Genomic DNA, 263,968 nt, shown 5'->3' with positions numbered 1-263,968 from the left:
CATCTTAAAACAGTCACCTAAATATGCTTTGAATGATAACAAGGCACTTGTATCATTCCCTGCAACAATTAAATCATCGACATAAACCAGCACATTAAGTTTCATTTTCCCTCTTGTCAGAGTAAAAAGGGAATATTCATAGTATGACTGTTTAAAGCCATAATTCTTCAAAGCCGTTGTTAATTTTGCAAACCAACAACGAGGAGCCTACTTCAAGCCATACAATGACTTCTTCATCCTGCACACTTTACTAGAATTATTTTTGTCAAATCCAGGAGGAATTTTCATGTATACCTCTTCCTCTAAATCACCGTGTAAAAAGGCATTATGAACATCCATCTGATGAACTTCCCAGTTCTTCACTGCTGCAACTGCCAGAAAAGTTCTAACTGTCACCATCTTTGCCACCGGAGCAAATGTCTCATTGTAGTCTAGCCCTTCAACCTGATGATTGCCAAATATGACTAGTCTTGCCTTCAATCTCTGAAGATTCCAGTGCTCATCATACTTCTCCTTGTACACCCATTTACTCCCAAGCGCTTTCTTGCCCGGGGGTAAGTCTTCTAGCACCCACATGCCTTGATCTTCTAGTGCTTTAATCTCATCGGCCATTGCTTGTCTCCAACCTTCATGCTTCATGGCTTCCTTGAAATTCTTCGGTTCATTACTACCTGTGATTGCAGCAATATATGTTCTATGTTGCACAGAAAACCGGTGAGAATCAACAAAATGTGTTATTGGATAAACAGTACCTGAGGAAGAAGGCGCGGATGAACGTTGTGGTGAAGATGGACTTTTATTTCGAATGGTGTGTGTCACAAAATCACGATATTTTACATTTGGAATTTTCACCCGCATGCCTTTACCCATATCTTCATTGGTTGCCTCACCCGAAACCACCTCAAGGGAAGTGTTGGGCTGCCCACTGTCCCCTGCTGCCTGCTGCGCACTACTGCTGCAGCGAGCTCCCTCGGCAGTGCCTTGGCCAGAGGGGCTGCTGTTGCTCACTGCTGCTGCAGCGCCATCAGCCACTTGATGGTCGCTGGCAGCCTGCTCCGCAGGGTAGCTGCGGGTCTGCTCTTCACCCCGCAAGCTACCTGCGGACTCTGCTGTTGGAACATCTCCCACACTCACTAAGTGGTAATCCCACTCGTCATCACTATCCACAACATTCGAAGTTATAGCATTAGATGGGGTTTGAAATTTTTCGGCAGAAGGAGTAATAAATGGAAATTCATGTTACAAATTGCACATCACGGGACACGAAATTCTCCTTAGTCTCTAAGTCAAATACTCTCCATCCTTTCTTCCCAAAAGGGTATCCCAAAAAAATACATTTTCGGCTCCTACTAGCAAACTTGTCCCCCTTGCTACGTTGGTTATGGGCATAACACAAACACCCAAACACCTTCAAATGATCATACATTGGTTCTTTACCAAACAATACCTCAAACGGAGTCTTATAGTCTAGCAATCTAGAAGGAGTACGGTTTATCAAATGACACGCCGCTTGCACACATTCCCCCCAAAATTTAAGTGGTAAATTTGCTTGAAATCTCAAAGCTCGGGCTACATTAAGAATATGTTGATGTTTACGCTCAACACGGCCATTTTGTTGAGGTGTTCCCACACAAGAAGTTTCAAATATGATCCCATTATTAAAAAAATAGTCCTTCAAGGAATTAAATTCCGTCCCATTATCACTACGAACTATTTTAAGGGCACAACCAAATTGACGTTTAATTAAAGCCACAAAATTAAGAAACATCAATTCAACTTCTGTTTTATTACGTAATAAATACGTCCACACTCCTCTTGAAAAATCATCTACTATTGTTAAAAAATAATGAGAACCACAAGTTGACGCAACTTTGTAAGGACCCCACAAATCAACATGAATGATTTCAAACAAACTACTTGCTTTATTTTTGCTTAAGGGAAAACTACTTCTATGTTGTTTTGCCCGAGGGCATACATCACAAGATTTAAGACTCCTATGAGAACTACTCACAACTGGAAGATGCTGTAGAATTTTTCCGGAAGGGTGCCCCAGTCGTTGATGCCACAGCTCTGCCGATCGATCTCCATCTATCTTCAAAGCTCTCACCTCAGGAACACCACGGAAAAAATAAAGTCCATCAACTCGTTCACCCGCTCCAATCACCTTCCTCGTCGTTAGGTCCTGTATAACACAAAGTTTGTTAGTAAATTGCGGAGTGCAATTCGATTCATCACATAATTGAGTAGCAGATATTAGATTGCAATTTAATTGCGGCACAAATAGAACATTATCAATCTTCAAACCCCCTTGCAAAATCACGGAGCCAATCTTAGATGCATTAGCACTTTTCCCATCCGGTAATCCTACCGGACAATGTTGCACATTAGAAACGTTTGTCAAAAGAGACAAGTCACAAGTTACGTGGTTGGATGCTCCGGTGTCAAAAAAATCGGATCTTAACTAGGCTCTGATACCATGTTAAATCAGAGACAAAAGTATATGAAATATATTCTCTGTATTCTTCTCATTCCCATTCACGGCCATTACATGTACATATATCAATAGGGTCACCAACCCCTAAACTACAATATTCTATCATATCTTCTCATAAGATAAGTTTCCTAAATTATATCACAATAATATCCTAGTGTATCTAGAATATCTCCAATAGTTCCTGTTTGTGTTTAAAAAGAGTATTTTATCTGTCCAACAGAATAACCATTGTTGATAATTAAATAAACCCTTTTCATTAGATTTATTGTATGGTATAAATTGTTGGGTTCTAACTTATAAAACGAGGAGAATCAAACATATGACAACTTTAGATCCTAAGATTAAAAAATATAAATAATAATAATAAATGTAAATATTTACCATTCATCTCTTTCTTGTAAGTAAATCATGACATAAAAAGTCATAATACAAATTGAATCAATCACAACAAGCTATTGAATTGAACACATGGTAACATCTGAAATAACTTGGTACTTTTTTTTTTTTTTTTGGTGGGCAACAAGGGCAAGCCCAAAAAGCTATTAATACATCAATACATGTCATGTCATAACCAAAACTTTACATGATAACAAGCCTATTATTGAATAATCATTCACCTCGTTGAATTTCGATCCCTAAACATATGTAAATATTTTTACCATCAAGCCATTGAAAATAAATAACTTGCACAAAGTATTTTGATTTTTTTTTTCCTTTGAAATTAAATTGATTCATAAATAAGTCATACGACATATACAAAGAGATTTAGATCTAATAAATACACAAAGCATTTTAGGGGGCGTTTGGTTCAAACAATGGTATGGGTTTGGAATGAGGAATGAAACCAGGGTGGTATGGGGTTGGAACTTGATACTTAATTTCATGTGTTTGGTTTTTATCTAGGAATGATAGTTTTCCTTTTAATTTTAAACCTAAAGGTATGGGTATGAGGCATACCCACCTTCCCCCTTGGGTTTCAAAAACCCATACCTTGGGGGTTTGAGGTATGGGTTTGAAAAATGAAATTTCAAGAAACAAACACAAGGTATGGGTTTTGCTCATTCCAAACCCATACCTTATACCTAGTATGCTTGAACCAAACACCCCCTTAGTTTGTAACCCTAATTTCTGATTTTCTTAAAATAATTCCTTTGACAATTATACCCTTTTCTAATTTTCATAATTTCATCCTTTCTTCCTTGCTTCCCCTTAAACCTGAAACTACTACAGCAAACGCTGCTCTCCTCAACCCAGGAAGTTGCTCACTCTGCTCAGCCGCGCACCGCAGTCCAGCACCCTCCGACCACCGTCCAACCGTCTAGTTGTCCACCTTTAAATTCAGGTAACTCATTACTCATATTTAAATTAGTTATTCTCCATTAGTTGTTGGGTTGATTTTGTGCTTAAATTAATTGTTTTTTGTTATTTGATTTATCAAATTACTGTTGGTGTTGCTTGAAGTTGATGATTTGTTACATATTCAACACAATAGGGTTTCAAATTCATGGGAAAGTTGTATAATTTGGCATTTCTGATTTTTTAGTTAGAAATTGATACTTTGTATTCGTATTATATTGGGCATTGTAATTGTTTATGGAGGCTGGTTCCAAAGTTTTGTTTGTATTATATACTGCAGTTTGTGTGATTTGTCTGTTATGCTAATTTGTCAGTTTTTAACTTTGTTGCAATAATTGTTAAACAAATATTTGGAACTTGACATTGAAATTATATCTTAATTTGGGATGTTTATGTTGTGATTTTTGTATTTGCTGGGAAAATAAGTTGATTTGGTATTGAACATGATTGTTCTATATTTATTGATAGTTCATCACTTACATTTTATGCAAGGGAGTGATGTTAGAGGTAGGAAGATGAAGTATTGGGTTTTAATTTGAATGAGTTTAGCTTAAATATTGTAATTTTGCAGCAGTTTGATGTTTTTCTGGTTGAAATTTGCTTTGCTCATAAAGTTTTTGTTAAAATGTTAGATTAAACATTTTGATGCTGTTTTTTTTTTTTTTTTTTTTTTGGTTTGTTTCTTTTCAATTTGTAATCCTAAAACTTAATTTTTTTTTTTTATTTTTTTTATTTTTTTTTTTATCTATTATAGGTGTGCTTATGGGGAATCCAAAGACCAAGAAAAACTCCCAAGGTAAACCAGAGGATGTAGGAAGCATCCAATCAGATGTTGCATCATTTGCGTCTTCTCTCGGTCTTGCATCTTCTCTGCCCTCGTCTGGCTTCAATGATTCTGATTTCAGACCCAAGAAAAAGAAACCCGAAGAACCAAAGAGTTCGTCTAAAACTAAAAGCCCTAAGTCCCAAAAGCCCCAAAACGAGAATCCCAATACACAAAAACCCCAAAATCAAAAGTACCAAAACAAGAATCTCAATGCCCAAAAACCTAAATTCAATAATGACCCGAAAAGTAGAAAATTTAACAAGAATGACAATGTTTCCGCTAATAATAATAATATTAGTAATAATTATCAGAAATCTTTTGACAAGTTTAAGAATCTCCCAAAACTTCCGTTGGTGAAAGCAAGTGCATTGGAGACATGGCATGTGGACCAAGGGGAACTGGAGGAGAAGGTGTTGGGTGGAGCAGAGAAAAAGAGGGTGGAAATGGGAAATGCTGAGGAGTGGAAGAGTCTGGTAGCAAATAAGAAGGAACTTGGAGAGAGGTTATTGGCACAATATACTATGGATTATGAGGCTTCTAGGGGTCAAAATGGGGATATAAAAATGCTTATTGCCACACAAAGGTCTGGAACTGCTACTGATAAGGTTTCAGCTTATTCGGTTTTGATTGGTGATAACCCGATTGCCAATATGCGAGCACTTGATGCACTTCTAGGTAATTTTTTTGTTCACTACATGCTGCCTTTATATACTGTATTATTTCTGCTTTTAACTTTTTGCTCAGTAGTCGTATTTGGATTTTTGGTAGTTTGGTGTTGTCCATTGAGTAGCATGATGCTTTCTTGCTTTATTTTTTTATAAGTAAAAACTACATTTTCAAGGAGAATGGTATTCTAATGCATTGCTGCTCCCAATTTTAACTAGTTCATATATACTGGTGTTTTTCTCCGTTGCAGCAATGGTGACATCGAAAGTTGGGAAGCGTCATGCACTTTCAGGCTTTGAAGCTCTTAAAGAGCTGTTTATACAAAGGTCTAAGTCTGTTCTTTGGTGTCCCGAATCTTCTTTAATTTCCAAATATGTCATACTTGATGGAGCTGCTCAACTAGAATGTGGTTGTTCATTGATTTTACATAATCATGTTTTTGGAGTATTTCACAACCTTCAACTGTTCAACTTTATCAAAATGTTGAAGACCTGATCTGGACCCTTCTAAACTTTTTAGCCCTACTTTGTCTTATGCGAACTTATTTAGAATGGCCCTTAGCTGAACTATTATGAACTTATCAGCTCTTATTCTAAATTTAATAGACCTGGAACCTTGTATTTTATGGTGAAATAAACAGGGTCTTAGATGATGTTATGAGGAATCAATGAAACATTACATTCTATCTCATGGCTTGACCATAGAAATTAAATCACTTGAATGGAACTGTTCATTATTTCTTTCCTCTCTAGAGGCTGTGCTTATTTGACAGAGGGGGTCCCAGACGATTGACTTCTGAGCTTAGTAGAGAAGAGTTGGGATGCCTCTGGCAGGCTTTTATCCACAACCTGTTTCTTGGTTCTTTCTTTGATACTTGTATATTATCCCATTGGGCTCAATGTCACTTTCCCTTGACACATGCTTATAGATTGTTGTTTTTAATATGGGTATGGAATTGCCTTCATTTATGTCAAGCCTCTGAAATCATTTTAAGTCTTATATGCTCAATGTAATTGAAAACTCTTTATGTTGCAGTCTGTTGCCTGATCGTAAGTTGAAGACCCTTATACAGAGGCCCCTCAGCCATATTCCTGAAACAAAAGATGGTTATTCTCTTCTGCTCTTCTGGTATTGGGAGGAATGTTTAAAGTCAAGGTATCTTGTCTATTGCTTAGTTATGATTGGTTTAGAAATTTTAGATGATATATGTATGGTTTTAGTAAGACGAGAAAATTGGAACATGGTATACCTCAGTGATTTAACTGCTCTTCCATGGCCTAAACCTCAAACTGGAACAACTTGGCCTGAGCTTTATCTCCTCTTTTGACTTGTATCGTCATACATAGTCAATTCTACTAAACATATTCTATAATGAGTATGCAGCTGTAAAATTGTGTTGATTACAATATTGAATTGGTATATCTAAAGTTGATTATAACTTCTTTAGCTTACTATATTTCATTTATTGTTTTAGTTTCCTTGAATGTTAATTTGTAATTATTCACAATTGACTTCCTTTTTTTTTGGACGGGGGAGAAGGGACGGGAGGGATCCTCTAAAATATATAATTACCGAGCTAAATTGAAAGATAACTCATGACTAAATACATCTAACTATATAAGCTCTTATCATCAATCAAAACAATTTTAGGAAAATTACCAATATGTTTTAGGACATTAATTTATAATGATTATCAGCGATAAACATGTTATCGAATTGACTTATTCTAGTAGAATAAAAGACAGTCATCATTAGGGCATGAATAACTACCACAATTTATAATTTAGCCATGGACTTATGAATCTATTATCTTATCCCCCCTCATCTTATGTTACCACTCTTCCTTTCATTGGTTTGTCATGCTAGGTATGAACGTTTTGTTGTTGCTCTTGAGGAGGCATCAAAAGACATGTTGCGTGTACTTAAAGACAAGGCATTGAAGGTCAGGGGTTTTAGCTGATTCTGATTTTTCTTAAAATTTTTGTATCCGCGTTCTGTTATCTTAATCACCTTTATTCCATTGGGACGCTTTACTATCAGATCATTGTTATCCAGATGTGTAGTATGTATGTTCTATAATTTTTTTGTTTCCTCTTATTTCATGTAGATAATGTATGCCCTGTTGCGGAGTAAATCAGAGCAAGAACGGAGGTTGCTAACTGCATTAGTCAACAAAGTACGCCTGCAATAATATTATTTCTGATGAACCAAACTTCATTTCTCATAGTCACTCAATGCTCATGTTGAGCTTAGAAGAACTATTATATATTTGTTTTGACATCTTTTTCATTGATTTGATGATCTACAGCTAGGGGATCCTGACAGCAAGGCTGCATCAAATGCTGATTATTACTTGACTAACCTGCTGTCTGATCATCCAAACATGAAGGTAAAGCTGTTTATGATTTTTTTTTTTTTTTTCTTACATGACTGGGCCTTGCTTCCCTTTTTCCATGAAAAGTGTATTTGCTGTTGGAAAAAGTATTGAGAACAAGCTTATCTTTGTTGTCCAAACTAAACAAACATACTAGAAAATAGTTGGTAAGAACTTATTATATATATATTTTAAATAAAGAGGAAAACTACAAAAGGCCGGGAAAAGGATCATAGTCAAAGAAGAGTTATCTGGAATAGGAAGTTGTTTATCGAGTCTCAAATGCTGAAGCCAGAACACCTAAAACGTACTTAGTACTTAAGTAGCTGTTCAGATAAAAACATTTCATGTAGTTTCTACTATTTTGCAATGCCCATGGTTCACCCTCTCCTTCCTTCCCCCTTAAATTCTCTCTTACTCGTGTTTCTATCAATTCTTATCTTGAGCCCGAGTAATTCTCTGCTTCCTATTTTGTGCTCTTATCATTTGATTGCTCTTCGATGGTTTGACTTTTCGCGTAGTCTGCCTCTTTGTATTTGCAGCAGTAAGACTAAGGCCTCACTGATGTAACAGCCATACATATGTAATAAGACCCTTTCCTCACAAATTTCAGGCAGGACAGCTAAGGCATAGTTTAATGGAAGGGGCGGGTACTATGGACTATGGTTGATGTTAAAATGGAATTCCAGTAAACCAACAATTTTGAAAACTGCCTACCTGAAGTGTAGAGATATTGTATTTTTTATTCATATTTTATGATTCTAGTACTATTAGCTTGAGCAAAAGACTTAAACTCATGTTCTCTAAACTGCATTTAGATTAGAGAAGATGTATATTAGAAGATAGTTGTGAAAGTTGTGGCTTTAAAACACGTGTGGTCAAAGGAGATGTTAACTCGAGTGAGCCTTGGTTCATCACCCAAAAACAGTGAGCCAATGTGGGTTTTGATTTAGTATCATGTGTTTCTGATTCTGGCTGGCAAATCTCAGTTATCAAATGAGGACAAGTTTCTGCAGATCTAATTGGCTAGCCTAATACTCTGCTGGTGACAATATTTTTTTTAACTGTTTCATGGTGTTGAGATGTCTGACAAGAATCTACATACTAGCAATTATCTACTTGTGTAGAAGCTCTACACTTCTTGAGACTTTTCTCTTGCATGTTTATGGATTGTTTAGGTCCATAAGATACTTAGTATGTAACTGAAATGTTGTTAATGTGTTTGTAATATACTTAATTGCTCATGCTACCTTTCAATTGACTTGTGAATTTGCATCTTTTTTTTGCCTCACTAGATGCCTGTAAACTTATTTTCTCCTTGCATTTTCAGGCTGTGGTGATTGATGAAGTGGACTCATTTTTATTCCGGCCACACTTGGGGTTGCGTACCAAGTATCGTGCGGTATGTCTTCCTGTCTTCCACCTACTTGTTTGACAAAGTTTACCTGAAACCTTTACCTCTAGTTTGTTTCTATTTTTTATTTTTTTTAATTTTAATTTTATTTTTAAAAAAAAATATTAAAAAATCATGATATCATTGAACATAAGTAGTCTGGTTTCTCATTTGTTGTTTGAAGCTCTAAACAGTGAGGCTTTGGACTTACTAAATGTTAATACTTTAAAATTATGAATTGAGCTCTAAGTCTCTTGAGAATTGTTTGTACTATTTTTCCATTATGTGTCGTTACCTTTATCAGTGCAAGTTATATTCAGCTAGGGGAGATATGGCAGAAGTAGGAAGTTATTTCTAACCCTTGTCTTTCCTTATTTACAGGTTACTTTTCTGAGTAAAACCCGTCTAAGTCACAAGGGGGATGGGCCTAAGGTAGCAAAACGTTTGGTAGATGTGTACTTTGCACTATTTAAGGTAAACGTTTGCTAACTATGTAATATTTTTCCCCTTCTGCTATAGTAGCGTAGTTCCTAGTTCCAATCTGCAAGATTGCACTTCTAAAAAAAATGGAAAAAAAATTATGCTTTTATATTTATTACATTGCGGATCTGGACTTTGAATTTCAGATACTGATCTCCGGGGCAGCAAATGGTCAAAAGAATGATGCAAATAAAGAGACAAAAAAATCAACTAATGAGGACAATGAAGTGCATTCTTCAGATTCTCACGTGGAATTGGATTCACGGCTTTTATCTGTTCTTTTGACAGTAAGTATTTGAAAAAATACCAGTGGCTGGCTACATAATGTTTACTTGTATGTTTAAGCATATTTATTATGGGCCTGCTTTCACTTTTTATTTCCCGGTATTTTGAGAGTCTATCTTATTTTTGAATCTTTGAGTTAAAATTTCACTTGCAAATCAGGAAACTATTGCTCATTAAACTGACTTCAATATTTTTATCATGTTTTTTTGGGGGATATAAAATGCTGCTGGCTTACCGCATTGGTTGTTCCCATGGTTGTCAAACTGTGAAATTGATTGTTTCAGTGTCGATGCTTGAATGATGGGCTTTTTCTGAGTAACTTATTGCACCTATCTCAGAGATTTTTAGGAGACTAAATATTACATATATCTTAGAGACTTGGAGCTCTTAATTGGTGGTTGGCATTGTTGTTCGGTTTATCCCTGGTTTGTGGAAATTGTGTCAATAGACCCACAGTTTTATTGTTTTCTGCTCCAGATCACAAATGCTTCTGCTTGATTATATCTTGTGCTTCTTTCTGTATCCAATTTTGGGAATTTTTTGGACTTGCTCACTTGTTCATTAATGTCACACATTTTTTCTGCTCTTCTCAGGGAGTAAATAGGGCATTTCCATATGTTTCTGGGGATGAAGTAGATGAAATTGTTGATGTCCAGACTCCAATGCTTTTCCGTCTCGTAAGTTCATAATCCACTTATATGATGTTTTAAAAATATCATTATCAATTTATCATCTTGTGGTTATCTTTTCATGATAGAAACATTTATAATTACGGTAGACTTTTCGCAATATGAAATATTTGTGTCAAGAATTAAACTTGGCACTACTTTGCAGGTTCATTCACAAAACTTCAATGTCAGTATCCAAGCATTAATGCTTCTGGATAAACTTTCTTCCAAGAATCAAGTTGTCAGTGATCGTTTTTATCGTGCTCTGTATGCAAAATTGTTACTCCCTGCCGCTCTTAATACCTCCAAGGTAGGTGGTCTCATACTTTTTTTTCAACTTCAATGCAAAATTGCTATTATACACCTGGATGCACCTAGAAGGATTGTCATTTTCTATCATATATGCCTCTGCAGCCTCGCTCTCTGTTTAATTAACTTCTTGTGATCTGCTGTTTAAATGATGAGTAGAGACTACTGACAATTAACATCCGTCTTTGAGTATCATCACGGTACAAACAGTTTTTGCAAATGTCAGGCAAAGTTCATTGGTCTGTATATCAAGCAGAGTTTCCCTGTTTCTTTGTTTTTTGTTAACATTTGAACTGGTAGCCTTGGCCTTTAGCTTGTCTTCTGAGTAGCCATGAGCTTCAGTTGGACATGATCTCACTCATGTATACTCTGGTTGAGTAGAAACCAAATTGTGTGAGCTGATTCGCTAGAAAAGAAAAAAAAAAACAACCTTATGTAAGATGCCTTAGGTAGGCCATTTTGTTGAGAAAGGGAACTTTGCTTAGAGTGGACTGTGGTGGGATACAATTGCTAATTCAGTCTGGTCGCAGAGAATTTTACGCCTTTTTAAGGTGTCAGTGAAATAATTTGGGGCTTAAGGAGAGGTGGAGATAAAAAGTTTTCAATTAAAGACCTGGAGCTTTGCAGTGGCAAGGCTAATTGTATGAGTTGTGGTTTAAATTTTGTCATGGGCCCTTCTAAAGAATCTATGAAACTCATCAAGTTGTTTCAATAAATCAAAACTCTCAGCTTTCGGTGGAATCCTAGCTGTCAAATTTTTGTTTTTCTGAAATCTCGAGTGCTTTCAAACACATCATCATAAGCCAAACCCAAGCTGGGAAATATGACCTAAATCCCAAGAAACTTCAAAGAACTTACATCCAATTTTAGTCAAGGACATGCTAAGGAAAGAAATTGCCTCGTAATACTGCATAAACTTCTTTTTTTAAAAAATATAAAATAAAATTGTGGAGCTATGATCCTATTGGGTTAGGTTCAATTGGAAACAATCTAGTATAGACAATAGATGTGAGCTTCCATAGGCATTGAGGAGACACTGACAAACTCTAAAAAAGAAAATATTCAAGAGTAGTGAATATGGAATCATGAGAACGGAAGAATGCAGCAGGTGATGATTAAATTGATTGTGAAAATCATTTTTAAGCTTTTTCAGTTTTTCAAAACCAACAATGCCTTTGAAACTGCGCTCACCCTAGGAAGGGTTTTGGGAAGTTGGATGCATGAAATCTTATCCCTAAAATAGCAAAGAGATTTCTTCAAGACCATTGATCCAAAGGCCACTGTGTGTTACTTTATGATGCTCATATTTAAGTAGTGCACAATTTAATGATGCGACGAATTTCTTATTGCCAATGAAAATGGATAACTTTGTCTACGCATGTGCTTGCCAAATATTGATGCCATAATGATTTGGGTTACGATACTTATATCAATGCATAGAGGTCTTGTTCCTCATAGTGCTCTATTGTTTGTGATTTTGAGATGAAGCCTTATATCTTATTTTGTTTTATCATCTCACAAGCATACTTATTAGAAAGCCTCAGAATGTAGAAAACTTCACATAGTATTTAAGTTACTCGAAGTGACTTTCTGGTTTTTTAATATGTTTTACAGGCAGAAATGTTTATTGGACTACTACTAAGAGCTATGAAGAGCGATGTAAATTTAAAGCGTGTAGCTGCATTTGCAAAGCGTCTATTACAGGTTAGCTGTTAGTTTCACTGACTGTTTAATCTTTTTATTTTTCTCCTGCGAAGCTCCCTTTGCGTTGAAACTTGAGTTCCTCCCACTCTGGTTCTGCTCAAAACCACATTCTTATGGAGTTTCTCCAACTCTCTCTCTTACTTTATCATCCCATGTCTGTTTGACGCGTTCAATGAATTTCTGAGTTGTGAGAGTTGACTTGCACTGAATGCTTTTACTTGTCTGCTCAATAAGCAAAGGTTGACTCTATTACTCCTCCTGCAGGTTTCACTTCAACAGCCACCTCAGTATGCTTGCGGGTGCCTGTTTCTTCTCTCAGAAGTCCTCAAATCAAGGCCACCTCTTTGGTAAGGATCAAATTTTGTGTCCTTATCCTGTTTTGTTTGCAGAATTTTGCATTTCTGATGATCTAATTGAGATACTTGTGATGCAATCTGATGCAGGAATATGGCAATTCAAAACGAGGCAGTAGATGAAGATCTTGAACATTTTGAAGATGCTCCTGATGATACCGAAAATATACCTGGTACCGAAGCTAATTTGCCAAGCAGTAATGGTGGTGATGAACAGGGAAAGTCTGCCGAAAATGACATTGAAATGGACTCAGACAATGATTCCTCCGAAGATGAGGAAGTTTCTTTAGCATATTCTTCCGATGATTTGTCAGATGAAGATGAAGATTTACTCATGAAAAAGAATGTTGAGAAACCCCAGGAATCTAGCTCTAGCAAGTTGTCTGAGAACAATGGAAGCCAGCTTGAGTCCTTGACCAAGCAATTACTTCCTGGTGGATATGATCCTCGACATCGGGAACCCTCTTTTTGGTATGTGTTTTGCAAATAATCTTCTGCTTTCTTACGCTTGCAATTATTGCTGGTGTATTCAATAACAATCTTTGTGATTGCTAGTAGTGAGCCAGTGAGTATTTCCGGTGTAGTTGAAAATGACAAGTACTTGTTACGATGCTATATTCTCATTTTTTTAAAAAAAAAATTATTGATTCAATGTCTTTCAATTCCATTCCTCCCACTATAATGCTGATGTAAACATGCTGATGTAAACTTTTCGACAGCAATGCTGGCCATACTAGCTGGTGGGAGCTGACTGTACTGTCTTCTCATACTCACCCATCAGTTTCAACCATGGCGAGGACTCTTCTATCTGGAGCAACCATCGTCTACAATGGAAATCCATTGAATGATCTTTCGTTGACTGCTTTTCTAGACAAGTTCATGGAAAAGAAGGCTAAGCAAAGCACATGGCATGGTGGTTCTCAGATTGAACCTGCTAAGAAGGTCAGTGTTTTAAGTTGCACCTAAAACCTACTTATCCTATTCTTGACTTGGTAGAGAGCTTGTTTGTTTTTTCATCAGTTTATGCATTTTTAGCTTAGCTACTTCATAGTTCATTCATTTCAGTGAGTTTTAGTTTGCAATAATTTTTATAGAAGTTTGAGGTTTGGATGAAGTAATGGTGAATTAATTGGTCTACATTACTGATTATCGTGCAGCTCGACATGAACAAGCATGTAATTGGGCCTGAAATCCTTGCATTGGCTGAAGCTGATGTACCCCCAGAGGACGTAGTATTTCACAAGTTCTATGCAAACAAGATGACTGCTTCAACAAAACCGAAGAAGAAGAAGCAGAAGAAGGGGGCTGAAGAAGAGCAAGCAGCAGAGTTATATGGTGGTGATGATAGTGACAATGACGAGATTGATAACTTATTGGATTCCAATGATCCTCCCTTGGAAGAAGATGGAGATTATGATTATGATGATTTAGACAGGATTGCCAATGAAGAAGATGATGATTTAATTGGTGATGTTAGTGAAAATGAGATGGACATGGATGATGGTGAAGCTGATGCCCATAGTTTTGACTCAGGTGATAGTGATGGTGTTAATGAAATAAGTGATTTAGACGATTTGAGTGATGATGATATCAAGATTGGTGACATGGACGATGTTAGTGATGATGAAGTTGGACACGATGCACCTTTGTCGAAGAAGGGTAGGAAGAAGTCTTCAGCCTCTCCCTTTGCTAGCCTTGAAGAGTATGAGCATTTGCTGGATGATGATGATGATGATGATGATGATGGGGCGGAAAAATCAGACGAGGAAGATAAGGCCGAGAAGTCACCAAAGAAAAGAAAACATTCCCAGAGTGACAATAACAAGAAAGGCCGAAAAACAGAGAGCAAGAGACACAAGAAAAAGAAGAGCAAAACCCATAAATAAGGTGCCAATTTTGATCTACTAGTATTTAAAGCAATCTTGTTACTTAATCTTAAAATTTAGCATATTAGGATTTTGAATTATTTCCCATGGATATGAAAACCACCATCATTGCGGTAATATTCTGTAACTTAAAGAGGTGAAATTACTGAAATTTTTGTAGGCTTAAAGTTCATCAGTTGTATTAAAAAAAAAGTTCATCAGTTGTTAAAGTAATTTTATTCAAATGTTCAAATATAAAGTTAATGTTAAATTCACATTTTTTGGATTCTCGATTTCTTATGCATTTTTTTGTTCATATTAAAACTCTTAAATAACACTTGTTAGTGGTCGAATTAATAAATCACACAAGTTATTAGTTAGCACTTGGAAGACATTAAATATTAATCACAATTTGCCTTTCATATGAAGATGGCATTTTATATCTAGTTCAACAAAATACCAGACAGCAACTGCTAACATTTGCCTGAAACATAATTGATCAAAATTCTAAACACACAGCAAAAGTTATTTTTCTAGCAGCTCCTACAAATCTAACACTCCAAACTCATTACATCCTACTCGAATTCGCCCTGCTCTTATCAACATTCTAGGAGATAGCAACTTGAACAGTCTTAGGCTTAGAGGGTGGGATCTTCTGGACAGTAACAGTAAGAACTCCATTTTCGCATTTGGCCGAAATGGTAGAAGCATCAGCATCTTGAGGTAACCGGAACTTCCTCATCATCTTCTGCGGTAGACTCCTCTCGAGTTTAAGATACTTGCAACCTTCCTCTTCTCCATCTTCCCTCTTCCTCTTCCCATTTGCCTTGACCACTAGTATATTCTCATCCTCCAGTTGCACCTACATTACAAACATAACAACTTCATAAGAACATAACGCCTCGAAAAGTATTTTTCAACATGAATTGAAATTAACGATGTAGTTCGAGCTCTTCAGGGAGTACCTGAACATCGGACTTGGAGAGGCCGGGGACGTCGACGTAGAAAATGTACTCCTTGGGGTTGGAAAGGATGTCAGCTAGAGGAGAAGTAGTCCTATCCCCAGCATTCATGTTTCCCTTTGTAAATTGGTTCAATACCTTAGTTAAAAGGTCTTGATCATTCATCAAATTTCCAAAACCTCCCATTTCCTCAATTAGTGCCATAATTTCTGGTTACTCGAAAAAACCTGAAAGGCTACTTCAAATTAAAATTCACCACATCAAAAATTAGCTAGCTTTTTCAGTAAAAGTTTAGGTAAATGTCATATAAGTTTGCTTAATTTTAATACGGAATATTCACATTAGTAGTTCAAATTACACTATCAACGTGACAATAAAATGACTATTGTAATTTTTCTTAATACAACCTTCTAACAAATTGCTAAGTTTGGCTCAATTTGACACACGTGTTACTAGTTCAAATCACACTATCAAAGCGACGATAAATAGCTCACATAGGTGCAAACAACACTATGTCACAGTATACAACTATCAAGCACTAGAAAAACTGAAATAAGTAACACAATTCAATTTATAGCAGTAACCCACCAAATAAAATTTAAAGCAGAGTACGAAACTCGCTAAACACTCAAATAGACAAAAATCACAAGAACAAAAGCAGCTATAAATAAAGGTATGATAATTTATTTTTGAAGAATCAAACGATAATTAAGTTTTGATGATCATAAATTAAGATTTAAAGATTTATGTTTGATGAGAAAAAAAGTGAAGAAATGATGAACTAACCTGTACGAGAGTGTGATTGTAAGTGGTGTGGATAAAGTGAGATGCGCGTCAAAGAGTGAAGTTGAAGTGGAAATGGTGGAATTAAATAATTGGAAGAGAGAATTCTGGATATTTTTTCCCAAGGTTTCTCTGCTTCTCTCCTTCTTTCTCGAAACATCTGGAACATTGTGGAGCTCATACGTGTCCAATGGAGTCTCGAGGTTTTTATTTTCCATAATACGGACTATGGAGTATTATGAAGTAAAAGGCTTTTTTTTTTTTTTTTTTTTTTTTTTTAATTTTTTTTTTTTTTAACTCGACCAAATTAAAACCTATACCCGAGTCATGGAAAGTTTTAATAAAATTTATATGCCTTTTGTTCAACTTATATACTAGTACAAAACTGTAAACCCACAATCCGATTCAGCTTGTATACCTTTTGTTCTTATTACTCATATATAGGTTTAATAAAATCTTGATAATGCTGATCAAATTATGGAAGGCGTAATTATATAGGTTCAACTTGAGCACACCGATATTTATTGGAATTGAACTTGAACCAAAACCCAACTCAACACTAACTCGAACCCGAATGTACCATCTATTAACCCACTCAAACCTGACTCACACACAACCCGAACCTGGAATTGAATCCGATCTGAATTTGGCTCGAATTGAACCCGACATATTTCCGAAAATGTGAATAACCTAGAATAACCTCAACTGAAATTGACCCGACCCAAACTTGAACCTGATCTGAGGCTAGATTGACCCGACATAACCTGATCCTAATTTAACCCGAGACATGATGATTTGACCCAACCTAAACCCGAATTGAATACCCGAATCGACAGCTCTACTATAATACACGAAATCGAAGTGATTTAGGAGGTGTCGGGAGTTGGTGTTGGAATGAATTTCATGAAACATTATAGGATGAATCCCGGGATCATATAATATTGTGTGGACCCAAATATGACCATTATCCGGCAACGTAAAGGCCCCATGAGAGCTTATAGCCAATACAAGAGGCATGTAAGAAAACGAGTAATATGACCATTTAAAGGCGATTTGGATGGTATTAAGGACCATGGTAAACATCTCGACAATTTTTATTTCCCAGCGAAAAAAGTAAAAAAATTACAAAATGAAAGGCTATGTAATCCACAGTTTTTGAGAAAATTTTGAGGTTTCGGGGCCCAGTGGCGTAAAGTGTAGAGACCCTAAAGCCGCCAAAAACTGACCCGACCCGAGGACTCGACCTTAACCAACAATGAATTGAACCCAGCCTGTACTCGAACAATGGGGTGGATTATAGCCTTCAATTTTACCACTTTTTGCCACCAAGCCCCGAAACCTCAAAATTTCCTCAAAAAGCGTGGATTATAACCTTCAATTTTGTAATTTTTTGACCTTTTTTCGCCCGGAAATAAAAATTGACGAGATTTTTACCATAATCCCAAAAACCCTCCGGGAGTCCTATTGGATCGGAGGAACCATCCAATATGCCATTAAACGGTCATATTACCCGTTCACAACTTGTTGTGATTTCGTAAACTCAAGCCTACCACGGACGTTTATGACAACATATAATGATCATATATGGTTTCAAACGGCATTATATGATCCCGAGATGTATCTCTTAGGGTCTCAAGGCTATTCTCCACCAGCCCCTAAACCTCAAAATTTCCTCAATAAATGTGGATTATAGCCTTCAATTCTGTAATTTTGTAAACTTTTTTCGCCCGAAAATCAAAATTGTCGAGATGTTTATCATGGTCCCTCATACCCTCCAGGAGTCCTATTGGGTCGGAGGAACTATCCAATATGCCTTTAAACGGTCATTTTACCCGTTCACAACTTGCAGTGATTACGTAAACTCAAGCCTACCACGGACATTTATGACAACATATAATGATCAATAATGGTTTCAAACGACATTATATGACCCCAAAATGTATCCCTTAGGGTCTCAAGGCTTTTTTCCACCGGGCCCCTAAACCTCAAAATTTCATAAAAAAACATGGATTATAGCCTTCAATTTTATAACCTTTTTCCGCCCGAAAATAAAAATTGTCGAGATGTTTATCATGGTCCCTAATATCCTCAGGGAGTCCAAATGGGTCGATGGAACCACCCAATATGCCCTTAAACGGTCACTTAACCCGTTCACAACTTGCAGTGATTTCGTAAACTCAAGCCTACCACGTACGTTTATGACAACATATAATGATCATATATGGTTTCAAACAGCATTACATGACACCGAGATATATTCCTTAAGATCTCGCCACCGAACTCCAAAACCTCAAAATTTCCTCAAAAAACGTGGATTATAGCCTTTAATATTGTAATTTTTTACCTTTTTTCGCCCGGAAATAAAAATTGCCGAGATGTTTACCATGGTTCCTAATACCCTCCAAGAGTCCAATTGGGTCGGTGGAACCATCCAATATGCCCTTAAACGGTCATTTTACCCGTTCGCAACTTGCACCGATTTTGTAAACTCAAGCCTACCACAGACGTTTATAACAATATATAATGATCATATATGGCTTCAAACGGTATTATATAACTCCGAAATGTATCCCTTAGGGTCTCAAGGCTTTTCGCCACTGGACCCCTAAACCTTTAAATTTCCTCAATGACCTTGAATTATAGCCTTTAATTTTGTAATTTTTGACCTTTTTTCACCCACAAATAAAAATTACCAAGATGATTACCATGGTTCTAACATCCTCCGGGAGTCCAATTGGGTCGGTGGAACCGTCAAAATATGCCCTTAAACGGTAATTTTACCCGTTCACAACTTGTAGTGATTTCGTAAGCTCAATACCATCACGGACGTTTATGACAAAATATAATGATTAAATATGGTTTCAAACGGAATTATATGACCACGAGATGTATCCATTAGGGTCTTAAAGCTTTTCGCTACCAGGCCCCGATACCTCAAAATTTCCTCAAAAAACGTGGATTAATTGTGTAATTTTTTGACCTTTTTTCGATCGAAAATAAAAATTGCCGACATGTTAACCATGGTCCCTTATACCATCCAGGAGTCCAATTGGGTCGGTGGAACCACCCAATATTTCCTTAAACGGTCATTTTACCCGTTCACAACTTGCAGTCATTTTGTAACCTCAAGATTACAACGGATGTTTATGACAATATATATTGCTCATATATGGTTTCAAACGGCATTATATGATCCCGAGACGTATCCTTTAGGGTCTCAACACTTTTCGCCACCGGGCCCTGAAACCTCAAAATTTACACAAAAAACGTGGATTATACCCTTCAATTGTGTAATTTTTTGACCTTTTAACGACCGGAAACAAAAATTGCCGACATGTTAACCATGGTCCCTTATACCTTCCAGGAGTCCAATTCGGTTGGTGTATCCACCCAATATGCCCTTAAACGGTCATATTACCCGTTCACAACTTGTAGTGATTTCGTAAATTCAAGCCTACAACGGACGTTTATGACAACATGTATTGCTCATATATGGTTTCAAACGACATTATATGACCCCGAGATGTATCACTTAGGGTCTCAACACTTTTCGCTACCGGGCCCTGAAACCTCAAAATTTACACAAAAAACGTGGATTATAGCCTTCAATTGTGTAATTTTTTCACCGGAAATAAAAATTACCGAGATGTTTACCATGTCCCCTAATACCCTCCAGGATTCCGATTGGGTTGGTGGAAACATTCAAATAGCCCTTAAACGGTCATTTTAACCGTTCACAACTTTTAATGATTTCGTAAACTCAAGTCTACCAAGTACGTTTAGGACAACATAAAATGGTCATATATGGTTTCAAACGGCATTATGTGACCTTCAAGATGTATCCTTTAGGGTCTCAACACTTTTCGCCATCGGGCCTTGAAATCTCAACATTTACATAAAAAACGTGGATTATAGCCTTCAATTGTGTATTTTTTTTACCTTTTTTCGACCGAAAATAAAAATTGCCGATATGTTAAACATGGTCCCTTATACCATCCAGGAGTCCAATTGGGTCGGTGGAACCGCCCAATATTTCCTTAAACGGTCATTTTACCCGTTCACAACTTGCGGTCATTTTTGTAAACTCAAGCCTACAACGGATGTTTATGACAATATATATTGCTCATATATGGTTTCAAACGGCAATATATGACCCCGAGACGTATCCTTTAGGGTCTCAACACTTTTCGCCACCGGGCCCTGAAAACTCAAAGTTTACACAAAAAAAGTGGATTATAGCCTTAAATTGTGTAATTTTTTCACCGGAAATAAAAATTACCGAGATGTTTACCATGTCCCCTAATACCCTCCGGTATTCCAATTGGGTCGGTGAAAACATTCAAATAGCCCTTAAACGGCCATATTACCCGTTCACAACTTGTAGTGATTTCGTAAATTCAAGCCTACAACGGACGTTTATGACAACATATATTGCTCATATATGGTTTCAAATGGCATTATATGACCCCGAGATGTATCGCTTAGGGTCTCAACACTTTTCGCTACTGGGCCCTGAAACCTTAAAATTTACACAAAAAAGTGGATTATAGCCTTCAATTGTGTAATTTTTTGGCCGGAAATATACCGGAAATAAAAATTGCTGAGATGTTTACCATGGCCCCTAATATCCTCCAGGATTCCAATTGGGTCGGTGGAATCATCTAATATGCCCTTAAACGGTCATTTTAACCGTTCACAACTTTTAATGATTTCGTAAACTCAAGTCTACCACGTACTTTTATGACAACATAAATGATTATATATGGTTTCAAACGGCATTATATGACCCCGAGATGCATCCTTTAGGATCTCAACACTTTTCGCCACCGGGCCATGAAATCTCAAAATTTACACAAAAAACGTGGATTATAGCCTTCAATTGTGTAATTTTTTGACCTTTTTTCGACCGGAAATAAAATTTGCCGACATGTTAAACATGGTCCCTTATATCCTCCAGGAGTCCAATTGGGTTGGTGTAACCACCTAATATGCCCTTAAACGGTTACTTTACCCGTTCACAACTTGTAGTGATTTCGTAAACTCTAGCCTACAACGGACGTTTATGACAACATATAATGATCATATATGGTTTCAAACGGCATTGTATGAGCCCGAGATGTATCCCTTAGGGTCTCAACATTTTTCGTCACCGGGCCTTGAAACCTCAAAATTTACACAAAAAGCGTGGATTATAGCCTTCCGTTTTTGTAATATTTCAACCTTTTTCGACCGCAAATAAAAATTGCCGACATGTTAACCATGGTCCCTAATACCCTCCAGGAGTCCAATTGAGTTGGTGTAACCACCTAATATGCCCTTAAACGGTCATTTTACCCGTTCACAACTTGCAGTGATTTTGTAAACTTAAGCCTACCATGTACGTTTATGACAACATATAATGATCAAATATGGTTTCAAACATCAATATATGACCCCTAGATATATCCCCTAGGGTCTAAATACTTTTCGCCATCGGGCCCCGAGAACTCAAGATTTCCTCAAAAAGCGTGGATTATAGCCTTCAATTTTGTAATTTTTTGACCTTTTTTCGCCCGGAAATAAAAATTGCCGAGATGTTTACCATGGCCCCTAATACCCTCTGGGATTCCAATTAGGTCGGTGGAACCATCCAATATGCCCTTGAACGGTCATTTTACCCGTTTACAACTTTTATTGATTTCGTAAACTCAAGTCTACACGTACGTTTATGACAACATAAAATGATCATATATGGTTTCAAAAGACATTATATGACCCCGAGATATATCCCCTAGGGTCTCAGCACTTTTTTCCACCGGGCCCCAAAACCTCAAAATTTCCTCAAAAAGTGTGGATTATATGAGCTGTCAAAAACTGACCCGACCCTGAGAACCTGACCTTAACCGACAATGATCTCAACCCAGCCTGTACTTGAACAATGGGGTGAAACTAGTGATCTGTAACCTGACATGATCTTAATAGAAAATCGTTTTGATCTAATACTTGATGACCTGAACCCAATCCTACACCCGACCTGATAGCAACCGTCAACCGATTAAATCCAACCCGAAAACAATTCGAACCTGAACTAGTACCCGACCCAATTAAAACCTAAACCCGAATCATGGAAGGTTTAATAAATTTTTATATACCTTTTATTTAGCTTATACACTAGTATAATTTTGTAAACCCTCAATTCGATTTAATAAAATATTTTGTTTAGCTTATATACCTTTTGTTCTCTATTACTCGTATATAGTTTAATAAAATCTTGATGATGCTTGATCAAATTATGAATGGCGTAATTATATAGTTCAACTTGGCCACATCAATATTTATTAGAATTTAACTTGAACCAAAACCCTACTCAACACTAAGCCGAACCCGAATGTACCATCTTGTTAACCCATCCAAACCCGACTCAACACAACCCGAACCTGAAATTGAACCCGATCTGATTTTAACACGAATTAAACCCGACCTATATCCGAAAAGGTGAACGACAGTTTATAACTTGAACTGAAACTGACCCGACCTGAACATGTACCTGATCTGAAGCTAGATTGACCCAACATAACCTGATCCTGATTCAACCCGAGACCTAATTTGACCTGACCCAAACCCGACTTGAATACCCGAATTGACAGCTCTACATGAGAACATGACATTTGATGTTTAGAATTTCTACTTTTACTCTTTATCATCTTATCTTTTTATCTATCTTTAAGTTTTAACTCCTTATCATCTTATCTTATTTAAACGAGACATTATGAATGATACATGACATGCTCTAAAATTGCTTTTAATATTTTCCTACACTTCATGCAATCTTTGCAATGTTATTTTCATTACATTAAATATACATTGAGCAAAATCAACGTAACAGAGGAACAAAAAGACACATAATTGAGGGGTTAATAATTGATAAATTGACCATACGCAGAAGAAATTAAAATAGAAAACAGAAGAGTGACTTGAGAGTATCTTATTGGGCGTAGGCAATCCATGTGTAGAGAGATTGTGTCTCCTACCAAATTGAAAACTTTTATGCTAATCACCATCAACTTCATTCCATAACATACCAACTTTATTCTACACCGTGCGGTATGGTTGAATTATTTCAAATTCGATTTATGTCATTCGTGATAATATTCAAGATTTAAATCAGTCGACTTTGAGATTGTTGATGTTCAATTTTAGTTTATATACTCTATTATGTCCCTCTTACATAAAAGTCTATTAGAATGAAAAAAAGTTGAACTACAATACCATTTCATAACCTCATAGGATGAAATAAACTAATTGATTTATATACTCTATCACATGATTGGTTACATGATCGTAGTACTACCTCTGTTTCTTATTATCTGCAACAAAGCAATATTTTATGTCTCACAAATAATACCCCTTTGTTGCAGATAATTAGAAACGGAGGTAGTATATCACTTTCATTGCAATAGTTTATGGGTCATTGGGGTCTAAAATGGGCCAGGTTGAGTTTGACTCAAAATTCATTGAGCTGTTGACATATAGATAAACTCAAGCATCTTGTTTGTACAAACTTTGTTCAAACCTCATCTATTTAGACTGGATAGATTTTTATTTTTTTTTGGACAACCATTGATTAGATTTTAAGTTGGGTCACTTGACATAGTTAAGGTTGAAATATACAAAATAATTAAGAATACTATCCTTTAAATAATTATTCAAAACTTATACTTGTAATTCAAATGCCATTGATGAAAATGAAAACTATTTACGGAGTACAAGATTCGCAAACAAGGAAATCCTACATAGATGGTCATGAAGTAGTAATTCCACATGCAAATATCCAATTTGACAATAAAATCTTTTTATGGTACTAATTCTTTGGACTGGCATACTAGTGAACACTTGGTGGGCCGGGTGGTCGAAGAACAAAAGCCTTTGGTTATCCAAAACCCAACTCAAATCTGAATTTCTTGACCACCACCAATATGCAAGTTGCAAGCTCAATGTAATTGTTAGATGTATGAGTACTTTTATTTGACCATTGTTTTAAGTGAGGAGGATTCTAATGAGATTTCGACCCATCACGAAAATTTTAGTACAATATTTACGAGTTAGACACTTGGTAGTGGGGGAAGATATAAGGGGATTTCCATTGTTTAACCATACTTGTAAGTCTAAGGTATGCCAATTCTAGCCTGGTATAACCATTTCTTTGTACATATTTATTTGTTGAATGCACAAGAGCATGTTTTATAGTTTGTACATCATACGCAGTATATTACTCAATTACATATTGATCAAGCATATTCAAAGGCTATGTTTTTTTTTTTTTTTGAATGTCATCGTCCAAATCAGATATGAGTATTTAAAAACGGAGAGAGTATGACTTTAGTATAAGTGGCCTTAGAACGTTATAAAGGGACAAAAGACCTTAAGTAAACTCAATTATGGAGTTCTTACTATAATTTGAGACTCGATTACTAAAGATTCCTTAGGTAGCAACTAGACTAGCAAGAGTATGTAGCAAGGATGGACCTAATACCTAATCACATGGTTGCGAACTTGTGATAGACCAAAATAAACTGCTTGGATGGTTATATACACCTACCTTCTTAGCATTTCCACATTTTCATATAAGTTTAATAATATATATATACCGATTTCTTAGTATTGACAGAAAACTGTATTATTTTCTCTTGACTAATTAGTCTAGATGTTCAAAATCACTAGGAATCCAATCATTTAGATTTGCGACCTTCAGGCATCACCTGCTTTCTAACTATTATATTATTATCTCCTCTATTAATTAATACATGCAACAAATTAACCTTTTGCATCGTTCATATAATACGTTAATATATTAAGTTATTAACTTTGATAAAATTCCATTACTAAAATTTAAAAACAACAAATGTCACTAATTTAAATTAATGGGTCAATCTCAACATATAATTTTACAATTACTTTATAATTTTATACCTTATCTAATATATAACCATGTATATGATCATTTAATTTAAAAATATACGTTAGTACCTGTCAAAAAAATATACGTTAGTAATAAATATAAAAATCAAAATATAGCACTGATTGGAGCTAAGTGAAATAGCATTATTGGATGTACAATATATTACTCACTCATGTATATATGTGGTTATTATACGTGTAAAACTATTGATACGGTTATGCAATAGAAATTGTCACGACCAATCGGCCATAAATAAAAACCTAAGCAAGCTCGTGGCTATCAAACTCGAGTGCATAAGTAGACGACGGCGTGTGACCACTAGCAAAGTAGCAAACATCAAGTGATGGGGAGAATAAAAGAAGAAAGAGTCATAAGAGAAGAATGTAGTTGTACACTTGTAGTGTGTGATAATGTCTTGACTTTCTATTCAAGTCGTTTTTAAGCCCTCGTAATCAGTCATCACCTCTGCAAATTAACGGAGTACAGATAAACAGTGATAAATTGAGAGATTGAGATGTTACATGCGATGATGTTGTGGATATTTTATTATTTTCCATCACCATGCATTACAAAGAAACAGTGTAGGTCATTCTAACGTAGGATTATTGTCTACATGTTAGAGAAGAAAATTGAATGAGAGAGGGCGGCCTAAAGCCTCGAATATTCACTTATTATGTCACACGTTAGTACGTTACAAGTTTGCGGGGATGAAAATCCTCTGTACCACTTTGTACGTGCCTCAGGTTGTTACATGGTATTGATTTTGATTGGTTGGTTTTAATATAAGTATAAGAAGTTCCGTTATTAAGTGTAAGATGTGGTGGGATATGTCGTGTGGCTGTTATCTACTAATAAAAATGAGTGGCGCATATATTAGTAAGAATTAAGCTTTGATAAAGTTTAATTATTTCCTCATTAAATATATAATTGCTGTAGCGTGTTTGACTGTTTGAGAAACTCGACTTTAACAAAGAATATTATGTCCAGGTTTTGGAAAGATATGCAGTGTACATAAAAATAATAAAGTAAAATTCAACATATATATATATATATATATATATATATATATATATATATATATATATATATATATATATATATATATATATATATATATATATATATATATATATATATATATATATATATATATAATATATATATATATATATATATAGACAAGTGTCATTTAGTTTTATTTATTAAAGTCATAAATCTCATAAAAAATATGAAAAATAAGCAAACTATAATCTAAATTGGATAATGCATTAATGCACTATATTTTATAAGTTTTCGTTATGAAAAATTTGTAAGTTTCTATTTACATTTTTCTATAAATTATTAGCTTAGTAAAAATGGTTCTTTTCATAAATGAAAAATTACTTATCTATATCATACTTGTATTAATTTCAATACTTGTACATCTATATCAATAACAATTGGACCGTACAACTTAAATGATCCTTAAAAGAAAATTGTTTATCGTCAAATGTACTGTAGTATATATAAACATCCAAGGTCGACAAAATGTTAAAATCAGAATAATTATTTATATGAAAAAAGAGGTAAAATAACCATAATCATTTAATCTTTTGAAAACAGTTTTATTTATTAGCTAGGTTTGCTCCCCCTTCTTCAACTTGGATAGAGCCCATATATAGAGGGCAGGGGGAAACAGTATAATGTCATTCAATGTCATGTGGTTGAGAAACATGATGATTAATTAGTAATACTAATTACTTGATATGTTAATTATTATGTTAGTATGTTACTTTAAGTAAGGTTCTACATGTACTTATTTGTTCTACACAATCACATAACGTCAGTAACATTATGCTTTAATTTACCCTATATTTGTAACAACTCTCGATCTGCATCGTTATCAATAGTCAAATTGAATGTACATGTTAAATGGATTAACGTAACTATTTTATCCAAATGAAGATTGTAGCTTGTGGCTCAATTTACTCGAATTAGATCGAGAAATGTTAATGATGTATGATTACATAAACAAAGGCCTTGAAATTTGCAATTATATGTCATTTGACATAATACATTTGCGTCTCTTTGAATCTTTAATAACAATCGATGCAATAATATTTTGCTTGCTAATGCGTCTCAAAGTAAGGTACAGCTCGTACAAGGTTTTGAAGCAAATAATGAAGCAAAATTGTAAAGTTACTTAATTTATACGTCATTTGCACACCTATTGCTTGTTATTATGGAGCTAAATCTATCGGTATTAATAACCACGATTTTGTATGAATTAGCTAGGTAATCTTCTGCTTTGTAAATCCTTAAAAATAAGAATATATAGCATGCATCATTTTTTAAAAAATATATTTCGTAGATTAATTATGATGGGTTACTCCGATTCAACTTTTAATTATTGTTTTGAGATAATAAAACTATTAGACTCGTACTCTTCTCCAACACAAACTTGTGTACATGCCAATGGAAGAATTACGTATCACATAATTTGACCAACAATTTTTATTATTATTATTATTTTGAGAATATGATGATAAACATATATGTGATATATGACTCCAAATACCAAAAGTCCAAAACATGTTTATCTTTTTCGAATTAAAGATTTCCTAATTAATCAATTCATGTAATAAGACGATCTTACAAGCTAGGTAAGACCACCACAACTTTAGCATATTCTTCATAACTAATAATTATAATAACTAATAGGTAATAAAAAGAATTTACAATTAGCATGACTTAATCTTTTTTTTTTTTTTTTTTTGAAAGAAATTAGTTTTAATCTTTTCTTAATTACTTATATATATTCTTTTTGTAATAATCATTAGATCATCATTTTAACAAATCAACGGAAATCAATCTTTCTTTACTAAGCTAGTCACAATACTTATATACTTCGTATAATATTTGTTTATTACAAAATGTGTTGTTGTCATCATGTGACTTTACCTGAATACCCCTTTAAACCGTCTTATAATAAGTACGTACCATAGAACATAACGTGAATAGTTTTTTGTGGAGAGATTGACTCATCGATGATTGTAGCCAAATATCTAAAATAGAAGAAGTGCGTGGTATACATGGAGGGGAAAATATGGGGTGTACCACAGCCAGCTAGGTGTACCGTATGTTAGTAATTCCATTGATGGGATCAGATCATGAGAAAGACAGATAGATGCATCACTACCATGAATTTATAATTATACATTTTTTTTGCTTTCTTACGTTTGACATATTTATCTTAAAGCTTTAAGGTCGTTTTCACTTAATTACACTTTTTCTCTTTTACAAAATTAAAATTATTTATATAAAGAAAAAAATAATAATGCATGGCCAACTAAGGTTGTGAAGATTTAGTATCTAACTTAAGATTGGTGGACTGTATTAAGGATCTGACCTTGGTATCAAATCGATCCGTGATGATTCAATTCGTATTATTATTGGGAGTTAATAATAACACAAATTCTTAAATGTGACTGGTTAGTTGATAATAATAATAATAATAATAATAATAGTAGTAGTAATAATAATAAAAATTCGTAATAATTATCGTTATTTTTATGTAACTGATGAGAATGATGAATAAGATCCTGTAAATAAGTTAAATAGATATATGAACATGGGAATATGATTGTTCTTTTAAATAATGTAAGTGTAAGGAAATAGAACAATTCTAATTATTTGAGTAAGAATGATAAATGAGAACCTGTAAGTAAGTAAAATACATATATGAACATGGGAATGTGATTGTTCTTTTAAATAATGTAAAATTTTAGAACAATTTTAATTATTTTAAATGATGTGATTTACTTGTATTTCGTAGCTTCCTATCCACCACAAAAATCTGATTAATAAAACTTATTTCAAAGAAACTTTAATTTCAGCCAAGCAATACAATTAAAATCTTAGATGCAATATGCACATTCCAAATGATCGATTCCAATGACTTTGTAGAGTCACAAATAATGGATGAACCAAATGTACCCCAATAGGGCACGCAATCAGGCATTGGTATTAAGAGCAATGAAATTTCTTGCATATGCAAATTTTAGACGTTTAAGGATAATTATTACGAATTATTACGTTAACTAGTAGCAATAATAATAGTAGCAATGAAATTTCTTGCATATGCATATGCAAATTTGGTTCCAATCAACAAAAAAAGATGCAAATTGTATCAAAAAATCAAATCATGGATTTTAGTACCACACCCACAAAATGGATCATGTTACATTACATTGCATATGATGAATATATGATTATATGAATTATGAAGTAACATACTGGTGTCAATTTCTTTCTTAAATAGAATTATTTTTAGATGAAATCGTTTCACATTCATTTATCGTAACAAGATAACCCAAAGGGTATTGTAACAAATTACACCTAAAACATTAAAAACAAGTATCATAATCCCCTCAAAGATTTAGCCCAACAAGTACCAGCTGGGTGAATCCAGTAGGTCCCCCCTTAAGTATCCAGCTAAAATCCCAACACACATCCCTTTATTGGGTCCACATTTTTATATTCAACAAATTAAAAAAATTAAATATTAATAATCTCATTCTATATATACCCTCTTACAACTTTACTTCTTCCTACATTCTCATTTTCTCACAATCATATTCCAACTTCCTCTATTCTCTCTATAGCTCACCAAAATATCAGAAACGGCTATTAAGAACATGGCGAAAGCAGGAAAGCTAACTAAGCTAAGGTCCGCATTGAAGAAGATGAACTCATTTAGTAAGCTGCGACGCGAGAGCAGCGTAAACTCTGCACCCGCACCCTCCGATGACTGCCACGTGTCATCAACCCATAATATTGGAAGTGGGCTTCATACAGTGTACGTTGGTAAGTCACTCCGACGTTACCACGTCACATCTGAGGTTCTTGATCATCCGGTGATTCAAGAGCTTGTTGATAGATCGGACGGCTGTGATGAAGAGACCGTAGTAATTGGTTGTGAGGTCGTTTTATTTGAACATTTGTTATGGATGTTGCAAAATATTGACTCACAATCTGAGTCTCTAGAAGATTTGGTTGGTTTATATGCTTATTAATTATATTTTCATTATTTTTTTTTTAATATTTTTTGAGGGAAAAAAAATCCCATTTATTTAAAAATGGGGTTTTTTTTTGGGTTAGTAGGGGTTTAGAATGTATATTATGTTTTATTTATCTGATTATATTCTTGCTTAAAGAAAATTCCTTTTATTAGAGATTAAAAAGCTTTAGGCAGGATAGAAAAAAAAAATTAGAAAAAAGAAAAATAAAATAAGAAAATCCAGAAGAATTTTGGATTTTTTTTTATTTAGAGTGATTAAAAGATTATTATTGTTTTGCTACCATATTGTATGCATTATTATCAATGGTATCCAATATTGATTAATTGGAGTATTTTCATATCATTTTTGTGATTCATTACCTTATTTGGTTTTATTAAACAAATTTTTAGAAATTGATGGGTGAATAAACAATCTCCTACATGTGTAGCCGCCTTTCTAATACAATGCATAACTTAATTCATATAAATATTTTTTTTTTTTTGACAAAAAATTCATATAAATTATTAATATTTCCACTTACACATAACAAACATTTTGTTATAATTAATTGTACAATAAAATAAGAAAAATGTTTACTTGGTTATCCAAATATGGCTTTAGTATAAAGTTTGCTTGTCTTGGGAGACTTGGCATGCATTGTACTACGTAATTCATTGGATCAGTACATATGATTGTAATCGAGGACGGTTGCCTCACCTTAAGGAGCAAAACTACCATAATTTTCGAATTTACTCCTAGTCTTAAGTAATAATGTTTCACATGGCATGCAATTTGTGGAAAAAAATTTAATTTGATAATGTAAAGGGACAATTTAATCAAAGTAACTTAAACACCTCAAATCTCGGGCTCTCGGCTTTTCTTTATGGTATGCGTTTAAGTTATCTTGATAAATTTGTTAATTTACATTCTTCAACCTTCTTCAAAATATGTACTATGATAATTTGTTGTAAGGAAAAGTATTGGAGAAATATCTATAATCTTCTTTTTGATTTAATTTTGAATACCCCAAATATTTGGTATAAATCATCTTCTCAAGGTTCAACTAGTTCAGGTAACTTTATTGAGCGAACTTTGGCATAATGGTACGAAGTAAGTGGTTGACATCAAGATTTAAAATTAATGGTATCAAATAATTAGATAGGGGATCTTTGGAAGTAAGAAAATCTCTTACTCTCCCCCCTCGCCAATTTCTAATGAATCTGGCTTATAATTCTAATCAGTCTATATTGACTTGTCAGAACTCTCTGAACTACATACCAACTCAATAGGGTCCAACAACTTAACATGTCAATTTAAAGCACAAATTAAGTTAGCAAGATTTAGCACAAGAATGGCAATGATAGACAAGGACAAAGCAAGAGCAGCTAGCTAGCAAGCTAGATGGCTGGGATATTAGGCTATTAGCTAGCTAATTCGACCAATTCTTTGAGTAAGGACCAAAAAACATAGGACCACTTACGTTACTCTCTCTTTCTTTCGATCATTATCAAAATAGGCATATTCACATATAGTTGCATGTGGTCTATTTTGTATGTCACAGTCACCATCATTTAAGTTTGTGACACCAAAATAAAATTGTGATTTATATGCTTGCATACAACTATGTATGTTGGCCCGGATAAGCCCCCTTTTTCTTAAGTCCAAGTCTAAGTAGCAAACTTTCACACTTTCACGATGATCTTAACAATAACACCTACACCGGCCCGTATGTACTATTAATACGAAGTGCTTCAATTCACTTCCTTAGCTTGTCTTTAAGTAAAGTTGTACTTCTTTATATGTTACTATTTATATTGTTTACATTTTGTACAGTAAATGTTTTTTCAATCACCCTACATAATTAACACATTACTACTTTCTTCGATCTTCATTGCACGTACTATGTGACCTTTTAAACTTGTCTACCGTCATTAATAAACACGTTTCTAGTTTCTACTCTTCCTGTCTCCTTAGCTTATTAGACTTAATTAGCTTGAAGTTGCTATATCATAGATTCATGAATTTGAATTCGTGTTAGAAAATTAATACTAGTAAAGCTAAGAGATAAAAATAATGTATATCTATATTTCCATTTGTAATAAGATCACCAATTTTGATCTTACGAAATCAAGCAAGGGATATAATCGGAACTTTTATCCACTAATATTACTTCATTAAGACAAAGTATACATAAACATAGGAATTCGACCATTCACATATTAGAAGCATATAGTCTGCCCCTAATTAATGCTCAAGTAAGGGATGAAAGAAGCATTTGCTATAGGATCACGAAACCATCAGACATCCTAATCTAATTTATGGTGTGCCCACCAATTACAGAAAGAATTCAGACTATTCTAAATATGATGATTTAAATCAAATACCTAATCTAATTTATGATGTGCCCACCAATTAAAGAAATGCAGACCTTTTGCTTTTTTTATTTTTTATTTTTTTATTTTTTTTTTTGACAACCAACTTTTGCATTGTAAAAGTAGAGTATTTACACACAACAAAAAAAACAAAAAAACAAAAAAAAAAAAAAGCTGCTCTCAACTAATATATAAGTTAATTGTCCCTCCAAAATGTATATTGAACCTTTAACAAATTGATTTGAATGAGTGTGCCTAAAGGAAAACAACTTAATTACGGAGTACAAATAATATGTTTAGATATGAAGAGATACACTAAATCGAATCTGGTAGAACCAATATGTGAGTTGTGAACATTTATCCTACATTAAAAAAGTTAAATGCTGATCACTAACATACAAATTATATGAGTTTATCATTTGGGTTTGTTACGAGACCCTATCAATTGGTTGTATAACGTACAAGTCAAATGTAGTAATGTACAATAACACTTCATTCGTTAACCTAATAAACAACTAAAACAAGCTTGTACATTCCGATCATGCTCGACTTTTTATGGCTACCTTTGACCATCATCACGGTAGAGGTCGGTCCTCACGAGTACTCATCTCTTTTGGGTGTGGCCAACTCTCATTTACCCTCAAGCCAGGGTATTTTAGTCATTTTAACTTAGCTCACTTTGCACATTATTGTTTTAACAACACCAACTTTCCTTTGCATGCATGGAAGATAACGAAACCATAAATATCAAGATAAGACTAGCTTACGCATTATATTGCTACCAATACCAAGTATCAACATCATATAAATCATAAAAAGTGGAGCTAAATCAAAAAAATATAGCAAAGTATTATTATTATATCCCACACCATAGCATGAATTATGAATAGTGGGGTTTACAAACAAACAAAGGCCACCATGCAAGCTGGTTGGCACGTACGATGGTGAGGACGTTTTTGATTACGGATACATTTTCATTAAATTCCAAAATTAACAGCCTGTACTTATCAATCATATATATATGACCATATAATAAAAAAAATTATCACAATAAAATATATATATAAATAATATAATATATGAATAATATGATTTTTTTTCATATATTTTCACCTAGGTAAATCATGAATCTGTGGTCTAAAATAATACGACCAAGGTCTGACCGTGGTCCAATGAACCTAGTACTAAATTTTTAATTATTGTCTGACCTACCAAATTTGGAGACCTGAAAGAATATAAATAGAGTAATTAATTAACAGAGAAAATAACAAACAAAAAAACAGGAAATTTGGACATGGAATTGTAGTGTTCCTCGACAAATGGCAAATGATTTAATTTCCTGTTGAAGTGTGTTGAATGGAATTGGGAATAAAAAGTGGGGGATTTTAGTGGTTGAGTATGTATGTCTTAATGTCTAGTGTGTGTGGTACATAATGAGAGATGAGATGAGAATGATTTCTTAGATTTTAATTGCTTTAATTTCATAGTTTTATAGGTTAACTTTTGTAAATAAGTACTATCCGTTCTTTGTCTTTAAATAAAAGTTTGAGTGGTTGATTTCAAGTAGGTATACAAAAATAATTTATATGAAACTAGTTTGAGTTATATAGTTTTATGTGAGATCACTTTGTTCATCTTTGAGAATTTGGTATAATGATTTGGTTATTGTCTTGGTAAATTACTATAGAATGTTTGAATAAGTTGTAAATTTTGATTTGTTTCTTGTTATGGTGTAGAAAATTAATACCAAGTATACTTTTGGTCCCTTAAATACTGCTTTATTTTTCTTTCGATCGAGACCATCCTTAGATTATTGCAATATACCATACAACTATTTAGTCTTTTGTTAATATGCACGCATGACATGGCTTCTTGCTCATCAATCTCTTCTACCCCTCTCTACTTTGATTATCACTACCCCAAATGCTAAAAATCAAATATACCTACACACTCAATACAACTTGGTAAAGTGTGAAATTGAGTAAGGACAGTCCTTTAGGGGTTGTGCACAGTGCACGGACAAAATACATGTTAGGGCCTGTTCACATTTACTGAACCGAGCTGAATTGAAGTGAACTAAACTGATTGGAGCTGAACTGAACTGAGAACTGATTGGAGCTGAACTGAACTAAACTGAATTAAATTGAGCTGAAATGAATATTTTATGAGAGAAGGAAATTAGGAGCTGAACTGAACTGAACTGATTGGTGCTGAACTGAACTGATTGGAGCTGAACTGAACTGAACTAAAATTAAGTAAATATGAACAGGCCCTTACTCCTTTCGATATTTGTCTGTTTTCACTATTTATAAACTTATTTAATTGAATTAACCGTAATTTTTCAATGCTGTATTAAAACAAATCTTATCATGAAATATGTTGTTAGATACTCGTAATTATTAATATAAATTCTTATAATATTAACTATTTTAGTTATTTTATTAATATATGTATTTATAGTCAAACTAGCTAGTTAGCTAGGTATTTATATATATGTCAAGTTGACTTGTGCCAGTTATTCTGAAACTGAGAGAGTATTATAGCGGAAACGTGGGGACAAGTGAGCTATGCATTTATCGATGCATGTTGTACTGTTGTGTACTCCATCTAGGAGGACTGAGGATTGTAGCCGCAGCATGAAGCTAAAAGAGCAAGCACAGAATTCCAAATGAGTACTTGATTTCTTTGGCTACACAGTATTAGATAGATACTCGTAGCAAGTTTTTCCTGAAAGCCATATCTAAGTAATACGAGTGTCTAGGGTTTGTTTTGAAAATAATAATATCAAGTAATATTTGACATATATATCCCAATAATCATCCAAAAGTCATGCTTACCGGTTAACGGGAAAACAATATGCAAGCTATTACAATATAATCAATAGAAAATTATCTTCATTCAATCGAAAATAGGAAAATATGTCATCTACTGTAGTTTTTTTTTTTTTTTTTTTTTAATTAATTTTAATCTTTAATAAATTTAAAATAAGATATATAACGACAAAAGTTAAATAGATGAGATAGCTAGTTGCCAAACGGTTTATAAAATATCCTATATCCTGCGCAGCTATTTTAGTAAGTCAATGGATGCATGTGTATATACAGTTGTAGAGTGTAGACCAACAATTTATTTCCTTAAATTGAAAAGAGTAGAAATTTAGAAGTGTTGGCTTGGGTTCTTATTTGGCTCTATCTCATTTTCCAGTGGGCGTACATAGTAACAGAACATTACTAGGGGCAATCCAAGTACCAAACTAACTACTTAACTAGTCTCTTCGTGAACACCGTCAAATCTAGGAAACAAAAAAAAAATGACTAAGGGTCTGTTCTCTTTAGATTATTTTCAGTTCACTTCAATTCAGTCAATCAGAACAAGCCCTAATATATAAGTTTAGTGGGCTACTTCATCTATCACTAGTTGACTTTATTAGAATGAAACGTTTGTACTTGTTTGTAGTTTACTCTCATCCAATGTGGGTCTGTATATGACCGGTGAAAAGTTTTCATGATAGAGGTCGGTATTGTGCTTTAAGGCTAATTTGTGTAGTGTTAGGCATTATGTACCCAGGAAAAGAATTGAACATGTATTGTGAAATGAGTATAATGCTCTTTGCAAGTTGACAATATCAATATCAAGCTCATTTCTTTTAGGAGGAAAGCATAATAATTCACTACTTATGCTAACTATGTTTGGGAACATAATCAAAAGTCTTACCCATTAAGCTGAGTCCTAGCTAAAATTCTTATCATTACTGTGTTTTTTTTGTTTGTCTACCTTTTGTTTGTTTCTTACCACCTTTGTTACTCCATATCTAATTATTACACATATCTATTAATTATTCAATTTTCGCATTCTATCAACAATTTTACAAGTCAAATTAAAAGAGTATAATTACATCTTCATCTTAACTAATTACATACACTTTTGATCGATACAACACTAATTAAAGAAGATCATTTATATATGTCGATTCCTTCTTTCAAGAGAGAAACCATGGTGAACATAAATACTTCCTCCGTTAACCATTATCTGCAACTTTTACTATTTTTGGCCGCTAAACATTATGTGCAACAAAAAAATTTATTTCCTCTTTTAGTTAAAAAAAACTGATGAAAAGATCACTTTACCCTCATTTAAAAATTTAAAGTACAATTTACCTACTATAATAAGATTTAATTAATCACTAATTACCACCCATTCTAATTAATTATCTACTCTTCACCTTCAATTAAAGATTTCAAGTAACCAAAATCCATCTCCATTCATCTTCATCTGCATTCATCTTCCCCCATAATTTCTCTCTCCTCTTTCAATCTCATTATCTCTCTTCATCTTGTTTAGATCTTCTTTCTCTCTCTTCAACTTTCAAAAAATTTGTAGTGGGTTTCATGGATTTGAGATCTTCCTTCTCTTGCTTCAACTTTTCAAGAAATTCATCAATTCGTGGTGGGTTTTTCGAATTGGTGGTGATTTCGCGGTGGTTTCTGTCAGATCCGAGGGGGATTTCGTGAGAATGATAGCCTGGATTTCGTGGGGGTAGATTTTCGTGGGAGTGGGGTTTTTTTCGAGGTGGTGCCTGGGTTTTGTGGAGGAGAGATTCGCGGGGCTGGTGGCCTGGGTTTCGTGGGGCTGGTGGGTTTTGTATAGGTGGCTTTCGTGGGGTGATTTTTGTGGAGGTGGTGGGTTTTCATGGGGGTGTTGGTGATGGGTTTTCGTTAGGGTGTTGGTGGTGATGGTGGGTTTTCGTGGGGGTGTTGGTGGTAGTGGTAGGTTTTCGTGGGGGTATTGGTGGTGGTGGTGGTGGTGAAGGGGCGTGAGTGGTGTTGCCTAGTCTTGGTGGTGACAGTGGGTGGTTGGTTGGTGTTGGTGTTAGATCTTCTTTCTCTCTCTTCACCTTAATTACATACATACCCTTTTAATTTACTAATCACAATTATGAAATTTTGCATTGGAGTCCGTGTCATGCCCCCAAATTGCAGATAATGGTTAACGGAGGAAGTATTAACTTATTATATCGTTCTCGATATGTGATGACTAAATTTTGAACGTGTATCAGCAAATTTTATTTGCTTCTCTAAAATACGGTGATGACATACATCAAGACTTCAACTATTAGGTTAACCTTTTGGTTAAATTGATCCTCTAACAGTGAATGATAATCATTTATACTTATATAAATACAAAGGTCTCGTTCACTTCACATTAATTTTGCTGAACTGAAATTATTTTTACTGAACTGAAATTATTTTTGCTAAACTGAAATTATTTTTACTGAACTTAAATTAATTTTACTGAATTGAAATTATTTTTGCTGGCCTGAAATTATTTTTACTGATTTTCTTTTATAATTCTTCTTTAAGAAAACTGAATTTTACTGAACTAGACTTATTTTTACTGAACTGAAATTATTTTTACTGAACTGAAATTAATTTTACTGAACTGAACTTATTTTTACTGGACTGAAATTATTTTTACTTAATATTATTTTTTTAAGGTGAAGAGAACGGGGCCAAAGTTTGGTAAGATCAAATAGAAATGAATCTTATTAAGATCAGATTTGTTCACTACAATACAAATTAATGATTCCAACAATTTCGTTACTCAATGAATTTTTCACGATAAAAAAAATATAAAATAAAATAATGACAAAAAGTTTAAGAAAATGCAAAACAATTAGCGAAAGAAAATTCGAAATAAAGGGGCGCAGCTGGTTTACGCAACAATATACCCTGATAGATAGGGAACTGTAGCGAATAAGGCCTGTTATTAGGCAATTGGGCAATTGGTAATAGTTCAACTCCTACTTCCAAAATCCAAATTGGGGGCTTTCAACAATACCGTCATTGAAATATTGAATAAGTTATTATTTTAATATTGAGACGACTTCTCCGTTTATTTTTGTTGATATGTTTCTTTATTATTTAGTCACGTATGTTAATGCACAAATTCAACCAATAATATCTTTAAAATCAATAGCAAAAACTATAAAAAGTTGATATTTTAAGATATATATCATGACAAATCTAACAAAAGAGAGTGTGTGAATAGTGCTAAACAAAACACTATTCTTATATGGATCATTACGTATAAGTTACAAAACATGATCAAGGAGAGTGTGTGAATACTGCTTAAGTCAAAGCGTGTCAACTAAAAAAGCAGAGGTACTATATTATTTTGAAATATTCTTTATATAGATTGTTGAAATATTGTCTTAATTCATTTTAAAATCACTATCTCATTCTCCTTCCGTTTCAGAATAATGGACATATTTGACTTTTTTTTTTTTAACTACTCACGTGTTAACTTTTACCATATATTTTTGATAACGTATGAAAAATATTGGTAAATAGACATTGGTAGAAAGTTTCATAATATCAAGTTTTTTATATTTTTTTTTACTAATATTTAATAATAATAATAATAATAATAATAATAAAGGTTAAAAACTTAAAATAGTGCATCAACATGTTGTTGCAAAAACCGAATGTGTCATTCTTAAAGTTTCATGTGTTTGGTTTTTATGTAGCAATGATAGTTATTCTTTTAATTTTAAACCTAAAGGTAGGAGTATGAGTCATACCCATACCTTGGGTTTCAAAAACCCATACCTTGGGTTTCAAAAACCCATACCTTGGGGGTTTGAGGTATGGGTTTGAAAAATGAAATTTCTAAAAACAAACACAAGGTATGGGTTTTGGTCATTCTAAACCCATACCTTATACCTATTATGCTTGAACCAAACACCCTGTTAGTAGTTTACCCTAAAATCTCTACTTGATTTAGGAGTTTAACAGAAAAAATCATGTAATTTATAATAATATTGCCATCAGATGAGCAAAAAAATGATTAACTCGACAGCACTCCAAAACAGCAATTAAATTTCCTGGTATTTTTTAATTAGCTCTTCTGCTTCTGTCTCAGTCATTGGTTTGAGATCACTTCCTTTGTAACGTTGCTCATATGCATGACTCATTGACTCCAATTGACTCGCACTCGAATACGCCCATTTTCTCCTACTATATCCTTCTTATCCACTCCACTTTGATGAGCAGAAAATCGTAATACCCCATCAGCTAGTTTGCTTCCATCACTGTATGTAAAATTTACAAGAATATTGAGGGGGCAATTTTTCGAGTCAACTGGCACAGCCACCACGGATCTTGATAGCTCAATAAAACCTCTAGACTTGACCCGTACACATTGATCACGCGACAAATTTAGAAGTATACTACTCGAATTATCTCCATCATCTGAGCTACTGCCAGGAAAACTGGTATGTGCAGCAACAGTCCCATAAACATCAGCAGCAGAGTCAGAGTCGATGCCATTCCTATATGCAGAAGTATCATAAACAGCATAATCACCATAATAATCATCGCGATTATAGTCTATGGTATCATAACCATCATATTTGCTGAAGAACACAACCTCCACAGTAGCTACCACAGCATACGGGAAAGTGGCATAATGCAATGTCACAAAACCAACATTCTCCGCCCGTGTTCTGTGTAAAAGCTATTCTTGTAATCGAAATTCAATTTCCCTTGAGCAATCACAACATCGTCTTGGGTTTTGTTTCTAAGGAACACGTCCACCGTGACATATTCACAGGGTACAATCACACGGCCATCTTTAGGACCGGTTAAGGTCAAGAATTTATCAAACGTTGTAGTATGTGTATCAAGGTTGATTAACTCGGGGTTGTCGCGATTGCGATTGTAGATATCAAAAGCATGACCTAACCCATTAGTGAACTGAATGGTGCCATAAATTTCACATCCAAATGAATCCGAATCGACGCTGACGGAGAATACCTCAAGTAGTGGTGTGGTTGTTAGACCAACGTTAGGTTTATTATCACCCCAAGCTTCATAAGTAGAGGAGCCTCTTTCTACATAATCCAAATCACTTCTCTTAATTTCCTCCTTATCTCTATCAATCAACACCTAAGGTTTTAATATTTATTTTTTAATAGCATGTAAAAGTACAATTTTATCTTCAATATGTATATAGATTTCAGAGGTCTATTTCATAATTCAATTTTCGCATTAAAGGATTGTGCAATGCATTAACAACCAAATTTGATTCAATTATATATAAGGCTCAAAAAATCACGTAATTTTAGGGATATTAGATTCAATTATCAAATTAAGCTCATAAAATTCTTTTTTAGCAACATCACTAGTTATAATTAGAACCAATAATTGAGATTTTCGAACCTTAAATTTACTGATAATTAAATAAATCTAGAACAGAGATAAACCCTAGATTGTGAAACAACAACTAACCTCATAACCTCAAAAGCTGCTTCAATTGTGATATGAATACAGACCGCTCAGAAACTCGGGCTTCAGACTGTTGCGTGCTTATTCTTTGTGCGTCTTACCATAGAATTACGAATTGTACCCTCAGGTTACAACTTACTAGTGATATATTCAAGGACACAGCGTAGAAAAGTAAAACCTTTTTTTTTTTTACTTTTGCTTATAATACTTGTACATAAGCATGATAATTTATACTTTCTTCATTTAGATGTAGTTGTATCGTATGAATAACACGTTTACTATCACTTTGACTGTTAACTATTATTACTATTTTTTTAAACAAAATTTCTGAAATTGATATTGAGATCTATTGATCCAATTTTTTTTTTTTAAAGACATCCAATAATTTATCATTTAATAATATTTATATTCTATATGTTAGCAAAAAGGGATGAATTATCACTAAATTCAACGGATAAATAGTGTAAAAAGTTAATATTGTGCAACAAAACTTAACGAAGGTAGTATATTACATAACTGATAGTCTGGTAGTATCATGAACATTAAAAATTAAAGATTATTCTTTGCTCATTTGCAAAAACACCAAACAAACAAAAACTCCCCAAAAAAAATATCAGTATGGATGTATTGTGAAATAATAACTCAAACAGTGAGTTGATAACTTGATATGCAGTTACTGATTCTTTCTTGAGATAAAGACCGATTTGAAAACCAGGCCCACGATAGATGCAGCTTTGGCGCAAATATTTGGCTGAGGTAGCGCTCAGCCATTGCTGGCTGAGGTCGCTCCCAGCAAATGAACATCTACTAGAAAATATTGAACAGTTACTAGAAAATAAATGAACATTTGTTTCTAAACATTGCATAAAATAAAAATGAACATTTAAAATATAAGAGTAAAATAAAGAGACTATGAAATTGAAAAAAAAAGATATGTACATTTAATATTATATAACTGAACATTTTAGTTGTAAATAACAATAAACTTATGATTTTATTGTTTATTCATCAACATTTTTTTAAGTTTCAAATTAAATACATTGATTTGTTCAATTTTCTTGAATGGATATTATGCAATTGAGTTATATGATTTAATACCTTTTAAATAAATCAATAATATGTTTTTTAATAATGAACAAAATGTTAATGTCTAACATTATTAATGCTAAAGTTGTACTTCGTATTAATTAAAAAGTAAAATGAACATTTATTTTTATAAGATTGAACATCCTACGGCATGAAAATGAACATTTATTTTTATAAGAAGTAACATCATACGCAATGAAAATGAACATTTTTTTTAATAAGAATGAACATTATAGTGCATGAAAATGAACATTTGATTGTTGAAAAATACAAAATTATTGTAAAATAGGTTCAGTTAGAAAATGCTCATATTTATTACACTAAATGTTCAATTTGACGGTGACCTCAGCTAGTGTTGGCTGAGTTCGACCTCAGCCATTAACTATTGCAGCTTTGGTCTGACATAATCCATAGGTGAAACCAATGCTGGCCCAAATCTAGGTCTAACTAGTAGCCCTATGGCCCATCTGTTGGTGGGTGGGCAGTGATTGGATGGGTCCATGGATGTGAAGTTATAATCCTGTTACTTATTTTGTAATTATATGAATAAGCCCAGAATCATAACATCTGGATCATACAGCCCAGGAAGATGTGACCCATTGCTGTTACTCTGATTGAACACTGGCTCTTACTTTGCTGTCGTTCATCAATTGGCCCATAAGCTATGACATGATTCACATCAACAAAGTCTAAATTCAAACGGCTAACATGAATCGTTATAAGAAACCGTCCGAAATGGAAGAGGAGTATCACAAGCCTAATGACATGATTCAAAAAAAAAATAATAATAAAGACTTTTTTTCTTAATGGGTGTTGGCCATTGGGTTTGGGTTTAATTTAAAAACCTAATAATTGATCAACGGGTAAAGAAAATGTTCTGAACATAACTAAGGTTGGAAACACCAACATTTGTGGAAAGTTTTATTTCCAATTGGGGCTTGAGCTGGCATATATCTGAATCGATTGATTTATAATAGACTCTACATTATCAAAAATGCTTGCATTAAGAAAAATAAAATAAAATAAAAAATTCCGGAGAAGAGAAGAGCAAAATTGTACAAGATCTTTCTGAAAGGTTTTGTTTGTATTTACATATGTACTGATTTTAGCACATCCATAGTGAGCATCCAATTTTGTTCTTGTGCAATTATGCTAAAGTGAGTCTATATCCACGAGACCACAATAACAATTATTGATTCGAGTGAAAATAAGATTTTGTTTCATATATTAAAATGGTAAGACTGATTGTACTTTGTAAATTGAGCATATTAAAATACACAATAACTTACTATTTCAAATGTCTAGAATGAATACTCCCTCAATAATCGATTTCAAAATGCAAACAAAGAAAAACTATATATCAATCATTTAATCCCTAAATTATTACCCCATTACCTCTATGAAAATGATGGAGTATGTAATCAATATGTAAAGACGGTTTTAGCAAGTGGGTTAATCTAGCTGATAGATATTATTTTTCTAGATAATATTTGTCGGATATATTCGTATATATTTTGTATAATTATCTTAGTTCTCCGTTCCGGGATCCTACTTTGTATCGCAGTCTTGCAGGCGCACTTCAGTATCTTACTTTCACTCGTCCGGATATTGCTTATGCGGTACAACAGGTGTGTTTATTTATGCATGATCCCAGGGAGCCGCATTTTGATGCGTTAAAACGCATTCTGCGTTATATTCAGGGTACTATTGATCACGGCTTACATTTATATCCTTCAGCTCCTACTCGCTTGATTACTTATACTGACGCTGACTGGGGAGGTTGTCCCAACACCCGTCGTTCCACTTCGGGGTATTGTTGTTTTCTTGGGGACAACCTCGTTTCCTGGTCAGCAAAGCGTCAGCCTACTTTGTCTAAATCAAGTGCAGAGGCGGAGTATCGAGGCGTTGCGAACGTGGTTTCTGAAGCTTGTTGGCTTCGTAATTTATTATTGGAGCTTCATTGTCCCCTTCGACAGGCTACTATTGTTTATTGTGATAATGTCAGCGCAATCTATCTCTCTAGCAACCCGGTCCATCACCAACGCACCAAACATGTGGAATTGGACATCCACTTTGTTCGGGAAAAGGTTGCGTTAGGAGAAGTTCGGGTTCTTCATGTGCCTTCACGGTTTCAGTTTGCGGACATCTTCACTAAGGGCTTATCAAGGGAGCTATTTTTAGACTTCAGATCCAGTCTCTGCGTACGCCCTCCTACCGCTTTGACTGTGGGGGTGTGATAGATATTATTTTTCTAGATAATATTTGTCGGATATATTCGTATATATTTTGTATAATTATCTTATTAGATTCCTAAGGGTGATTAGGAAGAGGCTTGTAACATTATATAAAGTGATTAATGGTACACACTCCAATTTGAGGAGTTTTCCCGAAATCTAACACTAGCAATAGACAGTTGGAGTAGTAGTACAAGTATTTCAATCAAAAGGACATGTCAAATCTAATTAGGTTGATCTAAACTTACAAGATGTCGCAAACAAAATCTGACTCAACAATTGGATACAACCCTTACAACAAAGTATACTGCTGTCAGCTTCTTCATCCACTTGATCCTCAAACTCAGCCGTTTTTCAAGACCATTTTATCCTCTCACAAGGTCAAAATGGTAAATTTTTTAATAATTAAAAAATAAAAAAAGAATATTTTTGGGTCAATTTGTGCAAGTTGTTGCTAAATAGCTCTAAATATCTACTTTATGAGTTGATTACAACTATATAAGTATCTTCTTAGGAGTACTATTACTTAATTAATTACAACTTGTAACTTATTTATTGATCAAAGATTTTAATTTTCTCATATATGAGTAATATGACACTACAACTACCACTTGGCCAACTGAACATTGATCAATGCTCATACTAGAACATCCTTCCTCAAATACACTCCCCCTACATACAACATCATATATAAATTCATAACATGGATAAATTGACAATGGTTATCTCTTGAGGATGATATTGTAGAGGAGTGGCCTACAACTTCGTCTTCTAGAGCCTTGCCTCGAGGATGATCCTTCACTCAATCAAATTCCCCTCAACAACTTGTTTATAAGATAGGAAACTGATAGATAATGCATCTTATTTAACAGGAAAAAAAAAAAAAAAAACTCTTCTTTTCCTCTTATCTCGTGAATAGGTGCTTTAGTACTTTTATAGTGACTCGCACTCGCTATATCATTATTAAAAACCGAGATTCTACAACTACATCTAATACTCAATACTTAATTAACAAACCAACAATTAGAAAAGGTCTTATTCTTTAGAGTGTGGTACTTGTCAAACAATACAATGTTTTATTTTGTTGGGTTTGAAGCTTATTGACAAATTGTAAGACAAAATACCTTATATATACTTACAATATTACACGTGACATATTTTGATGAGAGAGTATTACACCTCGATAGTAATTTAAATACAAATATTATCATAATTTGACATGTAATAAGAACAATTTCACAAGTAAATTAAACTTCAAAGTTACGGCAAACCTTCAAAGATTACCATAAATACTGAACTTTTAGTCCATATATTCTTATAACCCCGGATTTACATATAAGGTCCGTCTTTCTTGTATGTGTGTTCACTTAGCAACCATTAGATTTGAGATCACCCTAAGAATTAAGATCTTAGAGTGGAAGGGTATATGTTTTCGAGCACCTTCCTTTGTATGATAGCTATGATGTGTTGCTGAAAATCACGTGGACTATATTAATCTATATAGATACAAGTAAATTAAAGTTACATACTACTTATGTATACGAACTATATATTATTGGACCACAAATGAAATGAAAGGCATCTAGTTGAATAATGCCACAAAAATATCAATTGAAGTTTTGAAGGTTGATATTGTTTTATAGCACCCAAAAACTCAGATCACTACTTTTGGTTATAAATTCAAGGCCCATATCCCATGCTTTATTTGGATTTTAAGGCTTTTATATAACCACCGTATCCAAATTTGTGACTTTTTTTCCAAAGAGAACGTGTCGATAATTTTCTCATTTACAATATGATTGATTAATTAAAATTGTAGTGATATACTTACAAATATCATATTATAAAGTGTTTCCCTTGATTTGCACCAAAATAAAAATCCCCTTCATTAATTATTTGTCACAATAGTGTATCTTTCGATTGATGAAAGATTTTTTATAAGTTGTGAGAGATTACCTAGCTCAATCGCTTTTCAAAATGTACGAGTTAGCATTAAAGAAAATAACTCATTGATATTCAACTTATTTATTGGTTGAGGGGAATTAATGAACTTGAGAAAGAATTTTTTTTCCTGATAGAAAATTTTGTATCAACTCTCACCCCCTATCGAGTCTCTGTGAAGTGAGAATGAATTCACATGTGATAATTGTTTATTTAGGATGATCTTCAATAACCTTGAAAATAAAATAGTAAACCTATTATAAATTGTAGCTCATAATATATAATTGTTGCTTAAGTCCAAAATTACATTTACATACACACTTTTCATTGATAATTTAATTGTTTTATCCCAAAATCAATTAGATACTCAATCGTGTGCTAAGCAAATACCTATATACACTTAGGGCCTGTTCACATTTACTGAACTGAATGAACTAAATTGAAACTGAAGTGAACAGACCCTTATTTCATACTTGTATGTATGATTTACATAAGATCATTAGAGAAATCTTAGCATAATGCAAAGATTATTTATACTAACAAGTTGTACCTACCAACTAAAAATAGCAATAGAAACGTTTTTTGTATTTTAGGGAAAGCAATAGAAACGTAAATGGGATTATGTAATTAAAAGTTTTCCAAAGTTAATTTAGGACCACCATTAGCTCACCCAAAACAGTTGAAACAGAACCTTCTGGATATACCCCTAATTAATTTTTTACATTTTTATACACAAATAAAAATCTCAACTTGCAATTTAACAAAGAAATCCCACCATAAAAATTTAAAATATCTCCCTCATCTTTCAATCTCAACCCTTCATTCCTCCTAAAAAAAGAAGTAATTTTTAAAAAAATCCCAACATTTTCTTCACTATAATTATTTTTTTTTAAATTTTTATTTTGAGAATTTAAAAAGTATATAAAGTGGCGGTTTCTGGAGTGTTCTTGTGTTTCAGCAGAAGGAGATCATCTTCTCCTTCTTTCTCTCTCCTCTCTCTTCCCTAAACTTCCGTGCCCAAAAAATATGTAGTTACTTCCGACATTTTCCAACTTAATTATTCTATTTTTATACAACTATCATATTATTATTTGGCCTTTTTTATATTATTTGGCCAAATTCAATCCAATTTGTCGACAATACAGTATATAAATAAATTCTACAAGTAGTACAATTTATTTGTTACAATAAAAAAAAATCTTAACAATGGCAGATGGTGGAGAAAGAAATGGCGTTGATTTTTATAAAGTACTTGGTTTAGAGAAGGAATGCTCGCCAACTGACCTCAAAAATGCTTACAAGAAGCTTGCTAAGGTTAGATTGGTGTGTTTTTTTACTCCCTTTTGTTTACGGGTTTGGCGGGTAATACGGTAGCTCATCTTGTCACATGGCGGGATGTTTTTATTATGTTTTTGTTTGTGCGGGAGTAGTTATTACTTTGGCGGAACTTGATTTGCAATAATAAAATTCCCGAACTTAGTTTTGTTATGTTTTCTTTGTTTGGAAGTGTTATTATTTTGGCTGAACTTGATTTGCACTAATAAAATTCCCGAACTTATATTATGTTGTGGATTCGTATTGGTAGAGATGGCATCCGGATCGTTGTTCTGCGACCGGAAATTCAAAGTTTGTGGAAGAAGCCAAGAAGAAATTTCAAGCTATTCAAGAGGCTTATTCTGGTAATTTCACTGTTTATTTCCCAACTTTTTAAAGAAAATTATTTTATTTGTTGGTGGGTTGGTTACTTGGTTAGTGATTCGGCTATTTTTATTAAAAAAATTGTTTTTCATTTGGTGACCCTCAAATGTTTCACTATACAACCTTGTACCCGTGACTAATGATTTGCAACGTTACTCGATCGTCTAATCTTTTGATTATTTTGGAATAAACTAATCGCGTTAGTATATATCCTAATAGTACTCCCTGTATCATGTACGAGTACTTTGTATATGAATTCTTTCAATCAATTCATATTGATTGGTATTTGTTTGGTTGTTTAATCTTTATGAAGTTTATGTTGACCATTAGAATCAAATGTGAGTTCCGAAAAATACATTTGAAGTTAGGTGCACTAGTATGTTACCATAGTTCATGTACATTTGAGCAGGAAAATTATCTTGTGCACCTTTTATTTATAGATGGAATTTGTACCCTCGTGTTCGTTATTTGATCAATAGTTGGAGAATATAGTTTATGATTATGCATATATTAAATTATTAATTATACGGCGATTTTGGATCACGTAATAATTTCTAGACCTTAGTAGTAAGGGACAATTTTGGGAGCAATAATATGGAGCCAAACTAGCAATATGATACGGTGATTTTGGATCATGTAATAATTTCTCGACCTTGAAAAAACGGGAACATGTCGGGGGCAGGAATATGGAGCTTGAGCTTACTTTATGGGTGTTTTTTTTGTGGTTTGGAACAGTTCTATCCGATGAGACTAAAAGGCTTTTGTATGACGTTGGAGTCTACGACAATGATGATGACGAAAACAATCATGTGAGTCCTCTTTTGTCCTTGATTGCTATTCTTGCTTTCTAGTTTCTATGTATGGAGTATGGTTTAATAATTTGGTGAATGAAAGATGATTTGGAATGATTTATTAAGATTCATGATTGATGCCAATTAGCTAAGAATATCACATTATTACATCGTTTTCTTATAGCCCATAATTCGGAAGAGTAGACCCCGGTACCTATTGAAGAACTATAACTTGTGGACTAATTGACCCTTCATCCTTTTTCTCTGTTTGTTCTCTGTTTCTCCTTGTTTGAATACAGTTCATTTCTAATCTTTATTATGTCCAAATTGTCGAAGATGGGCTGGTACTTGAATGATCATGGACCTTACCAAATGGTTGATGTTTTGTGCAATTGCGTTCTTTAGGTGATAACATCGTCCCTTAATAAGATGAGTGAGCAAGAGCGTGTCCTCGTAAATTTAAGGAATGCAAAAATCACTCGTTACCAACCCCTTCATGTCTACTGAGTAGTGCTTGTAGGTCTTTAGGGCTAGCCTTAGGGTGCTCCTACATGCAATCTTTATTATGCCGTTGTAATGATATGATCCTGTGACAAGTTAATCAAGTGCCACAATTCCACCATAACCTCATATATATCCATTTAGGGATCTAATTAATCGATGATTGAGCACCTACATGATACGAGTCTTTTTGTTTTATCATAGTGCATTATTATGGGTTTTTATATGAGCTCTTGAGTCTTGACATTGGCTTAATTACAGGGAATGGGCGACTTTCTGAACGAGATGGTCACCATGATGAGCGAACACAAACCCTGTGTGAGTTTCCGCGTCTAATCATTTTCTATTACAAAACACTTTGTTAGGTTTAATCATTGCCATTTCTTGTTATTTGCTTATATGCATTCAGCCACTTGCCCACTTCCCCCCTCCTTGGCTCGCAGCGGGTTCAACACCTGATAATATGTTTTCTTCTGGTTAATAATTCACGCCTTGTTTAAAAAAAAAAAAAAAAAATTTACTACTTTTGTGGTTGTGGATAAGATACACATCTCAGTTTCTTGTTCACATCTGGAGTTATGTTCTGATTTGGGTCATAATCGGCAAGTAGTATCTAGGCCGACCTCCATTAAAGATTCGGTGTCCCTTTTAACAAGTACTGAAATCTAGTAAGTTCGCTACTGTAATAGATGCTTCAGTTTTGTGGTCCAGTAATATTAGTGATGCATACTGCAATGTCTACACTTGAAGCTCTGACAACTGATGCTGCTTTTGTCGCACAACTTGCTGCGTAGGGCTAGTTTCTATGGATTTTAGTTCCTAAATGGTGGCTGCATAATGTTGAACATCAATGTTTGTTGATGCCTTTGAGAAACTAGGAAATTAAATCCTCCAATGTGCACTTTTAAATTTTTCTTGATGACAAATTGCAATTTATGTATGAGAAGTGATTCTTTTTGGTTATGAAATTGACAGGAAAATGGCGAAGAAAGCTTTGAACAATTACAGGAGTTATTTGAAGATATGTTTCAGAGGGACAGTTGTGATACATTCGCTTCAACCTCAACTCAGGGGATGAACTCTTCTTGTTCATCGTCTTCGTATGGCAGTTCTATTGAGGGTTCATGTATCAATAACAAGAGGAATTCAGTAGGAATGAATAGAACAGACGCATCTTCATCCTTCAATAATATCAACTTTGACAGTTTCTGTTTAGGGGTAAGTACAAGCATCACAAAATATTTCCTTCTTCGAGTGATCACCCTATCTACCTCTTAGTACGATATGATAGAGCCCCTAAGGTCATTGATTAGAGTCGATATTATTTTGGGTAGTGAAATGACTGAACTTTTTTTTTATTTTTTCTTTTGGGGTATTGAACGTTCAACTTGATTGTTCGGGGAGCTGTTTTTGTTTCAGGATGGATTGGATGATACCTCGAAAATCATTACTTCATTCTGGTGAGTAAAACACTTATAGGGGAACTAGGTGAATGAAATAATTTCCAAATGACTTACAATTAGGCAGCTAACCAGAGGCAAAATGTCCTAGACATTCCCAAGGGGCAAAGCGTAGTTAAACTTGGGTGAGTTAGTTTAGGCACTATTGACATTTTGCCTCGTGTTGCCTAATTTTTGTGCAATTGGCCCGTCTTCTAGGTATATGTTTTGTTAAACACATCTATGTGTATAGAGCCGATATTATGCATCGTGAAGGAGTGCTGACTACTAGCTAGCTCATAGTCATCCACTCCATTTTTGTGAATAGATGGTATTAGTATTACACATGTTTGCTTACCTTGACAATCTTGGGTTTAAAATTTTAATTCTAACTTTCTGACATTTAGCTTATTTGTAATCCTCTCTTGTGTTTGTATCAATGGTTTCGTGAAGACAGATGGATTGCAGGGGAGACTCGAGAAGGATAAAGGGAGCAGCCGCAAGAACTCAAAGAGGCGATGGTAGTAGTTGTAGCAGCAATCGTGATAATAGTAGAAGGCGGTATGGTAGGAAACAAAAGATTGCATCTGGCCATGATGTTTCTTCAAATGATTACTCCGGCATTTTCACTTGATTCAAATTTTACTGGTGAATTTCAGTTTAGGGAATTGGCTTATAGAGATGTGTCTATAGAGGGTTTGATACCATTTCATGGAAAAAAGGGTCTAAATTTTGGCATTCATATGTATTGTATCTCATTCTCATCATGTAATAGGAGAGCTACTTATTTGAGTTACCATTACCAACATCTCATAATGCCCACTCTGTTGTTCCTGTACTAGAATCTACTATATAACTAGATATAAATCACGAGCAAATAGTGCTCTTCTTATGCTTTGAAAAGCCTACTTATTAAGTTATTTAATGTTCTATCCTTGTATCAATCGGTGATTTATAAGTTGCAGTGTAAAAATTACAATTAATAAATTTCATCTCGATATAGTGTAGTTGACAACATATTCTCTCCTGTCAACTAAATTGAACGGAGGGAGTTTTACTCATTGTAATGAGAGTGATAAATTAAGGGTGATTTACTGAACTGAACTGCTTGGAGCTGAACTGAACTTAATTTAAGCCGAAGAGAACATGCTTTAAGTTTAGAAAGTGCAATAAGCCAATAATATTATGATTACCAAGTAGGATGTGTGTAAAACACTCATGAAAGAGCCAAAATATATCATGAAAATCAATAATTGCAAGCTTGCAACCACCTTGACTTAAATAAACAACTTTATCATTTAAATGCAAAGAAACATGGAATGCAAAGATTTGAGTCTTTTTTTCTGTGGGAAGTGACCGAATGAGAAATAGGTCCTACAGCACGTGAATGAAGGCCCCCTGTGTTATTTATGCTCCTTTGTCACTTTCTATATTTGTCCCTTTATTTTTTCTCTCTTTGCCCTTTTTAAGAAGTCACTTTCTAATTTCTAAGTATGTTAGATCTGATGAGACGTATAACAATATTATATTACAGTAAGTTGTACAAGTATCCTTAATGATAAACAAAATTAAATGCTACAGAGTACTCCGTGTATGTATATCAGTATATGCGTTAGGTTTTTTTAGTAAATGAGTTTCAATATTATGAATGTAAAATTACAATTGAAAAATCTGTGACAAATTACATGCCGATACGATGTTATAACGGGTACTCCATATTCCATATCTCACTTTTTAATTCTTACTACGCAATTCACCAATTTGGTGATCTATGTTTTAGCGATTAATATCTAATTAGTCGTTGTTTTATGTGTAGATTATTTCTAATATTATCTTGGTAATGGAATCAGGTAAATTTTATTAGCGTTGAACAAAGATGAAATTTGATGGAAAATGGATTGTTTTGCTAATGAATTAATGTAATATATACGTGTGTCAGTGTGTGTATTCATTGTGAAATTGTTTATTCAAAATTTAATGGGTTGTTAAACGCTTTGGTGCCAAAAAAATAGTTGTTATTAATTAGAATCGAATTTAAAAACTTTGCTTTAAACGAATTAAAAATTAATCATACCGCTTAGGGCATCAAATGTTGATAGGATACTTTTAACTCAAATGGAAAAGCTATATGCATACAAAATATCTTTATTAACATATTTTACTGTATATGTAGTATCTCTTAGGGTCTGTTCTCATTGACTGAACTCAACTGAACTGAACTGAACAGAAATGAATATTTTATAAGAGAAGGAAATTAGGAACTGAACTAAACTGAACTGAACTGAGCTGAACTGAACTGAACTGAATTGAATTGAGCTGAACTGAACTGAACTGAACTCAGCTGAACTGAACTGAACTGAACTGAATTTCAACGTAAGAGAACAGGCCCTTACTTATCTAAAATGAAATGAGCCGTAGATACAATTTTTAAGAAAATTGGACCATATTTTGAGCCCATAAGTATAAAATGGTCATGGTTTAAGTCCATACCAAGATATCAATATCTCAAGAGCCCAATAATTGTTTCTTAAAATAGACATTACATTAGTATTAGACTATTAGTACTACCGAATAAATATTGAGGGATCAAAAATGGAGTAGAATAAGGTACTCATGATGGAAGACAATAGGAGGCTTAGACTGGGTGATGTACAAACTTTCAGATACCTAGATTGTTTGCATATCTTGGTGATATTGATATGATACTGTGAACATTTAGCATCTACGTAAGAGTGTTTTAAGCTAAAAATTTTAATTTGGGAGTTTTGATTTTACAATTTTTTATTTTTTTTTTAAAAAAAGGTTAAATTATTCTTCATTTGAACCACTTGAAAATTATAGATAAAAAAAGAAGACTTTAGTTATATCTTGTACGAGTACATAGTTTATATGTGTAAGGGTTGGCTAGGTCATGCCTACGCTCAACCCACTTGCTAAATGTCATGTCATGCCACAATTAAGGTTCGTGAATAATATCCCTAGGCCACATACGTACCCATCGTGCAAGGTTGTGTAGTGCTTACATGTCCACACTAAGCTTCACTTGTCTGTCATGTTAGATTATGTCCATACTAAACTTCAAAATATGTGGCCTAGACACAGTCAATGGCCCAACATGCACAATAACATATCCTACTCTGGTTCAATGTTTCATTGGTTGGGTTTGATCCAACAAACAATAATCATGGATATTATATGCTCATATAATCGTTAGTTTCATTGTTTAATCTTACAATCAACTTTTGGTGAAATTGGGTCAATGTTGAAAGCAACACTGTCTAAGTAAATTATACTTGCTCGTAACCTTGACTCTTTTGCCTAGTGAAAACCTTAGTAAGATAGTAACAACTATGGCGTATAAGCTTTAATAGTCAACATAAAGCACTTCACCCACCCCCAAGGCCCCAAGCCCCACCGACCGGCCTGTGGATATATCGCAACTCTATTTGATAGGCAAGCCAGCTTGCCAAATTAAATACTTTCAAAGGACCAACTCATCAATCAAAAGCTTAAGCCGATGGTTAAGGCTCAGAAATATGTTATACTACTCTATCATGCCCCCTCACACGATTAAGCTGACTCTTAATACTATGTCAAAAAATCAAGTCAACCAAAAGCTTAAACTTATGGTTAAGGCATAAAAATATAATATACTCAATCAAATACAAAGTAATTTTTATTATTTCAACTATTTCTAAAATTAGTTACATTAAATTAAACCACGAATATTTAATGAAACTTTCATATAAATTCAATATCAGTATCATAATACATACTCTGGAGTAATAAAATTCAACGACCTAGGCAAAACAAAAATGAACGTTAACACTAAAATAATAGACAATACAAAGAGGGAACCCTACATTGATAACTTTCTCAAGTGATAATTGTTAGATTTCGGGAAAACTCCTCAGATTGGAGTGTGTACCATTGAATAATATATATAGTGTTACAACGCTAGTCCTAATCTTGTTAGGAAATCTAGTCTGATAAGAATACAAACTATATCACAATAATATACAAATATATCCTAATTGTGTGACAAATATTATCGTAAACTCTAATATCTATCACACCCCCGCAGTCGTAGCGGGAGGAGGACGTACGCTAAGACTGGACCTAAAATCCAGAAATAAATCTCGTGGTAGGCCTTTGGTGAAAATGTCTGCAAACTGATATCTAGAAGGAACATGCAAAACCCGGACTTGCCCCAAAGCAACCTTTTCTCGAACAAAATGTATATCCATCTCCACATGCTTGGTGCGTTGGTGCTGTACTGGGTTGCCAGAAAGGTAGATAGCACTGACATTATCACAATAGACAATAGTAGCCTGCCGAAGAGGACAATGTAACTCAAGTAATAAATTACGAAGCCAACATGCCTCAGAGACAACATTTGCGACGCCTCGATATTCTGCTTCTGCACTCGACTTAGACAAAGTATGTTGACGCTTAGATGACCAAGACACGAGGTTGTCCCCAAGGTAACAACAATAGCCCGAAGTGGATCGTCGGGTATCGGGACAACCTCCCCAGTCAGCGTCTGTATAAGTAATCAGTCGATGAGAAACAGTCGGATATAGATGTAAGCCGTGATCAATGGTACCCTGAATATAACGCAAAATGCGTTTCAATGCCTCATAGTGAGGTTCCCGTGGATCATGCATAAATAGACACACCTGTTGTACCGCATAGGCAATATCTGGCCTAGTAAAAGTGAGGTACTGAAGAGCACCCGCTAAACTTCGATATAAAGTGGGATCCCGAAATGGTGGTCCTGCATCTGCACTAAGTTTGGACTTAGTGTCAACTGGAGTGGCTGCAGGCTTGCAAGAGCCCATACCTGCACGCTCTAAGATCTCCTGTGCATACGTTTCCTGTGAAAGCAGCATATAAGAGGGAGTACGGGTTACCGCAATCCCTAAGAAATAACTCAATGGACCCAAGTCAGTCATAGGAAACTCAGCTTGCAACTGAGAAATAATTCCTGTACGTAACCTGTCAGATGAGGTAGCTAAAATAATATCATCAACATATAGGAGCAAATATGCCATATCATCACCCTACCGGAAAGTAAAAAGAGAGTCGTCACTCTTGGAAATGACAAAGCCCAATTTAACGAGAAAATTTGCAAAGCGTTGGTACCAAGCTCTTGGAGCTTGTTTCAAACCATAAAGAGCCCTGCGGAGCCGACAAACATGGTTTGGAGCCCTCCGATCAACAAAACCCGGGGGTTGATGCATATAAACAGTTTCCTGCAAATCACCATGTAAAAAGGCATTTTTGACATCTAATTGATGTATCGACCACTTTTTAGCCAAGGCTAAACTGAGAACAGTGCGAATAGTGGCCGGTTTAACTACCGGACTGAAAGTCTCATCACAATCAACACCAACTTCCTGCGACCTGCCATCACATACAAGACGAGCTTTGTGTCTTTCAAGATCACCATTAGACTTGAATTTATGCTTAAACAACCACATACAATTAAGAATATTCACCCCCGCAGGCCTAGGCACCAATTCCCATGTCCCTGTATTAATTAAAGCACTATACTCATCATGCATCGCCACATTCCAATTATGGTCATTTAAAGCTTGTTTATATGATTTTGGAAGAGGTGACTTTAGGTGAGGTGGTCCCGAGTTTTGAACGGTGAGGTTGCAATACTTGGGATTTGGCTTAAAAATACCCCGTTGACTACGGGTGACCCGGGGAGAGGGAGGTGGTGGACGTGTGGGCTGCAAAGGAGGGATGCCACGCAAGGGTGGTGGAGTGTATGGTGGTGTGTTTGGGCTGTGAGGAAGTGTGTTTGGGCTGTGAGGTTGGGCGGACAGGGGGGTCCGTGGGCTTCCCGTGGCTGGGATAGGAGTGCCACGGGTGGGCTGTGGGGAGTTGTGGCCTGGTTGGGCCGCTGGTATTCCAGCGCCCGCTGGCCCAACTGGCTGGTGAGATAAGCCACGGCCTGCCTGGGCCGCTGGTATACCAGCGCACGCTGGCCCAATTGGCTGGTCTGTGTGGGCTTGCTGGTTTGGGCCAGTTGTGTCTGGGGTTGGATTTGTGAGCTGATTTCGTAGGTGGGGATGAGTGAGCAACGGTGATTGGTCATCAAAGCCTAAAAAATCATAATCCGAGAGTTTGTATTGAGTCAAATTTTTGTAAGGAAAAGTTGACTCATCGAACACCACATGTCTAGAGATAATAACTTTATTAGTGTTAAGGTCAAGACACTTATAGCCACGCTGATTGGAAGGATAGCCTAGGAAGACACATGGAGCGGATTTTTGAGCTAACTTGTGAGGAGCAGTAGCGGCTAAATTTGGGAAACAAAGACGACCAAAGACTCTAAGATGATCATAAGAAGGGTTTTTGCGAAAGAGAGCTTGAGCCGGGGTCAAGTTGTGTAAGGACTTGGTTGGCAAAATATTTAGGAGATATGTAGCGGTCTCTAAAGCATGAACCCAAAAGATCGGAGGAAGAGAGGCATGGAATAGTAAAGTGCGTTTGATATTATTTATAGTGCGAATCATACGTTCGGCTTTGCCGTTTTGGGAAGAAGTGTGAGGGCAAGAAAATCTAAACACCATTCCATTATCTAGACAAAATTTTTTAAACGAGTCATTGTCAAATTCACGACCATGGTCACTTTGAAAGCATTTAACGGGTCTTTCAAATTGAGTTTGCACATATTGTCTAAAATGGATAAAAGATTGGAATGCTTGAGATTTAGAAGCTAAAGGAATTGCCCAAACATAATGAGTAAAATCATCAAGAAGAACCAAATAATATTTGTGACCATTACTACTACGAATAGGAGATGTCCACAAATCGGCATGAACAATATCAAAAGCACAAAAAGTTTTACTATTCGAATCATGAAAAGGTAGTCTAACATGTTTCCCTGTTGGACAAGAATTACAAAAATCGGAGTGATGCTCCTTATTATAATTAATGAAATTATTGCTCCTAAGAAATCTTAAAGAAGGTGCTCCTGGATGTCCTAGACGGTCATGCCAAGTGGTGGGAGCGACTGTGGTGAGAGAAGTGGCAAGGCAAGTACTCGGATCATTGGTGGTGATAGGATAGAGGTCCCCGGAACTATTGCATCTGGTGATTACCCTCCCCGTTCGTAGGTCCTTCACAGAAAAACCATTAGGGTCAAACTCAATAGAAACCATATTGTCAGAAGTAAATTTACGTACAGAAATAAGGTTTTTAATGATTTGAGGGGCTAGGAGTACATCTTTTAGAGCTAAAGAATTGTTCGGGAATTTAGTATGACCATAACCAGTGATTGGAATACGATGACCATTGCCAACTAAAATATGATTATTAGTGCTTAAATTAAACAAGGGAAGAAGATTACCGGAAGTATGAGTCATGTGAGAGGTAGCTCCCGAATCCATATACCATCCGTTATCCGGTGTAGAAAATCCCGGTGAAGAGTAAGCACTACCAAGCTCGGTCAGAGTCATGGGCGGACCATGCATCGGTGATCCAATGTAAAAGGACTGCTGCTGTGGGCTTGGTGCATTGGGCCGCTGGTGAAACTGGCCTGAAGTGGGGAATGGTGCTGGCGGTACAGCCCAATAGTATTGTTGTTGGGGCCAGGCCCAATGTTGGCCAATTGGGCCATGTTGCTGCTGTGATGAATTAGCTTGCGAAGACCCCTGCTGCTGAGTTGACTCGCCCCTGCCTTGAGCTTGGCCACCACGGCCTTGGCTTTTGCCCTTGCCACGGCCACCCTTTCCACCACCGCGGCCGCGTCCCGTCTCACCTCCACGACCACCGCCAGCGGCTGGCGGCTGTTCAGCAGGTGAGGAGGTGCTTTGTTGTGCGACAAACGAAGAGGGAGGAGTGGTATTTTCGGTGTTGCGTCTAGACTCCTCTAGAAGAAGCCTTGAACGAGCAGTGTTAAAGGAGGGTAAGGGATCCGTTTGAGCGATCATAGTAGCAACAGTATCATAATCAGTCTTGTGAAGTCCGGCAACCATACGAAGGACTAACTTTTGATCGGAGATAGGTTGGTCGACGTTCGCCAATTGATCAGCAATACTCTTAAGTTGTTGGCAGAATGTAGTGACGTTTTGGAAGCCGTCGAGATGAATTGCATTCAATTGAGTTTCAAGATACACCGCCCTCGTGCTTTTGTTATCTTGAAAGATGTCCTTGATACGATCCCAAGTCTCTTGAGCAGTAGACTTTCTACCAAGAATAGTTTCAAGAAGGTCCGTTGATATGGTGCCATAGATCCATTGCTTTACGATTGCATCAAGGCGTTTCCACAAAGTGTCAGAAATATAGGCAGGTCGTGGAGTATCGGAGTCAATGTGGTCTAGGACATCATAGGCGCAAACGTGATTCTCAAATAATTCGACCCAGTTCGAATACTGTACTTTCTCATAATCCAGAGTAAGAGGGATTGAATTTTTGATATTGGTCACGGTGAGGGCGGGGTGGAACTCAGGGGAAGAGGGTGGAGGAGGAGGCGGAGGTGGCGTTTGGTCATCCTTAGCCATTGAAGAAGGTTGCTGACAGATTTAGGGGAAAGCGGAAGCAAGGTAAATTAAAAGATAATTAATTCTTTTTGTAAAAAAAAAATTAATCAGGATCGAAAAACCTAAAGCTGTGATACCATGTTAGATTTCGGGAAAACTCCTCAGATTGGAGTGTGTACCATTGAATAATATATATAGTGTTACAACGCTAGTCCTAATCTTGTTAGGAAATCTAGTCTGATAAGAATACAAACTATATCACAATAATATACAAATATATCCTAATTGTGTGACAAATATTATCGTAAACTCTAATATCTATCAATAATTATTATGAAGAGTTAGTTGATGGAGGTCAATTTTTCTTGAGGAATTCATCTTTCCAAAAGTTGACAAAAGAGCTAGGCAACCGACTTGATATATTCATATATCTTAATGTAATGATACTACATACACTTTTATTTTGGTGGCGGCTATTAACCAAGTTAGGTGTTGGTAGGGTCTTCCATGCACTTGAAATTTATGATATGGTTGAGGGGTTCGTTGATTGAAATTATGAATTCAAGTAACGAGTTTCATTTTACAGATATGGTGGATAAATTGTTTTGTCTTCCCTAAATCAAACTGTATCCTGTTCTTGGTTTGATTCTTATTGGTATCTTTCTGATGATACGTTTAAATATATATATGTGGTACGAAGTATAATTTTAAACCTTTTAAGTATAATTTCATTTTTGAGTTTTACTACGTATTTGTAACTTGAGTGTGAGTAAGCTAGGAGAGTTGCACAAACATTGATCCGCATGGCATTTTTCTACTTAATTAATTTATATGACGAGTAAGCTAGGAGAGTTGCACAAACATATATGACGAGTAATTAATAAAATTTATATTGAACTTTATTTTCATCCTAATACGATTTCATACGCATTCTTTGATAATTTGTATTTTTCTTTGTTATACACTTGTAATTCTATTTCTAGGAAAAGTTTTGTACGTATTTAAAAAAGTGGAGTATATATGAAGAAATGAACACACCGTATGATATACGTACCTAAAGGCATTTGGTGGGTCCAAATAAGTAATGTCGACATTTACAATTGGTAGATCGTAGATCAATCAGTAAAAATGGAGCTTACCAATTCATTCGATCTTATCCTAAAAAATTGGGGGTAGGTGTCATCTTAATGACTTTTTCGTAAAATAGTTCCAACTTGCTCGTTTTTATCATTATGATATGCCCCTTTCATTTGTCCTAGTCACTCACTAACACACTGTACAAGATAATACAATGATTTAAATACTTTGTCTTATTATTATATTATTATTACTACTTGTATTATTATTATTAGACGGAGTATATTATGCTCCTGTAATACTTGTACAATTGTATTACAAAGTCTACAACAGTGTTTACCATCTTAAAATAATGCGAGTAGAATGCATCAAATACTTACAATTAAATTTAATTTTGTCAATTTGAAATTCATATTTGTACGTGATTTAATTGAGATAGATCATGTATTTAGGGCTTATTCTCATACGATTATTTTCGTTCATTCAGTTCAACTCCTAATTTCCTTTTCTTATATAATATTCAATTCACTTCAATTCAGCTCTAATAAATTCAGTTCAGTTCACTTCAGTCAAAGAGAACAGACCCTTAGTTAATATTTATGGTATTGTTTAGCCCTAGACACAATGATATAAACATGTGCGTTAATATAATAAGATTTTACCCATGAAAATTGGTTGACCCTTCACATATTGTTTCCACAGTATAACTCAATAATATATGATCAATGAAGATATTTTAATAAAGTTTTGAATCTTATGATCAATGAAGATATTTTGTTAGTTTTGACCATGTCATTATGCTTGGTTTGAAATACAAAATAATATGCTACAACTATTTACGAATAATTGCCTTCCTTTTGTCCCCAAAACTTATGTTACCCTTATATGTTTGTACATTCTCACTGACTCATTGTTGGTAAATTATTTCATATTCATATTCATTTGCATAATATTATTGTTAGCCTTTTTTTCTTTCTGTAACATCATACGTAGTGAGTGTTAATTTGTAATAGTGAGGTTGGTGTTTGTCTTATAAAAAGCCTAACAATAATATTATGCAAATGAATATGAATATGAATAAAAAATAACAGTAACATTTTACCATTTTAATTGTCAATACAACAATAATAATGTGCAAAGGAAGGGTGAACATGTTGCACCTAAACTATTTTTTAAAAAAAATTTAATAATATGGAGTAGTATAAGATAACTTATCTTAAACTATTTATGAAAATGACTATTATTTTTTTAATTAAATTGTACATTTTAGATAACTTATCTTAAACATTTTACAAGAACGACTCATGTCAAATACAGTAAACTCCATATAAAAATGTAAATAAATTCTATATTATCTTTAGATAAAGATAACACGCTGTTACATAATAAAGATAACACGTTGTCACATGACTAGTCAAAAGGAGATATAATATCTTTACCATAAAATAAAACTCATCTAGATGGTCATAGTAATAATTAGACTAGCAGCACGTCTTGTGTGTGGCTGGTCACACCGTGTGACCACTTATATAAAAATCAAAGTAACCTCTATAATATTGACAAAGTAACCCCTGTAACATTATCAGAGTAACCCCTATAACACTGACCAAGTAACCCTTGTAACACTAACCAAGTAACCCATATTACACTAACGAAGTAACCCCTATAACAATTTGCCATACGGTGTGGCTAGCCACATATAAGACTTTGTGTTAGACTAGAATCACACAAAAAAAAAGATTATATTACCTCAACTCCACATCATACTTACCTAAATATTTAGATGGCTCTTGATTCTTTAATATTCCTTACAAATAGGAGTTTCTTTATCCAACTAAATCTTATCCACTACCCCCTTCAACACCCTTCATCCTTCTATAAAACCCCTTTCTCACTTTTCATTCCAACACTTTTCTAAAAATTTCTCACTCCAAAATTAATAATCAAACAACTCCCCAAAATTATCCCAAACCTTCCCTAAACTAAAATTTCAAAGAAATAATTAACATTTTGTAACTTTTCTTAGATAAAATAAATTATTCCTCTTAAAATCGCGGTATTGAAAACACGATGGGATTCCTAGATAGACTATGGGATGAAACATTAGCCGGACCTGCACCCGATAAGGGTCTAGGTAAACTCCGGAAGTATAAATCATTATCAGCCACACGATCACCCGATCATCCAATTGTTACTAACACAACTCGTTATCAAGATCATGATCGTCGCGATGATCATGATCAGACGGCTCCCGTTTCTCGTAGCATTACCATCCTTCGTACCAAAAGCCTCACGGTTGAACCTGGATCTGCTGCTTCTTCTCCTTCTTCTTCTACCTCTAGTGGTCCCTCCTCCCCTTTCTCACGTAAGTTTTCCTACATTTATTGTTTTTATTATTTAATCGTCATTTATTTTAAATTTATTTTATTATTCAATAAAAATTTATACAACATCCCCTTTAAAAAGTGTACTTGTATTACAATATAATGTAACGAACAATTCATTAATCAAAAAACTACGTGTCGACTAAATGTATAGGTAGATCTTAGCAGGACAATAATTTATGTTCGATGTAATTTCATTACAAATTAATTAAATACTCCGTAATAGTTTTACATACTACGTATATCATATATTCATATGCAATTATTTTGGAAAATATTTAAAGTGTTGACTATTTCACTGCCTAAATATTTCTTTTTAATTGTAGCATTAATATTGAGAAAGGAATATTAAATTTAGGCTGTGGTAAAAATTATATATATGTATTGAAGCTATATATAATTATTCATGCATGATGTGTTGCATGTATACCACGGCAGCGGGAAAGAGTCCGGATTTGAAGCGACGAATGATGAGGAAAAAACCGACGTTTGAACCGTCGGAACATGCTGAGCCGACTAGCCCTGTTTATGACTGGTTCGATCTCTATCTCTTTCACGTCTTTGTTCTTTTTTGCTTTACTCGCTTTAATTCAATTATTTATTTGATTGTTAAACAAACTTAATTATTTTTTGAAAGAAAACAAACTTAATTATTTATTTAATGCTTTACTCGCTTTGTGGTTTAAAGAAATTATTTATTTTATTGTTCGATTTATTCGTTAGTAATTAATCTAGACGTATGTCCTCTCTAATTAAATTTCCTTATCAAAAAATATTGATATGCATACGTATTTGTTTAAAATTATTAATGAGTTAATTATAAGGATAAATTAAATTAATTAGGTTAGTCTACATCTGGGATCTAATCTTGTGACATGATGCATACATGATAATTTTATTTATGTGTTCCAATAACCAAATAATACATATTAGTATGATGTTACAATATTTAATAAAGCCGTAAATATCTAATAAAACCGTAGTAAAATGAATGATAGAGTAAGTTTCTAAAGTGTAAAAATACAGTGAAGATTAGATAAGAGATATTATACCATCATACCGACATAAATATGTGGAGTGCTTGTCAAATTCATACAACCTAACATGGCTAACAATCTAACATGTATAGAAAATATAATTTGCAAAAAGAACAAAGTTATACACTTATTATATATATATATATATATACACGGAGTATGCATTATCTACATGATGATTGAACATTTCAGTATATATATACACTGCGATTAATAGAATTGATACGTATAATGGTATTACCAAGTACGGAGTATGCATTATCTACATGATGATTGAACATTTCCTTTCATCATTAATAAGTAGTGATTAAATTAATTAATTATATTGCCATGATGTGGTACAGGATCATGATAAGTGCTTTGGACCGTTAACAACAATGGCCTGGACCCTGGAGAGTGACATTTTTCATTTTGCTGGTTGGACATCCCTTTTATATTATATAGTTTTAATATACGTATAATATACTACGTATACAATATAAGTAACAGGGTACTAACGCAGTATTAAGTGTAATCTTCATAGAAAGATGGAGTTTCCCTACTAATACAAGGGTCAATAAAAACATGGTTGACACTTTAGAGTTTTTTCAACCATTTGGCTTTTGGGCTTCTGATAGGAAAAGGAGAAATGTGACCCTTTTTTTTTTTTGGAATTTTTGTTTTTGAATTTTACTTGTAATTTGGGGCCAGTGTATATATTTTATGGACCCCCTTAGATTTAAATAATTTGTAGTTTTGTACATATTTGTCTCTATATTTCCTTAGCTTTAGGTATTGTAAAAATGTTGTAACATCTTGTGCACCTTTCTTCAATTCCAATGGAAGCCCACTTATTCTCACAATTTTGTCTCAAATCTTTTTGTTTTTCATCATGGACTCATGGTACTATGGTAGTATATATTGCTTTTGTTCTTTGTTTTAAGTTTGTTCTTGGTATAGATTATAACTTACAACTTGATTTTCACAAATTCTATCTGACAACACGATATACTTCAAGAATATAAGATGAAAGTAAAGGGTGTGAACTATTACAGAAATTATCTATCATTACAAAATTTTAACAACACCTCATTAATGACAAGCCCAAATCTTGTCCCTCTTTGGTGGGTTTTTTTTGACAGAATATGTGAATTTGTCACAAAACTCACAACTAAAGCTCATAAGTCATAAATCAATACTTCAATACATGATACACTTTTTAGTTATTGGAAGAAACCAAGTACTCTCTTTCGGATCCAGGAAATAACTCTCAGAAATCTTTTTTCCTTTTGGAAGATAGAGGAGCGAAACAATCAGCCTATTGATATTGGAAGACCCAAAGGATTTTTCGCACGCCTAGCATATTTTTTCACAGTAGCAGGATCGCTATAACTGACTCCGTTTAGTTCGCCGCCGTAAAACTCAACAGTTACACCTACTTGTTCAACGCTATACTTAGATTCTGCTCTTCTAAAAGGAATTCCAGCTATTGGGGATCCCATTTCCGTACCAACCCAAGATATGCTTATTGGACTCTATATATTAACGGGTGGGAGTCGTCGAGGTATTTGTGCAAATAGATATAATCCATGGAATCACAAAACCTATCAAAATGAAAGAATTGATGATAATAATTCTAAATATATTAAAGAACCCTTTTTTTGTAATTCCTATGATGCAATTGGAGCTTATCGTCAGAAAAGAATCCGTTTAGATAGTCCTTTGTGGCTCCGGTGGCACCAAACTTTTCCTGCTCCGGTTTCATGGTAAGAAACTTACTCAAGCTAGCAGCGCCCTTTAGCGGCCAATCCCCTTGATAGTACGGTAGTAGCATCTAAATGTGCATGGAACGAACGTATAACAAGAATTTTTGGAAGTCCTTGGGAATTCTTGATTGGGGCTGAGCTAACTATAGCGCAAAGTCGTATTTCGTTGGTTAACAAGATCCAAAAGGTTTATCGATCACAAGGGGTGCAGATCCATAATAGGCCAGTGGTAACAGTTGTTTCCAAAAAAGGCCCGAAAAAAAGGATGCGACATAAAAAAGGAACCATAGAAACGAAGGAACCCACTATTTCTTTAATCATCTATATTTAACTTGAATTTACATTTTTTTAGTTACTTTTGTTTGATACATTAATACAGAACTTTTTATTTGATTGATAATCATATAAAACCGACGAGATTTTCGCCATTTGCATTAAGCTCAAGCTTCCTTCTTGCATGCGTGCCCCCCCGGAAACACAAGGTACTTATTAGATCTAATAGAATTATTTTGCTGTATCCAGACTAATACCAATCCAACCCATTTCATGAATAAAATGTGACCAATTAACCAACCCCTTCAACACAACATAGGTCATCGAAAGGATCTCGGAGACCCACCAAAGCACGAAAGCCAGGATCTTTCAGAAAATGGGATTCAAAATGAGAATTTGTTCGGTGGAAAAAGAAGCAAAAAGATTGTTATTTTATGTTTCATCATTAAATCGATACCAAAAGAAAAATTAAGTAAAGGCTTATTATTACTCGTCCATAAATATCCAAATTTTGATTCCCAATACTCCATAGATAGTTCGAACCGTATAAGCACAATAATCGATTTTCGCGCGAATGGTTTGTAGGGGACTCAAGCCGGGAAGCTTCTTACATACTTATTTAGCTAGGCTTCCCCCAAAAGGCGGTGCCTCGGGTTGGTGGAGGACAGGCTAGGCTGTGGAATCGCCAGGGCCTCTAGTAAAATAGTGGCGAAACTTAACCGTTTCGTCAGTTCGACCGGTATCATGCATGTACGTGGAGGAAGAAGGCTATGGTTGCGTGAGGAACTAAAAATTCTGAACCTAATCTTTTCAAAAAAGCACGTGACGTGACATAGATAATGAATAAATAGGAGTTAATATGATTCCAATTGCCATTCCAAAAGTAATTAGTATTTTTGGTATTAAAAGATATTTTTGGCTGGTAATTAGTCCAAAAAATACTATTAATTCCGCAATGAAACCACTCATGCCAGGTAATGCAAGAGATGCCATTGAAAAGCTACTGAAGAGTGTGAATATTTTTGGCATTGGAATCGCTATTCCACCCATTTCATCGAGAAAAACAAGGCGTATTCGATCGTAACTAGTTCCCGCTAAGAAAAAAAGCGCAGCACCAATAAATCCATGCGAAATCTCCGACGATGTCCCCTGGACGGAAGGGGCCACCATTCTCTTTCTTTCTTCAATCGTTCCGATCAGGACAAGTGGGTTGGTTCGTTTCCTCCTCCTATCTACGCTATTTTCTGTCTTCGTTCGTGATCATGTTGGGCAAAAGGCAAAAAGCGTTTGTGACTAATCGTGTAGGAGATTTTGGTTTATTATTAGGAATTTTAGGTTTTTATTGGATAACAGGCAGTTTCGAGTTTCGAGATTTGTTTGAAATATTCAAAAATTTAATTAATAATAACGAGCTAGTTCAAGTAGCAATTCCTGTCTCTGCTTCTAAAGTAAGACGGGGCCTTTATCTCCTCCCTCCCGGTATCCCCATTAGTTAATATACTAAATTGGAAAAGAATTGTCAACGTCCGCACCTAAATCTGTTGATCCAGAAAGACCAAGGCTAAGAAATAAGCACAACTATGGTAGATTATATTTCATCTTATATAATCAAAGCTTCTCTTCTAAACAAATTTAGGATATATCTTAACTCTAGTTTTGTATTAATCCTCTTCTAGCTAATTCTGAAACGCAAATAAACTTTTTCAAATTTTACATTGAAATTTAGACAACCAGCAAATCCTAGAGGCTAGAGGGTTTTCCAAGGTTTATGCAATGATTTTGGTTTTCTTGCTAAATGTTAACGTGTTTCAAGACTTTATTTCTGGGAGAGTTTATGATTAGCTCAAAATGTCACATCCATGTTGTCAAGTTGAAGATAATTTAGTTACTCTTTTTTTTTTTTTTTTTTTTTTGACAGAATACTTTATTTAATTTTTTTTGAAGAAATAAGATCAAATTGTTGACTAGGCTTTAATTAAATCAATAATTGGTTAACATGAATAACATAAGGGTCACAACTAGACCCAACATATTTTGACCCGATTTGAAATCAACTCGGTTAACTAAACTAATCCAATAATTGAAAATAAGTGGGTTAAGCCCAAACCAGCCCAATTTGCCTCATTCAAATGAAAATAAGTGGACTAAGCCCAATCCGAAGGCTTACAGAAAAAGGCTGATTGTTATGAAAACTGTTTTAGCCAATCCTCATAAACTTGTAAATTTGTGTTTGTATAAAAAGCTCCAAGAAACAGCTAATATCAAGGGAATAATATCAAATTTTCAAATGTAAAGCATGTCTCATGATTTCTTCTTCATTCCGTAAAATACACCTGAAACCTTCACAAAATTTACAATGTTTTTTTTTTTTTTTTTTTTTTTTTTTTTTTTTTTTTTTTTTTTGGGGGAGAATTAAACTACATAGTTTTGATATGCTAGATTTCTCGACACCTTGGTAATGGATTAAAGAGTTTATTTTCGAATGTACGTCACTAGCCACTAGATATTTATATGATAATAGACAGTATTTTGGAAATTTTAATTAATATTTTCAGAATATATGGCTGATAAAGATATATTGGAAAAATGTGAGAAATTCTAAAGATAAGGTTGAGAAGTTTGCTGATGTTATATATGCTGGCAACCTAATAATTAAGCAATACTTTTCTGTTCTAAAAGTCACATTTTAAGTTTTAAGTTGAACACTTAGGCCCTGTTCTTTTGAGCTTCTGGGCAGAGCAGAGCAGATTTCAGCAGAGCAGAGCAGAGCAGATTTCAGCAGAGCAGAGCAAAGCAGAGCAGATTTCAACAAAGCAGAGCAGAGCAGATTGAAGCAGAGCAAAGCAGAGCCGAGCAGAGCAGAGCAGATTTCATTATTATTATTATTATTTTTATTATTATCATTATTATTATTATTATTATTATTATTACTAATATTGTTATTATTACTATTATTATTATTATTATTATTATTATTATTATTATTATTATTATTATTATTATTATTATTATTACTACTACTACTAATACTATAATAATAATTGTAATGCTTTATTATTGTTATTAAATATTAAATATTATTATTATTATTATTATTATTATTATTATTATTATTATTATTATTATTACTACTACTACTACTACTACAACTACTACTACTACTACTACTACTACTACTACTACTACTATTATTACTATTATTATAATCATTAAATTTTATTATTAAAAATTAATTATTATTAATAATATTAATATTATTAAATATTAATTATATTATTATTAATATATTATTATTAAATATTAATTGTATTATTATTAATATTATTATTATTAATATTATTATTATTAATATTATTATTATTATTAATATTATTATTATTAAATATTAATTATATTATTATTATTAAATATTAATTATATACTTCCTCCGTTTTCTTTTACTTGCAACACACCTTTTAAGCACGCAGTTTTAGGAGATGATTAGTGAGGGTAAACGAGCGATTTTATCAATATAATTTTTACACGAAAATTAGAATAGAGTTAAGTATCATTTGTAAAAATTATTACTACGTATGAAAAATTTGTCCATTTACATTACATAAACCAGAGCTCAAAACACGTGCCACAAGGCTGTGTTGCAGGTAAAAGAAAACGGAGGAAGTATTATTATTAATAAATATTAATTATTTATTTATTATTATTAAATATTAATTATTATTATCATTAAGTATTAATTATTTATTATTATTTTTATTAAATATACATTATTATTATAATAATTCAATATTAAGTATTAATTTTAAGCAGAGCAGGGCAGAGCAGATTGAAGCAGAGCAGAGCAGAGCAAATTTCAGCAGACAAAGCAGAGCAGAGCAAAGCAGAGCAGATTTCAGCAGAGCAAAGCAGCTTTAAAGAACGGGGCCTTATATGTTTAATTTCTAACTCATTTTATTGGGTACTCGTAGTTTAAGTAATTCTGACACTAGTTAGTTAAACTGGTGGACTTATTTCTCAAACACAATAATTTCCATCCAATAGTTTCACCTCGTTTGGTAAGAGTAGTTGCTGCTGTTTTACAAGTACGATCTAGACATCTAGTAACCTGCCGCATTATTATTCGGTAATCGGTAATTCGGTATTGTGCTCGTCTATCTTCATTGATTTTTTATTTTTAGTATTGACTCTTGTTCTTTCAAGAGTTGATGAATACTGTCCAAGGCTTTTATATTTATTATATCCATCTACCACACAACTTAGTAGGGCCTAAGGGTCGTAGTATATATTATGCGGGTTATGCCGTTACAATTTAGGCCCTGTTTGATTCACCCTAATTTTGCTGAACTGAACTTATTTTTACTGAATTGAACTTATTTTTACTGAAATTAAATTATTTTTACTGATTTTCTATTATAATTCTTCTTTAAGAAAACTGAATTTTACTGAACTGAAATTATTTTTACTGAACTGAAATTATTTTTACTTAATATTATTTTTTTAAGGTGAAAAGAACAGGGCCTTAGATGTTAATGCTACCTTTTTTTTAATGTACTTTTGTTAGTAGATGACAAGGAATTGCTTTACACTCTGTATATGACTGTTAGCATTATCAATCACTTCATACTTTATCAAACATTATACCTTTCTTTTTTATACTTGTATAGAAGTATAAAAGTGTCAATTTGGGTACTCGGATTAGATCGTGCCGGATCTATTTCAAAGTCAAGTCATGTTAAACTATTGTGTATACAAGAGTTAACATCAGAATTGGATTTTTTTATCAGTCGAGTCAGTTTATTGACACCTTTACTTGTATACGAGTATAGATTAAAAAAAAATTAAAAAAAGAAAAAGAAAAAAAAAAAAAAACTTAATGTTTAGAGCCAACAACTAAAAAGTAAAAACCCGTCCACGTGAAATTTAAGACTTTTAAGTCTTTAACCCCATACACTAGTACTTATGTCTTGGTATATCAAAATCAAGAATACGAAGAACTACTTACTACTCCAAAGTTGAATAAAAGACAAAATCATCTTTTCTCCAATTTGCAACCCTGTTTACCACAAATAAACCAACCAATTAATCACTCTGGTTACCACAAATCACCCTGTATTTTCCTTAATCAACATTATGAAAACCACATTAACACAAGGGTATTACCGTAATTAAACAGTAATTTTTTTTTTTGAAAAAAAAAAGCAAGAAAAACTCCATCAAAACAGGCAAAGCTAAAACCAAAGTACCCTCACACACATCCATCTACCTAAAAGCCGGCAAAATGAGTCTTATTAATCACTCCGATGACCGATTAACCGGCCCTTCCAAGTCTCCCAACCCACATTACCCCACCAAATTCTCCGACTCTTTCCTGCCACGTGTCCTTCCTCGGTTTCCCATGTCTTGACGAACACACGCCGTCAAATTCCTCCCTTACTTTCCCGTCACCCTAAACGGCAATCTCAATTCAATTCAATCAATCAAACCAACCAACAAACAACTTCTTTCTCTCTCTAAAAATAAACCCTAATTTTCTCTCTCCTCTTCTTCTCCTTCACCACCAGATCCATGGATGAAGACGACGATACCCGGTCCCACACCTCAATCGGAAGCGAACCTCATTCACCGCCGTCCGGTCAGATTACGGTTACAGTTGCGGCGGCACCTCCGTCAACGACGCCGTCTTCATCTTCTCAACAATTACCGCCTCAATTGTCGCAGAGTTCGCTCACTCTCGCGCTTCCGATCCAGCAATCCCCTCGCCCTCTCGCCATCCTTGCTCCCGGCGGTGGTAGCGGCGGAGGAAGCGGTGGGAGTGGTGGTGGTGGAGGGGGAGGGGGAGGAGGGAGAGAGGATTGTTGGAGCGAAGGAGCGACATCGGTGTTGATCGACGCATGGGGTGAGAGGTACATGGAGTTAAGCAGAGGGAATCTGAAGCAGAAACATTGGAAAGAAGTGGCGGACATTGTTAGCAGCAGGGAGGATTTTACGAAGGTTCCGAAGACGGATATACAGTGCAAGAACCGAATCGATACGGTCAAGAAGAAGTACAAGGTTGAGAAACAGAAGGTTGCCAGCGGCTGTGGCCCTAGCCGCTGGCCGTTCTTTGACCGCCTTGATCGGCTTATTGGTCCTGCAGCTTCAACCCCGAACACAACCCCTAAGGGGTTGGGTTCGGGGTTGGGCCCACTGTCGACTGCGACAGTCTCCACCGGTGGACCGCTTCCTCACGGGAAGGTGGTCCCCGTTGGAATTCCGGTAGGGGTTAGACAACATCATCAACAACCCCTACCGCTCCCCTTCCCACCCCACTACCTACAGACCCCGCCCCATTTACAACAATCTCCCCATCCGCAATTACGGCCGCAACAACTGCAGCAGCAACAACGGCAGCAGCAATTGCAGCAGCAGCAATTGAGACAGAGTCTTCAATTCTCGCCCCCTAGTGGAATTCCACAGATGAGATATCATAATAATATGAATATGAATACTTCTGGTTCTGGTACTACTAGTAATGTGAGTAGGATACAGCAATTAGAGCAAATTCAAAAGCATCAGCAACAGTTTAGGAGGGTACCGCCTCCGGTTGAATCCGATTCTGATCAGGAAGAATGGTCACATGATTCAGGGGATAGTCTACCACCGGAGAGGACGGGGTTTGATCGAAGGAAGCGGCCGAGGATGGATGTTAACAGGGGAGGCGAAAGAAGGAAGGGAAAGGGTAAGGGCAGGGATAAGAAAGCGGCTGTGAAGGTGTGGGGGAGCTCGGTGAGGGATTTAACGAGGGCGATCATGAAGTTCGGGGAGGCGTATGAGGCGGCTGAGAGCGCGAAATTGCAGCACATTGTGGAGATGGAGATGCAGAGGATGAAGTTTGCTAAGGAATTGGAGTTGCAGAGGATGAAGTTTATGATGAAGACTCAACTCGAGCTTTCGCAATTGAATAATGGTAGTAATAATAGTGATAGTAGAGGTGGTGGTGGTGGAAGTGGTGGCGGTGTTGGAGGCGGCGAAAGTAATCATATGAATCATCTCCATGAGAATCATATGAATCATGCTAATAGTGATAGTAGTAATTAGTAGTTCATTGTTGGTAGAAGTAGAGAAAACAAGAGGACAGGTTAGATCACATCTCTTTATATTACGAGTAGTAGTTTGTTGATGAGCTAAAGATGATCAAAGTTTAAGTTTTTATTTGGTGGGAAAAGATTTATTTGCTCTGATTGATATTAATCATTTGATTGTGAAAATTAAAAGGGGGGTTAAAGTATTTTGTAATTGATGATTTTTATATGAGAAACTCTAGTTTATTGTCTATCTGTTAGCTTTATAGAGAATTAAATCTATGAAAGTTGTTTATTAATTTATGAGCTGAATGATATGGTAAATGCATTAGAAAGTCTGAAACTCGAGGAAGAGTTGCTGGAAAGTAGCATTTGTTAAGCATTATTTAGTGTTTGCAACTTTGCATTAGTAAAGCGCGGTTGCATTTAGCGCCCTAGATGTTATGGTAAGTGCATTGGTAAATCAGAATCTTGAGGAAGAGTTGCTGGAAAGTAGCATTTGTTAAGCATTATTTAGTTTTTGCAACTTTGCATTAGTAAAGCGCGGTTGCATTTAGCGCCCTCAATGTTATGGTAAGTGCATTGGTAAATCAGAATCTTGAGGAAGAGTTGCTGGAAAGCAGCATTTGTTAAGCATCATTAAGGCTTTCCGATTAGTAAAGTGAGGTTGCGTTAGCACCCGGCCCAACTGATATAGTAAGCAAACACTGCATTAATAAGTAGGAAACTACAGTTATAGTTGCTGGAATGCAGAAACAGCATTCTTTAAGTACTGTATTATTTATTTAGTCTTGGCAATTAGTGAAGCAAGGTTGCATTTAGCGCCCTGAGACTAGGGTAAGTGCATTGATAAGTCAGAAACTCGATTAAGAGTTGATTGAAAGCAGAATTAGTTAACCATTATAGATTTTGTGATTAGTAAAGTGAGGTTGCATTTAGCACCCTGAATGATTTGGTGAGTCTTTGTGATTAGTAAGGATGCATTTACTCATTTAGTGCCCCGGATTAGGAAAATTTGTTTATGTGAGGAAGATGGCTAGAATTGAAGTTAAAAGAATGTCTTTGCTCTATTGTATTACTGTTTTCTATACCCTTTTCAGGGGAATTTGATTCACTTTACTTTCTTTTTGAAAACTGCTTGTTTAGGCCACTGCTTTCTTAACATACAGTCAGTCCTACTACATCTGTATCTGGTCCACTGGATTTTGTTTTTTTAACAAATTGTGTTTGTGTTGAGTGACTGATTAATTGAAATTATTGAATGTGATTTCCCGCGAAGCTGGTCATCTTATCTACTACGTATGAATTTCTGCTTATTACCAGAATGAGGAAAAATATACAAAATACTATAAGTCTATTACCGAATTAGAGATTGCTTGTGTATATTCCAAAATAATACTCCCTTTGTCCGTCATTAGAGAATATGTCGGAAAGATTAATTTAGAATCATTGAATTTGAAGTGTTCCCCAAATTAGGGTAGGTGGCCGGTGTAGAAATATTAGGTGGGTATTGCTGTACGGGTGTGGCAGTGTGGGCTTGGGGGAGGTACCCGCATCCACACCGTCCGGTTGACATTCTTAATTTCTTACCCCAAAGTCCCAAACTGAATTAGAATATGTGTGCTATTTGGAATGCAACTTTGTTATGTAGTTATATTAAATTTTAGGCCCTGCTCATATCAAAAATAAGAAGTTGGCGTTTGTAGTTCTAGATTGGTTTTGGTTCTTGTTAATTATCAAATAAATGTCCCATCAATTATTTTAGTTCTAGTGATTTGAGTTACGGAGTCTTAACAAAAATTTTTAAAAAAAAAAAATATGTAAAAATACAAGTAATCTATGGAGGGGAAAAAACACTTAAGGCAATTGATTATGTTGTTGGATGAGCTGAGTTATGGGATGAAAAGCGTATGTGGAGCCCAAAAGCATGGACTTGGGCCATTCTTAAATTCAACAAATCTCGTCTGATTTCTTTATAAACTTTGTACATTTGCCTACTAACGTCTAATTTGTAATACTACGTATTTAAGCTTTATATCTCATACATTTAAAAAACAGAAAATCACAATAATGCCAAACAAGTCCTAAATAGTGAGATTTTTAAATGACATTCGCCACTGAAATATGTTTGGGACCATTAATGGTTTAGGGCCTGTTCGCTTCAACTTATTTTTCAGTTCAGTTCAGTTCTGTTTAGTTCTTATCTTAATTTCTTTCTCTCATAAAATATTCATTTCACTTGAGTTCAGCTCCAATAAGTTTAGTTCAGTTCAACTCAGTTTAGTCAATCAGAACAGACCCTTAATATAATTTTACTGCGTATAAAATATACAACTAAATAAAAAGATATAAGTAGACGAACAAAGGGGATAATCTCCCCACTTTCTACATATAGTAACCTTGTAACCTATGATGCCTAAAAAATGGACTGTCAAAGAAAATGTGTTAAATTTGTGGGGCCAAGTTTTGTTAGTTCACACAGTGTTCGTTTTACTTATTATATTGTACTCGTAGCTGTTGATGGAATTTATAATTTAGTTTTACAATCTTCACCTATCTTCCTAATTTTGCGACAAAGGTCCCAAACCATTTATATCTCTACTAGCGACCGACCAATGGTTGGCAGTCAAGTCAAAATTCTATTACTTAGTACTTATTCTACCCAAGTCGACCAATGAATTGTATTGCTAGTTTGCCACCGCCCACTGTTGCTTAGCTTACTAATTAAACACGACACAAAAATGCTCGAATTGGTTTGCTTAAACTATCCTTCTATTCTAGTTAACTTTTACAATCTTCTTTTTTTATCTATCTTATTAGTTTTTGCGGGCAGGACCGAGGGGTTAGCGCATATTCGATAGATTGGTCTTAGAAAGCAAAGTCCGGGTCTTCTAAAAATCTTTGAGCCATGCAGTTCATTCACTTAAAAGACCGCATATTTTCACCAGATTGTACACCTTACAATTCTGTATAAATTAAAGCTCATTATTTTAATTTAGGACAAGGACTCTAAACAAATCAAATTGATCTATATTTGAATATTAAATAAGATTTTGGAACGAATTTGTGCATACATCATAGGTCATTATCAATAAAGACGCTAATGAAACTAATCACGCGTTAAATAATTGTTTGCCAACTCCCAATTGATGAAGGTAACTTAGGCAAGGAGCTAGTCTATGACAGATTCCTACTTGTATTATGTCTTTATGTGTTATGCTTGCTATAGAAAAATGTAAAATTGTGTAATTTTAATTACGTAATACATATCCTTCAAAAAAAAAAAAATTACGTAATACATACTTCATAACATTGTGAACATAGAAACAAATGAGACTTCAATTTGGCTTATGAATCTTAAAAGAAACGAACTTTGACTTGGGTTTTGGCTCAAAGGTTTGAATGTAGAAAATTTGCACAGCCTAGATTCCTGAAGATGTGTCTTTGAAGTAGGCAACGAATCAAGAAATTGCAAGGCAATAATGGGATTAATACCACCTCCCATCCTAAATCCTTTGAAATTTTATGTTGATGGGTCCTTAACAAGGAAATTAAAAATAACATGACACGTATTAGTTGCAACTGCGGTATTCTATAATTGAAGATGTGCATTGTGTGAATGTCTAGTTTACGATGGTATGAATTACAAATATACACATATATATATTTATTTATTTTGACAACGTATATATACAGTACACATATAGTACAAACATATAACCCAAATTAAAGACAATTAAATATTGTCGGTCATTTCTAATTGCCACTCGTACAAAATTTTAATAAAAAAAAGTCTTTCGAGACGGTCCTTCATATATTAGTCTTTATATTATACTTTAAACACTACACTATTTGGCACAATAGAGGAATATAATTGATTATTTGATTATCTATGTTGACTTGGATAATAGGTCGTTTGTTAGACGCAACCACTGATAGAGTTATGAGAAAGAGAATGTTGGAAAGCTTGATTATATTGATAAATATACAAGATTAAAGCATTAAACATACCAAACTATAACTAGATACAATATGACTGGGTACGTTAGCTAATTATAAGGGATATACTTTGACTATCAAAGTTAAGGAGTAAATCAAGGGATTTACATATTCTAAACAATAACTACTAATGATATGATATAATCATCTTTATCCTTTCTAACCACATCTAATCAAGTTAATATAAGACAAATTACTAATCAGATTATATAATTTAGAATGTATGTATGTTTTAGAGGAGGATTATAAGATATTCAATAAAAGTTGTTAATTAAATGTTACGTGGTCCAAATTTGTGATTGTGCGTGGCTAATTAGTTTAAGTACGTTAATTAGCGACCTAATCCTCATAAATCATAATTAATTAACATGCAATTTGGAGTTCGTTAAACAATAATCATGATGATGCATGCTGACTAATGACGGTACAGTCTAAGGCTAATTAGCTAATCCATGCCGTCGGTTTGAGGGCACTTGCCTCGTGCTTAAGGGACACTTATAATTCAAAATCATTTATCATATTCAAGGCCTTAACAGTAGTCTCGTAGAAACAACAAGAAACTCGAATTATTAATAAAGGTCGTTATTGCGCATATTTTATTTATTTTTCATGGGAAGCTTCATTGGCTTTTCTTTATTTATTGTTAGCCATTTGTATTTGTACTTGTACTTTCTTCTAGCTGAATTTATTTTTATGAAAGTTTAAAGTGTTTTCAGAACTTCAGATCTACCCAAGTCCCACGTTTTCAACCTAGCTAAATTGGTCTAGCATGAATATAGTTGAGGATGGAGGTGTTCGAAGTTAAACCCGATTTGAATAACTTTAAATTTGATATAGTGCATGTTCACATTTATCGAACTGAACTGAATTGAATAGAGATGAAATGAATATTTTATGAGAGAATGAAATATATAAGGAGCTGAACAGAACTGAACTGAACAAAACTAAACTGATTGAAGCGAACTGAATTGAACTGAATTGATCAGAGCTGAAATGAACTAAACTAAACTGAATTGAATTGAACTGAAATTAAGCTGAAGTGAACAGGCTCTTAATCTATTTTTTAAAAATAAAGATTTAATCTAATTGGATTAAATCAGTTCAGTCAGTTCAGCTTCTATTAGTCCAGTTTAGTTCAGTTTAGCTCCAATCAGTTCATTTCATTTCAATTCAGCTCAGTTCAGTAAATAATATGTCCTTACTAAATTCTTGTAGGCCTATACATCAATCAATAACATGGCGCTTGTTTATAATTAGCGTGCATAATACTTTGCAGCATTTATACTTCGATACTCATTTGCTATTGCTAATCCTCAATTTTGCAGCATGATCCTTTGATATACTCATTGTATATTTGTATTTATAGTTTAATACCACGCATTATAATCTTTTGATGATGCCACCTAGTTTTTTATTTTAGTTTTTTATTTTTATTTTTTATAATATAAGTATTTGTGAATTGTGATATCTTAAATAAAAGCAAAGTAATTTAAAAGAAACACAAGCCAATCTTTTTTATTTAACCGTAAATCTGTATCATTTTGTTATAATTTATACACTAATCAATCAGTCAATAAATTTAATTTAACAAAATGAATATTCATTGACAATTTCACAATTCTTCATAACTTACAAGCGGTATTGTGATAATTTTTTTTTATGTTGCTAGCTAGTAACACATCATATTGTGGTGGAAAATGGTGTATAAACGGTTATGAGTGTATATGGAAGTGCTGAATTCTTATTGGTGAAAATTACATCTGAGAATGATATCTTATGTTGGTTGGAATGGGACAATGTGCCCCCTTATGAGTTATTATTATTGTTGTGATCTCATCTTTATTTTTACAAAAAAATCGCATGATTTCTCAACTCTCTAAGTCTTATTAACACCACACTACAATTTATTACAACAAATTTGCAGATTAAAGTCCCTATCTATCAGTTACCTCCACAATCTCCCACTTAGATTCAGCAAAATGTTTTTGATAATGTCCCACAACTAATTGCTACCTTACTGTCACATTGCTTACCGTTTATTTCAACATCATATACTATGTAGTTTGTTATAGCATGGATAAAGAGATACTAACTTTGAGGGTGTTCTCGGAAAATTACCATAAAAGTCGAAAAATGTAGTGGTTATACTCCCTCCGTCCCTTTATTACATGCCTGTATTCCTTTTTGGGGTGACCATAATTAAGTGCCTATTTCTATTCTCACGCCAACGGAAAATGGTTTATGAAACTAGGTTTGTAAATTTAACTCTTGGTTTAAAATTCTTAACAATTTTTTTGTTGGGCCAAGTGGACATCAAGTTTGATAATGGAATGAATTTTATCAAACCAAATACTACGGAACTGAGCTGAACTGATTGGAGCTAAACTGAACAGAACTGAATTGATTAGAGCTGAACTGAACTGAACAGAATTGATTGGAGCTAAACTGAACTGAACTTAAATTAAGTCGAAGTGAACAGGCCCTACGTATAATGAATCTTACAAAGTTAAAGCTTAGAAGTTGTTAGCATTACAAACTAAGTTATTTACGGGTATAACAAAAAACATTTCGTCGAAGTTATTTGATTTTATAGGATCCAAACACTCATATTGCAAATCCAAATAAAATTTTCCAATACTAACCAAGTAAATGTTTTGGATTAGATTCAAGTTGAGTTACTTTGGTCTACTTGGTTTGAGAAGGATAACACTCAAATCTTTTGTCGTAATTAGTTTATTACTCGTAGGGGTGTTTGGAATGTGGGATTATGAGGTGGAAATAGGATTATTAATCCCAAGTCTCCATAATCCCATGTTTGTTTGATGGTAAATAATTAAGGGAGTGGGAATAAGCTTGAGAATATTTACCCTTTATTCCCACCATTTTATTACCGAGGAGGGATAGGAAATAAAATGGTGGGAGTTCTCTAGCTATGTATAATTGCCCTCAACTTAATAATGCATACTTCCTCCGTTTTCTTTTACTTGCAACACACCTTTTAGGCACGCAGTTTTAGGAGATGATTAGTGAGGGTAAACGAGCGATTTTATCAATATAATTTTTACACGAAGATTAAAATAGAGTTAAGTATCATTTGTAAAAATTATTATGAATAATTTATCCGTTAACATTACATAAACCCGACCTCAAAACACGTGCCACAAGGCTGTGTTGCAAGTAAAAAGAAACGGAGGAAGTATCAAATTTGAGTCTTTGAAATTTAAGACAATAAGGGTAAAATTGTAATTTTGGCCTTTAATCCTAATTTTATTTCAGCTTATATGCCAAACAAGAGATTAAGAAATAAGAATATTTGACAATCTCCCACTTACCAATTTCCATTTTCACTTTCACTTTATATTTCCCAAATTCCCATTCTCACATGCCAAAGGCCCCGGTATAGAATTAGATCACATTCAACTATTTTTTTTGAAATTTGATTTGAGTTGATATCATAGATCTAATTAAATCTCTCAAATCTGGTTTTACCACCCCTTAATTTCTTGAAAAAAAGGTTTAAACCTACCTTGACTACCTAAGGCAAAATTAGCTCAAAAAGAACAAAGTTAAAGCATCCACATAAATTCCAAAGTAAATTCACTCTCACCTCCAACAAAAGTCTGTAAAAAGAAAAGAATTTGAACTCTCAGAAGTCAGAACTGGGTAATCTTTGCTTGTATTATTCTCTCTGTAAATAATCATCACTACTAATCTGCTATTTTAATTGTTAATCACCATTACTATAGTCAAACCCATTTCAATTTTTGAAAAAAAAAAAACCTTTTTTATTTCACACTCTTCTCTACAACACACAAACACATTCCAAATTCCAAAAATCCAAAAAATCAATCTCCCTCTCATTCTCTCTCCTCTGTTTTTCTCTGGGGTTGTAGAACAAGAGCAAGAACAACCTCTGTATTTTGTGTATATTTCTGTAATTAGAGAGAGAAAGTGAGATTTTTAGAGAGAGAAATTGAAAGAGAAAGTGACCATTCATTGAAAGAGAGAGAGAAAGAAAGAAGGGGTGTTGTGGGGGTTCACTTTGAGAAAGGAGTAAAGCATAAACCATCAGTGGGTAGTAATAGTAATACTAGTAGTATTTCATTTCATCCCCATTTTTTGTAGGGTTCATTGCCCACTAAAAAATTAATCTAAAACCCCTTTTTTTTCCTCTCTTTTTTTTTGAAATTTAACAACCAAAATATTGATTGATAGAGATTTGGATTAGCTAAGATTGAAACTTGACATTAATACTGGTATTTTTTAATGGTGGAAATGTTGGGTTCAAATTTGAACTGAATTTGGGACGATCTATTCTGGGTATTTTAAGATCTTATGGTAAGTTTTTAATTCACATAAATCCCTTATTGGTTTTTCTTGTAATTTTGCTATCTGGGTATTTTCACTTTAGTTCAGATTATGGGTTTGATTGGGTTTTAGTAGCTGGAATCAGATCCAGGAGTATCTGAAATTGCAATTTTTTTTAGTGCATTTACCATTTTTGATTTTATAATTGGGATCTATTGCTGTTAATTTATGAGGTTTTTACTGTGCTTAAGTACTAGTTGATTGATTTGATTGTCACTTTAGCTTTACATTGAATTCTTCGTTGTACATTTGTAAGGTAAGTTATTGTATATACTTGTTTGGAGTCTACATTAAGTGTTGACTAGAGTTTAGACTTGGTAATATGAAAGAATTGATTTGAATTATGGGTAGGTTTAGTTATTAGTGTGCTGTTAATGTAGCTGAAAGTTATGTTGGAACTTGTCATACAGGTGTGGAGTTTTTTCTATATTAAGCACTGAAAAATCGCGGTTGCTTCTTCTGTTGTACATACGTATGATTGTGAGGTGAAGATTGTAGAAGTTGGGAGAGGCACTAGGGTGAGTGGTGTTGTGTTAAAAAGGCGAAGATGACATCAGATGTGCCTCTTGATTATGCTGTATTTCAGTTGTCTCCTAGACGGTCACGGTGAGGATTTACTTTGCTTGGACTTGTGAAATTAGTGGAATGGATTGTGTTTAAATGACTTACTTCTCTGTTTGCTTGGCAGCTGTGAGTTGTATGTTTCCTATGATGGCACTACAGAGAAGCTCGCATCAGGACTTGTAAAGCCTTATGTTACTCACTTAAAGACTGCAGAAGAGCAGGTTGCATTGGCTGTGAAGTCAATTAAACTTGAGGTCGACAGATATAAAAATGCAGAAACATGGTTTACAAAGGGGACTATTGAGAGGTTAGCATGTTGCCATCAGGAATACTTTGATTAGTAGCTTAAAGTATACTCCTTTTCTTGTTCTATTATTGCCCAAGTAAATCTGTTGATATATTGTAACGAATTTCTTCCAGATTTGTGCGATTTGTTGGCACACCCGAGGTTCTGGAAATGGTCAACACATTTGATGCAGAGATGTCCCAGCTAGAAGCAGCTCGCAGAATCTACTCACAGGTACTTATTCTTTTATTGTCATTCTCATTGCACCATGCTTTGGGTTCTTTTATCTGAAATATAGTGTACTGAATAGCAAAGCTTATATTTCAGGGAGTAGGTGATGATCAATTGAGTGCATCAGGTACGCTCATCTGATTTTGCTTTTTAAAAAAACATTTTGTAGATAGTTTCTTTGGAGAACAAAACATAATTTAGTCTGGTTAACTTTTTTGGGATCCTGATTTGTGATTTTTCCTTCCTAATAAGGTGACTATGTGCCATCAACTGTATTCATGTATTCTCACTTTCTAGTTTCAATCTATGTGAAGATTAGTAGGGAAGCATAAAAGAGTTTCTTGGGATTTCCCAGGATGAGATTAAAGTAGTTTGATTTTGGGAAAATCTGGCTGTTGTAATTGTAATAGGTGACTTGTTCAACTAGGTGTTTGCGGTTTTAATGTAGCCGTTAGAGGTTAGTTTTCAAAATAGTTGTTTAATGTAGGTGTTTGGAAGATCTAGCTGTTGAAGTAGTAAAGTAACTAGAAGAAGAATACTTGAAAGCTAATTATGGTAGCTTTTGCAAAATTCTTTAAAAAGCTGATTTCATTAGCTATTACAAATCATTACTATAAATAACATAAATTAATGTTTACTACTAAATTTCTGAACATTAACATTTGGATTTAGTCAAATAACTAAGCTGCTTGGACCCAGAACCTATTTCCTAACAGGAGATGGGCAGCTTTATTGTTTGGGAGACTTGTTATGGAGATTTGGATCTGTATATAAATTCTGGGGCTTATTATGCTATCATGTAAATTGTTATGGGTGATTACAAAGTTAAGATAAACTTTGGAAATTGGAAGTTGTTTAATGGATTCTAGAGAAGAAGAGATGTGCTAGATACCAGCTAATAGTGTTTGGACCTGTATGTTTTAGAAGGATTGTACAGAGAAAATACTATATAGTATGTCGAAGTGAATTCTCTTGTCTAGGCCCTTGAGCTGGAAGATGCTTGTCTAGCCATTACTCCGTATCATATATCTGGGCTTATCAGGTACAAATCATCTTGCAAAATACTGGGTAAGACTCTTTAAGGAATAAACGTTGAACTAAGGACCAAGGGCTTGAATTTTTTGATTTGAGATAGCTTGGGTACTGTTGATTTATAATATTTGCAATCTCTGCCCCATTTATTTTGGAGATTTGTGTAATTGTACTGTATGATTGCCAATGGCCTCCAAAAATTTAAGATTGTTTTAGACTATTAGGAGTTAATAGGTAAATGATGATGTCTGTGCTTCTCAGACACTCAATACAGCTTCAAGGCCATACAATAATTTCTAAAAAGGCTTTCATTATGACAGGGTAAAAGGTGTTGGATATTTGGATGTAAACGATCTTATCTTTGTAATAGTAAAGAAGTGAAAACAGATTAATAAGCTACGGGACCTTCTTGTTCATAGGTTTTTAGGAAAATAGTGGTCTATTATGACTTATAGTTCCATGATATCACTGAGATGCCTCTCTGAGGATGTTGCTACTATAAAGTTGAGGAATTTAGGAGGTTTAATGTACCTGATGCTTTGTTCTACGTCTGAGAATTGTAGCAGTGGTTTTGAAGAAAGAACATTGAGCATTGATCAAAATTCTCTTGATAGGATCATAGGAAGTTATCTGGGACATTTATGAATTATGATATCCAGCTTCTTACTTCTGTAGCATTTAATGTTGTATCAGGAAAAATTGGATCCGAGTGTCTGTGTGACTTTTTATTTTTGGTGGTCACTCGTGAGCATATTTGTTGTTAAGGAAATTTAAGATAGGTTACGTTGTCAGTTTATTGAAATCAGTCAAATCACAACTATTAATACTTTTGGTGATACTTTGTTTTGAATATCTTTAACGCACTTTGTGTAGGACTAGTAAACTTATTATGGAATCCTTTGAAACGAAACCTTTGGTACCAGGCTACCAGCTGTATCACTATGTATTTGATTCGCCACATGTTTGGCTGTAAAAATTAAGAAACATTTAAGTGACTAAAGACACTTGATGTGTTTTTGCTTCTTTTTGAGTAGTTCTTTTTTAAGGATGTTTCTGCTTACATCTGCTTCAATTTTTCTTTGAATTTAGATGTCATTAGAATTTGCAACAGGTTGTACTTGTCGTAGTAAGATTTGTTCTATAAAATAATTACTAATAGAGTAATAGCGCTTCTATTAAGCAACACCACCTTTCATGTCTGCAACCTGCATGTACCTTTGTTTTGGAGCTTTTTTTTCTTAGGGTGTTGGGATGAGGGTCTGTACTGAGGTCTCAAAATAGTTCCTGAAAGATGGCTGTCCAGACAAAATTACGATTGGTGAAATTTGAACTCTTGTCGAGCTACAGTCTTTATCCATTTTGATGGCTTTGACCCCCTCCGAAACAATGGTTTCCATCTCTGTTTGACTTAGTGCGGGCAAGACTGCCTTTTCCATAAAATTGAAGTTGCATCAAGTCAACATGTATCCTAAACAAGATTGGCAACTGTTGAGAATTGAAGGTTACCAATACAGTCTTTCCAATGTCACATTACTTTCTAGGTTCCCAATCTTCTTGTTAGCTCAGTTTGTGTGTTTTCTCTAGTTATTGGTTACTACTTACTACTACCTCAATTAAATAGTTTATGACTGGTCCTTTATTTAATTTCCTTTTTAAACCCTTCCCATATAAGTGGCATTTTTGTAGATTAGAGGTAGAATCAGCAGTTTGCTTGCTTTTGCCTCATTTATAATTTACTCTTGCTACTGTACAAGTTGTCAATTTTTACTCATATTGGTTACTTCTCTCACTTGGTGTTTTGTTATGGACATAAATTCCTCCAGCAGTTGTGTTGTTATGGAGATAATTTTTAGTATCTTTCTAGCAGTGGAAAAACTGGTTCCCAATGATTGGTTTATCTACTGGGGAAAAAAAAAAAAAAAAAAAAAAAATTGAGTTAGGGTGGACAGTAGTTGTGATGCCATTCAATGGGGGTAGATGGTTCATTGGTTGGAGGCCTGTCAGTCTTAATTTTTTATGGATGTACCATTGAAATGAAAAAGTCAATAGGTCAGGATATCCTGGGGAAAGAACCATGGATATTAGCTATGTTGCTAGTTTTGCCCGATTCCGAGAATCTGACATATGCATGTTCAATTTTTATAACATGGGATTCAAAGTTTGGAGTTAGACCTAACCAATCTTTAAATGCTAGTGAATCAGTAATAATTAAAAAAAATTATGCTGTAATTATTTTTTGTGTCATTGTTAATACTTAAGAGTATGGGAACTTTGTGATTTTTTTGTTGGTATGATTCAGCTAGTTTCAATTTATATCCATTGCGCATGTTCATTTCTCTTCATGTGGTTGCTTATTCTTTTGTACATTTCTATGGTTGCTCTTGCGGCTCAGAAATTTGATTGTTCATTAGTTATTATCAATTTGCTATTTGTTGTAACTAAATATGTTTCTGTAATAAAATACGATTGGCAGATTTCTCTAATAACTGGATTTTCTGATGTGCCAGGTGGGGATGGAACTGGAGCTTCTGCGGCATCCGATGCTACAAAGTAAAATTTCTACTTGGTTTGCTTCTTTCTGTGGATGTTGAGTACAATCTCTTTGAAATTACATAGCCTTCTTGATCTGCGCATTTGAGTTTTCACTGTTTCTGAGAACCTGCTTTCCTAGGTGATAGAAAAATGGAAAATGTTGTATTATAGTTTTATTTCAGGCTTCTTGATCGTACTGCAAACACTGGTATGGTAGGATATATAAGTTGGGTGATTGCTAGAGGTTGCTAGGTTTTTCATGCTCGAAGATGATGCTATGGAAAGGAAGGGTTTTGCTTTCTCCTCCTCCCTTTATTCAATGTAATGATTATGATCTTTCTGATTTCTCAGGAAGGAGCTACTGAGAGCCATTGATGTGCGGCTTGCAGCAGTTAAGGAAGACTTGACTACAGCTTGCTCCCGTGCCTCTGCTGCCGGTTTCAATCCTGTAACAATCTCAGAATTACAGCATTTTGCAGATCGCTTTGGTGCTCATCGCCTCAGGTAATTGTATATTAAAGCACCCGGATGCATTTTGCCTGCATCTTTTCCAAACCACTATAATATACTACGTACAAAGTATTTGTGTAGGATAAGAGTATGGGAAAAGATGAAAGAAAAAATTACAGGACACAATTGACAAGTGACAACTCTGGAATTTGGACTTATCCTGTTTATAGAGACAGGTGTAAAACTCAATAAATACATTCATGGAGAATAAGAACTAATTTCTGGTTCATACTGTTTGATTTTTTGTGGGAAATTAAGGAAATTCTAGTGGGTGGACAGAAGATACTCATTTTTTTCCCAATCATGTGTAGACATAAACTACAATAATTCAATAGGTTTATAATAAAATAATAATATTAAAAAATACGACATTTGAAGGATTCTACAGTTTTTTAAGCTTCATACACTCATCATCATTTATGAAAATTAATATTGTTTTACCAATGTATAAAGGAATTGATGGAGTAAAATATTCTATTTGGGAAATTCTAGGTATTTCAGTTTTGGGACAGTTTTCAAATGGCTACAATAAAATTGTGGCCATTGTAACTAGTGAATCTCAACCCTCTATTTTACAAAATTGATCATATCCATCCATTTAGTTGACTTTAAAATACACTTTATCACAAAAAAAAAAAAAAAAAAAATAAATAAATAAATAAATTAAATGAGATTAAAAAAATATATATCAAATTTTATAATACTAGAAATTTTGTTCAAAGGATGAATTGATGAAACTTATAATTTATCTTGTTTTCAATTTTTGTTTTGATCTTTAATGTCAAATGATTGGTTTCTTAAAGATTAGAGACAAATCTCACAACTTTTATCTTCTTATTCGATCTACTTCTATTTTGCTACTTTTTCTTCTTTAACGGAAGATGATTCATTCTTTGGATAAACTGATGCAAAAATCATGGGCCTAGTAATATATAATGTTGAGTAATTGGTTTTTAATGGAGATGGGAGAATCTTTTGAACTTGTAAATTGCAAGTATATGCGTCAATCAATGGCAAAGTACAGTATTTTGTTTTAGAAACTGAAATTTTTTTAATCATAATCAAGAAAACTGTTTTTTTATTTTTTATTTTTTTTTTCTTATTAAAAAATTAAAAATTAAAGTCAATTGGATGAATGGACAAGATTGATTATTAAAAATATAGGGCCAAGATTAAAAACTAATTACAATAGCTACAAGTTTATTGTGGCCATTGAATAGTCATCCTTCAGTTTTGCTCATCCTACATTACAAAATTGTAAATTTAACATTAGCAGATATACCTGATACTTTAATGTAAATGTTTATGTTATAATATCTGGGTAGTAATTGAATATTCTCATTCTGCATGTTGTCTATTCAATACACATGTACTTCATTCCCTGCAAAGTGTAACATTTGACCTCTATAATTAGTTGAATAATTTGTTTGACAAAACCACATTTTCATGCAGTGAAGCTTGCAGCAAATTCATCACCCTCTCTCAGCGACGTGCTGACCTCTTCATCGACAGCCAACCACCGACAACATGGAAGTCTTCCGAACTTGCCTTGCGCTCCTCCTGCAGCTCCGATATGTCTCTTGATGAACCCTCTGATGACCAGCCCAAGCCCTCTTCCATTCCCACCACCACCAAGGTCACCTTCCCTTTACGCCGCTTTTCTAGGGAGCCCAGTCCTAGCTCTGTTGATGACGGAGAGGAAAGAGAAAGTGCCAAAGCCATAGAAAAGGACGTGGAAAAAGACAAAACTGCGGTCCCCACCACTTCTGCTTGTAACTCAACGACTGAGTCAGATCAATCTCCCTCCACGTCAACTCAGACACCTCAGCTCACCAGACGGCTCAGCGTGCAAGAAAGAATAAGTATGTTTGAAACCAAGGCTCAGAAGGATATTTCCCCCTCCCCTACTACTGTTGTTTCTGGCGGGGGAAAACCTGAGCTCCGTCGACTGTCATCCGACGTTACTTCTTCAACTGACAAGGCTGTTTTAAGGAGATGGAGTGGTGCGAGTGACATGAGTATTGATGTTAGTGGAGAGAGAAAGGAGCCTGACAGCAATGCCAACACTCCTACACCCACGCCCACTTCTATACCTCATCCCGTTTTCCTTCCAAAATCTAAGGATCAGGGTGACTTAAAGGCGGAGGACGTTAAGGAATCTAAGGTGCTGGTGAGACCAAAATTTGGTTCCCAATCGGCTGTTTTATCTGGTGGTGGTTCTGGTTTGGAGGAGTCTCCTGCATCTGAGGCAAATTCTAAAATTGCATCTTTCTCAGGGAGATCATCAGAGAGTTTGGGATTGAATGATGAACAAAGTGGCGGGGCAGTCCGTTCAACTGTGATGCCTTCTGGCAAGGTTGATGAATTCAGGTTAGAGAATCAGCCATCCTCTATTCAGACTCAGATTAGATCTCGGCCTGGGAAAACAGAGCAGTTGGATTCCTGTGATCAGATAGCCACAGAGGAGAAGGTAAAGAGCTCACCAGGTGGTGGAAGCAAACCACAGGAGGATATAGGGAAGAATTTTGGTGCATCTGCATTTGCAATGGATGGAAATTCTGGTGGTGTACAACGCGACATTGAGGATGAGCAGTTGAGGGATCAGCAGGTTCGCAGATCAACTTACAGGACATCTCGTAGGAGAACAGTTGACGTTGCATCAGAATCAGCAGCATCTGAAATTTATTCTCAGGCTGTTACTCAGAACAAAGGAGGTGATGCTTATTCCATGCCTGCTGATCCTAGGTGGAGATCCGTAGGGGGAGAAGTTGATAAGGCTGGAAGAAAAGATTCTGGATCATTTGAGAAGCAGGCTGACAGTTTATTAATACAAATGGAAAATTCTGATTCGTACAGAGGAAAATTTCAAGGGCATGGTTCTTTCGATCAAATGAAGAAACCTGGGCCTAGATGGGAAGAGAGTGGTGCTAGAATCCAGCAGGATTCAACTGGGAGAAGTGCATTTGAGAATAAGGAAGTTTCTTCCTCAACATCTTCATTCTCTGTGGATCAAGCTCAGAGGGTAAGACAGCCAAAAGTTAATCTGGGGGTGAATGATGATCTGAAATTGAAGGCAAGCGAGCTTGAGAAATTGTTTGCTGAACACCAACTTCGTGCTCCTGTTGATCAATCAAATTCTGCTCGGAGAATCAGGCCTGTTGATATGTCCACGGAGCAGGAAATAACTTCTGTCAATAAAAAACCTGTGATAGAGGATTCTCCTGCCCAGATTACTACCATGAAGTTTGAGGGTGAGCCTGCTGCAGGTTCTGGCAGTAAAGAGAGGAACAATTCTACTCCAATGACGAAATTTGTTGGTGATCAGGAATATGATGTCACACCAAAGCAAAACATTTACAGCCTTAGCTTTACAGATGATTCTAGAGGAAAGTTGTATCAGAAGTATATGCAGAAGAGGGATGCCAAATTACGGGATGACTGGAGTTCAAAAAGAACGGAAAAGGAATCTAAGATGAAGGCAATGCAGGATAGCCTTGAGAAAAGTAGAGCTGAGATGAAGGTCAAGCTGGCAGGTTCTGCGGACAAGAGAAATTCTGCTAATGATGTACGTCGGCGGTCAGAGAAAGTGAGATCATTTAATTCCCGATCAGTATTGAAGAGAGAGCAGGTACGCATCACTCTTGCTGAAAGTTCATTTTAAAAATTTACCTAAAAGCGCTGTCAAGGGACTCCTAATTTATGATTTTTCAAATTTCAACCATTATTTTTTCCTCGTCTTGATCAGCCTATTGACTCTCTCTTGAGTGATGGGGATGAAGATCAAGCTGAATTTGTTGGAAAAAAGCTCAGCGAGACATACTTGGGAGATGCTTCTACTAGAAGTGGACAAAACAAAAAGGTTGTACCCAGCAAAGGTATAGCATCGTCTACACCTCGTAACTCAGCAGCAAATATACCTAGGTCTTCTGGGAAAGCTTCTAATTCTGCTGCAGGGAGAAGAAGGATGCCTTATGATAACCCTCTTGCACAGTCGGTTCCTAATTTCTCTGATTTACGGAAAGAAAACACAAAGCCATCACCTGCAGGAAGTAAACTAGTCCGTCCTCAAGGAAGAAATCATGCTCGCAAAAAGAGTGTTAGTGAAGATTTGCCACTTGTTAATGAAGGAAAGCCACGACGACCTCACTCCTTAAGAAAGAGCACAGCTAATCCCATGGAATTGAATGATTCCCGTAATTCAGATGATCTTGATGATGCCGTCTTCACGCCATCAAAGCATGGTAAAGAGGAGAATGAAGTTTATCTTAATTTCTCGAAGGATATAGAATCAAAGGCTTTTCCAAGAAAAGGTAATGGTGTTGGACATATATCTGGTGTGGGTAGAGCAAAAGCTTCAATGATGGTTGAGGCATTGGGAAATGGACATGATTTTGATGATGAGGGTTTTGAAACGGAAGAGATGACAGACGTAGCCAAAGACGAAGAGGATGATTTTGAAACCACAGTAGGTGGAGAATCGGCTGACATGGACAACAGTAAAGGAAGATTGAGCCAGGAGTCTGACAAGTCAGCAATTTCTGGGTACGGAAACAGCAATGCTCTTGGAATGGAAGGCCCTGCTTCTGTCACTGAATTACCTACTTCTATGTCTTCCCTTTTTCGTTCCATGGGATCCACACAAGACTCACCAGGAGGAAGTCCTGGGTCTTGGAATTCACGTGTGCATAACCCTTTTTCCTTTTCACATGATATCTCAGACATTGATGCATCCGACTCACCAGTTGGGAGCCCTGCGTCTTGGAACTTTCACTCTCTAACACAGACAGATGCCGAAGCTGCTAGAATGAGAAAAAAGTGGGGAGCTACCCAGAAACCTATTGGTGGTGACTCATCACCTAGCTTGTCACGCAAGGACGTGACTAAAGGCTTAAAGAGATTCTTGAAATTTGGAAGGAAGAACCGTGCAACTGAGAGTCTGGCAGACTGGATCTCTGCAACAACATCAGAAGGAGATGATGATACTGAAGATGGAAGAGATCTTACTAATCGGTCATCAGAAGATTTGAGAAAGTCAAGAATGGGATTTTCACATAGTCATAATTCTGATGAGGGATTCAATGATAATGACCTGTTCAATGACCAAGGTGAATTGTGATTCTCTTTCATTATTGTCCTGTGATGGCTGTGAAATTGAAAATTTAAATCATTTCATAACTCAGATTTTCCTATCAGTCCTTTCTATGATATGAAGTTTACATCTGCTCCTCTCGCTGAATTGTTACAAATACCTTTCAGAATCTCTGAACCTAAAGTTCTGAATTTTTTGATGTGTTGCCTATTGTTTCTAGTTTTCTATAGGATTAGAATTTTGCTACTGTGATATAAATCTATTACCCTCCTCCCCTCCTTTTTTTGTATATATTCACAACTTGATAACCCATGTGCAACCACAAAAAAAGACCAAAAGAAAAAAAAAAGAAACATAGAAACCCCACACGCTCTCAAATGAACCAACTCTTAAGTGAATGAAAGGGTATGTAGCAATCTTAATGGGACGGAGGGAGTGTATCTTTATTTGCTTAGCTTCATTTATCGTTTTACATTAAGAACTTTGAAAGTTACTCAGATTTAAATTTGATATTTTTGATTGCCATAATTTGTTTTTTTTTTTTAGATATGTGTGTCTGTTCATTTCTCCTGCTTTCCGATTTTGTATTGATATGTTTCCTGTTTAGTTAGATTTTATGATATTAACAAAATTACATTGCAAATTCAAGGTATAACTGGAAATGTCTGTTTTATCGCAGTTCAAGCATTACAAGGTTCAATCCCAACTCCACCAGCAAATTTCAAATTTAGGGATGAACATCTTTCTGGAAGTTCTCTGAAAGGTTTATTTTTTGATCTTCTATACTCATATATTGTTGCTTTAAGTATTTATTTTCAGCTCAGTAAATGTACTCTCATGAGTAGACACACAAATTATTTGCCGATATCATCCCCCTTTATTGAGAGAGATTCTGTTCATCTTGCTGTGGTGTCAGTGCTTCTTAAAAAATCTGGTTTAGTTTCGTGTGCCATTCTTTCTTCTAAGTTTGCAGGTCTTTGATACCTTAGATCAGAATCTTTTCTCCTCACAGTATTAGTTTTTTAATCTAGTTTGTTGGGGTGGGTTGTAAAGGTGAGAATCGGAAAATGTCGTGTGGCATGATCACTTTTGAGGTAGATCAGCGAATTGATCTGTGAACCTGACTATACTAATTGCTTTCGGTAAGACCTTATAACAGTAGAGCTACTTCAGAAGAGAATTGAAACGAGCATGATAATGTTCTTATGCAATCTTGTCTTAATAAATGACATATGTTTAATCATCCACTTAATGTTTGTATGTTAAGATTAGAAATAAGCTCATCAATAATGCCTTAGAGCAGATTCATTTTGTTTAAACTAATTTAAAGCATGCAATTCGATTCATATCAAACTTGACAATTTTTTTTATTTCCAGCATGAAATGACAGAAAAACAGAGTGATTACCATCCACCAAGATGCTTATAGCTTGTATACTCTCATGTGCTGTATAAACTAGAAATCTTAGTACATTTTGCCCGCTCTCAACAATCTTCAAATTCTTATTAATCTGTTTATAGCATGTTATGTACTACGTATTTAATGTGCTAGGCAGGTAGGAACACTACATCATGGATATGGAGATCACAATCCTCTCAAATTTGATCCCTCTTCTGTGAAATTAAGTTGTGGCTCTATATTGACTTCATTAACAGTAATCTTACTTTGTTATCCGGATTCAAGTAATCATGTATGAGTCGGCTATATTTTGAATAATATCATTGATTTTAGCCTGAATTAAAGTGTCTGTCTATAGCCATGTTAAAGTGTGAAGAATCCAACCACATGCACTTGTTTCGAAATGAACAGTTCTATAACATAGGTCTTATTAGGATTATTGGGGTATATGTTTTTTGCTTGGTTTTTATATACTTTGCTTTTGGACTTCAGACCCTGATTTCTGCTCCGGTTGAGCCACATGTAGTTGCAAAATATAACGCAATTGCTCTTGATTTTGTTATTTCAGCCCCCAAGTCATTCTTCTCACTTTCAAATTTTCGGAGCAAGGGAAGTGACTCAAAGCCCCGATAACATCTAAGGTAAAGCATATACCCTACTGGAAGATTGTTGCGATGCTCAGAACCATCTCAAGAGAATGTGTTGTAAAAGATGGGAAGCATAGAACATACTCATGAGTTCTTGAGGTAAAAAGCAGGTACAGCACCATAAATCAGCATCTATTGCTGCTATGATACTACTGAGATGTAGTTGGTTTCAAGATATGTTGTATATTTGTAATGGTTGAACAGTCGCCTATTGGCGGAATGATACTGTGATTTTTGGTAGTGCCACAGCATTCTTTCTTCTTCCTTTGCAGATGTCTTGTGTATTACACTTATCTAAACCCAGATTTTACTGCATCTATTCATGGGATTAAAGTCCCGGAATAATAGTCAAGGGAAGTGATTTTTGCACTGCCGAAGTTGATATTTACAATCATTCTTGTGAGAGGAGCATTGCAAAATGCATTCTTGAGGGTTGGGAGTGTAAAGATCAACTTTTGAAGTGTAAAAATTCTAAACCCTTTTCATTTTAAGCTCTCCTAAAGTTTGGGTTAGCTTTGATCAATTCAATGTCAATTTTTTTTCTTATTGAATGGTTGTAATGCATAATATCTAGTTTATTTTGACGAATTAGTCCAAAGTAATACTATATCATTTGTCGAGAAAGGTTCTATCATTAAACATTAAATATTCGTAGTAGAAGTTATGAAAGCGATAATCTAATAAAAATAATATGAAAAATAAAAAGATTTGTTAGAGTGACTATCTTACAAAATTAATATGTATTTTTTTTTTTTTTGCATAATTTTTTTTTGCATAATTTTTAATTCATATATTGAGAGAAAGAGTTTAAACAAAAAAAAAAAAGAGACGTAAACGCCCACCGTGGGGCTCGAACCCACGACCACAAGGTTAAGAGCCTTGCGCTCTACCAACTGAGCTAGACGGGCTTGTTGTTAAGACAGATCTTTATTGTATAAAAATTGTAAATAAATTCTGTTTTTCATAACAACCTTGTAAATTAATGTAATTGATAATTATTTTGAGGAAGTTAATACATTAGAATAACTTTAATAGTAAGATTTAAGAAAGATGGTTCTTGCTTTGGAGGACCTGAAGCTTATAACTTTTTATTTCATTTTTGTAGATTATTCTTACAAAAATTATTCTGGTTCTAAGAAGTTTATTCAACTATAACAAGTTTAGTTTTAAGTTAATTATACATCAGCAGATGAAAATTGAAAAGTGTACTCAATGCTATTTTTTAGCTCATTTCGATGATTATCGCTTATTGAATCAACATTTATCAAAATATAATCTTTTATGCCCGTACGTATATTAAAATTTATAATTTAATTTTATGGCTATCAAATAACAAGTTCATACATTGAAGAAAGACGCCAAAGACCGATAAATTATGAGAAATATTTAAATCAAATTATTCCCTAATTTTTGGCTGTACCAAATGAAAAAAGCTAAGAAAACCAAGACAATTGTTTTAAAAGTAGTGAAAAGTAAGATATATGATTATTGATCCTTTACTTCAAATGTAGTCAAATGGTGTCCAATAATCCAGCATATCAACAATGTACTTGAATTCAGCAGGTTTTTTTGGGTTGATTCTGTAAAGTTGATCAAGTATTCTGCTACGTAATCTGATATCATGAGTGGAAAACATGTTTAATTAGCTAATAATTGAATATTTTGACCTAGTACTTTTTATTTAATGTTATATATTTTATTTAATGTGTATTAAAATAATAGACCTTTTCAAACATACCTCATCTATGTTAATGTGTCACACGTTTGATACATTCTTACATTAAAGTTAGACTTTATCCTTATATGCTTGCATGATCTTTCACCAAATTTTTAGATTTTTGGATAATTGTATTTTTTAAGATTTAACATCCCTTTCTTTTATATAAAAGTAAGCAATAAAAAACAATTTTAATATTTTTTTTGACATATTACCTTTTGGTATAGGTTCATTTGCTCTTCTTGAAAAGGAATTTTATCTGAAAGGAACCCATATCAAATTAGGATTTAGTAATCATATTATATAACTTCATACTCTTATAATAATAATAGTTAAAGTGGGTCCAAAATAATTGTAATAATATGTGACATGGTCCCTTGTATTATAATTGGTTTCATGAGGAATAAAGAATAGTGTAAGTTTAATTGGTTCTTCAATTCATGACTTGAAAACTAAGAGAGGTAGATAGTTACGTGCCTGGCATGCAAAGCTAACTCAAAAGAGAAAAAAAAAGACTTCTTCTTCATCATCAAATTCCTTACAACAGAAACAATCTTCTTCTTTCTTACAGAAATTCAACCCATATTTTTGTTGTGTTTTTTTGGATGTTGTTCTTTGTAGATAGATTGTTCATCCGAATTTGTACTTCTCTCCCTTGATTCTGCTTTACATTCCAGGTAATTTAATTTTTCACGATTTTTCTTTGTACAATTTATATTTCTGTTATTATATATATGTGTTCTTGATACAATAATTAAAACGTTGTTATTGTTATTGTTGGTCTAATGTTTGTAAGAAACTAAGAATCGCGTTCATTACTTCATTAGGAACCCTTTTACTTCTATTTTCTGATGTTAATTATATGGCTCTATATTGTTATGGCTAAGTTGACAAACTGAAAGAATTTAAAGACCAATCTATAATCTATTGACTTTCACCAAGGTTCGTCTAATCGGATTGTCTTGGTTATAAGTTTAATATATCCGAGTATCATATAAGTCGCTTATTGGATCATCACAATTTTATTTCATTTTATTTTTAAATTGGGTTATTTCAAGTCTAAAAATCGTGTTCAAGACCCTGAAACTTTAGGCGAATTTTGACAAGGTTTGTGGGTTGTAACATTTTGTCAGGTTTATATACAAGTACCTGCCAAACGAAAAGAGCAAAATTAGATAAAAATTTATTTCAATCAAGCTTTGTATGAAAGTCAAAATAGTGCATACAGAACAGAGTTGAAGGACATCAGAATGGCATCCCTAATACCAGGGGTGCTACTCAAGCTACTTCAGAGCATAGATTCGAAGGTAAAAGTTCGAGGGGAGTATCGATCAGTCCTCTTGCAAGTGATCAGCATTGTTCCGGCCTTAAGTGGAGGAGAATTATGGCCTGATCACGGCTTCTTCCTTAAGGTTTCCGACTCATCACACTCCACGTATGTGTCCTTGTCCAAGGAAGACGTCGAGCTCATTTTAAACAACAAATTGCAATTAGGCCAGTTTTTCTATGTTGATCGCTTAGAGGCTGGAACTCCGGTCCCTACTGTAGTCGGAATCAGGCCTCTCCCTGGCAGAAATCCTTTTATTGGTAATCCTAAGGACCTGATGCAGATTTTAGACCCGTCAGAAGGTCCTGTTCGTGTTGATTCTCGTAGCTTTAGCAATGGAACTATGGCGAGTAAGACACCAGAGAAGAAGGTCAGGGGCTCGAGACTACATAAGTTTGTGATTAAAGAGGAGAAGTCTGTGGTTTCATCGCGGTATATGGAGGGCGTGATATCAACTCATCATAGAATCAGTAGCAGTGATTCTATTAGTATGAAGAGCAGTGAAACTGAAAGTATTGGAGGTGGTAAGACTGTGGTCTCGAAATCTAAGCTACATGAGCCTAAAGGTCAGGTATGAACTTCAATTTCGTATTAGAAATTTTTTTACTTTATCTTATAACATTAATTGACATGCTAAATGTCTGATACTAAGACTTCGTTCTTTTCACCTTGAAAAAATAAGTTCAGATACAGGTTAATAAGTTCAGTCACAGACTTGTTTAGGTATAAAGTACTGTTATTAAACTATTATGCTGATATTTGATGGCTATTATAGTGGCAGAGTCTCCCTGCTACTCCATGTAATAGTCGTCCAGTTACTCCCTCACGAGCTCGTCCCACAACACCTTCCCGTCTTCGTCCTGCAGTTCCCTCTCGCCCTCGTCCAATGACTCCTACTCGAACACGTCCAGAGACTCTTGAAGTGAAGGTTGAGACTGCTAGAGAGTCCATAAAATCTCAATCTCTTAAGGTTGCCCCTAGAAAAAGCGTTACCAAACAAGAAAACGTCAATTTAAATTACTCGACGAATGGTAAGGACAAGACTCAAACTTCAGATCAGCAGACATCTCCCTGGAATGCTCTTCCTGCCAGCCTTTTGAAGCCAGGAAAGGTACTCATTTTTGTTGAATGTTTCCTCATTTCCTTAGAATAATTAAAAAACGTCGAGTTTTTTTCTTGCATGATAACTTCTCATATGTTTGTATGGTTGTTTAAAATTAAGGTAATGCTTAGGAGAAGAGACTTAGCATCCATAATTGCAGCAGAAGCACAGAAAGAAGCGACGGCAGCTGCAATTCTTGTCAAGTGCATAGAGTAAGTTGATCATAATTAACCAGTACTTAAAATTTTGGCATCAGTTGAGTTCCTGCAGTTTAAATTAACAGTCAATCTTTTTCACACAGCATGTTTGCTGATCTATGTTCCTCTGCTTCACCTTCAAATCCTCACGTCTCTCTTGCAAAGTTCTTCACGCTACAACAAGTCATAGATCAACCAGGCTCTTCAAAGGATAAACTCCTGATATTACAAAACAATTCGCCATCACAGGGCAATGATAAGCCTAGCACAACACCATCACTGCCCCATAATGAGAAAAACAACATGAAATCCTTAAAGCCGGCACCTGAATTAAGCATGGGTGATAAGTTTGAATGGTCTAAAGGACACGGAATGAGTGACATAAATGAGGTCAAAGACATGTTATTGAAAGAATCGCGATCATGGTTCTTGAAGTTTTTGGATGCAGCACTAGATAGTGGTTTTCGAGTGGAGAAGAAAAACATTAAACATAGCATTGGGAGGAGATCATTAGAACCTAATAATCATATTGCAGTGACATTGTCACAACTTAAGCAAGCCAATGAATGCTTAGACAAATTGAGAGGAAATACGAGTAATGATGCACATAATGATGGTGCTGTTTCAGAAAGAATTGATAAGCTTAAGAAGAAAGTTTACGCGTGCTTGCTTGTTCACATAGACTCTGCTGCATCAGCACTAGACAGCAGATCAGATCGTAAATGACTGTAATACAAGATCAAGATTTGTAAATTACACTAGTTTTTGGTTGATTTAAATTATCTAATTTATGATATTAATTTATTCTGAAATTTAATCTATTTCTGATGCTGGAAATTCTGTAAATAATTTATTTATGGGAAAATACCAGTTAATCTTCATGATTGCTGAATTTTGTTAATCTAGGGGCATTTATGGTATTTCAACCTATTACTATGAGGATGCAATGGTAACTTCCGTGTGTTGACTTGGCCAACTATAATGACTAAGCATCCACGTAATATTACTGATTGCTGTTTGGGATTAACGCCATATGACAGCCGTTTGTTAACGTCAAGTCTTCACTGTCAAACACTTAACTCTCTCTCTCCTTTTTATTTTCTCTCTCCTTTGTATTTGGTCAATCATGTGTTTGTTATCTCAGGAAACTAGTGAAACTCACCTCCAACTCCAAATCAAGAAATGTTAGAGCACCGACTACCGAGTACCGACTATGTTTTTGCAAAATATTTTAACACTCACGACTTCACTTTTGCAAATTATTGGAACACACAATTACAATGGGACTATACCAATTGGTTAATTGGAGGTGTATGATTATTGAAGACAACGAAGGGGAAATCAACGTGGATTAAGTCATAGTAAGTTGCAAAAGTTATATCCTCAGTTTTAACAATGAATATGGAATAATGCAGTTTCATCTCTGATTTGAACTGTATGTAAATTTTGAAATTGTTGAAAGTTTTTTAAATTTTATTTATTTTTGGATTTGCATGCGGCTTGATTGGGTATTTTGTAAGGAGCTCTTAAATTTATTTGACCACTATAATATACAATAAGATAATCACCCGGTTCAGCATATCGAACTGGCTTGATTGATTTTTTGTAAGGAGCTTTTTTTTTTGTCTTGTTTTTATGGGTTGCTCTAAGAATGGTGGATTAGTTTTTATGGGGTGGATCCGTGGATGATTGATTATTTTGGGATTTTGTTACTGGTTGAATAGGTGTGGTAAAATTAATTTTGTTTTAAGTTTTAGTCTTATACAGTACTCCGTACTATTAATGTAATTTGTTTGTATATTGCCGTGTTCAAGCGAAAAATAACGAGGTTGGTTTTTCTCTTAAATTCGCCTAATTTTCTTCGTTCAATCTATCCGATGCATTTCCTTTTTTTAATAACTTGCTTTTCTTATTAATTTGTTTTTAATTATGTATACTTAAATTTCAAATTTTTTACAGTGTGTAGTTTTAATGATTAATTCTTTGATTTTTATAATACCAGATCTGATCCAAGGACATCTCAAATGAAGAGACCAAATATGGATTACTCAAGTCATACTGTAATTATAATTGTAAATATGCAATAAGGGTCCGTTCTCATTGACTGAACTTATTAGAGTTGAACTGAACCGAAATAATATTTTATAAGAAAAAGAAATTAGGAGCTAAACTGAACTGAACTGAAAATAAACGTATGAGAACAGGCCCTAAGTGTATACATTTATTGTTGGAATTTCAAAGAGTTGATTTTGTTGATATACTCGTATTAGTTATTTATACTTTTTTTATTGAAATTACCATTTTTCCGCCATAGGAATGAAGCGTATAAATTCAAATTTCAAAATTAAAATAAGAACAACATGATAATATCAAAGTAGATTTTTAAACAAAAAAACAAGGGTTTTTCTACACAGTAACCCTGTTTTTTTTTTTCACTTTTCTACGTTGTGCCCCAACATATGACTTTTTACACGGTAACCCAATATACTTTTTGTTTCCATACGGTAACCTTGCCGTTAAAAAATTCCGTTAGTGGGGCCCACTCTACATTTATTAATATTATTTTTATCGAATTGGTATTCCGTCAAAGGTTTCGGGGGCTATTTTGGCTCTTAAGGATCCAAATTGAGCTCAGATTTGGCAAAAAAATAACGTAGATGCCTCGTTTTGCTTATTAAGAAATGTCTCGATTTACGTGTTGATATTTTAACACACAAAACGAGACATTTACGTTATTTTTTTTGTCAAATCTGAGCTCAATTTGGACCCCTAAGGGCCAAAATAGCCCCCGAAACTTTTAACGGAATACCAATTCGATAAAAATAATATTAATAAATGGAGGGTGGGCCCCACTAACGGAGTTTTTTAACGGCAGGATATATAACGGCAAGGTTACCGTATGGAAACAAAAAGTATATTGGGGTTACCGTGTAGAAAGTCATATATATTGGGGCACAACGTAGAAAAGTGAAAAAAACAAGGTCACTATATAGAAAAACCCAAAAAACAAATAGGACACCAGTTGTAAGACATAAGATGTTTGTTAAATACAACTAAACATATTCTACCATTTCAAATAAAAGGTCCCTTTCCCTTAACAAATATTTCGTTCGTTTTTTTAATACTTGCTCCATTTCTCCATGTGCGGAGTTTTAGAAGAAATTAGATAAAGACTCTGTTTGGTAAACAGCTTATTTGAGCAAAATTAACTTGTTTGACCAATATTAACATATTGACTATTAAATAAGCTAATTTAAGGTGTTTGGTGAGAAGCTTATTTAAAGAGGTTATTCCAATAAATAAGCTCTTTTTGAAAAAGCTCCTTTTATGAACTTTTTCAATTAACTATTCATTAATTTATGGTGAAATGACACTTATACCCCATTTAATTTAAATTCTTACCTAAACTACCTACCCTACAATTAGCTTATTAGTCATTTCACATACTCAAATAACTTCAAGTTATCAGTTATTTACCAAACACTATTATACAATCAACTACTAAAACAAGTTAGTCAAATCAGTTAATACAATAAGTTAGTCCAAATCAGCTAATATAATCAACTTCAGCTTTCAGCTTTAAGCTATTCACCAAGCACGACCAAAGTAATAAAATATAGAGCTAGTAGGGTAATTGACAGAATTAAAAATTGTGAAAAACAAAAGTATTGGAAGAATAAGAGGAGAGAGAGTATTATTTTGGGTCAACTAGGTGTTACAAAAAATGACTATTTATCACCTTGATCGGGTGATTATCACATCATTGTAAAATGACTTTTTTCTTACCGTTTTGCATTTACCATCGTCTTTGCAGCGATTTATCATCGTTAATTCATTGGCAACTTAATTATTAGAAGTATTAAGATTGTTTATTTTAAATTAGCATCTAAATCGTGATTAATAATGCAAGATTTTCACATTTTAGTAATGTTTGAATTTACAACTAAAATAATCTATAATAAGATCGCTCTAATAAGTTAAAGTATGTTCAGATAAGGGTTTGTTCAATTCACCTTATTTTATCTTATTTCATGACTATAAGTTCTGATAATTATTCCATTCAAAAAAAAAAAAAAAGTTCTGATAATTATTATATAATTTTAGATAAGTTTATACAAATTCAGATTAATAGTTTAGATAAATTCAAATTAGTTCAAATAAATTTAGATAAGTTTAGATAAATTAAGATACATTTAGAAGTTTATATAATTTTTGGAAACCTCTTATAATGTACGGAGGGTCACACTTACGTTAGTGTTTTAAAAAGATTTGGAGGTGAGTTTTTTTTTTTTTTTTTTTTTTTTCTTTTTTTCTTTTTTTGGGCCAAAAGCTACATTTAATATTATATCAATATCCTCTCATGGTCTTCACTAAATCCAACTAATAAAATTTAAAGATAGATAAAGAAATGTAATATGGCTACTGTCAGTCTTTCCAAAATCTTATGAAAGCTAGGTATTTTTTTCTTTTTTTAAAAAAAAAATTTTATATTACATTTGTTTCATATTATGTGTCACGTTTATTAAAGTGGTCGTTATCTTATGCATTAAGTGCAACAACAACCAATTGATTGTTGGTGCAATGGTGATTGAGATTACACTTGGTAAGGAGGAGTGGAGGACCCGTGTTCGATCCCCCCGCAACAACGATTTGGAGGGGAATGAAACCTAATCACCCAAAACTGATCATCGAATCCGGATTAGTCCAAAGGGTGAATTGGATGAAACACCCAAAAAAATTATAAGTCTTTGATCGGTTCATCCACATTCAGTTCAAATCACAAAATTTGATATGAATACTATAATCTAATTTATACAGTAGACTTTAACCATGAGTAAATTTTAGGACATTTTGTAAAAAACTACCTTATAAAATACTTTTTTTTGCGACAAACTACCTAATAAAAAAAATGTTGTAAGAAACTACCTTATAAAAGGGTAATGTTGTAAGAGACTACCATTGATCGGAAAGTCACCGTTGACTTTCAAATTCCGGCGTTGACCACATCACGTGCCAATCACGTGACTTTTAATTCACTTTTTTCCTCCTTTTTTCTTAATTGGCACGTGACATGATCAACGCCGGAAAATAAAAGTCAATGATGATTTTTCGACCAAGGGTAATCTTTTACAACATTTATTCTTTTATAAGGTAGTTTCTTACAACATTTTTTTATTAGGTAGTTTCTCGCAAAAAAATTTCTTTTTAAGGTAGTTTTTCACAAAATGTCCTAAATTTTAATGAATTTAATACGGCCTCTGGTTTTAGAAACTTGTAACACTTTCTTAAGTTAAATTCATAATACTTGCAAGTTGCAACACACCATATTTGAACTTTTTTTTTGTTAAGTCATAAATTTTTCTTATTTAAAACTCATGACCCACATACTATTATCAATCAGTTAACCATATTTTAAATCATATGAGGTGCATTTTTCTTATATACAGTAAAAATGTGTATGTTACAACAATTGAAAACAAAAAAAGTACAAGTATATTATTTAAATAGTAAATTTAATTTTTACAGTAATAAAAAAGCATAAAACATTTACGTAAGATATTCGAATTTAACGAACACACAATATTCATGTTTAATATTTTATACGAAGTATTTATTAATCAAATTCAAATAAATAGAAATGATAGCAATATTTCTATATTTTTGTGTTTTAGATTCAATTTAAGGGTCAAATTCCACGAAATGGACTAATATTACGTCACTTGCAAATGAATGGTCTATAAACCATAAACCACCAACTACCAACATTAAATGCAGCATAACTTTCATCTTCCACTGTCAAGCTAGTAACAACCCCATTAAGTAACAACAGCGCCGTTTACAAACAATATGCCAACGTGTATCGTGACTCGCCTGCTGACTGAACTTTCTCTATTCCAAGATTCTGACATGGCAGGAAAGATTGACAAAATTGTTAATCATGAAGATTAACTGGGCAGCCCCCTTTATTTATTGGTTAATGCAAAGATGGCCGGTTGAATGCTATTCTACCATGTCCAATTCAATGAAATATTCCGGTTGATTAAGCACCAATGAAATACGTTCATTTTTACCTAAACTAACTAGTACGAGTAGTTTATTAGTAACTGAAAATGTTAATCAAATTTGAATTATTCTGATCAACTAGTGTTTATGTCATAGATTAAAACTGATTTTTACTGATCGAGACAGATTACTTCTAAACGTGTCACAACCTAGACCTTATAATAAGAGAGGAAGTAATAAATTTATAATCAAACTTGTAAAATTAGAACAAATATAATACTTTATATTGTTGAACTTAGCTGACCAAGAATGCAACATAATGGACGGCAAGTTAAAGACAAAAAATGTTGAGCACGTTCACGACATGCATTTTGTAAACCTTACTACCAATTCCTAGTTCTCCCCACTTCTTTCGTTCAAACTGTGAAGCATCATCAAATGAGTGCAGAGCTGCTGATTTCGACACCTTTCCACGTCGAAGGAGTGGCCTTAAGTTTGAAGGTTATGAAGGGCAAGTTACCAAGATGGAGAGACAGGACACAAGCCTACATACACAACACTACCTCCATCCATCCGGATTTACTTATCACATTACTAGTTCACATTACAGTATCAACGTAATGCTTAATTCCGGACCAATGGAGTACTAGTAAGTATATATCAAGCATGTGCCCTGCTTCTCCAGCATGGCTAACTTACCCTCTTTGGAGCTAAATTGCCTTCTTTTCTTCAGCTTTTTGTAACATAAACTTTTATACATTTGGAAGAGGAAAAGAATGTTTGATGAGAAGATTAGAGAAGAGTTTTTGCATGAAAATGTGTGTATATTTATTTATATGTAGTATTATGATAGTAACATGAATAAAATTTAAAAAATTTGGTAAGAGTTTGTAACAAAAAATTAATACTAATGATGTTAGTTTACTTGTTGACATGATTAATGTAAATTAGACGGTGGTGCTTGATAGTGATGCTTAATCGATTGATGATGGGTATATGTTGGGTTTGACTTAGGTGTGTGTTTAATTTGTTTAGTTGTTTTTAAGTTGGAGCTACCAATTAATTAAGGAAAGTTTTTGGTGTAATTTGTAATTACTGTTGAAGTTTGGCTGCCAATGCAAAGACTAGGCTTTTTCATTAACAGTTGTCAAGATATGTACAAAAAGTTATGAACAAGCAAATAATAGTATGATTTTTTTTTAAGACAAAAAAGATCATACTATTATCTTCAAAAAAGATCATACTATTATTTGCTTTTCTGAAGATTATAGTAGAGCTGTCAATTCGGGTATTCAAGTCGGGTTTGGGTCGGGTTAAATTAAATCTCGGGTTAAATCAGGATCAGGTTATATTGGGTCAATCTAACTTCAGATCAGGTTCAGGTTGGGTCAATTTCAGTTCAAGTTATAACGGGTCGTTCACCTTTTCGGATATAGCTCGGGTTCAATTCAAGTTAAAACTAGATCGGCTTCAATTTTAGGTTCGAGTTGTGTTGAGTCGGGTTTGGATTTATGGGTTAACAAAATGGTACATTCGGGTTCGGGCTAGTGTTGAGTCGGGTTCTGGTTCAAGTTCAATTCTAATAAATATTGACGTGGCCAAGTTGAACTATATAATTACGCCTTCCATAATTTGATCAAGCATCATCAAGATTTTATTAAACCTATATACGAGTAATAGAGAACAAAAGTTATATAAGCTGAACAAAAGATTTTATTAAATCGGATTGAGGGTTTACAGAATTATACCAGTATATAAGCTGAATAAAAGGTATAAAAAATTTATTAAACCTTCCATGACTCGGGTTCATGTTTTAATTGGGTCGGGTACTAGTTCAGGTTCAGATTGTTTTCAGGTCGGATTAAATCGATTGACGGTAACTATCCGGTCGGGGGCAGGTTCGGGTTCAGGTCATAAAGTATTGGATCAAATGGGTTTTCGGTTAACAATAGGTCAGGTTCAAGTCAGGTTACAAATCACTTGTTTCACCCCATTGTTCGAGTACAGGCTGGGTTCAGATCTTTGTCTGTTAAGGTCGGCTTCTTGGGTCGGGTCAGTTTTTGACAACTCTAGCTATAATCCAGACTTTTTGAGGAAATTTTGAAGTTTCAGGGCCCGGTGGCAAAAAGTGTTGAGACCCTAGGGGATATATCTCGGGGTCATATAATGTCGTTTGAAACCATATATGATCATTATATGTTGTCATAAACGTACGTGGTAGGCTTGAGTTTACGAAATTAATGCAAGTTGTGAACGGGTAAATGACCGTTTAAGGGAATATTGGATGGTTCCACCAACCCAATTGGACTCCCGGAGGGTATAAGGGACCATGGTAAACATTTTGGCAATTTTTATTTCCGGGCGAAAAAAGGTAAAAAAAATTACAAAATTGAAGGCTATATAATCCACGCTTTTTGAGGAATTTTGAGGTTTCGGAGCTCGGTGGCGAAAAGCCTTGAAACCCAAAAGGATACTTCTCGAGGTCATATAATCCCGTTTGAAACCACATATGATCATTATATATTGTCATAAACGTCCGTGGTAGACTTGAGTTTACGAAATCACTACAAGTTGTGAATGGGTAAAATGACCGTTTAAGGGCATATTCAATGGTTCAACCAACCCAATTGAACTCTTGGAGGGTATTAGGGACCATGGTTAACATCTCGGAAATTTTTATTCACGGGTGAAAAAAGGTCAAAAAATTACAAAATTGAAGGCTATAATCCACGTTTTTTGAGGAAATTTTGAGGTGTCGGGGCACTGTGGGGAAAAGCCTTGAAACCCTAAGGGATACATCTCGGGGTCATATAATACCATTTGAAACCATAGATGATCATTATGTGTTGTCATAAACGTCCGTGGTAGGCTTGAGTTTACGAAATCAATACAAGTTGTGAACGGGTAAAATAACCGTTGAAGGACATATTGGATGGTTCCACCGACTTAATTGCACTCCGGAGGATATTAGAGACCATGGTAAACATCTTGGCAATTTTTATTTTCGGGCAAAAAAAGGTCAAAAAATTACAAAATTGAATGCTATAATCCACGCTTTTTGAGGAATTTTGAGGTTTCGGGGCCCGGTGACAAAAAACCTTGAGACCCTAAGGGATACATCTCGGGGTCTTATAATTCCATTTGAAACCAAATATGATCATTGTATGTTGTCATAAACGTCCGTGGTAGGCTTGATTTTACGAAATCACTACAAGTTGTGAACGGGTAAAATGACCGTTTAAGGGCATATTGGACGGTTCCACCGACCCAATTTGGCTCCCGGAGGATATTAGGGTCCACGGAAAATATGTCGGCAACTTTTATTTATGGGCGAAAAAAGGTCAAAAAAATTACAAAATTGAAGGTTATAATCCACGGTTTTTGAGGTAATTTTGAGATTTCGGGGCACTGTGGCGAAAAGCCTTGAAACCCTAAGGGATACATCTCGGGGTCATATAATGCCGTTTGAAACCATATATGATCATTATATTTTGTCATAAACGTCCGTGGTAGGCTTGAGTTTACGAAATCACAGCAAGTTGTGAATGGGTTAAATGACCGTTGAAGGGCATATTGGATGGTTCCACTGACTTAATTGGACTCCCGAAGGATATTAGGGACCATGGTAAACATCTTGGTAATTTTTATTTCCGGGCTAAAAAAGGTAAAAAAAATTACAAAATTGAAGGCTATAATCCACGCTTTTTGAAGAATTGTGAGGTTTCGGGACCCGGTGGCCAAAAACCTTGAGACTCTAAGGGATACATCTCGGGGTCATTTAATGCCATTTGAAACCAAATATGATCATTGTATGTTGTCATAAACGTCCGTGGTAGGCTTGATTTTACGTAATCAGTGCAAGTTGTGAACGGGTAAAATGACCGTTTAAAGGCATATTGGACGGTTCCACCGATCTAATTTGATTCCGGGAGGATATTAGGGTCAACATTAGACATCTTGACAATTTTTATTTCTGGGAGAAAAAAAAAAGTCAAAAAATTACAAAATTGAAGGCTATAATCCACACTTTTTAAGGAAAATTTGAGGTTTCGTGGCACGGTGGCATAAAGCCTTAAAATCCTAAGGGATACATCTCGGGGTCATATAATGCCGTTTGAAACCATATATGATCATTATATGTTGTCACAGACGTACGTGGTAGGCATGAGTTTACGAAATCACTGCAAGTTGTGAACGGGAAAAATAACCGTTGAAGGGCATATTGGATGGTTCCATCGATTTGATTGGACACTCGGAGGATATTGGGGACCATGGTAAACATCTTGGTAATTTTTATTTCCAGGCGAAAAAAGGCCAAAAAATTACAAAATTGAAGGATATAAAACACATTTTTAGAAGAATTTTGAGTTTTCGGGGCTTGGTGGCGAAAAGCCTTGAAACCTTAAAGAATACATCTCGGGATTATATAATGTTGTTTGAAACCACATATGATCATTGTATGTTGTCATAAACGTCCGTGATAGGCTTGGGTTTACGAAATCACTACAAGTTATGAACGGGTAAAATGACCATTTAAGGGCATATTGGATGGTTCCACCTACCCAATTGGACTCTTGGAGGGTATTAGGCACCATGGTTAATATCTCGGCAATTTTTATTTACGGGTGAAAAAAGTCAAAAAATTACAAAATTGAAGGTTATAATCCACGCTTTTTGAGGTAATTTTGAGATTTCGGGGCACTGTGGCAAAAAGCCTTGAAACCCTAAAGGATACATCTCGGGGTCATATAATGCCGTTTGAAACCATATATTATCATTATATTTTGTCATAAACGGTCGTTGTAGGCTTGAGTTTACGAAATCACAGCAAGTTGTGAACGGGTAAAATGATCGTTGAAGGGCATATTGGATGGTTCCACCGACTTAATTCGACTCTCGAAGGATATTAGGGACCACTACAAGAAATAGGCCGATTTCCGACGGAATCTCTCCAACGGGCCCGAAAATCCGTCGCAAACTAGGAAATTTCCGACGGATTTCAAACAGTTCCGACGGAATTTTCGTAGGAAAGTATATTCCAACGGACAAATCCGTCGGAAACAAAATAATTTCCGACGGATATTTTCGTCGCAAAAAGCATCTGACTAAATTTATTTTAAGAAAATAAAACTTTGTATAAATAGCTAACCCTAACCCATTACCCTTCATTTCAGCTCCCCTTTCTCTCTCTTCTCTCGCCGCACCCTACTCCCCTTCTCTCTTCATTCTCCCTGTTCTCTTTATTTCTCCTCTCTCTCTCTCCTCATCGCTTCTCCCTTTCTTCTCTTCAGTCTCCCTTTCTTCTCTTTATCTCTCCTCTCCTTCGCTACTCCCTCTCCTCTCCTTCGCTATTCCCTTTCTTCTTTTTATCTCTGTTCTCTTCTCTTCAGTCTCCCTTTCTATTTTCTCTTTGTTGTTAAATTCCGGCAAAGCTAGCCTTCAAATGCTCCGGCGTGTTTTTTTATTTCGAATTTATGGTATTAAGGTCAAGTTCGACCATGGAAATGCTAGATCTAGCGTTTCCATGGTCGAATTTGGCCTTATATAACCAATTTCAAGACAAATTTCGGTTGTTGTGGTTGAATCATTGTGGTAAGTGTAGTAGATCTACAGTTTTTTTTTATCTTTTGTTTTTAATTTTTTTGTTCTGAATATTTATCTTTTTTTTTGCCCTGTTTTCATTTTTTTTTTGGGTTATTGGTTGTTGGGTTGGGATTTAAATTTTTTGGGTGTTGAGTGTTGGGTTGGAATTTTATTATAATTTTTTTTGTCCTGTTTTCAATTTTTATTCGGGTTTCTGGGTGTTGGGTTGGGATTTATTTTTTTTTTCTTTTTTTTTTGTTTAATTTTTGGGTTGTGATGGTTTGTTTTGGTGGTGGCGGTGGTGGTTTTTGGTGGGTGGTGGGGTGGTAGATCTAGGCTCGTTTGTGTGGGTTAGGGTTAGGATGGTAGGAGTTTTGGTGGTTGTGGGTAGTGGAACGGTCGAATGTGTTAGGGGGCTGGTGGTTAGAGGTGGGTGATACGCCGTGCCGGTGGTGGCACGGCGTATTTTTTTTTAATTTCGCAAAAATAGTTTCCGACGGAATTTTCGTCGGAAATTTCCGACGGAATTTCATTTCGTCGGAAATTTCCGACGGATTTTCCTGATGCTGAAAAACCTCTTTCGAGGGAAAATTCCGTCGGAAATTTCGTCGGAAAAGTGTTTCCGACGGAAATTCCGTCGGAAGAAGACAATTTTCCTACAAAGGGTTTTCCGACAACCGGTTGCGACGGAATTCCGTCGGAAACGGGTTTTCCGACGGATTTTGGGGTGGTTACGACGGAATTTTTCCGTCGGAAATGAGCCTTTTTCTAGTAGTGGGACCATGGTAAACATCTTGGTAATTTTTATTTCCGGGCGAAAAAAGGTCAAAAAATTACAAAAATGAAGGCTATAATCCACGCTTTTTGAGGAATTTTGAGGTTTCGAGGCCCGGTAGCGAAAAGCCTTGAAACTCTAAGGGATATATCTTGGGGTCATATAATGTCGTTTGAAACCATATATGATCATTATATGTTGTCATTAACGTCCGTTGTATGCTTGAGTTTACGAAATCACCGCAAGTTGTGAACGGGAAAAATGACCGTTTAAGAGCATATTGGACGGTTCCACCGACCCAATTTGGCTCCCGGAGGATATTAGGGTCCACGGTAAATATCTCGGTTATTTTCGGGCGAAAAAAGTCAAAAAATTACAAAATTGAAGGCTATAATCCACACTTTTTATGGAAAATTTGAGGTTTCGGGGCACGGAGGCGAAAGACCTTGAAACTCTTAGGGATATATCTTGGGGTAATATAATGCCGTTTGAAACCATATATGATCATTATATGTTGTCATCAACGTCCGTAATATGCTTGAGTTTACGAAATCACAGCAAGTTGTGAACGGGTAAAATGATCGTTTAAGAGCATATTGGACGGTTCCACCGACCCAATTTGGCTCCCGGAGGATATTAGGGTCCACGGTAAACTTCTCGACAATTTTTATTTTCGGGCGAAAAAAGTCAAAAAATTACAAAATTGAAGGCTATAATCCACGCTTTTTGAGGAATTTTGAGGTTTCGGGGCCCGGTGGCGAAAAGCCTTTAAACTCTAAGGGATATATCTCGGGGTCACATAATGGCGTTTGGAACCATATATGTGAAGGAATTGTGTCTTCGATAAGTGCAATTACTAGATATATCAAGGATCACTATTATGGAGATAATAAGTTCATTCTATTGGGGTGTCATCCTCTGTTGCTAGACTATGAGAGATGATCTTTGGGCTAGTCAAATAGCACAAAGCCCTTTAGAATGGATCCTATATTGGTCACACACAAGGGTATTGGGTTAAGCAAGTAAGAGGCCCATTAATGGGCCTCATGAGCAATTAACTAATCATGAATTGGATTGGGCTAACATAGTTAGATTGGAATTAGGTTTTGGGCTTATGACATGGGCTCTTATTTAGAGATGAGATCTATAAATAAGATTCATGCCTAGGGTTTGTAAGAAGTAGTCATAATTCACACACTGTGAATTTTGACATCAATGCAACCAATCCCAAAACCCTAATCCTCTCTCCAACTCACGGCCCTCATCCTCCCCTCACGTCCGTACGGCCGGCCACCCCTTGGTGGTTCGTGGTCGTTATCGTGGTGGTTCTTGGTTAGCATGTCGCTCTTCTCCATAGAAGGTCAATTGAAGGTTTCAATTGCGACTAACTAGCATTAGTGGAGGTCTTAATCTGTGCCCGTGGACCAAGTAGAGGAATCACGCTTGGGGTTCTTTATCTCCCTTTGTTCTTGCTCGATCGCACGTGGAATCACGCTTCAAAGGTACGATTATTTGTGCTTTATGTGTTATGCATTAGATCCTTGGATTAGGTACTGTATGAATATGATTCATGTTATTTCCGCTGCGTAGTACCTATAAACTCCTACAGTGGTATCAGTTAGCCTATTGCATTTACGCATATTGCCAATAATTCTTTGATAATCCACAATTTTAATTCAATTAGGAGGGAGAATAATTAATTATGGTTCAATCTTTATATTAAATGGAGATTTAATTTTTGGGATATGATTAAATATGATTTAATTGCTCAATTGTTCTAGCAAAATCCAAATAAGCCCTAGTATTTTCGAAAATTATGATTGAAATAAAGCTCTAAAATTTTGATTTTGTGTGCTTAATTTTGATAAATTTCGAAAATTTTATGCTTCATAGATTTAATTGAATTGATTTTATACAATATGATTTTTTGTATAATCAATAATTTTATCTAAATGTTAGATTAAATTTGAATTAATGAAGAACCCTAGATTTGAAATTGAATTATGAATTTGATTTCAAAATTGAATTAGGCATAAAATTTATGTTTTAATTCAAAAGACCTAATTTAATTTAATTTTACAAATGTTGTTTAATTAAATTAAATCTCAAAAAAAAACAAAGATTTGATTTTGGGAGGGGGCAGCCGTGGCTGGGTGGATGCACCACCGTTAGGTGGCCACGGCGGCTGCCCAGGTGGTCGAAGAGAAGGGCAGAGAGGGCGGCGGCTGGTGGACAGGCGGCAGCAGCGAAAGTGCAACTGTTGCACTGCCGCTTGCTGCTGCTAGTACAGCTCTGCTGGTGGCTGGGCTTCGGCCTAGCTGCCACGGCAGCCCTCGAGCGACGGCGATAAATTCAGGCGCAGAAGGTGGCTCCGGCAGGTGGTGGACTGGAAATGTTCCGGTCAGAGCCGCTGCTTGCGCCGTGGCTGGGCTTAGCTCCTGGCTGCGGTTGGGGTTGCTGATTCCAGCTGCTGCGTTGGCTGGGCTTCCCCTGGCTGACGTGGCAGCAGATTCAATTTTAAAAAAAAAAAAAAATTTTGTTTTATTAAATTAATTTATTTTAAATATATTTCAAAATAAAATCTGATTTTATTTTGGGATAAAATCAAATTTCAAAAGTTGGTTTTTGATAATTATCCTTAATTAAGGTTGTTAATTTTGGATAGGATTTGTTAGAATATTCTGAGCATATTTCAAAAAGATAAAGATTGATTTAAATAATGTGATTATCCCATAATCATTTTGGATATAATTGATTTAAAATATTGTGATTGGCTAGTAATTAGGATAGAATTTCCTAACATTGTTAGGATAATCTTTGAGGATAAATATGATTTATCTTTTGAGATTAAAATAAGATTTGATTCTATCTCATGACTAATTTAGAATATATGATATTTTATTGATGATCATGAATAATATATGATATTATCTAATTGCTTTAATTAAAATATGAGATATTTAGATGCCATGTTTCCTTTATTATGATCATCAGATGTTATAGTTTAGGAAAGCATGATGAGTGATTTATTATGTGGCAATTTTATAATATATGATATTGTTTATTGCTATATAATGACTAGTATGGCCCAGTAGATTGCTAAATACGATCTGCGCATCGTGATGTATTTTTGTAATCTTAGTACGGTCTACGTACCGATAAAGTATTTTGTAATTTTATTTTATTTTATTTAAGTAATAGATAGAATAGAGTAGAATTACAGGTTGCAGTTAATCCAAGAAGCCCATGAAGTGAAGGCCCAAAGGAGAAAGATGGATGCGATCCATGATGATTCAAGTGGGAGCATTTACTTTATTAGTTTTCTTAGGATTAGGGGCCATGCTATGTCTTATTTATGCATTCAGTATTTTATGCATGTTTGGGTTTATTTATGTTGCTTGATGATGCGCTAGAGTTCACTATATAATCACAACATAATAAATCTAGATCCCAGTAATATTGATGCAGCTTTTCCAATTAAAAACCCGACGAAAACCTTGATCGTTTGTGATGGGTCGGCCTCAGCAGAGCATCATAATATATCTTGGGGAAGTGGGGGTAGATCACGTTCTACACTTTTAATTGGTTATATTCAACAAGGTTACCTAAAGATCAGTTTAGAACCTTGAAGCTAAGGGTAATAATTAAACATGTGATGGTTAATTATTCAACCAAGAGTTACAAGAGTTGTAATCAGTAAAGAGTTTACTCACCTTGAAAATGTAATGGTTGATGGCAGGGCCTCAGTCCGGTTAATTATTGCACGAATAAAGGATCTTGGAATCATTTAATTCAATTGGGATCAATTAAATTGAATAGAGTGTTTTAAAGTTACCAATTTAATTCGCTTATGGTACTTTAAATTTAATAAACATAATTGAATTTTGCGTTTACTTATTAGTAACATGTCGTTCTAATTTTATTATTATATATAATCTCCTCGATTGAAAATAAAGTTGAGAAACGTTCTCAAAAGAGTTTAAAAGATAATCCATAAACCTATATTCCAATTTTGCTAAGATTGTTCTAAAAGGCAAGTTTTAGAAATTCATGTCACATGTCTAAGGTTGGTTTTATTCAAAATGTTTGAGTAAAATACCAACACATCTTCATTTTGAAAAATGTTTCAAGGGATATAATGAGATGGGAGGTACAAATCCTCCAAAAGACAAGTATAGAAATCCAATAAAATCTCTTATCTTCAATATGATTGAATATGAGAAAGTGATTGGAAATATCTATGATCAAAAGTTGATCAAATAACAATATTCTTCATCTGTTTTATATAGAGTTTAATACTTGATTAAACTCAAATATAAATAATGATAGAATAGACTTAGCAAAATCATGAAAAGTGCTTAAAGTAGTTGAGCAAGGTATCATTTTGAACCTAAGAGAAATGTTCTAAGTGGCTCAAATGGAAGGGTTTAGGAATATATGAGGATTGCATTAAGAAGTTATAGGCCAAGAATTGCAAACAAGTTGCTACTTCTCAAACCTAGAACTACAATGTTTCTAATTAAATGGATCAATTCCAATTGATTAGATACTACCTCATATAGTTGGAAGGTAAAAGAATGGAAATGTTCCAATTTAAGAATTATATTATAGAAATTGATTTAGCATATTGCTAATTCTTGGACATATGATGTCTTGTTTAAATCATTCATTGCACAATGTGATTGAACTAAAGGAAGAAGTCATAGCTAAAGGAGGAACAAATCTACAACTTTAGAAGCAAATGTTGCTACTTCACAAGTAGAATCTACAAGTTTGGAAGCAAAAGTTGCAACTTTACAAGTAGAAACTAGTATTTCACCACTAATAATTGGCTAGAATTAAATAAATGTTATTCATTCTTGCCATTATCAAAACACCATTCAATGATTAGTAATGACTAAACATCGAAGATTCAAAACGTGGAATAAATGTTATTCTATGCTTCTTTGAGTCATAATGTGTTTTGAATTGCTAAATAGGTTTAAAATTCTATATGATAGAAATAATTAAACAATTTCTATATATATAAATTGTCTCTAATATGTCAATTAATTCAAATAAAAATGAAAATTGCATGCGGAAGATCCAAAGGGATGGACTTTCAATATCATTGAATTATGAATCCATTGATATATGTAATTATCATTCTAATTTGAAATTTTGACTAAGTCACCATTTAGAGAAATGACGATGTGAACTCGAGGTCGAATACATATCGATGTAAGAAAACCAAAGGTTCTAAGGTTAGAGACAGACAATGAAACTTCATTTGTGATACGATCACTATTTACGCTTAGTTGAACCATGGAAATGAATATTTTGAAAAGTTCAAAATTTTCAGTATGAAGTTCAGTATCAACTTGACAAGATAATGATTACACTACAATATGATTGTAATTGTGAAAATTTAAGTCAAGACATGTACTTGGCAACACATTCGAAATATTGCGATATGATCGTAATAATGAGAATTTAAGCCAAGACATTGATAAACATTCAATAGTTGTGAAATCGTTTTACAACAAACTACGAAAGAAAACCTTGTGAAGTGTTTACGCAGGAAGTTATCAATCTATATGAGATATAATTCGATAATGGATGTAAATTACCTATCTTCCAACCATTGTTCAAGGGATATACTTTTAAGAAAACTACAAAACTGAACAAACTACATACGTCAAGTCAAAAGTAGCAAAGACTTCATATGTGATATGGATAAGAAAAGTTCTTATTAAGTCTTTCTACAAAACAAGAACATGTATTAAACCGTTTGATGCACGTTCGATTCCTATATAGAGCACGGGGTACTACTACACAAACCATACTTAGCACAAAATGTTTGTTGCTCAAGTAGGTGCCCTTATGGAAATTGTTCCAAAAGGTCAAGTGGGAGTAGTGTAAATCTCAAAAGAGTTTGAGAAAAGCAACAAACAAACGTGGCTCAAACCATGATTGGTTCACCCTATGCTAAATATGCCTCCTCAAAAGGCAAGTGGGAGTATAAGAATCTCGAAAAGTTCGAGAGCCTTGAAAGAGTTCAAGAAAAGTGATTTCGAAAATCTTGAAGAAATTCGAGAAGTTATCGAATGAAAACAACAATATGAGCATGATTCACCTCATGTTACAAATGACAACGCGTGGTCTCATTATGTGTAATGGGATTAATAACCATGTGTCGAAGGTAGTACATTCCAAGTGCACATCCTCTATTGTCGTTTCTCATCGAAAACTAAACAAAATTGTTGTATGAGTTTCAATTGTTGCGTAAAACCCACAAGGATGACTAGCATATGTAAAACTTAGTCAAAGAAATATGATTTCATATTGACTAAGAGTTCTAAAATATTTATTTTGGAACATGATGATTATGCAAGTAATAAAGATGATTTGACGAGTTATAACTCCAAGTGGTTTAAAACCATGAAATCTGAAATAGATTCTAAGTCTGTAAGCAAGTGTATGACACTTGAATAATTTTCCTAAATTGGGTGAAACCCATTGTAAGCAAAGCAGACAAGAAAGAAAAATGTTTTCTAACTAAAGCAAAGACTTGTTAAAGGATTCAACTAATTCATAGTATGACTATGATTACGATGAAACCTTTACATGTTGCAAAGATCTATTAAAGATATTTTAGTGATTTCTACCTTATGAGATTTGGTAGATGGATATCAAAACGCTTTCTTGATTCTTGAAATTGTTCATGAAATAAGATTTGTATATGATACAATCAAAAGTTTAGAGATCCAATAATCCTAGGGATGCATAGAAGATCCATAATGGATTGAAGTTAGCATCAGGGAGTTAATGTTCTTAATTTTGCGAGTTAGTCAAATCGTTTGATGTTCTCGTAAAATGAAGGAAAAGGTCTTGAGTGTACAAGACGTTTTAGTGGGAGCTATGAAGTCTTCTTGGTCTAGTACAAAGAGTGATTATTTGTTGCTTGAATAGTCAAGTAATGGTTAATGCATTTTGTATGAAAATCTTGAAGAAGAAGATGAGTACATTTGGGATTCAAGATCTATATAGATAGGTCTCGAAGGATGTTTGAGTTTTGGTTAAGAAGCTTATATTGATAAGATTCTTATAGGGTTCAACATTATATTGAAAGGAGTTTCAATCCCATGTAACATGGCACGTTGCTTAATGATTCAATACCTTGAGAAAGGTTGATGAAATTAAGACTTTGAGTGGTGATCCTTATGCAATTCGCAAAGGATGCATCATGCATGTCATGGACTATACTCGTCTATTTTGATTCACGTGTTTTAAAGAACAAATAATGATAGATTTCAATCGAAATCCAATAATGTGACGTTGGAATACAAATTAGAAATTCCTAAGTTCTTTGCGAAAGGGCGAAGGAAAATTCTTAGTGTATGGAGATGAAAATGATTATAAGATTTAGAAATTGCAAAGTTCATGTTTATGAGAATGTCTCATGAACTCTACTTACTAAACCCCTTCCACGACCAAGGTATGAGAGTCATACTAAGGTTTTTGGATTGAAGCAAGTTATGTAATTTTAGTTGTGTATGTTTTGAGAAAGCATATTACAAAAGTAAATACATTAGCTTGCAGAATTATGTTTATCAATTGAAACAAAGTTTCAATCTTATTTAATCGTGGTTTCAAGATTAAATAAAATGTCCAAAATAATTATGGATTGATGGGCTCATCAGGTTATCTATTAGATAGAGACCTGGTGTATGAAACCCCACAGGTGAACAAAATCCACATATTATTTAAGTTCCTAGTTCGAAATCATTAAAGTGGACATAAATGATTTCAATGAATGGACTAGCATGTAAGATTGATTGGATAGCTCGGTTTCATGGGCTATAGGAGCATAGTGATAAGGCTCGGTCAATCACATGGATATGCATGAATGATGCAGGATCGAACTATAGACCAACTTTGAAGTTCAAGTATAGAACTTCCGGATATATTAGTGGATTCCTTTGACATGAGTGGAACATTGGTTTCATTCAATGGATGATATAACTGTGGTACATTCAAACGTCTTCCCGTAACTGGAGATTATAAAGGGTGTTTCCTGGTTATTTCAGAAGTTGAGTGGGAGCTTTGGTTGCCACAAGATTGGATAGAGTCTTCCTATTAAATTAGGAATGTGTCATGTTTTGGCCTCTTGAAGAGGGAGAATTCAGAAAATGCATGGCCGTGCTCAAATGTGTTATATAGTAACCATTTGTTTTGTAATTCTAACTCGGATTTCAAGAAACTATTTGTAGATTAATATAGATCGCATAAGATGCAATCATATTATCAAATCGACACAAAATGACTTAAGGAATTTGAATATTGCGCACTTGTCTCAGACAAGTGGGAGATTGAAGGAATTGTGTCTTCGATAAGTGCAATTACTAGATATATCAAGGATCACTATTATGGAGATAATAAGTTCATTCTATTGGGGTGTCATCCTCTGTTGCTAGACTATGAGAGATGATCTTTGGGCTAGTCAAATAGCACAAAGCCCTTTAGAATGGATCCTATATTGGTCACACACAAGGGTATTGGGTTAAGCAAGTAAGAGGCCCATTAATGGGCCTCATGAGCAATTAACTAATCATGAATTGGATTGGGCTAACATAGTTAGATTGGAATTAGGTTTTGGGCTTATGACATGGGCTCTTATTTAGAGATGAGATCTATAAATAAGATTCATGCCTAGGGTTTGTAAGAAGTAGTCATAATTCACACACTGTGAATTTTGACATCAATGCAACCAATCCCAAAACCCTAATCCTCTCTCCAACTCACGGCCCTCATCCTCCCCTCACGTCCGTACGGCCGGCCACCCCTTGGTGGTTCGTGGTCGTTATCGTGGTGGTTCTTGGTTAGCATGTCGCTCTTCTCCATAGAAGGTCAATTGAAGGTTTCAATTGCGACTAACTAGCATTAGTGGAGGTCTTAATCTGTGCCCGTGGACCAAGTAGAGGAATCACGCTTGGGGTTCTTTATCTCCCTTTGTTCTTGCTCGATCGCACGTGGAATCACGCTTCAAAGGTACGATTATTTGTGCTTTATGTGTTATGCATTAGATCCTTGGATTAGGTACTGTATGAATATGATTCATGTTATTTCCGCTGCGTAGTACCTATAAACTCCTACAATATGATCATTATATGTTGTCATAAATGTCCGTGGTAGGCTTGAGTTTACAAAATCACTACAAGTTGTGAACGGGTAAAATGACCGTTTAAGGGCATATTCGATGGTTCAACCAACCCAATTAAACTATTGGAGGGTATTAGGGACCATGGTTAACATCTAGGAAATTTTTATTCACGGGTGAAAAAAGGTCAAAAAAATTACAAAATTGAAGGCTATAATCCACGTTTTTTAATGAAATTCTGAGGTTCGGGGCACTGTGGCGAAAAGCCTTGAAACCCTAAAGGATACATCTCGGGGTCATATAATGCCGTTTGAAACCGTATATGATCATTATATGTTGTCATAAACGTCAATGGTGGGCTTGAGTTTATGAAATCACAGCAAGTTGTGAACGCGTAAAATGACCGTTGAAGTGCATATTGGATGGTTCCACTGACTTAATTGGACTCCTGGAGGATATTAGGGACCATGGTAAACATTTTGGTAATTTTTATTTCCGGGCGAAAGAAGGTCAAGAAATTATAAAATTGAAGGCTATAATCCACATTTTTAAGGAATTTTGAAGTTTCGGGGCTCCGGTGGCGAAAAGCCTTGAGAACCTAAGGATACATCTCAGGGTCATATAATTCCGTTTGAAACCAAATATGATCATTGTATGTTGTCATAAACGTCCTTGGTAGGCTTGATTTTACGAAATCACTACAAGTGGTGAACGGATAAAATGACCATTTAAGGGCATATTGGACGGTTCCACCAACCCAATTTGACTCTCGGAGGATATTAGGGTCCACCGTAAACATCTCAACACTTTTTATTTCAGGGTGAAAAAAAGTTAAAAAAAATTACAAAATGGAAGGCTATAATCCACACTTTTTAAGGAAAATTTGAGGTTTCGGGGCACGGTGGCGAAAAGCCTTGAAACCGTAAGATATACATCTCGGGGTCATATAATGCTGTTTGAAGTCATATATGATCATTATATGTTGTCACAAACGTACGTGTTAGGCTTGAGATTACGATATCAGTACAAGTGGTGAACTAGTAAATTAACCGTTGAAGGGCATATTGGATGGTTGCTCTGACCCAATTTGACTCCCTGAGGATATTTGATAGGTTGTCGTACACCTGTCAAAAATAAATTCCTAACAAAACCAACTAACAATGTAGTAGGGTAAGTAGGGCTGAATCCACAGGGAGATGGTATTAATCTAACCTCTAAGAAATTGGAGAAACTAACCTATGTCACGAAATTGGGAAAGAGAAGTAGTCTAAATTAAAAAAAAAGAAATAAAACAATTAATAAAAATACCTAGGGTCATGGTTCACCATGTTTATAGTTCTGAATCTATCAAATACCAATAATAATTCAATCAATCAATTATCTAGAGCAATTGCTAAGCCTACGGTCGGGTCTTAACGCTCTCAATTCAACATATGTAGTTCGGTCGCTAACATAATAAGAATTGCTAATTGTAGGGAAGCCTCTAAAAGTAAGATCTTTCGATTCAAACTCTTATTAACATGAATTAATCATACAAATTGATCAGGTTGCAAGATTATCAATAAAAACACTATCAATTAGAGATATGAATAATCAAAATATTAAAACTATCAATCAAGATTCATAATATAAACATGGATTCCCAAACCCTAGAAATAAAACTACTCTAGCATGAAATAAATAAATAAAACTAGATCTACGGAATAAAACATAATAAAAAGCAAGAAAATAGAAATAAAATACCTCAATGAATTAAAATAGTAAACCCAAGAATCATCCATGGAAGAATCCATGGAGATGCCATGAGAAACTAGGGTTCAAGAGAGAAAACTCAAAAGAACGTAAAATAAAAAGTAATAAAAGGCATCCGGGAAAAATAATATCCCTTCAGTATTTATATTATCCTAAAACTAATCTAAAGATAAGTAAATAAAATAAAATCAGAAAAATAGCAATTACACAAGTCGTCTAATGATTGGTCGTCGATTTAAAGGAGTCATAGCCAAAGAAGGTTATTGCGACGACCAAAAGCCGAGGCTGCCTGCTGGGCGCTGAAACCAGCGGCCGCTGGGTATCCAGCGGGCCAAGCAGAAGCTGCTCGTGGCTGAGAGTGCCGAGCTTCGGGCGCTGGTCGTCGCTGGTTCGCAGGGTCGTCTTTCAGGGGCTATATCTTGAGTTCTAGGAAGCGTATAAGAGCGTGTGACCTATCGTTGGAAAGCTCTTCAAGTCTAGTTTCCAACGCAACTTGAATCACCTCAATCCGATCTGTAGAACTCGAGTTATGATCAAAAGTGTGGACAAAGGTCAGATTTGACACTTTGTAAACTATCGTTTTTCTTCGTTTCTAACTCAAATTCATTTCCGTAAAGTGCATAACGACCCTTGTGGATGCTATTTTCATTCCTCATACATATTAATATCATACTAAGCTTCCACAAACGCATATCCTTCATTGAGCGACATCGATTCATCAACTTTTCATCCTTTTATTGTCCGATTCTTCCAAAACTACTCCGAAAGCGTTCAAATGACTATGAAATCACCTGAAACATTAAGAAAAACACAAACGGAGCGTAATAGAGCACAAAACAAACAACTTATGCAATTGCGACCTAAAAAGCAACAAAAGACTCAAAAATCAACTATAAAACTAGCATAAACGTGCCGATAAACTCTATATAAATGTGATTCATCAATATTAGGGTCCGCATTAAACATCACGGCAATTTTATTTCCGGGCGAATAAAAAGTCAAAAATTACAAAATTGAAGGCCTTAATCTACACTTTTTAGGGAAATTTTGAGGTTTCGAGGCACGGTGGCGAAAAGCCTGTAAACCCTAAGGGATACATCTCGGGGTCATATAATGCCGTTTGAAACCATAAATGATCATTATATGTTGTCATAAACGTCCGTGGTAGGCTTGAGTTTACGAAATCACAACAAGTTGTGAACGGGTAAAATGATCGTTGAATGGCATATTGGATGGTTCCACCGACTTAATTGGACTCCCGGAGGATATTAGGGACCATGGTACACATTTTGGTTATTTTTATTTCCTGGCGAAAAAAGGTCAAAAAATTACAAATTTGAAGGCTATAATCCACGCTTTTTGAGGAATTTTGAGGTTTCGAGCCCGGTGGCATGGTGAAAAGCCTTGAAACTCTAAGGATACATCTCGGGGTCATATAATGCCGTTTGAAACCATATATGATCATTATATGTTGTCACAAAATTACGTGGTAGGCTTGAGTTACAAAATCACTGCAAGTTGTGAACGGGTAAAATAACTGTTGAAGGGCATATTGGATGGTTCCACCGACCCAGTCTGACTCCCGATGGATATTAGAGTCCACGGTAAACATCTCGGCAATTTTTATTTCTGGGCGAAAAAAAGTCAAAATATTACAAAATTGAAGCCTATAATCCACACTTTTTAAGGAAATTTCAAGGTTTCGGGGCACGGCTGCGAAAAGCCTTGAAACCCTAAGGGATACATCTCGAGGTCATATAATGTCATTTGAAACCATATATAATCATTATAGTTTGTCACAATCGTACGTGGTAGGCTTGAGTTTACGAAATCACTACAAGTTATGAACGGGTAAAATAACTGTTGAAGGGCATATTAGATGGTTCCACCGACTTAATTGGACTCCCGGAGAATATTAGGGACCATGATAAACATCTTGGTGATTTTTATTTTCGGGCAAATAAAGTTAAAAAATATTACAAAATTGAAGGCTATAATCCACGTTTTTTGAGGAATTTTGAGGTTTCGGGGCTCGGTGGCGAAAAGCCTTGAAACCCGAAAGGATACACCTCGGGGTCTTATAATGCCGTTTGAACCATATATAATCATTATATGTTGTCACAAACGTACGTGGTAGGTTTGAGTTTACAAAATCACTACAAGTTGTTAACGGGTAAAATAACTGTTGAAGGGCATATTAGATGGTTCCACCGACTTAGTTGGACTCCCGGAGGATATTAGGGACTATGATAAACATCTTGGTAATTTTAATTTTCGGGCGAAAAAAGTTAAAAAAATTACAAAATTAAAGGCTATAATCCACGCTTTTTGGGGAATTTTGAGGTTTCGGGGCTCGGTGGCGAAAAGCCTTGAAACTCGAAAGGATACATCTCGGGGTCATTTAATGCCATTTGAAACCACATATGATCATTATATGTTGTCATAAACGTCTGTGGTTGGCTTGAGTTTACGAAATCACTACCAGTTGTGAATGGGTAAAAGGACCATTTAAGGGCATATTGGATGGTTCCACCGACTTAATTGGAATCCCGAAGGATATTAAGGACCATGGTAAATATGTTGGTAATTTTTATTTTCGGGCGAAAAAGGTCAAAAAATTACAAAATTGAAGGCTTTTTGAGGAATTTTGAGGTTTCGGGGCCCGGTGGCGAAAAGCCTTGAGACCCTAAGGGATACATTTCGGGGTCATATAATTCCGTTTGAAACCATATATGATCATTGTATGTTGTCATAAACGTCCGTGGTAGGCTTGATTTTACGAAATCACTGCAAGTTGTGAACGGGTAAAATGACCGTTTAAGGGCATATTGGATGGTTCCTCCGACCAATTGGACTCTAGCAGGGTATTAGGGCCATGGTAAACATCTTGGCAATTTTTATTCTGGGCGAAAAAAGGTCAAAAAATTACAAAATTGAAGGCTATAATCCACGCTTTTTAAGGAAATTTTGAGGTGTTGGGTCCGGTGGCGAAAAGTGGCAAAATTGAAGGCTATAATCCACCCCATTTTTTGAGTACAGGCTGGGTTCAGATTATTGTTAGTTAAGGTCGGGTCCTCGGGTCGGGTCAGTTATTGACCACTTTAGTGTCTCAATACTTTTCGCCATAGGGCCCCGAAACCTCAAAAATTCCTCAAAAACTGTGGATTATATAAATTTTAACCTTTTTTCGCTCGAAAATAAAAATTGCTGAGATGTTTACCATGGTCCCTAATACCCTCCGAGAGTTTAATTGGGTGAGTGGGGTATCCAATTTGCCTTTAAATGGTCATTTTACCCGTTTTCGTACATGACTCTTTTATTGGCTATAAGCTCTCAAGGGGCCTTTACGTTGCCGGATAATGGTCATATATGGGTCCACACAATATTATATGAACCCGGGCTTCATCTCGTAGTGTTCCGTGAAATTCCAACACCAGCTCCCGACACCTCCTAAATTGCTCCCATTTTGTGCATTATAGTAGAGTTGTCGATTCGGGTATTCAAGTCGAATTTGTGTTGGGTCAAATCATCTCTCGGGTTAAATTAGGATCTGGTCATGTCGAGTCAATCTAGCCTCATATCAGGTTCTAGTTTGGGTCGGGTCAATTTCAGTTGAGTTTATTCTGGGTCGTTCACCTTTCCGGATATATGTCGGGTTCAATTCGAGCCAAATTCAGATCAGATTCAATTTCAGGTTCGGGTTGTGTGTGAATCAGGTTTGAGTGGGTTAAAAGATGGTACATTCGAGTTTGAGTTAATGTTGAGTTCGGTTTTGGTTCAAGTTCAATTCCAATAAATATCGATGTACTCAAGTTGAACCTATATAATTACGCCTTCCATAATTTAATTAGCTTTATCAAGATTTTATTAAACCTATATATGATTAATAGAGATTAAAAGGTATACAAGCTGAATCGGATTGTGGGTTTACAGATTTGTACCAATATATAAGTTGAACAAAAGGCATATAAATTTTATTAAACCTTCCATGACTCGGGTACAGGTTCTAATTGGGTCGGGTACTAGTTCGGGTACAGATTGTTGTTGGGTCGGATTAAATCGGTTGACGGTTACCCTCAGGTCGGGAGCAGGTTTGGGTTCAGGTCAAAAAGTACTTGATCATATTGGTTGTCGGTTAACATATGGTCAGGTTTAGGTCGGATTACAGGTCACTAGTTTCACCCCATTGTCCGGGTACAGGTTGGGTTCAGATGTTCAGGTCAAATTTTCGAGTCGGGTTAGTTTTTAACAGTTCTAGATTATAGTATGATCTTGTCATATAAAAAAGAGCATAAGAAAATTCAAGCATTTTTTTTTTTTTTGATGTATAACATATAATTTCACACACAATGTTAAAGACATACATGGAGCATAAAACAAGACATAATTATTTTGAATTAATCGATACATATATATCAAAGAATTGTCATTGTTTCTCCTTGTGAGAGTAATTTGATTATGTATCATTAATTGTATATGAATCATATATTGATAGTATTATTCCATTTCTCTAAATTAAATTGTGAAACAACCATGAAATACAAACAAGTTTATTGTGTTACATTAGGCTGATGTATTCAACTGGTGTGTTTGTAGCTAACTAAAACAGGAATACTTTGCTCGTACCTAAAGAAGTTGCCGGGATCAACCTTAGCCTTTACTCTCAACAATCGCTGGAGGTTTCCTTCAAAGTACGCGGTAGCAAAAGCTAAGCTATTGTTTGCATTAGTTCCTATATCAATATCCCTGTAGTTTAGAAAGGCCTCCCTCGGGTTCTTCGATACATAAGGAGTCATAAACCTGTAAACCTCATCTGTTGCTTCAATATTTCGACGAGTAATCTCCCTTGAGTTATGTTTCCAGTAAGAAAGGCATTGAATCTTGAAGAGGTTTCCTTTCCTGTGAGGGAAGGGTGTCGCGGTCTCTGAAATTTGGCTCATCTTACCACCATAAGGATTCATTTGCAATTTTACATGCTCTACTTCAACCATCTTTTCCCACAATTTATCTAATCCCACCTTAGGAATTGGCTCTTTTACATAATCCGACTTGTGCTTATCATATGTCAAACCGCGTGGTGGAGCTCGATCTAACAAAATCTCTAGGGAAGAATTCATAGGTAAACCGTAGTAGCTTATAGTTGATTCCACCCAACTCATCTCACTGCAATCGTCTTTCTTTAAGCCTAGCAAAGGAAAATCCTTACCTACGAGCTGAATAAGGTCGTTGGACCGTCCTAGGTACAATCCTAAGAATGAAAATTGCAACGTCTTGTTGGTGCTTTCGCTTCTATGTGACTTGTTATAAATAGCTTCAGTTCTTATAAACAAGTTTGGATCTAAACTGTGCGCAACATGCTGCCATTGATTGAAAACGTTGCCTCCCCCTTCCTCTAGGGTCTTTACTACAACAAAGGTGGTTACTATCTCTGGAACTTGGACTATCCTAATCTTCCATGCTAAAACAACACAAAAACTAGCAGCCCCACCACCTCTAATAGCCCAAAACAGGTCTTCCCCCATAGTTTCCCGGTTAAGAATTACACCATTAACATCCACTATTTCTGCATCAATGATGTGATCAACTGTCAGCCCGAATTTCCTAAGCATATTACCATAACCACCTCCAGAGAAATGGCCACCCACCGCGACAGGTGTGCACACACCTCCAGGGAAGGCACGAGTATTGCTTAACTTCGCTATGCTGTAGTAAAGTTCACCAAGTGTTGCCCCAGCTTGAACCCAAGCAGTGTCACTCCCTAGATCAATCTCAATTGATCGAAGGTTGAAAAGATCGAGTATTATAAATGGGTTCCGGGATCTATAGGAGAGGCCTTCATAATCATGGCCTCCACTCCGGATTCTCATCTCTAGGCCATGTTCCTTAGCACACAAAATAGTTGCTTGGACATGGGATTTGTCTAAGGCTGTGACAATGGCAAGAGGTTTTGGGGCAGATGACGTATTGAACCTTAGGTTTCTAACATTTGCATTCAGAACAAATGAATATGAAGCACTCTGTGGAGTGTAGACAGCTTTTGTGATCAAATGTGAGGTATTTGAATGAAGAGTTAGGCAATCAAGAAAGTCTATGACATTATGTTTTGAAGCTAATACATTTTTTTGTAATAAAACGCAAATTAGAATCAAAATTTTGAGCATCATCTTTTGTGTGGTAGAATGTTTTTCTATTGAAGTTACTCTTCTATGTATAACACTGATAATGAGAAAACAGAATCCATGACAATAAAAGCATTCACAAATCTTTCAGATGTTACTATCTTTGCAGATTTTCATATCGAAGGAAACATAAATCATAAAATTGATTTACCATCAACAATCCTTTTTAAGGAGATGATTTACTTCCAAAGTTCCAATATAATGCTCAATAATTAATCTTTCTTTCCATTTAAAATAAAAGCATATTCCCATTCAAAAAAAAAAAAAAATGCTTCGTATATTATGTTCTCCATTCTTAATATGTTATTTTCATTTGATGATAATGCGAAATAGAGATAATAATACAGAGTAAAAAAAAAAAAAAAAAAAAAAGGGTAGGTCAAAAGATATAGAGAAATTATGTGCAAATAAGAAAATACAACAACAAATTTGAAGTTTCCATTTAAGGATGCATTCCATTATCAGAAAAATCCTCTGTTTCTACTATTTACATGGAAGGAGGAAGAATGGTGTGTCTCTCTCCTTCGGCTTTTTATATGGAAGCCATGGTTTGTCTATTAGCATTGACACGGGGGTGTAGCCTGTAGGCCGGATCCCGTGCCACACTACCATCACCATTTTAAAAACACAAGTCCTACAATATATCAACCCCTTCCCCTCCTCTTTTACAGCACAAATAAAAGAGGAGCAGATTAAAGATGCTGTCTGAAAGTAAGATTCAGACGACCAGGGCGAAAATTAGTTTCTTGGAGCAGAGATGGTGGGGCAGTACCTGGCAGAATTGCAGAAACACCATGGAAAATATGTCTTGATTTACCTCCGAATATTAGAACATCTCCCGATTCTAATTTGATCTTATCAGCCTTTTCAGCATCTGCCTGATCACCATATAAAAATTCTGCAGAGTCACCAATGGAGAAAGACACAATAGGTATCCCTTTCCCAAGACTCTCTCGACTCTCATCCTTGTCCTGAAACAAGCAGATGAAAGTATCAATCAAGGCAATGAGGTCCTAAAGCTTCACTTTGCTTGACATTATAGACAACTTACTCTTCGCCTTAATCATAAGGCCAGGTTAATTGCCAGATAGGCAACTAACAGGGGCAACTTACTCTTCACCTTAATCATAAGGCAGAAGCCAATTCTAATGCTGTTTGTTATAGGCATTTTAGTAAATATTTAGGTGTTAGTTGCTTAACTTACTAAGCTGACAGACGCTTTAACCCAGTAGTATAGAGGCTATAGAGCATAAAGCAAGTCAGCAAACACCAGTTTTCTAATTTTATTCTAGCTTTTGGGAGATTAGGTGGTCATTACTCATTAGAGACTATGAGTAAAGAAGCTAAGAGTTTTTTTTTTACCAAACTTACAAAGATGTTCTTTATTGTGTGATACAATACCCATTAACTTAAATTTTGGAGATCATTTACTTGTCTCTAAGACTTAACAAGATTCCATTTGACAGCAAATAAACAACCAAGCAAACAAAAAGGCTTACAGCAACAGTAAGACAGTTTCTAATGTTATAGAAGAGCTGTTCAAATGTTTCTTCAACATGAAAGTGTTGGTTGTCACACTGAAAGCTAAACCATGTAATTTCAATACAAGAAAATCAGACAAAACTTCAGAATTACGAACCTGATGTAAACCGAGCCGTCCAGTTTGTGTATAATAATTTACAAGGCAGATATCTGGCATAACTGGGGGAAGAAAGTCTTCTACATTATTTGCCCCAGACTGTTTAGCTATAAGAGAGTGGGAGTCCTTGATGGCTCTATCAACTAACATTAGAAATTCCTGTGGAAGTGACGGTGGTTTTGCTTGATCAATTGGTCGATTTTTTACATATTTGCTGGCCTCAGGATCCCAAAACTGACCAAAACACATCATCCTCAGATGCAACTTCCCTCCCTCACGAAAACGAGGCTCATAGAAACCTGCAGGGCCCATTCCATGGTCACGACATTTCTTTAAAATGTTTGCCTACACAATACAGGATTTACCCATGTCAACATATTTAATTGTTTGTATTAAGTTAAAGTTTAAAAATGATGCAGAGCAAATTCTGCATCAGAAGTTCCTCTCCTCCTCCTCCATAAGAAAAGAGTACTGAGTAGTGTGTTTGTAACACAACAAAAAGAAGTAATTTGACCTCATTGTAAATCGGAAGAGTAACAATTTATTATTTTTGATGACCAGGAAGAGTGTTTCAAAACGGAGTGTTTCATCTCAATAATGTGACGACAGAAAAAAAGGAAGCTAAAAAAAAAAACAATTGGCACCTGTTCGGAGGTTGAAAAATAGCCCTTAAGTAGAAACATTCCAGATCTCAAAATAATTCCTTGAGGCCCACCAACAGAGTTTTTCATCTCATTTCGCTTTTCTCTATTCTTAGCCAACAAGGATGGTTTCAGCACGAAAGTGGACCCTGATTTTGGAGGGCATATATCAAAAACTCTAATTGGAGTAGCACAATCAGAGCTTTCATGGCCAAATTCATTCTCAGTGCTTTTAAGAGGTTCAGCCCCAGAACAATGGTTAACTTCCACATCTGATTCCAGTGAAAGACGAGACACATCGGCAAGATTGTCAACACTTTCCATGAATGAGCAATCAAGGTTTATTGGATCTTTTGCCTCAACAGGGTAATTCCCTACATGTTTATCATGGCTAGAATCAACAGTATTGCTAGCCCTGGAGGAGGCTATCCATTGCTTTTGTCTACCACCGCGAATATAACTTCCCCCTACAGAAGAAGAACTTACCTGTTGCTGGCCTCCAGCAGGAGTCATGTTATTATTATCTTGTGAGACAACACTGTCCAAACTATGGCCTTTTACTTGCCATGAGCCATGTGGTTTTCTATCTAAAGAACCTCCACCCCTGAACATATAACTGCCCTGGTGGTCTGGAGTCACGTTCTCATATGTTTGTGAGACAACACCATCTGAATTATGCCCTTTCACTTGCCATGAGCTATGTGGTTTTCTATCCAGAGAACCTGACATGCGCTCATTAGAAGACGCATCAGCTTGAACCTAAGTAATGGTAAGTGCAAAACAGTATCAGTATGGCTCCTTAGTTGATCTTAAGCAAACCACCAAAAGAGAAAACATAACCAGTGACACACACACACAAAAAAAAAAAAAAAAAAAAAAAATTAAAAAAAAAAAAAAAAAAAAAAAAAAAAAAAAAACCCAAACCAGGCAAACCAGTAATGCAGTATACAACAATCAATCTTATGCTTGTTTCAGGCACAGCAAGAACTTCACAAAAGAAAAACTAGTAAAATAAATTCATCAACCGACATCAAGCTCCTGGTTATAGGGTTTTAAACTTAATCAGATATTAGTTACAACTATAATGCCATACAGTACCAACATACTATCATTGCTATAAAGGTTCTTTGCATTATTCCCAATTACCTCATTAGTTCATCACCAAAATGAAGCAACTTCATTGCTATGAAATATACTTCGTCCGTTCAATAATAACAGCAACACTTTCTTTTAAGGAAGAAATTTACTTCCTCCATTCAAATCAATTGCAAGATTTGCAACACTACCCACCCCTTTCATGTATATTTAGGAATAGAGTAAGCACCATACTTTCGGCCAGGAAATCATAATTTGTGGATAATAAAAGCCAAATACTCTCTTCCCTAGACCATATTTCAAAGACCTAATAAATCAAATACTTCATTTGAACAAGCTCATCAGTCCATAACATAAGCACAGTTCACCATAGTATACAAACTAGGAAAACCCACTACTTTAGGTCAAGAATTTGTCTTTTAAACACTATCAAACAAGACCTAGATCAATAATAAAATTGGGAAAATTTAGGGAAAAACCCCATCATTTTAAGCATTTGAAATTACATTTTCCATGAAAAAAGAGAGTGATTAATCGAATTAAATTGACTGTCCTACTTCACTAATTAAAAAAGAATCACAAGTTCAAATTTGACACATTAATAGCAGCATGCAAAGATTATAATTTCCAAGGGACCCAATAAAAAAGAAATTAAAAGAACCCAAAAGCAAAAATCAAAAAATTAAGAAAAACCCTAAACAGTGAGAGAAAAAAGGAGAAAGCTTTACAGGGGTATGAAAATCAGGAGAAGAATCGGCAGTAACTTTCCGCCAATGACGACCTCTTCCTCTTGAAGATGATGAATTCCCACCACTTCGACTCATTGCAGAGAAGCAGAAGAGAGAGTGGGAAGTTATGGAATTTTTGGCGGGTGAGTTGAGAGCGGAGTAAAATTATGGAAAGTGTTTGAAGAAGAACAAGTATGGAAATTGAAGGGGTTAGGGCGTGTTCTCTTCCGTTGAAATTCAGTTCAGTTCAGTTCAGCTCAGCTCAGCTCAGTTCAGTTCAGCTCAGCTCTTATGTCTAATGATATTGCTAATGATATAAAGCCAAATTTCATTCTTTTAAGCTCTTATTACAACGACGCAACAAATAATAATTATAATTATTATTATTATTATTATTATTATTATTATTATTATTTATTCATGATTATTATTATTATTATTTATTGATAATAATAATAATAATAATAACAATAATACTAATAATAATAATCAATAATTAATAATTAATTATAATAATAATAATAACAATAATTAATATTAATATTAATAATAATAATAATATCGATACAATTCATTGTTCAAATGGTTCTATTTTTTTGATACACATTTCTATTGTTAATCTTATTGAGAAAATTAGAGTACTACACAACTTAAACTAATTTTCATAGTCAGTTAGTTCTTCGTCTTCTTCTTGTCCACCAAGCTCCTCCATTACCTCGGCATTCCTCTGAACTGACTCCCATATCTGATCAGTTATTTCTTGTCGGACAATATCCATAGCTGCTTTTCTGCTACATGTAAGTGTTTTGTGTTCTTTTGTCATAATACTATTTTATTTTAAAATTAAATAGTATATGTGTTTAAAATATTTAGAGGTTTCAAGTTTTTAATATATTTTCCATAAATTTATAATTATATTATAAATTTTATAATTATGTCATATGAAATAGTACATTTGTATATACACATAGGTATAGTAATATATAATCAAAGACCACTAATCCGTAGTTAAAAATCACTAATTAATAAGTTCAGTTCAGTTCAGTTCAGTTGATTTCAGTCAATCAGAACAGGCCCTTAATCACTTAATCTCAATTTGTTTGTGGGGGATAGGTTAATGCTTACGAGTAATATTCTAAATTTGACTGTGATGAATTGATGATCCACTTCTACAGTTCTACGGTTTCCAAATTCCAATGCTCCTTGTGTCCTTTGTATAGTAGAATAACTTCTTAAGAGCAAAGTTATTGGTTGCCCAAGTTAATGGTGGTCATTGACTAAGGGCCTATTCTCTTACATTGAAGTTCAGTTCAGCTGAATTCAGTTCAGTTCAGTTTAGCTTCTAATTTCCTTCACTTATAAAATATTCATTTCGGGTCAGTTCAGTCAATGAGAACAGACCCTAACTATCATGAATTCATGACTAATTATGTCCATATATACCCATTGGTTACTCTCTAAAATTTTATAATCACATATATTCATTAAAAACAATAAGAAAAAAAAAATAGATAAATAAACTAACAACCTATATTCATATATTGTTTGCCCATCCTTGGCCAATGGTCAAAGCCATGACCTGGTCATTAGATTTCTCTCTCCTAAAGTATCATTTTTTTGATTTTTTTTTATTTTTATTTTTTAATATACTTTTCCCGATTCTTTTTCTTGATGCCCACCTTAAATGGGCAACCATGACTTTACTCTAAATCTAACAAGAAGAAACCGTCAAATAAGTAATAACATACGAGTACCATGCTAAGGATGGTGTACTGTAATGGGAAAGTTTGCACCTTTCAACCTTGAGGTTGGGGGCTGGGGGTTCTCAATTCCCACGAAAGGCACTTTGAAGGTGGGGATCACTTATGCTCCCCACCTCACTCTGAAAGTGTGTCTAACTCGCAAATACCGGACAAAAAAAATCGTGAGGGATGAGATTTGGTCATGAAACCTTTTTTTTATTATTATTTTTAAGACCGGGATACGATCAAGACAATTTTGTTATTGAAACGAAAGGCTGAATAAGTCATTATATGCCAAAATCAAGATCCCAAAATAACCCCTTGAGACCTTGACCTAAACAAACTCGACTTTGTGATCTGAATCAACATCACTATGTAAATTGGAAATTTGAATTACCATAATATGCTTCCCAAAACGGAAAACACTCCTCTCTATAGTAGCCTACTACTCCGTACCTAAGGAGAAAATACAAGTGTATCTTGATGATCTAGTGGCAGTTTCGTAAATAAATCAACAAAAAAATCCCAGTTAGCATGACATTTTTGTAAATAAGGGCTTGTTTTCATTGACTGAACTGAAATGAATATTTTATAAGAGAAGGAAATTAGGAGCTGAACTGAACTGAACTGAATTTCAACGTAAGAGAACAGGTCATAAGTTAACATTTGTGGGACCCGCATATTAATAAAAGTTGTTTACTTATTTACAAAAATGTTATGCTGACTGAGATGATTTGTTGATATAATTTTCGAAAATGTCATTTAAATAAACAAATTTTATTTATGGGCTATTCAAATCAAACCAATTCAAAAATTGTACTCCACCCAAAAACTTGCAACGGTCGTCCCCATTCCTAACATCTTAAACCCTAAAACACCCTGAAAATCTTCTCTCAAACAATCTGTTGATTGAACTACAATGGCGAAATCTCTCTGCAATGCTCAAAATGTCATTGAAGAAGAAGACTATACAGAATTGGAAGATTCCGATTACGATGAATTTGATTTAGATGATTCCGAAGAAGACCCAACCTTCATTGATGATCTTGACAAGTTTCAATCCAATTTCTCCAAGTTATCAATCAATTCAAGACCAAATTTGAGGTGAAATATCATCTTAAATTCTACTTCGTATAATTCAATTTTTACACCAATCTTTTAAATGGGAACTTCAATTTTGTAAACCCAGGCTTTTAACTAATTTCTTTTTTGGATCCTAGTGACAAACATTATGCCCCAGATACGGAGGAAATGATTGCACCAAAGCTTGGAATTAAAGATATGAAAGATTTTGAGGAAATTCAGAGAGTTATAGACAGTAAGTAGTTATAAAAGTTTAGGGTATCATCATTGCAGCATTCAAAATTTTGTTTTATGAAATTAAAAGTTGTATGATGTATAGTGTTATATATTATTACTGAAATTGAAAACAAAAACGATAACGAACAGGCCCGTAGTTTATTAGGAATTAAATTATGATGTTATATTGGCAGGTGGGTTGGTAGAGAAATTGAAGGTGGAGCAATGTAAGGTGTATTTGAGGAAACATGGGTTGAGATTGTCTGGGAAGAAAGATACCCTTGTCCAAAGAATCAAGGAGCACTCAGAGTAATGTTGCATTTTCATCTGATGTTTAACAAATTATTGTATTAGTTGTGCTATTCCCCTTTTCTATGTATTGAAGTGTTTTTGTTTTTTTTTGTTTGTCTTTTATTTGATTATCAGGATTCTGAATGGGGGAGGAGAAAAGAAGTTTCCACAATCAAGCTTTGTGTTAAATTGCAAGGGTAAGTGGGCTGTTGAGTTTCATTTGATGAGACTAGGCTAAATGAGCAGAGTTGGATTCATGATGAATGTAGAGTCGAAACATTTAGGAGATCAAGAAAATTGTTTATCATTGTTTTACATGTAGAAAAGCATCTTGATGATTTTGTTTAGGCCTTGTTAAGAGGTTATGTAGGGTGATAGTATGAAATTAAGACGGGGATCTTTTGTGTCCTATGATCGTAATGTCATATGGTGGTATGTATGAACACAATATCATGGGATGTCAATTGGATACTTGATTTATGATAAATGTAGCTAGCTAGGATAAAAATGTTTAGGAGATCAAGATAAATGATCTTGAGCATTGAGTGGTAAAACATCTATTAGACTGATGTGAATGGTAAAAAATCTAAATGAAATCATATTATGCAGTGTGGAACTATGAAATTTAGATGAAAATCTATCGTGCCCATATTATTGTGATGTCAGAGGGTGGAATGTATGAGCACAATATCAATTCTTAAATATTTTGATGTATCTCAGTTATGCTTTATTACTCCAGCTATATATATTGTTATGCTTCAATTTGATTAACAAAAGAGGTAAATTTAACAGGTGATGCCTGTATGGGGGACATTGTGATGTTTGAACAAACTGTTTATGAAGGGTAATTGTCCTATTGGCTTTGCAGAGTTTGCATTTTCTTCGGGAATTCCTCATACCTTTTGTCCATTGAATTTTATAAGATTCTTTGGCCCATGCTTCATTCAAAGCAATTGCTTGTTGCAGGTACAGTATCGTCTCAAGGAGTGCTACTGGTCCTCCATGCGGTAAAAGAATAGTTGCTGGTCGTATAGTGAACGAAAGTTATGGTGTTGCCAAGCAGCAGCATACATTTACGGTTAGTTCTGTATATGTGCTTAGTATATTTTACAGTGTTAGACTTGGTATGTGATGAGAAAAAGAACGATTAGATATTCTGCAGGCTGTAGAATTCCATGTTACATCACAATTTAACTTTACACCCCTATTCAGCATTTCAGCTCAATATACTGTCTCCATTTTGTGCCTCTACTCATGTAGCCTTAACATGGAGATTACTGCAGAGGAAGGGATATAGCATTTATATTACTTCTACCTGTAGGAAATTGTTGTCAGACTCATTTATCTAGTGCTGAATTCCTGATCAAATGGTGTCTTACTTTTGCCCCCTTAAGTGGTTTTTCTTTCTTTCAAGATAGTTTATCATGATATCATAGTGCTTAACCTTTGATGCTGATTATCTTCCAAAATAATTTCTTTGCTCAATTATCATGTATGCTGAATTGTTGACAGCAAACATGCTTAAAGATCTGGTACTAACAATCTTTCAATTGACAGCTTGAGGTTCTCTGGAGCAAAGGCGACAAACCACTACCTCCACTTCATCCCCTCTTAATTAAGGGCAGAAATCTCTACAGATTGAACACATTGAGGCAGGTAAGCAATTAACAGACTTTTTTTGGCTCTTTCCATGCTGTCATTTATGATTAGATTGCTATTACTTAGAAGTGGTTGCAATTGTCCGCCTATATTAGAGATGGGAAGATGAATCAGAAAGACAGCGGGTTTTGAGCGAAAAGCATTGCAGGGGCTCCCTCGCCCGATCAAATAGAGAAGCCCGAATTGAGGGAAAGATATCAAAGAAGATGCTCAAAGGAGCCAGGTATGGACTTAACATCACTTGTTTTTTAATTCTTAATGTTGAAATACTAGGATTGATGAGAGTTGGCCTGTTCAATGTCACTTAGAAAGTTGGCACTACTCTACTGTAGGGTTTGTCCAAAAGAAAGACAACATTTATGTCAAGAGAAGAACCATAGGCTTGCAACAGGTCACACCTCCAACAATGATTCAAAAAATGTAGGAAGCAAGGTTCAGCAGCAACATACAGTGGCAAAGAAGACTCAGCAGCAGCATAATCTTAAGGTTCCTGTAGAATATAAAGAGAATTCATATGCAGGATTACCTATATCACAGCCATCTAGACAGATTAAGCCAAATATACCAGCTTCTGATAAATATGTAAAGCCAACTTCGAGAGTGTGCTTGGGATACAAAGATCTAAATTCTTCTCTGTCTCACATTGCCCCTGCAAAAGTTCAGCAAATACAACATCCACAAAACCTGCACCATTCCGTTCAGGCAGTTTTAAAACCTCAGTCATTCCAGCAGAAAACATCAAACACATCAACCTGTCATTTCTATCAGAAGCCGAGCTCTTGCTTTTCTGAAAATGGGAATTCCATAACTTCTGCCTCCTATAATTTAGCATTTTCAGATAAAACTCAGCACCCACAGTATCAGTTACTTGCTTCAAATAGAACATCATTGCACAACTCATACGGTAGAAATCATCAAAAGGAACTGCAGCATCTGTGTCGACACTATCCTCGAGGCAAGTGTTACTATGGGACTCGCTGCAAGTTTTTGCATGTATCCAATAGGAAGTATGATAAGTTTTAGTTGACACCAAATTTCTGTGTGAACTACATTTTGAGGAAACTGTGCCCCTTCATTTTGACATCTCTATGCATTAAATTTTCAAAGAAGAGAGTTATTGTGTATAGCAAGACCAAACTGTTCTTGAGGTTTGAAAACATGACTATCTTCAACTTGAGAATTATATAAAAGTTTCTTTTGGGCATTGCAATTTGGCATTACTGTATTATAGTGATTTCACATTTATATATGTACACGCTTATATAGCGTAGGCCAGGGGGGCTAGGCCGAGGTCCTGAATTAGCTATTTCAGACTTCCAGGACCAGGTTGTGCCTGGCCTAAACTGAACTCAACAGGCCGGTGCTGGGAATCATATTGGCCCTGTCCAATTCCGAGTCTTTGGACTAGTGTATCTATATCCTCTTTTTTAATTTTATTTATTTTTATTTTTTTACATCACGTGAGCAAAAAGGGAGAAAAAAAAAGCTAGGAAAATGTATTATACGATTTTCCTCGTTTATGAGGCAATCTTCAAAACTTGTTTAAGCTCGGCTTATCATTAAATAAATAAATACAGTATAAACAAGCTTATAGAAAAATGATGGGAACTTGTGTGTGATTTTGGCACTTTTGGCTGTCAACATTCTCAGAAGTGACAAGTGAAGTATGTTTTTTTTTTTTTTTTTTTTTTTTTTTTTTTTTTTTTTTTTAATATAAAAACAAAAGAAAAAATCTAAAAAATGATGACTCATAGGACAAAAAGACGGTCCCATATTTCCTATGCATGTCATCAAAACCAGTTCTATCTCAAATTGTAAAGTTCTCTCTTTGCCCAATTTTCAAATTTATCACCAATTTTCATCCTATATCTCTGAGGCATCAGGTTATTCAGGTATGTCTGCTCAAATTTAATATTTGGTTCATATTTTTAATGTTGATTTCACAATTCATTTACAATGATTACTGGATTAGTTTGTGAATCGTAGTAAAAAGAGCAATTACCTTTTGTGAAAATGAAACAAAAGAAGCAAGAGCAAGTCCTGAAAATCATGTAAGAGCTATAATTACAACTAGATTATAAGTTATAACTCCCTCAGCTCAGAATTAATGGTCACGTATACTATATTATACTATCCGAACTTGTTACCAATCCTAATATATTAATGGTTGATTAACTTTCGCAATATGCAACTACTTAAATTAAGTGATGGGGGAAGAGTTGTCAAAAAAAAAAAAAAAATTGATTGGGGAAGGATGATGGTCTAGTTATGAGTTGAGGTCAAAGAGGTGACTCCATTGTAAATTTTTGTTTAGAGGGTGTTTTGTAAATTTTTGTGATGGTCTAGTTATGAGTTGAGGCAGACAATGTGATAACTAATTCAGAACCGAATAACTAAAATGCCTCCAGCTTCACGGATCTTATTGGAAGATCTTGGAGCGTAGTTGATTTTGATATTTCCTAATTTTTCAGTAATAGAGAATAGTTCAAGCATAAATCACATTGAATTTCAGGTCATGAACGTGCCAAAGGCTAAATCTTTCAAAAATATTGTTCATTTCTCTCTTACCCCTTTGCATGTAAGCATATTGTTATACAACATTCTGGGTTCATGTTCTACTTTGCAGAAATAGCCCTGTCTTAATCAAGTTAAGATTTATTTAGATATCACTTGACAAAATTCGAATTCTATTTACTTCTGTAAAAGCGAATTGAAATTCATCCAGATTGTATTATATGTTACCTGTTGATGTACTGAGAAGGATTTTGACAGCTCCTATTTTCTGATGTAGTTAACATTTAGGATCCAGTGACTGAATCAGGCTGTTATGAATGTTTTCAATCCTTTTCTGTGACAATGTCAGAATCTTGTGATTAAAATTAAGTTTCTCTGCAGCATAGATGGCAACCGAGCCAGTTAATGTAAATGAGTATCAAGAATTGGCTCGTCGAGTCCTTCCCAAGATGTACTATGATATTTATGCTGCAGGAGCTGAAGATGAGCATACTTTAAAAGAAAATGTCAAAGCATTCTCGAGAATCAGGTACTATTAAAGTCAAAATTTCAACTGTTGATAGCTGTAGTTATGATATCCCTCTAAAGTCGGAACATCTGAAATAATTGCAGCATCTGTCCAAGGATTCTCATAGATGTGAGTCAAATTGATCTTTCGACCAGTATCTTGGGCTATCACATCTCCGCTCCAATAATGATTGCTCCAACCTCGTATCATAAGCTGGCACACCCTGAAGGTAGCAATCATAGCACCTTTTTTGTTATTATAGTTATAATATCAAGAGATTTTTTATGCTGTTGCTCCTTGTGCTAACTGTAGGAGAAATAGCAACAGCTAAAGCTGCTGCTGCGAGTGAAACTATTATGGTACTTTTATAATGTATATATATATGTATTAGGATAATTTAATGTTTCAACCTACCCATATTATGTACTTAATCCCTTCAACTTACTTTCATTCTAGGTGCTATCCTTCAGTTCTAACTCGACCTTGGAAGAGGTTTCTGCCTCTTGCAGTGCTGTGCGGTTCTTTCAATTATATGTAAGTTAATTTTCTTAAGATGCAGCTGTTTTTAGTAGCATCTCAAGGTTATTAGAAAGATGTTATGTAATGGAGAGAAAATGTCTTATATGACACCATATCATGAGAAGGTGTTTAGAAATAGAGAAGTTTCAGCTTGGCTTGTTCAGAGAGCTGAAAAAAGTGGATACAAGGCTATTGTTGTAACTGTTGACACTCCTAAACTTGGTCGAAGGGAGGTGGATATAAAGAACAAGTAAGTTTCTCTTGGATTCTTTGTCTGAATAAAATAATTATCTTTACTTGGAACAAAACATTACAATCATCGCATGTCTTTATCATTTGCAACCATTTTCAGAATGATTTCACCTCAGGTCAAGAATTTGGAGGGTTATATGTCCACCGAAGTTGTCAGTGTGAGTAGAAGAGTTTTTACATTTTAAAATTCCTCGCCATATTCAAAGAATGATATATGAACTCTAGAGTAAAGACTCAATTTAGCACAGGGAACAAGATATATTTATTCATACGGAATATGAAGTAGGCTTTTTCCTTTGGAACTCCATGACAGATTGCATAATTATGTGCTGCAGGACAAGGGTTCAGGTCCTCAAGCTTTTGCAAATAGTTATTATGACGCATCTTTCTCCTGGAAGGTATGAAGCAGCTTTAAACTGTTTCTTAGCTCTTTTATATCTCCGGTAATTCATTGTTATGTTAAGTAAAGAAGGTCCGCAAACTTCTTTTTCTCCTGACATCTGAAATATAAAGAGTAATTTAAAAAAAAAAAAAAAAAAAAAAAAAAAAAAAAAAATTACCTTTAAAACATAAATAAAAACTCCTAGCACTACTTTGGTACAGTCTTCATCATACAACTTGTACATAGCTTTTTTGGTGTCCATCTTAACCGAAATTATTTGAAGTTAAAATCGTGTGTAGGAAATGAAGACAAAGGTTGAACTCATCCTAATAATTGTTTCTTTTTCTCACAGATTGTAATTTAGCTGATCTCTAATCTTGTTCTATCGTTTTGTAGGATATAAATTGGTTGAAATCTATTACAAAGCTTCCAATCTTGATCAAGGGTGTTCTCACACATGAGGATGGTAACATCAAGCTCCAATTTGCTTAGTTAGATGGTCTTTCATTCTTCTGTACTTGGTCAAAAGTATAATTGAGTCACTTGGATATCAAAGAGTTCAATTTTCTACTACAGCAAACCTAGTGCCATGATTCCTGAAAATGCCAAATGCTGACCTTATCACAAAAGTTAGAAAGACTATGACCTCATATACATATATATGCTATTTGGCAGCAACAAGAGCGGCAGAAGTTGGAGTGGATGGAATCATAGTTTCGAATCATGGAGCAAGACAGCTTGATTATGCTCCAGCTACAATCTCTGTTCTCGAAGAGGTTCAATTTTTTCCACTCTCTCTTGATCTGTCTCTTTTTGCTAGGCTATTTCTTGATCCATTTGGTCGATATATGGACTAGCTTTTAGTTCATAGGGGTTGATTATCACAAATTCACAACTGAACTAATCATATACTCAAGACATCATATGCTGTTTACAGTAGTACTCCACAAGCCCCCACCACACAGCTATAGCACTGAAGTTTTTTTTTTTTAAAAAAATTATCTCAAGATGAAGCTCAAAAGAGTTTAATGTAGCCAACCATATACAATTAAACATTGTATGTAATATCTACTGCATGTAAAGTCATAAACAATAACGATTAGTAAGAGTTACTTCAACTTATTAAGACTGGTGTAGCTGCAAGAAAACCACATGTAATGTGTTTTGAAATGCACAACTCATGGGCAGTTGGCCTGGGCACCTGTGGCATGTCCACATTGAACTGTCTTTGGGTTGCATAAGTTCCATAGTCTCCTTGTGTTTCTAACTTTATTAGAATGTGTGGATGTGACTATACGGAAAAGGCTCAACAGATTTGTATATCTAACATTGCAGGTGGTTCGTGCTGTTGGAGGCAAAGTTCCTGTTCTCCTTGATGGAGGGGTGAGGCGGGGAACAGACGTTTTCAAGGCTTTGGCACTTGGTGCACGCGCTGTTCTTGTAAGATTATTTTGTTTTGATCAATGTCATCATCAACGTCACAGTAGCTCACACAGTGAATGTTGAAATGCTTGCTGCTTATTAATAGGTTTACTAGCATGATTCATGACATACATACTCTTATTAGTCTGCAGGTTAAAGCTTATGACTTCCATTTGTATTATCACCATATTCACCAATCTTGTCAAAAACCTCTGCTTCCACAGAAGTTGGAAACTTTATAGATGAGATTTAATTTTTATAATGTTGAAGGAATGGGTGGGGGGAGGGTGCAAGAAAACCACTGTCAAAAGATCATATGAGGTTAGGACCTCTTTGTTCAGATGCTTGGACAAATTCTGGATAAACATACAAATGATTACTATTGAGGGGAATATTTTGCTTAAGGAGTTCAAACATATAAGTCCTTTTGCTAAATTTGATTGTAGGGTATTCGCTCACTTGTTAGAGCACTAACAATCTTGATTATCTTTTTAGGTTGGTAGACCCGTAATATATGGACTGGCGGCAAAGGGAGAAGAAGGCGTAAAAAAAGTTATTGGAATGTTGAAGGATGAATTGGAGCTCACTCTAGCCCTTGCTGGCTGCTCCAGTATAAAAGATATCAGCAGGAACCATGTCAGAACTGAGCTTGAAAGACCTCAGTCCTTGCTCTAAGTCAGCTTATATAAAAATGTCAAACAGCTTGTTTCATAAGGCAACTAAACACACTAGTGCAGCTTGCCCTGAACAGCCAGTGTATTACGGAGTACTTCTAAAATGCATTGTATGATTTGTATCAAGGTTTGTTTGTTGAACACTTTTTTCAGTTTTTTTCACCATGGCATTCACTATCAAAATCAGTCTATTTGAAAATTTGGGTGAATTAGATATGATCGAAACGCATGAAATAAGATGTTATGAACGTTTAGGTGATTTATATTGTATTGGTGAAAAGTCCTACTAGCAACCAATACAAAATGACTAAATGAGATCTATTGAGATGATTCCAAGAGCAAGGACTGAATTCAAAAGTTTGAAATATCCAATTTTTTTAAATTGAAAAATCATAAATATCAATGTAGCCTAACATAAAAATGGAAAGGATTTGGATGGATCTATTCTTCTTTCCCTTGTAACAAACTGAGTCTACCTCTATTAAAAAATTATTTTGAACTGACTGCAGACACTAGATGAACTATCACTGAACAAATGATTTACAATTAACCAAAAAACCAATGAAAAAGTGAAAAATGCTTTATACAGATTCCCTACCAGACATCTGCATAAGATGCTGGGTACTCCTAGGAGCTCTAGGTAAAGTCAAACTAACATTACTCAAGATAGACAACAATTTGTTAATACACAGCAAATTAATCAAGTGAAGCATCAATTAAAATGCTTCAACTATGTATTTGTAACAGAGTTGCTCTTGTTCACTCCTTGCAAGTCCATAGCAGAATTTGTGATGCTCCCAACAGAGCCTAAAGTTTGAGAGCTTAATGCTGGGCTCGCAGGGCACGCCTCTGGGTTACCAGTACTCATCGGATGCATGGGCCCAGAACTCAATGGTGGGCTCATTGGAGTCCGTTGCCCCATTTGCTGTGGACTGGCCTGCAGCTGGGCAACCTGTTGATTCATTTGCTGGGGGATAGCAAGTGTTGAAGGTGAACCCACCTGCTGGGGAGAAACCACAGCCTGGAGGGGGGAGGTGGCCTCCTGCTGTGGCAACTGCTGCTGCATTTGTGGCTGCTGTTGTTGTGGCTGCTGCAACTGCTGTTGTTGCGGCTGCTGCAACTGCTGCTGTTGTTGCTGCTGCTGCAACTGCTGCTGTTGTTGCTGCTGCTGCAACTGCTGCTGTTGTGGCTGCTGCAACTGCTGTTGTGGCTGCTGCAACTGCTGCTGTTGCTGCTGCAACTGTTGTTGCTGCTGCTGCTGCTGCATATGTTGGAACTGCAAGTGCTGCTGCTGCTGAGTCATAGGAGCATTCATTCCTGGCATCAATTTGGACATGCCCATCTGGCTCATTGCAGTCCGCTGCATTTGGCTGATGTTTCCTCTATTCAAAGATTGGTTCAGCATAGAGATCCCAGCAGGGCCTGGCTGAACTTGCCGAGTCCCACCTGGCATACCAGTCATACCAGATTGAGTTCCTCCCATCAAGCCTCTGTTTTGCATCATCTTCAAACGTTGAGCAATTAGAGCAGCATGAGCTTGCTGTTGGGTGAAAGTGCCAGCACGAAGGTGCTGGCTTATCGCATTAGCCTGGCTCATGTTCAATGGGTTCTGGCCCATGTTGCCCCCAATCCCTGAAATAGGACCCACTGGAGCGGAAATTCCAGATGCACTCATTCCTCTTGCTCCACCAATCCCCATGACATTACCCAACCCGCCAAGGCCCATGTTGCCAATGTTCCCCATACCCATAGCAGGCCCAAGCCCCATCATCATCCTGCGATGCATCTGGGACTGGGCCTGGGCCTGGGATTGGGACTGAGACTGCGGCTGCGACTGCTGCTGCTGCTGCAGAAGTTGCAGAGGAGAAGGCTTATTACCTATGTGATTACCCAATGGCATATTCGCACCCTGCCCAAATGCATTCAATTGTGGCATTGTATTGGTTGGTAACATAAGGGGAGACCGCTGGAACTGAGATTGCGGTTGTGACATCAAAGATGATTGATTCTGAAGCGGCAATTGCTGTGGCTGTTGTTGCTGCTGAATTGGCTGTTGTTGCTGCTGAAGTGGCTGTTGTTGCTGCTGAAGTGGCTGTTGTTGCTGCTGAAGTGGCTGCTGCGGGTCAATCTGTTGTGGTCTAGGAGGCATAGTGACCCCTGACGAATGTGCCTGAGATAACTGCAAGGCTTGTGAATTTCCAGGAGGGAGCATCCCAGAGTTAGGGAGGGTATTTGGGGATGAATTCAGAGACGAATAGGAAATGTTTGGCTTGGTTTCCATTGCTGTTTGCTGCCCAGAACCTGATTCTGGATACTGCTGCATATCAGCCACCGAATTATTAGGAGTGACTGCTGGTGCATTAGGTTGACTGTTTGAAGGAATAGTATTACGAGGTGGTCGAAGTTGGACTTGGTCATCTGTGAAGTAGCCCTCACGATTCATCTGTATAACCAGTTCATCTCAGATTATATTAAAAAAAATAAAAAATAAAAAAAAAAACAAATGAAGCAGCCAATATTTCTTAGAATACAATACTTCAAGAGCCGCTTACCAAAGCACAAAACTGCACTGCAAGCAAATCCGCCAAATGCTGTCAAAATTGTAAAAAACCTTAGTTAGTATTACATTAGGATGTAAGATGTTAATTGAAGTATATCTCAAAGCAGAAGAGCTTAAGAGCCTTTCAGAATTGATAAGTTTTTTAATGTGTGTACCCACAAAGCCTAATAACAGAGTCCAGAGACAATATTTTGAGCACATAGAGACTTGCATCGGAAAAAGTATATAAAAAGGCGCATCTAAGTGCCAAACATCTTTTTTTGGTCTTGGTAAGGCTAATTCAGTGAGGCTCATTGAGGCATACATCTTTTTTTTTTTTTTCCAAAATATTACTTCACTTTTAAGAAAACCCCTGTTGCCATAGTTTGCCCATTTCTATAATTGGGCAATGACCCACTATTTTTACCTTTCTTTCCCCTACCAAAAGTTAGGGTCCTATGCTCTCTCAATGAATACAAAAATACTCCCATCACATTTACTTTTTTAATTATAATAACATTAAATGACCAAACACTACCTTCACTTATAAAACTATGTGCCATAATACATCAGGAGTTCAGGACACTAAACTTGGGGCGGGGGTTACTAAGTTAGTAACTTACAGTATTAGGTAGTGCAGGCAGGTGATCTTCTGCATTGAGACAATCCGCAACTTCCAAGTCACCATAATGCATTGCTACAGTGCCATCATTTGGCATCTCGGACATGATTAGTCTTGTCCTTACTGGGACAGAAAGCATATTCGCTGCAAGAATGAAAATGCTAAGGTCACATACGTGGCGTAACATTGTAAATAACAGGCACTTGTAAGTATATGAACAAGCAAACCTTGTGGCTGCACAGTAACAATCCTTATCTTGCATGCATTCATGCTCCCGCCAACCAGTGACTTTGACAAGCTCGTTGATATTTCATCCTTTGAGTATTCATAGTTGGAAGCATTAGAAAGACAGAGCTGGAGTTCCTGTGAGGAAGATGGTCGAGACCTCCTAGGGTATTCATCAACTTTATTCTTTTTACGATTCAGTTGGTGCCTGCAACAACTCTACATAAGCCACACAAAAAGATGGAAAAGCCATAGCACCAGTTTTCACAGATCCAACCTTACAAGACAACAGTGCACATGGAACTTTCTCTATGTCACCTATATACAAAACAATAAGGGAATAGATGATTCTAGTGCAGAGCTCGCTATTCTTAACTAACGATATGGTCCATTGATTATTAAGTATTGTTTTTGGAAGGAACAAAGTTGTTCGCTTTGTATTATATAATATTCTCAAACTTATACCTTGATTATTCTAAAGCTTTCATATTTTCTCTCTTTCCTCACACTTCGTCTCATACACCTGATTTCAACAATAATCCACCTCCAATTGTGCAAAAAACACTGGGTATAAAGTACACAACAAAGCAAAAAAAAACATAAGATAAAATTATCTATGAGGAGAGGTGGGCTTATATAATCACTCACAGATTTAAAACAAATTAGGCAAAAGGCACATTCTCCAAAGACCATTGATCACTGAATAGCAAATAACCTATAGTAAACTTAAGATGCTATTAATCACAATATAATGGACCTCAACACAGTGTCTCAGAAGATGCCTTACGACGCAATGGCATGCTAACTCTCCACACACAACTTTGACAGCATGGCAACCTTGAATATGACCAGGAAAACTGAAACTAAAAGGACTTGCAAGTAGAGGTGATCAATGGGCGGGCCAGGCCGAGCAAAGATCAAAATAATTTGCCCATTTGTCGGGCCGTGCCGGGTCAAACTTTGGGCCAGAAAATGTGTGCCCAAACCCGTCCAAACTAGGCAGGCCATGTGAGATTTTCGGGCCAATTTTGGGCCAGGCCAAAAAACAACTAGAATCACATAAAATAGATTTCCCAGGCCTGACCGGGCCCAAACCGATTTGGGCTGAAAAGGTTGTCCAAAGCCCGCCGAAAATCGGGCCGGGCCAACAGGCCGGGCTCAACTTGATCACCTTGCATGGAATCAAGACAATGATAGTCTCAGCTATCAGTAACCACTACCTATAAAAATAAATCTGTTTTAAGTCACAACTTCATCTGACAGGTAGATCCTAAATACCACGGAGTTCAAAGCTGGCAAGTCCACTCTATAAACAATTAGTGTATAAATAAACCCTCCCATTATTTTTAAATTTACACACTTCTCTTTTAACGGAAACCAAGAATTGTATTTAAAGTAAGGAGAAAGATAAAAGAAAAGTGTGAAAGTGAGAATTAAAAAATAATAGTCGAGAGAGTAAACGTGGTGGGTCCTATTTTTAAAAATGAAAAGTTTTGAGAAAATTTTTAATAAAAAATCCAAAAAAGGGAAGTGACTAAATTAAAAGAAAATGAAGGGAGTATATACATAATTTAAGTAGGATCATACCTCATAGCTACCACCTCAACCTTCGCAAATTTCTCAAGCATGTTTTGGTCACCTAGTTGTGGGGTGCTAACAGATGGGCTAGATGCATTCATTGGACCTCCCGTATTATTGACACTGACAGGAGAACCAACTCCACTTAATACTGGGGTCTTAGGGAGGGAATTTGATCTTCTCTTTGCAGCAAGTTGTGCCTGATGTTGGGACTGCATGGAATCATTGGCACTTGATGTTATTGACGTACTTCGACCTGCTGGAATTGATGTCACAGCTGATTTTTCTCTTTGCAATTGTCCGAGGGCAGCAGCTGAAGGAACTGCCCCATACGGTGTCCCTATTGAATTACAAGACATCTCAGAATGTTTGGCAGTTAATGGTGACTGAGGTACAGCACCAGCAGAAAAACGAGGACTCTGAATCGATTTCCTCTTTGGAAATTGTTCTTCCTTTTTGAAATCTTTCTCAGCTTGCTGGCTGATATTATTCCAGCTCGCCTGTTGAATAGTTGACCTCAAGAGCGGATGTTGCTGAAACCTTTGGTGGAGTCTCGGGTCTATGTGACCATTTTCGGCTTCCATCATCTGCATATCAGTTTTCACTACATTGGGATCTGCCTTCTCTAGTTTCACACCATCCTGATTGTTAACTCCCTCACCACCTAGCTGAGGATATCTTTGCAAGACAGCATTAGGATACTGGATTCCTCTTGCATTTGGTTGTTGTTGCATAAATTGATTCCTCCATTGCACATCTGATGCTTGAAGGCCATCCATAAAAGAACCAATTTGTTGGTGCTGAACACCATCAGGACCAACAGATCCAACCCTTGTCCTCTTACTAAGATGGGAATATTGTGACAACTGCACTTCTTGACCTTCTAATTTTCCAATAACAGATATGTTCACATCAGCATATGATATTGGCATATCTTGACCAGCAGGTGAGGCTCCTGTGGCATTTGAAATAGGATCATGCATATTTCTCTGATTCCCTAACCCTCCTTGAAATGTTAAAAGTCAGAAATTAAATTAATCACTAGAAATTTAGCATAATGCAGGGTTTCGGGAGCTTAAACTTAACAAGTAATTAAGGCCAATACCTTGAGCAGAAACATTATCTTGGATATGCTGAGACATAACATCACCTGACGTTGGCCCAACCTCCCCAATCCTGTAGCTTGAGCTTTCAGGTGCCCGATCTATGCAAATTTTCTTTCCATGTGGTCGATTATTTGATGTAACAGTAACCTCGGGAATTTGTCTCATTTGCCTCTTTCGTGATCTCCTCAGACCTAAGTCAAGCTATAAAAAAAAATTAAAAAAAAAAAAGTTAAAAAATCTCACCAGATTTCTCTGTTACAGATACATAATTAAAACTTAAAAGGGTAAAAAAGAACCCATTTTAACTTTATACCTTCAAGGAAACTGGATTCTTGCAAAGCCTGTCCAACTTTGGCACTGGATCAAGACACAACTTAGGTTGCAGTGCTTTTAGTATTCGCGATTCTACTTCCTATATCATGTGACGAAAGGTCAAAGTCGCACAAGGGCACAAAAGTAACTTCCTAGTGAAGATTTTTATAGCAGAAAACTTACCATCAGATCCCCATAAGTCCAAGAATCATCCGCCATTAACGGAATATCCTTCACAACATTCTCCAAGGACATCTTTAAGCACACCTTATTAATAGTTGCAGGTCCATTACTTGATGGAACAGTGGATTTGGAATCAGACATGCCTTTTCGGTAATCGCGAACCTGCAAAATATTTGTGACCAGAAATTGGTACTTTATGAAAATATTGATTGTAAGATTGTATACAGCCATGTCCATGATGGGTGCATGATCTAATCATCAGTAGGATAACTATGCTTGTACGGAGATATCCAAATCACATTGTTGCCCTTAAGGCCTTATGTTGGACTTATAATAGCCAACTACTAATGCAAGCAAAGGCAATGCCCTGGGGTCGTGGCACGCGTATGAAAAAATTAAACATTATGATAAAAAGTATTACTTCCTCCGTTTCTTTAAATTTGCAACACTTCCCTAAAATGGATGTCACAATAGTTGCAACACACTATAATTGAAAAGTATTTTATGTCAAAAGTTGTACTATTCCCTTATTATAATCTCATGGCCCACTAAATTATACTCTTATTAATCTCTCCTCTATCTTAAGTGTTTTAATCACATGAGACCCACTTTTCTTAAATACCGTAAAAAAGGGTGTGTTGCAAGTATTTAAAAACAGAGTGAGTATATATCTATATTTTTCTAGAATAATCAAAAATGGGTTTTGTTTCTGTCTATTTTTAATTATTTTTATATGATGTGCTTGTATAGTGGTTACTCCGAGACATAAAAGGTAGCTAATATTTTATAACAATAAATGAAATAGAATATTACAAGATATGAAGTATAACAATATATTGAAGTCCCTTAGCATACGCTTACAATTGATAAAATAGCAGCTACAGTTGAAATAAGACAATAATGCTCATACAAGTGTGATTTTGTATCCTTCATTTCTTATTATATTCGATAAAAATAATAAATCTAAAAAAAAATTAGAAATTTCTACCTCCAACCAAAATGAAATGTCCCCCAAACTTTTTGAAAATGGTAAAAAGATATAAATTTTAATCTCTGTTCAAATACGGTGCTTTATTGTAATAGGATTTTCAAATATCCTAATAATACTCCTTCCATTTTTTTAATAAAGAATTTGTAGCAGTGGACACCATAGATTATCATCCACTGCTACAAGCAACCCATCATAACAGAACCGGAAAAAATAGAACTGAAAATATTACAGCTGCAAGCTCCTCTACTTGGTTCTAGACACTTAAAAAATAGACACTGCCTTGTGAATTCTCCACCAGTAATCAAAAAACAAAAAAAAAAAGAGAGAGAGAGAGAGAAAAAATGCATGGAAATAATTCCAAGAAATACAAAGCAGACCAAGGTACATAAGCTTAATCACCAATGCAGATACCATCCTCAAGAAAACTAAAAATCCTGCTTGGCTTTGTGAATTCTTATCATAAGTTCCAAGGGGTCAACAAACAAAACTTATCTACATATATTGACAGGGAAAGCTAGGAAATGATCCCTTTGAAAAGAAGAAAATTAAAAAACAACAAACCAAATTATGCAAAGAGTGAAATCAAGGACAGTGCTTTGTAATTCTAACATGTGCAGGTGATACGTCCCATCAAATTTTCTACTATATATATATATTTATATATACACACGCATATAGTAAGGTTATGTTCATGCAAGCCTCAATAATAATGCTGATGGCAGAAGGTAGGCAGCATAAGCTTAACATAACATTACAAAAAGAAGTTGCATTTCAAGTCTCATAACACTCACCTCACATGTGAGTGCACCTTCATTGAACTTGCATGGTATATCCTCCAAAATACTTCCAGGCAACCGACCGGACTCAATAGCCTCCACATAAGATTAAGATTTGACAAAAGAAAAAACAAAAATCAGTTCTCATACCATGAATTATTTGAAATGGAAGTTAAAGAAAAAAGCAAAAAAATCAACAGGACACTAACAGAAGATAATTCCACAGCTAAACAACTTATAATTAAAACCTTTACCCTCCAGAAACCATACTAGTCAAGAGATGAAATTTAATATTGTTTTATCTAGATTAAACATAGTAGTGTGTTATGTAACATTTAAAACATACCTATATGTGCACCACCACACCATATATGAGATGTAAAATGTAAAAGTGAACGACTTAAAGAATTAACTAACAAAAAAAAAAAAAAAGGAGATATACTTAAAGAAAACCCTTTTGCTATACTAGGAAAAACAGATATATTAAATAACAAATTAGGTATTTGTATTGTAATGTCTCTATGCTGCAAAATGCTTATAGGCTTATTAATAAAAGAGTCAACATACTGTGAATAGAACTTCCGAGGTCCGGTCATAGGGATGTAATATCTTTGAACCTTCTTGAAAGCCAGCATGAAGCCCGCTATCATTCTGAAAACCCATTATAGTATTTAGCAACTGCTTCAGATGGAGCAAGAACTACTTCATCATTAAAAAATATATATATATATACAGCTAGAGTGATGAATTAACAAACCTCTGAGGGCTTTCCAATTGAATATCCATCAGGGTAGAGATTCAGAATGAAAGAAACTTCGCCTTCTGTAAAAAAAAAAAAAAGAAGACAGGATGCTCAGAAACTATGACATGAAGAATTATTAGTATCATGCAACTATAAAATTTGCCTCTTACCAGCAGAAATATGATGCCTTTCCGATGACAGAGATGAACCCGAGAGACCAACTGCATCTTCATCTTTCCGCTGTTTCATTCAAAGTTTCGAAGTATACTTTATTGTATGATGCAATCAACACTTATAAACAAAGTGTAGAGAGAATAAGCAATCATGCAAGCTGCTAAAGTCTTCATCTACACACAACTTCATTGGAGTAGATGATAAAAGACTTACTTTCGACGCATTAAATTACTCCCAGCAAAAGTGCAAATCCAAGAAATGTTACCAGTGATAGAACTACTGTGTATAGTAACTCATTACGATTATTTATTGAGCGCGAGTATCACATATAACTTCCATAGCTCCATCAGAGAGAGAGATAGACATAAATCCACTACATCTGTCTCAATTTAATTGGCCACAATTTTGTTTAGGGAATTCCCATTTCCCAAATTAATAGGCTACTCTCATATCTACTAAGTTACATTTTAAATTTCCCCACACTACTCTTGTTATCCTTAGAATTTGATCCATATTACCATAAAAAAATACTTGTTCTCAACAATTTTATAATTATCAAGAACATTCAAGCGGATTCCTATAATAACCTCAAACCATCTACGCAAATTAGATCCTACACTTGGGAGCATGACGACAAATCGACAACATATACATATAATGTAAAGAGCATTAACAATTAATTTAACTATCAACAAGAACCCAAATTCCCACCCCCCCCCCCCAAGAAAAAAAGAAAAAAAAAAGGCTCAACCTTTACCAATAAAATTCAAAAAAAATCAAAAATTGAAGGAAATTAGCCCGCTAATAAAAACCAAATTTAGCTCCTACCAATTAAATTCACATAAAACCCTAACTTTAACCCATAAAAAACAAATTAAAGAAACAAATCAAAATTCCTGCTACTTATGATTAACTTAAATTATGAAATTGGGAAAATTGTGAATAATTAACAAGAAAAGGAACTTACATCAGAATCGTTTTTAGAGGGAATTCTAGAAGTTTCGAGTGAGTGTTGACCGTCATCAATGGCGAGAGTTGACTCAGAGATCACAGGCTTCGGCTTAAACTTGGTTCCTCTCTTAGAGATTTTGAACGAAACCCCCATTTTTTCAAGAAAGATTGATTCTTGGTTTATTCAATCAATCGAAAATTGAGGTTTTAGAAATTGATTGAACTTTAAACATCTGGGTTTTCCAAGAATGGAGCTTTGATTTAGGATTTTTGGGGGGAAATTCAGAGATTTTGGAGAGAGAAAGAGAGAGCTCCTGCGATGAAGTGACGAGGCGAAGGAGAGAGAAGGAGCAAAATTGAGAACAACAGTTCGATAATAAAATAACAAAAATAAAAACTTCGACTCTTTTGGACTTTGGAGGTGAAAACCCAAAAAAAGAAAATATAAAAAAAATAAGACAAATTCTTAATTAGTTTTTTTTTTTTTTTTTTTTGGGGGGGGGGAGGTAAACTCTAGTTATGGACTTGATCAATGACTTTTTATTTTTTTTAAAGAAAGATTAGTGCAATTTTATTCATGATGGACAAGATGTCATTTAGAACATTATTCCGTAGAATACAAGGAAAACTTAACATAAAAAATGACTTTCAGAAACTTGTTTGACACCAAAAGGCACTAACTTAACAGCAAATAAAATCAAAATGAGAGCTTAATAAATCTTATACGAATATGTGAAATAAGTAGAAGCGTTGAAATAATGTATTTGTAATACACTCCACAATCACCTGTTTTAGCCCATAGCATCTTCTCAAGCTCACTACAAACTTTAAAGTCTTTCATTCAACGACGTCAGGGGTCCCATCGACTTCAGGCACATCTTACCAACAAACAATACTTTCGCCTTTTGCATGTCCAACCTTAATAAATTTTAACAAGCATGTAAGCTATACTCTAATACTATGTATTAGTTTAAGGTAAAGTTTTGGGTGAGACGGACTCAGTGTGAGTCCGCCGCCAACACTCATCCCTAGGTATAGAATGAATCAATATGTACGGCAACAATACTACACTTGTGTACTCCCTCCGTTTTTTTTATATGCATTACTTGGACAATTGCACTATTCACATACGGACATACCATGGTTGACTTAATTTTTTCACCTCTATAAAATGAATAAATGTTATTATATTATTAGATTCGTCATAATGTCTAGTTTCATAATATAATTTTGTTATAATTTTTACTAATATACAATTAAAGATATTTATGGTTAAAATAGTGTCTCGGCAAATGTGCAGGTCAAACTGATGCATATAAAAAAAAAAAAAAGTATCAATGTTCTTAGGAATAAGGTAATAGTGTTAAATTAGTTTCATCATATGTTTAAACAATATAAGCTTGCAAATTTGCGATATGTAATTGATTAAAATTGCATATTGTCAAGCAATCAAGCGTGCTAATAACAGTATTGCAAAAAAAAAAAAAAAAAAAAAAAAAAAAAGAAGATGAAAAAGTGCAACTTTCTTACAAAAACTTGCATGTAAAATTTTCTTTTCAAAAGTTGCTTGGGAGAATTCTACTCCCATAATTAAATAAAAGCCTTTTGCTCTGTCACTTAAGGTTCCAGATTGTACACTCACATTTCAATATTTACAGGTTATAAATAGATAGATGACATTTTCATAAAATAACAAATGAATTATTATCATTAAAGAAAAGGTGTTACACAAAACATCAAAATTCCTTAATACATATTATAGCAAAATTGAAATCAGTACAATTCTTCATGGGCGACCATAGAGCTTTCCTCCTGAAGTTCCATCAAGCATACTGAATACTCCCTCTCAAACAACAAAAATTCCTGGACCAAATAAAGATGACTTCAGTGAGCAGCACCTAAACATTGATTTATGATACTCCGCTATATACAACAGTTGTCGATTAAATACAGCCTCAAGTAGGTTCAAACTTCACAATTACTTGTTTGGTTTGTGTGAGTGTTTGGTTTGTGTGAGTGTGTGTGTGTTGAGGGGGGAGGGGGGGGGGGATCTGCAGATAAGTGCGTGTCACTGTCGCAACACAATTCAGCAAAAAATTTAATGACATTAATATACTATACTGAGCAAGGAAAATCATTTATGCGGACACACTTAGAACCAAGGTCTCAACTACAGCGATCCACAAGCTTTAACCAGTTGAACTGACAATCATCAATTTAATCCCATTGAGCTGACAATTAGAGTATAAATAATCAATTGCCAAATGGTTCCTCTCTGTCCACAAACAAAAGCCCTCAAGGAACATTCATGATAGACATACATTCATAATTGGCAAGACTGTAGGTATATGCTTGATCGGGAAAAAAAAAAAAAAAAAAAAAAAAAAAAAAAAAAAAAAAAAAAGAGTATGTGCTTGATCAGGGTACAACTACTGACAATCTATGATTTAAATGGGAACCACTCAAAAGATGCTCACACAGTAATGCAGCAACCTTAGAACTGGTTGCAGAAAAGAAAACTATTACTATTATGCTGAGAAGCCAGTCTATATATGTTGGCTGTAGAAATGTAGTAATGACCTCCATTGTATTCTACCAAGATGAATGTCACAGTCAATAAGCTATAATCAGCAGGTACTAACATACAAAGGTAAGCATTATAATTACATATGGAGTTATTCTTTTACGGTGATTACTGATTAGTGTACCTGTAGTTGCTGTTGACTAAATAAATGAAGATATCCTGATTCTGGGCCAGCAACAAGCTCAATCAACTCGTCATGCCTCTCAGGAACCTCAAACAACTCCACCAATGAAACAGATACCTGCAAAAATAGTTACAAGTGGAGTACAGATTTCAGAATCTATTGATTTAATAACAATAGGCACATTTAGCCATTCAAATGCAAATGACAGAACATTTGAATGGCTAACTAGAATCATCAAAAATATATAGCTTCCAGAACACACTTACCTGCATGCAGCGTAGAATTAATTCTGGAAGACAACACCTACGACAGAGACCACGCACAATGTATGCAGCTGGGCATATCAAGGATCCTTCAGCATTAGAATACCAAGCATCCAATCGTGAAATCTCCATTGTGACACCAGCTTGAAATCGAGAAAGTTCACCTGCATTATATAATCTCCACTTAATCAATAAGCAGCATATTTTTATCTCTTGGTTCATAAAGCAGGGGAAAGAGAAAGATGCAGCTAACTTATTTCGGTTTATTAATGATCATGCTTTTACTTAAAGTGTAGACAAAAAAAGGTATTATTGTCCTCGCTCCTCGGTCACCAAAAGTCTCAATTTTTTTAGACATAAAGCTAGAAGGAACATCTCCAAGAGTATGCAAGGATTTCCAGCTAACCAAATGCACCTAATTTTATTAGCAAGCCATTACACGCAGCATCTCCTCTACTTATACGAGTTATACCAACCAGCACAGCAAGCATGCAATAGAACTGTTACACTTGCTAAAAAAGACAAACACTAATTATGCAACCCAGTACAAGGATTACTCTGAATTATATGATAATATTGCTCCACTCCCGCAGTCCTGCAATTATATTTGACTAAAGATCAGCATCAAATTCTTAACAAGCTACTGCCTACAGTGCCCACAAAATTAGGTGATTAATTGAGGTATCTCCAAGTTTCAACTATATTCACCGTTAAATTCCAACTAAAATTCACCAAACCAGGGTTCAAGTGAGCTCCTAAATGATTGACCCAGCTTTTCACTTCGGAATTATGTTATTAATTGTCATGTCTGGCCACTCATAAAGCTCTCAGAAATGAGTTTTAAGATAGAGAAAAAAACATCAACAAGTGCATATTGTTAGGAAAACTTCCTCAACGTTCAAGCTTCCAGAAGGAGACAGATATAAAAATTTTCCATCACCCACTCAATATTGTAACAGTGATGTATGCAGGATGATCCTATGTCCTACAAGATAAATTTGAAATCTAGACCTGCCTAAAATCATTAAAATAAACAAATGAACATTTTCTATTTACACTCTGCAAGAGGAAAAAACAAAGAACAGCTTAGAACAGTCACTAATGCAAGCAGCTTAGGCTTCCAAGATACAATAGAATGACAGAATTTTAAAATGAAATTTTTCTTGAATTCCATATTAGAAGACTACCAAACCCATAAACAGTTTACTTGGCGCACCACATGAAATGCAAGCTTTATACAATACATAAAGGCAGACGACTTGCATGATTTAGCAAATTAGCAATTAATTAAAGTAATACAATATTACGAGAATGTGCATCTACAGTCCTACAATAAACGTCATTTGTTAAAAACACTTGCCAAACTCTAGAATGTGCATCTAGAGTGCATAATCATTAAAATAAGCCAAGCTCATATGGTCATATCAAAGTCTTGATGTTGAAGAGTTTTTACCTTTAAAACCCGCTGCCATCACACTGGCAAGGATACCACCATCATTCAGTTCATGAGGCCCTAATCCATCACCTACCACTGCTAAGCAGCGGAGGATAACCTCAACACAGAAATTATTCTTAGGCGAAACCTTAACATCAACCTGGAAATATAAAATAGTTCAGAATTCTAGACAAGTGCAAAATATGATACGTATAACATTCTATTTAGAATTCTTCACAATCATAATAACTTCAGAAAGATACTGTAATCATAATCGATAGACATGTAAGTAAAATCTTGCATATGGAGAAGATTAAGGCTAAAAGTTAATGCTAGTGTTCCAGATTTAACACTTCTCACAGCAGTCATAATTGTTTATAAGACAAAAGGTTACTCACAAGACACAACTCACAACACCAGATCCCAATCCCTCTGGGTGTATTTTTGGTATTTGTGTAAGAAAATCAGGAAAGAAAGTAAAACAAGAGGGGTTTTGCGTAGGAAAAAGCAGAAAAGTATTGCATGTGGGTTTTGTGAAAAAACCAATGAAAATGGAAAGTACAAGCAGCAAAAATACAGAGGGAATACAACATAATTCCAGGAAACATGTGAAAGAATAGAAATTAAAATAGACCAGCCAATGAATTGGATGATAGATGTAGAGATTTTAAAGTGTTTGCAAACGACCCTCTGATCACCATAAACTGAAATGTTTCAAGACTTTCTCATTCACAAATAAATGAATTATGGAAAAATTGGCATACAATTTTAAAGTATGAATGGTGTGTAGAAAATAATCTCAACTACAAAATTTGCACCTGCTTTTCTGAATTTTTCCTGTAGCCTGTATGTGTATAAGATAATCTCTTACTCCCTCCGTTTTTAAATACTTGCTCCACTTTGTATTTGCGGCCGTTTTTAAATACTTGCTCCATTTCCTTATTTGAAAAGCTTTTATAATATTTAACTAAATTTTTATCACCTAATGGATACAACAATATAAATTTCATATTCTCTCTCCTTCAATATTCTCCACTACTTTTGGCTTTTTACAATTTTTTATTCTTCCAATCACCCCACTACCTCCATATTTTATTACTTTCTCCGATTTCTCCTAAAACTCCGCGCATGGAGAAATGGAACAAGTATTTAAAAACAAAGGGAGTATTAAGTAAAGTCCATTCCCAACACTTCAATTTTATCTAATGTTAGTTCAAACTTCAAACAACTACATTCAGCAAACTATACATGAAACCAACCAATACCAGGTGTAATCATGTGTTTTATGAGTGATTATGAGATTAATTTCTTCTAAAACCTAAATAGCATGGATAATTAGATGCAATTCTCACAATTAAGTGCAAAACAGTTAAAACTTTGGAATAGTTTTTTGCCAATATTTGCCAAATTAAAAGGGTTTACCGTCAATTTTCGATTTGATACAACTTCCTCGGTCACCGAAGAGTAGAGGGCACTCATCAATGTGGCACATAAGGTGGCATCTGGACACATGCATTCACCAGAAGGCAAACACAAAATGGCTGTGGCTTGCAATTCAAGGACTACAGATTCTGTTGTGTCATAAATTTGATCTTCGCCGGGAATCAACCATGGATTTTCATTTCCTGTGGCAGGACATAAATACAATGTACAGCATGTTAAGTTAGAGCAAATTGCAAAAGAGTTGATGGTAATTTTCTATGCTTCTAAAGGAAAACACACTGAATTTCAACCTCAATTTCTTATTTTATAAGAAATAAATAAAAATAAAAACTCACTCAGTAAGAGTAACAGCGAAGAGCCAAGTGCTTCTTTTGCTGCTGAAATCACTTTCTGTTTTTCTTCCACAGATAGCTCACTGGGAGGAACCTCTGCGTTCTCCAGTTCATATTGTAACCAGTTGCGATATGTTGCATCACAGGAATAGTACTCACTCTGATTCAAGAAAAACTTTGTCACTAACAGAGAATTGCAATCTAAACAAGTAAATATGACATACTAGGATGTCAATTAAGAACAAACATAATAAGTAAGAAAATTAAACAACATTTCAACAATCCATACCCAGTCTCTGAACTCCTTCAGGTAGTCAGATACATCATGTTCCTCAAAAGCTAGAAGATTTTCAGTGGGTTGCTTCAAGGGTTCCACAAGAAAACTAAGTAGTTTATGGGCACCTATGGGCATTGCTGGCACCCTCCACATGGATATTAAAGCAAATTCTCTGAAGAGTATATTACTGTAGAAAGAAAGTTTCATCAACAAGCCAGCACCAAAGAAACAACGAGGAATAGAAATAAAAGATCACAATCAATAGTTTATGGTTTTAGTCCTTTTAGATTTCATATTGAAGTAATGAAAGTCGATTAGCAAAAGAAACAAACACAGCTTGTTACAATTAGAGCACAACAACAGTTGAGGTGCAAACGAACATAGCAATGTCAGAAAAATCACATTCAGAGTTCAGAGAAAGGCATATAGCCAGTCAGTTCCTTCTTTGACAAAAATTGGATGGCTTGTATCAGCTTTACACATGCCTCACACTGGCAGACTATCATACCCCCAGCTACAAGATATCCCAAATTCCCAACCCTAAAGTGGCATTGGCGTCTCTATCTACTAAGATTTCCTTAAAGGTAATATTCGAGCTTGGCTTGGGTACAAGACTAATTATACACTGCACAAGGACCCAACTACCCAAGCATTGAATAGCAATAAATCTTTTAGCTCCACCACCACCCCCACATAAAAGGAAGAGAGATACAGCAAGAAAATAATCATGTAGCTCATTATATACAAGATGAGATCACATTTTAAAGTATGCTAAAACTGATTATGTAGAATACCTATGCATAAGTGCTCGTAGAAGAAGCCTGGCACCGACCGTTTCAACATCATCCACAGTAGATGGGGGAGTGAAACAAAGCCATTGTATTGTCATAGCTTTATCAAGTGATTGTAGCCGATGCTGTTCTGCAACATCTGCAGAGTTATCATACTTGCTAACTTTGATTTCCCGAGATCTTGACAATACACTGTTGAAACAATTTTTAGTACACTGATAACTTGATAAGTTACATACTTGTAAGACAGACAAGCTTCCAGAAAAAGCAATTACCTCTCGATAATTTCCTCAAAGCTGCCTTTTATTTCATCTCCGGGAGAAAATGGCAGATACTCCATAGCAGATACAAATAATTTGTACTTAACATGTACACTAATAACAAAGTTACGTCAGAAAATACAATAAATCAATAATATAGAGAAGTTTGATAAAAGAAAAGAGGAAAATATGCAAAAAATGAACTGGAAATTTACCTAGCATTCAGTCGTAACTCCATCATGTGCACAAAGAGGTCAATGCAACGATGGCGTGCAAGGTATGAAGCATATATTCCAACTAGTTCCTCATGTTGTTGCGAAAATAGGTACATTGCATAGCTGCAAAGTAATTATAACTAAGGGGTACTGTTTTAAAAAAAAAAAAAAAAAAAAAAACAGTCTCTTAACAAAGGAGAACAGGTGTCCTTTGTGTGGAATTGGCAAATTAATGGACTATTTTGGAATACAACATTTAATTGTTTGTGTTCACAGAACAGTTAAATGGCATACATCACGGTGACAAATTTTGTTTTTGCAGTTTTAAAATGAAAATTACTACGAAGTATTACATTAAAAGTCATCATATGTGGACAGGCAAAACTAAAGAAATCTAGAGAGCTCAACATGGAACTATGTAGATAGTGATTTATTTTTATAAGCTTTATAAGGCGTAAAGCCTTAACATATAATGCTATCCATCAAGCAAAACAGATTTTGACAAAAAATTAAACTGCCTAACAAGTCATTTTTACATAGAATACTAACAGTTTTGCTTCAACCAGGTGATCATTCATCAGCCCATACAGTTCTTTGAGCATTCTAAGCATTTGGTAATCTCTAATTGAAATCATTACACAACACCAAAGGCAAGTTGTTCAATACTTCGTATAAGATAACTTTGTGAGTGTAATTGTCAATTAAAAATCATGAATATATAGGAATACCAAATTAATTTGCACTTACATGTGAAGAATGAGATCACCAACGTTCATTATTTTCTCCTTGAACACATCCTTCACTTCATCTCCAAGCAAAAATCTAAGCACCAATACTAGATGAGCTCCAAAACGAATCATATGTGGATCACCATGAGGCCTGTAGTACACCAAGTCAAGCAACACAAAGAATTACCAAACCAAACTTATGTTTATTTCTAATGTAATGAGAAAATAATACATTATTTGATAAGCAATTTGTATGCTAAATTAGCATGAAGTAATCCATAAATGCTATATGTGAATTAACAAGATTATAGGCCCCACAAATAAGCCAAGCATGATTCAAAATTTTATCCCAGGGACTTTAATTTTTTGATAATTTTGCCAATAACAACAATTTTGCCAATGCACTAAATTGTAAAGCGAAAATCTTGGGGCAGAAAGTTCCTTCAATTGGCACATGAATGAGGCATTACTGTCTATGCCAAGACTGTATTACTATGCCTATTATCCTTGTGATGACACCGAATTACTTTTTAAATTTCTTCTCACAACTCCACATCACAGGGGCATTTTGTAAAAAGACACTAGTAAATGAAAAAAAAAAGGCTTATATTTCAGGAAAGTAGGAATTCAAGCTAATCAAAATGGAAACAAAATCATAATAAAATCCGCATACAGCTGTAAACTACACTTCTTTTACCTGAAGGCATTTTGATCATCATCGGAAGGTGATATCCAGGACCATACAAGGTCCAGTAGATGTGGTATATTTCCCGACATCAGATTCATCTGTTTTTCAGAAAAGTAAAAAAAATCCAAATATAAGGCAAAGATAATTGCGACAGTAACAAGAGGCAATATTCAAGTTAAAGCAGCAATAGAGGAAAATTTAAAAAGTGTGGTACAGAAACTCAGGAAAGCACCAACAGTAGGCGAAAACCAATTTCTTATTGTTGACAGTTCACAAAGCATACAGTCCTTAAGTCTCCTTACCCTCACTGCAGCGACTATCTGATTGCAATATGTAACTAGTTTATAATATTCTATATATTTTCCTTCTTTCCCCACATTCCCATCACTATGCAAATACACTTTTCTTTCGCACTCCCATAGCTAATTAACTACACACTGAAATAGCTCAACTAATCACCACTACAAGTATTTTGCTTCTACGAAGTATTGCACAAGCATCATGTAATCGCTCCATCACAATAGGGTATCACAATTTGAGGGGGGTGGGGGTGGGGGTGGTGAGGAGTTTAACACCAAATAGTTAATAGCAGAAATCAAAGTGAGACTAAACAAGGAATGCTCGAATACCTAAACCTTGGAAATAAAAAATGATCCTCTTCTTTTGTCCGAAGACTGAAGATGATTAGATAGTTGATTGAGATCCAAACAGAAAATACCATCTAAGATTTAATCCAACCAGCAAAATTAACATATCATGTATTATTGAGATGAGATATTTAAATGTGATTCTATTGTAAAGAAATTTTATCACATATTATTTCAAGCTCCTTTACACTCAAAATTATAGTGAGGATAAAAATATCAACAGTACAAAAGAATTGATTTTTTTTCTTCTTTCCTTCTCTATGGACTTTTTAAGTAGAGGGCATAATAACTACATACACATTACAAGACCATACCTATGACAAATCATTCAAAAACTAAAAGCATTATGAAATTTTGTACAATTATTTAGCTTTATCCAACCAAAAGGACATCAAAATGTTCTAACAGAATGCTTGCCTCAATCTGGCGATGCTGCTCCTTGCATCCACGAGTAACAGCTTCATGTACCATGTCACTGCATCACATAGGGAACATGATAAATTTCTGAAAGCAAAAATATAGAAATGAGATACATCAATAGCTTCCCGTGATACCTGGAATGAAGTTTTTGAATAAGAGATGAAAGATGGCGTGGTTGCTGGTTAAGAATTTGTAGAGGCCAATTCTCTGGCCTTCCTGTAGATCCAGAACTACTAACTCTTTGACCAGGACTTGAACCATTAGCCTCTTCACAATTTTTTAAGAGTTCCATTCTTCCAGGCTGCAGACGGGCCAACTCCATGTCCACCTGGACGTCAAGCCATGACTTGGCCATTGCCCAACATGCTGACTAGAAAAATAGCAAGCATCAGACTACAGTTGGAAAAAAAAAAAAAAAAAAAAAAAAAACAAACAAACAAACAAAAACAAAAAACAATTAGATGTATGGAAAGAAATATATCATCAGTTGTACATCAACAATGAGCCTTACAGGCTACAGCGAACTATACCTCATCCTAAAGCCAAATGACTGGGAAAAGGTTCTACCATTACTATTCTGCTTCACAAATTCAATTGGAAGTCAGAAGTCAGAACTTTAACCTCCTCTGTACCCACAGCCCAACATCGAACAGGATAATTAAAAAGAGAAGGTAACAAAAAGAATAAAGATGGTAGTGCAGAAGAAGTTAGCAGCCTCAAGGCCCTGCCTCACTGATGCTGATCTATCTGAATGAAACCCCACACCCCTTCAAGCCTTCAAGGGTACCAAATTCTCTTTCCAGGGAAGATCCTACCCACCCTCCTCCTTCAGTAAAACAAAACCCTCAAAAATCTCCCCAGGCTTGAGCCACTACGGTTACAACAAACAACCACTATCAACCCACATCCTACCACTAGAAAGCACAACCTAGAGTGAATAAAAAGTCACCAGGACAACCAACAACAAAAGTTGGCTCTAGCTCTGACCATGTCTGCAGTATTTCAAGGCATGCTTGGATGATTAAGGGAAGTGTGATGAACAAGCAAACATTTTTTTAACGAAAAGGTAACTACAGATGTATTTACCTCCCAGTCCATGCATATCGGAAACATTCGCTTTAAGTTGCTACATTGAGCTGCATATACCGCTGCTTCATACTTTCCACCACCCTGCTCAGCAATTCTCTTGAACATGAACCAAATATAGAAAGACACAAATCAATACCAGCAGCAGATATGAAGAATATGGACCTCTAAGCCTAAAAATTAACAGAAAACGGAATACCAAACAACAATCAAACCAACCAAGTGATTTACTATTCTCATACCTCTGAGGCAGAGTAACAAGCCCATTTCCAAAGGCGCCATTGGCGACCAATTCCACTTTCCAGCTCAATTGCTTGGAGGATTCTGTTTTTACCATTTTTTGATAGTGCTTCAACAGATGGGACTAGGTCTGATCCTCCAAATGGACATAAACTTGCAGCCCTCCATGGCTGTGTATGAAACTTGATTCAAAAATCAGTTCAATCAAATAGAGAGAGTCTTTTTTGAAAATAGATACATACCTGTCCAGCAGATCTGCAGAGGTCACATGCTTCTTCCAATCTTCCGGCACGTAGCAGAAGCCAAACATCTTCTAAAAGGGATTCATCTTGTTTCTGTTCAAGGTAAACTAGTCATCATTTTTACAGATGTACAGACAACTGAGATAAGTACGTTTAAAAATCTGAAACAACTATGCATGTATAGAGAAAGGATTTTACGCTAGTCCAAAACCGAACCGGACCAGAACTGGAATCGGAATCCCAAAACTTCTGGGATTGGGGAACGAATAGATATATTACTGTCCAGTTTTAGACCGATTATACCAGTGTTTGTTTTTTTTTTTTAAAGGAAAAAATGTTTTCTCAAAAATATAAATAAAAAAAATCTAGTTCAGAATTTGGATTTTATTGGTTTTGATTTAGTTTAATCAAACCAACCATATAGCTAGTTTAGTTTTATAATACGAAAACAATCAACATGCCCCATTGGCAAATCTATCCATCAAACAAGAAAAACCAACTGCTAAAAAATTTGAAAAATTAAGTCTATTTATCAAATTAATCAACAAAAAGATTCAATTATCAAAACTGAAAAAATAAATAAAAAGGAACCGAGGAGAAGTACAAGGCAAGAAAGAGAAAACAAAAAAAAAGGCTTACAATATAAATATATAATAAAAATAAGAAGTAAAAAGGAGGGTACATATGAAGAAGAAAAGAGCAACAAAGATGATGTTGCAAAATAAAACCATCACAAAACAGATTTGAATACCTTACAGCCTTCGCATAACCCAAATCTACACATCTATACTGAAACCCTTTAAACTGATCCACTTCACGCAGCCCAAACTCCTAGAGTTTTTCACCTTCCACTCACTTTTTCTTACCTTACACAGCACAACAATAATTGAGAACTATTCTACGTGCTTTGACTCACACAAACCAAATAAGATATAGAAATTTTTTTGACATCAAGATAGAAGATTTCAGAAACATACTCTATCATCAGGCAATGGCTGTGCATTTTCTCGTGTCGGAGCATCAAAATCCAAGTGCTTAACTGTCTTCAGACTTTTTTCGTTTTTTTTAAGATATCGTTGAGTATTATGCCAAATGCCAGAGCTAGGGAGATATGTACCAACATGAGATCCACGCACCTGCAAAACCAAAGAGTTTCTGTCACAAATAGAAGTGCTTAGCTAAGAAGAGCATGCGAGGTACATACAACAAGGAAGTCTAATATTCAATGCTGCCTGGACACAAGAGATCCATCAAAAAGTATTATTTGAAGAATCTGGGTAAAAATCGATGATTTGAGTAACAATTAGTGTGTTAAATGCTCACAATGAGTACTTAAGATTAATAGGAAAGTTAAAATAAAATAAGTGATGCCGAAAAGCAATCAATCAACACAACTTTAAAGCTGGCCCCACAACTTCAATATTGGGATGAGAAGGAAAATTTCATGAAACAGGCAGAATTTGATGTTCTCTAGGCGTCAACGAACTCAACATTTACAATAAAAAGACAAAGTCTTTCATTTAGATAACTTACAAATAGAGCACACTAGTTAACAGAGAACACGTACAACAGTCCATTGAAATTATCCACAGTATCGATCAATAGAAATGGCAATCAAATATGAGATAAAGTAGTGGAACAATCCAAATTACCTTGCTTTCCAATTCAAGGGCTTTGGACGCTAGATCTTCTAGCCACAGAACAATTCGAAGGCACAATTGGGCTGTGAGATCCGACACAACAAACTGGCAAGCTTCCAGATGCAAACTGGCTGGGGACTGATAAATGAAATGCATGTCAGTGCGTTAACATAATAGCATATCCTCCATACTTAATGAGCCCAATAAACCTAAAATAGGCACACCAAACCTCAAACGTTAAAATAGAAGAAAAGATTACCAGTAAAAGATCTTCAGGAACTTCCTCACTTCCTGTAGATATTAGAGAAAAATTTTTAATGGTTTGAAATTATAAACATTTGCGAAAGAGACCCGATCGAATCGAAACTAGCAAAAAACTCTACACAGTTCCAACAAGTAAATTATGCTTTCCTCGTTGCTCCACTTAAATGAGCACTCAAGCAAAAGGAACCAATGCTAAAAACAACTTACCAGATTCCTATTCTTTGTAGTGTTTTTTTTTTTTGCCAGTTCACAAACACATTCCAAAACAATGAAGGGCATCCCTAAATAGGGAGGCAAGATAGATTTTGGAGGTTTGTCTTGGCTTCAAATTTCTAAAAAACTTTTAAGACTTAAACAAGCATCAATTTTCACACATGATATAGGAATAATTATTTCATTTTCAAGTGAATAAAAACTGAGAATATGGGATGCATGAGGAAAAATTAGGTGTGATAGAGGACTTGTGAGCCAGGATAGCAAATAAGGCTTGATAAGTTCTGACTTGGCACAACATTGAAAAACTAGAAAGTTAATTACCTTTTCCATAGATATACCAAAGAAGTGACCAGGAAGCAGCTTCATCAAGCAATAACTGAGCTTTTTGTCGCATTAATCTGTCTTCTACAATTCGATGCCTCTCACTAGAACCATACCTGGGGCGAATTTGAGAGCACGATCAAAATAGGAACCTACAAAACTGTATGGAGAGGGAGAGGGAGGGGGAAGGAGGAGAGGAGGTATAGACTTTACCATAAGATTAATTAACATTTATTAGCGCTCAATGGAATAGTTCCAGCTCAATATTATTCAGAGGAGAATTCTAGCACAATAATACTAACAACCTTTGACAGACTTCTAACAAAAAATTGTTCAACTAGATCCAAGTTCAATTTTTATTCACCAACATCATTAGAAGAGTGTATCAGCAGAGGACAAGGAGATCTAAAAAAGGTGAAGACAAGAGGACACAGATCATGATTTATGTTACTTATAAAAACAAAAACAAACAAACATACAAAGCAGGAAAATCTAACAGAAAAGAAACAAGAAAATCTCAATTGTACAAGATTTTAATGGAATATATATTAGTGAATATTACAACATAGTCCATTGACACTCCATTCAATACATCGAACGCTAGAAACTTGGAAAATAGAACAACCACCCTTACCACAGATCAAATTAAAAAAATCAATTTAAGTGGAACTACTCATACTACTAGACTAGCTTCCCATAAACAATTCACATGGTTCACAATAGCGATATGATAACAAGAATCCTTAATGTACAAAGATGTAATTGCAAGAGAACAGGTAGTAACACTAATACTGTACTTAATAAGAGTGGCAAGGGAGGAAAGTTTTACAAAGACAAACTTTCATGCCAAACCAACACAGTAAAAAAGATTGGTATATGTGGTAAATTTTAAGTTATTAGAGTACAATGAAACATTAAGCAATAGCCTGTACATCATGTATGTGAAAACCATAAAACAAAAGTACCTTATAGATTCAGAAACATCACGACACGATTTTTCAAACTGAAGAATAAGATCGGGAACAGATATAAGCCCTGCCACAGACAAATTTTTAAGTTACACAATTAATTTAGCTAGAAGTACAGTCACAACTAAATATCTTCAATAGGGTTCTAAATCGCACCTTGGCCGGCAGAATCTAGAAGAGATGCGAACAAAGAAAATGTTGATTCGCCGGAATCCTGCATATCCTCCTCAATCTTGCATGCTTTTAATGAATGACTTCCTGCCCGATGAGATGAATCAACAGCACCATGAAACTCTGGTATTATATGACTATCAGGGGATCTTCTTCTGTAGGCGGAATGTGTCCTGGAAGGTGTCCCTTCTCGATAATCCAAGCTGTCAACCTCGTGTTTGATATCTTCAAGGTACAATGCAGTATTAGACATTCTACCTTCACCAAGTTTAGAAGCTGGACTATCTTGAAGCGGAGAACTGCTTGGCCTCTTCCTGCAGTTAAATCCAACTTAGAATAACTATTGCAGTCAATATAACCAATTACCCATAACAGAAGAAAGAGTCATCTCACTCATCTGATTATAAACTTAACTCCTTCCAAGAGTCAACTCATAATTCTAGGACTTAAACTAACACATCCACAAAAAGAGAGAGAGAGACTGAAGAGGGGTGAGGAAAGGATATCAAAGGCGGGGCATCCCCATTCGAGATTTGTAATTTTCAGTTTGGCCTTGCAAAAATAGAGCACCTCTATGGTTGAAGGATTATCCCTCGACACACTTTCGATCATCCTCTTCCCCACACCAACCCCCCAATTTCCACCACTTCCCTGTCCATTTTTTCCAAGGTGCCTGAGATTCTGAAAAGGGTGTGCAAACATATGGGAGGTAAACCAGCTTTCTGAAACTACAATATACGGATATAAAGTTCCCAAAGAGGTCTATATCGATAATGCTATTATCTTCTTCCCCACACCCACTTCACTTAACAAAGAAAACGCCTATGCTAATACTTCCTCTCTCACCAAATTCTTCTGCAAACCTAAATAATCTCCAATTTATCAATTTGGGCTATCAACAAAGTAGCTCAATATCCCAAATGAAATTATCCCAACTCAATCCAACTCACTAATCACTATAATTAGACTGCTAATACATACTAAACGCAAAATCGAAAACCCAGTAAAATAAATGGCATAATACATGCTTGAAACTTTAAAAAAGCAAACTTTATGGTCCAACAATTACTAAATTAATTATTCACATATAAATTACTAAATGTAAGAACGAAAACGCAAAAAATCAATGTAAAATTCGACAATGAGAAGCAATTTTAACTCAAAAAAAAAAAAAAAAAACAAATAAAGAAATTAAATTGAACAGAATAATACCCGTAACGACGAAATTGCTCCCTGATGCTGAGGTAATGGGGATCAAAGTAGTTCGGAGAAGTCTCCATATCTACGTCCATGAGCTAATTGAATGTGGATTGATGAATTTACAGATTTTTCGACACTGAAACAAAACCCTAGAAATTGGGGTTTAAGCGCGAAAAAGAGACTATTGCAAATGGAATTTTGATGGGTTTATGGTTTAACGATTTTGATTACTTTACCACGATTTAGAAATTGAAAGTTAAACAAACGCTGCAATTACTTTTTACATGGAGTAATTTTTTTATTTTTTTATTTTTTAAAATCGTCTTACTAGATCATAAACCTCAAGTTTTAGAGAACGAGACCACAAATAAGTTTTATTTGTATTAGCACAACTGCATAACTTTGTATCTTATGTGTGCGAAATTATAAACCAAAACCCATTAAAAGTATGATTAAGATTTCAAAATCGTTTTTGCAATCTCCCCTGCGTAACGTACACATCACCATGTATAAATCTAATTAAAGTTAATCAAGTCTAATAAGTGTAAGTATAGAGTGAAATTAAAGTTAACCAAGTCTAATAAGTTCAGTTCAAATAAATTCAAATAAAAAACACATTAAAAATAATTACCGCACTATTGTGCTCAATATAAATGCATTTAACACGTAATATATGCTTAAGAACACTTGTTAAAAACAAGGATTATTATAGCAATGTTCACTAACAAACCAATTTGCCAACTCCACTAAGCTTAAATTCGCTTAATTGCATAGGATAAAAGAAAAAAGGCAAAAGCTAACAAACGTCCCAAGCTATATTAACGTAGAAATATTAAATTAAAATAAACATTAATTACACCAATCGACGCGTGATTTTGTCATGCTTTCACAAATTAATACCAAATATTTTAAATGCTTATCTAACGCCGTTCGTTAGCAAGATCCCAATTAAAAAAAAAGGTATAGTGCGGAATATTATGGTAGGAATATGTTAGTTGCAAACTATTAATTCAAACATATGTTTGTTTATTTTAAATTTGTTAACTGAATAAGTGATAAATTGTACCCAATTGCTAATTTTTTTAGGGAAACGCATCGAGCAAATTATATTAATCAAGGGATAAAATGCACATAAGAGGCAACCTTAAGAGGACAATGGTTAATGAGAATTTGTTATATCCCGAACGGAATAATTCTAGCTAAATGATGGGCAACATTGTATCCCTCTCTCTTTGCACCGAGACCAAGAAAAAGCTTTAAACTCACTACTAATTGACAAAAATATCATCCAACACACCATCAAGGTTGAAGAAATAAATTGCAGTTTTTGAGAGTCGTTTGATGATTCAAGAATTACCTTTTCATACCCATATCTTCATGCAAGCCATACTGCCATGACAAGAGCTTTTGCTTCTACGATTTCTAGCATCTATTTGCTTATTGATATAGACATTTATAAGTAACTCGTGAATAAAATGAATCTGTTTATATAATGCTTAATATTTTTACACATGCATAGCCAATGATTTCGGAGGTTGTGTATAATATATAGACGTGACATGTCATACCTCCAATGTCACTTCTACTAATCCTAATTTCACTAGTAATGTAATATTAAATGTAAGTTAACTTCCTTAATCATTCCTCAATTAACTAGCCAACTCATAGCTCGGTTGGCTGGCTAATGCCTCAATCGACATTCTTGTGTTTTTACGGTTCCATCTAGATGCACAATTTAGGTGGTCCGCGGATACTACGTACTCGTATTTAAAATACCAGTACTGTAGCAATTAGCATTTAAGAAGAAAATCTCAGGACAATTTATCAGCATTATCACTCTTTAAGTCTTTATCCACCCCTTGGAAATCTGTTCAATTCTGACAAAAATACTGGAAATCATCTATCTTTTACAATTTTATCACCCCTTTTCATTTTTCTCTCTTTTGAAGCTCTCAGTTCGTGGAATTCCATACCCATTTCTCTCTCCTGCCTACAATCTATCAGAAAAATAAGATAAAAATGGCGATGATTTTTCACTGTTCTTCTCTTCTCTCTCCTGTAAAGCAGTCTGGTAATTCTTCATGGCAGAAATTATTCTCCAGAAAGTTTAAATTTGAGGGTCAGTACTAATTTAACTCAATTGCTGTATTTTAAGCCATTCTTTGTGTGTTTAGAATCATAATTCTGTTACCCATTTAAAGAATTGCTGTATTTTCCTGCAGAGTTCTTGGAATTTTAATTTGGGTATTTGAGTTATAGAAGAATAATTATGAATTGGCGTTTTTGCAAGCTAGATTAGTTATGTTTAGTGCTCGAATTTTGGGTTTTATATTCTTCAATCTAATGTGAAAACTATCCTTTGTTTAGCTCATTTGCAGTGAAGTTTGTGTGAAATATCTGGAAGCAAGACTGTAGAGTGTAGAGTGTAGAGTGTCATATATTATACAAAACTTAAAGTATTTAGAGATGAAGGGGTGAGAAATATATTCAGTGTGGCATTTTCAAAACTGTATATTTAGTTAGTGTTCTTGTTGACTTGTTCTAGATTGTAACTTAGGAGCACAAAGGATTATAGGCTAGAAAGGGTAACCCTTACCCTTAGGATTGCCGCTGGTGCTGTCGCGCCGCCTGTATTTTGCAAGAATGATCAGCCCTTTTCGATTGTTTGGATATCATCCTTTTTGTTGCTTTGGTTAAGCTAAATGTATTGATCGATGCTGAAATGCCTCTGCTGTGTGTTTGGTGGCTTTTTCACTTAGGTGGATGTTGATACTTTAGGTAGTTCATGTAATTTCTTGGATTTTTGAAGTGTTGACTGTTGATTTCTGAACCTGCATAAACTCTGTTCCATGATTTCTGTTTTGTGGGTGTGAATTTGGAAATCCCAAAATAGTTTTGAAACCTATCCTATGTGGGGTTTCTTGCATGCCTATGCCTGTGAGAACAGTTGCCAGCTTGACCGATATCTAATTGATGGTTTCCTATCCATGTTAAAATACGTCACCGAGCAGTCACAAAAATTCTAGCTGACATCATATGTAACAGCTGTCTGAGAACTCGAGAAGGTAATTACTTGATGGCAAGGATAGCATGTTAGTGAATATTTAGCGTGATAAGAGTTCACAATCACTGTAGACATCGTCTGAATTAATGTATGAGAAGTTTGACAACCATTTGAGGCAAGGAAAGCAGATTCTTTATGGGTAATGTCAGATAGTGATGTATGTCTGTTTTGGGATTTTGGATCTCTCCTAATTGGTTCTGAAACTATCTTGCATTCTTAAGTTACAAATACATTACATTCTTCTGATGGTAAATGTGGTGTTTGACTTAGGGGATCCAGCGATGCTGCCATATGATCCCAAGAAACTCATTTTGTCAAGTCAAGATGATACATCTGCACTGTCTAAGATTTATGGGATATATCCTGAAGTGTCATCTATGAACCGGCTCCAGAACAAGATTAACATAAAAAGTTGCATTCATATGTATCCATCACTCTCTAAAGAGGATTACCGAAGCCTCTTTGTCAATCTGGTATGCTGCATAGTATTTTTTTCATTTAATTGCCAGTTGTGATTTGAAACCTTATTCTGATCCTCATTAGCCTTAATATTTTCTCTTTTTATGCCACATGACCTTTTTGCTTTTCAGATTTGTAGCTACTTAATATACAAAGAAACAATACGGAACTTTTCTCTTTTTTTTGGTCTAATCAATATGGAAACTGCTGCATAACCTCTTAATTTTCCCTAATTGCAGGCAGAAACTTTTGTCAAGCAGTTTCATTAATAAGTTAATTTGTATGAACTTCCTGATAAATTGTTCATTATTTCAGTTCTCATGTATGGTTTGACCCAAATTTAGAAGGTTCTAACTTGTTGGCTTCCAATCAATTTAATTTCAAATATGAGTGAGCCATAAGTATCAGAACATCTGAATAATGTTCTCCAAGATTGATGCAATATTTAAAAGCTATTCAAAACATTTGACTAATCATTTTCTACTAGTAAATTGGTGTCAAGCATTTGTCTCATAATTTGAACACTTGTCAACATGACAGGAGGCATGGATTGCCAGATTTCCTACAAGAGCAATTCTATTGACTAATGCCATGTTTCTGGCTATGCCTTCAGAAGCTCTAGCGGAAACAAGTGAGGCAGTCAATTCCTTCCTCAATATGCCTGTGCTCCTATTTGTAGCACTTGTTGGGGCAACTGTTGGAGGTGAGTATATTTATTTCAGACTGAGATTTTTGGTAAACTAGTTGAGGCTGGAATACATAGAATCCGTATAAATTGGTAGAGGGAACAAGACTTAGCGTTGGCAATAGGAACACTGCTAAGACAGGCTTACTATCTTTGTCTCAGCTTGATCCCTGAAGGTTGTGAAGGAAGTAAGGAACTCATCCAAAGTTTGCTTATGATTACAGTAGAACCATATGGAGGGCTGAAGGTGATAGGCGAGCCTGTATTAGTTGAAACCATGTTGTTGATTACTGCTAGAGTTCTATACGTGTTAGTTGCATGAGAGAAGCCATAATGCCCACATGCCTAGTATGTTGCCTCTTACCACAAGAGGAAGATATCCCTGTGCATATTTAAGAAGATTGCATCTCTGTTACTGAATGTTGGATCTTTCAACTGAGAACATATTGCCTGAACTAATCATCGAAATGTGGAAACAACAGTTGTGCAAATCCTACTTTTGTGCGCACCTTGATACTTCACATATCATATGAATTGGACCTGGAATTGTGTTGTACTGTTGCAGCCACTGTCCTTGGAAACCTTTTATGGGCTTCAGATGTATGCAGAGCTGATGAAGTATTAGCTATGAATAATTCTTCAGTTTCACCTACTTTTCATTATTCATTGAACAAACATGAAAATTCTGGCAATCATTTATAGAATACTAGCCTTAATTACACAAAATCACAAATTGCTAATCTCTACTCATCTCATGTGCTCAGCCCCTGGGTCCAAGCTATATAAGCCTTTATAGCTAATAATTCAAACCTAGACCGAAGGTTTCTGTTACCTTGTGGATTGCGCAAACCACTCATAGTCATACTAATTTCATGGCTAAGGAGAAGATTATTGGTGCTTTGTAACTTGGATCTTAAAATTCTGTGCTTCTATTACAGGGTTACTGGCTCGGCAAAGGAAGGGGGAACTTGAAAAACTCAATGAACAATTGCGTCAGATTAATGCAGCACTAAGAAGACAAGCAAAAATTGAATCTTATGCCCCTAGCTTAAGCTATGCCCCTGTTAGTAATAGAGTCCCAGAGAGTGAAGTAATAGTTGATCCAAAGAAAGAGGAGCTAATTTCTCGACTGAAGGCTGGGAAGAATTATCTAAGGAACCAAGAACCAGAGAAAGCATTTACAGAGTTTAAGGCTGCTCAGGAACTTGCTAAGAATTTGAACGATCCTATCGAGGAAAAGAAAGCTGCCAGAGGCCTAGGTTGGTTTTTGCTTTACCTTATGATCTGGCTATAAGCTCGGCAATTGTTGTTTACATGCAGCATTTTCTGCCCTTTAACTTTGCTTCTTTGTTTATACACCATCAAGTGTCTAGTCAATACTATCAAAACGAGCCAATACATGAGGTTTAGAACTAAACAAAATACTTCCTCAGTTTTCATTTAGTAGATCACTTTAATTTTTACAGACTCCTTGGCAATTTTTGGAGTAGAAAGAGGAAGAGAGAGAAGATAAATAGGGCCCATGTGATAGAAGAGAGATAGATAGAATTTGTTAGTCAAAAAGGAAAGTGATGCAACTAATTGGAACTTCCGTTTTTGGAAAGTGATGCAACTAACAAAAAAACGGAGGAAGTAATATTCCAGCAGAGACAAGTTGGTGAAATATTAGCGTTAGCCATCAAATATCCCTATGTAAATTCTGTTATTTAGATGGTAACATAAAGCAGCCGAGAGGATTAAGGAAAAAAAGGCACTGGTATGGGCTTTTCATTTGTATTTGGTCATTTGGACATATAAGCTGTTTAGTAAAAGAGTACATTAGGGGAAGAGGAGCAAATACAATCGCTTATATTATATCCCTGTGTCCTTAAATAGATACTTCGTATCATATTTGGGTTTGGCATGGGAATTTAGAAAAGTAGCTAATGAGAGAGAAACATGAGAAAAGGGTCTATGCAGAGAGAAAATACGACTTTGAAAAGGTAAATGTGTATTTTTGAGACATCCATTTAAACCAAGTGCTATGTAGGACAGAACAAGTATATTATAGAGTCAATTGGCTCTTTTTCAATAGGGTAATTATAGAAGTATAACAATATGCTCCATACTTCATAATAAATAGAGTAGATTGCATAAATGTTGGAATTTGCCCATTCTACCTTGTACCACTGTCATAGCTGATACAAAGTATACATTTGTGCTTGTGCTTGATTATGTAGATTTGAAAGGCATATTGTTAGTTCTAATAGGATCTGTTATTTACTATTCCTTGTTAGAACTGCTAATGAAATTTCTTTCCGTTCCTGGTCAAATAGGGCCAATTTGTCTACCTTATTCAGCATTATGTGTGCATTGATGTTTTCTGTACCATGTTAGAGTAAGTATGAACCAAGTTGAGAGGGCTAGATATCAAAGTTTTATCTTAAAAACAAATTGCTCTTAGTATCACATGTTTACCATTTTATTTGAGGATTGGATAATCCCTCTCCGAGTGGGTCATCACTCTTGTTGTTGGTAATGGTATTCCCCTTGAACACTACATACACATCATCAAATATGCATACAGTAAATTTGAACTGTTGAAATGCTTTTCAGGAGCCTCCTTGCAAAGACAAGGGAAGTACCGTGAAGCCATAAAATACCACAACATGGTACTGGGTATATCTAAGCGCATAGGAGAAACTTCAGGAAATACAGAGGCGTACGGTGCTATTGCTGACTGCTATACTGAGCTTGGAGATCTTGAAAAAGCTGGGAAATTCTATGACAAGTATATTGCTAGATTAGAAGATTAACCTGCCTTTTTACCTTTACTGTCCTTTGCTAGCAACTCTAGAGATGTAGTGCAATTTTTTTGTGAAATCAGAATCATATTAGAAAGCTTTTGTATCACAGCTGGGCTATATTTCACCTGAGGAATGATTAATTCTTTTTTTTTCCCTTTATGTTTTAGAGTTTGATTTTTATTTGTAACATTTTCCCTCGCTATAGCCTACACAATGTCAGAACGGTAATCCACATAACAGAGATACACAATCAGCTAAGCAACAGAGGTTCAAAGTTTATGGACACACCGCAGCAATGTAGCTGTTGGTGGGTTAGATTAGCTTACAGCTTTTAGGCTAAAAGAAGATCAATAGCAGAAACTAGCTAACACCAGAAAGGAAAAGGTAACTTTGTTAACAGGTAAAAAAAGTGAACCTAGATAGTAAATACTTAGTAATATTTTAGTAATAACTGTCATATATGGGAAATTAGTATACACAGAAAACTTCCTCATAAATTGCTGTCACAAGGCTCCGCAACAATACGGTCATCCAAAGTCCATAAGGGAAAAAAAAAATAGAAAATATATATATAAGCTACTGTCCGTAATGGACAAATTTCCTCTAGATCAACCATCAGTTCCTACAAGATAGGAAGAAAAGAAAATAAAAAGAAACAGAAATTTCAAGAGCCGGGGTAAAGAAAAGGTAAAAAAAAAAAAGTTACATCATGCAGCAACACACAGCACAATCAAGTACAGGAAGGGTAAAAGGCCTCAATCCCACCCCCCATATAAGGAGAAACATAGATAGCTAATAAAACAATTTTTAGACACACGAATGCAGATCTGCAGGGCAGAATGAATCCAAAAGGGCGGTGCATCAAGATCTTAATGGTAGTACATCATTTGCTGGGCAGCAACATTTTGATAACCGCCATCATAAATAGCTTGGCTAGCTCCAGCTGTCATTCCCATGCTACCCTTGTTGAGTGGATGTGGCCCCTGTGTATGCATCAGAGCATGCATCCCACCCATCTTACTCATAGCTAACTGCCTTTCATAAGAGAGAAGATCTGTAGCAGAAAGGCCTAGGGGTGCAGGGGCAGGTGGAGGAAGTGGGTTTGAAGCTGTCCCTGCTGGTGTCGGCTTGCTTCCCCAGGAGCACTACAAGCACATGACAAACATCAGGAAGGCAGGCAGCAGAAGCATTTAAATATGAGAGCACAAATGGTAAGTATACACTCATCTACCCCCCCCCCCCCCCCCCCTCCAAAAAAAAAAAAAATTAAATAAATAAATAAAATTGCAAAATGAGATACATAACCAAAATTAATTTTAGTGAGGTTACATGTCAGTAGGATATGTTTGTCATCATTGATGCGGGGACAACAAGGCAAATACAACTACAAAAGAGTTATAATGTTAACAAAAAAAAGCACATGACAGACAAGAAAACAGTTAGAAGAACAATCTGGAGCTTAACCCACTTTCTCATGTGCACATAACATACAATCAGTCTAGCAGATGGCGCATAAGCAATTTTGGGAAAGGGAGTTTTAGTAAGCAACATGCCTCAATACCAAAAGACCAAAGTCAAGCACATATTACATTAAATGGATAACATAGAATGATCAAATGCATCGTGCAAAACCATGATGTCACAAAGTTAGAAAAAATCAATATCCTGGTAAAACTCCTGCATACTTTCATGAATAGTGAAATATGAAAATGTATGCATCATAATTTATAACATAACTTAATAAGACCACGCTATCTATGTAGTATTTACATTGTTGTAAAATTCAAGATGAGGTTCACAAGACGCACCTTGATTAATTTGCCCAAGAGCATACTTTGTGCATTTCCGAACTGAATGGCCAGAGCTGCTTCTGCATGAGTACTGTACCTAACAAAGCCAAAGCCTTTGTCTCGCTGCACCCTCACTTCTTCAATAGCTCCAGCACCCAAGCTATGGAAGTGGCGATGGAGATCAAGCTGGGTAGTCTGCAAGCAAAACATGGCCAATCAGAGGTAAATTCTGCCCATTCTCTTCTAGCATTAGTCAAGAACCCTTGTATAACAAGCATCATTTCTAAACTCTGGTCCTTATTGTAACATTTTCCATTTAACCGCACTAGTTAATGTAAATGCAAGTTCAGCCCAATATCTCCCTACTCCAATTAACAGTATGCCACAGCAAATTTGACCAATTTCTTCAAATGCATTAAAAAAAATCTAACAGTGATTCTAAGAAACATGAAATGGTGTGATCAAGAAAACAGCAACACAACCCTTCAGCCACAACAAGGATGTACTGGCTAGGGCACAGCACGTAAATCGTCTAGTTGTATAAGCAAAAATGGACCGCTCCCCTTCCATTGTAAACAATGAGGGAAAAAAAAAAGAGCATAAGTGACATTGCATTACCTCAGGGGCAAGATTCCCAACATATACAGTGGTATACTGAGGATTGTTTTCAGGGGCTTCACTGTTTGTGGCCTCCTTTCCATCTTCTGAAAATCCCAAAAAGATTTCATCACAAAAAAAGATAAGTTGCTATACAATTGATATGCATATAAATCTAGTATTGCATGTATAATTCAGAAATGGGGATAAACTATCCTGTAGGAGCATATACACAAGGAAAATAGCAGAATAACATCAAATGCGAGATAATTTAGAAGTAAAAAAAGTCTGAATATTATAGATGGTTCACTAGAGTTCCTAATTGCCACCAGCTTGTTAACTTCAGAAAACATATTTGAATGAGGGCAGGTAAAAGAGCCACCCATTACTTTAAACACAATAATGGGCTCAATTATATCCTTCTCCAAGTTGGTCAATGTCATTTGCATGGAGACTCATCCCAGATATCCAGCAGAGACTCATTCACAAAAAATAAAAATTAAAAATAATCAGTACATGAAAGTCACTAGAAGCCTTCTGCCTTCCTCCATTTGAGTAGCTATACTGTATAATTCATTGAATTCTTCAAATGTAGTAGATTAAAAATTACGAAACAAAACTTCACCACAAATCTCCAACTCTATACCACGTAGATGAGCTCAAAAACAATTTGTTAAAAGGAAAGGCAACACCTTATAGGCAGGGAAATACTTTACTATGTTAAGAGAAAAATGCTTTGGTATGGAGATACTAGTATAGACTGGGTTTTCAATGTTGCTCCAACAAAAAACCAATGCAGGTGATGGTTTAGACACAGGTGCTTCAACAATATTTTCCCAAGTTTGCATTGTACTATATAACACACAAAATCTAACACTAATGCAGAATTACCTTTGAAATTTTCATTGCCATCTTTCCCACTAGTCACTACAGTCCATATTCAGTGGGCTATCAATCACAATTTAAGCCAAGAAATTTAGACTTCTACACAAAGGCACCAGGCTGGCGAATATAAGTCTTGGTTTTAAAAAGCGCGCCTCCTCGGCCCAGGCTCTGGGAAATGGGCTTTAGCTAGTCGAGGCTCAGACACCTACGGAAGGCGCGCGCCTCGTGCGCCTCAAAGCGCCTTGGGTAAGGTGCGCCTTTGCGCATCAAGGAAAATAACTAAGGTTTAAGTTATAATTTGAAGAATGGTGGACATTTTTTCAAATTCAGACTACCTTAGATTTACATATATCATTATTTAATTTATTATGAATCTTTTTAATTGGTATCAAGTACAATCAACGTAAAATATAATTTCAAATAAATACATAAATACATGCGCCTTGCATACAAAAGGCACGCGCCTTCGCCTTGCGCCTCGCGCCTAGACTGCAAGGACCATTTGCGCCTTGGTGCGCCTTGCGCCTTTTAAAACTAAGATATAAGTAAGAATTGACTGAATATCCGTTTTTTTAGGCACCAAGACCTTTCATTATCATGGTTTTAAAAACCGGCAGAATTGTATGGAGATCTAGTACCCAGCACGGTTAGTCTACCTCAAGGGTGCAAAGCATAAGCTTAGGTGAACACGAACAAGAAATTTACTTAAGATGCCAATTGTGAAAACAGGTATCCACCTTGTCTTGCTGATACAGGGTAACAATCTCCTAGGTGCCTTCTTCTAAATCAGCATCTATAGCCAAAAAAAGAGCAGTATATATGCTAATCAAAAGTGAATACTTTCCTAAGATGAACAACAGATCCTAGAATCACCAGTTTTCAGAATCCTGCCAGGTTAGTCAGCAAGCCGAGCATGTAGATTCCTCTATGAACCTTGTTATTTACTCTCCACTTAATCAACCCAAAGTCACACCTATTCCTTCCATTCACTTTGATAACACACTTGTAAAGCTGTGACAGACTGACAATAGACTCTAAGCCAACAGATTAAAGACACTTGCAATGATACGCACTCAATATTACAGCTAGTAAGAGAACATCAACATCATTGCCAAGCCTCAGCTAAAGAGGCTCCCATTCAAGACATAGTGTTAGTTATATCTAAGCATCTGCAAGAAGGGTAAACTAGTTGTGACAAAGTGACATGCCACAAGTCAAACAACAGCTGGCATTTTGATCTATTCCACAGCCAGACCCAGACAATGAGACAACAGAAAATCTAAGTCCACTGAAGATGAACATGAATCACAACTAGCCAATAATTACAGTAATAAAAATAAATAAATTAAAAAAACGCCCACATGTTCCTATTACTAGAAGTCTAGAATTTGAGCTGTGCATGCCTTTTTCTATTTTTGTTCCATATATGTTGAATCACATCCACCTTGGCATCAGTTGACTTCCATGACTCATTTCTAAGTGATAAAATAATACTACCCCCACTTCTTTTTATGTGGGGCAAAGGGATACTATTTGTGAGACATAAAAATATTCATTTGTAGCACATAATAAGAAACGGAGGTAGTACCAAAAACAATCACGAAACCGTAACTTCAACCTTTATTTAAGCTATGGTCATGAAACTAATATCTAAAATTATTTCACCGACTCAATAATAACCCAATAAGGTAGAAGACGTTTTGAACTGAAATGCATGAAACCCTAGAACATAATGTGAGATAATTACAAACCTGATGAACCATTTGTCAATTCCACCACACTTTTTGAATCAGTACTTTGCTTATCATCATTGTTAGTAGCACCTTTAGTAGCCCAATTGCAGCGTATCTGCCTACTACCAAGCCATTTTCCTGAAATATACATACAGAACATTAATTATCATTATGTTGAAATGTAGAATTACAATAAATCAGAAGGAAATCTGTGTCTAGGAACCATGGGGAACCACATTCTTGATAACGAAGGAAAAACACAGCACAGACAGCTTGAAAAGCAAATAAGAGTCAAAATGACAATATTATCTCCGGTCCTAAGAGGTACCCATCAGTTCTAAACTTTAAATAAGAACCCCAAGTCTTAAACATACCATATACAACCAAATAAAACATAGTTTATCTAAATTAAACCAAGTAGGAATAAAGAGTTACATCTGTGACAAAAGCAAAAATATTATAGCAAAAAGGTCAAAGTTCACTTATCCTGGTGTGAAATATCCACTTTAAAATGTAATAATGACTTGATAAGAGACAAATATAAGCGAAAAAATTTACCAAAAATTATACAAATCCCTCAAAGAAAAATTAAACGAAAGGGGAAGAGAGGAACATATGATGAACATCTTGCTCTGAACGATACATGACATACAGCAGCACGATAACAAAGAAAGGGAGAATAATGTGCATGATTTGAATAGCACTTACCAGTAAGATCATTTATAGCACTCTGGGCATCCTGTAGCATCAAAAGAAAAGGTTAAAAGACGAAGTACAAAGAAGTCAATGAGGGAGAAGAAAAAGGGGAAAAAAAAAAAATGAAACCACCTGCTGGTTGCGAAATGAAACAAAACCAAACCCCCTGGAACGCCCTGTTTTCTGATCCCACATTACTCTCGCATCTCTGAGAAAATAGGAAACTAACCAAGTCAATTAAATTGGAAATCCACCAAAATTCACCTACAAACATGGTCTTGGCTATCACCATTCAGCATCGACAAAATTCAATTATAAAAAATGATACGTAACATACATTACAAGTGTTAAGCGAGGAAATTTCCAAAAAAAGACAAGGAAGAATGACACTTACGAACAACTGGGATACGTGGAAAAACAAGCAAACAGCATCGCATCAGTAACTTCGGGACTCAGGTCACCAACGAATACATTGAAGTGGTCTGAAGAATCTTCACAGGTGTCAGTAACTAAGCACTATATGAAAAACATCAAATATAAATTGTACTAGAGAACTAAATTAAGATGATGATGAACTTACTTGAAGTGTCTTCTCTCTGACCACTAGTATACGCCCAATTAACCTTTATAGGCTGCCCAAACCTATATAACACATAATTAACATAAGAAAAAGCAGCAAAAGATGCAGAATGGATAGAAAAACCGAACAGGTTATCACTCACAAATGCCTTCCATTAAGTGTCAATATAGCCATGCTGGCAAATCTGCGATCATAGTAGTGAATAAAACCATAGGACGACTGCATGTAGCAAAAGAATTTTGTTAGCACCCAACTATAATCAAAGAGCTAATCCTTAATAGGCTGTACTACACAACTAAGCAGGCATAGCAGCACTCTTTCTAGCAAAAGCAATGAAAATATTTTATCACCGCTGAAAAAAATTTATAAAGAAAATCTAAAATCCCTAGTACTCTCTTTAACTCTAAGAATTTCTTCACGCCTGCGGTTGGCACAAAGGTTAAGAATGATAGTAGTTAACGTACGGAGAAAACTAAATAGATTCAGTATTGGGATAGAGAAATCAAAGGAGTTAATGTGATAGATAGCAAAGAGTTATCTATAACTCAAAAGGAAAAGTGTAATGGAACCCAAATACATGCTTCATTAAGCAGTTGTTCTTAGTTTTGAGGTCAAATTTACTCCCGTGTTATAAATCTCAAGACATAATGGCCCTTTTGATCTTTGCCCCCCTTTAGTGAGGAATTTTTCCTGTGGTCGTAGTTTATTTATCTTATACTTGCTCATCCTTTCACTCATATCCACAAGTCATAGACCTTTTACTAAGTAACCTAACAACCGCATTGAATACCTTTTCCTTCCTAATAAGCTTGCAACCTTCAACAGGGCCAGCACTAGCAAAAACCTCTTGGATTAATGGTTCAGTGACTTGAGGATGAATATTACCCACATACCTGCATTTTCTCAAAAAATAAACAAACTAGAAAATTAAAGAAAAAAAAAAGAAAAAAAAAACAAGGAAAAAGTGCTATAAGGAACCTCATTCAGAATAAGATAGCCAAAAATGCACATAGAATTATTTTAATAATAAAATTAAAAAATAATAAATAATAGAAAAAAGCTAAAAAAAAGGCAGCATAAAGAAACAGTAAGAAATTTGCAACAACACTTACACACTGCGGCATGTAGAAGGATCAAAGCCTGGAGGAAGGTTTCCACTGGGGTATGGCTCTATCTGAACGTTTAAGACAGGTAAATATGTAAGTTTATAGAGGATAAGGAGGGATGATAAAAATATACATTTTCAAATGCGCAGGAGAGGTAAAGGGGACATGATTAAAATGCATTTTATAAAGCATTATGGTCTCGTTAAAAACTATAAGCAAACAGGACATAACTTCTACCAACAAAAGGTGGACAGCAAAAGACCCAGCACGAGCTACTCAGCAGCTAAGTTCAAACTTAGCAGAAAAGTCTAGGCGACTGACTGCATATGAGATATAGGACCTTAAATTGAAATGACAAGTACACCATGTGCGATAGCACGGAAAATTTTGAAATATTAAGCCGCCATATCATGAAATAAGACCCAAATCACACCAACTTACTAATCAAAACAATTCCGCATTAACAGGAAACATTATAACTCAAGAACAAAGATCATAAACTCACACTTTGATTTATTGTCAGCAAAAAAGATGCTTCAATATCATACAGTACACTATCTCCTCTAGAAACACCCATCCACAAATAAAGCTCAAGCAAGCTCAGCAATCAAATTTAATCACATTACATAGTGATGACTCACAGAAACGAAACGTATACAATTGAGATAATCGGCTCACACTTGGTGAATATCACTCATTAGAATTCTTGAATCAAATTTCCAAGCTTATATAGTAAACCATAAAGTTGATCCCCATTTCTTAATAAAGCAATAATTTCAAGTCCAAGAAACATAATCCCCAGAAATATCCCAAAAAGAATTCAAATTGAATTAAAGAAAAACCCATCACTCTTAAGCTCGAACAGGCTAAAATCAACGAGACTGGCAAATAAAAATAAATCAAAATGACCCCATTATTACAAAATCCAAAGTTACGAAACTTCAAATCATAGCTCAAAATGGTAAAAAAATCAAACAAAAACAGAAAAATCAAACACCAAAATCAAAAATTTCCAAAAACCCTAAATTCACCTATCCAAAATGACCGAACCTAAAACAAACCCAAATCCCTAGCTACCAAAACAAGCAATGAAAACCTCAAAATCGGGCGAAATTAAAACTGAAATAGATCAAAATGAAAAACCTGAGGAGCAGCAAGAAGACCAGGGTGGTAAAGAGATTGTTGCTGAAGAAGAGCTTGTTGCATCAAAGCTTGTTGTTGTTGCTTCATTCTTTGATTCTGCATTCTCAATAAACCCAGAAATTAAAATCAATTTGGGGGGAAAATTAAGATATATGGATAGATATTTGGGGTTTCTGGGTGTGTTAGGGTTCGAGGGGGTTTCGACTTGAGAGAAGAAGACCCTCGAAGAAAATTTTGAGGGAAAGAGGAGAGAGAAAATGAGAGGGAGGCCTCAAGGGAAATACGAGTATAACTGTCCCACTCTCCCAGGAAATGAAAATATTTACATACAATAAATAAAAGTTAAAAAAAAAGTAGGAACATGTTTTTTTAAATAAAAATAAATAAATAAAAAACTAAAAAACTACGTATTACCGAGTAACGCACTAACGCCCTGTTCTTTAGAGCTGCTCCACTCTGTCTTGCTCTGCCTAAAAGCTCAAAAGAACAGGGCTAACCTCTGTAACATTGATGTAATACTTATGACACGAACTAAGTAACCTCTGTAATATTGACGAATTAACCCCTGTAACACTGATCAGGTAAACTCTATAACACGAACGAAGTAACCCATGATGGCTGGTCACACCGTGTTGTCAGCCACATAAGAATTTGTGTAGAATGATTATACTCTTTAAAATGTTTATATATACCTTTTAAAAGCTTTAAATAACTTTTATAAATAATGTTTGACAATTATACCCGTTAAAATATTTTTTAAACCTCATTTCCTTAATGTTTATTAATTTATATTTTCCCCCAAGTTTGAGATAGTTCTTATGGTCAGTAATTGGACAATTAAATTCTCTAAAATGTTTACTTACTTTTTATTTAAAAAGAAAATTGTTACTTATTCACCCTCACTAATACTAATTATTGCCTCGTTTTTATAAAATTATAAGAATAGTGTGTGGATATTTATATCCTGGAATAATTTGTTTACATATGTAGATTTGTTTCTTTGTTTACATATGTAGATTTGTTTCTTCATTAATGGTACGATCATAAGGTCAAACCAATAGTGTTTCTCGGACATAGCTAACTATGGCGCATGCGTTACCTGCCTAATGAAGGAAATCATTAGTGGGGAGGCAAGTACTCCGTATTAAATTATTGTTACAACTTTTCAAAAATAGGAATGGAATACTGATTATAAAACGATCGTAAAAGAAAAATGAAGCACTTATTAAAAAATTTCCTTTAAAAAAAAACACTTATTAAATAATAAAGGGATTACAACCATTTGTCCTTTCTTTTTAAACAACTAATTTTTAATAAGGTCATGATCAACATTATAACCTTTAGGAGTATTTATTTTAAACAAGTATTTATTTTGGTTCACTAAGGTATTTTTAATAATCTACAATACCTTAGTGAACCAAAGATTTACACATTGATTAACCATATAAGTGATACTAGTATGAGTCTTACCAATAAAAATGCTAATCAATCAAACTAGGCTCATTGAAAACCAAGCCTTGAGTGAGATCCATTAGGTGTTATTATGTTCAAACCTCAAAGGTATGAGTTTTGATATAGAATTAACTTTGGCTAGGGGGGTGTTTCATGTCACCATTCTTTTGAATATAATAAAGGGAAAAAAGTGTCATCGATACAAACAAACAATATAAAAAGTAAATTAGATGATTAATAATCGAAAATATATACACTTGAGCCTAGAGGTATATTTCAAATTTATCATTATTATATATTGTACTCCATACAAACATAGAGTATGTCCACTAGACAACGAGGATCAAGGAGATTTAACACCTATGTTTGGGGCTTGCCCCTCTCTTTAACCCTCCCCCCCCCCCCCCCCCCCTCCCTAAAAAAAAAAAGACCTTATGTTAGTTCACTTCTTGTAGCAATTAATGATCAATTGATGATCATGTATGTATACGAGTATAAGGTAGTGTTTACGCCACTGTTATCTTATTAAAATCTATTAACCACTATTTTATTTTATCTGAACTTATCATCAACTCTTATATGACATTATCTTATCTTATTTTATTGTACCTTATTAAATTTCTTTGGGCCTTTATATAGGGCGTTACAAGACCTTATTAGCTCTTAATCCTCTTATCTGATATAATTTGTACCTATCAACCCTTAATTTATATTACTTGAACTTATTATCCCTTATATACTTTTATTATTTGAACATATTGTCCTTATCTTAAATTATTTAGGGTGTTTATTGACCTAATTTTTATTTACCTGAATTTATAACACATTATAGAACTTCCCTAGACTTTTATTAAAATTTATTTTAGTTGTAATTTGAATTGGATAACTCTTGTTTGAACTCAATTAAACATATCTAAACTTATTTGACTTAAAATAAGTGAAAATAAGGTAAACAAAAAACCCTAATTTAAAAATATTTAAACCTAAAACAAGCGAAGATAAAGTGAGAAGAAGAGAGCTTATTTATCATCAACGATGCTTAATACGGAATAGTTATATACTACACAACAAGTAGGGTACTACAAATTCTTAAATGGATATGGTTCACACTCATTTATTGTGGACCACTAACATTAGAGAAACTATGGTTGTTTTACTAAAAAAAAAAAAGAAGTCACAATGATAAAATGAAGGTCACTATGTTGAAAATAAAAGTCATTTTGGTAATATATAGGCAATAAGAGGTTAATTTTTTTAATGAAATATTTTATAAGGTCAATATATATAAATAATAAAGGTCACTATGTTAAAGTTAGGGTCACAACGTCGTACTTCAAGTTCACAATAGTATTAAACGTTATACAACTTTTAATAAAGGTTATTATGTTAAAAACAAGGTTACTATGTTAAAAACAAGAGTCACTATATTCAATATAATGTCAATTGTGTGTGCATAAACCTTGGGACCAGGTCCACGCAAGTAATTCTGGTACGGTACATCCGTACATGGCTTCAACCCTTCAATAGTATTGCATGTTATATGTTCTGTGATGCTGATGGGAGGGTCATCCCACTATAAGTAAATTATTCCATATACAATTTGTTCCCTACTAAATCAAAGACGAAATCGTATTTGAACTTGTATTATCTATTCGAAATTTGGAAAATGTGTATACCTACTTAAGATCTTGACAGATTACAATATTCCAAGGTCGACACAATTATATAAGTGATCTAGAACCAGCATAATAAGTTTCAAACCTTAATTATTAGAACTAATATATTGTCTTAGTCGTACACATTGGACTTGCACTTATCTTTTAGATTAATATTTCTTTTATTATGTTGCAAAAAGATTGATTTAGTTTGGTCAATTATAAACTAAGTGAAAACCAGGCCAGAAGTTTTGCAGATTTATAACTCAGAGTCATGGGTCAATTGTCAAAAAGTTGGTGCCTAGTGCCTATTTTGAGACTAATCTTTCAAACTACTGGATTTTTTTTGCCCTTCTTTTGAAGGTAAACTGATGAGTGGAAGTAGAGGCTTATCAATTTTATAGCTAGCTAAATATGTAAAGATGGACTGATTGTTCGTACGGAGCACACCTCAAACTTCCACCAAAATAGATTTTCAATCGTACAGTACTTTTTTCGATGGATATTTTGTGCAAATTACTACTACGTATATATCTTCACTACACAGATAACATGAAAAATGCACAACACGTTACATCACACTGCATCTTTCTCCTGTGTCATACTTCCCAATAAATACGAGTAAGTGATTTTTGACTTAAACATGACATGGCACGACACGATTGATATATGAGCTAAAGTTGTAATTTGGTCAAAATTTTGGGCCATTTTTACAGTTTGTCATAGCCAACCCCATAGTCTATGAGACACAACACAACCAAGAGTCATCTTAGAACTACACCGATGTAGTTTGATGCTTTGATCCCTTTTATAGAGTTCTTAGTTTGGTAATGGGTATTACTATGAACGAAATGTATGATAGACAATATATAGCAAATGGTGATAGTATAGGGAAGTTTGCACTTGAACATACTATTATAGGATTTTATAGATATAGTTGCCTATTCATTAATGTGCAGTGATGCATTTATACCCAAACATTAAGAGATTTTTTTAAATATTGCCTAATCTCATACAGGGGTGCATGAATGATGACAATACTAAATTTCGGAATAAAACCAACCCAGATTATAAATCGATCACTCAATCAAACGGATCAAATTAAAATGTGAAACAAGCTCAAGGTGTAAGCCTTCAAGAAAGAAAACTCATGCACAAGAATATACTCTTGAAGTTCATCTAGAAATTAATCTCTTATTTAATGAATTGCAAATAACAAATTGTAAAGCCTAATAGATACTCCGTACTACGTATTATTTAAATAACCAACTTAAAACAAAACAAACTGTAAGATACAAGTGATATAAAACACATACATGTATATTGAGGTATTTAAAGTTTAAACTGATACTCGTAATAATCTTATCACCAACATTATTCTCCCATTGGAACACAAGTTACACAACCAAGCAAGGTTCAAGTCTACTTTATCTCCCACACGACTTCTATACTTGTATGACATGCTAGTGATTTTACTTAGCTTTATCGATTGGTTGATTAACTCGACCCTCTAAAACCCCGCATCATAATAGTTCAAAATAAAAATTGTGTGGATGTTGAGAGATATGATGTGTTCATCTGTATATCTTAAGGTATATAGGTAAAAGCCCGAATTATAGAAAGACGAAAAACTATGTGCTTTGATACTTGCTATAATGTAATGATCGATATAATTGCTTCAATAATACGAGTAAATAATAATATGAATAAATATTATATTTAGATCAAGGAATATGGAAATAATACTACCTAGCTAATGAGTATGAAGTGAGTATAATTCACTTCAGATTAACATATGACAAACTAATTAAGAAATAAAATTTTTATACATATATATTGGTCTTTAACTACTTAAGATATGATGGATGAGCAAAACTTTCGAAGTCTACAACTTCAACTCAAGTTGTTGCTGATCATACAAACTTTTCATTGAGTCGAATTTTTTAGGATGAGAATCATCAGCCATTGAGTTTCGAATTTGGTAAGGTGCACTAGCGGCGACCCTGTGCTTCCTCTTCTCCATGAACCGGTGAAGGGAGACTCTCCTTGCCATAGGCAAATCGGACAAGTTACCCACTCCTTGAGCAACCACATCTTGTGCTAGCACATCGTTGATAGCACGAGGAGTTTGTGGTTCATTATGAGTCTGAGTCCGAGTCTGAGTCTGAGCTTGGGATCGAGGACCCATCATTCCATTTTTAGCTAGAGACACGATTTCTTGAGCCTTGTCCTCAGGCAAATCATTAAAAACAAGTACTCTTCCACCATAAAATATGGTCATGCTTGGTATACTAGTAGAATTCTTAGGCTCCTCCTTTGAAATTGGCGAATCTCTGAACAAAAAAATATTTTATGGGGGTCAGCTTTGGTACAACATATATTAAATTCATTCAATTATTGTTGGTCTAATTAATTAAATACTTAATCAAGCATGGAATCAAATTAAGTTTAACACTAGAATATGCATGCACAAAAAGATCAAACAAAACTTTAGTAATATAAAAAACCTTTGTGAAATTTACTACTTTTAAAAAGAAGTCGACCACCTAACTTATGGTTCACTTTTCTAAAGAATCACATTCATTTTGTGGTTGATATATCAAATGACTGACTTTGGATCTAACTCTTATTAATGTATAGCATTTTCTTACATTAAATAAAATTCGTTTTATTCAAATGTTTTAGATCTTAAATAAACAGATATCATTGAAACAACAATAAGAATACATCATACAAATCATAATCATAATTATAATTACCATATATTATATGAATCATAAAATACTATAAATAACAACGGTTTAAAGTAAATTCCATAAAATGGAGATTTCATCTTAATTACCTGGAATCAGCCATAATTTTGGCAGAGTTTTCAACACCATTAGCAGCTGTCAATGAACTCATCATAGGAAAGAGCTCCAAAGACATCTTCTCCTTCTCCATATTCTTTGGAAATACATTGTTTGTTGCAGCATTTGATACCTCTTTGGCTCCAGATCCTACAATCATAACAAATATCTTAAAAACACGACCCATAAACAAATACGCGTTTCCATATATATATATATATATATATATATATATATATATATATATATATATATATATATATCACTGCTCCGTATTTTTAGATAGACACTTGGAAAAACATATAGACCTAGGCCAGGACAGGGTGTTAGCCTGGCCTGGCCGGGCTTAATTTTTTGCTAGTTTACGTGTTATAATCTGATTATTAAAGGATGTAGCACAACGTTATTAACATGATAAAGAGATGGAAAAAATACCTTTGACATCGATGTCGGGCGAAGCAAGAGTCTTGAAAGCATCAAGATGACCAAAAGACCTCCTCTCTTTCAAAAACTGGCTAAAACGAGTGCATGTTTGTGTAAAATTAGACTTAACAATCTTCTCAGAACCCATGTTTTCTTGTTCAAAGCTTGAATTATTGTTAATGAAAATAATAAGAAGCTAATAAGCTAAGGTTTAAGATAATAATAATGGAAATAAGGGAGAGAATAATAGGGGGAATGAATGAAGATATATATATATATATATATATATATATATATATATATATATATATATATATATATATATATATATATATATATATAGTCTTGATGAGAGAGATATATAAAAAAAAAAAGGTGATGATTAATTAAGAATAATTAATTACGTGATTAAGGGGGACAAGTAGGTGGAATTGTATACAACTCGTGTTAAGGGTGGGGCTAATAATAATGCTAGTTGGCTCTTTTCAATATGCACCTCAAAATCGATTGTTTTATTTCACGTGTTTATTGCTTGGGATCTAAGAATATGGTGTCGATTCATTTTTAATTATTCATTTAAGATAAGGTCGTCGGTGTATGCGGTTTGCCTACTTTGTTGGACACTCTTACTATACTAATACGTGCTGCCTAGATTTTTCTAAAAAATAACACTTCTTCATGTGAATTTACGACGATGTCCTTGTATGTATTCTAAGATTAATACGGACTTACGGAGTACTAATTATTATTAGGCGAGTTAAAGTATGAGTCTTGAATTAGTCATGCTGGACCTCAACTCTTATATAATCAAGATATGACACACATATGACATCTTGTATGTATTAAGATCAATAATTAACATTACTCGAGTAATAGTATGAGTCTTGAGTTAGGCATGTCAGATCTCTTATATCAACAGATTAGTTGTCTGTTATAGCAAAAATTAGCTATTTTGACGTAGAAGTAATATCTAGCATTAAATTAAGTTTTCATCAAAAGAAGCCGATTAAGGAAAACGTAATTCAAGCTATAAGTTAATTTATTATTTTTTGCATCGATAGCTTTTATTAATATGGAGTATTAGGTATTCATTTACTATACATGCTATTTAGTATTCCGTAATAGTGTATATGCATGCGATGCTTGCGTGTTATTTCTTTGCATTACTATAATCTTATTTAAAAAAAAAAAAATCTAATTCTAAAAATGTTTCATATCTATACTCGATTATCCTATAATAATGATTAAACTAAATAATCTCATCGATTTAAAGTTTCTTTCTCTCAAACAAACAATTATTATGAGAATGATTACACCAATTTTTCCATTATACGGAGTAACAAATACCCATAAACAATTACTCCTTACTATAACAATATTGTAATAATAGTATTTTGGATGGGTGTTTTGGGTATTAATCGTAATTACATATTGAAATAGCAAAGGGGTCTTAATCTACAGGTTGGACTTATCTTATCTGTGTTTGGGGGATGGCACTGGGTTTCTTTAGACTTCGTCAAGCATCAATTAATTAGGTCCGACATTGGATTCTTTGGATTTTATACGGAAATTTCTAATTAAGTTCCAACATACTCTACATGTTTTTTATTTTTATTTTTTTTTATCTTGTTTATTTATTTATTATTTTTTTTTTTTTTTTTTGATGAAACCAAAAGACTTTACCTAATACAGAATCATGGCTCAATTAAATAATATTTTCGCTTATACCATTATACCTAGTCTTTCATAGATAGTTCTAAAGATAGTACTTTGTATTAAATATATTTTTTCAAAGATCATATGATTTGGAAATCTTATACTCGTATTAAACTAGGTTAGGTCCTGTGCCATGCACGGTAACTTGCAATAACTACGAAGTATTTTTTTAATTAACATTATATTTAATTATAAAAAATAAATTTGACTAAGTTATCAATTCGTAAAATGGATTTATTATGAAAGCCTATTATTAGCAAAATACGATATTTTAAAATACATATGTAAGTATACTTATATATATTTCACCAACAATTTATATAATTTTCTTTTTGTTTACCAAATAAATATCTTAACAATATGTATTTAACCCGTAAATAGGTTTCTTTTTTGGACACTATTACTCATTCTTTCTTACATAGTATTTTTGTCTGAATAATCAATCGACTTAAAATATTTTTTCATATCTTTCTTGGCAAGCTAATCATACATAATTAAATACTAAATCTTTTTTTTAAAAAAATCCTTGTTTTATTAATGGTAAAGTAGTACGTAACACTACATATGTCACAAATTATGCTAAAAATTTGTTTTTTTTTTCCTTATGTTTATGGTATTAACATATTTGGAAAGATATATTAAATCTTTTCTAACATTTTATTTATGTTTAAGATTTGTTTCCTAACTTGATTTTTTCTTGTCAAAAAAAAAAAAAAAGATTTGTTTCCTAATTTGATTTTTTTTTTTAAAAAAAAAAAAACTAAGAGACACACCAGGAAATGACACGTGTCATTGCTGGTGTATCTTTTAGTATATAGTTATTGATTCTTATGTTTATGGTATTAATATATTTGGAAAGATATATTAAATCTTTTCTAACATTTTATTTATGTTTAAGATTTGTTTCCTAACTTGATTTTTTCTTGTCAAAAAAAAAAAAGATTTGTTTCCTAATTTGATTTTTTTTTAAAAAAAAAAACTAAGAGACACACCAGGAAATGACACGTGTCATTGCTAGTGTGTCTTTTAGTATATAGTTATTGATTGATAATTTGGCTATTAAATGCCTCAGTCCTCAGTTGTATGCCTGTAAAAGATATTTTATAATTTAATGTCTTAGAATTCTAGTAGTACATGTAAGAAGTTTTCTTTATTTATACTTTGTACTCATCATACATAATGTATAAGTAGAATTGACATGCCTAGGAGTACTTTTTTTTTGAAAGAATGCCTAGGAGTACTTTTGTTTGTTAATTAAGTTGTCTAAAAAAATTTTACCCACTTTTTAATGCATATTTGGAGTATTAATAATTTAATATGTTTGACTACTGATCTGTATACATTACAAAAATATTAAAAATTGCAAATTAGACAAATTATACACGAATATTACGAGTATTTTTTTCTATTGACATAATATTAAATTTCTTTTCTTTTATAGTTACTATTTTTTATATTTTGACACGAAATGACAATAACCAATAAAATATCAACGGCTAGCGTTGCAAAAAAATAATTGGACTACAAAAAATAACATCTTTTGATAAGAAAATAAAAGTAAAGAGACGAATTAGGGAATCCTCAACATATTGTTCACATGTTGATAATAAAAAGTAAAGTGATAGGCTTAAGCAACGATTGTGACAAGTGGTTGGACCGATTCAGCGAAGCAAGGGTCATATTCAATATTGTTTCAAATCATAAAAATTAATGTTTGTGGGTCTCTTTTTTGGCGTATAATAATCTTTGATCACAAATAAAATACTTCGTAAAATTTGCTCTAGCTGTCACACTCAATATAAAATGTGAATGTCTCAAAATATCACATTTTTTTGCTAACTTGTTTCCTCATCGTCGACTTGGTAAGTCGGCATATCAGAGTTATTTTGCGTCAACTTGTTTCAACTTTCAAGTGGTTTTACACACTGGAAATTACTTGTATTTTGGTTCAACTTGTTTTGGGTCCCTTTACACTTGATATCAGATAAAAGAAAGCTCATGTATCAACTATATAGCTAATCAAAAAGTAAACCAAGAAAATAAATTCATCATCTGATTTTTTACATGTAACAGTTTGACTTTTATTCTACTCGTATTAATTGATATGCTTCACTTTGACTAATATTGATGATTTATAGGCTTATAGCTAAGCAAAAAAATATAGTCATGTGAGACCCGTCTCGATTTTACACATTTTAATACCAAAACTAGTGTGTAGCCCGGGCGTTGCACCGGATTACTACTTTTAAATATATATAATGACATAATGTTGGTAAAAAAAAAGACTTAACATTGTCTTAATTTTGTTGAATCTATTCGTTTTTATTAATTTTTCTCTACGCTGTATAATTATTTATGTGTTTACTTAAAGATATAGTAATTTATATGTGTATAAATGACATGAGTTACTATTAGCTAAGATGGTAAGAATGTGATCTCATATACTACCTCCGTTTCATAAAATCTGCAACAATTTCTCAAAACGGAAACTACACATTATGTGCAACAAACCAAAAGTTACCTCTTTTAGTAAATTTTTTTGTATAAAATTACCACCATACCCTTACTAAATTTTACTTAACTTTAATAAACAACATATTAACTCTTTAACCCAAATTAATTTATCTCTAATTAAAATCCTAACCAACATCCTCTCTCCTCCCTCACAACCATATCCACCATCAACACCACCAATTTTTCTCTCTCCTCCCTCTCAACCACCACCAGCACCATCCTTATCCTCTTCCTCTCTCTTCTCTCACTGCACCACCACCACGCAGATCCACCGCACCACCACCGCCTTGCAGATCCGCACCATCTCTTCTTTCTCCTCTCTTCTCTCGTGGTTGTGGGCGCATTTCATGGTGGCGAGATGGGGTTTCGATTCTTGATGGTGGTGAGGTCGGGTTTCAATTTGATGGTAGTGGTGAGGTAGGTCGGGTGTCAATTACCCTCGATTGCCGCGCGCCCCTCGTACTGGTGACAGTCGCCGATTTCTCCAACTCCAGTTCGCCGCCCTTTTCACCCTTTTCAAAGTCGTGGTCGTGCGATTTGAGGGCGATTTGGTGGTCGTGCGATTTGGGGGTCTGCGATTTGGGGTCTGCGATTGGGGGATCTGTGATTTTGGGTGGTGGTGGTGGGGCTTCGTGCGATTTTGGGTGGTGGTGGTGGGGTTGCGATTTGGGGGTCTGGTTGTGGTGTTGGTGGTGGTATAAGTTGGCTGGTTGGGTTTTGGGTGGTTGTGGTGGGGTTATTTTCTCTCTCATCCTATTAAACACATGCCCTTTTGTTTACTAATCTTTGCTTAAGAAATTTTGCCTTGGGAAATGTGCAAGACCCTTTGTTGCAGATTTTATGAAACGGAGGTAGTACATGAGGTCACATGTTCGAATCTTGTGGGATGTTTTTTTCTCAATAGTGACATGAAATCGTTGCTACAATGCTAGCAGTGACGTGGCGTAAGTGTAGTGATGTGGCACAATATTAGTGTTGATCTACGTGGAACATAAATGTTTTTAGGAACACTTTTTAATATAGAAGTATAGATATAATGATTGTAGTAGTAGTATTTACATATTGGTAATTAAAGATATTAATGACTAAATTAATAAATCTGCAATCGTGAAAAGACATACGAAGTAATTTTTTTTTTTCTGACTGAAAAGTCATTAGACATATTATTTATAATCAGGGGTTGTCCCTCTCCTTTACCCATAAAATAAAATAAAATAAAATCCGCTAAAACTTTAAGGGAAAAAAATGAATACAGTACAAAATAGTTTGAAACAACCACAAGTGTATGGGAAAACAGAGCATTTAAAAATAACACAACCAAGGTTACCAAAAAAACAACATATAGCCAAATAGGGGCTACAATTGGATGGTGCAAATTTCCCTCAATACCTTTAATCTCGCCAAGCAATTCAATGGACTATGTCTAACTAAAAAAAACTCTTTCCTTTCAATTCCAATTTTTCTTCTTACTCCAAAGCATTTTTATTATTTTTGAGGCCTCTTTCAATTTGAGGCTCTCCTGCCTTCACCCTCTAATTTCCCACAATTTTTTTTTTTTTTTTAAAAAAAAAAAACCAAAAAAAAAAAATCAAACAGAAATAGAAGAAAAAACAAAGCAAATCTCAAAAAAAAAAAAAAAAAAATCAATCATCATCATGATCAAACAAATGCAATGGATGAATAAACAATCATCAAAAAACATACACAAATTAGAGCAAAAACTAAAAATTGTTGAAGGTCCTAGATTATTACCTTCCTCTTCCTCCTACAACATTGTACATATTTTTGGCTAAAAGGTTAAATGGCCATTACATCATACAAAATTTTGAACCCACTTTTTTTATTACCATATTTTCTTTTAATCACCTTATTTTCTTCAACAACACATTCCATATCCGATGTAGAAGCCTTGTTAAAGTTTAAAAACTCGTTATCGACGCCCGAAGCTCTCAACACATGGGATCCCAACACCACCCCTTGCCTAGACAAAAATGCACGTTGGAATGGCATTGTTTGTTTAGATGGCAATGTCATTGGCCTACACTTAAAATCCAAGGGATTATCCGGCATTATCGACGTCGATGCATTGGCTAGCCTACAAGGGTTACGCACCATTAGCCTTGAGGACAACAAGTTTTCCGGCCCCATCCCCGAGCTTAATCGATTAGGAGCCTTAAAGGCGGTATACTTGAATAACAACAATTTTACCGGACAAATATCTCCGGATTTTTTCTTAAAGATGGAGTCATTAAAGAAACTTTGGCTAGCTAATAATGCATTCTCCGGTGATATTCCATCGTCGTTAACACAACTACGTAACCTCCTAGAGTTACACCTCGAAAACAATCAGTTTTCGGGTGAGGTTCCCCCTCTTAAGCAACCGCCTTTGGTTGCCTTAAACTTGTCTAACAACCAACTACAAGGCGAAATTCCTATGAGTCTTTTACATTTTAAGGCCTCATCTTTTGAAGGAAATCCCAAGCTTTGTGGTGAGGTTATTGGGGTGGATTGCATTACCATAATTAGTAACAATAATCAATCATCATCCCAAAATTCGACAGCACCACAAGGAGAGTTGAGTAATCTTAAACAACCTCACAATAATAGTAACTTTGTTGGGGTGATTGCCCTTGTTATGAGTATTATTTTGGTGCTTTTATCCTTGGTGGTTATCGCGATTTTTATTACTAAAAAGAGAAGGGTGTATAGAGATGATATCCCTACAACCACCCAAAATAATGATGACACTAATTCCATTGCCACGACCTCAACCACCACCACACCTAGCACGAGAAGCAAAGACGGTGTTAGTGAAAGGGCGATAGAGGTAGGCTTAGTGGAACCCATTTTGCAAAAGAATTCAAGCCATTCTTCTACTCATTCTTCTACGTCGAGTAAGAGGAGCAACAACTCGGAAAGATCATCAAGAAAAAGCTCGGGAAAGGGGAGTAGTAATCGCGGTGTATCTAATAGTGTAGGTGGATTAGGCCAAGGAGATCTTACAATGGTGAATGATGAAAAGGGTGTGATTGTGTTGGCGGATTTGATGAAAGCATCGGCAGAGGTGCTAGGAAATGGCGGTATAGGCTCGGCCTATAAGGCGATCATGGGTAATGGATTAGGGGTGGTGGTTAAGAGGATGCGCGAGCTAAATAGATTGGAGAATGATGCATTTGATGTGGAGATTAGGAAGCTGGCTAGTTTGAGACATAGGAATATTTTGCCTCCTTTGGCTTATCATTATAGGAAAGATGAGAAGCTAGTTGTTTATGAGTATGTTGCCAAAGGCAGCTTGCATTATCTTCTTCATGGTAAGGTTCTTTTAACCAAGTTATTAGATAATTTGATCAAAATTTTCGTATTTAATTATGAATATCACCTTTCATAAATCCTACGCGTATATTTTTTTTTTTTTTAATGGTAAGGAGAAGGACCCTGACCGAACCTCAATCCTCACGATTTTTTTGGTCCGGTATTTGCGGGCCAGACACTTTGAGAGTGAGGGGGGAAGGATAAGAAATCCCCACCCTCAAAGGGCCTCTAGTGGGGATTGAACCCCCAACCTCATGGTTGGAAGGTGTAATTTTTCCCACTAAACCAAGCTAAGCTTGGTAAAAAAACCCAACGTGTATATGGTATATGAAGAAATTATTACAAACCAAATATAACTTTTTTTAAAGACATTTCACGAATTAAATTATTATATTTATTCATATTTGTTTCTCTTATAACATTTCGATAAATGTACATGTATGTGTAGGTTGTTGAATAAAATAGTTTGGCTGTCCAATTTTCAAAGGGAACTAAAATTTTCTAAAAACAAATTTTAAAACTTATATTAGATTATGTTCTTTTAAAAACCATAAAGTTTATATAATTGGGTGCATAATTTTTTTTTAGTTGGGATTAATTTTTAGCACATAATTTCTTCTAAACTGTAAGCATTATTTGGTTTTTTTGAGCTTCTTTAGGTGATCGAGGAACATCTCACGAGGAACTAAATTGGCCAACACGTCTAAAGATCATCAGAGGAACAACAGAAGGCCTATACTACCTCCACTCTCAACTACAATCCTATGACTTGCCTCATGGCAACCTTAAATCAAGCAACATTTTGATTGACACACAAAACGAGCCATTGCTCTCGGATTATGGCTTTAGTCCAATGACTAACCCTAGTGTCGCGGCACAAGCATTATTTGGCTATCGAGCCCCAGAAGCCATACAACACCAAACAATATCTCCTACATGTGATGTCTATTGCCTAGGAGTAGTCATCCTCGAAATCCTCACGTGCAAATTCCCTTCTCAATACCTTAGCACAACCAAGGGTGGCACTGATGTTGTGCAATGGGTGACATCGGCCATAGAAGAAGGTAGAGAAGTTGAATTGCTTGATCCTGATATTGTGTCACATTCGACGAGTTGTAAGGAGACCATGGTGAAGATGCTTCACATAGGGGTTGCTTGCACTGAACCTAATCGCGATAAAAGGTTGAGTTTGACAGAAGTCAAGGAGAGGATAGAAAGGGTATGTGTTCAAGATGATGGAGGTCTAGATCTCAAGACTATTGATCTCTTGTAAAGTTATTGATATCTTATGGCCTATAGATGATTGTAACAAAAAACAGTTCAAAGGGAAGCTCGGTACATACAGTTAAGAAGATTTCTAATTCAACTCAACATTTAGGTGTAATTTGTATACCAAGATAATATGTATCTATAATTTGTATACCAAGATATCATCATTTTTATGTAACACCAATCATGTTACAAAACTTGTAATTTTAATATACAAGTTTGGTCATTCAACCAACAAATACGTGCATTTGTGATTTATCTCCACTGTCTTTATTTTTACATACAAACGTCGCCATGTGAACTTAAATTATTTTTGTTAGGATACATGTGTGAATGTATGATACAAGAAATGGTCCTGGGCTCCCTTAAAAAAAAAAAAAAGAAATGATCCTGTGCTCCCTTCAAAAAAAAAAAGAAATGGTCCTGTGCTCAAGGAATAAACTTTAACCTTTGTGCGCCTAATGGGCTTTATTATTGAATTTTATGGGCTTTGGGCAATAGGAGCTACACTGGGCAACAGGCCTACTAATTTACTGAGAATATTGGGCCAAAATTCTTAATTTTTTTTTTGACGCCAAGCAAAATTGTAAAATTAACATACAAGATTCACATACATTCATTTTAAGGAATGACCAAAATTAATACATAATGCTACTAGTTAATTGAATGATTGCGGATATTGATACGAATTAGATCATAACATAAGGAGTGAATTCTATGAAGTATTATTCAAACTTTCAAAGCACCATCCATTTATTTAGATAGACTTTACGAAGAACTACCCGCCTATACTTATATGTGACTTTTTTTTTAAGTACGTCAAATTATAAATCCTTCAAAGTTATGACTTAAAATGCTCATATAAACTACCTTAAATGTTTTTAAAACCAAAACTTTATGAAAGAATTATTAGGATTGCAAGATCAGAATATGTGCAAATTATGATTTGCATAAAACAAAAATCACTCGATTATGCTTTTAGGCATTATAGGCACATAGATGTAAAATTGATCAACTGTTTTTACCTAACATCTCTATAATTGCTTACTTCTATAATTTTAATAACTGATAAGGGATATAATAGTATGTATCATATCAACTAACATACAAAACCCAAAATTAACAAATAGTAGCTGTTTGGATACCTTATACTCTCCAACTACATATCATACATAAAACAGTTGTTCTAAGAAAATCAAATATCATAACAAACACATAATTAAATTGGAAATTGCTAATATAATTGCTCACTAATGAGTTGTAAAATGCTCTAAACTGTTAATTATAGTATAAAAACAATATAACTAATTTCTATATATTATTTTAATGTATGATGTCAAGTTGTCTCTTCAAGATGAGCAACTAACAACAAGCTTGTACTCTTGTAAGTTGTAACTTATAATATAAACTACCATTAAAAATATATTGCATTACTAGGGATAGACAATCGTCTAAATTTTTAATGTTGCCCACCTTCTGATGATCCACCCGTGCAACATTGATTTTTAATTAAGCAATAACTATACCACCTTCTAGATTCATCTTCTTCTTATTTCTTCTTCTTTTTTTTTTTTTTTTTTTTTTTTTTTTTTTTTTTTTTTCCTTTATTTTTTCTCTAATATATATTAAGATAACACACTCTAATGTTCCGTATTAAATGTGGGTGATATTTTAAGTATGTACTCCGTATATTCTAAGGTTTCAATAAAGGTTGATCACTATCACTTTGTAAGATACAACTGTCATTTTCTTGTATCTTACAAAGACTTGCTAATTTTATGATAGATCCAATAGTTAATGTTTAATTAATGTTATCTTATCATGGAAAAAAAAAAAACGCCTACTGAGTAAGTCATGAGTAGTACGTTAATTTTAACACTCCCTTTATTTATATCTTCTAAATAAATATTTTATTAAACATCTTTATATTTGTGTGGACGAAAGTATTGAATTTTTATTCCTCTGGTATGTTATATTAATTATATTGAAGATAGATTGTTAGTTAAAGTTTTATCAATGTTAGTATGTTACCATTAAAAGCTAAATGTGGCACCAAGCTATTAATATGTTGATAATACTACAATACTTCGTAGTATACAGTTTCATCTATATATGTTTTTTAAAATTCTCAGACTTACATAATTAAGAAAATTAGATTGTGTAACTTAGGACTTGTTTGATATCGTTTTTTATTTTTCATTTTTTTTATAAAAAAAACAAAAAACCAAAAACAGAAAATAAGAAAAAAGAGTTTTTACTTTTATTTTGTCAGTTTTCAAAATTATCATAACTTTAATAAGTTTGACTAATTTTTTATTTTATTTATTGTATGATATATATCATACAAGTATGATTTTGAAAAAATCAAAAAAATTGTGAAAACTCCTTTTTCTTGGACAATCATTGTGGATGTTTATGATCGAAAATGATAATTGTTGGGAGATAGACATTATTTGGGTACGTGCAAAGCATGCATGCATGCACGTGGATGTCGGCTTAATTAGGCTGGATATTACGAGTAGTTGACTTCAATAAATACATCTTTCAGTTTTTGTCATTAAGCTAAGCTAATTATTTGTATGACTTCGAGGTAACATATCAAAGACAAAATCTCAATTTGGTTAATCAGATTAGCCACTTATATTGCGGATACATAGAACTAGCCATTGAGCCATCGGTTGATCGATACAAGCCCACATAACAATGTCAGGCCACATAGCTAGGTGAGCTTTATATTATGGGCCGAGCTTGTATTAAATTAGCACAGCTCATTTTTTATTTAGTCATGAAGTCATAGCATTCTCAAATAAGCGAATAACACATGTAAGTACACTGCAGTAATAAAAAATACTCCGTAGAAGTTGACACTTTAGACTAAGGGGCCATTTGGTTGGGGTTAATAATCAATGGGAAAGGGAATGAACATGTTTCATTCTCTTTGTTAATGTTTGTTTGTCAATTTTTTCATTCCCATTACCCTTTTTTTATTTTTGAGTTTACCCAAAATCAGTCCATATTGATTCCCCCACCCCCTAGCCTTTTCATTCCCTTTCCTAAGCCACCACTACACCACCATACATACACCAGCAACTAGTTACCCCCACCGCCCAGCCACCTTGCCAGAACTCGCAACAGCTCCCTATCCCTCGTCGGAATTCGTGTGGCTTCCCCACTTTTCGCCGGAATTCGCCGCGGCTTCCCAAATCCTCATTGGAATTCGCCGCAACTTCCCAACTCCTCGATGAAAGTCACGCAGCTTCCCCACTCCTCGCCAAGACTCACAGCAGCCACCAATTCGCAGCTCATAGCCCACCAATTCACCTTCAGCCACCCAAACCAACCCAACGGAACACCAATTTCAGCAAAACCCGCAACATCCAATTCAACCCCTGCACCAATCTCCAACAATCCAGTACCCCCTCGCTGCCTCTCATTCACCGCAGCTTCCCCACTTCTCGAAACTTGGTGGCTAGAGTAAGGAATGACCGACGATTTTAGAGGGAGGAGAATGTTTTCTAGGGTTTAGTGTGGGCGGGGGAAAGTTTCGTGTGGTAGCGAGGGGTGGGGAAAGTTTGACGACGGGCGGTGAGGGGCGGGGGAGGTCGTGGCTGGGCGGTGGAATGGCTAAAGAAGTGGGAAAGATGGGTTGTTGGGTGGTGGTGGTGATTCCTTTGTTTTTGTAAGCCAAACAACATACCATTTGGAAAGGGTTTCATTCCATTCTCCTTCATTCCCTTTGTTCATTCCATTCCAATTACCCCGTGCGAACCAAACGGCCCCTAAAAGGCTACATTTATTTATTTATTTATTTATTTTTATCATATGGTTATTTATTTATTTATTTATTTATTTTATTTATTTTTTTTTTTTTAAGAACATTTTTATCATATGGTTTAGGGATAAAATCTCTTTAGACTTGTGAAAACAGGGCCTAATTGTATTAGATTTGTCTCACATATTCTAAATTACCAAAAAATTTATCAACTATAACTAAATTCTTTCCATCTGCCTTTTCCTCTTACATGTAAGTCGTTTAGTTGACATAAATAAAAGTTTATGAAAATAGAAAAGTCGTTAAAGTTGTTGTAATGTCTCTAAAAAAGGCAGATTAATCATTAATATATATATACTACGTTCATTTCTTCACCACGTATATCTCCTACTTCAAGCAATTCGTTTTTATAATCTAATTAAAAATTAAAGTTTACAGTAAATTTTACAAACGACCACCTAAATTTCGATGTAAAAAATGCGATTGGAGGTTACTGATCGAACGAGTAATAACTCGCGCAAATTTAGAATCTTTTTGTCATCCCCTAAGAGATAAATAGTACCAAAAATAATGTAAATCACCAAACACAATACATAATTAAAGTTGATGTGTGTGTGAACTAGAGCTTAGCTAGTGTCTAGTGATGATAGTACGCAAAAAATAATGCACCTTGGGAGTGCTGGCTCCACAGCAAAATCTAGCTGGCTTAACCCAATTAACCATTTCTTCGAGGATTTTTATATAATTCCCTCATGATTCTCTATTATGTAAGTTTGTCCCATTTTCTTAATCTTTGCAATTTTATGATTTCTTTATTTATGATTTTAGGACATTACACGTACTACAACACACCCGGTTACTGCCTCTACACCATTTTCCACCAATTGCTAGCTAGAGCTATCCACTGTACAATGTGCCTGCAAATTAGTTAATTCATATGTATCGAGATAGGAGGCTAGAGTAGTTGGCTAGCTAGTTCTCCGACTTTAAGGTGTAAGGTCAGAGGTCAAATCTCACCAAGCATATTTTAGAAGGGATTTTCCTTACATTTCCCCTTTTAGAATGGGCCTTCTCTCCTTACCAAAAAAAAAAAAAAAACAAAAATATAAAAAATTAAAAAAAAAAACATATTTCATTGGTTATGACTTATGAGGGTTTATCTTTTTTGAACGGTAATTGTGTGATTGTCTTACTACAAAATAACTTCACGAAAAAACTTTTATATATAACACATTTATTCACGTATTTCTTTGATCTTAATTTTTAAGGGTTATTCCTATTTAAACATAATCCCGTAATTGTCTTACTAAAACAAGTCTAACCGAAAATACTTTAAGAACACATCCAACAAAGTGCTAGCTAGAGCTTCCACTACACATGCCCGCACATATTTACAAATTACAAAGTACTTTCTTTGTTTTAAGATAATAAATCTCCATTATATATCATGTTGATTGAATAACAATTCTTTCATTACTATACATAGACAATTAATGCATAACTGGAAATTTGGAAATGCTATAACCTTATTAGTGGTTTTAGAATAATCATTGTATGGATGAACCAATATTTTCTTCCCTCACAAAGAAATCGTACGTGTTTATTACTAATAACCTATTTAGAGGGGTAGTTATTAATTATAACGATAATGATATAACTGGGACCAACAAAATAATTTATAGTGGTTGTATGACTTTACCTTGTCTTGTAGCTTAGTCTTAGCTTGTTTGCTCCTTTTTTTTCAATTCATTAACTCATATTGGCCAAACTAATCCAAACAATATGTTGTTTAAGTCAATTTTTTTTAAATATTAAATATTTATCATTTCGGATGAGGCAACTTGCTTAAATTACGACCTCCAACAACTGATCTATAGGTTGTTATAAGAACTGAGAAGTAGTTATAATTATAGCCTTTATAGGTGCAATGCCATTTGCTTTAATTTAATAGAATCTTTATCTTATAATCGGCTTGTATGGTATAATCAAAGTTATGACTGCATAGTACAATCAAAGTTATGACTGCATGGTCAAATAAATACAGTAGTATTGATTGTACCATAGTATCGTACCATACATGAGGTATAACCGTATAAATGTATAACTAGTTATATACATAGAAGAAAACACAAATAAAATTGTAATTATTAGTCAAAAAAAAAAAAAAAAAAAAAAACAAACAAACAAACTGCTTAATTTACATTTTTCCGGACCACAAAAGACTACATGTTTACGACTGAAGTAAATAAAGGATTAAAGGGAGAAGATTCTCAAATATTTTGTTCATTTTGTACTAATGGATTGACTATTAGTGTCTTTAATTTTTCAACTTGAATTTGTTACTGAAATATCGACTAAGTATAGTTAATTAAACAATGAGTTAAAGTTTCAATTCATCAAATACTGTATTATAGGTAAATTACAATGATATCCCATCAATAAATTCATAAACTAATGTATATCAGTAACAAAAGTGGTTGAAGATATTAGTAAAAAAAAAAAAAAAAGTAAAATACTAAATACCGCCATACGGATTCGGTAGTTAGTTCTGGGTGGTTAGGTTCCAGTCCCCTCCCAATTGTTGTTGCGGGGGATCGAACACAGGTTTCCTCATATCAAGTGTAGTCCCAACCACCACTACACCAACATCCATTTGATTGTCGTTTAATAATTTGATTGTGAGACTTGCGTGTAAATGGCATTTTACTAGTACTAGTCCTACTACTATACGTACCTTTTGTTTGATTGTTCTTCTCCATTACCTTACCTAATCTTGTGATCTACCTCTCTAGCTATTTCCCTTATTATAGCGACGAAAATATAGCATTACTTTTCCAATCTTGTGATGGCTATTGCTAATAATGTGAAAGGATTATCCGTCTTCATTCTGATCATCATAATTTTGTAGAATTTGGATGCACGTTTGCATTGATAATCCATTTCTTTTGAAACCCTCATACGAGTAGCAAGTTTGAATCCTTACATTATTTGTAACCAAAATTTATCATTAAGTATGGCATTTTGTAACATCTGCAGTATCATTCAATATGCGCTCTATTGTTGTTTTAAATAGTCCATCTTGATTTCAAAAATATAACTTATGCACGGGTTATAAAACTTCATTGATTTAATATAATACGGAGTACATAGTAATTATGATTTTATTCAATTTAACTCTAGCACTGATTTGGGACCTGTTCTGATTGACTGAAATGAGTTGAATTGAACTGAATATTCTATAAGAGAAGGAAATTAAAATCGGAATTGAACTGAACTGAAAATAATCTGAAGAGAACAGACCTTAGAAAGAATCAAACATGAACTCTTTTTTCAAAAAAAAAAAAAAAAAAAAAAAAAAAAAAAAAAAAGTAGAGTAATACAATTATGGTAGTGTAATAGAAACCATGCAACACAAAAATAATTACTCTACCACCCAATTAGAAATTTGGGCCGCCAACAACGCCAGAATATCCTCCCCCTAAAGTCATTTATCACAACATTCACCATTTTTTTATTTGTCAAACTTTTTCTTTTTCTTTTTCTTTATTTTTTAAAAATAATTTCATTTCTAAACCCCCAAATTTTACAACTTCAGACAAAAAACCAACGTATCACCACCATTACAACACTGTCACCCTTATTCATTTTCTCTCTCCTCCCCTCACTACTAAAAACCTTTCTTCTTCATCTCCTTCTCTTTCTCTCTCCAAAATCTCCAGAAATCAACTTCAACTTCAAATTTCTTCTTCAATCAACCAATCTATTTGATTTGAAGAATTTGAAGCTTTGTTAATGGAGTCTCCGCAACGAAGCGAAGCTGAAGATGGCGGCTCCGGCGAAGAGAAGGTGGTTGAGACGGCGGAGAAGATCATTCTCCGATGGGATTCCACTGTTTCCGAAGAAGCGCGTGATAAGATGATTTTCTCCGGCGACCGCCATGAAGTTGACCGTTACCTCCGTGCTGTTGACGAGATCCAACGCTCACTTCACTCGCTCGCAATTTCATCTCCTTCTTCCACCGTCGGCGCCGGCGACCGGAATCCGAACACTATCCAAATCGCCATGGCTAGGTTAGAGGACGAGTTTCGGAACATCTTGCTTTCGCATTCGTCTGCTGTTGATTCTGATTCTTTGTTAGTCGATACGCCTCGGTCTCACTCTCAGTCATCCTCCCGTGACCACTTCGACAGTTTCTCCACCGCCGCTGCTGCCGAGGTCGAGGAGGAGGAAGTGGATAAGGAGGTGGAGAGGGAGATTTTGAGGTTCGACAGTGGTCACGGCGGCGGCAGCAGCGGCGGTGGAGAAAGAGGTGGTGGTGGCGGTGGCTCCACTTCCTCCTCCTCGAGAAGAAGCATGAGATCGACGACTAGCATCCGAGAGGTTGATCTCATACCTTCGGATGCGATCGCCGATCTCCGGAGTATTGCGGAGCGAATGATCGCCGCCGGATACCTCCGTGAGTGTATCCAAGTGTACGGTAGTGTGAGAAAGTCTAGCGTCGATGCGAGCTTCCGAAGCCTCGGAATCGAGAAGCTTAGCATCGGAGATATCCAACGGTTGGAGTGGGATGCTCTTGAGAACAAGATCCGGCGTTGGATTAAAGCTGCAAAAGTTTGTATTCGAACTCTGTTTGCTTCTGAGAAGAGACTCAGTGAGCAGATCTTTGAGAGTTTGAATTCTTCTACTGTTACTGCTCCATGTTCTTCACCAGCTTCTTCGTCTTCGTATTCCGAAGCTTGTTTTCTGGAAACAGTGAAAGGTCCTGCAATGCAGTTGTTCAATTTTGCAGAGGCGATTAGTATAAGTCGGCGATCGCCGGAGAAGTTGTTTAAGATACTTGATTTGCATGATGCATTGGCGGAGCTGCTGCCGGATATAGATGTTGTGTTCGAGTCGAAGACGGCGGAGTCAATTAGGGTTCAGGCAGCTGAGATATTGTCGAGGTTGGCCGAGGCGGCGAGGGGGATATTGTCGGAGTTTGAGAATGCCGTGCTTCGGGAACCTTCTAGGGTTCCGGTATCTGGTGGGACAATTCATCCATTGACTAGGTATGTGATGAATTACATTAGTTTGATATCTGATTATAAGCAGACTTTAATTGAATTGATTGTATCAAGACCTTCTTCGAGTGTGTCACGGTATCCCGGAGAGTTATCTGTGCCTGAATTCGATTTTTCGGAGTTGGAGGAAGAGAGAACTCCTTTAGCTTTGCATTTGATATGGATAATTGTTATATTGGAATTTAATTTAGAAGGGAAATCACAACATTATAGAGATACATCATTGGCTCATTTGTTTATGATGAATAATGTTCATTATATTGTGCAAAAGATTAAAGGGTCACCCGAATTGAGGGCGTTGATTGGGGATGAATACTTGAAAAGGTTAACTGGTAAATTTAGGCTTGCAGCTACTAGTTATCAAAGGGCTACTTGGGTGAAAGTGTTGCATTGTTTGAGAGATGAGGGTTTACATGTGAGTGGGAGCTTCTCTTCTGGGGTGTCCAAGAGTGTGTTGAGAGAGCGGTTTAAGTCATTTAATGCGATATTTGACGAGGTTCATCGGACACAAGCCACATGGTTAGTGCCTGATACACAGCTTCGGGAGGAGCTTAGGATATCGATAGCAGAGAAGTTGCTCCCTGCTTATCGATCCTTTCTTGGTCGGTTTAGGAGTCACATTGAGAGTGGCAGGCATCCGGAGCAGTACATCAAGTTCTCATGGGAAGACTTAGATTCAGCTGTATTGGATTTGTTCGAGGGTAACCCAGTTACACAGCATTTAAGAAAAAGGTCACAGGGATAATGATTGTGAATTATGACTCTAGAAGACTAGGAATTCATTCTTTAAATTTTTTGAAGAAGCCTTTGGGTGATGGCGTTCTGTTTGATCCAGTGCGATTCCGGTAGAATATTTTTCCTTGAAGCAGCGCGTGTTGATTAATCAGGAATAGTAGTGAAGCAAGTGGGTAAAGATCAAAGAATTTGCCCTCCAGGATTGCCAGAGTCTGAATGCTTCTGTCCTGTAAGCATTTATGTTGTTTGTATCACCACAACCTAGATTTTTGGTTCATTTTTGTTCATATGGAAACTGTTCAACGTGTGTTTTTGTTTTCAACACTCTTATATCTCTATAAGCAATATTCTTTTATACGTGTCCTTTCGTCCTTTGGAAATGAGTTTATATGTTATCCCTTTACATAAATCAGAAAATATAGCTAATCTTTCAGCGATTATCTCTATAATTTTAGGTTGCTTGGAAATTGGAAGCATTCATAAGATTGTAGAGTTTTCCTTTTCTTGATTATGTGTTGTTATACTAGAAGATTTGATAGCATAACTTTAAATTATTGCATAGGTAAGGGGACCATCACATGAGACCCAGCAGGAAGTTGCTTTGATTTAGATGTATTTGAATCATATTTTCCTCTGCCTAGTGTTTAAAAGAGCATCACTATGATTTGTTGTGGCTAGGAAGCATTCACAAGTGTTTGGATCTTTCATTCTTCATTATTTTGTTAACTTGTGAGATTTGATAGCATAACTTAGAATTGTAAATGTAACGGGACCATCGCTAGAAATTCTGAGGGAGTTTCCGTGAAATGGATGTGCTCGCATATCATTTGAATTGTATTTTCTTGCCTTAAGGGTTTAGAGTTCTATAGGTTTCAATATACTATTCTTCACTAGTGGTTGGTGTGGTCTCTGAAGACAAAATGTAATGAAGTAGAATAACATCAGTGCATTGAAAACCAATGCTCTCCGTCCCTAAATTATTTGCCACATTTTTTTTTCTTTGTTCCAACCCCACATAAAGATGCTACTTTTTAGGTCTGTAGCCTAATCTTGAACTTGTCCATACATGGACTAGTCTGTATGTCATCTTTCTCTCTCTCTCTCTCTTTTTTTTTTTTGGAGAGCCAGGAACCACATAGGGTAAAGATGTAGATGGGATTTTATCCTAGGCCTTGGATACCAACCCTTAAGACTTTGATTAACTAAATGTTTATAGTCTTGGCACCTACGTGATACCTTTCAGTCTTACACTATGAATTCCAAATACGAAGTATATGACTGCATTGGTAAGAATGTGCCGATGGGGTTGTATTACCTTTGACCTCTTTTGTTTTCCTTATTTGCTACCAGCCTACCACAGTTGCCACTGTTACTGTGTTTTGGATAAACATTAACTTTTTGCCGGAGGTGTGCTGATTGCCGAACCCTTTTATCCATTTGTCTGATTGGTGTTTTTTAATCTTTCAGAAGACTGACTTAGTTGGATTTTGTTCTTTAAAATCATGCTCAAGTCTTAATATTTGAATAATAAACATGCTTATCAGTTATGGCAGGGGTAAGGTGCTATTAACATCTTTTCGAAATGTCTTGGACTTAGAAATGAAGATAGGGTTACCGTGTTATTGTGTCTATTTGAATTGTCTTGGACTGAAATCTGAAGATGAAGCTACCTGTGATATGGTATTTGAGTTTGCTTTCTTGTTAACATCTGTATTGTTTAGTCTGCTGTATAGTGTATACTCATGAGATCAGGGGAATACTTTGGTTGTTTTTATCTGTAAACTGATCTGCTTCTGTTCTATCTTATTCTTGCGGATATGTGTTTTCATATTTCAATCGATGAAAAAAAAAACTTTATCCGGATTGCCAAACAATATGTTGTATTGTTCATATTATGAGGTGTTTTATTGGATTTTTTTTTTCAATATGACTATTATTTCATTCTTATGGTTGGTGATTTGAAATATGGTTGCATTATTATTTGGTTCCCTTGTTTTCTTTAACATAATTTTTTGGTTAGTGGTCTCTTCTGCATCACTTTCATTACTGGAGTACATGATTGCTTTGGCCTGCCACCTTCCCATAATTATATTCAGGTTAGGCTTTGTCTTAAAAACAAATATGAATGTAGTTTAAGATATTGCACATTATTAGAGAAATATACGAATTATGAGATTAAAATAGTTGATGATGGAGACTGTAGGAAAATATCTAGGATCCTCATCACTTGTTAACCTAAGGCAGTATTCAGCCAAGACAGATGTCGAGGAACTATACTTTCCAACTGACTATATTTGCCTTCGGTGAAAATTCACCGAGCTTTTTATCTTTGAATCATTTTCCCCTGATCTCGGGGCATCCCAAAATAGTATTCCGTACTTTTCAGTTGCATAGTTATCAGTTATTCCATTCAGACAGTTGGTGTTATAGTGTGGCACTACTGTCTGAGATATGTACTGGTAATATTGGGGCTATTTGGTCTTTTTGCCTGAATGAAAATAGACCTTTGTTGAAATTGGACAAAGAGAAAATTGTCATGTGGGTGGGGTCAGCAATTTGATATGAATGAAGTTCATGGTTTTCAAGTCCAACTACTCTTTCATACTCCTATCTTTTTCGATTTTTTTACCCAACTGTTGTTTCATATCAACTTCATGATATTTATATGGAATTCCTATACCCTCTTTTAGGACACCATCAAATTGATTGGAATTTCAGAAACTTTATACAGAGTACACTTGAATACTTATTACATTATTATTGATTTTAGTTTTTTTTTTTTTTTTAAATTGAAAAAGAATTTGTATTTAAGCAGCATGATTTTGTTGAATTATTAATAATAATACTTAGTATTACTCTCTGTGTCTTATTATTCTATTTACTTACTGTTTTGTAAGAGTTTGTAGGATTAAAGTAGGAAATACAAAAAGTAGCATGATTTTGTTGAATTATTATTATTATTACTTGTATTATTATAAGAGTTAGTATTATTCCTTATTATTATTAAGAACTTTTTCTCAAAATAAAAATAAAAATGAAAGGAAAAAACAATCAAGGAGGAAGAAAAAAAAAAAACAAAAAAACACACTTGTTCGGTTATCTGGGTGCAAACTGAGAGATTGCCACATGACATTGGATTATTCTAGAATGATTAGAAGTTGGATAATATGCAACGAATGTGTCAATTTCAGATTATATAATTCTATTTTTGCACTATCTTTTAATTTGAGCAAAACTGGGAAAGATATGGAAGAAGCAATGGAGATTTAAGTCACTTTAACTACCTGTATTCGTGTTGCTTAATGGCTTATGCAACATAAGTCAGCACTCAGCAGCCTTACATCACTCATTAACAGAACCAAAACAATTGCTAAGAATATGCTTACAACTTTTCTTTATGCTTTACCAACTACAATCAGTAGTATGGATTGGGGTTCATTTTATATACATTCGGGTGTAGAAAATTAGAAATATAACCACTTACATTCATTTTATCCTCGTCAAAAAAAAAAAAAAAAAAAAAAAACATTTATTTTATCATTACGATATAGATGCTAATAATTTTGGTTAAAGTCTTGGGAACTGATATCCATGAAAATATGAGAACGAATCCAATATCCGGCCTACCTCACTTCGCCTTTTGAGGCATTTTACACAAAAATAATTTCTTAAACTATAATGGGTGATACACATAGCCTAACATTTTTATTTATTTTTTATTTTTTTGAAATTCATGAAAATTGTGGGGGTGAATGGATGATACACAAAGCCTAACATAAAGTTGTTAAGAATACATTTCATAATCTTTCAAATCGAGTCCAATTTACATCATTACTCATCATCTATAATTAATAAAATAAATATATGTGAAACGTCTTAGGTTTGAATTTTAATATTTTATTATTCATTTGTGTTATACTTGTTGCTTCTGTAAGCATAAGTATTCAACACTAATATAAATTTGGCCTCTTTAATTATATTATTGCCTAATCTGTGGTTAGAGTCTTAATCTAAATCATTAGGAAGAAATTAAAAAATTAAGCCAGCTAATTAGGCTGACATTATCACTGACGTGGAGCAACCTTTACCTATTGTCCTATACCAGAGAGATCCAGCTCTGCTTATGTACATGATATCTTTATTTTTTAATAAAGTTATTAATAAAGTTTTTTGGTTACATAATATAATAATTATTTATAGCCGTAAAAAGGTCAAAAGTGGGACATGAAGACTGCTTATCTTATTTTGGATACCGTCCAAACGGCCAAAATGGGATTACATGTGAGCTCCACGTCAGATGCCTCTTGGATTATTAATTACTAATTGATATAATTGATTGGCTTATTATTAATCTAATTAGCAATTAATTTGATGCTTTACAGGATAATTAATATCTGATGATCTTGCTAATTGTTCAGTGGGGAGAAAATAGCGTGAACTAAGGGAAAAATAACAAAAACAATGAGTAAATATTAAGAAAACTTTATAATAATCTGATTTTCTGATAGGATATTTTCTCTCAATTTTAAGTGATTTCTTGTCTTGTTGAAGATCTCAATAATCAAATAGTTCTCCAATTTAATCACCGGTTTATAAATTACTAAAAGTTTATATACAATTTCGGTCATGACTAATGTTAAGAATTATTATGGCATTTTACATACTCAAATTCATACTTTTGTATGTAAATTTTTTGTAGTTCAGAGCTTCAGACTTTCGGTGTTTTTGCAGCAAAGCATCTAGTTCAAGCTAGAAGCCTAGAACTAAAACGATGTAAATTCTGTTTTTATTATTCGAGATGTACATATTAATTGACAGTTTAGTAGTTTACCGGCAATATTAACCACAAAGTACAGACGGGTATGAACAAATGAAACATAATCAGGTAAAAGTAATTTAAATGAAGATAGAAGGAAAGACATGAATGGTCACAATTTATGTGCATCAAAAAGAACAAATCACTATAACTATAACTAGTAAGTACAGACTAAAGAAATGCGGGTTGATCCTTAATGAATTTCAGTAAAACTAACAACTACTACTATAATAGAATAACCCAACATGAGGCTGTTTTGCTTGCTCCCATGCTCCTCTGAAGCTTCGCTCGTGTAAATAATTTCTTTTGAGGGGCAGGATTTGGTATCTTCAAATAGCAAGATGCTGAAACTGAATTTTTGTAGTGAATTTTATGGGGGTACACAAATCAGGCAGTCTTCTCTTCTTCTGAGTCATCGTTAGACAGCTTATTGCTGTCTTGCAATGGATGGGGGTCAGTTCGCATCTCACTTGAAGGGATTGGTGCTGGCTTAATGAGCGTCAGAGTGTCATCTTTATCAAAATCTTCATCTCCTGAGTAAGCATACCTGTGGAAGAAACAACTATTCTATGAGTCCTACTTAGGAGCATGGTTTTAATGAAGAGACCCACAAATAAGCAAAGATCGGAGGAAGAACACAGTTTACACAAGTAGGTGAACAAAGTCCCAGAGAATGAGAGAAACACATACCAACCACAGGTAGTTGCAAACAAGAATAAGAAGGCTGAACTAAACATAATATCAACAATGGAAGCAAGCTACTTCATCATGTTCTCTACGAGATGAGTAGAGCCCATGCCTCCCTAATTACCTACAAGTAGCTCATAAGGCAAGATGGCCCAAAAGTATCTTATTAAACAAGCTAATTAATGATGTTATTTTCTCATGTTAGACAGGCAGGAAGTACTGTAGCTCACTTAGTGTGGCAAGTTGGGGTAAACATGACAGTACAGACCGGCCTTTTTTTGCAAGGTTATTTGCTTTAGTGCAGATTAATTTGCAATAATAAATTTCCAAGACTGATCTTTCCCTCAAAAAAGGAAAAAAAAAAAAGGAGGGGGGGGGGGGGGGGGAGATAATCAACTAATCAATTGAAATTGTTGAATGCTTTGACAGAATTCAAACAGTTTCCTTCAAGGCCTTGCTACACAGATCAAGAGATACATTTTTAAAGATAACATTTCATAATATTCAGTCAAATCTCATTGTGAATTTACACCCAACCTAGACAATCTTCACATTCATGAAGAAATGAAACCACTAAAATTTTAGGCACAGCCAATCCAAAAGCCTCAAGTGGTATAAGACTCCAAGTTGTATATAGATTTCAAATTGTATGGCATCAACATTTCAAGAAATAAATAACGTGTTTCAACATCAAAGGGTAGTAAGTGAAGTCATGAGGAAATGACTGAGCTAGATAGAAAAGAAATGCAGTGACAGTCAGGTTTTTACCTTGTTGAGTTTTGGGAAGGCGCCCAGAGGATGCAGATCACAGTTAGTACAGAGAAGGAAAGAACCTGCCAGAATGCTGTAATAATCCATGCATTCTGCCAATGCTCATTGTGTGTATCATTTGCCTTAAAATATAACTGCATACAAAAGAGTAAGGGATTGTAAAGGAACAATTAAATACAATGGAAGAAAATTAATGAGAAATGGCCATAATAATCATATCCAATTTAGCATACATAAAAGTAACAACAGCTCTATACCTCATAGCATATCCAACCAACTGACAAAATAACAGCTACAACCAAAGCATTAGTGAACTTCCGATAGATATCCAATTTAGCCATCATCCTACGAGCCTGAATGAAGAAGCAAAATACTAGATATTATTCAGAGTATCTACCATAAACGATTGCCGGGAAAACAAGTTCAAGCCCAGAATTATAAAACAAACTTCATATGATTCAAACAGGGTCACAGTCTATATTCATCAAGTCATCATTTGACTATGCAATCTCTCCTAAGCAAGAAGGAAAAAATGGCTCAGGATATTTTGACTTTACATTGAGCAGTGCTCAAAATGTCATCATAAAAGAAGTTGCATCTTTATATTGTAGATCTGATACCAATCACCTCAAAGAAGTGTTCACCATTGGCAGCTCCTGTTGGGCTCTTTAGAAAAAAGCAGGAGCAACAAAGCACAAGATAGATTAGTGGATTTGTTCAATGTTAGTCTGTTTCTCTGTCTGATCTCACACCTTTTGAAAAATGGATGAATATTTCACAATGCACACCCTGCATTTCAACCCATCTGATCTCACCCGCAAAATCCATGCTAACAGCACTTAAACATCCACAGAAGGGAGAAAGCGCCTAGCTAGAATTTGATATATCAGAGGAAGATGGAGAATGGCCAGCGTTTCTTGACCTAGAATCTTTCGTTTAGAAAGTTCCTACTAAATGAGGAAGCAGATTCAGGGGAATAACTTCTTGTGAATACAGTAAGCTGAATTCATGTCTAAATAGGTTTGTGTACTGTGAAACTTGTTGATGACGTTGCGATTATGCACTTGCAACTTCCACATACTTATAATAGTATTAGGATCATCAATATCAATCAAGATCTCAGTGTTACTAGCAACTAAATCATGCATCTACTATGCTTCAAGTATATCCAATGTTTTATACCCAAATAAAGGTGTGGTGAATATTTTGTGTAGGCCAGACAAAAGAATAGAATGGTAAATCTCATCTGTAGAGAGTTGAAATGTCATATAAAGTCAAAAGGACATGGTTATTTTCAGAGTACTCATGTCCAAGATACTGCATTATTCAATCTGGGAAAATGCGGGTAATATGCTTATGTCTCGATCTTGAAACAAATACTCATTTGAATCGACAAAAAATGAACAAATTATAAGGAGAAAGTACCTGAAGCTTATTTAAAGTAGCAGATAGGGCTTTGAATATCCATAAAATGAAGAAAGCATCCAACAAAGCTACTGGCAGAACCAAAAACAGTCTAGTTTTTCCTGACAGATCGCTGATGGTACCAACATTTTCCACCAATTCCAGAACCTCAGATGCAAGAAAGAAAGTTGCTCCAAGCATAGTAACTTTGGATGAGATGCCACCAAGAGTAGGTCTAACAACTCCGTAGCCCATCGAAACCATCAGGATGAGTAGACGTGAAACAGTACGTTTGACTGTGCCAAAGGTTACAGCCCACACAGTCATCCCAACAGGCCTTATTCCACTTTTGTTGAATTCAGCATAGTCATAGTACCAGAAGGCCATCTCAAACATGCCCAATGTTATGACTAATGTTACACAATTCTGTAGGGGAATAATTTCTTTCCAAGATCTTGCATATTGACTGAACCAAAAGATCCCAAGAATTACAAATGCAAGCGACATATACCCATAGAATTTCATGAGTGGCGCCATTCGACCTGGTAGATAACCAGTAGGATTTTTCCAAATAGTTTTCCCCTCTACAACCACATCCTGAAGACTCGGATCACAATGGATAAAATACAAGTTGTACATCCCAGATTTAGTAACCTGAATTGATCTAGATGTGAATGTTGCTTCATGTTCATCAACCTCAAATGAGACACCAGAAACTTGTGGCCAGCCAGGATTTTTTGTGGATTGTCGATGAATTAGATCTCCCTGTTTACAAACACCAAGTTTTGCAAGGTCCTGGGTGCAGCATACAGCTCTCTGGCCTCCGTATGCAGAACCACCAATTGTTTCTCTGTCTTCCACCTCAAAAAGTATGGCATGGACCCTTGAGCTAAAATTAGAGGATGACTTGGGCCTTTGAAGTGTAATCTTCTCAAATCTGGATCCAGAAACCACAAACAGAAAGCGAATATCAATCAACCTATAAGAAAGCAACTAAATGCCAACACAAAAAACTCTAACCTTAGTCGTCTACAATCAAACAAAGATACAATACAATAACATAATAACAAAACAGGGCTATATCACGAGCTGACACCATTTATCATTGAACTAATGGTTCATCCAAGATATTGAACTATTGAAGCATTCAAATCCTTAAAAAAATCCTTAAACTATTGTTTCCTTGTAATCAATCAATCGAGTCCAAGTCATGAAAAGTAAACAATTACTTCATTTCATCCTATGAATTGGCATGACACAAACTATGATACCTTTTGGTAGTTAGATCTAATTTATACATGATCGTAATTCCTACAAAAGCAGTGAGCTTATTTCTAGTTCACCCACAAGATTACCAATTAATCGATACAGTACATAAGCCTTCCCATACATTGCTTCCTGCAGGCCTCACTCCTGAGTATACCATACCAACAACTCCAACCTTTTCGTCTATCTCAGGGTTTTTATTAGTCAAATTTCACCACTGAGCAACCATAACCTGCATAAAATTAACTAATGTCCTCCAATTCCACTTCCTCGAAAACGGTGAATACTGGCAATTCCATCAATCACAAACTTTTCTCCCAAAAGTACTTCATTCAAAGCATAAGTTACCAATTAAAGTAAACGAGCTTCATATTTCAGCAATTCCGAAACCTAGTTTGCAGATTTAGAATTCAAACTAGCACATTTCATACATTTCCAGCAATTCCGAAACCTAGTTTGCAGATTTACAATTCAAACAAGCACATTTCATAAAATCAGATCCCAAACTTTTCACACAAGTAAACACACCATCGAATCATCATCAATTTAAACAAAAATCAACAACTTAAACCGACAAATTCCGCAAAAATCAGCAGCTAAATTGAGCATAAACCACCAAAAAAAAAATCGAAGAAGACGTAGAAATGAAACGAATCACTCACCGAATAAAGGAATCACCAGGATACCTACTGGAAGGAGCGTAGATTCCTTCACTTCCGCCATAAACAACGAATGAGTTACCTTTGGAAACGAATTTCTGACTTCTGTATTCGTGCACCGACGCTTCAATGTCGGCAAGGAAGCATAAAATGAGCAAAATCGCCATTGATGAAGCTGCGAAGAACTTCATCGTCTCCATTGTTGAGGAGAGGAGAGAGAAAGTGGAGAAGAAGATACTAGAAGATGGAGTGGATCTACTGAAGAAGAAGAATGGAGGAAGAAGGAACTTTGACAGTACACTAGTAGCAGTAGTAGTAAGACTGGTGTTAGTTTTTTTTTTTTTTAATTAATTTGATTAATTAATTAATTAATGATGATGAGAAGAAAAAAAAAAAAAAAAAAAAAGGCAAAAATAAACAATTTTGGGGTTTAAGAAAGAAAATAATGGATGGAGTAATAATTGAGGTCAATGAAGAATCCAGAATTTTTGTTTTAGGGTACTAAACAGCATGTGATTATGTGTGTGTGTGTGTGTTTTTTTTTTTTTTTTTTTTTTCTAATGTTTACCTAGCACAAGTAGAAAGATCGATATCGACACTAGAGATGTAAAAGAGTTAAGCTAAATCATGTTGTGTTCATGTTCGCTTTAACTTGAACAAGATTGAGCTTTTCAATAAACTTCGATAATTTGCTAAAGCTTTACTTGTGGAGTATACAATGTTCATAAGAATTATAACCGATGACTTGTTTTTAATTGAGCTTCTTGTTTGTAATCGAATTTCATGCTTTGTATAATGTAAATATCAAATCATTGATAACTACACATTAAGAATTCTTACATACACTCGGGTGTACCTAGAGTTAAGTGCATTCAAAGATATAAAATGAAAATAAATTCTCTTGAATAAACCTTTCCTTGTATGCATTCTGGATTTTAGGTACTCGTATACAATATAGGAATTTAAGTGAAAGAATTTAAAATTTCACACTAGAAAAAAAGTCGTATTAGTCAATTACGGAGTATAGAGTAATTTTTTTTTTTTTTTAATTTTTTTTTTAGGATTTACATAACATTATGATTCATGAGCTTGAAGAGCATAACTCTATTCATTTTCAATTTTGTTTGTTAAATGAGATTCATATCTTTAAATAGATCAAATCAATGGATAAAACGAACACAAACAAGTTTTACCCGAACTCAAGTTATTATAACCAAAAGTGTTGGGTAAGTTCTACCTAAAAGGCTAAAACATAAAAATAAAGACGGTCGTTGGTTTATCTTGGGATCGAAGATCACAATTAACCATGATTAATAAAATTAATCTACTTTGACTTTAGTTTTCACTACTTTTCAGTGATGAAAATAAAGCCAAGAGCGTCAAAAAAGAAAATAAAGCCAAGAGGAAAGTCAAATATGTGAAAGGGTGAATTTGCACTAATTCACTCGTATTATCCTTGCACTGTCGGTGCTGTCAGATAACATATTGGGCCTGGATCCTTGATGGGCTTTATAATTTGTATGATCTTGTTAGTTCGACAGTATTCTCGAATCCGGGCCCAGGCCCAAGTCTCCCTAAAATTAAATTAGAATGACTTAATTTTTCTGCACATCAATTGGCTGAACCTACTGAAAGCACTGATATCTGCATAAGCTTATTCTTCACAAAGTCGGATCGATTCAACATTGTATAATGTAGTAAATAAGAGCCTATTCCAGTATACTAAAAGGTTAAACAAAGGTTCAGGCACTCATCTGTGCGCGTTAAATCGAAGAAATGAACCAACAGGGAAATAAAACAGGAGTTTAAACACTCCCAGGATGTAATTTAGGACCATATAAAGCAGCCATCAACTAATAATTGTTAATTCTACACAATCTTGTACAGATTAGCATCTAAGCAACAATGCTTGCTAATACCGTGGCACATCATCCATTGCAAAATCTTGGTCTTTTGAATATTCAGACCGACTAGCAGACGATGTGGCATGGTGTTGACAAGGAAAAACAACTCTGAACACCAACAAATACACACGTTTCAGTCCATATCGAGAAACTCCATCCTCTTTCTTATTAGGCCTTTAAGATCAGAGGCATCCCTCTCTGCTTTTTGTGCCTGCAAATGAAAAAGTTGAACACAGATTTATTGAAAAGGTTCTCCACAAGACCAAAAACAAAAAGGTTTACTCAATGGCAATGTACAAAAACAGCTGGTGCAATTAACCACTCAACATCTCAAATATGCAAATATTATGGCATGATGACATGATGAGCATTTTTGAATTTTTTTTTAGTAGAAACTTCAGAAGTCTACTTAATCAAAATTATCCAATGACAACAGAACCATGTACATAAGGCTCATATTTTACGGACAAATCTGCAGGCATATTCTTCTGCAAACATGTAATTCATTCTTCTAAGAAATAAAGTTGCTCCCAAGCTAACATTAGTTCTTTCATTGTTTCAAAGCAGGATTAAATTTCGCGGCCTAGGAAAAAGTTGCTCACTCATAAAAATCCAATGCACCAAAGCTACTACGTAATGGTTCAGGAAGTTGGAAAATGAGGATAAAAAAAAAAAAGAAAAGAAAAATGAAGAGGAAAGCAGGATTGATTATTCAGAAACTTCAGGAGACACTAATAGTCTTAAAGATGATTAAAAAGATATGCAGATACAGATGCAGTATAAGAATAGAAAACACCATGCTGCATAAGTGCACAGCATGGACTGGCAGTACTGTGTTTGTTAAAAAATGCTTGATATATGCACAAAACAAGTGATTTTAGTGAAAGAAGAACAAGCAGTAAGCATTTCATCATAAGCACCCACCTTTCTGATCTCAGCAACTGATACACGTGACATATGAGGGGGGAGATCCTCTTTTTCCGCATCCTACAAATTCATTGTTGATATTATATCAAGCAGGAAATCAGGCACATTAAGGACACATGACAAGGCATAAGAACGACCATTGTACAACATACCAGCTCACCAATCAAGACCACATTCTCCCCACGGATTACATACAAACCTAATGGGATGTCGCAATAAAGGTCACCAACAATGACTCTTTCACATGCACCTTCAAGAACAGCATTTGCTGCGATCAAGTCATAACAATGTACTCAGCTAGATATCAGGGAATGAAACTGAACTCATCAATAATATACAAAACTAGGCCAGAAATGTACCGAATTGATCAAATGAACAAAGTGTCCCTAAGAGTTTCCTTCCATCTCGTAGTAAAACAAGAATCTTTCCTGTATGACATATAGGAAAGTACATATTACTACAAAAACAACTATAGTTACGAAGGTCTGCAACCCAAACAGGTTGACAATAAGAAGGCAACTACCAACAGGTATTTTATGTTCACACTCCACCGAAATGATATATTTTGTATACATAAAAGGTTACTCTTGAAAACTGACCAACATGATATAGCATCATCCAAATGATACATGAAGTCTTTTGGCCAAAATCTCTTTATCACATACATTTTCTTTGATAGGATACCATATGATAGCCTGTTACTAAAGAACAGTAGCATAAACAGATACCACCACATAGGGATGCAACCATCTAGTTCTCATCCCTCTCTCACCTAGTGAATGAAAAGAAAACAGATATTTACAACAGAAGGATTGAGCAAACTTGGCTTGTTTTAACACTGTACAATCTCATATGATGCACCTTCAAAGACATGACTTGTAGATTCTGGGAAAGACTCCGAGAAGATAACTCACAAAAGGGGGGAAATAAGGCTTTGGTTCTCCAATTGTCCAACATTTACACAAAAAATCAGAATAGAAGACACATGCCCTTTTGCAACTAACACACACATATTCGTAAATGAACAAACTTCCATGAATTGGCACAGCATGAAATCAGAGCTCCTTGGCAAAGTCAACTCACTAAAACCTTCATCATTAATTTGAAAACAACCAAACCCTAACATAAATTTGCACTTCCCACTAAACAACATTAAATTCATTAGCAATGGAAAAGAAATCAAGTGAAAACCCTAGTTATTTCGACAAGGTCCATTGATGCAAGTTTTGAATTAACAGTCCGAATATGACAAAATCCTCAACTACTGAGTATTTGTAGCTAGAACTCAGGGCTGAATTAAAGAGTTCCATCAGCTTTACAATCCACGGGTCACGGCTCACGGGCAACATGTGGAAAACAAATTGTCAAAGAATGAATTCAATTTCTTTGGCAACTCCATTGATTGTACTCTTGAGTCAGAAACCATATTTTTCCCCATTCATATTCTCCAATCCCACCTTCAGTCTATCAAATATCCCATCAAACCAACTCAAGAATCATAAACCTAATCAAATTCCAACCTCAAAAAATCAGCACCCACCAACAAGAAGCTATAACATACACTAACAAAGCACATAAAAAGATGATGCCCAATAATTTAACTCAAATCAAGCATAATCAACCCCACATCAAATAATTAAAATAAAAAATAAAAATAATTCAAGCCCAATAATTCAACTCAAACTAAACATCCAATAATCAACAAACAAGAGTACAAACTCAGAATCCCAATGTCACAGAAAGTAAAGGGATTTAAAGTGAAAAATGCATGAATTAGAAAACAAAAAGATTAAAAATTTGGATAGAATTACAAATGAAATGAGATCTTTTGCAACAGAAGATTAAAAGATGAGGAGAGAGAAAGAGAACAAACTGTCAAGATAACTGGCGAGAGAAGTTGAAAGATACAGATCTTCAGGACCGGCCCACGACATTTGAATCTAGAATTAGTTTGAACCCAGAAATCAAATTCAACCCAGAAATTCAATTTTCTTCTTTCAAGACAATACAATTAGAACTGAAAGCTCAAAGCTTTCTTCGTCTCTACACTCCTTTTTTTTTTTTTTTTTTTTTTTTTTTTTTTTTTTTTTTTTTTTTTTTTTTGAAGAAAAGGGGGAGTGGTGGTTGAGGGTTTGGGAAAATTTATTCAAAGTTTTTTTTAAAAATTTTTTATAAAGCTTATTAGAATTTATTTGAAATAAGTCAAAATTTCTTTAAATTAATTCTCTCTTTGAGAAATTGAGAAAAAATATTATACACTTGAATGTACAATGGTCAATCCTCAAACAACACACACCTTTTGAGTGTTTTATTAGTTTTTAGGCCGGACGATATTCGAGTTATAGTCTTTTGCTAAATAGTAATATTTAATATTTTGTATTTAAAAGATTAGCTCTCCTGAAATCGGGAGGGAAGCTCTAACCACTTGAACTATTCATCACTCTCAATCACGTAGCTTAGTGGTAAGATATTTAGTTGTAAAAGTATAGGTTGTGTGTTCAAATCTTTTTTTTTTTTTTTAAAAAAAATAAAATTATAAATGCGTGATATGTAATGAAAAACAAATGGAAGGAAGAGCCACGTGGCGTAATGAGTAGTTAAGTGGATAATATGGCGTAGTGGGGGGGGGGGGGGGGCGGGAGGGTCGTGACACATGGACGTTCTTAGGAACCCCTTTTAATAGATTAGTGTAGATTATGTGTACTTTGAGCTATAAACATGTAATAAGTGGTAGTATTAAGTACTTGAATGGCATGAACAATTGTTTTCTCATGTTATGCCATTACTATATATTTTCAGATATCTCATATCTCTAACATCATTTATTTTTAGAAAACCAGGCAATAATAACTTATTCTTGACAATTTCTCCTAAATAAAATACGAAGTAGAAAGATTTATATTGCCTTATCTTATAATCACTTCTTCTAATTGAGATCGCATTGAGCATTTTGGTATAATTTGTATTTATAATTTTGTTTAATTTCTACTTGCATATATATCACCCCTCCGTATGGTTTCCCAATTATGGGAATTCCTATGTCAATTTTCTTGCATTTTAAATCGGGGTTGTTAAACGTCCCTCTCATTTTACAAGGGAATGCTCGCATTTTTTCAAGGGATTTTCATTTTTACCCCTAGCATATAAATACTCACGACTCACTCCACGACACTCACAACTTTTTTTCACTCTTTAACCTCACTTCCAAACTCTCATTCACTCTCATTTTATCTCTCAAAAAATTAAAAAAAAATTAATTTAATTAAAATCTGAAAAATAAAAAAACCAAAACACACACCACCAACAACCACCGACAGCCACCAATTGAAGGAGGTGACAAAGGCGATGGCTGATCAGCGGCGCATCAGGGTGACATACGCTTTAATCAGTTCAGTTCTTATCTTAATTTCCCTCTCACATAAAATATTCAGTTCTGATCTTATCTTAATTTCCCTCTCACATAAAATATTCAGTTCAGTTCAGCTTAGCTCAATGCAGTAAATGAGAACAGGCCCTAAAAATGGCATTTCAACCTCTCTCCTTATTGGCTACATATATGCATACAGTAACAGTATCTAACGTGCTAAAATAAGCAATGTTAAATTTGTAACTCCACATGACAAAAAAGAAAATAACTGTCTTATAGGACTATTAATCTACTTCATCTATTCTTAATTAGTATGAATCATACATTGTTTTATGTGTCAAACTCTCGTCCTATGCAAATTTTAACAAGCAGAATAACACAAAAAAGAAGAGAGGAAAAGAGGCTTCCATTTGGAAAATGGAAGAAGAATATCAAAGGGAAAGAAAAAAGGGGAGGAAAAAATTTTAAGCGTCTGGCTTCGACGGCTTAAAATACAGAATGTTACATAACATGAGTTGATCTGAACATCATCAGATACAACCATGAAAAAAAGGGGGCAAGTTTCCCCGTTTCACAAAAGATATCAGGATTCCTTGAAGTGCCAACGATTTCTTCTGTTATTTCCTCCATCAGTTTTATGAACTCATTCCTCTGACAAATCCAAGTTATTGAACAAGAAGACGATGCATACATAAACTTAAATCTGCCAAGAAAGTAGAGCAGTAAGTTAGATAAACCAATTGAAGCGATAATTCAAGGAAAATCTTATTAACTTAAACCTTTTCTTTTAAGATGAGCATGTAACAGGTAATCATACCTTTGGTATAATATATCTGTATAGGGGTGATAAAATATCAAATCTCTAGAACAATATCTGCAGCAAGCAAAAAATTTAAAAGATCAGCGGTAAGCTCATAAGATACTAGTAACCTTAACATTGAAATTATTTTCATAAATAAGCATAACAGTGCAAATAAACTCACAATCTGAATCTGTCTTGTCCCATTTACATCCCTCGCTTGGCCTTGGTTTGTCATCTTCCTCTTCGTTAACTTTCTTTTCTGTAGTATTGTGCTTATCTTCAATATATCTCTTCATCGAAGATGTCCGAGAAGCATTTTTAGGGTACATCTTCTTATGAATAATGGTTCGCAGTAGCTGGTGCATAGCCAAATCAAAAAGCATAAGCCTATCACTACACACACAAATCCAGTAGAATATATTAAGGATTTAGTAATATTCTTAGAACTGATAAACAATGTACCTTCTCCATTCTGGTCTCTTGTAGTGTGTCCCTCAAACTAGGAGCCGGTGTGAACCCATTTGCACAAACGAACATCTTCTTAAGAAGAAAAGAAATAGATTTTTTCCCAATCGCATTCTGAGTCTTCTCTGCCCGGACCTCTTTGCATTTACCAATTATTACACTAATTGTGCGTTCAATATCATCTTCCTTATAATCAGGATCAGTGCAAACAGCATTTGAAATCCTCCTGCTGACCTCCAAACTTGAAGGGCAGTTTAGGAATCTGTCCAGAGGAAGGTCAGAGCTTTCCTCTTGTTTAGCAGATTTTCGTTTTAAGAGCTTTGTCAATTCCTTTTGTAATTGACCAAACTCTTCTGGTGAAAACTCTGATAAGTCTGGGGATGGAGCAGAGGTGGGATTCTGTTCTAGTTCTTGATCATGGGTGGCAGTCTGAATCTCAGAGCTAGCAGCTTCTTCTTTGAGATCCTTGATACCAAATGTCCCGATTGTTAACAGTCCATGAGGCCAGTCATTGAACTCTTCTCTCTGGGAAGATTGTTTTGGAAGATCTGTCAAATTAACAAGAGGAATTAGGAGCCAGTTAACATTAGAGTATTAGACAATGAGAAACTTAGGAAATGCAGCAAAATTTTAAGATTATAGGCAACATAAAAACCCATTAATTTTATTAATATAAAGCTAGCCCCTGATACATAGGTCCTAGCAAACCTAGTTTAGAAGGAGCTGCATACAATATTCTATTTCTCTATCAGAGAAATAAGTTTCATGGTTCAAACCCCTACACCAGATTCATAATTTTATAAGTATTGCGGATCAATTTATGAATTTTAAGGCAGGCGTTGGATATAACATCCGTGCGAGGTCATGATTTTCTATGGTCATAATATACTTGAATTTGTCTAAAGATATGTTATCCCTGAAATCCGGAAAAGAAATTGGTCAAGACATTGACAATGAAATTTTCCTTAACACTTGAAGAAAAACACACTGTGTTGTCTAGAATTAGCTAGGGGTTTGCTTCTCTTAAAATCTAAGAATAGCATTTGCAAAGATAAACGAGTTCCATAACATGAATTTTCATCATTTACGTGGTTTTCTCTACAACAAAAAAATATTGTTTGTGGCAAGCAGTGCTAGACAATATACACGCGAACCTAAACTGGTTTCATCTTAGAAAAAGGTGATAATGAGGCAATGAGCCAATAGGGCATAAGCAATTGTGTAGAATCTAGATGTAGGATCTTAACACCCAACTCATTAGCTTAGCTAGTAGTAGGCTATAGACAATTATTCGTACTTGTGGTCCTAACGGGTTGATTTCCCTAATAGGTTGATTTCCCCAGTAAATTGCTATTGTACCTTGCACCATCTAAACAATGTTTAGTACCAGAAAAATCTAAGCATAAAATACACATTTCCAGATAACTGTAGGGTGAAGCTCCCTACACAACCAACCAAGTCTGCCACCTTGTCTATAACCAGAAGAGGAAAGATACCAGTTTTCTAGTCAGAGCATAGCCTAGAAACTGAGTAAGGACATATCCACTAATCACCATGCTTGGCAATTCTACGACTAAGTTAGACAATCTACGCTGGTCATTTTAAAAAAAATTAGAACGCAGAGCCGTACAAATCACAAAATATATACGTAGTACACAACTCAAGCGACTTAATTAAAATTAATCCAAGTACTTCCCTAAAGATACAAAACTTTTTTTGATTTATTTTATAAAAAATATTGATAAGACTCTAAAGTCAAAAGTTCAAAACTCCATATTGCTAGTACCGGCATAATTTATAGCATCAGTATTCTTTGAGTCGTTAAGGATATGGCAGGGTTAGAAAGGTGATTAAAAAAAAAAAAAAGCTAATTAAAACCCCAGGCCCAAACTACCCAAAAAATTTTGGTTGTGCTTCTAGCTAGACATGTGGTTATGGGATGTATGGGATGAAGCTTTAAGAGAAGATTATCCTAATTTTGAATTTTAAGCTGTTGAATTTTTTTTATTTTTTTAATTTTTATAAAAAAATCCTCAGCATCCACCAATTAGCTAATGATCTGTCACCAACATAGGGATAAAAGAGTTGGAAGCCTTCAAGAAAGCCTTATAATTGAAGCACGGATCTGAATAGCTAACCTGCTGAAACATCTTTTGTAATTGGAGACCATATTTCTTATTGCTTATGCATAATTAGGAAGTACAATAGAGATGAACACAGGAAACCGAGGATACCTAGGATATCAGAAGAGAGATAGTACTCAAACAAATAAAAAAAATAGCAAGCACAAAATCAGGAAACATGAAAGGAGACGCATACATTTGTAGCAATATGTATTCTTGCTTATCGACCTCAAAGAACCATACATGTAACTATGTAAGGCAATGCAAAACGGATATTAGTTAGGCAGAAATAAAGACTACATCTATGCATGTGCATGCTATATGGTTTTCAGATCTTTTGTCTTTCCTTTATTCCCTTTTTCCCTTTCTAGTGTTTTAACAAATTAAAGAGATCAGAACTCCTTATACTATACTACAAGTCTACAAGCCTACATGGTTGAGGTAAGCCTCTCCATTACATAAATATTACACAAAAAAGGTATCCCCATACAATGACCTTAGAAGGGCAACGTACATCTCCAAAACGTAATATATATGAAGAGCCAACGAGGATCTGAATTATACGGAGTAAGAAGGAAGAAACTTGGAGCCATGAAATCCTACTATAAACATGAACGCATTTCTCATGCAACTCATGCAAGTTGCATGAAAGATGTGATTTGTGCAAGTATATATTGGTGGAGGTAATGTAGTTATACCACTGAAAAGTCGACCGTAAAGAAAGATAACAAGGAAAAAGAAGCTTACTACTTGGTGGGACTGTATTCGGGGTTTGGTTCCCTGGTCTTCCATTAAGCTTGTTCTGCATCCAGTTGAAGAACTGCAATATTCACAAACCAGATAGTCTTTCTTTAGCAAACAATGATATAACTACAATAAAAAAGTTTACTACAGCTACATCATGCACATATATCTCTCTCCTCACCTTCATTGTCACCAAAGTATTTATTCTCTAGATTAAGAACTTCGTAAGAACGTCGACTTGGGGAGATAGAAAAACCTTCGTAGAGTGAGTTATTTTTAATAAGCCAATAAGCTTTGAGCAGTAACAAGACAACGCAAATGAGCAATTATAAGGTCAGTGCTACAGCTTAGGAGCTCTCTATTGGTGCAAGTTCCTAAACAGAGGGCCTCTTTTTCTCAATTAGCTTTTCCTAACAAACGTTCTCTCTCTTCCTCTCCTTTTCACATGGATCTCAACCTTTTCTACTATGTTCTCTTAACCTTGTTTTCAGCTATTATACTCCCATACCTCTCCAACTAGCAAGGATATCTATGCTAAGAAACATTCTCTTATAATATTGTTTAATAGTAAAGGGTAATATTTTAATATTGGTCTGTGTGAGTGTGAGGATTTGTCGCAGGCATGCTTCCCTAGCAATTCTTACTAAGCCTTCGTGTCTAAACATTGGTCCTTAGATCACTATAATAACCTATCCCCAAAAAACATTGCTTTCAGCAAAAATGTACAAGCGCAATCCCCACAAGATTTACCATTTAAAGGTAGAAATCATGCATGACATCAGTAATGAAGCTTATTAACAAGGGTGAATTCTCAGTCGGTATATGAATTTTTGATTCAGTATTTGATTCAAGGACTACAACTAATACTGCTATAATTATTTTCCAATTGACAAATATAATGACCAAAAAGATATAATGACCAAGTATATTTCAAGGAAGCCTTGTTTACTACAACGCTTTTAGTACTAACAAATAACAATGTTCCTCTTGTCTCTTAGGATAGATCAAATTATCATGCATCTATGCAAGATAATTTTCATTTAATTGAATAATGCATACAAGTCCAATCTCTAAGTAATGGAAACCACCATAAACGATGTGAGATCAATTGCCAAAAGTTCAAAATGTGAATATCTTGGAATGTGAAACATAACTAGAAACTTATGAAATCAATCAGTAAAGCAATATTAAAAAGTATACTGAAATGAGACTATGAAATCATTTGCCAAAAGCTCACAATGCCAAATTTCCTAAATAAGATACAGAGTAAGTACATAGCTAAAAATTAGCCAATCAACAAAATATTAGTCTCGATTATAAAATGGCCACCGGTGAATGCATGCTAGAAATAATAACAATATATCACATTCTACATTTTAAGTTTCCTAATGACTCTTTCCTTTTTTAGATGTATTGTTATTATTTCACCCCTTTTGTATTTCCCTCAAAAAACCACTATGTGACTCCAATAGCCTCGTGGTTGACCCTTTTTCCTTGGTATGCGTAGAAAAAAGATAGTACTAAATAATTAGATAAAGGATGAGTATATAACTAAGAATTGAATAATAGACATTATTCATATGGTGGAGACTTTAAGATTCAATAGTGAACGATAATTATGATACTCTAGTTCTAATTAGCTAGATACAAGATACTTTAAACTTTAAACACGGTTCATGTCCAAAGCCCTAGTCAACAGTAACTTCCTACACTTGTAGCAATGACTCATTTTCTAGCTCAATAATATGAGGCTACCCCATCTCTCCTGTCTTCTCTTGTATTTTCTTTTGCCTTATCATCACCCCAAATCTAAGGGCCAACCTTCCTAAAACACATGCAATTCCTAACCCTTCTTTAAACTTCATAAACAAGAAGGAAAAAAACACACACAAATTCCTACAATTATATGAGCCAACTTAATGACTGCATCATATTAAAGCTTATTTACACAAACAATCACATGTAAACAGAACAAAAAAGAGTGCATATTTGCCATTTGCCAAATAAGCATGGAATTAGTATATAAGAAGATTTGTTACAAAAAGACAATAGAAAAAAGGACAAGTCAGTAGGTCACATATAAAATTATAGACCGTAATTGCTGAATATGGCAGTTCACTAGCCTTTGTTTGACCAATATAATTGATTGATTAATTATAAAAAATATTTAATAACCACAAGCCACATGGATATGTATTAAAATAAAAAGGATAGAACATTTTGCCGTCGGGAGGGTGACCATTGCACCTGATCTTCTAATGCCTTACCAGTTAGTAGTTTCCATAATATCCCAAGTTCCAACAAAATAATGCCAATGAATGCTAGAATATATTCGGGACTTTTTGATTCATGCAATCACTCAAATTATATAATTTATAATATTTTTTTCAGATAATTCACTTGGTTTCAGCAAGTCATTAAGAATGTCATGAAGATTTACACATAAGATAATGTAGCTACAAACTCAAAACACATTCTATTTTATTTATAGAAACTTACGTAACATTGAAAGAATGGCTAAACAATATTAATACAAATGAGAAAATTCATACTATTGCTGACTAGATTACTTCATTCCAAATTTCCAATAGAGAAATTAGTTCATTACTTGTTGCATGCAAACTGAAGCGCCCGTTTATAGGCAAAAAAGAATCACTTATATTTTCACATAATCAAATGGAGAAACTCATAGTGAGAAATTGATCAATCAAACAGAATTGGGGGAAGATCAAGGGATGAGAGTAATGGAGATATTAGTAAAAAAATTATTGACAAAATGGAGAAACTCTTGCATATTTTAGTTGATAAATATTTTAATTAACAATTGTATTACTACCTTTTCTCCCTTAGCTTGTGCATATTTTCCCCTTCCTATTCAATTACTATGATGAACGTATATTGGTTGACTTTTATCTTATATTGATTGATTAAACTTCGTTTTGTCACAAGTCAAATTAAGTTGAAAAGAATGGAAACAACAAGGTCGAGGTCCACTATTCAAAAAAAAATCTTACCTCTTTCAGCTTTTTGAAAATACTTACAACACTTATTATTTTGACATGAAACAATTAATATTTGTCGTTTTTCTTTACCATTAACCTCAATAATTGCACTAACCTTTTATCGTTTCTCTCTCCTACAAACCGTCAAAAATATTTCCCATCAACCCTATTTGCACATTAAAATAATCACTTTATAATTTATATATACTACCCACTTAGGGCCTGTTCTCATTGACTGAACTCAGCTGAACTGAACTGAACTGAACTGAATATTTTATAAGAGAAGGAAATTAGGAGCTGAGCTGAACTGAACTCAGCTGAACTGAACTGAATTTCAACGTAAGAGAACAAGCCCTTAATCTCCTAAAACTACACCCAACGTAAGTGTTAAATATATTTAGGAGCCGAGGAGTATCTAATAATGTAAGTTAACCCATGCTTGACACTGGTCACATTGCCTTCCTTCTATTGGCAGGCAAGGCGTTGACCTGTTAAAACAAAGGACAAAGAGCTAATATCTTCCCAATAATAGTATATACTTTGTATATACTATACTCCATTTTATTTAGGGTTACTTGAGAAATTTATTACTACAATCCAAAAACAAGCATATACTGTTTTGAGTTATAATTACTTCCTTTGTACTTATGGCATATGTTATAGGCTAGAAACTGCCTAACAAATGACACCTACTTAAAGATTAAAATCAATCTATTTCCAAATACGCAACTTATTTTAGCAAATTTGTAACACATAATATTATTTATAATAAAGCTTAACTTATGCTAGAACAACCATTATCAGTTGAGGTGACAATGAAATTATTTAGATTAAGTCAATTTGGGCTCGGGCATTTTTAAGTAGTTTGTTCAGAAAAATCGATTTACGAAACAGAAATATCATTATGAAACGGAGGGAGTATATAGAATCGTAAAAACTTTGCATATCCCTGTCAAAAAAATTTATTTTTATAAAGTGGATTTTTTTAACGATTTTGACCGTCAGATGTAAATCACACTTAATTCAAATCGTTGTTAACCCATCTGCCTTACATGTGCTACATATACATACTTGCAATTAAGAATTAATAAAAGTCAACTTTGCATGGATGGAAACAGCCAAAATAGTGAAATGAAACAATTACTAAGTCTCGGTACCTAAAATGGTAATAATCCCAACATACCCCACTACTATGAATCTGTTTTTGGCAAGATAAAACAGAATGTAGGTTTTGGAGACCACTTGCCTCATTTATTTATTGAGTATTAAAGAGAAAATACTGTGAATTTACAATGAAAAATTGAAAAGTACTGGAGATAATGAGTGTTGGCCAATGTCCACAAACAATTTTCTATATTTCTCGGTAGAAATCCACAATAAATATACCGGTAATTTACAGAGTAAAAGAAATTTTTTTTTTGATCAGCACATGTGAAGTGACCCTCTCCAATAACTATCCTTCTCACTCTCACAGTCTCACCCTACCTTGTGAAAGTCATATGATTGTCCAAACTAAAGGACGAACCAATAGTATATACATTAAGCCAAGGGAAGAAAAAAAAAAACTCCAAATGGGTACATTTTCAATGAACGAAGGTAGTGATATTATAACTAACTAGTAATGAAAAGTGAAATCATACTCCAAAATATTAGCTGTTAGAGCATCCTTGATATTAATACTAGTAATGCATGCTTGCCCAAATACACTCTCTCCTCATTAAGGAAGTTGTGCATTGTGAAAGCAGCCCACTCTATAAGTTATTTGGGTAGGCAGAGGTTATAAGGCACCAACAAGTTCTGGCTTTATTTAGTTCAGACGCCCATTTTCCAAACAAGGCCAAGCACTTGGTTCTCAACCATGGGAAGATAGATGCACTGTTTGTATAAGAAGAAAGGGCATAATAGGTGGTGATTGACAGGAATAGTATAGTAAATTTCAATGCATTAACTCAACCACATTTCAGAGCTATTAGATATGGAAATCGCTTAGATAAACACAGCTGAGGTAGAAGAGTATAGATCTGAACATCATATGGCAATTAAAATGAACCAATAATGTGGTGGAATGATGTAACAATAGCAATTCTGCATTTAAGATCTTGCTTTTGCCCTCAACTTCAATATGTAAAGGAAGACGGGAAGAAAACAACCTCAATTGAGATTAGTATACAAGGGAAGAGAGTGATATAGAGTATGTTAAAACAAGGAGGTTAGTTGGCAAGGGGTTTGGTAGCATGAATCAATGAATGCAACATATGTATATTGATCACAATGTCTCAAACAAGTCATAAGAAAAGCATATCAAAGAGGATTTAAAGTTTACTTCCTATATTTTTTTAATTGTAGAATTACTTTATTTGCAATAATAATTCTCTTTCCCATCACATGCGTCCTCTCTTAATCCATCTCTTCTCTCCCAAAACCTTCCCCCGCCATTGTTACGAGTAATACAGAACACATGATTTTCTATTTTCTATCTAGTAAACTGTAAACACCTTACATTCACAAGTTGTTTAGAATAGAAAACGACACAGCATATAAAGGTGTTTAGAATAGGAAAAGAGAGCACAGGATTTGACCGATGATGCAAGTGAGACTCAATGTCAAGCAAAAAAACACCCCTCTCTAGACTTCAGTAGATAAAGGTGCAACCTTTTTACCTAAAATTTCTTTGTAATATCTAAAATTTCCAAACTTACCATCAACCACATTTACTTCACTTTAAAAATAAAATAAAATAAATCAAAAAAACCATATCCAAACTAAAAACACCCTTGATAGCCTTACCTTTAAAATTACTATACCATTAACAATTTTTTTTTCCTTCCTAATATCATATACAGTCTACCAAACACCCTCAAAGTTATCCTATGTAACATGCATTAAGCAAAGTTACCAATAGACTCAATCATTTTTTTCCCTTTAAAAAGCATTTTAAGCCACAAATTTGTCAATAACCTTTCCACTTCTTGAAAGGTCACCAATCAAAAGCAGCCACGACAGTTAAGCTAATCATTAAATTTGATAAATATCTAATTTAGGCACTTCAGGCTCAAGTAAAATGTTCCACCGAGAACAAGGCCACCACAGAAATTTTTATGTTCTACCCTCAATCGATCTAATTTGACTAGCCAGCAAGTGCAAATATTATGTTCTGAGTTCTGATCCTCTACCCCTAATTGTATTAACCAATCAGAAGTTGGAAGAAGATGCATCGATGATAGCCAACCCTAGGTTTTACAGAGCTGCCTCCAACTAGATTATTCAATTGGCAGACACAAATCTCAGCTGCACGAGCAACCTAAGTATCCACGTGTCGTGACTGCGAAAATTGTCAACTTTTAAAAAATTCAGGAAAAAGAAAAGGCACTCATGTTTAAGAATGCAATGTATTTTATAATCTTAAAACCCACCATTAAGCTATGTGTAAGACATTCTGTGGTTTACAGAAAGGTTTTAAAAACAGAGCCTAATCACAGATTAATTAGAACATAACCAATCAGATTAAGCAAGAAGAGAAACAAGTATTAAAAATAAATTCTCAGAATTATTTAAAACCATGGATTGTTCCGAAACTCGAGACCCGATTTCCCTGGGACTTCCCTTCAAAACTCCGAAAACTCGATCTCGAGATGCAAGAGATGGAAAGGGCAAGAAAAAGGAAGAAAATTTTAAAACAAAAATTACACCCACCAAGAAAGAAATATGTAGACTTTTCTTAGGCAAATGGGAAATCAAATGCATGTGAAAATTACTAGATGTACGTATGTATTATTGTATAAGGAATTTGGGAAACCCAACTTATAACTAAAAACAGCAAATAATGAGCCAAACTTTCCTGAAACGGAATCTCCACTAGCACAATGAAAGACCATGATGTGGAACTTTATCCTCCATGGAAGTGGCTGTAATTATAAGCCTAAAAACTTTGACCATACTTCCATTGGATCTTTCATAGTTAAAAGAATATAGTAAAAATTACTGCAACTAGTTTGCTAATCAAATATAATTAAAGTAAAATCAAGTTACGTGGCAACCAGTACATCATGTAGACAAAAGCTTAGAATATGTTGTTAACTTCCACTTTGCCAAGAGAGGTCCTAAAAAGGAGTAAAATGTAGAGATAAGGTGTGCACCTTGTGGGGGCCTTTGATGATCATAGACCGGATTTGATGGAAAACGTAGTTCCATATTTAGTACTGGTAAGAGCTGTAAAATTTGGTAACTCAGCATCAGAACATTTCTTACATGAATTAGGGGGAGTGGGTTTGACACTTTATAAATTTACATCAAACTCTACATATTTTTATATTCATAAGAACCAATAGAAGCACATAAATATTAGAATAAGATGAGTGTATGCATAGTAATTAGGAACGCCAAAACTTCTCTATTTTATCAACAATCAGCCATGCCCTTTTGAAATAAATGTTCTATGTCATTTATAGTCTCTTCTCATACGAAAACTGCTTTTATCTTAGTATGCACAAGGTATTAGTGAAAAAATCATGAGGTGGGGTTATTTACTCTAGAGAAGCCCTCTCACTTGAAAGAAGAGTAGACACAAGATAAGCTAAACAGACTTAATAAGCTTGAACTAAATTGGTTAAACTGCTTGAGGCAACTATTCTCAAACACATATTCAATTAATGAATCTTGAAATTGAAGAGAATAAAAAAAAAAAAATAAATAAATAAATAAATTTACTATCTAAAGACTCATAAATAACAAGTCATTCGTCTAGAAATTTCTCTCAAAAAAATTAATACGCCAAAGAATTATTAACTCTTTAGGTTGACAATTCCCATGAGAGAAATACAAAATCACCCACAAAATGTATTTCATCCCTCATCATTGTTGTTTTTATCAAAGTTTTCTCTAAATCTCTTTCATGGGTTGTCAACCTTAAAATCACCAAACATTGGTCAAATAATAAATTGCAGTATAAGCCCCTACAGGTACATTCTACAAGCTATTTGTTGAGAGCACACACTTGCAATAAGCTAATCAACTACAGTATGTCAATAATGCTTACTTTCTAAACTTTTATCAATGACAATTTGGATAACAACCTTTCCTACATTAACCACTAAATTCCCAAATATGGACATCTTGGACAATATATCAAACGTCTTATAGCAATTGGCATTAAAGACTAGTATAATAACTTTGCTAACATAGGTGACAACTTTTATTGATCCTTGACTTCATACATATCCAAACAATAACTTAACCAAGTTGTAAATAGTAATCCAAGCAATAAGTGAGGGTCTAATCAAATTGCTAAGCTTGCCTCACTCAAGTCTAAACTCTTAATTATTTGGTTGACTAAAGCAAGATTTACACAAAGGAATCAGCACATCAAAGCTGAGATAAGTCTATCCGAATTTGTAGCAAGTCAAGTCATAGCCAATCCTAGCTTCAAGTGTAGTGGAACCTGAAATGTTTGACTTTAACATCAATTCATTTGTATTAGTATTCATTCAGGTGCCGGTCAAATCAGGTACATTGACTCAAGAAGTCAAGAGTATTAGTCAGTCTTAAGGCTAGGGAAAAAAGAGCAATATCCATATTTATAAATGCAAAACAAAGGCAAACAATGAAGTTTAAAGCATAAGAAATGCATATGTACCATGTAAAGTGGGCCAAAAACTAATATATACCTAGTCTACCTCTATACCAAGAATTTTATACTCCTCTTTATGTTTTTACCTAGTCTCCTCGTTTCTTCCCCTTCGTTTTCTCCCTCCAAAACTTCAACGTACATTGCTTCCTAATCCTTAAATTTGCTAAACTTTCAAGTACATCCGCTTGATTATTTAAATTCAGTTCTCGATTCTCTTTCTTCCCTCTTCACTTTTGATTCAGTAGTTTAAAAGAACATTAGAAAACAAAAAGTGAACCGATGATAATAAATGGAATAAGTGAATTTAACAGATTTAGGAATTTGTTAGGTAATGATATATTACTAGATGTATTAATGGTACATCCACCTGTGAAGTTCCTCCTGTTGCCACAATTTTAATCATTTTTTTGGTTATTTCACTTTTGAAAATAAACCTGAACTCAATTTTGTTATATACAGACCTTGCATCGCACCGGACATTCCTCAGACTTCTAACAAAAGGTTTTACCATCTAATTAGACAGTCTTTTTAGAGAAAAGGTTTATTTACAAAGTACCTCTCAAAATTGTAGGAAAATTCTATCTCAATAGCTCATCTCACAAACTGTCCAACTGCATAGGTAGATTAATACTTCGTATGCCAGAACCTTTCAAAGCTAAAAAACTCAACACATAAATAATGAATCAGTTGTCTTCAAATTTAAAGTTCAGACATAATCAATTGTTTTGTAGCTAACAGCATTTGCTACAAAAAGCCCTTGTCAAAATTTTTGCAAGAATACATCTCTAGTTCTCTACTATGCCTTCGTTCAACAAAATAACAGATACAATAAACTTTGAACAGACAAAGTTAAGCTTAGACTGCAGTTGATCTTCTGAATGAAAGTGGAAAGTCATGGACTATTTTTTTCTCTAGATAAGATATACAAGCTTTTTTATTTCCAGAGAGAACATAAAGAGCAAAAATAGAGAGCAAGCAGTCCTCAATAGAGAAAGAGGGAAAGAGGAAACATTATTACACCAAATTCCTATTGTGAGGCTTTGACTTTCATTGCATGATCCTGATTTTATAGTCTCATATTCTCAAATCCATCCTTGAATAAATTTTAGTAATAAGTCTTATTTTCTTTGCCTTGGAAGGCGGTAATCAACCAGTTTTACCTCCAACCTCTCTATAATCAAAACTTTTAATATGCTAACTAACTGCTGGACAAAGCTGTCCTGCTAAAAAACTTCCCTTCTCTTTTGCACCACTAGTATCCTCAAAGTTCTCAACCTAATTAAACAGAGAGCTTTGTTATCTTCAGGTTCTTGAAAACTCACCTAGGGAGGCATAAATACCCATTACCATCTCCCACCACAGAAACAAAGTAAGCAATAATACTTTCTAACATCTTGCATTTACAGGTCTATAGATGGAGATTCAGACACATGATTCATCAGCTCCAAGCTTCTCAAGAATAATGATTTGTCATTAGTACTCAACTGTAAAGCTAACGAGATTAGGTTCCCAGGTCCAAAAGCTACATCAGTTCAAAGCCAAAGCAAAAGTTTTCTTAAGAATATAAGAACTTCCTATAAGTACATATCTTTAATCTTAAAACATTGTATGGCCCAACCCTACAAGGCTACAACTCTTTCGGTTATGTAGCAAAAGAACCCTTCTGTTAGGCTACTCCTACAACTCTTACGGTAGACAACAGGCAGAAGACTCTTAATGAATAGTTTCAACATACAAGCTTTCTTAACCAATTTCAAAAGATTGGGCTTTCACTGTGTGGACCTCCTACGCTACAGTGTCGGTGGCTTCTGCTTTCTGTTCCAGTATCCATATGTTTGTATTTGGAGCCTCGGAAGGGTATTTGGCGTTCTAAACTCCTTATAGCTATCAATGTTTTTGGCTTGGGATATTTCAAAAGAAAGTACTACCTATTATTGACAATCATGTGAAATATGAAGGGATGTAGTTATGGATAGTTGTCATCTCTGGGCATGCCATTGAAATTATCTGTGTGTTCTGCAGGAAATTTTTTATTGGACATTGCTTAACTACACCTTGTTGATGGTGAGTCTGTGACTTGAGCTTATTTCTGTTAGGTACAGACATACATGGAGCTTCAATATTTTTCCTTTAATTTTTTGAAGGATAAAATTCTTTTAACAACAATCAAAGAGAATACAAAGAATAGGAACAAGAGTCCTCAAAAATCAAATTAGTAAATTTATAAAATATGGCACTACGCCAGTCTCATTAAGTATCAATACATGTTGTTCAGTAGATCTTTGTTGGAACTTGGGAAACATTCCTACATAAAAATGCCATAAAGAGGCAAGATACATTATTTCAGCAAGCCACCTAACTAGAAATATTGCTCCAAATTTTCTCAAGAAATATTGCTCCAAATTTTCTCAAGAATATTGCTCCAAAAAAGTGTTCATTCCTTTCCAACAACAAAGCATACTACGGGTCATAAAAGTTCCCTTTCCTTCTTAACTCTACCAGTTCACCAAGAGGATTGCAAACACAACTGATTCAACAGCAAAGAGCCTATTCCACAAAAAAGGAAGTTAATCCAGAATGGAGGAAGTAATAGATCTCAGACTACTCACTTCAGAGATGCATAGGAGACTGTCTCAAGGAAAGATGCAACAAAGAGGCAAAGATCTCGTCAGACTTAGTGTCACGGTCCGGATGTTTTGACACCGGGTCGTGCGGCGCGCCCTCGTCTATTGAGGACAAGGACGCAAGCCTAGAACGGAAGAGGTTCGTGAGCACACAGCAACACGGACCAAGGGTATCTCAAGGAAGCACTCGTTAACCACGGGTGCGGAGTCGGGGCTTGTGACGGCCGATGCTTCAAAGCGGGCACAAGCGGAACCGACGAGGAAAGGCGTCTCTTGAAGGTTTCTTAGTTTGGTGGGGGGATGCTTCAAGACAAGGCAAGCACAATATCTATAAAGGATTAAACAACAACACAAGTCTTAAAGCAAGGCAAAGGGGTAGGGAGCTTAGATTCAATAAACCATTCGCTCCCTAAAGAGCTTTATATAGTATTAGTAGAGAATTACAAGTGAACGTTGGAATGACAGTAACACAATAATTCTCCCTAGAGCCTAAAAAGTAAAAAGAAAGACATAAGAGACATTACATAAGGGAAAATACAATAAAAAGGGAAGGGGATACATAGAGAAAGAGGCGGATTCTAACATCCTCCCCCACTTAAGCCGTCGACGACCTCATCGACTTACAAACAAACTTACACAAAAAGAAAAAGAAATAGCAGCTTCAATCTTCGGTTGCTGAGGAGGTTCTCATCCTGAATCTGATGTTGGCGCGACTGCTGCTGTTGCGGCTGTCATCTTCTGCATCTGGGTGATATGGTTTGAGTCGACTAACGTGGAAGACTGGGTGTATCCTCATCCACGTAGGTGGTTCAACCTTGTAAGCACTCTTCCCAATCCGTTTGATGATGCGGATGGGGCCTTCATATTTCCTGATCAGTCGACGATCCCTTCCTCGAAGAAACTTGAGTTGTTCTGGCAGAACTTTCACCATCACCATGTCCCCTACACTAAACTCCAACGGCCTTCTATTCTGGTCGGCCCACTTCTTCATTCTTTTCGATGCTCACTCTAAGTAAGCACGAGCAACTTCCATGTTTTGTTGCCATTCTCGCTTGAACTCTCGTGCTTCGCGGCTCCTCCCCTCTTCGGACGTTGCTATGGTGTGTGGCAGGAGAGGTTGTTGGCCCATCACCAGTTCAAAAGGGCTTCTGTTGGATGCCGTACTCTTCTGGGCGTTGAAGCAAAGTTGTGCAACATCAAGGAGTTTCACCCAATCCTTCTGGTTGGCGCTGACAAAATGTCTCAAGTATTCCTCTAAAAGACCGTTGAATCTCTCTGTTTGCCCATCAGATTGCGGATGGTGGCTCGAAGACATGTTCAGGTCTGATCCCATTAGCTTAAACAATTCAGTCCAGAATATGCTCGTGAATCTTCTGGTCCGGATGTTTTGACACCGGGTCGTGCGGCGCGCCCTCGTCTATTGAGGACAAGGACGCAAGCCTAGAACGGAAGAGGTTCGTGAGCACACAGCAACACGGACCAAGGGTATCTCAAGGAAGCACTCGTTAACCACGGGTGCGGAGTCGGGGCTTGTGACGGTCGATGCTTCAAAGCGGGCACAAGCGGAACCGACGAGGAAAGGCGTCTCTTGAAGGTTTCTTAGTTTGGTGGGGGGATGCTTCAAGACAAGGCAAGCACAATATCTATAAAGGCTTAAACAACAACACAAGTCTTAAAGCAAGGCAAAGGGGTAGGGAGCTTAGATTCAATAACCATTCGCTCCCTAAAGAGCTTTATATAGTATTAGTAGAGAATTACAAGTGAACGTTGGAATGACAGTAACACAATAATTCTCCCTAGAGCCTAAAAAGTAAAAAGAAAGACATAAGAGACATTACATAAGGGAAAATACAATAAAAAGGGAAGGGGATACATAGAGAAAGAGGCGGATTCTAACACTTAGTCTATTTTTGTTTATGCTACCAAAAGTTATGGTTAGGGTCCCAAAGCAATAATGGACTTGGGTAATTTGATAATAGTAAGCATATGACACATAATTATAAATGACACTAGCCTAAGAGCATGCCTAAGTTTGACAAAGACTAAGACAGATGCACAGATCCTACAACCATTTCACATCTGGTCTAGAGATAACATTTCCGACTAGAAAAGGTTAAGAACCTGCAACCCTCTGCAAGAAATATCTTATCAACTTACCTAGTAACAAAACTATAATAGAATATTTACCAGATGAAAATAGCACATTACAAGCCAAAACCACCTATCATTCAACTATCCTACCTCTTCTTATTTGCCTAAATTAATAGCACTTCAACCTAGAATCAAGACTATAACAGAATATTTACCAGATAAACTATTCACAAAAAGATCATCAAAACTTAAGTCCTCAACCAATAACTGACACAAAATGAGCAGAGTACCCCTAAATTAACTTATGCAACCCATGAGAAGCATAATCAATTTATGCCTAACTACCTCATTTTCCAAAACAAAAATTTGGCTATTAGTAAAGACCCCTAAAGGAAGGAAAGGGAGCTAGACCTCAATCGTAAATCTAGATTCTGGCATCATTTAATATTACATCATATATTCATGAATACAAAGAGGGGATGTAATGTAAAAAATAATAAAATAAAATAAAAAAGATAATTATCGGGCTATGGTGTACCTTCACTAATCATAACTCATCATGCCTTATGTCTAGTGCATCTGCAATTACGTGAACAAAGGAAAAATCAATTAGTAAATGATTAACTGTCAAATTTTGTTTTAATAATAAGAGTTACACAATAGGCTTTTTCTTAGTTATAAAAGATCAAGCATGCCAATCTCTAATTGCTGGCCCATAATCTATGAGCCAAAACTGAGCAGAGACTTATCAGACTTTTACCTTTCTTTCACTGTTAAAAAAATAACTCTCAAAGAATATCGCAGTTCAATTAAGTTCAGTAATATAGGTACTCTCTTAAACTTAGAACTATATAATAACAAAAGCAGTCCTAAACAAGAATTTCAGGTATTCTGACTTTTTACAAGCATTTCAAACATCTTAGTTCAAAATGTGAATGTTTAGACTTTAAAGTCTTAACTTGCCAACCACTAATAAGAGTACAACTTAACCAATTAAAGAATACTTGAATTGGCGCTATTCAGTGGTAATGTAAAACATCTATCATATGACCTACTAAATCATGTACTTCCTCCATTTTCTTGAGTTCTACACACTTTTACTTTAATCCCTTTATGTCAACCTTTTATACATTTGTTGTCATCTCTTGCCCAACCTTGTAGGCTTGTAATATTCCTTAACCTATATCTCTCCTCCTAAAAGTAAAGTACCCTCATGCTATGTTACTCAGCCTCTTCGTTGCACCTCAAGTACCCGTGTCTGGTCTTTGACACTCCAACATGAGTAGCACACTTGGACACTTCATCAAGTAGAACACTTGAACAAGTACCCATGTCCAAGAAGTGTACCCTGACTTTGTGTAACATAGCCCACATGGGTGAGTCTTTCAAAACAAAACCAAATTAAAAAAAAAATAAAAATAAATTAAAAATAAAAATAAAAATAAAAATAAAAATAAAAGAAAACCAGAGGTTGTACATTATATTATTTCTATTTTTTGTTCAGTATTTCATGCTGTTCCCAAATACGACAATATCTAATAGAGAAGGGTCATGTTGGCATTTTTCTCAAACACCTCACGCAACAGTTTGGTTTGCATTAATAAATGAAAGATATTGTATAAAAAAAATGTGTTCATAAAACATACCAAAGAAAAATGACATCTCCCTTGAAGCAGACTGGATAGAATCAGAACCATGGACACAATTCCTCTCTGTGTTTAATCCACACATTGCTCTGATGCTGAAAGCAAAATGGATAAGGTTCAAAACGACAAGCAAATTTTGGCAAGATAAAAAGTTCTCTCATTAAAACAAGTGCCTGAGTAAACACCAAATAGTAGGCCAACTTTAAGCCCAAAAGAAAAGCATGGAGCCAAATGGAAATAATAACTAAAAGAAAGCTTCAAGTGTAAGGATTCTGCAGATGCAAACAACCTTTGAGGATGAGTGACTTTAGCCTTCTCCGCATCAGTGGGTCCAATCAGCTTACGCCAATCAGCAACAGCATTGTCCTTCTCCAGGATCATCACCAAGATTGGACCACTGGACAACAAATGTCAGATTGGCAAGAGATATAGAAGACAAGTTAAGAATGTAATTCATGCTTAAAGATGGATAATTAAATGGACAATTTAGTAACCTCCCCACCCAACCCCTTTGAAGAAAACTTCTTCTTATATATTTTCCATACATACATAATATTTGGGCTTTACAGCATTGCCATGAAACAAAAACATAATTGACATGCACTAGTCACATTAGAGAAGAATTCATAGTAAAATCTTTATGACATATAGCTGTGGGTATAAGAAAATACACATAAGCAAGAAAATGAAACTTTAGCAGGCTCCACAGGCACTACTCCACCACCCTTACCCCATTTACATAGCAAAGACATAATATGCGAGAAATAGATAACATATCTTTTTGGCCTTTGCCATTAATGCATGGTAAAATGCTAAATTAGTGTAACTTTAGGCTTCTTGAAACAATTCAGAGTTTTCTAACATGACAGAGAGCCAATCCCCACCACTAAGACGGCATAGGCAAGCTTCCCAAAATTCGAAAAATCACATTGGTATTATAAAAGATAAAAAAGGTTATTTGGACAGATAACAAGGAAGAAAGATAAAAATATATATATATATATAGATAAACTATTTATTGAACTGTACATTAATGACTAAGTTAAAGAATGCCTGATCGCATACCTTGTCATGTATTTGATAAGACTTGGAAAAAAGGTTTTAGAAGAATGCTCAGCATAGAAGCTTCTCACAGTATCCTCATCAAGCTGAATCTTCATCTCCCTCTTAATACTAAACCCAGAATCCATGATTATAGCTTTTATTTTATCACTGTAATTACCATGGACTCCATCTGGCTTTATCATAGCAAATGTTTTCTCCTTCTCCATTTCTCCACAAGAAGAAAATCTGCGTAATTCATATGTTTAATATAGTCTAACCGAAAAAATTGGACAGTTGCATTATTTGTTCAGGGGAGAAAATCTCAGAAGTTGAAACTGCATCTACTGCACACATGAGCAGTAAAATGATTCTGACTATTACTAGCAGAAATAAAAATAGAAAAATGAAAACTTAAAGCAATTAATTCAATAGATAAGTTATCTCCGTAGGTGAGATTAATTATCAACTGATAAAGAATAATCTACCACATCGATGCAGTGATAACATGATAGTTATTTACATAGTAATAACTTCCCACAATCCAGATTCCACTCCAAAACAGTTCAAGCAAAATCCGCTGCTAAGGGCTCAACATAGTCTTATTTGGTCCATCAAGCATACTATGATATCAGCAAAAAAACCTCAAGCAATGATATAGATCAACAATGTAGGAGAGCATGTCATAAAAAGTTCCATACTCATTTGGCTCTCAGCTACATGAATGCTACAAGCATCTACAACATGCATGTAGGAGCACTTGCTGGTGTCTCATTTTCCATCAGGAGATATTGACATTAGAAAATACTTCCGTGATTTAGAACTCACAACTGAATATTTTCAACCACTTTCCTAACCATCTAGATGAATTATGATGTAACAAAGCCCTTGGACAAGAGTTAGACAAGAAAAGGGACAAAGAGATCTAAATTTTCAAGAATCGATTATGTGTGGGACTGGAGGAGAATATTATTGTCAAAGTATGTGATTCATATATACTGTAGAATCAAGGATTAAAAGCACAAGATGATCAATCATCCATTTATCTAATAAAGGTAGTTCTTATCAAGCACTCCATCCATCCTAACAATAATGTATGATCTTTAATTGAAGCATCCTGAAAAATATCTCCTTCCATATTAAAAGTTTTTTCTTAAATTCCACCTTGTATAATTATTTTAACTCTTTTGTTTGCCCCTTAAGATTTTCACCTCTCAAACTACCGACCTTTTGAATAGTTATGAATATAAAGGCTTTTCAGATACCAAAAATGAATAGTTCAAGTATTCAATTCATCCTGAAATTAAAATTTCACATTAAAATTTCACTATGGAAAAAATTGAGTGCAGGACATCAAATCATAGTATCAACATGGAAAGTGGAAGTGACACGAAAACCGCCGTAATTGCAAATGCAACGGACGCCTCGAATAATGAATGTAATTGCAATCATACGAAACCCTATGTTTGACACTAATGTCAATCATCAAAAATTAACTAATAAAAAAAACAGACGCAAATCGATGAACAACAAAATCAAGACCAATGATCATCGCAATCATACAATTGAACCAAATCATCGAAGACAAATTTCTTATACCTCAGCATTTGCAATTAATCTCAGAAATCAGCAATGAATATGAAAATTCACAACATTTGGAAAATAAATAAAATTGCGCGAAAAACATTGTTGATTTCAGCGATTCAACTAGCATAAAATTAAACGACTAAACATCAAACACACTATATAATTTGAAGAAATAAAATGCAGCAATAATTTAGCATTAACAGGAGAAAACAGGAGAGAGAAATTGAAAAAAAATTACCTGCTCAGACAAAAGGCGGCTGATATGATGAAGATGGAGAGAAATCTGTGAAATTGCGAAGCCATTGATGAAATAATTGGAGATTTGCAGAAAAATTTGGGAGTGAAAAGGTTAATACTGCAGAATTTTGAAGATTAAGGGTTATATTTGCAGAAAAAGGGGATACGTAGATGAGAGGATTTAAGAGCGGGAAAAAGAGAAAGGGGGAATAAACTTTTTTGGTACCAAATGGTCCAAGGGAAGATTATGCAGTGGGCCACACCCGGTGAGCGGATGTTAAACTAGTAGGGGTGACCCGTACGGCCGTACCGTTAGTACTAACGGTTCGGGGACCCGATAACCAAAAACACTAAAAGTGATACCCATAACCGGAATCGATAAGTTTGGGTACCCGGACTTCGGGTACCCGGATTTTCAGATCGGTTATCGGGTACCCAATAAGATATCCAATAATGATAATTATACTTAATTATGTAGTTATTATAATATAATTTACAATTAATTAACAACAATACCATATGATCTTGACCAAATTATTAATAATATTACTAATCATTGATATTATAAAGTGATTATGAAGTAAAATAAAAGTTTAGATTTATATTAATAGATTTAAGTAGGGAAAAAAGCAAAAAAAAATGCTTATCGAATCGGATCGGGTAACCGTTAATTTTAAAATGATACCCATAACCATATCTGATAACAAATTATCGGAACGGGTACCCGAACCATTATGGTTTTCGGATCGGGTACCCTAATTTTCGAAACGGTTATGGATCGGTTTTTCGGGTTTTCGGTTTTTCGGGTAGTTTTGCTCAGCCCTACGTTAAAGTATAAGATTACTCCGTTATGTTTGGGGTTAGTTTGGATTTAGTCCTATAGTTTCAAATGGTTGAATTTAGTCCATCAACCACCACTATGGGTGGTTCAATTGCTGAGTAGGACAAACGTGAAGGACATGTTTGCTGACTTGGCGATAAAACTTCAATCATAAGGGACTTGCAAGTATGACGTGGCAAAGTGCATAATTATTTGGGAACCAACATTGACCTGTTACTTGTTATCATTGTCGGTTAAATTTAACTTTTCAGAATCTTGAATATTAAGTAAAGATTACATACGATCGAATTGTTTCCTTTGACATGCGCCACATATATATCAATGTATGACGGCTATGACCCATGGCTTGCCTTGGGGGTTGGGGCAATATAGATGTGAGGACATGAGATGAGAAAATTTCAGCGTTTATGATCTGCTTTTTACATTGTAACTCGTCTATTTTATAGTCATAAAGAACATATCATGTAAATAAAATTCAAATCCACAATTGAAAATAACCATCCAACACATTAACCAACTTAGCTATATTCAAGCCCTCAAGTAATATGAAAGCACCAATAGATTCAGATACACTATAGTTGTAAGTCTTGTAACATGGTTTCAATTAGTACTGATGATCATCATGGTTAATGATCGAGTTTATGTTGTGTCTTTTGACCAAAAAAAATCACAAGCAAGCAATGTCCTTGCCTGTAATTTCAATTCCCTCATAAGAAATGCATAACATTATAATTGCATCCCCCATTAACCCACTTCTTAGGTTTACTCGGCTAGGACCAAATAATAGGATTCCATAACTTCTTTTGTTTCCATTGCCACCCTTAACAACTAAGCTAAGAATCCCAAGACCATCACTTAATATAGCTAGGTCCAGGATTCATGTAGAGTAACAACAAACTGTCTCGAAGAGGATCTCACAACTCACAATTTATACATATACATATATTCATACATATATCATAACAATACATTTTGCTTTGGTCTAGAGCTAGCAACAATTGTCGCAAAGATCAAAACAACAATCGAAGCACTGACAACATGCGAGGGCAGCACATACTTGGGAGAAAATGATTATACATCGATCATTCACCTTAGAGAGTGTCTGTATAAAACACATGCAACAGAATCGATCAAGCAACTTGCCACAGTAACCAGTCGCAGCATTGACTAAAAACTCTGTTGTATCAGGAACTTTCACGATCACCCCTGGAGGCAAATTTTCAGCAGTCTTTTCCAGATCCCCAAAGCCAACACCCAGACTCTGCAATAGAATTATCTTCTGACTTCTAACCATCTTCTGCAGACTACTTTTGTCATATGCTTCTTTCTGCATAGATGATAAAAGGAACCAAGAGTTGTATGAAAAAATTGAATCATGGTCAAACTGTGGTAAGGCCAAATGGAAAAATTCATGAGCAACCTTACACTCAATAAAAGATGTGAGACATGATAATAAGGTTATAGGTTACTGCAGAGTCATATGCTTCATTTTATATAAGGGTTAGTGTGAGTAAGAGTGTCAAATTATGTCATAAACAGGAAAGGGTTAAATCGGCATCAGCTTAGAAAATGTAGTATTTTACTCAAACAAGGACAAAAATCTTTCAATGAAAATATAGGCTAAAATTATAAAGCCTATAAGAAGGTAATACTCAATTTTCAAGTAAATATGCTGTGTGATAAAAGAGACTTGTCAAGAATAATTGCATTGTAAAGGTGGATCCAAACTTTGAAGACACAATCTCCAAATACATACCCCTTGTACTGTAATGGCATCCGGTCCTTGATTCCATGCATCTGTCTGGAAAAGAATTATGCGAGTGTATTCTGATAGGACTCCTGTTTGCATACTAATCTCTGCAACCTACAGAAAAAACTCAGAAATAAACAAGAACAAGATGAGTAAACAATCAGCTATTATGCATAAATGTATCGAATATCAATACAAAATAGATATTCAGATTCAGATAGATTAAAACTCCAACCTGCCTCTCTACTTCCTTGCTTTCCATAAACCAAGCTTTTGCTGTTAGTGCATCAACCTGTGCCTTTGCAAATACCTACCCAAGAAAAAAGAAATGTTAAGATTGAACATCATACCAAAAAAAACCTCCCATGTATGCCGATCTCAAACTAAAAGGCCACATTAGCATAAATATTGACATTAGGACCAAATACAGTTCCCTAATTTTAATTCACTAAATAGATAGCTTAGTACATTAGGCCCAAATTGATAAATTTAGTACATTCAGATAACGAACAAATAGCTTAGTGGTGATGACCAATGCAAGTACAATGAGGTTCACATCCAACAAGCAAAGAATCATAGCGTCCTTTTGGGAGTGTCACAAGCATAGAATGGATAGAAAAAAATATGGAATTATTATGGAAACAAAACACCGGCATAAAAAGATATGCATAATTGTTTTTTTTTTTTTTTTTGAGGAGATTTTGGCAAGATAATCTATTGCCTGAGCCTAAGTTTAGAAGAAAGAAGAATAAAAGGATAGCAAAGCAGAGATCTAAAAAAAAGTCGAGAGGGCAAAGTTGTAACAATTAAGAACAAGACAGAGAAGCAGGGAAACACAACATGGATGCAAAACCCTTTACCCTCATTCTCCAGTCCTTCTCTAACGTGCTAAATAAAATCAAATGCTTCAAATATGAACAAAGGATTCCTGGTTATTGGCAAACATGTCTTATCCAATGCAATAATTAACCTATACTAGGAGACAATTCAACAGCTGAAGCAGAAAAGTGAAAAATAAGAAACTAATGATCGATTTATTTAAAATTAAGTAAAGTAAAATTACCTTGTCCAGAGGTATATCTTTTTCCTTCCATATCTTAAGGTCTATCACAAAATTACTCATATCTGCCAAGGTACCACGAACCATAAGAGATTCTGGTAGCTTGCCTTCGTATCTTCCTGATATTATAATTGGGCATTCACATGAAAGGTCTTGAATCATGGATGGATACAGCTGCACAAATTAAGCACAAGAAAATTTAACAATAAAAAAAACATTCCATCCAATAAACTACTACTCATATCATGTATCAACCACTATGATAAATCTTCAATGGGCCAAGCACAAGTATATGCAAAAGAAGAGTCTGACTGACAACTTCATTAGTCAACCTCATTCTAAGCAAATTTTTCTTATCTTATGAAGAAAAAAAAAATGCAGCAAGGCATTCCCAAATCAGTTGCCAAATATTACTTTAAACAAATATCTCACCGTGAGTGATTGAACATAGCTCAAGCCATCAACTTCAATATTTGAAAGAATCACTTGCGAAGACACTGTGCAAAGTCTCTGCAGTCGAGGAGCAATAGATCCTGGGGAAACAGGAAGGGCTTTATTTATACAGTATTGCCATCATCATTAACTTGAAAATGCTATACAGCTGATCCATGTTCAATGCCTTAATCTTTCTAACAATTACATACTAGAAAATGCATTCATATGAAACCATTACATTTTAGAACCTAGAGCAAAGGAAGAAGAGGGCAGTCTTGTGCTAAATAGTCCTATGGAAAACATATCAGAAGGTCAAATTTTACCTTGGTGCTTCTTAGGAACCTGGTGTGGGAAAGTACCATATTCCCTATTTCATATAACTATAACGTCTATAAGAACCTGTTCACTCTAGTAAATGCATGAAATGATGCAGATGCTCTATTTTTTTCCCCTTGCATCACGAAATTTCTGCCATGATGCCATTTTCCCATTCACCCATCAAAGTCATAGATTGCATGCATAGTAAAGAGCAAATAGAGTATTACATTACTTACATATGCAGCAGTAATTCAAATTGTATGTAGTAGTAGATATTAGTCAAGTCACTCAGTCTGCAATTTCTTCTTTACTCATCAGTGTCATGAAATACAAGCTTATTGAAGTGCAAATAGAGATTTATTAACGGAAGTTATTTCCAAACTTAGAATAATAAACATTTTTCTCCAGCAAATATATATTTATTCTTGATTAGTTAATCAGTTGTAAACATGGACACACATGATTGCATATTCAAGGCTAGAGCAATAACATACAGAAGGCAATAAGTAAAACACAACTAACACAACAAAGAAGCAAAGCTCGAATTAATAGAATTTACCAGCATCATAAGCAGCATCATAATGGCCTTTAGCTTTCTGTGCCAACGTTTGCAGGAAGTAGTGATTACAATATGAACCTGTAAAGAAATCCTCAAAATAATGAACCTGAAACATATATTGGAATGCTTAAGCCCCTCCCCCAACCCCCCTATAAATATGACAAAATACATTGCTCAGTACCATTTTCCAACAAATATTATAAACATTACATGCTTACCTATGCCAAAGGTAGAAATACGGAGAAAAGGTAATTTTTCCTTTGTTGTACAGTAATCTTGCACAACATTGCAAATGTCTCTTTCATTTTCAACAGCACCATCAGTAATAAGAAATATATGAGCCATTGAGCTGCTGTCATGTGACACCATTTCTAGAGCCTGTACAAGCAGCAAATGAGACAAGACAAACACAAGAATGCAGAATTTTATAAATCAAATTACATACGCTGATACAGATACACAACATTTCCAGTGAAAAAGTAAGGAAATATTACATGAACAGGTGTATAATAGATCAACAAGGCAAGTATTATAATAAAAGCAACACTTTCATTCAGAAACAACACCTAACCTGCTACTTTTCAACAGGACATATTGAGAGATAGAACAGCATTTATTGCAAAAAGAAATCTACTTAAGCAGGTCATGGGAAAAAAATGAACGGTCACATACATGTATAAACATGATCACCACAGTACATTGTCAATAGAGCTACATAGTAGAGTGAAAATAAGGCAGAGATAAGTGTTTTAAGACAATCAAAATTCACACGAAAATTAAGAATATGTTTCACAGGGAGATTATATGCATGGACATCATCACCATACACAATGTAAATAAAAATACACACCAGGCTGAAAGTATCACAGACTGTTTGAAATCAAGAGAAAAACTAAAAACCTGCTTCATTGGGAGCAAAAGGTTTGTGTCTCCCTCTGGAATTAACTTTATGCTGATCCACTCACTGACTCGGTGTAGTGCTTCATGGGTTGCCAGTTCCATTGATGAAGAAAATGAGTGACTATCCCCATTAAATGCTATGATGTTGAAGAGATCATCTTGATTTAACTTAAATAGAAATGCCAAGACTTCCTTCTTGACGTTTTCAATAGGAGCACCTTTCATGCTACCACTTATGTCTACAAGGAATATGACTCTCTTCTTAAACACCTAATATAAATGTATGTAAAAGGGAATGAATAAATAGACAGAATCATTTGTTCTTAAATCACTAAAGGAAATGAAACACTGCAAAAGGTGCAAGACAACCACAATGGTAAGAGATTAACAAAACCGATGATGAAACTGACAAGAAAATACAAGTTGGAGGAGGTAATTATCTGTGATGAAGAGTGAAGTCACCTTTCTATTCTGAGTTTCCCCAGGGAAAAGATAAAAGGCAAACATTTCCCTTTGATCAATATCATTTGAAGAAGGAGAATGCAATAGAAATCCACCATGTATGTCACTGAAAAAGACCTGGAGGGAAAGAAATCCACAACTTGAGTAAGCATGAAACCCAGGAGTCCCGTAATTCAAGATGTGTACAGCATCTTAATATGCATATGATTATACACTAGTAATACTATTTTATACAAGAACCAGGGTATAATGTCTTACAGAATATGAAAATTCAAAGTCAGTCTGCGACCAGGTATTAATTTCTTCCTCATACAAGAAACCAAATTTGCCAACCTGACGCTTCAGTTCCTAGAAGAGCGAAATAATTATATAACATACAGAAAATGTTAGTAACAATTAAAAAAAAAAAAAAAAAACAAAAAAAATACAGTAGTAAAGAATAAACTTATCAAGAAATGAAAACGTCAGCATTGGGCAAGACAAGTACCTTCAACGGGTGAGTGGCAGATTTGCACTGAACTTCTGCATTAGTACCAGAATTGACATTCAAAAGTATCTTCTGTTTTTTAGAAATTTTCCCACCTGGAGTGACATACACTGGAAAACTAAATGGCAATTTCAGCAAGAACCAACCATTCTCGTATATTAACCTCTGGGACCACTTAGCTTTAATCAGAATCTTAGATCCTCCTTCAACCTTGAATAGCAAATTAAATCTGTCATTGCTAAGAAACACTAAGAATTAAATGTAATGCATACAAGTACACATCTATCGACCTTTTACTTTTTTTTTTTTGGTACGTGAAAAGTGGAACATATATTTTTTTTCCAGTCATCTTTCATACTATTTAAAATCCCTCCACAAATGCCTTCAGCCTTCAGAATTACTTCGCTCATGATACTTTGCATTGCCAAGAAAAATGAGAATTTGCAGATAAAAGAAATTTTTGCGTGAGGCTCTTTAAGATACAAAACTCTATAAATATCCGTTAACTCCTTTTGGAACTTCAGCATTCACCTCAGTTAATGTTAATATGGCTTGACCAGAGTTATTGCCTGCAAAAGCTTTTTGCTTTGACAAAACTTAAATACTTGTATGTCTTAAGGAAAATGTGATTGTTCCAAATTCAAAACTCCTTTTAATGTTTCTAAATTCAACAAATCAATCAGAGAATAGCTATCTAAGAACAGCCAGCTGCCAGCATATAGTCCAACACTTTATCCTTTCTAGCACTCTCTCCCCTATAGAAAAGATCAACTCCCACAATCCAGGACAAAAATAAGAAGGATACGGATCAACTCCCACAATCCAGTACACAAATAAGAAGGATATTGATCTACTCTTACAACGCAGTACAAAATAAGAAGGATACGATATGTTATCACTCGTATAAGCCACATGAAAACCACAATAAGTAAAGAACGTAAAACCTTAGGGATCTTCAGAGTGAAAATATTGGGCTTCAGGAAGCCTGCATACTCAAGTTTGTCTGAACCATCCAGATCTGCTGCATCTTCTACCTTGACTAGCTGTGAAAGATATGAACCTCCAGATGCATCGATTTCAAAACCTAGAACTGAACCCTGTTAGCCAAATTATGGTTTTCTTGAGAGCCCAAACAAAAAATTAAACCTTTAAAAAAAACAAAATAGCAACAATTGCAAGGGATATGTGTGCGTGTTTACGTGTGTTTATGTAAGATACCTAAAACCTTCATGAAATGTAGTGGTTCTCACCACAAGATAAGTTTTCATCATAGGCATGACTCTCACATGAACATATATATTTATGAATTGACTATTTCAAAATTCAATGGACAAATGATTTAACTATAAAATCTGGTTCAATTAGCCTGTTGTATAGCCAAGTTTGAAAATGAATCTTAATCAAAACATAGACATATGACTATATGAGGACTGCTTAAATGCATGTATAATACACATGCAATTTTGTTGTGATTTTTAAAATTACAAATTATAAGTCCAAGCATATCTGGTAACACATTTTCATGTTATCACACTTCTATTACATTAATCATCAAAGCCTATGCAAAACTGTTGCAATAATATGAATTCTGTATTCTATGTTTGAGAGAGAGAGAGAGGGAGAGAAGGGGGGGGGGGGTGTTTTCTTGTTTTGTTGATTTTTCACACCCAACTAGGACCATAAGCGCCAGTTAACTCCAATTTCATAACTCCCATACAATTCAGAGAATACACATGTACTAAACAGCCACATGGGAGGAATATTAACAGAATACAGAAGAGCCACAGAAAGAATCAGGCACTAAAATTTGTTCAGGAGGAAGTATGTCGCAAATATGTTCATGAGCCACAAAGTTTGACAACTGTACATAAAAATCCTAAGCAGGGGCCACTGACAAAACACATCATGGTTTTCTGACAACTTTGTGTTGAAAGGCCCATATGCCCTGCATAAATTGCTTGGCAGTAAGATGAGCAATATCCCAAATACTAGGCTCCATTCAAGGAATTGGGGTCCCAGAATAGATTCACTGATAACAAAATGACAGTCCAAAATATAGACATTCTGCACATTCTGCTATAGTGCTACCTTCTTCCAAAAATCATTACTCCCTATATTGGGTGTGCTTGCTAACTTCTCTGGTAAATCATCCACTCATATCACAGTGGCACCCTATAGGGAAAAATCTGGCTATGATCACTTTGTGCCAAGTCATGTCTCGGCAAAAAATTACTACTAAGGCTTTATCCTAGTTAAGGATGACATATATAACTTTTATTCTTGTCCAAACCGACAATATTATAACTAATTCACTTTTAGTATGCTGAAATATAAAGCAAAGTATTACTCACAACGCTACCAATTTGGCCCAGAATTTGCTCACTAGAAAAATTGTGCCACAAATATATCTTTATTAGCCAAAAAGTTTGAAAACTTTGCTGCGCCTAATGATCCATACCAGGGACCATTAGTAAATAATTGTACAAGAAGGCCTGTAAATGCCATAATTGCTAGGTCCTAAGAGGCCCACGTACTATTCTCTAAAGTCTAGACAATAATATTGGTCATTATTCGGTCCCATAATGGATTATCTAATGATTCAAATAAAAGGCAAAAGGAAGATCCAAAATATTGCATAAAAATTCGGCATTTAGCTACCTTCTTTTTTTCCTTTTTAATTATAGACAATATTTTGCTGCCTTCTTTACTTACATTATCACTAAGGGCACTAATGCAATCAGCTAGATTCTCTGATAAATACTCCACAAAGTAGCACCTTATGCCAAAATTGCAGCTGCACATTTTAACTGTCAACATTCCGTACCAACAAAATAAAGTACTCAGTAGAATAGCTCATATGGTCATACCCCATAGTCCATACCAGCAAAAATAATGTACCACTTTTGATATGAGAGAAATTATGTACTAGTAACAGATCCTTTATTACAATCAAAAGCCTCACCTAAACATTGGACTTTTTTTTCAATGACAATTAACACAATAATTACTCTTCTACACTCAATGACTTCATTGAAAAAATTTCATATTTTTCTACTATTCCAAAAAGGGTATTAATCTTTTGTCTAATCAAAAGATTAAAACCTAAAAAGTTTTGTTATCAAAAGCCATCATAATTGTTCAGTAAAGTTGAATCACCATTAATACATCGACATAATATTAATGTTATCCAATGTAGGACCCTATAGTCTTTTCAAGGCTAATAATTTTGAAGATGAATGGCTATTACCTTCCCAATTTCCCATCGCTAAATAATACTAGGTACCAATTAGTTTGAGTTGACAATTGGTAATTAGACTAATTATGTACCATTCACAACCTAAATTTTTGATGTCAAGTACTCTGTCACTATTTGCTCAATAAATCTCCAGGACATCCCCAAGCTCTCGCCACTGCCCACTACATTATCCACCCATGTGCCAATCCGCCATCACCGGTACATGGAACGATCATATACCACTGCCCATTTGTACCCGAGAAAGTTGGCTCATTAAATAATGACAAGTTAATCCAGTATCCCACAACAATTAAACATATAAATGTGTCATCATTTTAAGCATTCAACAATTAATGCTAGTTCATCTAGTCACTCACTTTTACTAGAAACTCAACCGGCAAAGTGAAGAGTCTAATAAATTATCCTTAAACAAGGAATTATCTTTCAAATAAAAGTGAAGATTCTCTCTTAATGAGAGTTTCAACAATTTATTCTCTTCATAGTTAACGATGTCAAGCTTAAATAAGTTTAGAGACAGATGAAACTTGGGGATAATTAGGCCGTAATTCAGAAAGTCTTATATGTGGCTGGCCACAAGGATTACTTGGTTAGTATTACAGGGGTTATCGGGTCATTGTTATAGGGATAACTTTGTTCTTTTATAAGTGGCCACATAGTATAGTAAGCCACACAGAAGACGCAATGAAGATAATTTCAATTCAGAAAAAATAAATTATGTTCGCGAACAATATTTTTTAATCACTAAACATTAGTAACCTTTTTTTTTTTTTTTTTTGAAAATTATTTTTTAACCAATTAAAATTAGTAAATTTTTAAACAAATTTTGTGGAGAATCACTTTAGAAAAAAATATTTTTTATTGTAAAAGTAATTAAGTTTAGCAAAAAGTAATTTAAGGTGTAGTTAACAAGACCTTAGTTTAGGATGTTTTAGACAAAATTAGTTATCGATCAGTATTTTATTATATAGTTAATGCTAGCTAAGAAATGTAAAAAAATGACGCCCTAAAAGTAACCCAATTTAGATTTCAGCTTGAATGGAATGATTTACGATGACACAAACTTACGTTAGACAAGACGAGACCCTAACCCAAAGTAACCTTATTGACTTTTCAATTGGGCACAATAATTTAGTATGACTCGAATTTAAATTACACTCACCAGTCACAATACCCAACTCAACCGAACCCTTGTTCAGTCACCCCCGATTGATATACTCTAGCTTAACTAGTGTTGTATGCACGCAATGTTAGCTAGTAATGCATTATTTATGATGCCAAAGGTCACGATTAAAAAACTCCGTATTTCAAGTCATTGTTCATAAAATGGACACCAAAATCCTCAAAAATTACCGTTACTTCCATAGTTCCACCTAAAAGATTGCGTATATCATTTTCCTTAAGCAGAACAACCATTAAAAAAAAAAAAACAATTAATAGTACGAAAAATCCAAATGCAATAAAACAAAAGGCATGAGAGTAGCAAACTACCTGCTCTCCCATAGGAATAGCAAGAAGACAATCACACTTCTGAGTTGCATCGACACAGTGCAATCGCCAAGAACCACTCAAATTCACAAACGCCATATCCAAATAACAATCAATCTCAGCTTCAACGCCGTACATATGAAGCGGAACCAACGCCGGAGGTTTACAGCGGCCATGAACATACGGCTGATAACTCTTAATGTCAGGATTATCGATCATCGCAGGGTTAGAAACCACCGCATAAACCATCGGAGAAGTCGGAAGAAGAAGCTGATCTTCCGACGAAGAAGATTTCTCCATTGACAACGGAATTTGCGGCGGCTTCATCGACGGGTCTTTGCCGTAGTAAATGCGTTTAGAGAGCTTTAAGCCGAGTTGAACTGATTTGTGGAAGTCGTCCGCCATTGTTGGAGCTTGAGCTTGAGGAGAGAGAGAGTTTTTGGTAGTGGAGTTTGAAGAGAAGGAATTGGATTCTGAGAAGGAGGGAAGAAGAGGAGGTGGTCTTTGGTTGGTGAATTTATGTGAGGGGAATTTGGGACCGTTTTTTATTATTCTTGACTTTTGGTTATTTTGAGGGTTTTTTTTTTATAAGGGGGAGAAAATTTTGAATTAAAAAATTTAGTGTTGTTTTCAGGAGTGTTGCAATTTTGCAAATGTGTTTATTGTTATTGACTTATTGTTGCTTAGTTAGGGAATTGGACCACTTGGTATTTGACACGTTGAAATATGGAAGTATGGAATGGGAAGTTCACCGGCCAAACTGGATTAATTAATTGATTTAATTCTTTTTCGAAAAATAATTATGGAGTATTTGATTTAGGGCATGTTCCGATTTATTGAAAACAACTGAACTGTATTGAACTGAATAGAGCTACAATGAATTGTTTATGAGAGAATGGAAATTAGGAACTATATTTGAGCTAGAATTATAAATCTTGTTTTGAGCTAGAAATATAATTCTACTTTATTATTATAAGATATTTCCTCCGTTTCTTTATAGTTGCAACATTTCCCTAAAATGAAAATCTCACAATAGTTGCAACATACCATAAAAGGAAGGTTTTTATGGTGAAAATTGTATTATTACCGCTAATTAAAGCACATGACTCACTTGATTATACTTCTAACAACTTTTTAACCTCATTTTAAAATGTATTATAACATGTGAAGTTCACTTTTCTTAAATACCATGATAAAGTGTATGTTGCAACTATAAAGAAACGAAGAAAATATGAATTAGCAAAAATAAGCCCAAAATAAACAAGAAAAATGCTTTTATTATATTTTGATTTGTTTGAATATACGGAGTAATAAATATGGGTAAATAACTAAGGGCTTGTTCACATTTATTGAACTGAGCTGAACTGAACTGATTGGAACTGAACTAATTGGAGTTGAATAACTGAACTGAACTGAAATGAATTGAGCTGAAATGAATATTTTATGAGAGAAGGAAATTAAAAGCTGAACTGAACTGATTGGAGCTGAAGTGAATTGAAATTAAGTAAATATGAATAGGCCCTAAATATGGCGAAGTAGAAATATAATTCTTGGTTTGCACTACTCCATTATTTGTTGAACCTTCCAGAAAGACAATTTTAATTTTATTTTAAACAAAATCAGGTAGGACAATCGATAGTATAATGTGTCTGATATCATTCAAGATTGAACAGGAGCAAGGACCACAACCCACGACAAATAACAATTTTAAAGCAAAATCAATAAAGTTAACCTTAAAATAATAAGTAATTATGCAGTTAATGGGGCCTAATCTACGTTAATCATGCTTTTAATCTAGTAAAGGAATGGGAATAATGCATATCTTGCCGTATTGGTGTTGGCTAATGATGATCATGTGCGTAGCTTTGCACTGAGATTTGAAACCAAATGAATGAGAACAGCAGAATAAAGACAAGGAAACCACATTAGTCTCTTTACTTTTTCACGAGGCAAGGAAAAAAAAATAAAAAAGATACGAATACATGCCATCATTTTGGGGTTAAATTGTACTAAAGTAATTTATTATTATGTTGATCCAAAGACACATGAGACATGACATTATAATATATTATTAATGTTAATGTAATATGCTTAAGTAGTTAAGTTGATACAATGACACATGACATAATTTATTAGTTTAGTCTGAGTGGATCCTAATAGAAGCATTTTGTGGCAAAGTATCTAAAGGATCCATCCATTTCCTTTGTTTTTTAAATGAAACACTTTACGGACTACATATTTACGTATATATTGAAAATACTATATACGTTAAATATAAAGATAGTGGAGTACGATAGTAATGGTTGGAAGATCATTTTAACAATATTCATAAAATGATTAAAATCACATTATCATACCAAAATGCCTTTTATAATACTCCCTCCTTTTCTTTTCTTTTCTTTTCTTTTTTTTTTTTTTTTTACCTGACTTATATGTTAATGCAAAACTTTAATCAATAATGCCTTAAATTATCAATAACTGTAAATTATAACAATTGAATATTAATAATCTTGATTTTGAGATGATTCTAACAAATACCCACATAACTATATTTTTTTCTTTTGTATAATTCATAAACATTAGTCAAAATAGGTCTTACGAATAGTGTCTCAATGACACACCTAAAAAACTGATGCCAATCTAGTACGGTCTGTTCTGATTTGCTGAATTGAATTGAACTAGACTAAACTGAATTGTTTATGAGAGAAAGAAAGTAAGAGCTGGATTGAACTAAACTGAATTAATTGGAGCTGAACTGAACTGAACTGAAGCTGAAGAAAACAGGCCCTAAGTCAGCCAATTTAAGAGTCGGATTTTGGGTAATTGGCATCAACAATGCAAGAATATATAAGGCTCATAAGCTGATATCAAACTAGTTAACTTCAGAGTACAATAATACAAACAATTTTCCTTACAATAGTGTATATATATATATATTTTTTTTTTTTACAGAAATACTAGTAATAGTACAATAGAGTTTATATACTTCCTCCGTTCTTTTTTACTTGACCCGCTTTGACTTTACGCTATTCATCACCTTTCCTTTGACCATCTTTTGTGAATAATATGTGAAGAAAAAAATATTCATGTAGGATCTTTTTGAGTTCATCTCAATAAGCACTATCATAATATATAACTTTTATAATTTTTCCTTATGTAGGATTAAAGTTATTGATCGTTGAAGTTTTGCATTGACAAACGTGATAAAAGAAACAGGTCAAGTAAAAAAGAACGGAGGAAGTATGACTTTTTCACACTAACTAAGAAGTTAAGAGATACTTTATTTTTTTTTACCAAGGTAAACTTGGTCTAGTGTTAAGGATTGTACTTTCCAACTTTGAGGTTGAGGGTTCAATCCTCACTAGAGGCACTTTGAGGGTGGAGGGATCCCTTACCCTCCCCCCCCCCCCCCCCCACTTTCAAAGTGTCTAATTCGCACATACCGGGAAAAAAAACCATGAGGGTTGAGGTTCGGTCAGATCCTTCAACAAACTACTCAATTACTCATATAAACAAAAGTGTAATAGAACAATAATGTAAAGACTATATGTGAAAAAGTGTAAGGAAATTAAAGATTAGATGAGGTAGAATATTAAGTTAATACGTACTCCAAATTCCGTGGTAAACATCTAAACGATGAGAGGGAGTGATAACTCAAGTGGTTAGAGCATCTCTTCCGGTTATAAGAGATTTAGGGATTAATTCTCATCATCCGCTCCCGTGATAAAGAGAAGACGTAAGTAAACGTCTAAACGACACAAGAAGATTAGATGTTGTGAATAGGGATGGCAACGGGTCGGATTTGGATCGGATGGACCTTCACCCGCATCCATCCGCACCCGCCATCCGCTCCATCCGCTCCACCCACCACCCGCTTACCCCATCATCCATATCCGATCCACCCATCATCCGCGGGTGAAACGGGTGGATCGGATGCTAAACGGATGAAAGCTATTAAACTTGCAATGAAATTATAATTTACCGAAATCATAATTTATTATCGGAAAACAAAAGCACTACAACCTTCAATAAATGTATAATATTACAGTAGTACACCAACTAGGTGTCAAATTACTCAAATATGTCAATAACATAAAAATGAACTAATGACTAGAACACAATTACAGTAGCAAATTAGCAATGAATTTGCAATGAGCCAAAGAGGTTAGATTTGTCATCAAGTCCCTTTTTTTTCTTCAAATATCCATGAAATCGTCATCATCCTACAAGAGTACAAAAAATGTAATTAAGACCATATAATGAATATTAACACAGAATTTTTTTTAATAAGTTTTGATTATTACCGAATCCAAGTCAACGACCTCGCTACCACTAAGTCCACCACCGCCACTGCTCATATCTAAAGAATCTTCATCTTCTAAAATGGTAGCACAAGCTTGAGCATTTTCCAAAGCAAGACCTTCATCATAAGTTCATAATCGAAAATATACAATTTAGTACATACTACTTTAATGGGAGTAAAATATTATTAATAATAAAAAATAAAAAAAACAATTAAACATCTTGTTACCTGAATACTCTCCTTGAATCCAATTTTGCAAGCACATCAAAGCCTCTACGGTGTTTGCATGAAGTCTTGAACGATGAGGACTGATTACTCTACCACCCATACTAAATGCGCTCTCAGATGCAACGGTAGATGCAGGTATGGCTAGAATGTCTTTGGCAATTTTTTGTAATGTCGGATATTTGAGTTCAATATGCCAAAATTTCAAAATATCAAAACCCTCACTCTCCGGATAAGCATCCTCCTCTAAATAATGGTCTAACTCAGACCTCACATTTACTTTCCTTGTTTTGGTTTTCTTAGCCTTACTCCATTTATCTCCACCATCATCATCATTAGAGTTAATTGAAGAAA

At 34.8% G+C, this 263,968-nt stretch overlaps 19 protein-coding genes, 1 non-coding gene and 4 pseudogenes across 30 annotated transcripts; 12 read left to right on the top strand and 12 right to left on the bottom strand.

The window, feature by feature from the left end:
• The first annotated feature begins 3,708 nt into the window (after positions 1-3,708).
• Positions 3,709-15,059, top strand: LOC145616458 (protein SLOW WALKER 2-like). The gene is made up of 17 exons (XM_081671178.1): positions 3,709-3,836; positions 4,605-5,351; positions 5,593-5,668; positions 6,378-6,497; positions 7,209-7,284; positions 7,450-7,518; positions 7,651-7,731; positions 9,047-9,118; positions 9,491-9,583; positions 9,736-9,876; positions 10,468-10,551; positions 10,709-10,852; positions 12,466-12,555; positions 12,820-12,902; positions 12,999-13,379; positions 13,628-13,850; positions 14,066-15,059. Exons 2-17 carry the CDS (start codon positions 4,613-4,615, stop codon positions 14,792-14,794), a joined length of 3,201 nt encoding a protein of 1,066 aa, XP_081527304.1. The 5' UTR covers positions 3,709-3,836; positions 4,605-4,612; the 3' UTR covers positions 14,795-15,059.
• A 212-nt stretch (positions 15,060-15,271) lies between these two features.
• Positions 15,272-15,962, bottom strand: LOC145618375 (17.4 kDa class III heat shock protein-like). Its single transcript, XM_081673145.1, has 2 exons — positions 15,739-15,962; positions 15,272-15,635 (listed from the first exon to the last, which is right to left on the bottom strand). Exons 1-2 carry the CDS (start codon positions 15,937-15,939, stop codon positions 15,381-15,383), a joined length of 456 nt encoding a protein of 151 aa, XP_081529271.1. The 5' UTR covers positions 15,940-15,962; the 3' UTR covers positions 15,272-15,380.
• Positions 15,963-30,132: 14,170 nt separating this feature from the next.
• LOC145616689 (auxin-responsive protein SAUR78 pseudogene) lies at positions 30,133-30,510 on the top strand (annotated as a pseudogene).
• Positions 30,511-47,353: 16,843 nt separating this feature from the next.
• LOC145617627 (uncharacterized) lies at positions 47,354-51,772 on the top strand. 3 transcript variants are annotated; one of them, XM_081672352.1, is made up of 7 exons: positions 47,354-47,727; positions 47,999-48,092; positions 48,847-48,920; positions 49,665-49,721; positions 50,379-50,621; positions 50,823-50,863; positions 51,300-51,428. In XM_081672352.1, coding segments are annotated over exons 1-7 (618 nt in total). In that variant the 5' UTR covers positions 47,354-47,619; the 3' UTR covers positions 51,301-51,428. The 3 variants fall into 3 exon arrangements, with proteins under 3 accessions (XP_081528478.1, XP_081528476.1, XP_081528477.1); XM_081672350.1 differs by lacking the exon at positions 50,823-50,863 and having other exon boundaries at positions 51,300-51,772; XM_081672351.1 differs by lacking the exon at positions 50,823-50,863 and having other exon boundaries at positions 51,296-51,772.
• Positions 51,773-62,296: 10,524 nt separating this feature from the next.
• Positions 62,297-64,680, top strand: LOC145618477 (dormancy-associated protein homolog 4-like). The gene is made up of 3 exons (XM_081673248.1): positions 62,297-62,782; positions 63,240-63,336; positions 64,183-64,680. Exons 1-3 carry the CDS (start codon positions 62,488-62,490, stop codon positions 64,208-64,210), a joined length of 420 nt encoding a protein of 139 aa, XP_081529374.1. The 5' UTR covers positions 62,297-62,487; the 3' UTR covers positions 64,211-64,680.
• A 6,450-nt stretch (positions 64,681-71,130) lies between these two features.
• LOC145617229 (trihelix transcription factor ASIL2 pseudogene) lies at positions 71,131-73,165 on the top strand (annotated as a pseudogene).
• A 7,549-nt stretch (positions 73,166-80,714) lies between these two features.
• Positions 80,715-94,093, top strand: LOC145616541 (uncharacterized). The gene is made up of 11 exons (XM_081671288.1): positions 80,715-81,251; positions 81,692-81,887; positions 81,970-82,152; positions 82,266-82,365; positions 83,290-83,293; positions 85,920-85,944; positions 86,278-86,430; positions 87,889-90,064; positions 90,182-91,541; positions 92,205-92,288; positions 93,492-94,093. The coding sequence occupies exons 2-11, from the start codon at positions 81,829-81,831 to the stop codon at positions 93,554-93,556; spliced, it is 4,209 nt and encodes a 1,402-aa protein (XP_081527414.1). The 5' UTR covers positions 80,715-81,251; positions 81,692-81,828; the 3' UTR covers positions 93,557-94,093.
• Positions 94,094-94,405: 312 nt separating this feature from the next.
• Positions 94,406-94,478, bottom strand: TRNAK-CUU (transfer RNA lysine (anticodon CUU)). Its single transcript has one exon. It is a non-coding gene; the product is annotated as a tRNA-Lys (tRNA).
• Positions 94,479-95,834: 1,356 nt separating this feature from the next.
• LOC145618476 (protein CORTICAL MICROTUBULE DISORDERING 1-like) lies at positions 95,835-98,773 on the top strand. Its single transcript, XM_081673247.1, has 5 exons — positions 95,835-95,964; positions 96,421-97,185; positions 97,390-97,725; positions 97,837-97,928; positions 98,018-98,773. The coding sequence occupies exons 2-5, from the start codon at positions 96,538-96,540 to the stop codon at positions 98,637-98,639; spliced, it is 1,698 nt and encodes a 565-aa protein (XP_081529373.1). The 5' UTR covers positions 95,835-95,964; positions 96,421-96,537; the 3' UTR covers positions 98,640-98,773.
• Positions 98,774-125,742: 26,969 nt separating this feature from the next.
• On the bottom strand, positions 125,743-127,345 carry LOC145616687 (berberine bridge enzyme-like 8 pseudogene; annotated as a pseudogene).
• A 382-nt stretch (positions 127,346-127,727) lies between these two features.
• Positions 127,728-131,588, bottom strand: LOC145617890 (DNA N(6)-methyladenine demethylase ALKBH1C-like). The gene is made up of 4 exons (XM_081672648.1): positions 131,448-131,588; positions 129,628-130,383; positions 128,984-129,328; positions 127,728-128,315 (listed from the first exon to the last, which is right to left on the bottom strand). The coding sequence occupies exons 1-4, from the start codon at positions 131,541-131,543 to the stop codon at positions 128,037-128,039; spliced, it is 1,476 nt and encodes a 491-aa protein (XP_081528774.1). The 5' UTR covers positions 131,544-131,588; the 3' UTR covers positions 127,728-128,036.
• A 2,506-nt stretch (positions 131,589-134,094) lies between these two features.
• LOC145618494 (uncharacterized) lies at positions 134,095-138,047 on the top strand. Its single transcript, XM_081673262.1, has 9 exons — positions 134,095-134,293; positions 134,410-134,507; positions 134,683-134,797; positions 134,915-134,976; positions 135,572-135,623; positions 135,746-135,857; positions 136,337-136,435; positions 136,534-136,661; positions 136,771-138,047. Exons 1-9 carry the CDS (start codon positions 134,109-134,111, stop codon positions 137,459-137,461), a joined length of 1,542 nt encoding a protein of 513 aa, XP_081529388.1. The 5' UTR covers positions 134,095-134,108; the 3' UTR covers positions 137,462-138,047.
• A 180-nt stretch (positions 138,048-138,227) lies between these two features.
• On the top strand, positions 138,228-142,871 carry LOC145618619 (peroxisomal (S)-2-hydroxyacid oxidase GLO4-like). Of its 2 annotated transcripts, none has more exons than XM_081673394.1 (12): positions 138,228-138,330; positions 139,334-139,481; positions 139,565-139,689; positions 139,773-139,819; positions 139,917-139,994; positions 140,105-140,229; positions 140,332-140,389; positions 140,567-140,629; positions 141,010-141,079; positions 141,289-141,389; positions 141,949-142,053; positions 142,531-142,871. In XM_081673394.1, the coding sequence occupies exons 2-12, from the start codon at positions 139,339-139,341 to the stop codon at positions 142,708-142,710; spliced, it is 1,095 nt and encodes a 364-aa protein (XP_081529520.1). In that variant the 5' UTR covers positions 138,228-138,330; positions 139,334-139,338; the 3' UTR covers positions 142,711-142,871. The 2 variants fall into 2 exon arrangements, with proteins under 2 accessions (XP_081529520.1, XP_081529521.1); XM_081673395.1 differs by having other exon boundaries at positions 138,234-138,330; positions 139,339-139,481.
• Positions 142,872-143,237: 366 nt separating this feature from the next.
• LOC145617631 (protein PHYTOCHROME-DEPENDENT LATE-FLOWERING-like) lies at positions 143,238-153,296 on the bottom strand. Its single transcript, XM_081672354.1, has 13 exons — positions 152,925-153,296; positions 151,954-152,023; positions 151,799-151,863; positions 151,609-151,692; positions 151,057-151,137; positions 149,275-149,436; positions 149,093-149,191; positions 148,779-148,980; positions 147,683-148,679; positions 146,098-146,303; positions 145,872-146,014; positions 145,262-145,300; positions 143,238-145,152 (listed from the first exon to the last, which is right to left on the bottom strand). The coding sequence occupies exons 1-13, from the start codon at positions 153,060-153,062 to the stop codon at positions 143,440-143,442; spliced, it is 3,999 nt and encodes a 1,332-aa protein (XP_081528480.1). The 5' UTR covers positions 153,063-153,296; the 3' UTR covers positions 143,238-143,439.
• Positions 153,297-154,588: 1,292 nt separating this feature from the next.
• LOC145616548 (nuclear pore complex protein NUP107-like) lies at positions 154,589-169,637 on the bottom strand. Its single transcript, XM_081671294.1, has 24 exons — positions 169,476-169,637; positions 168,249-168,577; positions 168,090-168,159; positions 167,125-167,240; positions 166,583-166,614; positions 166,336-166,461; positions 165,661-165,819; positions 164,684-164,776; positions 164,444-164,611; positions 164,202-164,300; positions 163,250-163,485; positions 163,113-163,170; positions 162,058-162,146; positions 161,380-161,511; positions 160,633-160,755; positions 160,433-160,531; positions 160,161-160,349; positions 159,379-159,553; positions 159,093-159,249; positions 158,737-158,939; positions 157,333-157,474; positions 155,883-156,043; positions 155,617-155,733; positions 154,589-154,771 (listed from the first exon to the last, which is right to left on the bottom strand). The coding sequence occupies exons 1-24, from the start codon at positions 169,553-169,555 to the stop codon at positions 154,682-154,684; spliced, it is 3,243 nt and encodes a 1,080-aa protein (XP_081527420.1). The 5' UTR covers positions 169,556-169,637; the 3' UTR covers positions 154,589-154,681.
• Positions 169,638-171,297: 1,660 nt separating this feature from the next.
• LOC145617260 (protein FLUORESCENT IN BLUE LIGHT, chloroplastic-like) lies at positions 171,298-176,616 on the top strand. 3 transcript variants are annotated; one of them, XM_081671959.1, is made up of 5 exons: positions 171,298-171,534; positions 172,798-173,000; positions 173,527-173,689; positions 174,610-174,930; positions 176,267-176,616. In XM_081671959.1, the coding sequence occupies exons 1-5, from the start codon at positions 171,483-171,485 to the stop codon at positions 176,464-176,466; spliced, it is 939 nt and encodes a 312-aa protein (XP_081528085.1). In that variant the 5' UTR covers positions 171,298-171,482; the 3' UTR covers positions 176,467-176,616. The 3 variants fall into 3 exon arrangements, with proteins under 3 accessions (XP_081528085.1, XP_081528084.1, XP_081528083.1); XM_081671958.1 differs by having other exon boundaries at positions 171,298-171,582; positions 172,807-173,000; XM_081671957.1 differs by having other exon boundaries at positions 171,299-171,582.
• Positions 176,617-177,003: 387 nt separating this feature from the next.
• Positions 177,004-185,294, bottom strand: LOC145616355 (oligouridylate-binding protein 1B-like). 2 transcript variants are annotated; one of them, XM_081671062.1, is made up of 12 exons: positions 184,988-185,294; positions 183,851-183,912; positions 183,529-183,631; positions 182,881-182,957; positions 182,739-182,800; positions 182,553-182,649; positions 182,291-182,366; positions 182,171-182,201; positions 181,481-181,600; positions 178,866-178,951; positions 178,266-178,442; positions 177,004-177,602 (listed from the first exon to the last, which is right to left on the bottom strand). In XM_081671062.1, exons 1-12 carry the CDS (start codon positions 185,087-185,089, stop codon positions 177,327-177,329), a joined length of 1,269 nt encoding a protein of 422 aa, XP_081527188.1. In that variant the 5' UTR covers positions 185,090-185,294; the 3' UTR covers positions 177,004-177,326. The 2 variants fall into 2 exon arrangements, with proteins under 2 accessions (XP_081527188.1, XP_081527189.1); XM_081671063.1 differs by having other exon boundaries at positions 182,553-182,640; positions 184,988-185,293.
• A 4,495-nt stretch (positions 185,295-189,789) lies between these two features.
• Positions 189,790-191,603, bottom strand: LOC145617977 (protein TIFY 10A-like). The gene is made up of 3 exons (XM_081672752.1): positions 191,379-191,603; positions 190,937-191,093; positions 189,790-190,427 (listed from the first exon to the last, which is right to left on the bottom strand). Exons 1-3 carry the CDS (start codon positions 191,512-191,514, stop codon positions 189,980-189,982), a joined length of 741 nt encoding a protein of 246 aa, XP_081528878.1. The 5' UTR covers positions 191,515-191,603; the 3' UTR covers positions 189,790-189,979.
• Positions 191,604-197,397: 5,794 nt separating this feature from the next.
• Positions 197,398-200,181, top strand: LOC145616686 (pollen receptor-like kinase 3 pseudogene; annotated as a pseudogene).
• A 7,340-nt stretch (positions 200,182-207,521) lies between these two features.
• LOC145617357 (exocyst complex component EXO70A1-like) lies at positions 207,522-210,101 on the top strand. The gene has a single exon (XM_081672048.1). The coding sequence runs from the start codon at positions 207,742-207,744 to the stop codon at positions 209,752-209,754; it is 2,013 nt and encodes a 670-aa protein (XP_081528174.1). The 5' UTR covers positions 207,522-207,741; the 3' UTR covers positions 209,755-210,101.
• Positions 210,102-214,607: 4,506 nt separating this feature from the next.
• Positions 214,608-219,668, bottom strand: LOC145617754 (uncharacterized). Its single transcript, XM_081672504.1, has 5 exons — positions 219,351-219,668; positions 217,444-218,359; positions 216,276-216,371; positions 216,016-216,152; positions 214,608-215,107 (listed from the first exon to the last, which is right to left on the bottom strand). Exons 1-5 carry the CDS (start codon positions 219,545-219,547, stop codon positions 214,948-214,950), a joined length of 1,506 nt encoding a protein of 501 aa, XP_081528630.1. The 5' UTR covers positions 219,548-219,668; the 3' UTR covers positions 214,608-214,947.
• Positions 219,669-221,136: 1,468 nt separating this feature from the next.
• On the bottom strand, positions 221,137-224,232 carry LOC145616614 (sm-like protein LSM1B). The gene is made up of 5 exons (XM_081671367.1): positions 224,052-224,232; positions 222,538-222,606; positions 222,331-222,446; positions 222,176-222,238; positions 221,137-221,462 (listed from the first exon to the last, which is right to left on the bottom strand). Exons 1-5 carry the CDS (start codon positions 224,110-224,112, stop codon positions 221,385-221,387), a joined length of 387 nt encoding a protein of 128 aa, XP_081527493.1. The 5' UTR covers positions 224,113-224,232; the 3' UTR covers positions 221,137-221,384.
• Positions 224,233-225,919: 1,687 nt separating this feature from the next.
• Positions 225,920-247,766, bottom strand: LOC145617506 (putative nucleoside diphosphate kinase 5). 5 transcript variants are annotated; one of them, XM_081672212.1, is made up of 8 exons: positions 244,669-244,745; positions 243,561-243,601; positions 236,818-236,890; positions 229,683-229,755; positions 226,810-227,360; positions 226,529-226,703; positions 226,363-226,419; positions 225,920-226,248 (listed from the first exon to the last, which is right to left on the bottom strand). In XM_081672212.1, the coding sequence occupies exons 3-7, from the start codon at positions 236,839-236,841 to the stop codon at positions 226,400-226,402; spliced, it is 843 nt and encodes a 280-aa protein (XP_081528338.1). In that variant the 5' UTR covers positions 236,842-236,890; positions 243,561-243,601; positions 244,669-244,745; the 3' UTR covers positions 225,920-226,248; positions 226,363-226,399. The 5 variants fall into 5 exon arrangements, 4 of the variants coding, with proteins under 4 accessions (XP_081528338.1, XP_081528340.1, XP_081528341.1 ...); XR_014107749.1 differs by lacking the exons at positions 225,920-226,248; positions 226,363-226,419; positions 226,529-226,703; positions 226,810-227,360 and adding exons at positions 244,958-245,065; positions 245,734-245,958; positions 247,535-247,766 and having other exon boundaries at positions 229,698-229,755; positions 244,669-244,763; XM_081672214.1 differs by lacking the exons at positions 225,920-226,248; positions 226,363-226,419; positions 226,529-226,703; positions 226,810-227,360; positions 229,683-229,755 and adding exons at positions 244,958-245,065; positions 245,734-245,958; positions 247,535-247,766 and having other exon boundaries at positions 236,666-236,890; positions 244,669-244,763.
• A 1,379-nt stretch (positions 247,767-249,145) lies between these two features.
• Positions 249,146-259,629, bottom strand: LOC145618318 (uncharacterized). Its single transcript, XM_081673097.1, has 13 exons — positions 259,090-259,629; positions 255,290-255,442; positions 254,346-254,555; positions 254,117-254,206; positions 253,859-253,975; positions 253,397-253,666; positions 252,715-252,874; positions 252,497-252,574; positions 251,617-251,717; positions 251,188-251,358; positions 250,360-250,434; positions 250,131-250,238; positions 249,146-249,701 (listed from the first exon to the last, which is right to left on the bottom strand). Exons 1-13 carry the CDS (start codon positions 259,489-259,491, stop codon positions 249,363-249,365), a joined length of 2,274 nt encoding a protein of 757 aa, XP_081529223.1. The 5' UTR covers positions 259,492-259,629; the 3' UTR covers positions 249,146-249,362.
• Positions 259,630-263,968: the final 4,339 nt, after the last annotated feature.

This window comes from Chenopodium album, chromosome 26 (genome assembly GCF_948465745.1).
Source record: "Chenopodium album chromosome 26, dcCheAlbu1.1, whole genome shotgun sequence".
Taxonomy (NCBI): domain Eukaryota; kingdom Viridiplantae; phylum Streptophyta; class Magnoliopsida; order Caryophyllales; family Amaranthaceae; genus Chenopodium; species Chenopodium album.
The sequence above is the reverse complement of the archived record's forward strand: the minus strand, read 5'-3'. Positions and strand labels throughout refer to the sequence as shown.

What these genes read in the sequence shown, in the direction of transcription:
- LOC145616458 (XM_081671178.1), top strand. Translation starts at nt 4,613, where the DNA reads ATGGGGAATCCAAAGACCAAGAAAAACTCCCAAGGTAAACCAGAGGAT. An exon ending in TGTACTTTGCACTATTTAAG is followed by an intron (nt 9,584 to 9,735) that starts GTAAACGTTTGC and finishes TTTGAATTTCAG; the next exon opens with ATACTGATCTCCGGGGCAGC. An exon ending in TTGCAAAGCGTCTATTACAG is followed by an intron (nt 12,556 to 12,819) that starts GTTAGCTGTTAG and finishes CTCCTCCTGCAG; the next exon opens with GTTTCACTTCAACAGCCACC.
- LOC145618375 (XM_081673145.1), bottom strand. Translation starts at nt 15,939, where the DNA reads ATGGCACTAATTGAGGAAATGGGAGGTTTTGGAAATTTGATGAATGAT. An exon ending in TCTCCAAGTCCGATGTTCAG is followed by an intron (nt 15,636 to 15,738) that starts GTACTCCCTGAA and finishes TTTGTAATGTAG; the next exon opens with GTGCAACTGGAGGATGAGAA.
- LOC145617627 (XM_081672350.1), top strand. Translation starts at nt 47,620, where the DNA reads ATGGCAGATGGTGGAGAAAGAAATGGCGTTGATTTTTATAAAGTACTT. An exon ending in CTTACAAGAAGCTTGCTAAG is followed by an intron (nt 47,728 to 47,998) that starts GTTAGATTGGTG and finishes TCGTATTGGTAG; the next exon opens with AGATGGCATCCGGATCGTTG. An exon ending in TGAGCGAACACAAACCCTGT is followed by an intron (nt 49,722 to 50,378) that starts GTGAGTTTCCGC and finishes TGAAATTGACAG; the next exon opens with GAAAATGGCGAAGAAAGCTT.
- LOC145618477 (XM_081673248.1), top strand. Translation starts at nt 62,488, where the DNA reads ATGGGATTCCTAGATAGACTATGGGATGAAACATTAGCCGGACCTGCA. An exon ending in TCCCTCCTCCCCTTTCTCAC is followed by an intron (nt 62,783 to 63,239) that starts GTAAGTTTTCCT and finishes ATACCACGGCAG; the next exon opens with CGGGAAAGAGTCCGGATTTG. An exon ending in ACTAGCCCTGTTTATGACTG is followed by an intron (nt 63,337 to 64,182) that starts GTTCGATCTCTA and finishes GATGTGGTACAG; the next exon opens with GATCATGATAAGTGCTTTGG.
- LOC145616541 (XM_081671288.1), top strand. Translation starts at nt 81,829, where the DNA reads ATGACATCAGATGTGCCTCTTGATTATGCTGTATTTCAGTTGTCTCCT. An exon ending in GCGGCATCCGATGCTACAAA is followed by an intron (nt 85,945 to 86,277) that starts GTAAAATTTCTA and finishes CTGATTTCTCAG; the next exon opens with GAAGGAGCTACTGAGAGCCA. An exon ending in CAGTATTGAAGAGAGAGCAG is followed by an intron (nt 90,065 to 90,181) that starts GTACGCATCACT and finishes CGTCTTGATCAG; the next exon opens with CCTATTGACTCTCTCTTGAG.
- LOC145618476 (XM_081673247.1), top strand. Translation starts at nt 96,538, where the DNA reads ATGGCATCCCTAATACCAGGGGTGCTACTCAAGCTACTTCAGAGCATA. An exon ending in TACATGAGCCTAAAGGTCAG is followed by an intron (nt 97,186 to 97,389) that starts GTATGAACTTCA and finishes TGGCTATTATAG; the next exon opens with TGGCAGAGTCTCCCTGCTAC. An exon ending in ATTCTTGTCAAGTGCATAGA is followed by an intron (nt 97,929 to 98,017) that starts GTAAGTTGATCA and finishes TTTTTCACACAG; the next exon opens with CATGTTTGCTGATCTATGTT.
- LOC145617890 (XM_081672648.1), bottom strand. Translation starts at nt 131,543, where the DNA reads ATGAGTCGAAGTGGTGGGAATTCATCATCTTCAAGAGGAAGAGGTCGT. An exon ending in CTCCTGATTTTCATACCCCT is followed by an intron (nt 130,384 to 131,447) that starts GTAAAGCTTTCT and finishes ACCATTACTTAG; the next exon opens with GTTCAAGCTGATGCGTCTTC. An exon ending in ATTTTTCAACCTCCGAACAG is followed by an intron (nt 129,329 to 129,627) that starts GTGCCAATTGTT and finishes TGTATTGTGTAG; the next exon opens with GCAAACATTTTAAAGAAATG.
- LOC145618494 (XM_081673262.1), top strand. Translation starts at nt 134,109, where the DNA reads ATGGCGAAATCTCTCTGCAATGCTCAAAATGTCATTGAAGAAGAAGAC. An exon ending in AGAATCAAGGAGCACTCAGA is followed by an intron (nt 134,798 to 134,914) that starts GTAATGTTGCAT and finishes TTTGATTATCAG; the next exon opens with GATTCTGAATGGGGGAGGAG. An exon ending in GAACAAACTGTTTATGAAGG is followed by an intron (nt 135,624 to 135,745) that starts GTAATTGTCCTA and finishes TGCTTGTTGCAG; the next exon opens with GTACAGTATCGTCTCAAGGA.
- LOC145618619 (XM_081673394.1), top strand. Translation starts at nt 139,339, where the DNA reads ATGGCAACCGAGCCAGTTAATGTAAATGAGTATCAAGAATTGGCTCGT. An exon ending in AAAGCATTCTCGAGAATCAG is followed by an intron (nt 139,482 to 139,564) that starts GTACTATTAAAG and finishes AAATAATTGCAG; the next exon opens with CATCTGTCCAAGGATTCTCA. An exon ending in TGCGGTTCTTTCAATTATAT is followed by an intron (nt 139,995 to 140,104) that starts GTAAGTTAATTT and finishes TATCATGAGAAG; the next exon opens with GTGTTTAGAAATAGAGAAGT.
- LOC145617631 (XM_081672354.1), bottom strand. Translation starts at nt 153,062, where the DNA reads ATGGGGGTTTCGTTCAAAATCTCTAAGAGAGGAACCAAGTTTAAGCCG. An exon ending in AGAATCCAGTTTCCTTGAAG is followed by an intron (nt 148,981 to 149,092) that starts GTATAAAGTTAA and finishes TTTTTTTTATAG; the next exon opens with CTTGACTTAGGTCTGAGGAG. An exon ending in TGCCTGCACTACCTAATACT is followed by an intron (nt 145,301 to 145,871) that starts GTAAGTTACTAA and finishes CAATTTTGACAG; the next exon opens with CATTTGGCGGATTTGCTTGC.
- LOC145616548 (XM_081671294.1), bottom strand. Translation starts at nt 169,555, where the DNA reads ATGGACGTAGATATGGAGACTTCTCCGAACTACTTTGATCCCCATTAC. An exon ending in CTTGTTACTCTGCCTCAGAG is followed by an intron (nt 164,301 to 164,443) that starts GTATGAGAATAG and finishes TTCATGTTCAAG; the next exon opens with AGAATTGCTGAGCAGGGTGG. An exon ending in ATTCAAAAACTTCATTCCAG is followed by an intron (nt 163,171 to 163,249) that starts GTATCACGGGAA and finishes TATGTGATGCAG; the next exon opens with TGACATGGTACATGAAGCTG.
- LOC145617260 (XM_081671957.1), top strand. Translation starts at nt 171,483, where the DNA reads ATGGCGATGATTTTTCACTGTTCTTCTCTTCTCTCTCCTGTAAAGCAG. An exon ending in CAGAAAGTTTAAATTTGAGG is followed by an intron (nt 171,583 to 172,797) that starts GTCAGTACTAAT and finishes TGTTTGACTTAG; the next exon opens with GGGATCCAGCGATGCTGCCA. An exon ending in GAAGCCTCTTTGTCAATCTG is followed by an intron (nt 173,001 to 173,526) that starts GTATGCTGCATA and finishes TCAACATGACAG; the next exon opens with GAGGCATGGATTGCCAGATT.
- LOC145616355 (XM_081671062.1), bottom strand. Translation starts at nt 185,089, where the DNA reads ATGCAGAATCAAAGAATGAAGCAACAACAACAAGCTTTGATGCAACAA. An exon ending in CCTTCTACATGCCGCAGTGT is followed by an intron (nt 183,632 to 183,850) that starts GTAAGTGTTGTT and finishes GAGAAAATGCAG; the next exon opens with GTATGTGGGTAATATTCATC. An exon ending in ACACTTAATGGAAGGCATTT is followed by an intron (nt 182,801 to 182,880) that starts GTGAGTGATAAC and finishes TGTGTTATATAG; the next exon opens with GTTTGGGCAGCCTATAAAGG.
- LOC145617977 (XM_081672752.1), bottom strand. Translation starts at nt 191,514, where the DNA reads ATGGGTTCTGAGAAGATTGTTAAGTCTAATTTTACACAAACATGCACT. An exon ending in GCCCGACATCGATGTCAAAG is followed by an intron (nt 191,094 to 191,378) that starts GTATTTTTTCCA and finishes TTATGATTGTAG; the next exon opens with GATCTGGAGCCAAAGAGGTA. An exon ending in AAAATTATGGCTGATTCCAG is followed by an intron (nt 190,428 to 190,936) that starts GTAATTAAGATG and finishes TTTTTTGTTCAG; the next exon opens with AGATTCGCCAATTTCAAAGG.
- LOC145617357 (XM_081672048.1), top strand. Translation starts at nt 207,742, where the DNA reads ATGGAGTCTCCGCAACGAAGCGAAGCTGAAGATGGCGGCTCCGGCGAA.
- LOC145617754 (XM_081672504.1), bottom strand. Translation starts at nt 219,547, where the DNA reads ATGGAGACGATGAAGTTCTTCGCAGCTTCATCAATGGCGATTTTGCTC. An exon ending in CCTGGTGATTCCTTTATTCG is followed by an intron (nt 218,360 to 219,350) that starts GTGAGTGATTCG and finishes TTCTGGATCCAG; the next exon opens with ATTTGAGAAGATTACACTTC. An exon ending in CCTTCCCAAAACTCAACAAG is followed by an intron (nt 215,108 to 216,015) that starts GTAAAAACCTGA and finishes TTTCTTCCACAG; the next exon opens with GTATGCTTACTCAGGAGATG.
- LOC145616614 (XM_081671367.1), bottom strand. Translation starts at nt 224,112, where the DNA reads ATGTCGTGGGCCGGTCCTGAAGATCTGTATCTTTCAACTTCTCTCGCC. An exon ending in TGGTCTTGATTGGTGAGCTG is followed by an intron (nt 222,239 to 222,330) that starts GTATGTTGTACA and finishes ATGAATTTGTAG; the next exon opens with GATGCGGAAAAAGAGGATCT. An exon ending in CAGTTGCTGAGATCAGAAAG is followed by an intron (nt 221,463 to 222,175) that starts GTGGGTGCTTAT and finishes TTTCATTTGCAG; the next exon opens with GCACAAAAAGCAGAGAGGGA.
- LOC145617506 (XM_081672212.1), bottom strand. Translation starts at nt 236,841, where the DNA reads ATGATCATCAAAGGCCCCCACAAG. An exon ending in GAATACAGTCCCACCAAGTA is followed by an intron (nt 227,361 to 229,682) that starts GTAAGCTTCTTT and finishes TTAATTTGACAG; the next exon opens with ATCTTCCAAAACAATCTTCC. An exon ending in GGACAAGACAGATTCAGATT is followed by an intron (nt 226,420 to 226,528) that starts GTGAGTTTATTT and finishes TGCTTGCTGCAG; the next exon opens with ATATTGTTCTAGAGATTTGA.
- LOC145618318 (XM_081673097.1), bottom strand. Translation starts at nt 259,491, where the DNA reads ATGGCGGACGACTTCCACAAATCAGTTCAACTCGGCTTAAAGCTCTCT. An exon ending in TTTTGCTCCCAATGAAGCAG is followed by an intron (nt 252,875 to 253,396) that starts GTTTTTAGTTTT and finishes CTGCTTGTACAG; the next exon opens with GCTCTAGAAATGGTGTCACA. An exon ending in AAGATATACCTCTGGACAAG is followed by an intron (nt 250,435 to 251,187) that starts GTAATTTTACTT and finishes TTTCTTGGGTAG; the next exon opens with GTATTTGCAAAGGCACAGGT.